Below are 255,915 nucleotides of genomic sequence, written 5' to 3'. Positions count from 1 at the left end.
CATCCTCCTCGTCCTCGGCCTCCTCCTCTTCTCCTCCGGCCAACTCCCTTCCCGCCGGCGCTTCCCAGCCCTTGCTCTCTCTCGCCCGCGTCTGGCTGAGGCCGGGCCAGGGACAGCCCGTACTCAGCCCGCAGCGCGCGAGTCCAGCAGCGGGCGGCGGCCGGTGGTGGAGGGCCGCCAGGGGCCGCGCGCGGAGGTAGCGGGGCGCGGGCCCCCGGGTGCGCGCCCCCGCACACCGCGGCCTGCGGCTCCCGGTGGACTCTTCGGCCCTCCTCCGCCCCGTCCCGGCCGCTCTGCCTGCGTCCGACCCGCTCGTCCTGCCCTCAGTCCTTCGAGACCGCCCTGCCTCACCCGCTGCTACCGCGGGTGTTTTGAACAATTCCCCACCTCGTGCGTGCTGGGCGGCAGCGCGCACACCCACCGCCGGGGCTAACGAGCGAAGGCGCGCGTGTTGCTTATGGTATTTACAAGACGCACACAAACACCAATTCTCCGCGCGAGGTCCTGGAGGAAATAAAACAGAAGGCCCATCGATGGGACGGGTCTCCGCCGAGTGCTTCATGAGATTCTCGACGCCGCCTGACTGCAGGCGTGAGAAAGTCCATCCCCCTGCAATAGGACCCTCTCCGGATCCTAGGATCCTATCCTAATAGGCGACTCTCCAGATCCCAGCCCTCGCAACACCGCCACCCTGAATTTCGTTCCGGAGACATAGACAGATGTGTGATCCCAGCTTAGTGGGGTCTGGCTCGGGTGGGAAGGGGAACTCGGTGCTCTCTCTCCAACCATCCAGCCTTTTCTCCTGGCGTTGTTCACAAAGAGGGGATACCAGGACTGGTGAGGGACAAGCATGACAGTGGGGGAGCCTGGCATGGCTGTCAGCGCTTAGAATTTGTTTTCAATGAAGTCACAGTGACTTCTGTGTGTCCTGGTGCTGGGCTGGCATCGTCTCTTGCCCTGCCTACCTGCAAGGCAATTCCAGTGAAGCCAAGAACCAGGTGACATTCTCCGCGTTTACCAAAATGTTTTCTACGAAAACTTTTGCTAGCAAACAATCACGAGGAAATGCTAGCCTCATTAAGAATCAAAGAAAAGCAAAACAAAACATCTTGTACATATATCTCTTTCTGTCTGTTCAGTGAAAAAAGGGGAGGAGGAATCGTAGAATTCACTGCTGTTGAAGGTACTTGGAGACTGTTTCTCTCACAAACATTGCTAATGTGTTTATAAGCTCTTAAATTCGTTTGAAAAGCAATTGGGCAATATGTATCAAGTCCATAAACTATTCATACTCTTTAGCTCATGTCATTCCACTTTTGAGTGTCTATTCTACGGAAATAATAAAATCTGAAAAAAGTTTCAGACAAGAAGATGCTTGAACAACCTAAATATTCAATAAAAGAAAAATAATGTTATATAATTATTGAAACTATGAAACCTAGCAACATGGAAATGCTTGTGAAATACTAACAATTTTAAAGGCAGGATGCAATATTGTAGATTATAAGTATGTAAAAATGTTAGTCAAAGATAAAAGCAGTGGTAATCCCATTGTTGGCTAGGGTGTGCAGGAAAATTAGAAAACAGTTTCCTGGTGGGTATGAAAAGAGGAACAATGTCTTCTGAGGGCATTTTGGCAATATCTTTGATAGCCTAACAGTGTGATGGATTTGACCTCAGCCATATGAAAATTTGTCCACACAAAATAATCAAGAATAATGTCTATAATGATATATGTTTATAACAGTTAAAGAGGATAACCTGCATATCCAACAATAGGGGATTATTAGAGTATATAAATGGAATATCATAGTCATTTGAAAATACAACAATAATGTAGAAAAGTGTTCCAGATTTATTGGGAGGTGAGGGAAAAATGAGAATATGAAGCACTATGGACTTCAGGATATTTTTTAAACAAGCATAGATAGAAATATATGCTAAAATACGAAAGTGGTTATCTGTACATTGCAATTTTTATTTTCTTCTTTTTGCTCTTTTTAGTTTCCTCAATGAACACATTATTTTATAAAGTAGAAAAAGACTAATAGAAGTTGTTTTTCAAAAACTTTGGGGAAAAACTGGAAGAAAATATATCAGAATGCTATTCAGATGTGTATTACGGAAAAAAAAGTATATTAGGGAGATGTGTTTTATGGAATTTTTTCTTTTCCAGATTTCCTGTAAAGTTGATATATGTTTTCAGTAATATTAGTGAAAGATAAAATACTTATCTGCAGTGAAATGTGAAGCATATGTGTAATTACTTCTATGATTTAATATTATATTTTTTAAATGCTCTCTGCAGCTCCTGCTCCTCTTGAATGAACCTGCCTGGGTCCTGCCCTCTTCTCACTACATGTCATTAGCCTGTCACTGGGTTTGGGGCAGCATTACTGTGGTGGGGACTCTCCTGTGCCCAGGGCTGGTTCAGGGGGTGCCACTTTCAACGCTACCCAATGGCAGAAGAGCCCTGGGAGACCCATTCTGCTGTCAATTCTTGACTTGTGAGCAGCAGTTCCCCCAACATCCCTCTGTGTCCCCATAGGTACCCACAAAGCAGCTCCACCAATAAATACCCTTTTTGCATTCTTATACTTCTCTAGAGGTATTTGTCTTCTGTTATGAGCTGAATCCCATTCCCAAGGTCTTCCACTAACACCTACATCTGCCAAGGTATTTCAGTTTCCTCCTGGGCCCTTACTTTTACCATCTAATAATGAATCTCCAGTTTAAAAAAGAAAAAGCTTCCCTTAAATGTACCTTTTACTGCCTGCCACTACAGACAGCAATAATAATAACATCAACATAAATAACCTAATAATAACCAATATTTACTGAAAGTGTAAAACTGTGCCCGTCACCAAGATATCACAACAATTTCATAAGTGGCATTGGAGGGTGAAAACACTGAGGATAATGGGCTAAGCTAGTCTCCCCGCCCCAACCCCCCACAGAATGGAAGAAAGACTAGTTCCCACAGAGAGCAGACAGTCTCTACTGGAATAGCCCAGGAAAACCATTGAGGTGTTTGGACTTAAACCTCTGCGCTAACTCAGGGCTTTTCCCACTGAAGGCTGTCCACAGCTGGCAGGTGACGTCCCAGGAGCAATGGTTCTCAGAGCCTCCTCAGACCTGTGCCTTTCAGCTATACCCAGCAGGAGGGTGGGTACCAGCCACCACACATGGCTGGTGGCCATGTGGCTTTCCCAGGTTTAAAGTTCTGTCAAGGCAGTTGGTCAATAGTCAGGAAGAGTATCCAGTACTTTCTGGACATTTACATATTACATTTCTGGGAACCAAACCCAACATGTCAGTGGATCCAATTCTGAGAGAAGACTCTCCAGAAACTCAATTTAAGAAAATGATTAAAGCTTGCATTTGTCTAGCACTTTACATTTTACAAAGTTTCTCCACATATTTTATCTCATTTGATCTTCATCATCATGCCAGGGCTTGGGTACGACTATCAGGAAACGGAGAAATTAAGTGGTTTGCCTAAGGTCACACTGCTAATAAGTTACAGAGTCAACTGGAAATTAAATCCAGCCTTTGACTCCCAATCTGGTGCCCTTTCCACTGGGCACAGCAGACTTGTGTGTCTTTTAACCCTTGCATTTAGGAACTTCACAGGGTGGGCGAGTTCACCCTCAGACGCCAGAAATCCTGAAGCCCCGTCTCTTTTCCCGCTGAGGGACAATTCACTGCCTCTGCTCCGTGTCACCCCATCTCCAGTCATCTCCTCCTTGTCCTTATTCCTCTCAAACCCTCTTTTATCATTTGCATTTCGAAACTGTTTCCTTAATTATTCTCTTGCTGTTGGAAACCTGCTCTCCCTGTCTCTGTGGCATCCTTTGATTTATCTCTGTCTGGATAACAGCTCCCCAATTCTCCTTGGGGAATTCAATTTTCATTCATTTTTCTGCTGGGCTAGATTGATATAGACCCTCTGCCCTGGTCCATATTACTCATCCCAGCAGAGAAAACCAGCGAGACCAACCCTTAGCCCAGCCCCTAGGGAGCCACTGTCTTGTTCAGGGAGCCACAAGGAGTTCTCCAATAAAAGGACAGGGGCCTTTGCTCTTCTCCATCTGTCCACCCAGTCCTCCCAGTCATTTGTCACGGGCCTCTTTTATGAGCCCACCACTTTGTCATTTGTCTCTTTCTCTTCCCAGAATCTTCCAGGGATCTCTCCCCCCAGGGATGCTGATCAGTTGTTGCTCATCTTAAACCTGCCCTGTGTCCTTGACACAGGAATTTAAGGGACATGGAAAAGAGATGGTCCTGTACTTGGACATCTAACTCTCAAAATGAGATTATAAGTCAGTAAGTAGCTGAGAAACAGAATAAGTAAAGGGCACGGGGATCTGTAGAGGAAGAAGGAAATTGACAATAGCTAACACTCATATCACCAGCACTACTTTAAGTGTTCTGTATATATTAACTCATTTAACCCTCACAAATCCACTGAGGCAGGAACTATTATTATGCCCATTTTACAGATGAGGAAACGGAGTCAGCACAGAGTGGTCAAGTGATTGCCCAAAGTTGCACAGATAGTAAGCAGTGGGGCCAGGTTATGGTAGTAGGTAGTCTGGCTCTATTTCTACCAGCACCATGAAGTAACTTTCATTTGAAGGCCCCTGGGCATAGCTTGGTGGTAGAAGAGGATACATCACCGAGCAAGGCCAAGTCTTCTGAGATCCACCTGTGCAGCCATAACACCCCATGGCCTAGGTGTATGGGGAGCAGGGGAGTGAATTGAGGAATCTGGTTTCATTCTAATCTCACAGTTTTTTCTTTTTGTTTCCTATTTTAAAATCTAGGATATTTTAGATTATTTCTTAATTTATGCATTCACTAAATAGCCATTGAAGGCCAGCTTCTTACTGGGCCCTGGAAGACAATGACCCAGAATGCCAAGTGCAGACAGATTACCTTGCTCCATGATTCCCAGCGCACCTGTGGAATAGTGTCAGCTAAGTTCCCCAGCTGCATCTGCCTTCCTTGTGTTGGGAGGGAGTCAGAGCCTGGTTCAGAAAGCATTTGGGTTCTGGGCTCAGAGTACCTGAATTCAAATCCCAACTGTGTACATCCTAACTGGGGTAACCTTTGGCAGGTCCCTTACTTTGCCTTCTCAGTGGCTAAATAATGGTAGTACTCTCATCATAGATGGTCACCTGAAGCAACTAGCAAGCTGTATCATTATTGTATCCCCTCTATAGTATTTTGCCTGTTTTACTTTTTCTTGTTTGGTATTTATGGGAGAAACAAAGAGACAAGAAACTCTTTGGAATGCTTTCAAGTAAAGACTAGAACTTGGGAGCTCTTCTTTCCTGAAAATGTTAGTTGGGAGGGAGAGACCCATGATCCATGGGTCTTTGCTTTCTTTCCCCTTATTGTTTGCTTCCTTTCCTCTTTGGAGGTGGAAACCTACTCTTACACAACAGTAGGTCACAAGCTGAGGTAAAGGTACCTAAATTACTCCTTGGGTGAAATTTTAACTATATTATGATAAGTTGTCACTCCATTAAGGAAACAGGCAGCTTTTGTACCAACCAAAGGGGGCAGGAAGGTACAGCTAGGTGGTGGCTGGGAGAAGGGATCCCTGAAAAGAGCCTCTGGTGCAATGGGTTAGACCATCAGGGCTCACCTGACACCTAGGGCAAGTTACTTAACCTTCCTAGCTTCCCTTCTCATCTGTAAAATGGGGAGATGGCCCCTCTACATTTTAGGGTGCTTGTTGGACTAGAGATAATGCATATAAACTCCAGAATCCAGTGCTCAATGCACAGAAGGCACTCAAATGTCTGTGGTGGTTGTTACCAATTGGTTGTCACCAATAACTGGGTTGTGTGCCTTCTGCCTGCTTTCCCAAACAGCCTCTCCACGGCACACTGAGATACCCGATTCTGTATCTTCTCTTCGGAAGCTGATCTGCCCACACAACCTGTAATCCTGCTCTCTTGACCTTTGTTTTTAATGTTGACCTAATAACCAAGTTCATTTATACAAAAAGAACTTGAACTCCAGAGGTTGCACAAGCCGACACCCTCTCTCCCTTCCCCCTGTCCCTCTTCAGTCTCCAGGACCCAGAGGCATCCTGAATCCGAGAATGAGCCAGTGACCCCCATCTCACAGTGTTTTGTGGTTGGTTAGGAGCCTTTCCCGGAGAAGGCAATGGCAACCCACTCCAGTACTCTTGCCTGGAAAATCCCACGGGAGGAGGAGCCTGGTAGGCTGTAGTCCATGGGGTCGCAAAGAGTCGGACACGACTGAGCAACTTCACTTTCATGCCTTGGAGAAAGAAATGGCAACCCACTCCAGTGTTCTTGCCTGGAGACTTCCAGGGACAGGGGAGCCTGGTGGGCTGCCGTCTCTGGGGTCGCACAGTCGGACACGACTGAAGCAACTTAGCAGCAGCAGCAGCCTTTACACACCTCTTCTCACTTAAGCATCACAAGGTAGGTAGAGCCCATCGTAATCCGACCACTTTACCAATGAGGAAACAGTGCAGAAAGATGGGGCTGCCTGCCCTACGTACCAGGGCCCAGTCCCAGAGCCTCTAACCTGATGCTCTGTTGTCTCAGCTTCTAGGGAGGAGGTTGTAAACGGGGAGCAAGAGGGGGAGGGGTGGAAGTCCTGCCTGGCTCCATTTGGAAATAGCTGCAGGTGTCAAGGCTAATCTATAAAACAACCCCGTCATCATCTTGGCGAAAGGTTTTTACTGGAGGAGCTTAACTCAGCAGTTTCCTCTCAGGAACTGACTTACAACCAAAAAAAAAAAGTGAATGTGCTAGATGGGGGCAGAGGCGACAGGAGGAAGGTTGGGGTGGGGGTGGGGTTCGTATGAGAAGTCGTGAGGCAGGGGGGTCAGACACTGCCCACCCTGGAACCACATGAACCTCAGTGTTGCTGCCTGCTACAGGGGGACCCCCTCTGAGCCTCCACTCACTGCCTGGTATGTGGACAGTGCGGCATTGTCACAGACGGGCTCCATGGTTAGCGCAGGGGCTGGCGCACAGAAAGTCCCCCACAAATGCCAGTGTGAGCGTATGTGGACAAAGAGCACGGCACTGTTTACTTCTCCCACTGCTTGATCGGCTCTTCTTTTCACGCCCAAGGTCACTGGGAAGGGGCCTGTCTTTTTCATGTGCCTCAGTGGAGGGAGCAAGACATACTGTGACTATGGCCACTTTTTGAAAAAATAGTTCTTATTTATTTGTTTGCTCAGGGTCTTAGTTGTGGAATATGAGATCTAGTTCCCTGCACAGGGATCGAACCAGGCCCCCTGCTTAGGGAGCACAGAGTCTCAGCCACTGGACCACCAGGGAAGGCCCACTGAAGCCATTTCTGATGATCAAGGAAGAAACACTAAGAACTTTGAGGGGTAAAGGACTTCCCCCAGACCTCACCAAGGAAGCATTCCATAGAAGACATAAACCCTGGGTCTACTCTACATCTGAGCTCTGTGGCTGTGAGAAGTTGAACTTTCCCAGCCTCTGTTTTCCTGTGTTCGCAGGAGTGATAATACTCAGATCATTCCCCCTGAGAAGGGGTTGAGATCCAATATGAAAGCCCCTAAAGCAAATGCTCTATGAAATTCATTCTACCCTGCTTTCCCCTGCGCACCCAGGGTCCTTGGATTTACAGTGAGCATCCATCACCTGGGCATTTTGTTTGAGAACAGATTCTGATTCAGCAAGTCTGGGACAAGAGATTCTGCATTTCTAACAAGTTGCCAAGAGATGCCAGTGCTGCTGGCCCCTGGACCCCACGGTGTGTATGAGTGCTTTAGGGCAGTGCTGCCCAATACAGAAGCCATTAGCACATGTGGCTGCTGAAAGATGTGGCCAGCCGGAAACAAAACACGCTGTAAATGTCAATTACATGTTGCATTCCTAAGACTTCATACCAAAAAGAGTGTAAAGTATCTCAAGATTTTAGAAACTTTTATCACATGTAGAAATGATGGGTCTTTGGGACGTGTGTTGTGTTTAGTTGCTCAGTCGTGTCTGACTCTGTGCAACTCCTTGGCCTGCAGCTCACCAGGTTCCTCTGTCCATGGGAGTTTTCAGGCAAGAATACTGGAGTGGGTTGCCATTTCTTTCTCCACGGGATCTTCCCAAACCAGGGATCAAACCTGCATCTCCTGCATTGCAGGCAGAATCTTTACCCACTAAGCCATCAGGGAAGCCCAGTCTTTTGGATATGTGGGGTTAAATAAAATCGAGTATTCATTTCATTTCTTTCTTCTATTAGCATCGCTATCAGAAAACTTAAAATTACTCACGTGGCTGGCTTTTATAGTGCTGTTGGACAGTTCTGTTTCTGAGCATTTTGACTTGCCTATGCTACACACACACACACACATACACACACTAGAGCAGTCCCTTTTTTCCCCACTCAGCACAGTTTCTGGCACTGAATAAGGGTCTTATAAGCATTTGCTGGTGAATGAGCACCGAGGATGCCCACAAGTGGAGCCCCATGGGAGCTGGCCCTGCACTCTGGTGAGGTGACCCCAGCTGCACAAGGGAGCTGGCAGGCTGAGCAGGTGGCTGTGCCTGAAGAATGGCCATCTCCCCCTTGCAGCTGACCCTGACCTGCCACCCATCCATTCTCCCTCATCCTCGGCCCCACCCTTTGCTCTTTTCAAGGCTTTGATGGCAAAGAAAAAGGAATTCTAGTGTTCCCTCCCCAGGGCGCGCCAGATAAAAAAGGAGGGTCACAGGATTGCCTGAATCCAGGGATCCATCTGTGCCCCCCAGTCTTCCTGCCTCACCTGAAGCCACATCAGCTAATCTTCGGGGTCCTGCCCCTTTCCTCAGCTTTCCTCCCCCAAGGTTCTCTTTGTGGGCTTTACCCAATTCTGCTAGGAGGGATAGATGGGAATAGGGGAAGGATGGGAAAGAGGCCCAAGACCCTGGGCACAGGCCAGGTAGGAACCTGCACCAACCTCCCTGAGCCCCTGTCCTAGCCTGAGGGGCTCTTAGAGAAAGAGGTAGCCAGCAGCTTCTGTTATAAAGATGCTTGCCTCATGCACTGTGAAATTAGCAGGACAACTCAGAGCCCAGATGCCCACCTCTTCCAATACTTCCAGTGACTAGAGACAGGTTTCAGGGCACTGCAGTCTGAGATCTGGGAGTCCAAGGAAAGCACAGGGACAGGAAGAGGCTGTGGTGGGCCGGGAAGGTCCCCAGGGTGCTCGGGCGCTGGGTTCTGCCCCAAACCACAGGGCTCTGAGCGCACTTCTGCCTCCTCCACCAGGGCCGGAGCATGTGCACGTGGGTCCTCACCTCCCACTTGTGCGTCTCCCACTCCCGGCTCCTGCTTCCCCTCCACGCCTCTGACACTAAGCAGGACAAAGAGAATTCTCGAAGCATGTGAACTTACCAGAGGTCAGGGGAAGACTCTGCCTTTGTGGCGAGGACTGGAGCGTGGAGCGGCTGTTCTCGCTGAGCGCTGTGCGCGGGCGGCTCTAGGGGAAAGTCAGCGAGTGTCTGGGAGGGGAGCAGCACCCCCCGGCGAGGGTGGGAACTGGGGGAGGGGCGTGGCCGGCGGGGTGCGAGCCGGTCCAAAGGAGGAGGCCAGACAGCCAGACGGACCATCAGGACAGAGCCCAGGGGAGGCCCTTCTCCTCTTTTCTCCGAGAAAAGGTGCTCTGCTCCCCCTTGGAAGCTGGGGAAGTGAGGGTCTGTCTGGGGGAGGGGAACAGAGGGGCTGGAGACCGCCTCGGAGAAAATTAAATTGCACTTGAGGGCAAATTCTATTAGGGAATAGAGCCTGTCTCTCAGCAGCCTGCGTCCATTTAGGTGATTAGCTCGGCCCAGCACCTCCACCCCAGAGCCCGGGAGCTCTGTCCCTCGCCCTCGGGAGCCAGGCCGGTGCGGTGGCCTCCGGGGGCCCAGCTGCCCCTGCTCCGCAGCTCACCCTGGGAGGACCCTTCCCCCACCACTCACAGCCCCCAGGCTCTTCAAGTGGGTGCACCTGGCTGTTCTAGAACACAGGCCAAAAACAAGGACAGGCAAGGCCAGGAAGGACAGAGCTGGGATTGGACTGCTTTAGTCCTGGGGCGGGGCTGGGAGAGGTCAGAGGTCAGATGGCTGGACGATGGGGAGGGTCCGGATAGCAGAGGAAGGGAGAAGAGAAGGGGATCCGATGAGTGAAAGAGCAGGGCTAAAAGTGAGGAGATGGACAGGAGGCGGGGTTTGAATGGGTAGAATCTGGCACCAGGGAGGAGATACAGAGAAATACAAGGGTCAGACACGTCCACTGATACATGATACATTCATGGACTCGTAAATGGTAAAAACAAATTCAACTGTAAAATGAGCATAATGATAACAAGTACTCTCTGGGGCTGTTGTGCTACCTAAACGCCCATACTGAGTTCCACAAATGTTCGGGGTTATTATTAGCTATTGTTGCTGCTGCTAAGTCACTTCAGTCCTATCCGACTCTGACCCCACAGACGGTAGCCCACCAGGCTCTGCCGTCCCTAGGATTCTCCAGGCCAGAACACTGGAGTGGGTTGCCATTTCCTTCTCCAATGCATGAAAGTGAAAAGTGAAAGTGAAGTCACTGAGTCATGTCCAACTCTCAGCGACCCCATGGACTGCAACCTACCAGGCTCCTCCGTCCATGGGATTTTCCAGGCAAGAGTACTGGAGTGGGGTGCCATTGCCTTCTCCGATTGGTTGTATGTTAATACAGGTCACACTGTATCTGAGCTCTGGCAGAAAGGTCTAGATTGAGGACCGGTGACTGAGGCCCACTTACCAGCCCCCTCCTTCCTAGCACCAGTGGGATAGGGCCCTGACTCACTGGCCCATCTAAACAAGCTTGACTGGCCTCTAGATCTTGCTGTCCATGAGCCCTTTAAAGAGATGGTGCCTCCTCTCCTTCATACTGAAAGAGTTTTACTTGATTTCCTTCAGTTTCTGGCTGTAAGATCATTTCGTTTGCTTAACAAAAGCACCTGAAACGTATCACAAGGAGAGCCAGTACACCATTTCCCGAACAAGGAGAAGCATCAGTGCACACGCCATAGAGTTCTGAGAGCACACAGTGGATGGTGCATCGTCCCTGACCATGGCCGGGAATTAGCCTAGTGTATGTGACCCTCCTCTTGCAGACTCAGATATCTAAGGCTCCCCCGAGTGCCCTGGGGACACAGAATTTCAGCCCCAAGTGAGCTTGACTTTTACGCCAAGGGTTAAACTGTGTATTTATATTGCTGCGGTGGTTGTACTGGCCCAAGTAGCAAGAAATTTGTGTTCTGTGAGGAGGGCAGGAATGGGGGTGTTCAGAAAGGGAAGTGCGTGCTGTGTGGGGTACAGGATGTCCCCTGCTCGAGGCAGTGAGCAGGATAGTCACGCTGTTTGTTGCGGCAGGAAGGGAGAGGCCTAGCACTGCTCTGCCCGTGTCCTCCAGCCCAGGGTCGGTCTAGAAAAAGCTACTCTTGCCCAGTGATGGGCTCCAGTAAGCCCCACCAACCCCTACCTGCTGCTCGATTGTCAGGGCAAGGATTTAGCCCCTGAAGGTACCAGTGAGCCCTGTGAGCTGGCAGGTGTTGCAGATGGCCTGGCACCCTCCCTGAGGTGGCTTCCCAGGCCCCCAGGGTCCAAACAGTGTGGACAAGACCCCTGCTCTCTGAGAACCCCCTCCCCCAACTCTCCCCGCACCTGTTAGAATACCTGCTGACAGAAGGCAAGTCCTTCCGGGGGTTCCAGCATCTTCATGACAACACCACCCCTGACAATACACATTCCTGCCCTTCCTTGTGTGCCCCCGCCTTGTCCCAGCCACTCAGTCATGGCAATCCTCTTGGACGGCTCTGAGAAGGCATTCGAGCACTGTGGATTCTCACTAGCTGTGCTCTCCAAAGGCGATCTCATTCACTAGCAGCCCCCGCGCTGGAGAGCTTGGGCCAGTTACTCAACCACAAGAAAATGGAGAGAGGAACACTTGCCTCTCACGATTACCAGTGAGATCACTGTGCTCAGGATTTGGCCCTTAACAGGGCTTCCCAGGTGGCGCTAGTGGTAAAGAACCCGCCTACCAATGCAGGAGATGTAAGAGACGCAGGTTCGATCCCTGGGTTGGGAAGATCCCCTGGAGGAGGGCACAGCCACCCACTCCAGTACTCTTGCCTGGAGAATCCCAGGGACAGAGGAGCCTGGTGGGCTACCGTCCATGGGGTCGCAAAGACTCGGACATGATAATAAACGTTGTTATGAAGTCCTCAGGCCCCTCAGTAAAGAAGCTGTCTTGTTTGCGATTATGCTCCCAGCTTCAAGTGTAGGACCCTGTATATTATGTAGAACCCTGTATATTAGGGGGTCTTTGGAAATGTATGTTACACAAAGGGATGAAGGAGCAACTGAGTTTGTAAGCAATCCACTGCTGCCGCCCGAGACCTGGAGGAACACACCCTTCCAGCAGCAGCTGCTCCCGGCGTGGCCAGCGTGGCCCTGTCAGGCCTGGTTAGGCTGCCGGGCCTGTTATCAGTGTGGTCACCGGCTGGGGACTCGAGCTAACTCAGCTGTCAGGGCCCCACTTACCTCTCACCCCTAATCGTCCCTGGCTCTTTATGTACTTCCTGCTCTCCCATGGCACTGTTTGGACTTGATTATGTGGACCACGTGGTCCCTGTAATGAGAGTTAAAGGAGAAGAAGAAAGCCTGGGATAACAGCCCAGACCCCAAGACACAGGAAAAGCTACACGAGTCTCCCGCGTCAGCGCGGCTTGCTGGGACGAGGCTGGGGGGTTCCCACCCGCTGGTCCTCAGGGTGCTGCCCTAGACCCAGGGTGCATGCTGCTTCTTCCCTTCTATCCAAGTCCTGGCCCCCCTTTCAGGCTACCTCAGGCATCACAGGACCAGATCCTTAGGCAGGAAGCAGCTGAGGGGACTTCTAGCCCATTGCCTGCCCTGCAGAGTTAAGTCCGTGGGCCCTGTGGGGCAGGCATCTGGGGGTCTCTGTATGGACCCAGCAGGTGTCACAGGCTCGCTCTTCAGAAGCAGCCAGGACCATCTCCAGGTAGTTCTGCCCGGGATGAGCCCTTCCCACCAAGTTTTGCTTTTCAGTAGGTTTAGTTGAAAGAGTAATTTTGCTAGTGTGTATGTTACATATGCTTTATAGTTAGAGCCTAAATTATTGTAGTTACAAATTTACCATTTGGAGTGACTTGCTTTTTCACCGTTTATTTAAACTACAGTGATGAAAGGTGATCTCCAAAATTCACAATTCAATCTTGGCTTTTTCAAAATGGGCTGTGATTTTTAACTGAATTTTAGATTGTTGACTATTTCCTAAAAAACACAAAAATGAATTGCTCTCAAAAATAAGCTGCCACTCACTTCCCTGACTGTACTAAGCCCTGGTATGCCTCCCCTCCCTACTCCCTCATTCTCCCTTTAAAATGCCCTTTCACCTCTACAAAATCCAATTTGAGTTCTCTTCATGATGGACTCTTCCTGTTGGAAAATGTATTACTGATTAACATCTGTCCTACCACTTAAAAGAAAAAATATGGCTGCCACCTATGTGACCACATCCTCAAAGTGCACACATACCAGACCACGTATGTGGAGTATACCTTTGGGGCTTATATTAGTCAGAAAAGATCATGTGGTTGTGCGTCACACAAGTGATGCTGAATGAACATCTCTAGTACCTGTGCCTTTGTGGCGTCTCTGCTCCTCAAACCTGGGCTGGGCCCGTGACTTACTTTAACCAACAGAACACAACAGATGTGACCCTGTACCAGTTCTGGGACTAAGCTTCACAAAGGCATGGCACCTGGGGGCTTGGGACCCCCGTGTGTGTGAGCTCTGCTGGAGACGTGTGTGTGTCGTTGCTGAGTCGTGTCCGACTCTGTGTGACCCCATGGACTGTAGCCTACGAGGCTCCTGCGTCCATGGGATTCTCCAGGCAATCCATGGGATTCTCCAGGCAAAAGTACTGGAGTGGGGTGCCATTGCCTTCGCCAGGGGATCTTCCTGACCCAGGGATTGAACCCAGGTCTCCTGCATTGCAGGCAGACGCTTTACCCTCTAAGCCATCAGGGAAGACCCCGTGTGCCAAAACTTCACCAGGAAGAGTCTATCAATGGACACATCTCACAGTGCTTCTTTGGGATCTCTGCTCTCCCTAGGGTGCTGAGTGCAGCCAGGGCAGAGAGAGCTGAACTGGCCTGGACAGAGAGAAGATGGGTGCTAGCAAAGTCAGGAAGTGTTTTCCTTCCCAGTGCAAGTGGAGGCTGTGCTTTCATTCGTCAACCACTCGCTGAGCAGCCAGGGCGACCAACAAGGAGATACAGGGATGGAAAAAATTCAGCCCCTGCCTCCCCAGAGTTCAAGTCTGATGGAGGAGGCCGTGTTATCAACACGTGTCCCAATGCGATGGGAGCAACAAGAGAGGAAAAGATGTTGCTGGCCTACAGAGGTCAGGGGAGGAAGAGCCTGATTGCGGGGTGTGTGTGTGTGTGTGTGTGTGTGTGTGTGTGTGTGTGTGTGTGAGGAGGGCCAGGAAGGCTTCTCAGAGGAGGTGTCATCGGATTCCAGATAGGAGCTTGGTAGGGAAGGATTTCTGGTGGAGAGCAGAACACTGATGATGGCTCATGGAATGAGAGATCCTGAAACTTGGGGGGCCCACAAGTCTTACTGTCCAGCCTGGGGTGGAGGGTGCCCATGAGGGTGGCCAGAGAGGCAGCTGTGGTAGTGGGGGAGCTGGGCAAAGGTCAGAGCACATCTGGGCAGCCACACCAAGGTCTTACATGTACTGGCTGAGAACGTGGGCCTCAGGCCTGAACCTCTCACACCAGAGACTTGCTAAAAAATACCCGAGATTGTACCACCTCCTGCTGAAACACCCCACCAGCCCCTGCTGTCTGCAGGATCAAGTTGCAACCGAGAGACTGTTCCTTCAGACCCCTGCTTAGGCCACGTCCCGCCTACTCACTCTTGGGGCTCCCCCTCTTTCCTCCTACCCCTGCCCCCTCATGCTAACTTCTCCGTGAACCTCTGCTCCTCCTGAAGAGAAGGGGACTTCTCAGGGCTCCTGGTTACCTCAGCCATCCCAGGGCCTAGTTATAATGAAACCCTTTATGGTGAAATTGTAATGGGCCTCGGCTTCTAGAACTCCAGCCCTGGAGGGCAGGGCACCGCATACCTATTAGCTATGAATGTCACTGCCCTTCAGGAGACGCCTACCCAAAGCTTTCTAGAAGAACCTCGGATGTGTTTCCCAGTCTGCAGCGTGTGTGGCCGTGGCCTGCTCTCTCTCTCTCTCTCTCTCTCTCTCTCACACACAGACACAGACACACACACACACACACACACACACACACACACACACACACGGCATGGATTCAGTCTTTTCCATCACAGAAACAGGGCAGCCGTGACAGGAAGCGTTGCTCAGGCCACAGGCTGCACATAGAAAGGAATTCTCCCAGGAAGTAGCAGAATTAGCCCCAGGCTCTCCCTGACGCCTGGAGGGGACAGCTTCCTTTAGGCGGGTAATCCACCATGAAGGCCGCATTTCACACTTGCAGCTCTGCAACCGGCCTGAGGGGAATTGCTCCTGGAGAGTGGAAATTTGAACTCGTCAGGGTAATTTGTCCATTTTACCACCCACGGTTCGGGCTACTGCCTGTGGTCTGACCTGTGGTTGGCCATGAATGAGACTGGCCTCAGAGAGAAGACTTTGACAACACGGAGTTTCCTGTCTTGGAGGAATGACCCTGAGTCTCTGTGGGAGCCAGGCCCTGGCACTGCTGTTTCACAGCCAGAGGGAGTGGCCAGGCCTCCAGGCCAGTTCCAACACCCAGGGCCCGATGCTTCCAGCAGCCAGGGGTGTCGGCCACCTGGTTTTCCTTTGCTGCTTGGGTCTCTAGAGTCCACCCCCTTCCCAATCCCTAGTCTGCCGTGATTAGGAGAGAAGCTGATGGTATTGATCACTGGACTATGTCTGAACCCCTATGATGTGCCAAGCCCTGTCACATACACTTTTAGCCCTGTGCCACCTTCTTTACAGATGAAGAAACGCAGGCTCAGAGAAGCACTTGCCAAGGTTATGTGGCTGGTGAGGAGCAGCAGCAAGACGTGAACCCAGGTCTCTTGACTCTAAAAATATCCTTTTACCACAGTGGGCAACCTCCCCATGTGGCTCTGTGGGAAAGAACTCGCCTGCCAGTGCAGGAGACGCAGGAGGTGTGGGTTCAATTCCTGGGTCAGGAAGATGCCCTGGAGAAGGAAATGGCAACCCATTCCAGTATTCTTGCCTGGAGAATGGACAAGCCCTGGCGGGCTACAGTCCATGGGGTCACAAGAGTTGGACACGTGCGTGCATGCGTGCTAAGTCCCTTCAGTGGTGTCCGACTCTTTGTGACCCTGTGGACCGTGGCCCACCAGGCTCCTCTGTCCATGGGATTCTCCAGGTAAGAATATTGGAGTGGGTTGCCATTTCCTTCTTCAGGGGATCTTCCCGACCCAAGGATAAACTTTAGGTCTCCTCACTGCAGGCAGATTCTTTACCACTGAGCCACCAGGGAAGACCAAGAATTGGACACAACTTAGCAACTGAGCACAGCACACCAGCCTTAATAATTACTACAGTCTTGTTTTCCACTCATCCTAACATTACCCTAAGCATCTTTGAGGCTCAAAGCACTGACTGGCACTGAAAGGGGGATACAAAGGAACATGCTCTGAGAGATGCAGATCCCAGGATATAGGCCCATTGATTCAGAAGACATCTGGCCACCTGTGATGGGCCAGGCACTGTGTTAAGTCCTGCCGCTGCAGTGGAAGAGGGGAAGACTGTCCTCATGGAGCTCAGAGGAAATGGGGGAGGAGGCCACAGCCAGGAGACCATGCTGCTGGGTGGCAAGTGCTTTCATGGGGTGGGCATGCCTAACTCAGGATTGAGGGGCTCAGAGGGCTTTCCTGATGGAGTGAGATCTAAGCTGAGTCTAAAGTCAGATCACAGCTCAAATGCCCATGGGGCAGGCATCTGAGGTCCGAAATACAGTAAGCTAGCTCCATTTTAAAATGGAGCTCTGCTGAGTATCAAATATATAGGAACATTCTTCACAGATAATGCTCTCTTCATTTTCCTTGAAACGTGACTCGTGGAGTTAAAGAGACGGATGTAGAGAAGTATTGCCCTCTTCTAAATCAGCAGTGCAAATGTGATGATAAATGGTAACTGCCTCTTGGCCTCCAAATGGGAAACGCAAAAGGAAGAGGTGGGAACCACAGCTCTGGGAAACCCAGTTGCCCTGTGGGTACTGCACCCTGTGGGGGCAGGTCTTCTGTAGGTAGGTTCCAGGTTTTGCTCAGTATCTCTGATTATTTCCTTAGGATACATTTTGAGCAGTTTAATTACTGAATCAAAGGGCATAAACATCTTTAAGATGGATTTTTTTTTTTTCAGAAATATTCTGCCAACATACATTATCACCTTTCCAGTATCAGGTTTTATCGTTGCATGATGCATAGAAAAGATACTACATTAATCTCTCACTTCCTTTATTATTGAAAAATTGTTTCATATATATTTTTTGATCTTTGTATTTCTTCTTTTATGAATTGACAGTTCATATTCTTGGCCTGTTAAAAGTGTTTTCAGCTGTACAAGTAATACATATTTATTTAATGCAAAAAAGAAAATACAGATACGTAAAAAGAGAAACAAATAACTATGACTCCACCACTGACTATTAACCACTATTTTTTTGGTGTGTGTATGCCAGGTCTACAACCAGTATCCGTAAGTATATGTGTGTTTCTTTTTTAAAAAATAAGATCATACTATTGTTGCAACTTCATGTTTTCACTTACCAATATGATGTGGAAATATATTCAGGTTAAAAAGTACACATTCAAATCATTTCTGTTGGCTGTGTTGTATTTCATTGTAATGATGTACCAGAATTTAATCAATTTCCTAACTTAGACTGTAGGTCTATGTTATTTGGGTATTATAAATATTCATTAAATAGCAAATCTTAGTATGTGTCCTCAATTACTTTCCCAGGACAAATTCTAAAAGTAGAATTGTTGGATCAAAGGTTACATATTTTCTTAAAGCTTTTAAAACTTATTACCAGTTACATTACATTAAAAATTACACATTTCCCAAAATTTATATCAGTTTATAATACCACTATCAGAGTTTGAGAGTGCTCTGAAGCAGATTGTATTAAGGTGACCTCAACAATCTCTTCCATCTCATATAGTTTCCAGAACTTTATCACTGCCCCATCTAAAGGTGGAACCTAGGACTCCTCTTCTTGAACCAGGGAAGGCCTTTGTAGCTGCGTCCCAGGTAAGCCTTTAAATCTGCCTCAACCAGCAACGAATGACAAAAGTAATGCTATTTGGCTTTTGAGGCCAGCACAAAAAACTGCCCTGCACTCCCACTTTATTCTGGTTGCTCTTGGAGATCAGCTGCTATGCTGTGAGGAAGCCCAAGAAGCCTGCGGAGAGTTCCATGTGGAGAGGAACAGAGGCCTCCTGCCCACTGTCTAGCTGAGCTTCCAGGGGACAGCCAGCCTCAACTTGCCGGATGGACCACACTCAGATATACTGCATGGAGCAGAGATGAGCCAGTTTTCAGCTGAACTCTGTTCAAGGTGCCGATTCATGATCAAAATGAATGACTGTTACTATTTCAAACTGCTAAGCTTTGGAGTGGTTTGTTACACAGCAATAGACAACAGACGCATCTCATTTCCTCCCACTCTAGCTACCACTATTTTTTTTTTCCCTTCCATTTCTGCCAGTTCAGTTCAGTTCAGTTCAGTCGCTCAGTCGTGTCCGACTCTTTGCGACCCCATGAATCGCAGCACTCCAGGCCTCCCTGTCCATCACCAACTCCCGGAGTTCACTCAGACTCACGTCCATCGAGTCAGTGATGCCATCCAGCCATCTCATCCTCTGTCATCCCCTTCTTCTCCTGCCCCCAATCCCTCCCAGCATCAAAGTCTTTTCCAGTGAGTCAACTCTTCGTATGAGGTGGCCAAAGTACTGGAGTTTCAGCTTTAGCATCATTCCTTCCAAAGAACACCCAGGGTTGATCTCCTTGCAGTCCAAGGGACTCTCAAGAGTCTTCTCCAACACCACAGTTCAAAAGCATCAGTTCTTTGGCACTCAGCCTTCTTCACAGTCCAACTCTCACATCCATACATGACTACTGGAAAAAGCATAGCCTTGACTAGACGGACCTTAGTCGGCAAAGTAATGTCTCTGCTTTTGAATATACTATCTAGGTTGGTCATAACTTTTCTTGCAAGGAGTAAGCATCTTTTAATTTCATGGCCGCAATCACCATCTGCAGTGATTTTGGAGCCATTTCTGCCAACAGGATAGATAGAAGGGGCCCTCTCTTTTGGTTTTAATACTTTGGCTCATTATTTTTAATAGGGCCTTAATGCCTTTCTTATTTATGATAGATCTGGAAGATCCTTTAGTTCTATTTCTTTTCCTTGCTATTTTTTCTTTTCAAACATGTTTATTGCAAAAATTCAAAAACAAGCTTAAGCATTTAAGTCAGAGCCAGAGCTAGGTTGAGGCCATGGAAGCACCTGGGCACCGAATTTAAGGAGGCACTCACTCTCAGAGGCTGGTCTGCCCTACTGGGACCCTGTAGATGAAGGCCTCCTTTAATTTTGCACCCTATATGCCTCCCTTGCTCACTCCAGTCCCAACCCTGTTTTAAGTCCACCCAACCTGGTAGCCTGCAGTCCATGGGGTTGCTAAGAGTTGGACACGACTGAGCGACTTCACTTTCACTTTTCATGCATTGGAGAAGGAAATGGCAACCCACTCCAGTATTCTTGCCTGGAGAATCCCAGGGAGGGGGAAGCCTGGTGGGCAGCCGACTATGGGGTCGCACAGAGTCAGACACGACTGAAGGACTGAAGCGACTTAGCAGCAGCAGCAGCAGCAGCAGCAGCAACCTCACTTTATAGATATAACTGTACTGATTATAGCTTGGGTGTATATTCTAGACTTTTTCTAAACATTAACCTATATATGTAACAATGTTATAAATTACATTATTAAAATATATGGATATATTACATTTAATAATTTATTTACATTTACATTAAATTATATTTAATAATTATGTTGTTAAATATGTATATATATTAATGAAGATAGTAATAAATAGTAATATTTATGTTTACAGAAATGTATCCTTGGATATCTTACATCAATACTCACAAACTGATCTTTCTCCACTTGCCATATATCATAATAGACATATCCCTTTGTAATTCTTATTGCACATATTTCCCAGTTCTTTTCATATGTGTCTTGATTTTATTTTAAACTTTAATTTGAAAACTTGATGTTATCAAGTAGATCAAACCCTCACCTATTTTTTCCATTGTCCTTATGCTAACAAAAACACTATTCGGCTATATTTCCCTAGATGTTAGTTTTTTCATCACTGGGATTTATTTCAACGTATGGTGCAAAAATGGGACCTCAGCAGAGTTTTCCTCAAATGATCAGTATTCTTAATATCATATGCCAAACTCTGTGACCATCAGAAGTGCTGAGGTCTGCGAATGGGATGCGGACAGGATAGAGCAGATTCAAGACGGACGAGATTCTGTTCCCCTCAGACCACAAGCTGTGATCCTGAGGTGGCAGAGGCTCCCAGGAAGACCCTGGTGAGGGCAAGAGGTGCCATCGTGATGGTGGAGGAAGGGGATTAACAGGCAGCCCTGGGGCCCACTTTCCTCCCAGAGAGTCCGGCCACCCCCAGGGAAGGGCCTTTTGCTATCTCTGTGTAGAGATGAGCAAGTCTTGCCGAAGAAGCACCTGGCAACTTGCCAGCCCTGCCAGGTGGCGCTCACCCTAGAATCAAAGCAGATGCTCGTGGAGTCTTCCTCAACATGCCCAAGGCCAATGCCCCCATGACTTGCTCTTAGCTTTACCCCTCCTGTTGACAGAGGGCCCTTTACCTTTGTCTGGTGACTTCTAGACTTCTTCCTCCCTGTCTGGTACCCATGACTGGTACTGGCCGGGCCTCCCTCCCCACCCCAGCCTTGCATAGGCACAGATGACACCTAGAGGGAAGGGGCAAAGAGGGTGAGCAGAGGGACTAAGCCCTGTGCACTCCAGTGACCCACTGGAGGCCATCACACCCCACTCATAAGCACGCTGTCCTCTAGGGCAGAGACCAAGGCTTGGGGAGGTGACATCGGCCTCTGCCATGAACAGCCTGTGCCAAGGCTACGGGGAGGACCCAGGGGAGAGGTGGGCTACCTCTCTGGGACCTCCACAGCCCAGGGGTGGCTTCTGAATGGAACAGCCCCTCCTCCCCTGCCCGTAGAATCCCTTCTGGGTTTTCCTTCCTTCAGTTCTCAGAGAAGCCTCCCCACCCGCCTCCCGTTCTCTATCCTGCAGAGTACTTACCACAGTCTTCTTTTTTTCCTTCACCTGTCTGTCTTTTCCTCTAGAGCGTAAGCTCCATAAGAAGCTGTTTATCCCCAGCTTCTAGCCCAGTGCAGCATTGGGAAAAATATTCTCAAATGTCTTTTAAAGCTTTTTGCTTAGAATTTCTTGTATTTATGATTTTCCTTTGTTGGAGTTGGCACATGCTCTCTCTGCCTGCAGTGTACTTTTTCCTCTTCACTTTCCTTGGGAACACCCACTCATCTTTCAACACCCAGCACAGCCACCCCTCCTCTAGGAAATCGTTTCTGAAGTCAGTATGGAACATCCCAGGCAGAGGTGAGTTTGTCAGGCCCTGGAACGAGGACCCTTTATTTTGCAGGGGTCCTCTGAGGACCCTCTCCTGCAGGGGAGCTCTCCTAAGGTGCAGAAAACAACTTGGAAGGACAGGCGGGCGGGGCTCAAATCACAGACGCCCCGGCTTCCAGGCTGGCAGCCTGGGTGGGGGAGGGGACCAGATGGTGGGCGAAGCCGGTTTATCGATGCTGATGCTGCTGAGAGCCCTGGGGAAATCAAGGTGAAAGGCAGCAGTCCTGCTCAGGAGGCCCACCCCTGTGTATCAATCAGAGGGACTGGGACAGGGTGGAAAGCTGCTCAGGCCGTCTGCCAGGGGCCAAGGTGAGGACGGAGACCCACAACCACCACCAGGGCCCCCCGTGGCCCCATGTAAGGCCCTACCCCCTGCCTCGGACACCAGGGCTAGTCAGAGTCAGCCTTTCCAGCCTAGTTGTAATGCTGAACGCCTGAGCTTGGTTTTAGAAAATACGGTCACTGGAGCCGTAAGGGCTGGCTGGTAGAAATCCTCTGCTCCTGGCATCATGTCAGGTACCAGGTGGTGGAGGTACAGGCATACTCAAGTGGTCTTGGCCCGGCAGGGCCTGGGGGGCCTCTTTCACCCTTCTGTGGGCCTATCAGCCTCTCAACCAGGGCCTGGTGGGGCAGGGGAAGATGAGCAGAGATGGCCTGGGCAGATGGAGCAGGCCGGTGGATGACTAGAGCGGGGACACAGAGAGGGAACTCTAGGGAAGAAGAGGCCCGCAGAGAGGCTCCAAGCCGCTATCCACCCGTGCGGTCAGGCAGCTAAAGAGGTGAACCAGGGCTATCAAAGCAGGGAAGTGGGGGGTCAACCCCTCCCCATCCGGCTGCCCTAGCAGAGGAGCAGGCCTGGCAACCCACCTGCTCCATCCATCCGGTGCCGAGGCCATCTGAGCAGAGGAAGATGTCAAAGAGAAAACCCCAAATCGGATTGAGGCTCCTGCTCCCCCTTAATGAGGTTCATTATCAGCGGCTCTGATCCTTGTAAAACCCAGCAGGCCAGATTAGGGGCAGCCTCTCTAATCTGGCTGACTCCTCCCTGCTGAGCAGCCAGTCCAGGCCGGCTCTCACAAACAAGTCCTCTCTCCTTCCTCCAGGGACAGCAGAGACGTAGGCCACCTGGCTGAGGAGGGTCAGGCAGGTGAAAGCCAAGGTTCCTGGAGCAGGACTGAGAGCATCCAGCCAGGGGCTCCCTAGGAGAGTGGGGAGGAGGTGGTATTGAGGGGCTCCGGGCACAGAGAGCTCTGTGGGCAGTGGGGGATGGCCCGTCCAGGAGTGAGGGGCTGTGACAAGGCCCCTTGATCCCCCATGAAGTGACTGGATCCCAGATGAGGCTGGGTTTTGCATATTCTCTCCAGACCTGGACAGGCTTCCCTGGGTGGCCCAGTGGTAAAGAATATGTCTGCTGATGCAGGAAACATGGGTTCGGTCCCTGGGGTTGGGAAGATCCCTTGGAGGAGGAAATGGGAACCCACTCCAGTATTCTTGCCTGGGAAATCCCACAGACAGAGGAGACTGATGGGCTACAGTTCATGGGGTCACAAGAGCTGAACACAACTGAGAGAGTCAACAACAGCAGTCCAGACCTGGACGCTAGTAGCAAGTTAAAGAACACACCGGTGCTTGCCTTAACAAAATAATTTATTCCACAGCCCCCGCTAACAGTGGAGGGGAGTGGGAATCGAGCCTGCGGTCGCTTTGGCTCCCGCCCCCCAGTCATAGATTAGCATCTATTTTGGAGACTAAAATCAAAAGACAGAAGACCCAGATCGGAGAGATGGGTTGAGCCCGAGGCGGGAAGCACATTCAGAGCAAAGGCTTCACTGGCCCTCTCACAGCTAAGGCACTAGAGACCCAGATAGCCCTCCGTAAACCCCACACCCCAGCCCAGTACCGTCACACACCGGCTCCAGCCTGTGTTCCTCCTGCACCCAAGGTTTGGCAAGGGAGCCAGCCAGAGGCACTCCTCCCAAAGACCTCACCTGGGAGAACAACAGGATTTCCAGAAGCTTCCAAAGCCAAACCCCACCTGGGGGCCAGGGGGGAGGGTCTGAGGGGCTGGAGGACGGGCAGGCACAGAGGGCCACAGGCAGTCCTTCCTTCTCTGGCGCAAAGGGCTCTTTGCAGCAGGACGGACGGAGTCCTGGGAAGCAGGGAGGGGGTCCACTCCAGTCCCGGGGCCCCTCCTCTGGAGAGGGGAAACCTTGGACACTGCAGCCTCATTGGCCCCAGTTTAGGGCCAACACCAAGCGGGAAACACTGAAGCTTCGGGGAGAATGAGGCAGGACTTCAAATTAGCTGAAAAAGAGGAATTTGGCGCTGAGAGGCCGGGGACGGAGCCTCCCGACCCCGCTGCCCAAGGCTGCCCTTGCCTGCGCTGGCAGATGAACCCAGGCCCTCTGCACGTCTCCCTGTCTATGGACCATCCCTTTCCAGAAGCCCCAGGGAGGTTTCACCTCAGCCATTGGTTTTGCTGGGTGTCCCTGGACAAGGAACAAGGGGAGGGAGGCAGAGAGGGCTGGAAAAGCCCATGGACGGCAGCTTCCTATCCTGCCCCTCTCCCGGGTTGGACAGTTCAGGCAGCGGGGAGGCTGGCATAGCCCTTCAGAGCCCTTATCCTGGCCCGGAAGTAGGTGTACACAGCCAGCAGGCCCATGAAGGACAGGGAGTAGAGCCCCACGCAGAGGCTAATGTCCAGGTGGGAGAAGTTCCCGCCCAGCATCTGCAGCCACTGGCCCTGGCCCTGCCCGGCCCCAGCCTCGGGCTCCCCATCAGGGATGCCCACCAGCTGCTGGGAGCTGCGGCCCACTCGGCCCAGCTCTGAAGGGCCTCCGGGGAGGTTCCTCCCGGCCAGGAACTCGGCCAACAGCACTGCTCCTGTGTCTCTCCTGCTCAGGCGCTGCTCCCCCTCTGGCTGCTCCAGCTTATCCCTCTGAAGCTCCACTGCGTGCTCAGGAGCGCCCGGGTCTGGCTCATCTGTGGCCGCACCGAGGCCAGCCTGCATCTTGGGGTGACTTGCCCCAAGTCCTGCCACTGGGATGGAGGCTCCAGGGACCTTTATCCCTGAGCCCACCGGGATCTCAGCCTTCTCAGGGGCCAGGGTAACATCTCCGGCTGCCAGCTCCAGCTCCACCTGTTTTGGGATGACTGCCATCCTCTCTGCACCCCTCCGGGGGCCTGGCCCAGCTGAAGGAAGGTCTAGGACGGTGTTGCTTGGGGAGAAGTGGGTCTTCAAGAAGTTGAGGATGTTGTTCAGGTCCCAAACAGGCGCGCCCTGGCGTTCATTGTGGCAGGCAGAACAGAGCTCACGGGGCGGCCACTGCACCTTGGGGAACTGGGGGTCCTCGCTGGGGGCGCCTGGGGAGAGAAGCACACACACAGGCTGCCTGTGACACGCTGGACACCCAGAAACCCAGATCTCACCCTTCCATTCATGATGCCAGCTCCCGCATCTGCACAAAGTGGGCACCGCTGCCCCAGGAAAGGATATGCATGTGAGAGGGCAGATAACAGACCCAGCACAGGGCCTGGCCCACAGCGGTGCCAACAGTAGTGCCTATCTGGACAAGGAGGTTCCTCCCCACCCCCACCACGCCAGTTTCTCCTCCAGCCACTTCCCCGTGTTAACCCACTGTCTCTGTCACCTTCGCTGCTGGTTTGTACCCACGGGCCAGACAAGGGAAAGGGCGAGAACACGCAGAATGATCTGTCTGGCAGCCTTCGGTAGGTCCATTAGCATTAACCCTCTTTGCATTTTTCTGAAAGTTCCCAACTTTTACAGGAGTAAAGATACATTCTTTCTGTAATGTTTTTAAAGCAAGAGTTCAAGGCACATGGTAGTTTCGAGGCTTCTCCTGCACCCCCTGCAGCCCTCTGGGGTAGGTAGCAGGTAGTGGAACGCTGGACTTCCCTGGTAGCTCAGCTGGTAAAGAATCCGTCTGCAATGCAGGAGAGCCCGGTTCGATTCCTAGGTCAGGAAGATCCCCTGGAGAAGGGACAGGCTACCTACTCCAGTATTCTTGGGCTTCCCTAGTGGCTCAGATGGTAAAGAATCTGCCTGCAATGCGGGAGACCTGGGTTTGATCCTGGATCAAACCCAGGTTGGGAAGACCCCCTGAAGGAGGGCATGGCAACCCACTCCAGTATTCATGCCTGGAAAATCCCCATGGACAGAGGAGCCTGGTGGACTACAGTCCATGGGGTTGCAAAGAGTCAGACACGACTGGGCAACTCAACAGAGCACAGTGAAATTTCCTCCTCAGGTGGGTCCCAAGGGCTGGGCGCCTGGATGGGGGAAAGGACACTCAGGAGAGAGACAGGAAGTTGCCCTTCCTGCCAGGCTGCTGGTGCCCCAGGCGGGGCCAGCTCTGTGGGCAGAGCCCCAGGCTGAGCCCCAGAGGGCCTGCCACCGGCCCCTTGCCCAGGGTCACCTGGGGAATGGCAATCAGCCCATCTTTCTTGGAGGAGGCACCTCTCCTAAAAGGTTTAATAGGGGGAAAAAAAAGTGGTTGGACAGAATGAAGCAGCAGCAGCAAGTGATGTGAAAATCAGAATGGTTATGTCTGGGGAGGGAGCAACATGGAGATTCCAAGGGTTCAGTGAGAAGCGATAGCGAGCAGACCTTGCAAAGTGAGCACTCCATTCGCACCTGCTCATTACTGTTACTGGCTGATCTGAAAGGGCAGTCCTAGAGAGAGTAAGGGCACTGACTTCCTGGCCCTCCAGCAGCAGCTGGGCCCCCGGGAAAGCCCGGGAGCCTGCAGGTCACACGAGGCTGGAGGCTCAGATGAGCTTTTGGTGGCAGGGGCGGGGCAGGGGCAGGGAGAGAAGGGGTGGGAGGAGAGATGGCACGTGTCTTCTTTAGAAGTCCCCCAGGAGGCCCCAGGAGATTCAGACAAGGGCAGCCGCCTGCACGCCACCTGCTCCACTGGCTCCTTTAACCTCGGCCTGCCCTAGGCCTTCTCCCCCGCCTCCCACCCCTGGGAGGTCTGTCCCAGCCAATCGCACTTCCTCTCTCCCCGCAGAGCAGCCCAGGCTTCCATCCACAGATGGCTGCTGGTCACCCCTGGAGTTTAATGCTTTTGTCTGTGGGACCCATCAGACTCCTTAACACGGAGGAATAGAAAGCACTATAAACAAGGGAAATGCAGAAGACAAGGCCTCCTGTGAGAATCGGTCCTTGGCCTCCAGGAAGGTTTTTCTTCTCAAGCATGTTTTATCATTAGACCCCTCCCAGGGGGGTGGAAAAACCCAGCTCTTTTCTCTTTATTGGTTTGAGAATGGTGTCAATAGCCAGAAAGCAGAACAGGGAAGCCAGGAAAAGGGACCCCAGCGGGCCAGAGGGAGTGGCCGTGGTGCTGGGCAGAGAGAAAGCAACGGCACTGGAGGCCCAGGATCTCAGAGGCCGAAACCTCAGTCTCCTCATCTGGAAAATAGGTCTAGTGATGCTGGCGTACATTAGCAGGGCTGGGAGAGCCCGTGAAGGGGCTCCGGGTGTTAAGTAGCACCGTGACACATGGAGTGTCACCTAGGCGGGCAGTCAGGGTCCTGTCTCCTGCCTCTGGTCCAAGACTCCCAAGTTCCCCCACCTCACCTTCCCTCTGCAGGTGACTCCAGCCTTGGAGATGGCCCTTCCTTACCTGCAAGGCGAGCATTGACCTTGTTGTGGCTGGACCAGAACCAAAGGATGGCGCTGTTCAGACTCCCCACCCGGTGCATGGAGCGAGAGGCCATCTGCTCAAAGTGGCCAGCGCACTCTCGGCAGCCGAAGAAGAAGCGGACGTAGCCCCGGATGGCTTGGAGGACCTCCTGGGCCTTGGCTACAGGGAAGAGGAGACGTCAGTCACTGGGGGCCCTGCAGGTTGCTTGGCCCTGCCTACCCCACCAGCAGCCCCATCACAGGCCCACCATGGCCTCCTCTGCATAGAGCACACACATTGGGCCCAGCTGATGCGGGGACTGGTCTCTTTGCCTACTTCACCTTCCAGGGGTGGTCACGGCTCTGACTCCATCTCTCCGCCAGACTCTCAAAGCTCAGTTTCCCTTGTCTGCCTCTTATCCAGGCCCTCATCACTTTCTGACACTTAGGATAAGTCCAAACTCATCATCAGGACACTCAGGCTCCTAGAGATGTGGCAGAGTTAGGCAGGGGCTGGAGCGCCCACCACCCGACCTGTGGGTCCCTACCCTGCCCCTCCTGCTTCAGGCTTCCTGTCGTGACCTGCTCTCCATTGCCTCAGGCTCTACACACCCAGAGCGCATCCTGATTGGGCTCTGCACATCCCCTAACTTGTCTCCATCTCGCTCAGCCCCCTCATGCCCTCCCCCTGGGCTCTCTGGACTGGCAGCATCACAGGCTCTGAGCCTCTTCTTGCTCCGACATGGGCTCCTCCCTAAAGATTCCGCTGCTCCTAGACCTGCCCTTCTTGAACCCCTTTGTCTTCCACACTCCACACACCTCAGGGCTGGAGGTGGTGGAAGGACCCTCCCTGCTGCTGGCTGCATCCAGACTCTGTCTCCTTCCTGCAGTGAACCCCCAGCCCTTTAAAAGCCTGTCTCCCAGTCCCACCCCTCCACCCACTGGGACTGCAGCACCCTGCTCTCTGTCCTGCTCATCACCACTCCCCGGACCCTTGGTTTTAGCAACTTCAGTGTCCACACCAAGCTGTGCCTTGCCTCTCACCTCCTCAGTCCTCTCAGCTCCTGCGTCCACCCCCATCGCTCCTCTCGCCTGCCCTCATGCTCTATATCTCACCCCTCTTGCCTTCTCCAAGATTTCACTCTTGTCCATATTTTCATTTGCTATGGCATCATCCATTTCCTCCTTGTATGGGCTCCTTCCGACAGGAAAAAATAACTACAATAAAGAAATTTCTCTCTGACCGGGGTCATACCCCAATCACTCCCCCAGTACCTCCAACTTCTCCCCGGCTCTTCCACTAAACCCCTGAAATGGCTCTTGCCAGCGAGGTCCTCCCTTTGTACCACCTCCTCCAGCACAGCACCATCCACTCAGCCAGGTCCTCTCTCTCGAAACTCTTTATGTTGGGGGCCTTCTTGAAATTGCAACGGCGGCTCTTTCTTAGTCTCCTTTGCTGGCCCCTGCTCTCCACCGAGCAGAGGTCTGGAAGCTGAATGCCCCAGAACTCGGGCCTATTTGCACTCTTCTCTGCCCACCCGCTAACGCATTCATCCAGTCCCCAGGTCTTAACTGCCATCTACATGCTGCCGACCACAAGGTGTGTGTCTCTGTCATGGACCTCGCCCCGGAACTGTGGGCATGACTGTCTGCATCTCCATTCAGAGATTCCACAGATGCACACGGTTCTGCGTGCCCTCTCCCCATCTACTACCACCCCCGAGCCTTCCCACTTCTTGGCTCATAGAACCACCATCCACCAGACGTTCAGGCCCAAGTCCAGGGTCCGACCAAAGTCCTTCATCCCGCACATTCTTTATCCACCTCATTGGGTCATATCAGCTCTGCCTTTAAAACATACCCAAATCTGCCCTTCTTACACATGCTCACCTAACAACTCCAGCGCGAGCTGCCACCGCCTCTCCTGGACAAGTTATACCACGTCCTAATTGGCTGCCCTGCTTCCACCCTGTCCTGCTCTAAAGTCCTCCACCCAGTCCTCTCTCTAAAGCATCGATCATGCGCATCCCTCCCCTGCCAATGGTCTCCAGTAGATTCTCATAATGCAGGGACTGAAATCCAATTCCCTCCCTCCCCAGGACCTCCAATTGCCCACCTCTTCTCCTGCAGCCCCGTCCTGGCCCCCTCTGGGGCTGCAAACACGCCTGACTTGTTTCCTGCTCTTTCCAGTCCTTGACCTGTGTTACGAACGGAACTGTGTCCTCTAAAGTTTTTATGCTGTAGTCCTAAAGCCAGTCCTTCAGAATGTGACTGTGTTTGGACACAGCATCTTTAAAAAGGTGATTAGGTGAGAATGAGGTCCCTGGGGTGCATCCTACTGCAATATGACTGGTGTCCTTGTAACAAGGGGACATTTGGACACAGCCAGGAACACCCACAGGGAGGACCATGTGACGACCCAGGGAGACGATGGCCATCTACAAAACCAAGGAGAGGCCTCCGTGGAACGCACCCTGCCAACGCCTTCATCATGGACTTCCAGCTTCCAGAACGTGAGCAGACACGTTTCTGTTGTTTAAGGCCCAGTGCATAGCAGCTCGTTGTGGCAGGCTGAGCAGATTCAGGCAGCCCAGGGGGGCTCCCGTCCCAGACATCCCACCACTGCTTCCCTCTCACCAAGCAGGTCTCAGCACTGGGCCCCTCCTCAGAGCAGCCTCCCCCAGCCAGCCAGCCTGTCTGAACACGCAACCCCTCCTCAGCCCCTCACCCCACCACGGGCTCTGTCTTCCTCACAGACTCACCATCACAGCTGAAGTGATCTACCTGTGTGTCTACTGTCTGTCTCCTGCCACTGGAATATTGTCCCCTCGAGGCAGGGATGTCTTGCTGCAAGCACTGCTATACCTGACCCCTAGCACGGGGCCTGGCTCTTCAGAGACACTCTGCAAATCGTGGCTGACAGGCCGGCTGGCTGTCCGCACGCCTGGCCGCTCCTCCAGTTCCCTCTGTCTCCGCACAGGCCATCTCCTCCATCCGGGACTCCGGTCCGTCTTCCCCCTCACTGACCTCCTCCTGCCCTTCCCAACGTCGTGGAGCACTCCCTCGCTCCCCCACCCCCGCGCCTCCTCCTCTCCCTGTTGCCCCTGGGGCCTGGCACACGGCCCGTCAACCCTGTGCCCGCCTGCCTCACCGTCCATTGGGTGCAGGCATGTCTCTCTCACGTTTGCGTGCTCCAGGCTGGGCCAGGGCCTGCGTGAGCCTGGTCCTTCAGTGAACAGTGGCTGAACTGGGTGCCCACCCATTCAGCCGTTTCATGTGGCTGAGGGGCAGGGTGAGTGATGGAGAGCAGTTGTTTTGGGTACAAAACAGGGCAAAGGGGGCAAGGTTTCCCCGGCTTCCCCTAGAAAATGATTTTTTCAGGGGAAAATACAGTAAAGTTGTTCAGAGTCCACGGTATTAGCTGCATAAATTGTGAAGAAGACATAGATTTTTTTCTTTATGGGAGTATAAAAAACAGAACTAGATCATAAAGCAAGCTTGTGGCTTTGAGAAAACCAGGGAGCAGCCTCACACCCCTGAGTTTGTGAGGCACCACCCTGGGGGCCATGAGCAGGATGGAGTGGCAGGACAGAGTGGCCTCCAGACCCTCCTGCTCTGGGTCCACACTGATCACGAGTCCCCGGCTGCAAACGCAGACTCCCCTAAGTTCAGGCCTGCAGGGGCGCCAGCAGAGGGCGGGATGGGGTGGGCTGAGGCACGGGGGTGCCCGGGCCTCCACTCACCTCTTTCCTGAGAATGGTCTACACCTTCCTGAGCTGCCTGCACGGTCAGGAAGTGGAACAGGATCCACAGGGAGCAGGGAAAGCCCCGGAAATGCGGCTCACTCCCCTGGCAGCCCACCCAGTTCACCTTCTCCACGATCACAGTGCCCTAGGGGACACACAGGAGGGTGAGTGCACGTGCGGAGAAAAAAGGAACTGCGTGGGGAGAGCAGCTCGCAGGAGACTCCAGGTCTGCGTGCAGCCCTGACACAAAAGGTCCCTTTCTCAGTCTGTCACCTCGAGGTGGGCGTTTCCCTTCCACTGGTGACACCCATCAAACAAGCAGGAGGGCTGAGACTGTGACACAGACCAAGTCACGTCCCTTCCCTAGCCTCAACCTCCCCCCCGGCAGAATGAGCGGTTCATTTCCAAGGGTCCTGCAGGCATGTCGCCCCCCGCCACACACCTGTGAGGCTCTGCACCTCTGCTGGCTGACGTGCCCACCTGTGCAACCAGCGGTGATACCAGGAGCCCAGAAAGCGCCCCTGGAGAGAAGCTGCACTGAGGAGCCTGGCAGGCAACAGAGGGCTGTGGTTAAAAAGCTCTCCCACCAGGGGCGTCTCACAACCAGCTCTAAAGTCCAGCTTAACTGCTTACTGGCTGTGTGGCCTTAGACACACACAGAGTTACTTGACCTCTGCTTCTTCATCTGCCCAGTGGGAATAGTATCTGCCTTCCACTAATGTTGTGAGGATTAAGTGAGGTCTGGAGAGATAGAGCTCAACAGATGGCGGTTCACTCGTGACCAACACAAGGACTCAACCAAGATCACGGCCTCCTTCCTAAACGCGGATTGGTGAGGAGGTCAGAAGGGACAAGGTGGACCCCTTCTGCTCCCATAGATATGGAACATGGAGGAGAGCTTCTTTGCCTCCCAGACTCACCTCCTTCCTGCTGTCCAGCGCATTTTTAAAGAAACCATAGGGAATTTTCTTTCTCTGCTGCTTCTTGAGCCAGTCGTTCATGGAGTGCAGGAAGTTCTGGACTAAGGGCCGGCCACGGAAGTACTATGGAAGCGATAAGTGGAGAGTAAGAAGCAATTCCCCGGGAGTTCCCCTGGGGAGGGCAGTGGGGGTGGGCGGAAGGGGGCTGAGGTATGTTCTGGAATGTTCCAAAAGCACCAGGAAAACATCCTAAGGCCCAAATGTGAGAAGAAAAACAAACACCCAAATGTGGGCTCCTCACTCATTACCTTTGCCCTGGGACACCTGGGAAGGTGAGGCGGAGGGCTGGGCAGAGGCGCTCAGTGGGGCTGGGCCCTCAAGGCCACCCCCACTCCAGGCTGCAGGCTGGGGCTCTGAGCCCTGACTACACGCCCACTGTGGGGGAGGCCGAGCACCCGTGTCACTGCCCAGGGCGGCTGGGACCCCTGGGCCACACAGGCCTCTGTTCAGGTCATCTTCTGATAGAGCAGCTGATCAGCGAACTGACCAGCTGGGCTGGGCTGGCAAATGGCCTTTCATTTGTATCCCACGGGCTGCCAGTGGCGACCAGGAGATCCAAGTCGTGATGGGAACTCCCCGTAGTCTCTGAGGAGCAGGAAAAGCTACTCTGAAGATAAGTCAACTCAAATCTGATTAGTATCAGCACTTTAAAACCACAAGGACTCCAGGGAGGAGGATGGCTGTGTTGTGTGTGTGTGTGTGTGTGTGTGCACGCATGAGCACACGCACGAGCATGCCCGGGGTGGGGGAGGAGAGAGGGGGCTGCAGCAGCAGAGCAGGTCAGGAAAATCATCAAGAAGGTCAGGAGGACAATATAGAGAAACTTGGGGGACAAGAGCACAGAGAAACATTTGTAAGAAGAAGGAAGCTGAAGACAGGAATGATCCCTAAACAGAAAAACCTGCCAAGGGATCCAGTCCTCTGAGGGAGTCATGGCATGTTCTTATCAGACCTCCAGGCAGGACACTGTCCCCCAGCGGGAGAAATGGCCAGAAAGAATCCTGTGCTTTGACACGCTGTCTCTTGGTCAGCTCACACTGGCCTCTGGGTTCTCAACACAAATTTACAGCTTCAAGTCAGCGTTTCCTCACTGACCTTCACCCGCTGTCCTGATTAGGAAAGAGGACGCCCTCTAAGGCCACGGTGTCAGGAGGGAGGATGAATTAAGGGGCTCTGGACCGCAGGGAGTCACCCTGTGCTGGGAGCAGGGAAACTCTGGTGACCACATGCCACCTAGTGGCCAGTCCTGCCAGCCGCTTCCATGAGGGAGCAGGGAGATCCCTGCTGCCGCTGCAGGGCCAACCCACAGCCGACAGGTCCCCAAGGCTGCGCAGGCGGAGGGAGCTCTATGCCCCCCAGGCTTTCTTCAGTGCCCCAGGCACGCAGTGGGCAAGGGTGACGATTAGCTCACACACGCATGTGATGCAACGACGCTAGAACCCACCCGTGGAGTTTTGTTCTGAGAAATACAGATAAGCTACAACACAAAGGAGCACTCTTCAGAGTCTGACACCTTGTCAGAGGCCAAGGAATGGTGTGTGTGTGCGCGCGCTCAGTCATGTCCGACTCTTTGTAACCCCATAGACTGTAGCCCACCAGGTTCCTCTGTCCATGGAATTTTCTAGGCAAGAGTACTGGTAGTGGGTGGCCATTTCCTACTCCAAGGGAATCTTCCCAATGCAGAGACCTGAGTCTCTAGCACCACCTGGGAACCCCCTCAAGGAATGGTTCAGTTCAGTCCAGTCACTCAGTCATGTCCAACTCTTAGCGACCCCATGGACCACAGCACGCCAGGCATCCCTGTCCATCACTCCCGGAGTCTACTCAAACTCATCTCCATCGAGTTGGTGATGCCATCCAGCCATCTCATCCTCTGTCACCCGCTTCTCCTCCTGCCCTCAATCTTTCCCAGCCTCAGGGTCTTTTCCAATGAGTAGCTGCTCCTATTACTGCTACTCAGGAAGAAGCAACTACGCAACGAGGGTAGGGCCAGAAGTCTCGACAGTCTCAGGGGCTGTGCTGCTCGGCTCAAACAGAGGCCTCCAAGCCCGTGCCCTCTGGCCCACGGCTCCTACCTCGAGTCTGCCTCTGCCCCAGGGCCAGCCCTCTCCCCTCTGAGGGGCGTGTCTTCCAGCAGGGAGGACTTCACCCCAAACTCAGTTCCAGCACTGCTGAGGGCAGAAGCTCAGTGGGCAGCACTTAAGCCTCTGCCTGGTCAGGACTTCCCTGGGTCGAGTTCTTTTCCCTCACACGGGGGTGGGGGGCGCAAACCAAAAGCAGCTCTGAGTCCAGCTGAGAGACACAAGCAAGCCCCCCTGGGAGGAGTCCTTCAGAGAGGACTGGCCTGTGGGGCAAGGGGGTCCCTCCCAGCTTCCTGGCTGCCCCTCCTCATGTGTTGAGCAGGAAGATACAGAACTACTCCAGGATTTCTCCCCTCTCCTGATTCTCTGGGCCAGCCACCCCGGGCCTCAGCCACGTGAGGACCAAGCGGCTCACAGGGCTGGTGGGGAAAGGCTCTATTATCAGATGGGGCTGAAGAACAGGGGCCTGGTCTGCATGGGACAACTGAGAGGGGCCGAAGGCTGTCTCAGCTGAGATTGGAATGGCATGGTGGCGAACACGCACCACCTTCCAGGGTCCTCGGTGTAACCACACCTGCCCATCGCCAAGCCAAGTGGACCAGGAGGCCAGGACTGGTGAGGCGGGACAAGGGGCTAGGCAGGCAGCAGTTCCCAAGGAAAAGGTACAGACCATCCCCAGAGGGAGCCCCAGCTGCCCCAGAATGAGGGGCTCAGACCTGCCCCCCAGGGCGAGGGCGGCTGAGTCAGCAATCAGCCTCTGAAGGGGATGGAGCCCGCATCTGACTCAGCATCCTGGGCAGCCAGAGCCTTGGGATTTAAGTAGGGCAGTGCTGGCAGGGGGCCTGGAGCCACAGAGAAGGATGCAGGGAGGGAGGAGGCAGCAGGTGCAGACAGAGGAGGCAGCCGGCATCTCATCTTCAGAGACGAGGAGGGAGCATGGCAGAGAAAGGGCCCAGCTCTAAACCTGGAGAGGTTGTGTGTGTGTGTGTGTGTGTGTGTGTGTGTGTGTGTGTGTGTGTGTGGGTGTGTGTGTGTGTGTGTGTAGCATGGCAGAGAAAGGGCCCAGCTCTAAACCTGGAGAGGTTGTGTGTGTGTGTGTGTGTGTGTGTGTGTGTGTGGGTGTGTGTGTGTGTGTAGCATGGCAAAGAAAGGGCCCAGCTCTAAACCTGGAGAGTGCGGTGTGTGGGTGTGTGGGTATGTCTGAAGGTGTGTATGTGTGTGTTAGTCACTCAGTCGTATCCAACTCTTTGCAACCCCATGGACTGTAGTCCACCAGGCTCCTCTTACTGAGTGGGTTTCCATTTCCTCCTCCAGGGGATCCTCCCAACCCAGGGGTCAAACCCTGGTCTCTTGCATTGGCAGGCAGATTCTTTACCATCTGAGCCATCAGGGAAGCCAGCTTAGATTAGCTGTGCTGTACTCTGCTTAGTTGCTCAGTCATGTCCAATTCTTTGCGACCTTGTAGACTATAACCTGCCAGGCTCCTCTGTCCATGGGATTACTCTCCAGGAAAGAATACTGGAGTGGGTTGTCATTTCCTCCTCCAGGGGACTGAACCTGGAACCTCAGTTCAAACCCTGGCCATGACACCTCCTCCCGGGAAGCCTAAGGCAGGTCACTTGGGTAACCTGCACCTCCTAAGTGGGGTAGTACTCACCACCCTGAAGCGAGACTGAGAGGATTAAATCCCTGACACACATCAGGTCCTCCGTAATTAGGAGCTGCACGTACATGGCTACTAACGTGGAGGCGCCACGCTGGCAGGAAACTACAGAGAAGTGAGGAAGGCATGGCTAAGGCCAGGGAGCTCCCTCCGACTCTGAGTCTGAGAGGGGAAAGAAGAGACTCAGAGAAGCCCTCACGCCTTCACTGTGGGGTCCACAGCTTCTCCTTTCCCAGTGATCATGACAGGGAGTGAGGGGCCACAGTCCAGGCTCGGCCTGAGGCGGAGGACTCAGGCAGGCAGATGTGTGCAAGTGGGAATATCCCCCGCGCATCTGGTGCCATGTCCCACCTACCTCCCTGCACAGGGGAAGGGGGTTGTCCCGGGGGGCTGGGGGGTGCATGACTGGGGCCACAGGGCAGCAGCCCATGGTGGACTGCGATGGCTGGTGGGTCCAAAGATCTGAACCCAACCACGAGCTCCAGAGGAAGGGGCTGGGCTGACTCCTCCAGGCAGGCACAGCACCGGCCTGCAGGGATGCACACGGGTCCCGTGTGGAGCTGCCAAATGAGGGGCCCCAGGGCCCCACTCACCTGGGCCAGCACTGCCATGAACTTTTTCAGGGCCACCAGGCGCTGCCCCTCCAGGACGGAGAACTTGCCCACTTCTATCCGGAGGATGTAGTGCAGTGCTGATTCCAGGTCAGCCATGTAGATCTTGGAGCTGAGGACACAGAGGAAGCCAGGGAGAGAAAGGGGTGACAACCGTGGGGCAGGGGCGGAGGAGGAGCACCTAGGGCCAGAGGGAGGGAAGAGGAGGCACTCCCGATGGTCACAGAGTCCCACATGCTTGCGTTTGCCAGTAACTAGCTGCATGACCCTGAGTGGATTACTTAACGTCTCTGAGCCTCAACTCCTCATCTGTAAGATGGGGATAGTAACAACTTGCTCACAGGTAGGTTGCTGAGAGGATTAAACAAAAGCACAAACACAAAACCCCCGGTAGCTCCTGGCATAGAGTGGGGTCTTCCCTCTGCAGGTCCACAGCCCCACCTCCCCTAGCACTCACAAAAGACCACAAGGAGAACGTTGAGCTTCATGCTCTGATCTGAACAAAGACTCCAAGGGACAGGCGAGTAGGCCCACGGGGCACCCCCACAACAAGGCTCTGGGGAAGCCAGGCCCTCCGAAAGGCCATGGGTTTGGCTGCCTGCCAAGGCTGAGAATGGGGTTTTGGAAATGGGGAAGTGGGGCTTCCAGTTATTTTGATTGCTGCTCTTGCAGCTGCCAGACCATGGGCATCAGGCAGGGATCCATCTTACACCTCTTGGGCTGACCCCAGCCCTGGGAGAAGGGTTGCAGGCTCCATGCTGGCTGCTCCACCCCATGCCCATCACTGCTCTCATGGGATCTGAGCCCAGGGCCCCGAAGGACGGGCTGCTTCTTTACCTTCTCCTCCTGACCCCTGGGTTCTGGTCTCGTTCTGTGGTGGGCTAGCCCTGGGAGCTTGGGCAACTCAGCCCACCTCTCTGGCCGCAGTGATCTCACAGGTAAAATGAACTTCTGCCCTACCTGCCTCCGGAGGTGGTGGGGAGTCAGCAAGGTCAGCTGACGGGTGGGCACTGTGGCCACCTGCGCTTTACCCTCCTGCCCAAGTCCCCTCTCTCTGCTCCCTTTCTGTGTCTTGGAGTCTCGGTTTCCTTCTCCGTGCCTGAGTTCTGCGTCAAGGAGTGGCCCCCGATTAAAGAGGCTAATGGACAGAAGTACCAGCAGAGCCCAGCACATATGGCTAGAAGTGCCAGCCATCACAGCAATCTGAATGATCAGAAGAATTACAATTTGAATAATTACAATGATCACTCTCACTTTCTCGTTCCTTCTCACTTGATTTACTAAAAACCTCTCCATTAGCACTTTCCATCCTTAGAGTCCCTCATGCTGGGATGCAAAATCCTTCCTGGAATCTGATGACCCCACTCCGTGTTCTCCTGTGCAGCGCTCTGCTGGAGACCACCCTCTGGACTCAGCTCTGAGCTTCCTGCTCAGCCATTTCCATGTGGTACACTCCTGGGGGCCAGAGCAAGAATCCACGGCCCTGTCTTCCTGCCCAAGGCAGAAATTCTACTCCCAGGGCGGGGCTGAAGAGGCTGAGAGGGAAGAACCGTTTCCTCGTGCTTACAGCTGTGCACAAAGATACTGACTACCCTGAAGAAAAGTAGTGAGCTTCTTGACCCCAGAGGCATTCAATTGAGGTCAGGTGCCTTCCTAGAAGGGATGCTGTGAAGGGACTGTAATCTCTGGGCAGGAACCATATCTGCCCTGCACAATTGGTATTCCTGGTGTCTAGCACATAGCAAGTACTCAAAAATCTGTGTTGGAGAAATAATTGCTTGGGTGGGAAGTTGTTTTGGAGGCTGCAGATCATCCTCCCAAGCTGATTCTACTTGGTCTTGAATAGAGTTAAGCTTAAGGAATGTGGGCATCAGAAAGTATGCATTCCATCATGAAGAACGCAGTCATCAGATGCTGCTGCCCCAACAGGAAGACTCTCTCCAGTGCGTGGCCAGCAGCCCAGGTCCCCCTAAGGCCAAGGCCAGCCCCCCAGAGTCAGGCTTGTGGCAAGGAACAGCGTGTGGAAGGAAGGGGTGGGCCAGGGAGGCTGTGATCAGAGGAGAGGGTGGGGAAGGGAAGGGATGAGGCGAGGCATTACCGATCTGCAACCTTCCACACGGTGGGAGCTACGGCGCTGGTGGTAGCTGGCGCAGCTGTGGTCTGGACAGCCCCCCTGGTGGTCCCGGAAAACTTCCGCAGGTATGTGGTGTAGAAAGATCTGGATTCTGTAAGCCTGTGAGGGAAGGGAATCACTGGGGAGAGGCAGTGAGCTCGGAGGAGTGAAACCCCAGAGCTAATTCATGACAAGAGAGAAGGCCGATGGCTCCCCTGACGAAAATGTTTATCAAGAAATAGTAGAACTTGTTTTGATCTTATTCTCAGTGAGGTCAAAAGCAAGGCACCCCCGCCTCACGTTAACCTTTCTATTCACTGGCCATGCTGTGCCTAGTTTGCTTAACACCAGTCTGAAATCAAAATCCCACCTGGGAAAGAGGCTGGGCCTGTGAATTCCTCGACCTGCCCCAGAGAGGTGGAGTCAGGGGAGGGGACAAGGCACTTTCGGGAGCAGGTGGGTCTTCTGGGGAGAGTGCTACTTCTGGCCTCAGACTGGACGGTGGGTCTGATGATCCTCCCCAGAGACCAAAGATACAAAGTGCCGTGTGTGGCCTCAAGGAAGTGCACAAGCTGGCTCCAAGGTACCAGAGGTGACATCACGCCCCAAGGAAGTCAACGGAAGTTTGATACCTGACTTTGAAAAAAAATCACAGCCACAATCCCCCAAACCACTAAAATTCTCAAGTCTCTTCCTTCTGATTTCCCTGTCTCTTCTCATAAAGAGGAGTCCTCAGGGGCAGGCGACACCTCCTAGTCGGGACCACTGGAGGGAAGGACGTGACGCCCAGCGGTGTGATGGGACACCCTGGGGGAGCCGGCATCAACAAACATTGCTTTCCACTCCACTGTCCCAGCCCGATGTTGATCAGTGAGCAGATGGCTCGGAAGCAGCATCGTCACAAACCATTTTCCCCTTCACCAACTCCAAGAGCGGAAACAATGCCTCTGCTCCCACCAGGACTGGCACGTCCTGCCTCCTCCCTGGCCGCGCTCCTGACGAGCCCTGGCCCTGTGCTGCTGGGTGGCTGGGAGTACCAGGGGCCACACTGCCTGGCCCCGGAGCGGGATGGCACAATGGCCCCGAAAAGCGGCTCACTGGATGCCTCGGGCCGGCCTCAATCTCCCTGGCCCTCAGGCCCCTGCCTGCGGGGCCGAGCGGACATCAATCATCTGCCCAGGGAGGGCACCAAGGCACCATCTGGCACCATTTAATGGGTCATTCAGCAGCGGGAGCCTGACAGAGGGGCTGCGGCTGGCCTGATTGTTTTCTCTTGGCATTTTGGAACTGGCTATTGTCTGGCTCCTAATGAACTTTTCTGCAATTAGAAAACCAAAGGGAGGGAGGGTCAGGCATAGCTGAGTGCTTGCCAGGCCTGCAGCCTGCCAAGGAGTCTGTCTGTGAAGAGAGGAGGGTGGGGAATAGGGCCAGGGCTGCAGTGGGGTTGGTGCAGAAGCACTGGCGCTGGCTGGGTGTTGAGTGTGCCAGGGACCTGGGCCTGGACTGCTGAGCGGGGGAGGTGGAGGTATGTGTGCAGCGTCCTGGGCCCTGACTTCAGGCTGTAGACTCCCCGACCCTGCCATAGGCAGGTATCTGCTCCTCCTGCAGAGGGTGCTCCCTGCTTGCCCAGGGACTCCTCAGGAGACTGGCAAGACAAAGAACTCATCAGCCCCTGTGAAAGGCTGGCGGCCTCTCCAGGCAGGAAGAAAGGAGAAACACAGGGACGGATGGGGGAGAGGGGTGGAGAGACACTCACGCGGGGACCCGGGAGAAGGAGCCGTTCCGAGACAGCAGGTAGCAAGACGGGAAGTTGGTGACACCAAACTTGTTCACCACGTCACGCTCCGTGTTCAGGACCCTGCGCACCACTATGCCCTGGTGCTGTGACAGGTCCAGCGTCACCTGCAGAGACAGGGGGACATCGGGTCGGGGCGGCCACTGGGCATGCACCTGGGTGACAGCTGTGCTCCAGCCAGACTCTCAGCCTTTCCAAGCGGAGGCTTTCATCATGAGTGACAGCCACCAACCACATCCAACCCACAACAAGGCGTGCAAACGCTGCCTCCTCGGAACCGTGCAGGCCACACGTCTCAAATCTTTGAGGACAGTACCAATTTAATGTAACTTTCTTTCCAATGAATTGCAAAAGGCATAATAAAATGTGGTTTCATTTTTATATTTGTAAGACTTCTATCTATGTCCCGAATCAGAAAAGAACTTAGACACAATGATTTTATTTTTAGAAAGAGTTCAGGAGAAGAACCCGTCTGCCAACGCAGAAGACGTAAGAGATGCAGGTTCGATCCCTGGGTTGGGAAGATCTCCTGGAGGAGGAAATGGCAACCCACTCCAGTATTCATGCCTGGAGAATTGCATGGGTAGGGAAGCCTACGGTCCATAGGGTCACAAAGAGTTGGACACAACTGAATTGACTTAGCACTACCATTAAGAAGGAGAAATATAATATTAGGTAGTATTTATTGAGTATGTATTATGTTTTATATACAGATTGCTTCATTTAATCTTCAAAAATAACATTCACTACGAAATAGGAACAATTACTAGGAGACTAAGCCAGGTAGCACAGAATACCATGGCTGCTTGGGTTTAAATCCTGGCCCAATCAGACTAAATCTCTCCCAGACTCCATTTCCTTACTTGCAAAATTGTAACAATACCCTCCTCCAAGGGCTGTTAAGAAGACTGAATAGATTAATTTTACAAGAATGCTTCTAATAATGACTAAAAATAGTACGTACCGAAGTATCTGTTTAAAAACTCAAACTCCTGTTGTACAGGAGAGGTAAAAGCTAAAGCTCAGCAGTGAAATCACGTGATCAGATCACACAGCTAACAAGTGCCTGAGCTGGGCTATAAATCCCAAGTCAATCTGCCTCCAGAGCCAGGGCTCTTGGCCAGCGTGTCCTCCTGCCTCTCAAACCACCCATCCCTGAGCGTCTCTGCATGAACATGGGTCCCCTGCCCCTGGTTATTAGAGGGATGGAGGGAGTACTGTGGGGAGAGCTATTCCAATGAACCTTCATCAATCATCTCTACAGGCATGACCCCAGGTGTGGAAGGGGACCCCAGAAGGGCCAGGCATCCTTCAGCAAAGCTCCCTGCTCCTCTCACCTCCATGCTTCCAGTCTCAAGGCTGAGAGGTCTGGAGAAAGCTCAGAGTGTTCTACTGTGCTTGGTGAGTTTCAGGAGGAGAACCACCCAGAAGCAACAGTGGTGTTTAATTTCATCCCCTCTCTCCTTATCTCCTAGTACTGCCTTGGAACATCTCCCGGGCACTGGCCTGTCCCACCTCAGGACCTGGAAGAAGCCCAGGGGCCTGGGAAGTTCATGATGCAGCCAAGGACGGCGGGCTGTACACAGCAGGCTGGGATGGATCTTTATAAAGTGCATACTCTTTGCCAAGTTACTCATCCGGGTTCTTCCCCTATGCTGTCTCACCTGCTGTTCCCAACCACTCTCTGAGATGAGATCAGAAAAGTTGACTAACATGATCACAGCCATATCACATAAGTCAGGGGTCCCCACCCTCCAGGCTGCAGACTGGTGCCTCCTGTCAGATCAGCAGTAGCATTAGATTAGAAATAAAATACACAATAAATGAAATGTGTTTGAATCATCCTGAAACTATCCCCTCCCTTCAGTTCGTGGAGAAACTGTTCTCCACAAAACCAGTCCCTGGTGCCAAAAAGGTTTAGGACCACTGATCCACTGGTTGGAGTGGAGATTCCAACCAGCCTGATTTTGTTATCTGCTTCACCTGGGAAGGGACCCCATATCCTCAAGAGGGACTAGATGCTCTCTGAGGTTCCCTTCCCCCAATTTGTTACTCTACTTCTTTGGGGGTGGGGTAGCATAGGAACAACACGAGCTTTGGAGGCAGACAGACCTGGTTTGAAGTCCTGCCATACCAACTTACTGGCTGTGTGATTTTCAGCCTGTTATTTGACCATCTTTGTTAATTAGAAAAATTAGCAACTATGTGTGTCAGCAATCTAGCAATGCTTAATAAACAGCAGATATTATCATCTTCATTTTCCATGCATATGTGTGTGCTCAGTCGTGTCCAGCTCCTTGCGATCCATGGACTGTAGCCCTCCAGGCTGCTCAGTTCATAGGATTCCTCAGGCAAAAATACTAGAGTGGGTTGCCACTTTTTCCCCCAGGGGATGTTCTGGACCCAGGGATCGAACTCTAGTCTCCTGAATCTCCAACACTGGCAGGCGGATCCTTTACCACTGAGCCATCTGGGAAGCCCTCAGTTTCCAAGAGGAAGATAGAGCAGACAAAAAGGCTTTAAACGGAAAGGTCCAGCTCCTACACTTCCCGGCTTCCGCCAGCAGGGGGAGGGCCAGTGCTGGGCTAAGAAGTGCACAGGCTCAGCCCTGCTCTTGAACTCACTGGGCTCTCTCTCCCAATGTCTATTCAGGGGATGCAGGAAGCCTGCAGGCAGCTCACCTCTCTACCCAGGTAGGAGCCTTCCTTTTCAAAGATCAGGGCCAGGTACTCTTCATCGTTTCTTGCAAAGAATCCAGTAATCTCCTCCAGCCTGCAAGAGACACCGCTGGCAGTCACTCTTTCTGTGGTGAGAATACAGCGAAGCTGCTGGTGGCAGCCGTCTTGGCAGACACAGTACTGTGGGGACAGCCACACACATCTGCTGTTTCCACACGAGGCTTTGCAAAGTCTCCATGCCAGCCTCCCAGCAGGAGTAAACCAAACACTGATTCTCAAAAGATTCTCTCTCTGTTACCTCAACCTAAACTAATGTCTGGTTCATTTCACCAAGCTACTTGGGTTGTTTTTTTCAGTCAGGAGTGAGTATGGGCAGTCTAGGGAGGAGACCTGGGGAGGCGAGCTTTGAGACCAGTTATTTCTATGCTCCGGCCCAGGGTACGGCCCAGACTTAGAACTGCAGTTTTTATTGGTCTCCTAAGAGACTGCTGTTTATTAGCTATCAGACACAAGTCTTAGTCTGTGCCAAGTCACTACCAACTGGGAGACTTGCTTTTTCCTCCCCTGTAGCAGGCATAAAAGAGGAATTAAAAAATCAGAAAGTCCTGGGTGCAGGAGATCTTAGAACCCATCTAATCTTAAGATTTTTAACCTCCTCATTTTAAAACAAGGAAACTAGGGTCCCAGGACAAAGGTGGAAATTAATAAGTCAAATTTTATTATTCCCCCCAAAATCAAAGAATTAAGATATAAATTGTTTTAAAAATGCAGTTTCCACAGAAAACAATTACACAATACAAAAATGACCTATGTCCTCATTTCAATAAAAAAGCAGAACCTCATCAGACACGTAACAGGACACGATGGCCTCTACTTTTATCCTCAAACTGATGATCTGTTTCCCTTCTCTGGATCCAACGACACAACAGTTGGTTACCTCCAAACTGAAGGTGCAACTTGGGGCCAATGGATTCCAGCCCAGTGACGATAAAAACGACACGCCAGAGAGGTGGGGGCCAGAGTGGCCCCAGTGGGTGGATGGATACTGACAGCCGCTGAGGTGGTAGCAGGTGTCCCCCAGGCTGGCAGAAGAGCAGGCCCTGCAGGCTGCTGTCCACACAGCCCGCCCCCTCCCCATTCATTCACTCTCACACTTCTAGAGGAGGCAGCCCACCTGCCATCACATGTCTCTGCCTCCTCCCTAAAGCTCTCTAGAAGGATCACTTTGAGAGAGGCTGGCAGGTTTACCCAGTTGACTGCTCTTGAGATCCCTCTGGGCCGAAAGGCACCATGAAGGAAGTATGGGTATGAGAAAGACAGACATAGAGACACGGTCATTGAGAAACAACAGAAGTGAGGAGCAGGGTACAGGCTGGCTTGGGTGTTTCCTGCAGAGATGGGGCCTGCTTATGGAACCCCCAAACCGCACCAAGACTAGATATTCAGTCCAGGGTCTCTGGGAGGATGAAGAATTGGGAAAGAGGATAAAAGAAGCACTGTGACTTGGATTCAACAGCCACTGACACTTGGAAACACAATCTCTCAGCAGGGCCTCAGCTTTCGAGACATCAGCACACACACTTAGGGGGCCCTAAGCTCAGTGTCTGCCTCCCGAGGCCCTCTCAGCCTCTGGAACCTTCACTGTGTCCCACAGCTGGGCACCTCCAGCAGTCCTGGCTGATACTTGCATCTGTTCCTTCTTGGCCCCTCAGGTGGGCTGTCTCCTATCTGGAGTTCTCATCCAAAAGGGCAGGAGACCTTGTGTTTTCAATCTCTCTGTCTCCCTCATGGAAGAGTTAAGGCCAGACACTGTGCACCCTGCTATCCTGATTTCCTAGAACAGAGGCAATCCTGAGAGGCTGCCTGAATCCCAGCCACCGGGTGCTCTGCAGCACGGGGGTGGGGTGGGGGGTGGGGGTGCACAGTCAGCTCCCCATCCCCCAGGCACAGCCACGGCTCAGGAAAGGAGCACTTTCATCTGACAGGGCTTTGTGCCTCTCAGTTCCCCGTCCCATTCCCTTTTTCCTCCCCATGCCCACCTTCTCAGGGACCCTCCCTGTGTCAGACTGAGTGACATCCTGTGTCATTCCTCAAAGGTTCCTGAGCACAGGTTGTGAGAAGCAGAGCAGGTATGACCCAGAGAACCCTGGCCCATCCTTCCCTTCCCAGCTGGTGGAGTGGGCCCTCTCACCCCCCTCAACCCCAGGAAGTCAGGGCTTCTCCAACAATGGGAAGCCCTCCGCCAGCTGCTCACAGCGGCTCCAGGCTCCAGCCCACTGCACAGGTGTCCACAGCATGGGCAACAGGAGGACCCAAGCCGCTGCCCGGCCCTGCTGTCCCCTCCGCCCTCTCACTGCCAGGCCTGCCATCCTGCCACCCCGCCCCCGGCCCGCCCCGGCCCTAGCTACCTGGCAGGCTCCAGCGGGGGACAGGCCGGGGGCCACGTGTCACTGTGGGACTCCAGGGCATCGATGAGTCTCTCCCGAAGCGTCTGCACATCAGCTCCGGCCACTGTAAATGACGATGGGAGAGAGGAGTGAGGAAGGGGGCAGGGGATGAGGAGAAGAGTGCAGATCTCAGCTTCCCTCACAGAAGAAAGGGCCCAGTGCACGAGCTAGTTCTGAGCAACACAAAGCATCTGTCAGTCCTCCTCCACGTGAGGCAGGTGGGGGTCGCCCCCAGCCCTAAGCACGGCAGAGGGACCCATCCCTCAGGGCAGGAGAGAGCTCCCCAAGAGCCCTCCGTACACTGTCTGGCTGCCCCTCTGGGTGCCCATCCCACTTCGACACAAGGGCTATTCTGGGAACACCTGACCCCACTTCCTGGGAAGGGCTTCTTCAGCCTCATTTTCCCGGAGGAATCTTCCAGGCTGGCTGGGGAGGGCACGTTCAGGAGGACACCCCTCTGGCTTTCACTGGGGCCCTCCTCCCCCTGCAGACCTTGCTGGCCTCTCTCTCCCCCCGCAGTAGAAGCCTGGGTGAAGGAGGGAGGGAGAGGAAGATGCAGACAGCGCCAACGGGACCCCGGGAGCCGGGACACCCACCTGAGAGCGTGGTTCCTGAGCCGGTCTTGGAGAAGGCCTTAAAGAACTGGAAGCAAACACACAGGCAGGAGTCAGTGGAGCTCCGGGTACCACCGCCACAGCAGCTGGGCTGTGGAGGCCCAGCTGTTAACTCAACGGGGCGACTGTGGGGAAATGACTTAACTTTTGTGAGCCTCAGTTTCTTGGTCTGTAAAATGAGAGGAGGAGGTGTCTGCTCTTGGAGAGGACCCGGGTTCCTCTCTCCAGTGTCCTGCGCCCGAGCCCTGCCCCCACGGCCCTGGCGCCCCTGGGGAAGCTGCGGCTCAGACACTTGACTGGAGGTGGCCTGTTTCTACAAAGCCTGGGGACCCAGCATGTAGGACTAGAAAAGAGCTCCTCTGTGACTAAACGATGCAGGCCCGTCTGAAAAAATAAAGTGAAGTCACTGCATACACCCCCCTGGAAAATGTCAGCGGCCCTCGGAGGCCGTCTGTCCTGGCTCCTTATCTTGGAAGAGAGGCAGGGAGGCTGGTGTCTCTGGCCCCCAAGGACTCTCGGCCTGGCTCGGCAGACACTCCAGAAGGGAGGTGTCTCCAGTTCGGGCCTACTGAAGGGTAGGCTTGAGCCCCTGAGGAAACAAGCCTTGTTACACATGGGCCAGGCTAACTCTCTCCCCGTTCACATGACACCCAGGGCCAGCCTGTTACCCCCTTGGGAGAGAGGACAGAGGAGGGCCCCTGAGAACCTGGGCTCCCATCTCAGTGTTAGAGAGCAGCCAGAGCCCCGGCCTGGGCTCAGGAGGGGACGGAGTTCGGTCATCCTGACAGGTGGCTACTTAACTGCCTGAGGAAGAGCCTGCAGGGCTGGGGAGAGGTCTCTTCCTGAGGTCCCTAACCTCAGGGCTACCTGTAGCCATCTTGGGCCCCTGTCTCCAACAGCACGGCCGTTGGGCCTTATCCAAGCTGGTGGCTGAGAGCAGGCCCTCGGGTCTACCAGGCCTGGGTTCAAGGCCTGGTTCTGCTACGCTCTTGCTGTGTGACCCTGGGCAATCTGTTCACCTCTCTGAATCTTCTCATCTTTAAGATGAGGATGACACTTGTCGACCTTGGAGAACTGTGACAATTCAATGGCAACTAAAGTGCTTAGCATGGTACCTGGTACAGACAGCAAGAAATCAACATGTGTTAAGATCATCATCCCCGTTCCTTGTTCCTTTTAAATACTAGGAAACACTGATCAGCTGGACCTGTCTGTTCTAGCCATTTGTAGGTAGAAAACTAAAATGTGGAGGCCACCTGCCCGCCTCTCCTCCGTGAACAGCAAAGATGTGGAGAAGCCGCGCACCTCTCCCCACCTGCAATCTGCTCCTGCTGACCTCACCTGGACCCTGGACCTGGACCCTTTTATCCTCTCTCTGCTTACAGCATTAATATAAACTTCTATTCTGGGTGAAAACCATTCACTGGCACATGCCACTTGTATTCCTAATAGTGTTCTTTGTAGATACTGAATATACTTTGAATTGGGAAAATTATATGCCATCATTACACTTGTAAAAACGAGCACACTTTTCCAGGCTTATGACAGGAGATCAAGTAGAGAGGGCATGTTATAGGCTGATTTTGTTTCTCAGAAACAAAATAAAAGACCCACCTACTGGGGGTTTGGTTTGCTCACAAATTATATCCCAGAGGTTGGCCTCTACAGCTGCAGTTACTCAGAGTGATGTGGTCCTTGTACAGACAGGACAGACTTCAACTTGCTTCCATAGGCATAAAAACATGACTGACACCATGACGCCTTAAGCCATGTGGCTTTTCCATGGCGATAGTTGCTACCGTCCATTACTGAAGAGTAGTTGCTACCGTCCATTACTGAAGAGTAGTGTGTGACTCTTCTTCAACCATCAGGTCTCCAAGATCTGAGCAGGGGCCTTATGAAAAGGGGGCATGACCTTCGTCAAACAGGAGCCCCCAGACCCAAGCTGAGCCTTCTGAAGGCCGCAGCCATAGGCACTGGGAAGTCAGATAGGGGCCTGAGTTAGGGGTATGCAGGAACTCCAAGAGCTCCCCTCACACAGCCGTCCCTTCTGTCCCAGCCACCTTCCAGAACAATGTCACCACCGCAGTACTATTTCCCGCACCTCACACTCTAGAGGAACTTTTTCCTATTGATCATTCCCTCTTGCATTTTTCCGCTAGTCTACCAGCTCCTTGCCTAAGCCGACAAATAGACTCAAATCTATTTTTTTTTAAGTTTAAAAAAAAGAGAAGGGATGAAGGATGGGAATAGAGGCTTCTCCAGTTGTGGCTTGTCCCATTTTCTTGCACTGCTAAATTTCTCAAAACAGTGTGCTCTGCCTTCCCAGGAAGCCAGCCATGGCTCGGGCCCCCACGACTCAGCTGAGGGCTCCAGGCAAGCTCGGCTGACCTCTTCGGCCGTCCGGTGACCTTCCAGGCCTTTCTCCTCTCTCCGCAGTATCTGACGCTACCACCGCCTGCTTCTCCTCCCCTCAGCCAGGGTTTTTTGGGCCACATCTTCCCGACACTCTCCTCTTCCACCTCATGTCGTCACCCTCCCTTGGTTTGCCTGACACCACCCAGGCCTTCGTGGTCATCTTCATGGCCTTCCCCTTGCCCTCGTCTCAGCCTCGTCCTGGGCTCCTCCCCTGTGCCTATGGCCCTTGCCATCTCCTGCCCCAGTTTCTCCTCCCACCACACATCAGATCGTTTCTGTTTAAAAAGCCCAGGGAGCCACTGTCACAAACAGGGGGCTCAATCTCTGCTTTTGAATGAATGAGTGAATACACAGGTGAACGGACAGACAAACCCATTATTTGTTTCCCTGGCTGATGTCATCTGCTTTGTCCAAACGCTTTGTGGCCTGAACTCTGTCTCAGAGCCTCACCTGTCTTAACTTCTCTTTCTTCCAGAAGTCACGGCACCTGTCCCTCAATACACACACACTCTTGGAGACTGAGTCACCCCTCCCCCAACCTGTTTCTCCGCCCAGGTTCCTTATCTCACCCAGCTCCTCCTGCCACCCAGCCCAGGACCTCCCTCTCCCCCAAGGCCTGTGTTCCATGAACCTGACCTTGGTGATACTTCTGCAGTCCTCGAGACCAGATGCCTTGTTTAAAGTAGGGCCTACAACCTACTTCAGGGACCACTGCAACTGTCTCTACCTGTGCCCCCAACTCACGCCCTAGAAACAGTAATATGCTCCCTCTTTTCACTCTCCAGCCATCACCCTCACTGCCACTTTGCATGGATTTCTAAAGGACAATTCCGGTCTGATCATGTCACTCCTCCTAAAAGCCCTGCCATCACGCCCTACTGCCAAGGAATAAAGTCCTAACTCACAGCATTCGAGGCCTTCCAGGATCTGCCCCCACCCACACTTACCTCCCACTGCCCCCCATTTCTTACACTTCAGCTATGATGAACTTGAACCTGAACTTTCCACCCCTCCGCCTCCCAACTGGGAGGGCAGGATGACAGCTTCTTCACCTCTGCAAGCCCCACAGTGCCTGGCACAGTGTCACGGGCATGGAAACACTCAAAGGACATTTGTTCAGTTGAATAGAGAACCTCTGCCCTTTGATCAGCTTGGAAGCTCATGTAAAAATCACATTAAAATCGAGTCAGGGCACATTTTTGTCCTCTTATTAATATGCATCCTTATTAAGTCAGCTGTTGGAGGCGTGTGCCATACCCGAAGGAAACCACCACCTTCCTTGGAAACAGGCCATTAAGATGCCAGCAGTGAGTTTTCTTTCCTCCAGGAGCAGTCAGCACCCAGTCCCTTTCCTCTCAACACTTTGCCCAGGAGTTTCTGCCTTCCCCAACCATGGGGATCTCCCCAAAGGCGGGTGACCGGATGGCCTTGGGCAGGTCTTTGCCAATCTATCCAGGAACAGCTGCCTTCCCAGGGGGCAAATAAGGCCAAGCAGGAAATACACTCGCCAGGGGCAACCATCAGTGGCACTGAGTCCAAGCCTTTGAAACAAGTTTTAAGGAAAATGACCTCCAAATATCTTAGAGTGAGCCTGTAAGATATGCACAAGCTTAATGGTTCCTACTCTGTGGACTGTCCGTGGAGGAGATGCCTGGGAGAGCGTGAGTGACTGCCGAGAGCGAACCCATCTCCTTTTCCAGAGAGGCTGGAGACATCTTTCTGAGCCCTGTCCTCCCCGCTCCCTGACATCTCACCATTTAACGAGACACACAAAATAACAGCCCAGACTGCAACCCCTACTCCCAGCCTTGAATTCCAGGATGGGCCACCCCTGGGCTCCCTCCTCCCGGGGCCCTGCCTCAGCCCCCACAGGAGCCTCTGTTCCAGCCAGATCAGCCTTCTCAGCTCACCACATGGCTCTGCCCACATCCTCCTCCCTCACATCCTCCCTGCCCACGCTCCTCTCCCTCCCAGCCAAACCCGATCTGTCCTTCACACCCTGCGGAAGTCCTCTGCCTCTGGGTGCTCCTCCTCCCACGAAGGCCTCTCTGATGTGGGAGGGAGAGTTCAGTGAGCCCAATCTCCCCCTGCATTCACCCCGACACATCGCTCCCTGCCTGGCAACTAGCTGGGCACTCTCCTGTCTGGCCGGCCTCGCTTATCTTTCTGGCTGTGACTTACAGGTCTGGCCTCTCTGCAATGGTGAGCACGGGGCTGTATCCACAGAAATCACTCACTCCACAGCTGCTGACAGATGGACTGCCTCAAATGCGGCATCACGGAGGGGCTACCACGAGCCCATGGGCAACCGGAAGGAAGACCACTAAGATTCCTGGAACTCTGGTGAACACCACAATGCCTTGGCACTCTTACATGTAAGACCTCATTTCACATGTGGCAACGATCTATTAAGGAGATATTATCATCCCATTTTTCAGACAAGGAAACTGAGGCTGGCGGCTAGGGCATTGTTAAGCAACTTTCCAAGTCACAGTAAGCAGTAAGCAGGGGAGCCAAGATTTGAACTCGTGTCAATTATCTCCTCAGAATCTTGCAAAAGGAAGATTTCTGTCTGCGCCCACGCAAGGCTGCTGTTTCCTGTAATCTTGATCCCAGCCAGGCCCTCGGCTGCACTGTTCCATTACCCACTGAGGGGCACTCCTGTGACTCATAGCAAAGCCTCCCTGACCCCAGGTTCCGGCCTCTAGGTCCCCAAGCACAAGCCAGAACCTGCTTCCAGCTAACCTCTCCCTCCCTCACCTCGGTTCTCTTCCAGCTGGGCACAAGCTCCCGTCTGATGGGGCCCTGACGCAGCTGGCCCGCCCTGCAGGGCCAGCTGTTTGCTAAACAGGATGGGCTGGTGGAAGCTGTTTGCTCAGGGTGACAGGGGCAGGAAGCAGGGGAAAGGGACAATGACACATGTCACTGGGGTGGCCAGACTCCTGTGGGGCCTGTCCCCTTTACACTCACAACACTCTCTCTTCGGCCTGTTCATCATCTTAGAGCTTTCAGCCTTCGTGGGTGGGGGCGAGGACAGGCTCCAGTCCCCAGGGGATCAGGGCTGTCTCTCTGGCCAGCTGGCAGCCAGGGCCACCTCTGGGTTCTGCACTGCTTTCCAGGGAGTCCAGCCATGCTGCTCACAGGCACACTGGGCTCTCAGGAGGCCAGAATTTCTGGAGATTTGGAATCTGAGTAGTGTTTCCCAAACACCAGAAGCAATCTAGCGGTAAGCTGTAAAATCAACTTAGTGAATCACAGCCAGTATTTGTTTTTGTTTTGTTTTTTTTTTTTTAAATAAATAGAATAAAAAATATCAGTGTGTACTGCACTTACTAAGAACATTGTTTTATGAAACGACTGCTTTTAGGGACAATGGATCCAAACCAACTTCTGGATCTCCTTGTAAATATTGCTGGCCACAGTACCAAGATTTGAAAGCCATTGCTTAGGGCCTTAGAGCTGAGATGTACCGGTAGCTATAACTACATGCGCCCTGGCCCAGAGCCCTGAGGCCAGGGCACCGAGTGCCTCTCTCTGCCAGAGCTGAACTGCAGGCTGCCTGGGAGAGGCTGAGAGGTCACCACACGGGTCTCTGGGGTTCTGAAGAAATGGACAGGTGACTCCCAGCACAGCCCCGCCTGGCCTGGCCTGGCGCTGCCCATGTGGAGGCAGGAGAGGTCAGGGAGCCCAGCTCAGGCGCCCTCCCAGTGCCCCTCCCACAGCCGGCTGGGCGGCTGGGGAGATGATGAATCACTTGAGGCACCCAGGCTGCGTGTGCTGCGTGACTTGGGTAGGCGCCGAGGAGCTCTGGATCTCCTGGTGTAGCTGGGCCGCCCCCTGCACACCCACTGAGCCCCAGCCTCTCCCAGACAGAAACAGAATGTCCCAGGTGCCAGGCCCCACGGAACCCCCCGGGAAGGTCCCGGCCTGGCCATAGGCCCATCACCAACCCTCTTCCCGGGGGCTGGGAGGTGGCTGGACCCCTGTGCAGAACCCTCGGTGGGACCAAAGCTCTGGCCTGTGAATAGGGACTCCTGCCATCACCCTGACTCTTTCCCTCAGCTTCCCACACGGGTTGCTCGCCCTGACTCATCAGAAAGAACAGAAGGCTCCATGCTGCCCCTGGAGGATAATTTTGAATATTTCAAGTTACATATCTTGGGGCTGGGGATAGGGCAGCGGCCCCATCATGGGAGTCTTTAATGTAAAAGAGAGATGGTTGATAGAAAATGTCTCTGCTGCCACCTCTAAATGATAACAGCAGCCGCTGCTGCCTCAGGACACCTCCCAGGCCAGTGGAATGGGGGCTTAGGGCCCTCACCTTAAGTGGTAAACAGGAGTGCGGGAGGGAGCTCTCTTGGGCCACGGAAACCCTGAACCTAGCAGGAGGTCACTGGCCGTGAGAACGGGCCGTCTCATGGACTCAGATCTGGACATGGTTGGAGAAGAATGTGGACTCAGAACTGGATGTGGCTGGAGGAGCCCAGGGTCTTACTCTCCAGAGGAATTCTCTGGGTGTCCTCAGGCTCAGATATGGTTCACAGTTCCACGTGGCAACTGAAGCCCCTGAACTCAGATCCCTTGTTCTGGGGACAATACTTGCCTTTTCAGTCCTCAAAGGCATTTCCTGCTTAATCCTAGTGGAAGCAGAGGAAACTGCTTTTCTAGATGCCATTCTGGTGGGGGGAGCAGGCTAATTATCCATGGCTGGAGAGAGAGAAGCGGTTGCGGATTCTTTAATTTGGAGGAGAACTAATTGGATTACAGCCGGACCTGAGCCCTGAGGAGGGCACACAGCCTTGCTGCTCTGGGCTTCCCAGGGCCTCCGACGGGAGAGCCTTGGAAGGCGTCCAGATGCTAACTAAGTGGCTGATGCCCTGCGGGGGGCAGGCAAGGTCTCATCAGAGCACTCATGCTGCCTGCAGCCAGAGCCGGGTGACGGGCCATCATGTGTCGAGTGTGACGACTCCTGTGATGGGTATCCCTGCAGCCTGAGGCACGGGGCTAAGGCTCTCCAGACAGGTCACTTCCGAGCCACTCAGGTTCAAGGCACTGGCCTGAGGAGGATGAGGCCTGCCAGTGTCTCCTGGGTCCTTTTCAGGGAGACCATGAGGTCCTCTGAGTCTGATCCTGCCCCCAGGTGTGTCAGAGCCTAAACCCTGGTTTAACACGGTTGAGATCAGCCCTCTAAGGCTTGGGAGGTCGGGGGGCAGGGGCGGGGCGAGGAGTTGATTGGAAAGAGGCTCCTGGGAGCTGGGAGCTCTCACCAACCTAGGGGATGATCACTTTTCACAGTGAAAATCTGTGGGTCCCAACACGACAACACACAGCCCCTTTTTATAAAGGGGAGAAGATCACCCACCAAGTAAGCCTCTTTCTTTTCTGCCTCCCAGTTCACATGGCTTTCCGCCTCTAGAGATGGTGTCTCATCAAAGCACAGGACTCCAGGGGCTGGGATCTAAGCAGGTCAGGCCCAGAAGCCTGGGAGGACCCCCACAGAGCTCAGCGGGGCAGACGCCAGGGAAGCACGGGGCAGCCGGCAAAGTGCTCCAACCACACTGGCCCCCCAGGCCCGCACTGCCCCCTCCCGGTCACACACCCTCACGGTCGGGAAGCCAGGGATGTTGAAGTCTCTGCAAACTGCGCTGTTGGTCTCCTCAGCACAGTCCAGGGCAGCGAGATTCAGCGCCGGCCTCCAATCTGAAATGACAAAAAAAAAAAACAAACACAAAAAAACCCTGGGGTAAGTACAATCCATCCCCACCAATGCCCATGGCACCTGTCCCAGAAGCTCTAAGGAGAATGGTCACCCCTTCTCCAAAAAAGGGCCTCTGAGATAGCTGGGTTATTCTGCATTTAGCCTGCAGTTAGGGCACAGTTACCCAGCACCAGCAGCCTACTCAGGACGGCAATCTGTGTTTCTCCATTATTCGGGGATGGCGGAGGGACACAGGGGCTGAAGGGAGGTATGAGACCAGCCTGGCCCTCCTGGGGAAAAGCCTCTGGGATGTTGCCTCAGCCCCTGCTGGCCTCTAGAGAGGGTCAGCTCCAGAAGGGTGGAGAGCATGCCTCAAGAGTTCTGAATTCCCCAGTGGACCCTCGGTGAAGGCTTCCGTGGCCAAAGGTGCTGGCTGTCAGCCCCTGGGACACAGGGCGGTGAGGACCGGCTGCCCAACCAGAGATGAAGGCCGAGGTCTAGAGGAGGCGGCAAAGACACCTGGGACCTAGAGCCACTGGGAAAGAAGCCCCGAGGCCAGGTCTGGAAGGAGTCGCGCAGCGCCCCAGGCCAGTTGCTTGGGCACCCTGCGCCTTTGTCAGGCCCCAGGCCATGAGTCTCTCCCCCTGCTGGAACTTACTGGCAGAGAGAACAATGGCACCGATCTGGGCCGCAGCCCAGGATCTGGGAAACAGAAAACAAACTCATCAACCAGGCAGGCCTCGTGAGCTCCAGCTCCAGGTCAGGTGCCCCAGGAGTACCCACCAAAGTGCCACGTTACAGTAAGGCTGCTCCTGCCAGGCGGCAAGACAGGCACATGGAGCTGCACAGACCATGAGGTGGCAGTGGAAGGGTGGTGCCATGCTGAGTGGCACAGGGCCCTGGGGGAAAGTGGCCACAGGGGAGACCAGCCCTGGGACCATGCAGGGGCCCGGCAGGAAAGGTGGGAGTAGAGTGGAGCCTTGACAGTCATCGAGCTGCCAGGGAACCAGGGAGCGGGGTTGGCAGGCGAGGAGCAGGGGGACTGTGAGGGCATGTACACAGACCAGGCGGGCTGCAGAGGCGCTGCTGGGAGGCAGGCAGGGGCCAGCATGGGCGTGCAGGCAGGGGGTCTGGGCTGACTCCCACAGCACCCTGCAGCATGGGGATTTCTGGGCATGTGAGGGAAGGAGCAAGCCTGCCCAGCGATTCGGGGAGCCCACATCTTCCCCACAGGACCCTTCACCTCCCATCTGGAGCACAGGATGGGGTGGGGTGGGGTGGGGGGTTGACACAGGCAGCCCACCCAGAACCCACTAATGACAGAAGACTAACATCCAAGTAACATCCCCAAGACCCAGGACCTCTTACCTGCCCCAGAACTGTCCCTTACAACATCTGAAAAACCATCGGATCTCCCAAGAACTTTTTATGCCCAGAGGAGAAGGGTCACCCTCACTTCCATGACAGAAGAGCCAGGATACCACTGAATACCCTGTCCCAGCCCTCAAAGGAAAGGCTCTGAAGGTTCAGAGCAGCCAAGCTGGTCCTTCTAGGGGTGACACAAGGGAGGGGGTCTGGAACTGTGAGGCAGGCCAGAGGCAACGCCCACTTCCTCCCCACCCTCCTCCCTCTCTGTTTTCTGGCTAGCAGTCTCTTCTTGGCACTGAATCCCAGTGGGAGAGAGACGTGAGGATGGGGGAGTGGGGCATGAATGGAAGTGTTCTGCAGAGACAGGTGAGCCCCAGCCTGTGATGCCATTTCCCCAACGTCCCCCCATCTCATCGAACCCCATTTAGGGAGCTCCTGGCTCCCCTGGCACAGAAGGGTAGCCTTTTGAGCTACAGACACCTGCCAGCCTGAATGGCCTGTGTCCTTTGGTCTTACATCTAGCTGGCAGGGCGGCCTGCACAAACGGGGCTATGGTCAGTGATCAGGGTCTGCTCCATGCTAGCCTCCAGACAGCAGCCCTCCTGCCCTCCCCGCCACTCTGCTCTCCCCATCCCCGTCCCCACTGTGGGCACCACGTGGGAGGGACAGAGTCAGGCAGTCCAGCCACGCGGAACCGCTAATCCCAACCAGCTTCCGTGTCCTGTCCACCCTCCCTCGCAAGTCTCCTCCCGCCCACTCCCTAGTCTAGTCTCCTTTCCCCGCTCCTGGTTCTTTATCTCTAACCTCACCTCTAACCACCCTCCCAGTGAGCTAGTGCAGGGTTTCTTGTCCAGATGAAAAGTCTCATTTCCCTCCTGGCCAAAGTTCTACTATGCTCTATCACCGGCTTAGCTGGCCTCCAGTGATCTTTCCTATCTGCAGATCTATGTCACTCTCTATTCAATATTCTTTGGTGGCTCCATTGCCTCTAGAAGAAAACCTACAGGCATAAGGCCTTTTTTGGTCTGGTCCCTTCCGACCCAGCATCCCCTTACCACTTCCCCAAATCATACCCCAGGAACTCTGAGGGTTTTCTTCTTTCTTAAAAGCACAATGTTCACCCAGGCTACTCCACAGCCACCTTTACCCTTTCAACAAGCTTCCAGGTGTCAGGTACAACTCAGTCGGAACAGGATTTTCCCCTAGAAAGAGTCATCTTCCAAGCCCAAGGCTCAGGACCCTGTGCTCATTTACACCACACAGTTCCAAGCCTGTCCATCTCACAGCCTGTCCATCCTTGCATCTTCCTTGCCAAGCTTCCACATTACCTTGAACTCAATAGGTTCTCAGTGACTATTAACTGAATTACACAACTGACCCCACTCCAAGGGCTGCTTCAAAGAATCCACCTGCCAAGGCAGGACTCGAGTTCGATCCCTGGGTGGGGAAGATCCCCTGGAGGAGGGCATAGCAACCCACTCCACTATTCTTGCCTGGAGAATCCCATGGACAGAGGAGCCTGGCAGGCTACAGTCCGTGGGGTTGAAAAGAGTCAGACATGACTGAGTAACGTAGCACGCAAGGGCCATTCCAGGGCTGGAACATCTCCCAGCCACATTCTATCCTCAGGTTCAGGTAAGGAGTGAGGTTAACGCCCGTCACCTGCAGGAGCAGGAGAAGCAAACTGCCCAGGGATGGGATCGTGCCCTGGATCACAGACAGAGCACCCCAGAGCTCCTTTCTATGGTGCCTCTCCTCTCCAAGGGAGGCCCAGCAAAGCGTAAAAAGTACAGGTCCCCCCGTAGGGTCATCTAGCACATTCCAGGCTCGGCTTCCTCAGCTCTGTGTCTAAGGCTCTGGTCATTTAGTTCGGGGAGACCCCCGGGAAAGATCCAGCTGTTCTCAAGAGAGTCAACAAGTCAATTAGATCTAAGGGCAGAAGAGAGACAATTTTGAGTCCTTCCAACAGTGAGGGCCCCCTGGCCAGGGGTCTCACAGGGTCACTTGGCAGCGTGACCAAGGACAGCAGGCCTCAGCTGCTCCTCTCCTCTCAGAGACTACAGGCCGCTCTCCCTCAGGCCAAGTTGTTGCTGGCTGCTCTCTGGGGAATGAGGCTCTCAAGGGACTGGCAGGGGGGTGGGGGTGGGGGTGAGGACTCAAAGCTAATGTTCCATGAGCACCCATGGCACGCTCCAGATTCTCTCACCCCACCACCGCCTTGGGCACCATTTCCCCTTGGTCGCCAAATGAGGACAGGAACCAAGAGGCCTCCAGGGGACCCAAGGCCTACCAGACCCAAAAACCCACTTTCGTCCCTCTACCTCACCAGGGTCAAGACACTCCCTTTGTATTTTTGCTGTTTGCTCTGATTACAAAGGGCTTCCCTGGTGGCTCAGCAGGTAAAGAATCCACCTGCAATGCGGGAGACCTGAGTTCGATCCCTGGCTTGGGAAGAGCCCCTGCAAAAGGGAAAGGCTACCCACTCCAGGATTCTGGCCTAGAGAATTCCACGGACTGTATAGTCCATAGGTTTGCAGAGTGAGACACGACTGAGCGAATTTCACTTCACTTCTGATCACAACCTTCCCCATGGGAGAGAGAATGGTTAAACCAGTCTCCTCTTCTAGCTACATACCATTCTCTGCAACACACACGGGTTGGTCAATATCACAGACTCAGCCCTTACTCAGATGATGATATCAGGCATGTTAGGTTATTGTATGCCTTCTTTATGTAATTTAATGTGCACAACTCCACTATGAAAAAGTAAGAAGGTATTTAGCTCTAGACCTGCTTTCTTAGACTGTAAAATAGAGATCAGATAACTGTGCCACAACAAATCAGTGGTGAATATGGGATCTGAACCCAGGATTTGAGCCTCTCTGCTGGTCTCGAGAGGGCCCAGGACACAACAGAGAGTTGCTCTGTTCAGCCAGGAAGCTCGGAGGGGATGGGGTGGGGAGGGTGTTAGTAATGGGGAAGGCTGAGGTGGGGGGAGGTGGTGGTGATGCCTGGGAGTTCTCAGCTCCTGGCTCCTGGAAGTCTGCGGCTCTTCTCTTTATGCCTTGATTCCCTCTACCTCCAGGAAATGGAAACCCAGTGCCTCTTCTTACCAGCCCCAGCCCGAGGGGGAGAGGGAGGCTGGGGCCAGTCAGGTGCTGGGAGAGTCCAGGCTGAGGAATGTTTCTCAGGAATATCAATGTCAATACCTTAATGAGCCGTAACGACCTACACAGATCTGGTGTGATACTAGTCACCGCAGGTCTGACAATTCATCATTCTAGTAACAGCACCAGGAATAAAGACGGCCTTATTTGGGTGCCCCGCTGATAAAGCTAAGCCACATTTAAGGGAAGTGTCCTGCTGTCAAAAAGGAACACAGCTGGGCGGGGGAAGCTTTCTAAGGTGTTGGGTGACTTAATACCACAACGTGCAGGCCTAACACTGAATAATCGGCAGCCTCAGCCCAGCCCTCCTCTCGGGGGAGAAAAAACTTCCCTGTACAATTACTGCCCTGGCAAAGTAATCTCTCCACTGACAAGAGAGTAAGTGAGCAAATGGAGGGGATGAGAGGGGAGGTTTAGGGTAGGCAGGCGACAGCTGTAGGCCTTGGGGTGGTGGGAGAGGGAGCACCTTGTGATGAGGGGGTTGGGGTGCATCCCTTCTGGAGTCACGGACAGCGTCCCCCGCCGCCCCCCACCCCCACTCACAAGGCCGGGAAGGGGCACTGGACCCGGAGTCACAAGGCCTGCTCACGGCTGTTACTGGCCAGAGCACCATGAGCATCTCATGTCTCCTCTCTGGATCTGTTTCCTTACAGGTCAAAGAGGGCCGAGATGAAGGTCTCTCAAGTCCTTTCCAGCTCTGATAACCACTCCTGCCAAGGAGAATGGCTGTGAGACCTCGGAGGGTGACGCAGCCCGGGCCTCTATTCAGGCAGAGGCCAGGCCTGCCCCAGCCACAGGAGCCAGTCAGATGGAGAGGTCAGAACGAGATCCCACCTGAGTCTCCGGGAAGTCCTTCTGACTCAGGGAGCTGGAGCCAGGCCTAGGCTGTTCCCACCATGTCCCTTCCCCCTTTGATGCCAGCTTCTGGGCCATGAGACCATGACATGGCCAAAATGCCTTCCCCGCCCCTCACCTGGCTGACACCCTGGGTCTGAGTCAAGGGGTGCCACGGCAGCAGCAGAAGGCCTGCTCCCCACGGCCTCATGGGGGATCCCGTGAGGCTCATGTCCCCAGTCTGCATGGGTGTCCAGTGACTGGCTGCCTGGGGCCAGGCTCTACACCAGTAGCGCAAGGGTACCAGCAGGATGGAAGGGCCACACCTGGGAGAGAAAGGGGGGGACCAACACCGCTCGCTGTCACTCAGCACCCACATCTCACACATCTCATCTCCTCACTCTTCACCTGCAGTACCTTTCCTCCGTCTCCTGCCTCACCACCTGGCCTGGCTCTGAAAAGTCAGGAGGAGCTGGGTGCAAGAACCTCCTCCAATGCAGACACAGAGAGCAGACTTATGGACCCAGGGCTGGGTAGGGGGGGCGGGGAAGAGGAGAGGCTGGGACTAATGGCGAGAACAGCATGGAAACATATACACGACCATATGGAAAACAGATAGCCAGTGGGAATTTGCTGTATGACTCAGGAAACCCAAATTGGGGCTCTGTGACAACACAGAGGGGTGGGATGAAGTGGGAAGTGGGAGGGAGAGGCTCAAGAGGGAGGGGACGTATATATACCTATGACTGATTCATGCTGATGTACGGCAGAAACCAACACAATATTGTAAAGCAATTATCCTTCAATTAAAAATAAATACATAAAAAAAATAATAAAGAACCTCCTCCAGCATCTGCATAATCTTGGGCAAGTTACTTAACTGTTTTGTTTTAAACAGGGCTGTCTGTTGCTCAGATGTTTTCTCACAAAGATTGTATAAAGGCCTGTAATGGCCTATAAAGGCCCTTAGCACAGTGCCGGGCAGAAGGCAACTGTGTAATAAATAACTGTTTAGATAAAGGCCTCTGTGACTTTGCCCTTCCCTGAATTCCCACAATAAGAAATGGCTAAGCTTCTTAAGGGTGCCAATTTCCCTGCTGGGTGATTTACCCAATAGTAATGTAAACAATGCTTTGTACCCAGAAGTCACTCAACAAATATTTGCTGATTGATTAGCCAGTAAAGAAGCCTGAAGGTCTAAAAGGAACACAATTTCCCAAATGTATGGTGAGGTAACAAGAGCTGCTCTGGAATAGAAAGGGATGATCTGGGTCCTTAGAAACAGGTGCTTTGCCCCAGGGTAACAACTGCCCCAGAGAACCTAGCCCACAGGTTACTGAAGAAATGAGCCCTGGCCAGTCAGATTAAATGCCTAAGGCCAACTGGGCAGGATTGCACAATTTTCTCCCCCACTTCCACCCCACCCATGACCTTCCACAGTCTCACTGTTCCTACCCAACACATTCATACCAAAGGCAGAGGGCAGGGGCCACAGGCCCCTGGGCCCAAGGTGGTGGGAGAGCAGCCCTCTGCTGGTCCACAACCAAACCTTCTCAAGGAACCTCAGAACACAGAGGTGTTGAAGGGCCTCACCAGGAAACACTTCCTTGGACTGGAGTGGAGGCATTCTTTATCACTGCAACACAACACCAGATTCAACAAGTCGGTTCCCCCGACCTGATCCTGCTTAGGGAGCTGACACCTCCATGGCTCATGGGAGACTCCAGGTTTTCACCTAAATCTCCCACCTCTCATGGACTGCAGTTCATCTCCACAGACACCATTTTCCTTTCTAAGGGTAAGTTTTGACTTGCATTTTTTAGGGAAAGACTCTTACTTCCTACAGTGGGGAGAAGACCCTCATCTAGGAGCAGGCGGGGTCAGTGTCTGGATGTACAATTCACTGGAAATCTCTAGGTTGCAAGAGAATGAACCCATGAGTCAACTGGAAGGTAATCTTTCTGTTCCTCACTCTCAAGATCTAAGAATCTTCTAGATGGAGTCCATCTGTAGCCACTAAGGACCTCTTACGGCCTCAAAGTAGAAACTGACCTAGAAGTTTTTATAATGTTCAGGCCCACAGTGTCCCCTGAACACCTAACACTGCTTAGGTGTTCAGATTCCACGTTCAACATTCTATCTGCCTCCTGCTTTGACCAGATGTGTAGATATCACTGAAATAGCATGAAGAACTGCTGAGAAAAGGCACATTTAGGTGACAGAACTGTAGAGGCCTGCAGACAAGTGTCTACATGTAATTTGGAGGGAAACTGGTTTATTAGTTTGGTTTTAAAATAACTTTCCAAGACCATATGGATAGCAGATGATACATCTTTCCATCTGGCCACTTTAGGAACCACTGTGCAAGCTGCTCCAGGGAAGACGGGGCCTGAGTTTGAAAACCAACATCTACAAATCTACAAATGTAACATCTACAACACCTACAAATGTAACAACATCTCTGTGTGTTGGTCACTCAGTCATGTCCAGCTCTGTGTGACCACAGCCCGCCAGGCTCCTCTGTCCATGGGATTCTCCAGGCAAGAATACTGCCCTCCTCCAGGGGATCTTCCTGACACAGGGATCGAACTTGTGTCTCTTATGTCTCCAGCAGACACAGGTGGGCTCTAGTACCACCAAATGCAGTACTCTACCGCAAACAGTTAAGTTTATCAAAAAATACCAACAGCATGGCAGGGGAACAACAGCCCCAGTTGTTTTCTCTCCAGGAAGAGGCCTATTCCCCAAGACAACTGCAGTCCTCATTCAGTGACCACTGAAGGCCAGGAGGCCATAAGCAGGAAATAGCTCCATTCAGAGCAGCATATCAGAAATACACCACTACCACATACCAGCCCCGCCCAAATACCCACCATCCGGGCTAGACAGATGGATGACCCCACAGCGATCCCGACTTGCAGAAAGGAAACTGAGATACTGTACATCAAGTACTTACTCAGGAAGCTGACATTCATTGCAGTAAGCACTAGATAAATATAAATTACTATGGTTGCCATATTTATTCAGTTCCAAAACTTAAGTTTTTAAAAACATGAACATTTCTGTAATGGAGGATGCCTTTAAATCTCTATCCATCTATTAGCGATCGTCTTATCCCTCTACCTCTCAGGCTGATAGTAAAAGAATGGCAACTGATGGTCTCTTTAGAATGAAGAAAACATGGTATTAGTGGCCAGGCCAATGAATGGTAAAATGAAGTAAGGGCCAAAGACACGCCAACAGGCTGCCCTCAATCAGGCCTCTGGGCTCCTTAGGTTAAAGCAGAAGGTCGCGGAGACAGAGAAGGAGGGCCCAGAAACTAAAGCTGGAGGCAGCAGGTCAGGAGAGGCCTGGAAACAGGAAACAGGGAAACTGCCTCAAAGATAAAGCTGAGAAAGGAGTCTACGTACCAGCTGGGTCTGCTAGCCAAGGGGTGGGGCAAGGAAGGAGGGAGTGGGGATAAGAGGGCGGTCGAATGTGTACTGATCCCATCGCAGCTGGGGAACTCGGTAGGAAGGGTGCTGCTGCCACAAGGCTGAACTACGGGAAGCCGTGTAAGGTGTTAGCGAGGAGGAACAAAGGCGACCACGTCGCAGGCATGGGGGCCGTAAGCCGGCGGAGGACTGACATGGAAAGCAGGGCAGGTCTGGGGACCCAGACCGCGGGAAGAGGGAGAGAAATTCGGGACATCGGCCAAGGGGAAAAAAAAGGGAAGGGCAGGAGCTAAAGATGGAGCTGAGAGCTGAGAAACTGGGAGCGGGGGTGGGGTGGGGGGAGTGGGAGGTGCAGAAAGGAAGATGGGCGGAGGTGATGGGCAGGGGGAAGCGGGCAATGCCGAAGGGCGCTCCGCAAGACAGGTGGCGGGGATCCGCCCGGATGGGACGAGGAGAGCGAGCCTCCCCCACCCAACCCCGGCACCCAGTTTCTCACCTTTAACATCGTTGGCCAGTGCCTTCCACGTCGGGGCGAAGGCGATGCAGTGGCCACACCAGGAGGCGAAGAACTCCACCGCCCAGGCGCTGCGGGAGCCCAGCACCGTGCGGCGCAACGTGTCCGCCCGCAGCAGCGTCAGCGGGTCGGAGGACGAGTAGAGCGCCGAGCGCGGGGCCGCGCCAGCGCCACGCACCGCCAGCAGCAGCGACAGCAGCATCAGCAGCCGCGACGGCGGCGGCCCGGAGCCGCGGCCGCACCACCCCATCCTCGGCCGTCGCGCCGAGGCCACCGCTGCGCACAAGTTTTCGGAAGACTTGGAGCTCGGCGGCTCCGCCGCGGAACCTCCTGCCTCTGTCGGGAGGCGGAGCCCGCAGACCCCGCCCGCCATGGCCCGGCCCCGCCCCTGGCCCCGCCCCTGGCCCCGCCCGCCGGCCAGAGAGCCGACGAAGGCAGAAGCCCGGCGCGGTCTCCCTGCTCGGCTGCGAGCGCCTCTCTTCGCCGTCCGCCGAGACCTCAGAGCTACTCGGGTTCTCGCCTCCGCCTGCAAAAGGCGGAGAGCGCAGCCCAGGCCCCGGAGCCCCGCCCGCCAAACGATAGGTGTGGAACATCCGCTGGGGCAGAGTCCCGGGCGACAGAGTCTCTCTGGGCAACCCGGGGAAGTCGTTTGGCTTCTCATGGGCCCCGTATTCAACGGAAAAGGAATCCGTTGGAATGGATTGGACCGATGGACGTTGTTCCCAGAAAGTGCTGGGGATCCCACCAAGCGACGAGAAGTTGTGACTTAGAAGCATGGGAGAAAGGGAGGGGTGGAAAGACAGTGTCTTGAGTGTGTAACCACCGTGACTCCACGGCAACCAGATGTGTCCACACCGCCTGAGGCCTGTGACCATCCAAGGAAAACATTATTTGAGGGCTTCCTGGTAATGAATTAGAAGCTCCCTCCCATCACAGACTGGACTGGATTGGCGTGGCCCATTGGGTGGCATCAGAGTTTGCTCAGCGCGCAGTTCTGGCCACCCTGAAGTTGTTAGGAAGATTCCTCAGATAGGGGCTCCCAGCAGCCCAGGTCCCCCACATCTAACCCTCCAGTCTGCTCACGGATCTCCATATTCACTTACATATCCCTCTCAGGAGTAACCCAATAACTAATCTTGTGTGCGTAAAGGTGTTAATGATTAATTTTCCCTGCTCTACCTTTTATAGCCCCAATGCTGAGTTATCTTCAGGGGAGCAGGTGATCCTCAGAGTGTTGGCACAAGTGATCTTTTTCCTCTGTGCCTCCTGGGTTAGCCCACCTCACTTGTAAGTCTTCTGAGACTAGATTTGTTATTCATTCATCATTTATCGAGTAGTTTCTTTGTGCGAGGCGCTGCTGTAGGTACTAAGGCTAAGGCAGTACATAAAACCAAGACTCTACAGTCACGGAACCTACATAGACAAGGATAGAGGCATAAACGTAGATCCTGTGTTGACAAAGGCTCTGAAGAAATGTACAATGAAGTAAGACTAAAGTGACCGAGGAAGTGGTATTTTATTTTAGACAGGGAGGTCAGGGATAGACCCATCCCTGATATGTACAGGGCCGGGGCAAATAGTGCAAATGGAGATAAACATACCATGCATGTGAGCTCAGTCATTAAGTCGCGTCCGACTCTTTGCGACCCCCATGGACTGCAGCTCTCCAGGCTCCTCTGTCCATGGGATTTCCCAGGCAAGAATACTGGAGTGGGTAGCCATTTCCTTCTCCAGGGGACCTTCCCAACCCAGGGATCGAACTCATGTCTCCTACATTGGCAGGCGAATTCTTTACCACTGAGCACCTGGGAAGCCCCACACATATGTCTACCTAATTTAAAATTATAAGCCAGTCTAAACTTAGGTAAAATTCCTGTCCTTTCATCTTGACAAGTACACAGTCACAAAAATCTGGAAGGCCAAACTTAAGTTTAGGATTCTCAGACTCCCCCTAAGATGTGCACTGGAATAGGGCTTCTTGGGTGGTAACTGGTCCCTGGCCCTCAACCTTCTTCCCATTCTTTGCTCCCAGCTCTGTCCCACACTTCGTGGGACCTTGTGCCTGCACCTATAACATCCCTGTCTGCACATCTGAGCTCCAGCCATACCTTTAGCAAATAGCCCCTCCTTGATTCCTCTAGAGAACAGACCTTGAGGAAAAGGCTGATGTAGTCTCTAGAAGTTGGCCTGGTGCTCTTGGAATAGGGAGTTCTAGGGTCTCAGGTACTCCCAGTATGATCTAAGAAGAGGTGAGGCACAGGAGCTTTGGGTGGGCACATCCCCTTGACCCATGGGCTTCTAACTCTGTGGAAAGGGGCATGGCTGGAAGAGGACTGGAGAGCTCAGAAGACAAGGTAGGGGTTCCTCTTGCCCCCAGTCTGAAGGCAGTTCTAATGAGGTAATATTTGATCCAAAGACCCAAATGGAGAATGGGAGGGAAACTTGTGTCAATGTGGGAGAAGAGCATTCCAGGCAGATATCTGAAGGTTGGGGCTTTTGCTCCCTTCATGCATTCATATTCTCTGTGCCAAAGTCTTGAACTGCATAGATAGTCCCCTATCAACCTGGGATTCCCAGGGGTGGATGCACTCCAGTGGTGAGATCAGGTGCTAATAAAAGTCAAGTGCCTTCACTCTGTTGTTAAACAGTGTGGTAGTTATCTTCCCCAGGAAATTCCTTGGAATTAAGGGGACAATGTTGGCTGAACGTGAAGAGTGCCTGGGAAGGACAGCCCATGTAAGTACACAAAGACTTGTTTGTTCACATATCTATTTCAGATTGTATCAGAAATGGAAAAGAATACAAACAATAAGAATGGAATAAAGTTTCTTGGCAATGGGACCGAAGAAATTAGCATTGAGACTTTTAAAATCTGGAACGTCAGTATCTCAGAACAGTCATACAGGGGTTCTCAACTTTAAGTCTCAGAAGTCTGTTTAAACAGAATCTTAAAAGGAGGCTCAGATCAAAGCAAGCTGAAAGGTATGACCTACAACAGTAACCACTTTCTGTGGTCCATGGGGGCTTCTTGGGAACCCTAGGGATCCCCTTGACCACCATGTGAAAACCACTGGTCTAGCATTGAAAACAGAAACCATAAGTTTACAACTTCCTGGCTTGCCCTTCCAGGAGCTTCCTGGGATGAAAAAGTGCCAGAGAAGGAAATCTACTCGGGGATAGGGCATGGAGGGGGATGGCAGGCCGAGGAAAGCGTTAAAAGTGGGGGCATTTGGAAATTCCTAGCCAAGTTCCCTGTTCCCCTTCCTGCATACACGTGGTAGGAAAGTGAGGCAAGATAAATCAGATGTGAGAATAAAAGAAATGGCTAATAGTTTGTGCCTGCTCTACTGAGCGCTTACAGATGCTACTCATTTAATCCTCACCCCATCCTTATGAGGTTGAGAGTATTATTATCTGATTTTTACCGACGAGAAGACTAAGGTCAAAGGAGCCTGTTGACTTTCCCATTTGTGAATCATTTGTGTGTTATGTGTGAATAAAAGAGAGAGAATTTGGGAGTCTGTCCACTGAAAATGAGATAGACGGTAAGAGGAATGCAGCTTCTACACCAACACAGATGATGATGATGAGCAACAGGATCGGTTCAGTTCAGTTGCTCAGTCGTGTCCAGCTCTTTGCAACCCCATGAATCGCAGCATGCCAGGCCTCCCTGTCCATCACCAACTCCCGGAGTTCACTCAGACTCACTCCATCGAGTCAGTGATGCCATCCAGACATCTCATCCTCTGTCGTCCCCTTCTCCTCCTGCCCCTAATCCCTCCCAGCATCAGAGTCTTTTCCAGTGAGTCAACTCTTCACATGAGGTGGCCAAAGTACTGGAGTTTCAGCTTTAGCATCACTCCTTCCAAAGAAATCCAAGGGCTGATCTCCTTCAGAAATGGACTGGTTGGATCTCCTTGCAGTCCAAGGGACTCTCAAGAGCCTTCTCCAACACCACAGTTCAAAAGCATCAATTCTTCGGCACTCAGCTTTCTTCACAGTCCAACTCTCACATCCATACATGACCAATGGAAAAACCATAGCCTTGACAATAAACTGTGGAAAATTCTGAAAGAGATGGGAATACCAGACCACCTGACCTGCCTCTTGAGAAACCTGTATGCAGCTCAGGAAGCAACAGTTAGAACTGGACATGGAACAACAGACTGGTTTCAAATAGGGAAAGGAGTACGTCAAGGCTGTATATTGTCACTCTGCTTATTTAACCTATATGCAGAGTACATCATGAGAAACACTGGGCTGGAAGAAACACAAGCTGGAATCAAGATTGCCAGGAGAAATATCAATAACCTCAGATATGCAGATGACACCACCCTTATGGCAGAAAGTGAAGAGGAACTAAAAAGCCTCTTGATGAAAGAGGAGAGTGAAAAACTTGGCTTAAAGCTCCACATTCAGAAAACGAAGACCATGGCATCTGGTCCCATCACTTCATGGGAACTAGATGGGGAAACAGTGGAAACAGCGTCAGACTTTATTTTTGGGGGCTCCAAAATCACTGCAGATGGTGACTGCAACCATGAAATTAAAAGACGCTTACTCCTTGAAAGAAAAGTTATGACCAACCTAGATAGCATATTGAAAAGCAAAGACATTACCTTGCCAACAAAGGTCCGTCTAGTCAAGGCTATGGTTTTTCCAGTGGTCATGTATGGATGTGAGAGCAACAGAATAGTGTTTGGTAAAATGTGTCATCCGGTGGCAGAGCACTAGATGACTTTCTACTTACTCACTAGCACTGAGGATCAGAGAGGGTATGAGCTGCTGGAAGGCAAGGGCCCAGCAGCAGGGACAGAATCATGGCTTTGTCCCTTCAGAACTTGCCTCTTGGTCTTCCAGGTGAACCTCTCCATGCCTGGGCTCAGTTGGATTACCCATTGTGAAAGTTGGAAGAGAGGTCGTGAGAGTCCGTTATCAGTTAGATATGGCAGGAAAGAAAAGGCACGTTCAGAAGGATGGTTGAGGGGGTTGCTAATGGACGGGGTGGTTCAGAGGCGTGTGTGGGTGGAAGGACCTGACAAGACGTGTAATGTCCTTAGCGACGACTAATGACAGAAGTCCTTCTTGTACTCCGAGTAGGAAACTACGGGAGGGAACTCTGTGAGGAAGACTGGTGGAAGCTGGAGTCCTGGAAGAGAGGCCTCCCAGTAGGAGCCAGGACCACAAAATGCGGCCACTGCCAGGGACACAGAGCCAGGAGGAAAGCAGGGAGGCGCCAGGGAAGTCTCACTCCCATCTCTTTCTTCCCCAGTCCTCCGCTGTCTTGCCATCACCTCCCATTGGCCAAACCCAATCAAAACCGGAAGTGAGGGTGTCCTGATTAAGGTCCATAAAAGTGGGCTTCTGAGACAAAAGGCTGGTTAGAGGAAGGTAGAGGATGCAGAATATTGTACCTAAACTTGGGCACTTTAAGGCCTTAGAAATGAGAGTGGGAAACAGAAATCCCTGACCGTCCTTCTGTGAGTCTCCTGGGTGGGCGCAGGGAACTGGGGGTCTAGCCACCCACTGGAGAGAGAGCCAGCATACAAGGGCTTAAGCAATCCCTTCCCAGCTCCGTGTTCTTTCCTGTTCACACTTAGCCCAATGGTCTTATTCTTGATCTGTCTGAGGAGACTGAGGCTCAGAAAGGTGAAGGCACCTGCGCAAGGTCTCACAGCAAAGTAATGGTAGAGCCCATTTTCATCAGGCTTTCCAACATAGCTACTGAAATATTAAGATGAGGACCTCTGTGAAAAGGATAATTGGGGCAGAACCCCATATTCAGGTAGAGCTTTCCTGGTCCCCAGGTCATTTGGCAATTCAAAGGAAATAGGACCTCCCCACCAACCACATGCATTCCTAACCCCCTGCTTTCTTCCTCTTGCCATCCTCATTCCACAAGGACAAGTGGATTATTTCAAGGGAAATGAAGATATAAGGCCGTAGTCTCCAGGCCTTTTTGTCAGGGCTCTCTGGCCGATATCAAGAGGCAAGCCTTTTAGGAACCTGCAAGTCATCAAATGAGGCCTGAAGTCAAAAGCTTCAAGGCCACATGGCTGAGTCGCTGGGGTGGAGGGTGTCCAGTCTTCCCCTTAGGAGACTTCTGGGGACCTTGCCAATTTTGTGATACTGTGAGATTGGTTTGGGAGAATGTTAAGCTTCTAGAATAGATGTCTGTGCACTTACTGAGCGCTTCCTGTGGGTTGAGCACTGTTAAGTAAAGGGGCTTGGGGTGGGAGTATGGGGGGCTGTCAGTAATACCCCTGGGTCCCATCTCAAGTAAGGAACAAGCTCAGAGAGCGAATGGAGACTCAAACGCCTCCCCTTTCTCACGGACGAAATTGATTGGAGAATGTGGCTTAGACGCACTTTCACGAAGCATTCCTAAATAAACGTGACTCCAGCTCTTGATAGGGGCTGAGCCTGTCTGGTCAGCTGGCTGAATGGAGGAAAAGACTTCGGTGGGCATCTGCCGGCACACAGGCTGCCAGGTGCCAGAGAAGGAGGTTGCGGAGAGATTGAGCCATATGGCAGAGTTCCTTTCCCACCACTTACCAGTTAGGTCACCTATCCTTCCTCTCAGTGAGGCAAGCAAGGACCCGAAAGAAGCTGGCCATGTCCTCCTACAGTTTGCTCTCTTTCAGGGACGAAGTGAACAGAAATTCCCCTTATTAACCCTGAATGTTTTACATGTTTTATCTCAGTTAATCCTCAGTACTATCCTAGAATATTGTGATTTCCATGTTATAGACATGGTCTCTGAGACAGAGAGAGCTAAATAACTTGCCCAAGGTCACACAGCTATACAAGGACAGAGTTGGAGTTCAACATCAGATTTCTGCATGAATTAATCAATTTGTTTTGCTACATTTAATTTGACTTTTTAAACAATGCCCTCTATGTGGAGTCAGACTCATAGCCAGGAAGCAAGGGATCCAGGCTGAATTGCTAAAACCTTTTGCCACATCTTCAGAGTTACAATAAAGCCATTTCAAGACAGCTCATGCAATAATATAGGTCTGCAAGTCTTCAAGTAAGCTTGCGGAAGACTTCTGTAATCTTGTCTGTTTTATACATTTACTACCTCATATTATTTGTTTGCTGGCTGTCAGCCCTCAGAATTTTAGTAAAGCCTTTGAAAATTCCAGCCTGTCTTAGCAGAGATGAGATAAATATTTAATCCAGAATCGTGAGCGGGAGCCAGTTTGGTGGGGGTAGCTACAGAGGAAACAAGATAGCTTCAAAGGGATGTCAAAACTGAGAGGAACAGGATCTGAACCTCTTGGTCAGTTGAAGGGGCTGCCTGAGATTCTGGGATTTGTCTGAATAAATGAGCACCTTAGGAGGACTCAGTTGTACTCCAGAAAATCCTAAACTGAATCAGCTGAAGCAGGGAAGGGGACTCAGTTCAGTTCAGATGCTCAGTCATGTCTGACTCTTTGCCACCCCATGGACTGCAGCATGCCAGGCTTTCTTGTCCATCACCAACTCCCAGAGCTTACTCAAACTCATGTCCATTAAGTCGGTGATGCCATCCAACCATCTCATCCTCTGTTGTCCCCTTCTCCTCCTGCCTTCAATCTTTCCCAGCATCAGGGTCTTTTCCAATGACTCAGTTCTTTGCATCAGGTGGCCAAAGTATTGGAGCTTCAGCTTCAGCATCAGTCCTTCCAGTGAATATTCAGGACTGATTTCCTTTAGGATTGAATACTGGAGTGGGTATCCCAAACCGAATCAGCTGAAGCAGGGAAGGGGACTCAGTCGCCTCAAAGAACTAAATCAAGGGTAGGACAAAGCCATGCCTAGACCCGAGACACCATGACACCATCTTGCTCTGCATTTCTGGTCTCTGTACATTGGCATTATTTTCTCAGCTAGGCTGCTTTTGAGAGTCCAGAATTCTGGTTGTATGCTTTCAACTTTGAGATCAGAAGGGGGAAGAAAAAGCAATAGAACTTCTCTTCTGACCCTAGTTTGAAAAATACTGGAGAAAACTCTGGTCAGGCTTGGATTGTTTGTTTATCCCCAGATCAGTCACTGTGACCAGAGAGGTCACATCTCTATTGGGGTGAGCACTGTAACTGGCAACCCCAACCATAAGTACATGTTTGGAGTAAGAAAGGATCAATTTTCCAAAGAAAAAGGAATACTGTTATCAGGGGAAGAGGCTAAATGAGGCGGCACAGACTAAAGCATGTTGTGACCAGAGCCTGGAGGCAGAGGTGGACAAATCCAGTGAGAAAATGTGAAAGAGCCTAGGACAGTATCCAGGACAGCAGGGCTCAACTAATACTTTTCTTTCTTTCTTTGTCATTTAAAGTAGAATCAAAGGGACTTCTGTGATGGTCCAGAGATTAAGAATCCACCTTGCAATGCAGGGGACGCCGGTTTGATCCCTGGTCAGGGAACCAAGATTCCACATGCCCTGGAGCAAGTAAGCCTGCATGCCACAACTAAGACCCAACGCAGCCAAATAAATATTTTTTAAAATAGTAGCTAAGTCTGGGTACATCAGGAGGTCACAAGACCTACGTAGCTGTGTCATGAATGCATCAGAAATTTTCAGATATCCAGATAAATTTGACTTAAGCCATTTAGTTGCAAAAAGAGGGAGAGCGTATGCAGAGAAGAAAGGCTGTCTTGCAAGAATTTGCCTAGTCCACAGCAGGCACTGTTAGTGCTTTTTGCATGAAGTGCCCAGATGAAATACTGAGTGTTTTAATGTTCCCAGATGACCACATCAGTGTCCAGATGTTGCATTCTTATTTTACGATGGCCTTGCTTATCAGCAGACACCCTGAAGGACTTTGCAACACTCCACCTCTCCTTCCTTATGTACCCACTTGCCCTGTGCTGCCGTCCACAGTTCAGCCACGCCCCATCCAGCCCTGGTTTTCACTCCCTGCCCAGCCCCTTGAAAGGATGCTTCTGTTGGACAGAGGGGCTTTCTATGTCCCCAGACACCACTGTCGCACCTCCCGGGCTGCCATGCTCTGCAGTTTGGTGGTCGGCTGCCTCATTTGCAGCTGGGGACTGTACCCTCTAGTCCAGAAGGGGAGTTTGGATGTAGCGTCTGCTTCTGTACTTTCATAAAAATATAAAATGCCCTGCCTACCGCTTGATGAGCCTGAAATTTCCTAGTTGACTGTCATGGTCTCCTCTTCTCAACTTTGCCTTATCATCGAAAATAAAAGTTCCCTAACTTCCTGCTCTTTCTGGAAACATTGTTTGTATTATTAATCTTGTCTTGAAAGTAATCACACTTGTGATTTACCCATTCACTAATTGTGGGGTGTGTCTCTGCATGTCCTGGTTGATGCTCAGATAAGATAATCTTTTATCCCTGTGGCAGCTATGAATCATTTTTAAAGGGTACCCCAACAGTTTCTGGGGCTTCCCTGATAGCTCAGTTGGTAAGAATCCGCCTGCCAATGCAGAAGACATGGAGACACAGGTTCGATCCCTGCGTCAGGAAGATCCCCTGGAGTAGGAAACGGCAACCCACTCCAGTATAACTGCCTGGAAAATTCCACAGACAGAGATGCCTGGCAGGCTATAGTCCACGGGATCACAGAAAGTCAGACATGACCTAGCGACTGAGCAACAAAAGCCCTTCTCCAGACAACCTACACAACACGTTCTAATCCAACAGACAGCTTTTGCAGAGAACCCGAGTTGGAAAACTTATTGCCACTCTGGGGTCCCTCTGAGAAGCAGACATTCAGCAAGGGGCAAGGCAGGACCCGCCAGGTGACAGCTGCAGACAGTACGGCTGGAGAAGTGCCCCAAGGAGAGGCAGCCCCCCCTCCCCCAGATTTCCCCTCCCTTTGAGGCCTGAGTTTCTAAGCACTCCTGGAACCAGATGGAAGTGGAAGGGACTGCTCAGCTAGGAAAGGGAGTGATCTCAGCACACAGAGGCTATGGCTAGACAAGCACCCTCCCAGACACTCCTATCCAGCCTTCAGGGATCCCCCTGCTGTGGCCAGGAATCATAAGAGAGACACCACCCATGATGAAAGAGCACATTTCACACCCAGACAGGACAGGACAGTCCACGCAGCACTTTGCCACATGCCGTCTCCTTTGATGGAAGTAGGCGTCGTCAAGCCTGCTGACGACAGTAACGCAGAACCGAAGCTCAGGCAGGCTAAGAGAGTTGCTCCAAGGGTGTATCTCTAGTAAGAAGCATACTGCAGAGCCCAACCTTGACCCGGCAGACCATCCACAGTCCCAGCACCAGGGGAAAAGAAAGAGAAAGAAAGGCCACTTCCTTCCTGGAGAGAGGCTACTCCCCTTCCGTAATCAGATGACTTCCTCTAGTCTAACACAAGCCATTCGCTATCATTTTGTCTTTCCTCAAACCTCCAACATGCCTCTCTACCCACACCCTCCCGTGAGCATTTCAGGCATTTGGATGACAGAACAAGCCCTCGGACCGGAGCTCCTCCTCCTTCCACCAAACTGCAAACCCTTTACACCTGTGCTCATGTGCTGAGTTTCCCTTCCAGCCCCTTCTTCTCATCACCTCTAACCCCTCCACTTGTGGCTCAGTAATTTTGCTCCCGATCGTCTCCTCCTGCCCCCACACACCTAACTCTTTCTTGGTACTAAATCGATTCCTTCAGCAAACAAACATGCTCTCTATCTCCTCCTAAAACTGAGAAAACAAGGGCCTTCCCTGGTGGTCCAGTGGTTGAGAATCTGTACTTCCACTGCAAGGAGCAGGGATCTGATTTCTGGTAAGGGAAGTTAAGATCCCACATGCTGTGCAGGGCAGCCAGAAAAAAAAAAAAAAGAAAGAAAGAAAGAAAAGAAAAAAGAAAACCGACAAAACAAAACTCCTCGGTGAACGTACATCTTCCCCCCAGATATCATCCCGTTTCCTTCCTTCTCTTCACAACCAAACTTTACAACAGGGTTGTCTGTGTTGACCGCTTCCACTTCCTCACCCCGCCCTTTCCTCCTCAACCCATCCTGGCCTGGTTTCTGACAAACCACAAGCTCCTGGATCAACTGGTCCACCTCCCACCTCCTTCCTCTCACTTGCAGCCTTGACACAGCAGATGGCCCCCTCTTTCTTGAAACCCTTTCTTCTTTTTGCTTTTAGTTTAAACTACGTGAATCCCTTTTCTATTGCTACAATAACAAATTATCTTACTTAGTGGTTTAAAACAATGGCAGTTGGTCATCTTACGATTCCATAGGTCAGAAGTCCAACACTAGCTAACATCTAATTGCTGGCTGCTCTGTGTTCCCTTCCAGAAGTTCTAGGGGAAAATCTGTGTCCTTGAACATTCAGATTGTTGGCAGAATTCATTCCCTCAGTTGTAGGACTGAGGTCCTACATCTTTGCTGTCAGCTGAGGACTATTTCCCAGCTCCTGGAGGCAACTCATTCCTTAGCTCCTCCATCTTTAGAGCCTGCAGTGGTGGGATAAATCCCTCCCATATTTCAAGTCACTTCTGCCTCTTCCAACATCATCTCTCTCTGACCCCCTCTCTACCTTCGTTTTTTATTTTTAAAGACTCTGTTGGTAAGATTGGGCCTACCCAGATAATCCAGGCTAAACTCTCCATCTCAAAGTCTTTAGCCTTCATTACATCTGCAAAGTCCCTTTTGCCATGCCAGGTTATGTATCCCCAGGCTTCGTGGATTAGGTGTGGACATCCTTGGGGTCCACTGTTAGGCTCTCCTTGTTCCCCTCCTACCTCACCAGTACCAGATACCCACAGCTTCAGCTTCTACACTTTTTCCACAAGCAAGCCCAACACTCTTGTGCCTTTAAAACATCATCTGCAAAGCAATGCTCCTAAATTTTTATTTTCAGCTGTAAATTTACTCTTGAATTCAAGATTCATCTATATGACTCACATTTCCACTTGAATATGTGACTGTCATCTCAAACCTAGCATATCCAAACTGAAACTCTGGGCTTTCCTTTATAAAATCTGTCCCTCAACCTCCCTACTCTCCCCCCTACCAGCTTCAGCCAAGTCAGTAATGGTATCACCTAGCCCCTTGCTCAGGGCCCAACCCTTACTCAGACATCTGAGAAATGGTTAGACATGCTGCGCTTCTGTTTTTAACTCACCTTTGTCATCCAGTCAATTAGCCATGCTCACCCACATCCCCCCACCCCCACTATCCCCAGGCCTTCACTGCCTTTCACCTGGACCCCTACAGTCACCTCCTAGTTGGTATCCAGCTTTCTGTCCTACCTTTAACCCAGTCTCCACACTGCTAACAGACTGAGTTTTAAAAATATGACCTAGTGCAGGGGGAGGGAGGAGGGAAGCTCAAGAGGGAGGGGATATATATGTATATGGGCTTCCCAGGTGGGGCCAGTGGTAAAGAACCCACCTGCCAATGTAGGAAACATAATGAGACACAGTTGGATCCCTGAGTCGGGAAGATCCCCTGGAGGAAGGCATGGCCACCCATGCCAGGGTCCTTGCCTGGGAAATCCCAGACAGAGGAGTCTGATGGGCTGCAGTCCTTGGGGTCACAAAGAGTTGGACATAACTGACGTGACTTAGCATATATATATGTGTGTGTGTGTGTGTATGACTGATTCGCATTGATATATGGCAAAGACTACCACACAGTAAAGCAATTATCCTCCAAAAAAATTATGGCCAGACCAAGTCATGTTGCTGCTTAAGATTGTTTAAAGTCTTCCGAACATAGTTAAAATGAAATCTGTTACCGACAGCCTGGCTACTCCAAGAGTGGTCCACGGACCAGTGGCATTGGCCTTACCTGGGATCATGTCAGGAATGCGGAATCTCAGGCCCCACCTCGGATTTTCTGAATCTGAACTTTGACAAGGTCCCAGATGGTGTGAAGGCATATTATATTTTGAGAAGGGCATGATCTTGTCCCTCTTTACCTTGCTAACTTCTGTTACCTATCACTCTTCCCTCTGTGAACTACTTTTAAGCCACATAGGTCTTCTCTCTGCTTCTTACATTGTATCAAACATGCTATGACCTTAGGCGCTTGCTCTGGCCAGTTTTCTTGGGACATCTTTTCCTGATCGTTCACATAGCCAGTCCCTCCTCATTGTGCAGGTCTCTGCTTACCACCACCTCCTCCCAGAGGCCTTCTGTAAACATCCTGTAGAGAGCAGTTCCTCTTCCCCTCGCTAGTCATCACTCTCCATTCACCCTACTTGACTGCTTTCACTCCTCTTCATCTCTATCAGTGAAAGCCATGTTTATTTCCTTGCTTTCCTGTTGAATAACTTCCTCTCTCCCTCTTCTCTGTTCCAAGAAGGTAAGACTAATGGAGACACAGACCCTCGTCTGTCTTGCACACTCTGGTTACCTGGGGCCTGGAAAGTGCCCGCCCCAGACATGGTTTCTGAATGAATTAGCAGCCAGTGCTGCATCCCTCCCTCTCCCACTCCCTTCTGCTCCTGCCTTTCCAAAGTTTCTGTTCTATTTTATGTTCTGGCCTGAGGACAAATCAGGCTTCCAGAGAGCCTGACTCTTGGAATTCTCCAGATCTCCAGGGAGAGCTCTTGCCCATCACCAGTTAAGAAATGAATTTTCTGGGGAGCACTCAATCTGTTAACAACTTTGAGGATGCCTGCCAAAGTCCAAATAATAATTACACTAAACTGATGGCACTGACATAACCTTGCTGTTTGCCATGCATTGCTTTAAACACTTTACTGATACTGAGTAAGCTCACTTATTCTTCAGTTATCCCTTATTACAATGATTTCCTTTAAAAAAAAATTATCAACGTGGAGAACAGGAAACAGAGAGATTACTGTGCTCAATGTTTCACAGTGAGGAAGTGGCAACAACCACCTCCTTAGGCTCAGACTGAAGTGCCTCTGCCCTGGGCCTCATGGTTTAGGAGGCCCTCTCTGGAGGGGTCTCTTCCCACAGGGTAGAGAATCCATGGGCCAAGGAGAAAACTCCCACTCACCTGCCCACCAGATCACGCTGGGGTGCCTGGGACTGTGGAATTCCCATCCCAAATGACCATGAGTCTGCTCCCAGGCCTCTCCCCTGGGTTCATCTTGAGGTTGGGCCATGTTCTTGAGTGGGCCCAAGTGGTAGCCAAGCGGCAGCTTTGTGCAAAACACCATGGGCAGAGCTTGAATATGCAGGCGCAGTGTCCACACATGTGTGGCAAAGCCCTTAAGAGGTAGGACAGAGCAGGCTGTAGAAGAGGAAGGGAGGGCCTTGGGCTGGGGCCCACTTTCCCCATACCTCCTCAGTCAGACACAGAGCTCTGCAGAGCCTGAGAGCTCTAAATCCAAACCTGGCCTCCCAGGTCATCGTGGAAGCGTCTGTGTCAAAGTCAGAGGAGAGAACACGTTTCACTTAACAGTGTGTGAGCTTGATTGATGACTTTTAAGTAGTTTAAACAGGTAGATATATGGCCTGTGGCCTCCATCTGTCCTCCTGTTCTGCCCCCACGAATGTTAGAGGTGGATCTAAGCGGACCCAGGTCGCCTGTCACAGGGTGGACTAACCCCTGCGGTAATGGGGTCACACTCTGGCCGTGCCTCTGTGCTCTGGGCGGGGGCCTCTGATCCCGGGGAGGTTCTCCCCGGTGGCTGTCCTGTCCTCCAGTTGTCCCTCCCCTGGGAGCTCAAATAGTGGCTGTTTCCACTGCATCCCACAGCCCCTGGGATGCTCTGTCACTGGCAACACATAGGGCAGAAGGGCTTGGGAACGGCTGCTCTGACTCATGTCCTGACATTGCATATGACTTGGGTTCAAGTCTCAGCCCCACCAGTTGGGCAAATTACGTCATCTCTTGGGCTCTTCTATGTTCTGTCTTTAAGGGTTATGTGGGAGCGTCTACATAATTCAGTGATCTTCTCTGAGGCCCAGGGACAATACCTCGTGGTTCTGAAAGTAGCTGCCCAAAGGCCAATCTCGTAGCCCGGAGCTGGAGGGAACTAAAGTGAAGAGAGGCATGCCTGGTCCCTCGTGGCAAGTCCTGTGCCGGATGGGTTTGTCCTGCACTCTGCCCACTGTGCCTAGGGACTCTGTGGACCCTAGGGAGTCTTGCAGTCCTGGGTTGGGGCGACCTGGCCTCCACCTTCAGAATTGCCTATTTCCCTTTAAGATTATTCCACCTGTGAGCTGTGCTGGTCTGTGGCTTCCCCTTCACTAAGAATGACGGCACCACACATTCAGACCCACACACACACGTAGCCACGCATGTTGTTTTGTTGTTGAAGAGAAGTCGCTCAGTCATGTCTGACTCTGCCACCCCACGGACTGAAGCCTGGCAGACTCATCCATCCATGGGATTTTCCAGGCAAGAATACTGGAGTGGGTTGCCATTTCCTTCTCCAGGGGACCTTCCTGATGCAGGGATTGAACCCAGGTTTCCCACATTGCAGGCAGACTCTTCACTGTCTGAGCCACCAGGGAATCCCCCATGCATGTTTAGATTAGGTAATTTTAGTGGCTAAATATAGATTTACATTTAACGAGAGTTTAATGCTCTTATTGCCTCTCCTCTCATTGTGAAAACCATCTTAGGCAAGATGTTCCTGAGGGTGGAGTTCAGAGCACCAGGGATTTCTAAAGAGCAGGAGGCTGAAGCTGACATTCCTTCCTCTGTCTCGTGCAGATGTGGGGTCTGAGTTCAGAGACAGGAATCTGATCTCTGTGGTCCTAACCCAGGCTAGGTGACTCTCTAAAGGACCTGGTCAAAGTACTGGCTGTGGACCCAAGAGGATTTCTCTCTTCTCTGCACAACCATGGAAGTCAGGCCCCGGCAGGCTGTTTGCTAGCCTGTTTTCAGAAGAAAACAAGTCCCCACATTCAGGACCCGAGCCCTGACACTAGAAGGCTTCTGTTGCCAGATGTAATATATGGCTTTTGATCTGATTATATGGATTCAAATCTGGCTCCATCACTTGCCAGCTGAATCTTATTGGGCAAGTTAATTACTTTCCCTATGCCCAATCATAATATCTATTAAATAGGCCTTCTAGTGGTATCTGTTTCATAGGATGATTTGCCAATTAAGTGAATTAATATACATTGATACACTTAGATGAAAAGCATTTAGAAAGCCTTCTAAATACTCTGTCATGTGACTTATATTACTAACCATCCGGGGGGGGGGGGCAGGAAATTGTGCCATTGCATTACATTTTTGATAACCTCTGGGTGATCGTAATGCTGACCTGAGCATAGATGTGTGATGAGGTCACGAGCCCAGGCTGTGGGGGCTTTGCAGCCTGTGCTGAGGGGGTTGTTTCTATTCTAAACAAATGGGGAGGTATTTAAAGATTTCAACTCTTCTGTTATCAATCCTGAATATTCACTGGAATGACTGATGCTGAAACTCCAATACTTTGGCCACCTGATATGAAGAACTGACTTATTTGAAAAGACCCTAATGCTGGGGAAGATTGAAGGCATGAGGAGAAGGGGACGACAGAGGATGAGCTGGTTGGATGGCATCACCAACTCAATGGACATGAGTTTGAGTGAACTCTGGGAGTTGGTGATGGACAGTGAGGCCTGGCATGCTGCAGTCCATGGGGTCCCAGAGTCGGGCACAACTGAGCGACTGAACTGAACTGAACTCTTCTGTAGAGAGTTTTTGGGGGCTTTTCTAGGATATGAGGACCTGAGGCCTGAGGTTGCCCTCCCAGAATTACATGGAAGAAGATGGAACCTCTCCTGAGCCCCGAGGAAGATGCTCCAATAGAAGGGACAGTGACCAAAAATCCACACAGGAAGAGGCTTGGCTTTGGGAGCCAGAGAAACCCAGGTGAGTCTAGGTTGTGTCACTCATAAACTGTGTTTTGGGGCAAGACTGTTAAACTTTTAAACCTCAGTTTCCTCACCTGTACAATGGGGCCTACCTCATTAGGTTGTTGGGAGGACCAAATCCACTGGTGTTTGCAAAGAGCCCAGCACCTGGGTAGCTAGTGCTCACTGAATTATCCTGTGAATTGTCACGGCCTTTGTTGGAGGGTCTGCTAATGTGGAGGTCATGAGGGGCAGCGTTGTGCAGGAGAGAAACAGTGAACGGAGGCAGCAGCAGTCCAGGCTTGAGAGGATGCCGGGGCCTCCACGCGCGGTGTGGTGTCCTTTCGGACCTCGGCCGCTTTCCGCACTCACCAAACCTACTGCTAATTAACGGCGCGACCTCTGGGACCAGGAAAGGGCAGGGTGTGTGCCCATGGGGAGAAGATAAGGGTGTTGGGCTCTTTGAAAAGTTATACTCTCCCCTGTAAATTAGTAAGGAAGATGTCTGGTGTAGTCTTCAATTTATGAGACTTATTTTGGCTTCTCTAGAGTGCCTGGACATCTCTGGGAGAACCTTCCTGTCTCTAAGCCTCTCAGGTTGGGGAACAGACCCCTGGTCGCGGAGAAGAGTTCAATACCCCTCCGTGAGGACTCTTGGCAGACGCCTGTGGCCTCCCCGAGGCCTCCCGCTGTTCAGATGTTCATAGCTGTTGGCACAGTTGTCCCCTGTGGTTGCTGAAGAACTGGTAAATGGAGTCACGCACCAACTAAAATTAAACATGGCCGTCATGCGGTCTCAGCCTGTCTGCCCGAGCCTATCCTCCCCACGTGCACCCTGCTCCCGTAAGCCAGCCCACCTGTCTGTGCTCACATTTTCCCTCTGCGTGAAGCTCCCTCTCAGAGCTCTCTTGGTCAAGCCCAAAGCTCAGGACCCACACCCTTCCGAAAGGTTTTTTTGATACCACAGGCCACAGTCGTCCTCCCCACCTCTGAATAACCGGAATTAACAAGAGCATCCTCGCCCCGCCTTCCACGTTTCCATCGAACGCACGGCACTGACGTCAGGCCAACACCTCTCTTTCCGTCAACGCCCCATTCAGTCAGCAGCAGCCCAGGGCCTCCCTTTGCAAGGCACTCCCTCCCTACAGCTCACTCTCTGGTCTATGCCATCAGCTGCCCCTGCTACAGCTTCTTCGTTCATTGTTCAGCAGCCAGAGGGAGATTTTCGAAGTACAGACTTGACCTTGTCACTCCCCTGGTTACGGCTCTCCCAGGTGACATACTGGGAGAACAGACCCCAGCCCCACGCCACGGCCAGGGAGGCCCCAGCTCAGCATCTACCGCCCTCTCTTGCTCACAGGGCTGCAGCCACACCCGTCTATTCTCTATTCCTCATTCGCAGCTGAGAGCCTTTGCAGTGGCTGTTCCCTCTGCCTGGAATGCCCTTCCCTGAGATCTTCTCATCATCCAGGTCTCAGCTTGAGTGTTAGCTTTTCAGAGAGGCTTTCCCTGACCCTTCTGTACAGAGTAGTTCCTGCCTTACCCCCTCTTTACCTCACCTGTTCATGAGTCTTCACAGATCTTACCACTTTTGCTCATTACACTTCCCTCCACACCCCCGTCCACCTTGCTGTGTTTCACAGGCATGTGGGATCTTAGTTCCCCAACCAGGGATCGAACCCACATGCTCCCTTGCAGTGGAAGTGTGAAATCTTCACCACTGGACTGCCAGGGAAGTCCCAAGATATTGCTTGTTTTATTGTCTGTCTCCTCCTGCCAGAATGTAAGCAAGTAAAACAGCGACCTAGATTTCTTATTTTTTGTGGGGATTGCCAGTGCACAGAACAAAGCCAGAAAATAGTGGACGCGTGGAATGAATGGATGGATGATGAACTTGGCCCTGGATGGCGGTTACCTAATGGTTTCCTTTACTTATTAACACGCGTGTGTTTTGCCTCCACACCCGGATCATAAATCATGCAAGGGAAATTTGAAGACCTTCCGGCTAATGCATGAGATCAAGAATAATGGTTTTGTCTCAGTGCATTTAAAGCTGGAGAACTTGCTCCATTTTGTGGCTATTTGGTATGTGGTTGTTCCCAACAGTGAAGAGATGGATGAGCGCCCAAGGCCCTTCTGGTCATAACAGAGCACACCGAAGGGTGTTGGCATGATGACACGACCGGTTAGCAAGCGCTCCTCAGTTACACCTTTATTTAGTCACAAACTCATAACTTTGCCAAGAAAGTCAGCAGCTTGGGATATATACATTTGCAGACACTGCTGGTTGTGAAATAAATAGTCACATCCCCATTCTTCTTCCTTACCTATGGGACCTGCCCTCAGAAGGTCCTGAAATTTCTGGATACTTGAAAATCTGACCTGACAATTCTGGATACTTGCTGAGTTTCACAATTTGAGGAGGATGCTGGCCAGTGACGCATCAGGGGAAGTTGGCTGGGACTTACGGGAGTAATTGAAAATATTTAAGTTAAAAATGTTGAACTTTGAAAGGGGGGAGGGATAAATTAGGAGTTTGGGATTAGCAGATACAAACCACTATTTATAAAACAGATAAACAACAAGCACAGGGAACTGTATTCAATATCTTCTAATAACATACAATGGAAAAGAATATGAAAAACAAATATACATATATGGATATATCAGAATCACTTTGCTGGACACCAGAAACTAGCACAGCATTGTAAATCAACTACACTTCAATAAAATAAATTATTTTTTAACTTTGAACTTCTTTTGCTGACATAAACACATATTTCTTTTTGACTTGTATGAATAGCTTCTCAATTCTTTTTTTCTCACCAAAACATTTAACAAAGATTGCAGTAGCAGAGAAAATAATAATAATAACAACAAGAAAGAGACATGAGAGGAAATGGGAATCGGGGCAAGATTGATCCCCAGGCTCCATGAACACATATTCATTCTCTAGTATCATTTTAAATGAATTTCCCCTTGTAATTTCTGGGAATAACTCCATTCTCTGGGTAAAAGAGAGAATGAAGTAGATAGAATCCCTTCTCTTCCTTCTCCCTTTGGATGATGTGTGAGAACAAGGTACTTGGAGCTGGTCTGGACACCCGGCCATCATGAGCAAGGGATCAAAGAGAATGAAGTTGACACAAAGCTCTGACATTGCACAGTCATTGACAGATCCCAGCACTGTCTACCTCTAGATTCCTTGTTGTGTGAGAGGTCCAAGACCCTCTTGTTGATCTACTTTTAGCCAAGTATTCTGTTCCTTGCAGTCAAATGACTATTAGCTGTGAGAGTTCTCAGTAAAATTTATTTTTCATATTGGTTATTTCACACATTGAGGTCCTTAGCTCTTTTTATAAGCAAAGATGTAGAAACCAAAATGGTCTTGTTTCCAATCACTGGAAGAGCCCTTCATTGAAGGCCAAAACTATTAATTGGTTCATCTTCTTCACCAGAAAGGTACAGTTTCTCCCGGCTTCTATTCTGGGTCTCCCAGAGTGATGAAAATAGTGTATGGAGGCTTCTTAAGACAAACTTTCATATTATGTACACTTTGAGCAATTGTTCTTTGAAGGAAGTAGAATTAACAAGATACTGGTCTCAAAGGCCAGAAGCGGGAATGGTCAATATTGCAGCTCCCAAGGAATTCTTGAATAAATGCCTTTTCTACCCCCTTTCTCTCACTGATGAAACTCAACCTTGAGACTCAGAGTAGGAATTTGGAGTTTTAAAATTCCACTTAGCTCATCTAATTGTTTAAATCAATTTTCTCAAAATAGTAGTAATAACACTGACAGACCAGTTAGGGAAGTTATTTAGATGATTATTACTTTTCAAAATATTTTGACTGTGCTTAAAATGGGTCATCACACATGCCTCTTTGTATTGTGGAAACTCAGAATCCTGGAATGTGTTTGGAGCTAAAAGAGTGGTTTTGGGTTTCCTGATGTGCATTCTTAAGACAAATTGCATAAAATGTATTTTTCAACAATATCCTTGTTCAAACAAAAACACACAAAAATTCGGTATCTCCTTACAGATGATGCCAGTGTCACGAAAACAAAATAAATTGGAAGAGTTACAGAGCCAAGGGAAATGTGGGCCTTCTGAATGTAGTTCTACTCAAGTTGACACATTGAGGTCACTAGTTAATGACACAACAGGACAAATCACTTCCCTACAATCGAACGCACATCTTTAATCTTTTTTTAATATGCAAAAGAACTAAAATATTTTAAATTGTGTTAAACGCACCATTTCAATTACACATCAACATTTTTTTAATGACCTTGAATCTAATTCTTAGTTGAAACAAAAAATACTTAGGTTGAAAAGCTGTGACCTAAAGTTAACTTTTGCAGACAGTAGTACTGGAATAGTGTTGACGTTATAAGAGGAAAAGGAGTATAATTCTATCTAAATGTGGTTAGAGAAGTAAAGGAAGAGAAGCTGAATATGGTCTTTTTGGTGCAGCTTTATCTGGGGGCAGAGGGAGTATTAATTTTTATTATCTAGGTGATTCTTGTAGGGACTTCCCTGATGGTCCAGTGATTAAGACTCTGTGCTCCCAATGCAGGGGGCCCAGGTTCTATCCCTGGTTGGGGAACTAGATCCCGCATGCTATAAAAAAACCCAGTGCAGTCCCCCAGAAAGTTATTGTACATGGCAAAAAAAATTTTTTTTTTATTAAACACAGATACACAGAGGCGTCTTCAATCTCATTTCTCTAGTTTGCATCATCCAGAGACACCCGCTGTTCATCATTTCATTTCAGATTTTTGATCTGGTCTTTACCTTGGTGTTCTTATACTTTAGCTATTGAATGCCTGTATTCCTCAGGGTTCTCCAGAGAAACAGAACCAATGGGATGTATGTGTGGAGAGAGAGAGAGAGAGACAGAGAAACAGAGAGAGGAACTGTAGGGATTGGCAGGTACAAAATCAGCAAAGAAGGCCAGCAGGCTGAGGTAAGAGCTGATGTTGCAGCTTGAGGCCAAAAGCTGTCTGGGGTCAGAATTCCCTCTTCCCTGTGGGGCCCTCCGTCTTTTTTCCTCCTCCTCTTAAATCCTTTGCCTGAATGGACAAGGCCCACCACATTATGAAGAATAATCAGTTTTATTGAAAATCTACTGATTTAAATGTTAATGTCATCTAATACACAGAGACATCTAGACTGATGTTTGATCAAATATCTGGATACTTTGGCCTTGCCAAGTTGACACATGAAATTAACCATCAGATTTGCTAGTATGGTAGATGCATATTTAGTTCTCTGATACCACCCTTCCCTTCCTCATCTTCTCAATATAATAATATCACCATATTCAGCTTTTACAGTATTTTAATGATAAACATTGTTTCTAGTTGAGCCAAGCAGTATGTCATGATTGTTCCCTATTTGTACAACACTGTTTTTCCTCATTTTTTCATTACTCATTCTTTGAACCTATTACTAAGCCTTTTCTCACCTTCCGGCAGCCTACCAATTAAAAGTTTCACATGATTAAAACATTGGGTTATTTCCTACTCTCTTCTCCACCCTCCTTTCCACCAGAGAGCTTCCTTCTCAAGCTGTCCGTCCCCCTGCTCCCGTCTGAACTGACTGTTCCTTAGGTGTGCAAGATAGCTGTCATCCTGGAAATGCCTTTTCCAGGTCATCTTGGGAGTTTCCCTCACAGTCTTCCTGGAACAGAGCCCTTGTTTCTGGATCCCAAGTCTTTACCTTTCATGGTTTATGGGAAAAGGATGCTTGATAAGTAAGGACTTAGCATTTCTGAAAGTGTCCATACTCTGCCTTAACACTTGATTCATTGTTTGGCCAAGTGTAGACTTTTGGATGAAAATTATTCCCATTCAGTTTTTGAAAATTCTGCTGTATTTTTCTCAAGGCCTCCAATGTTTCTTCTCAGGAGAATGATAATATTCTTATTCCTAATCCTTTACATGCACTATTTTATTTTTCTGTGCAGAAACTTTAAGAATAGTTTCTTTACCTACAGAGTCCTAATAGTTCACAATGACACAATTACTGGGGGTCTGTTTATTGTGCTGGACACCCACTGAACCATTTCCAATGAGAAACTCATATATTTAATTTCCAGAATTTTTTCTGGTGTCATTTCCTCTTGTTTTCTCTGTTCTTGTTAGATGTCCAGTTAATTAGGTGTTGGATTTCCTGGACTGGTTCCCTGATTTTATCTGTTTCTTTCCTATTTTTATCTACCTTAGTTTTATTTCCTAGAAGGACTTCCTTAATTCTATCCTCTAACTTTCTATTGAATTTAAAATTATGGCTGCAATACTTTTACTTTTCAAGAGCAGTATCTTGTCTGACTCTACTCTTTCAGAGCATCTCATTCCTATTTTATGGATACAATATTACTTCTGCTATCTCAGGATTTTAATTTTAATTACAGTTTTTGTTCCTTGTGATGTTTTCTTTTGTGCCACTCATTGTTTCAGCAGAATTCCGCACTCCCCATTCCCTGCCTTTTTTTTTCCTTTTTGGGTTGGTCTGTTTCCCATAGGTGGTTTCCCAGGTGGCGCTATTGGTAAAGAACCTGCCTGCCAGTGCAGGAGATATACAACATGTGGGTTCAATCCCTGGGTCAGGAAGATCCCCTGGAGGAGGACATGGCAACCCATTCCAGTATTCTTGCCTGGAGAATCCCATGGGCAGAGGAGCCTGGAGGGCTACAGTCCATTGGGTGGCACAAGAGTTGGACACGACTGAAGTGACTTAGCACACACGTTTCATATAGGAGGCATCCCCCAAATGTCTGGAGATGGCTGGCTGTTTGTTCACACATGGGTAATGTGCCTAAAGTGTGATGAGTAACTCAGTATGCGTTGGTGGGGCTTTTTGACTGGTCGACGCTACTGGAAGGAGATCAGGTGGCAATCCAACTTTTCCTCTGAAGGGGTCTTCAAATGCTAGTACCTACAGGTCTTTTCTCCAGTGCTACTCTGCTTTTCCAGAGGAGGGTCCTGCCGTCTTCTCACTTGGGCAGGGTTTCTGAATAAGCTTGATTGGATCTTTCCATTCAGTCCTCAACAACTGCAACAAAGCCATCAAAAAACCCAGCTTACTGAATGGCACCCCCACTTAAGAAAAGCCATTTGAACACTAAGCTCTGCGCTCCAACACACAGTGGGTAACACTGAACTTGGACAGGGTGGAGGACCAGGCAATTGCCTGGTTAGCTTGCACTAGCCAAATCCCAATGCCAGGACATCCACCCGTTCTTTCTCTCCTGCTGGAACACACTTCCTGGGAGTGATGTGATCGGGGCCACAGTGGGATCACCAGGAGGGCCTCCCAGTTCAAATGTGGGGGCAATGCTACCACCAAGTGCCTCCCTCCCGGGAACCCTACACAGAACACGGGGCGCTAGTTTCCCCTGGCGGAGCTGGGACCGCTGACTCAAGCGGGTGATATTACTGGGCATGTCAAGTCCATTCAGGATGACTCCCCTCCCCAGGATGGACTGTCGGGCTCAAGCAACAAGGGGCAGTAGGTCCCGCAGAAGTAGCCGATGAGAGTGTCTTCAGCTTTGGGTGTTTCCTGGAGTGGGAGCGAGGTGGGAACTTGAACTAAGACGCCTCTGTGGTGCCTGCGTGACACTCTGATAAGAATCAGCACAGCAGGCGGGAGAGGAGGCCAACTCAAACAATGCTGGGCTTCTCGTCCCAGAACAAGGCTCCTCTTGTCCCACACTGCCATCTTAATGGCTTGGCCGGTACACAGTGACTTGGACTTTCCTTCAGATCAATAAGAATCACAACCCACATTAGCCAAGGTGGTGATGCACACCTGAATGGCTCTCTCATTCCACTGGGAGAAGGGGGTGGTATTACTATTAACACGACTGCCAGCGCCTCTTGCTGTGGGCATATTGACAAGGTGGGGAGGCAGAAGCGCCTGGCTTGGGCCGAATGGTTACCATCTGCGCACCCCCGGTCCCCCTGGTCTCCACTTTTGAGTCCAGGCACTGGTGGTTCCTAGTTGAGGACCATCCTCCCGGGTCTGTTCTTCTAGTGACTCTGGTGATGTGCCGTCTCAGGGTGACAGGGAGGCTCTGCAAGCACGCTGCATCCGAGCGGAGGTTCAGGGGGCCCATCACCCAGCTCCGGCTACACATTTGGGGCCAACAATGGTCCTACAAGATTCGGTGCACCTTCATCTGCTCTGTCAGCGTCTGGGCAGCAGGGGTGGGGTGGACTGTCAGTAAAGGCAGTCATGTACCACTTCTCGCCTTCTGTATGGTCACGTAAGAATGGGCCTGGAACACATCCTTACCAAGTTAAGAGTCCTCACAGTCTGTGCCGGGCTCATCACCCTTCCCTGCTTCAGACTCAGCCTGTACTCCAGATTCTGCTTCCGTGCCAGCATCAGTGGCCCTCTGTTCAGGCACGCCCCTAGCTTGCTGTATCTCAGACCCCACAGGAGGTGACAGGGTCCTTCCATACAACACCAAGAGGGGTGTGTGCCATCCCCTCAGGCTTCGGATGGACTCGCTGGCCACGGGGGACAAAGCACTGCAAGGGACTGGATCCTGGGTGCTTTCTCACCTCTCTTTCTGCAAGGCAAAGCGGTACCACTCGAGCTTGTGGTGCCGTTGTCTGTTCTCAGTGACCTTATGCACTGGCCTTTTCTGTGGGTAGCACTAGCCTGCATTTTAGCTTTGGCCCTACAGGTGGCCACACAGCTTCGGCCAGCCAGTGAAACAATAATGCCATGCTTCACACCTTTCTCTGTGGCAGCCGCGGCCTCCAGTTTCTGAACTTTTCTGGGATTTCATGGAGCACTGGCTTGCTTCTCCAGCACTCACCTCTACAGGCACTCATCACTGGAGGTCCCACCAGTGCTGGTCTCACCTTCTACTTAGCTCTGCTGTTAATTGCCTTCCTCCCATCTACTATTTTTGCGTGTTTTCATTCAAGAAAACAGGCATTTGGTCTTTATTCCAAGGTTCAAGCTGTCATTACTACTGTGACTTACTAACAAACACAGTATCTGGCAAAAAGCAGGCACTCGAAAGCAATTTCTTAGAACTTGCTGCAATATGGGATCTTTTTCTGAGAACTTCTTGAATGTTCATGGTTGTGTAGCAGGTAAAAGGTATAGCAGGGACAGACATCAGGAGGCTACCAGAGGAATTCAGATGAGATGATGGTGATGATTTCTAACTTGTTGCACCAGAGATCACTCATAATCCTGAACACCATCCATTTCCACCTTTGCAGTACTTTTATTCTTCTGTATGTCTAGCCCCATTCTTCTCCAAGTTTGTATATCTAGAAATAAATTATAGCCACATCACATCATCAGATAGTTGTTCTTCTTTGTTCGCTTAACTGTGACTTTCCACGTGTTGTACTTTATAAGGGTGATCAGAATTCAAGTCACTTAGGAGAAAAGACATTTGCTGTGAATGACAAGGAAGAAGCCCATTGATACAGAACACAGTGTTGTACTTTATCAGGGAACTCTCCTCTGACTCACTCCCTTGCTCTGTTCGGTCCTTGTATTACATACTCTCAAAACAGCACATGCTTCCTTTGCAGGACTTACCACATTTGTCATGCCCTGTTTTTGAAATTATTTTTTGATGTCTCTCTTTCATCCCCCAAGGTCAAGGATCATGCCTGTCATCTTCATTATCTCCCCTGCACTGGGCACAGTGCTCGGACACGAAGGTGTGCGCAGTGACTGCTGAAGCTGCTCAGACGGTGTGGAAGTGGCATTTGTGTAAAGAGCGCCTCCGTGCAGCCTGCCCTACTCTTTTGCTCAGGCATCAGCACTCTGCTGTCCAGTAAGAGATCAGAAGTGAATTTTATGCAGACTAGCTTTCGAAACTTGGCTCAAAAGGCAAAAAAGGAAATGAACGCCTGACATGAAATTAATTTACAAATCAGTTTATTTACAGATTTTCCTCTTTTCTTAAAGTACATTTCAGTTAACAAATCTATTTACACAGGTGTACATGGGAATTCATCCCAGTTATTTTACAGATCATACTTACAAACCACACCCTAAGTCTTCTGTGCGAAGTTGCACTGGATGTGACTATTGGCTGAAAATGGCCTGATGACCAGGCTATTTACAAATACACAGTAAACGGGTTTGTTTTTTCATGTCTGCACAATACAGTACACACAGGGAGGCTGGGCCTCCCAGGGAACGCTTTGCAATGTGTTTACCGAGAAGGCTTTGCAAAGTTTGGAAGGAAAAGCTATTAAACATAGGTTAATTAAAATGACAGTACCTCTTTTACATCAGTTTACATTTTTCCTTCACATTTTTATAATACAAAGATATCTTATTGAATTGTTGCACAACCAGTTTAAGATGATTTGTAAACATGTAAATTTCTACAATTTGCATTAAACATCATTGTAGTTTCTATCATTTGCTCTTTGAATTAATGTTTTATTCACTAGTATTCTTAAGGTAGTAAAAGATGTAAGTTTGAACTTCTTGCAGAAAAGTTATGAGTCTCTAACGCTGTGCGAGTACACACTTTATTCAAGTATTGCAAAAAGCTAAGGCCACTTTTTTTCAAGACAAGAAAGTGAACAAAATTGTTTTTATCAATAGGCCACAACACTCTTATGAGCAATGAAATCTCTTTTGAAAGATAATTTCTCAGAGACCTGTAGTCACAGAAGGAATTTTCCTTTATGTTAAAGAAAAACAAATTACCTTCCTTATTAACTACTTTTGAGCTCTTCCCATTTTTCCCTAGAGTAAAAATTCCTGTTTAGACCTGAAGAGGGAATCTATACCCTGTACTTATTTAACCCAGAGTGAAGTACCCTGGATAGCACAAATTATTTTGGACTCAGAAATAAATCTGAAGCCTATAGGTTGGTTTACTGCTAAATTCTGATAGTGCTATTATTCTAAAAGATATTACTGCTGATGCAAAGACCTTTTTCTTAGAGGAATTATGAGGAGTGAAAGAGGATGGGAGTGTGGGGAGAAGGAACAGAGATTACAAAGAGGGAATATTTAGATTCTTGGTTAAGAGGCAGAGCTTGATTAAAAAGATCCCAATATGGAACAAGTGGCTGGGTATCCATGTTTGTTATTCCTAATGCTAACAATGAACCCCTTTTCAATTGTATTCAAATAGTTACAACAGTAAGAAATCTGCTGATTATAGTTTCCCTTGTTTTCTGCTACCAAACTATGGATAATCATTTCTAGCAAAGAGTAAGACTGATTCATTCCTGCCTCTCATTGGAAACCCAAGATTCTCAAGACAGTAACAAGAGCTGGAGTATGTTGGGACTGCTACTACCACATTCTTGGCAGCATTCTTACCAGGGAACTTTTAAGTCCAGGATGCTGATTCCATGGACTTATATCATTTTTTTTCCCTTTTTCTGGAATCACAAAGTCATACAGACTAAAGATAAAACTTTATTAAAAATTGATTTAGGTCGAAATAATGAGGATGTAGAAAAACAACATATATTCCTATTATATTATTTTCATATTTGCTTATAAAAAATTTACAGCAGCTGTAAAGTTTCAGTATCATAAGGACTATGTAATCCTACAAACAGCCAAAGAATGTAGACAAGATGTTTTTCTGTCTTCCAAACAGCACAATTGAAAAGAAAAGGCTTTGCTTTTCCTTGGCTACAGGAAAATAATATCTCCACACTACTGGTTAATAACCCCAAGAAACCCTAGCTTCTCTTAATCAATTTGCTCATTATGGCTACAAGACTAGAGCTCAACATCAAAAGCCTAGAAGAAATGCTGGCAACATCAATCTGAGCATTTCCCGAGACCCTATCACAACAGTTCAGTGCTTTCCTTATTTGTCAAGAGCTATCATACCAGTCCTTGTGCAAAATGCAAATATTCCAATGATTACTTCAGTAAGTTTCTCATAATAACAAGATGAAACCAAAGAGAATGGAAGTGTGCATAGTGAAACATTTGAGACGCAAAGGCAAGTCTGGAGGAAAGATGCAGAAATGAACGAATGTGCACACCAGAAGATTATACCATCTTTGGGGTTTTCCTAACATATTTTGAAGGTATAATATCCCAGGATATTTTAACTATGAATCCAGTAGATATCTTCTATCATGCTTCTAATCAGGACCTTCAAAATTAAGGCATTGACATTCACGCCTAAGATTATCCACATTCTTCTAGATTGCTTGAAGAAGGATAGGACTGATTAAGAGAAACCAGTCAAGAAGGCAGGGTGCTGAGGCCCCAGGAGAGCATCACACATGCTCTAAGGTAGCAGCTGGAGTCTATATATATATATTTTCAGATACAGGTAATAGTTGTGAGAAGCAATGCTGCAAGAGAGGCAGAATTTGAATTTTACAGTGTCTTCAAATCATCTTATCCCATTCCTGCTACTTTCAGGTGATCTTAGAAAAGTTCACTTCTTTTCATGTAATTTAACTGCCTTCTTGGACAGGGGTATGGGTTTGTTAAAACCATAGGCTTCCTGTGCAAAGACTACGAACCATAGAAGCTTCAAGACGGAAGTTTAACTATTACAAGAAGAATCTTTCACTTCTGAATAGGGACATACATTTTCAACTTAATAATTTATCTTAAAATAAATTAAAAAAATGTTCTATAGCGTAAAACAAGCACACAAACAATAGACAGTTATCTTTTTGTCTTTGGTGCACACACTCATTTCCTAAATCATTCAAGTAACAGCGTCTCTGACTTCTTGGGGAGAAATGGGAGCTGAAAGTTTGAAGGCCAAAAATGAATTATTTCCACTTCTGCCATGCCTGGATGCCTGAGATGGTCCTGAGGATCTGTGATTCTGGGAGCAGCTGGTAGAGGTTCAGAAGAAGTAAGAAAAGTGCAGGGGTCGACAAGGGGGAGAAGAACCAGCCCTGCACCAGTCCTGTAAGCCCAGTCTTCAGTGAGGGCACATCTCTGTTTTCATGCCCACAGAGAAAAACTAAGCGTAATGCAAAAGTTTAAAATTCTTTAGATGGTGCTCAGAAAGCAAGGCTACCATTGATTCCTGTCAACTTGACAGTCCACTTGGTGCTGCTCAATTGCAATAATGGAAGAAAATCATCTTCAAAAGGAAATGAAATGCACTCCACAATGGGAAATAGGCACACATTATCCAACTTGCCTATCTGAAAGCAGTTCAGGGTTTAATACTGTTTATAGAGACTGTAATGTCCATTTTCTGACTTTCATGGTATAAACCAGGATTACATTTCAAAAACGGTATGATGCACATCTATATACCTCTCTTGTCTGACTTCAGACTCAAGGGAAGTGATACCCTAGTCTAAGCTAAGAGGTAAGGCTGGTGTTTTCAGCCCTCATCTGAGACCAGTAGGAATACTAACAAGAGGTGTAGGATTATACTGTGTGTCAACATCACGAGTGCAACCCTGCCCACCAAAACCACCAATTAATCCAGTGGACAGTCTCTAGAGGCAAAGGCTGTAATACCAGATAGATCGCACTGTCCCATGAACTCCAAACCAGTAGTCTTTAAGCACAGGTACAGGGTCCAGAAGCACTCCTGCTATGATGGAGACGGGGTGTGTATCACGAGGCAGAAAGGCCCAGGACTCATATTAGCACTCAGTGTTCGATTTATTTGCAAGATGTCACACAAGTAGCATTCGCCCCTGTTTTTCACTGATTTGATTCAGAACATCAATAGTATCTCTGATCAAGGTCTCAAAGATCCCATCAGCTAGCTGCATCTTCACGCACAACTCATCCTCATCATAGTTCACCCACTGGGCCTCTTCCTCGTGAAGCTCCTGTACCTAGAATTTAGAAAACAGAAAGGTTAGAACATCACTGTCACACAAAAGCTAGGAGATTAATGATATTTGCTGACTTTGTAAACCCATGCATGGGAATATAGCCCAAGGAAATAAGTCAGAGAGAAATGGTAATTTATATGATGTTATCAATAGCCCTTTTAAGCTGCAAAAAGTTTGAAAAAACTCAATTGTTGAATAAAAATTTCAAATCTGTCAATCTTGACAATATTCCAGTATTTTATAGATATTAAGGATTGCAAGTATGTTGTCTCTGTCAACACAGGAGAATACATAGAGGAATTTTAGGGGGCGAGAAGCAAGCAAATTTTTAGATATATGGATTTACAATTATAAAATGCATATATCAAAAGATAATATTGGACATGATTCTGGAGTATATAAATAAGTTAGCAAAATTTCATATTTATGGAGTATTTTTTCCCTTGGGCATGCCACATGGCTTTGTGGGATTTCAGTTCCCCAGAAGTGACAATGGCAAGTACTAAGCACTGGACCCCCAAGGAATTTCTCCCCCTCCTCCTTTTGGTATTAGGATATTCTTGAGATGTGCTATTGCTTAAGTTTATTTTAAAAGTTACTGTTATATTTTATAAAAAATGCTCTCTTTGCATTTTAGGATTTGGGGATTCCTAGCTTCCCTAGTGGCTCAGAGGTTAAAGCATCTGCCTCCAATGTGGGAGACCTGGGTTTGATCCCTGGGTCAGGAAGATCCCCTGGAGAAGGAAATGGTAGCCCACTCCAGTACTCTTGCCTGGAGAATCCCACAGACAGAGAAGCATGGTAGGCTACAGTCCATGGGTCGCAAAGAGTCGGACATGACTGAGCGATTTCACTTTCAAGGTAAACTGAAAGGAATCAAATCAGAACCAACTGCCCAAGATGCTTTGCTTGTTGACAATAAATGTTTAAAAACTACTTATAAAAGAAACAGGTTAGACTTAATATATGTAATGATATTGTGAGTGGGATGGAGGCCCGGTGGAGGAAGTAGACTGTCAACCCTGAGCCAGTCATGAATTCAGCAAAGTTAACTGCAGTGTAGAGCGTCTCAAACCAAAGTCTTCCTCATTCTATTGTTTTCCTCTATTTCTTTGCATTGATCACTCAGGAAGGCTTTCTTATCTCTACAGTATAATGCCGACCAAATTGTTAACCATTGTCTTCTCCTGCTCTTTTGAATTACAATACCCAAATATCACTTATAAAAAAATTTGAATATGAAAAAAAAAAAAACAAACCCAAACCCTGTATAGGAAAACTAGCTGGCAAGACTATCAATTCCAGCAAAATGGTAGCATAAGATAATGCAAAAAAGTTCTTGCATAACAAAAAATGTTTGTAATTCATAAGAAATCATAAGAAAGGAAGGAGACTGTAAATATTAGAATAAATAGGGATTTAAAAGAGTGGCAAGTGTTGCAACTACTTAGGGGAGGAATTAAGAGACAAGAAAGAAAAAGAATAAAGTCAACAATATGTCTAAAAAAGTACCTGAGGGAACTGGAAGAACTGGGGAAAGGCAATATTCTAAGAGACAATAGCTGAGAATTTTCCAGAATTGAATAAAGATAATGAATCTACCGATTCAATAAGCACAGGGAATCCAAAGTAGGAAGAATAAAAATGAATCCATGACTAGACATAATCCAGAGAAACTGCCGAACAAATATATAAACACATGCAATCTTAAATAGAAAACAAAAAGAAAAGACAAATTCCCCCATAAAAGACTGTCAGCATATTCCTCAAGATCAACAACAGAGGTCAGATTATAATGAAATAATATCTGCAAACTGCTGAAGTAAAAAGAGCTACAAGCCTAGAATTCAATACTCAGGTAAACTATAATTCAAGAGTAAGAGCTGAAATAAAAAGATGTATAGACAAAGACTACAAAGGTGAAAACTGAACTCAGAATAAAAGAGATGCAGAAACAATGGCTCCTCTAGTAATTTCTGTTCTTTTCTGTACTTCCAATATATTTATTAAACATATGAAAGATTCAGAATAGTCATTAAACCAGTAAAAAAATTAACCTCATTAATAATAAAATTGTTAAAAGAAAAATGAACTCTTTTTTTTTTTTTAACAAAGATCAAAACATTAGCCAGTATTGGCAAAGGTAAAAAGACGCACCACTCCTGTATCATGCTGGTGAGTATGTATAATTGGTACACACTTTCTGGAAAACAACCTGACAAAAGCTTTAACATTCTGCATATACTTTTAATCAGCAACTCTATTTCTAAGAATTTACTGAGTAAATTATTGGAAATAGTTACAAAGATATACCATATTGCAAGATACTTATTACAACAGTATTATTTCAAAGAATAAAAAAAAGATTAACTGATTAAATAAATCATAATATATAATTCCACAATGGACTATTTCTACAGAAATTAAAATGGAAATTTATTTTTAAAATGATATACACTTAATAACAGGAAAATCCACATTTAATTAAGTAAAAACAATCAGAATATAAAAGAAACTATGATCCCAAACATTAAAAAAAATTCTTTACATAAAAAGAAACTCTAAGGCTATTATGTCAAAATAATTAAGGTTTCTACATGGTAAGATTACCATGACTGTTCTCTTTTAAATAATCATTACTTTACATTTTGAAAATGAGCATGATTATTTATAATAAATATAATTTTAAAACCTTGTTTGAAATTTCTGTTTTTGAGACCCTTTTCTTTTGAATTGATGGCAAAATTTCTGTTTTACATGTTACGACAATTGTTTTAAATCTCAGTTCCTCTAAAATGCACAAAAATCAGAATCTCCGAATGCTAAGCTGGCTAAATATAATAGTGGGAATGGTGACCAGGACCAGTTTATTTAGTGTCTCTGTTGATAACAAACTCAAGTTGCTAACACTATCATTTCACTGAACATTATGAAAAATGGACTCATGAAAAAAGTTACATAGGCCCAGGCAGTTCAGCTCACTCTCCAGCCACACGGACTTTTTGGTTCCATACGCCTTCCCATTTCACGTCTTTGCACATGTAGTCTCCTCTCCCGGAACTGCTCTTCTCTCTACACAAAACTCAGGTTGCGCTTATTCATCTTTAAGATCTCAGCTCAACTGTCACGTCCTCAGGGAAGCCTTTCCCGACCATCCTCATTACATCAGTTTCCTGTCAATGCTTTTAGAATAGCTCCCTATTCTTCTATTTTTATAATTTATAATTACACATTTGTGTAAATTATATACAATGGCTAGCTTCCACCATGGAGAAGGCAATGGCATCCCACTCCAGTACTCTTGCCTGGAAAATCCCATGGATGGAGGAGCCTGGAAGGCTGCAGTCCACGGGGTCGCTAAGAGTTGGACACAACTGAGCGACTTCCCTTTCACTTTCACTTTCATGCACTGGAGAAGGAAATGGCAACCCACTCCAGTGTTCTTGCCCGGAGAATCCCAGGGACGGGGGAGCCTGGTGGGCTGCCATCTCTGGGGTCGCACAGAGTCGGACACGACTGAAGCGACTTAGCAGCAGCAGCAGCAGCTTCCACCAACAAACTAAAATCCACGAAGGCAGGGACTATGTCTGTCTTGCTTACTACTATAACACTGGTCCTTAATTAGCACAATTCTTGGCTAAACGCATGCAGAGATGATTTACAGGGAATATGACCAATTCAACTGATAGTAGGGTAAATGAATGTCTCTTGGTATGCTTTTTCCTTTAATTTCTAAAGAGGTGGAAGAAGTAACATCGTGGTAATTACTAACTCAAATCTAAACCACTGCAGAAATATGAGAGCAAGTTCACCTTGAGAGGCAAACATCTATGAATTGGTTAAAGTCCTGCTCTTATTTGTTAGGCAAGTCACTTAATATCTTTGAATCTCATTTGTAAAACAGAGTAACATTAGTCTATCCTACCTCATATAATTGTTGTGAGGATCAAGTATAAGATATGAGAAAGAATATTTAACAAATGTTTACCTAGTAAAGTTATTACTGAGTAAATGCACTAGAGGTACATATTTGGAAAAAACTGATAAACTTAAGCATATTCATGATATGAATATAAATATAGAATAAATATAAAGTCTAGAGCGAAAATGCTTGGAGATAAACCTGAATCAACTAATACCTGAGTTTCCTAAGGTTTGCTACTACTTAACATCTTAACATTCTTTTAGGGAAGAAAGAATGAAAGCCTTTTTTCTCCCCCCTTTTTTTTTTGTTGCTATTTGATAAGCACTTTTCTAATGCTAGAAAATATACTGCAAAATGGAATAAATCCTGTCCAGCTAAATTTCTGGATAGTGATAGTGATGATAAAATGATAACAGCTAATGTTTATTGAGTTAGATGCAAGGTACTGTTCTATATATATACATAAATACTCATTTAATTCTCTTAATAATTGTAACAGGTAGGTACTATTATTCTCATCTTCATTTTGCAGATAGAGAAATGAGGCACAAAGAGATTAGATAATTTGTCCAAGATTACACAAGTAAAGTGCCAAAACAGGGATTTAAATTCAGGTGGTCTGGCCCTCGTCTATACTAGTCTCTTTAAATTCAGAACCTTAAGTTTGTTTCCAAACATTTTATTTCTCAAGTTCTCCACACCTACAAGATACTATTAAATATTCATCTACTGAATTTAAAAGAAAGCAATTTTCAAAACTGATGGGTAGAGAGACATGCAGCAAATGAAGGCTAAGACTTTACTATTATAGACTTGGGCTTTCCAGATGGCTCAGTGGTAAAGAATCTTCCTGCCAATGCAAGAGACGTGGGTTCAATTCCTGGGTCAGAAAGATCCCTTGGAGGAGGAAATGGCAACCCACTCCAGTATCCTTGCTTGGAAAATCCCATGGACAGAGGAGCTTGGCCGGCTACAGTTCACAGAGTCACAAAGAGTTGGACAGAGCTGAGCACATGAACACATCATAGACTTAAGATCAATCATATTTCCTTTCTTTTTAGACTCTAACTACATTCTGATTTTGGAAAAGATGGTCAAATAAAACCAGTTCAGTTACAGACACTGACCAGGATATGATCCACTCGGTCTCTTTTCTTTCTTCCAAATTTCATCATTTTCTGCCAATCTGTTTTGTGGTTTGGCTCCTTTTTAAGACTGAATAGCTTGAGTACTTCAGTTGCTATGAAGTTCTGTGAAAATAAGAGGAATGCATGAAACACAAATTTTTTGAGATTTAATACTTATAAAGCAGTAAACATTTTTGCTAAGAATACAATGTTTATCAAAAAAAAGATCACATTAATGCAAACTTCTTTCACTTACGGTTCCACTTAGCAATTTGAAAAAAAAGCATTCCCAAATGCTCAGACTTTTATTCACTTAAAGAATTTTTGTTTCTATACAACATACAGAAAAAGAAGTAAAATCCGCTGATGAATTTGCAAAAACAAAAATCACTTTAGAGTCCCTTCTACCCAAGAACCACCGTTAATTTACTTCAAGCTGGCAAAACTACAAAAGAAAGTTTAAAGTAAATTTCTGAATAGGGCTTTGGTTGGGATAGCTTATTTTGAAGCACCAAGATTCAAGTATGTTAAATTAAAAAAATACTAATCAACACTTCAGTTTGAGAGGCATGGTAATTTTACTAACAGTATTTGAACTAGTACCCTTTAAAAAAGCTTTACAAAATGCTTTAATAATATTTTTGTTGCCTTTTTTTTTTTTTAATTCCTGCCTTACAGAATGTATTCTTCAATGACCTGAGGATACAGACATACAAGATACGCATTTGTGATGCTGCTATTGCTGTTTAGTTGCTAAGTTGTGTCTGACTCCTTGTCATCCCATGGACTATAGCCCGCCAGGCTCCTCTGTCCATGGGATTTCCCAGGCAAGGATACTGAAGTGGGTTGCCATTTCCTTCTCCAGGGGATCTTCCTGACCCAGGGATTGAACCTGGGTTCTTCTGCATTACAGGCAAATTCTTTACCACTGAGCCAGCTGGGAAGCCTCGCTATAGCAATATTAAAATTGGTAGGAAGCATCACTGTGTGTTATAATGATGTACATGGTCTGATGAATGCTGGTATATATTATGTATCTTATTTTAACATGTTTGTTCTTTGTTAGCAATAAAATAATATTACTTTCTATGGTTGTTCTATTAAAAAAAACAATGTCTCTCTCACACTCACATTCACACACACACACACACACACTCACACACACACACACACATTCAAGGATATATCTACTGCTGGGGGCTGAAAGGAATGGAGTGAACTGGGGCTTTGAAAAACCCCCAGGTGGTTCTGATAATTCATTTCTCAAAGTTGAATACTATTTTAAAAGTTTTTGTTTTTTTAATCCATCAAGTCAATCTTTTTCTCCTGCTTTAAGTTAAGCAAAGGTCAGCAAACGTTTTCTTTAAAAGACCAAATTGTAACTATTTCAGGCTTTCTGGGCCATATGGTCCCTATTGCAGCTACTCAACTTCGTTGCTGGTAGTAGGAAAGCAGGGGTGGACAAGATGTAAATGATTAGGTGTGGTTATGGCAACTTTATTTTTAAAAACATGTGGTGGCCTGGATTTGTCCTGTGGGCCATAGTTTGCCTACCTCTGATGTAAGCATATATCTCACAGATATCTGTTGGTATTCTGTCAGTATGAGTATTTTTAAAAGCTTTCTGTAGTTAACAATACTGTATTATATACTTCAAAGTTGCTAACAGAGATCTATCTGAAAAGTTCTCATCACAAGCAAAACAAATTTGTAACTATGTGTGGTAATGGATGTTAACCAGACATATTATGGTGCTCTTTTTACAGTATATACAAAGATAAAATCATTACATTAAATACCTGAAACTAATATAATGTTATGTGTCAATTATATCTCAGGGAAAAAAAGACCAAATTGTTTAGACAGTGCCTCCTTTCATGTTATATACCAGATTAATGTGTATTCTCCTTTAATGTATTTTGATTGTCCAGATATACAACTGAATAATGTAAGACAATACATAAGTAAAATAAGTAACTGGAGGCAGACTCTCTGGGGACATAACTCTAGACCCTTGCTACTCAAAATAATCATAGAGTCAGCAATAACAGCATCACTTCGGAGCTTGCAGAAATGCAGAATTTCTGGTCCTACTCCAGATCTACTCAGTAAGAAATCTGCATTTTTACCAAAATTCCCAGGTGACTCAGATGCACATTAAGGTTTGAGAGGCACTGCAATGGGAATATAACCTTTGCTATATATATAGCTCAAGAAAAGGTGAACAGGCAGAGAGATTTTCACGCATCTGATTTTAAAGTTCGTTTGTTGAGTCCCTGTAGTTTCAGGGCACTTAATCTTTTCAGGGGCTTCTTAGACAACAAGCAATATTTTTTATATATCACACTATCCTACATATTTCAAAACCACATAACCAATCTGAAACCTCCAAAATCAAAGATGGAAAGGTTATATCATTTATATTGTCTAGGGTTGGCATATTTGATATATGTCTTCAGATACTTTTAGAGTATTATACCTATCTCTCAATCATTAAGAACTCACCTAAAGCTCATACGAATTCCAATAATTTATCTCCCTATTTGCTAATTTCTTAAAAATATTATAAAATATATGTATATGAAATTACTGTTAAGTTTTATTTTGCAGAAAGTTGAGGGTTCAGGATTCCCTGTTACCCTCATTGTTCTTTTGCTCACAGACTGAATGAACAAATATTTACTGAATATCTACTATGGAACAGGTCTTGAGGGCAGAAGAGTGAATAATACAAAAGAGTACCTGCTTTAATAACATTTATAGACCTGTACAAACAGAAGATCAAACAAAAAAAGGAGATACTTTGTAGTTTCCAATTTACCTTGATTTCATCAAGGTTATTTGGATTTTTCACTCGTCGGAAATAATTGGAGTTGACTCTACATGGCTTCATCCAGACAGGCTGATTCAAGTTGGGATCCTCAGCAAATATTTCCTCAAAAATCTCTTTTGTTAAGTCAAAAACCGCCTTGATAGAGAAAAAGAAACAAAATGAATTGGCTAAGATCCAAACATCAGACAACAGCGAGAAGTTTAAAAACTAGAATTATCCTTCCCTGTTACATACCTGCTTGTACACCCTTTTACTAGTACTTTCTATATCTAGACCCTTACTGGCACAGCCAAGCAGTTTTGCAGGAATACTGATGCTGTGCAGATCATGACCTAATTCTTTCCATTTCCAAAGCTCTTCCGCTGCATCGTGTACGAGAATTCCTACTTCCTCTGCAGTATGTGGAACTGCCAGTAAAGCTTCACACGGCTTTTCTGGAGCTCTTTTAGGTTCTGCCATTAAAGGTACAATTGTTTCTTCAGCCTTGTTTTTTTGGATCTTGTGAGAAGAGCTCAAACCAAAGTCTTCATCAAACCAGTCTTGATCATCTCCTAACACGCTCAGGAACTCCCGGCTGATTTCAAGTTCAGCAAGTCTCTTAGCAAGCTCTTCCTGCCCACTGGCACCAAATACTGGACTTTCCTACAGAAATGGAACCATTCAAACAGATCACCATTTAGTAAACTCAGGTTACTTAACAAGTTTGGGCTTTTTTTCTTTTTTTTAAAACAAATGACATATATTACTTGTATATTTGCTATTTCTCTATCAACAAGCAAAATAAAAACAATATAATGGCTACTGATGAACAATTTAAGAAAAAACTATTCTGTTTCCTGTAATTCTGTTTACATAAGCCTTATTATTCAGGTTTTACAAAATGTGTATTGATTCATTTTTTCCTTGTTGTATCACCATTACTCTGTTTCTGAAGAAATGTTTCACTTCTGGGATATGGAAATGAGATAAAATTTCTCACCTTTGGTGATCATCTGGTTCAAGTTACTCAAAATCATTACTGTTGTTCAACTGTCCATGGGCACCCTAAACAAGCTGATGGCCTGAGTATATGTCACAGTGGATATATTTCAGTTGTACCAGAGTCAACATCACAACTGGCAGTTTCTGCAAGGCAACTATGACTGAGTAGATATGTGAACAAACAATTTCATAGGCACGAAAGAACTGGGTTGAGAAACAATGGAAATCTCCATGGAATAAATTTGATCAGTGAATCTGGAAGGGAATCTATAATCTGCGGACAGTATACAAGGGTTTTCAACCCAGCATAAAGTTGTTTGTGACAACTCTATAGTGACCACTCATGACATAATAGAGGACAATTATATTTCAGACAGAAAAAGAGCCACATGGCCTTTAAAAACTAGTACAGTGATCTGTATTTAATAAACAACACATAACCAAAATACCTATTAGGAGTTATAGAATTAAAGTGTACCACAAAGGCAAGGTTAATTGACATTTTTTTTCTAAACAACATACTTACAGGTCTAGGACACATATCTGGTGAGGAAATCTCCTCTTTCTCATCTTCCAATTCAGACCTTAAGAAGCAACCCGGAACGCTTGGTGACTGTTCCTCAAGATTTTGGGCTAGGCCTTGGAGTGGTACTTTCTTTTGATCCTCAACAAGAAGCTCCTGATTGCTAAGCTGGATTTTTTCATTTCTAGCTTTTTTGATTTGTTGTAGTTGATTGACTGTGTCCTTCACAAAGACTTGGAGCAAACTGTCTGTCAGTAAGCTGACTGTTTCTAGCTGTTCCTTTGACTTTTTTTCCTCACTTACAGATGACCTCAGCTGGGCTTCCAATTGGTTCTTCTCTCTTGCTAACAGGTCCAGAAGTGGGGTAGAAAGCTTTTCTGAAACTTCGGGATATAAGTTCTCTTCCTTTTCAGTCAACTGTTGTTGCCTCTTTAATTCTTCAGAAAAGGTATTATCTAAAGTATCGTCTTCTACAACAGAAGAAACCTTTTCTGTGGCATCAGAAACAAGGTCTTTGTTTTTCTCTGAAGACATCAGTAAGTCCACTGAATTCTGCTGGTGAATACGGGCTTCGAGTACCCCAGAAATGTCCTGTATATTGTCTGTCTCTACTTTAAGGCTTCTATCAACTGAGGCTTCTGTGTCATGCATACTGGGTAGAGATTTCTCATAAAAATATTCAACTGTATCCTTTTCTCTGTCAGACTTGGGACCCTCTGTATCTTTTTGTTCTTGATTATAATATTGATATTGCTCATCGGAATAAGAGTCTTCGTCTTCATTTATGTCTACATAGTCATCAAAGTTTTCTGGAATGTGAGATATTTTTTGAGGAGGAGCAAAAATCCCATGCTTCTCTTTGCACACAAAGTATACAATGCCATCATATGTTCCATTGTTATTTCCTTCAGGTTTATCCAACTCCACTCCAGCCCAAAACCCTTTGGCAAAACTAGTCACACCTTTGAATCGAAGAGTTCCTGGCTGAACATTGCCAATCAATACCCTATCACCAATGTGGAAATCAAGTAATTCATCTGCAAGAGAAGCTGAAGCCAAGGAAGGGGATTCAGTAACTCCTCGTTCATGCTCTACATCACTGCGCTCCTTATTTTTCATAAGCTCAGTGGGGGACTTGAGTTCTAACAGCCTTTCAGAGTGGACACTGCTATGAATAGAAAGGCTTTTCTCACTGAGGCACTCGCTGATTTCATCATCACTACCAAAGCTAGTGGCTCTGCTTCTAGAGATGCTTGTTGCCTGTAACTTCTCTCTGCAAGACTGAGAGTCTTTCCTGAGTGACAACAAAGATGCCACCTCAAAGTTATCTTTGTACAATTCAGCTGAAATGTCTTTCTTGAAAGACGATACATCAAAATCTTCAGAGTACGACATCTCTTTAGATGCAAGTACACGCTGTGACCAAGATGAGTCCCTGCTCTTTATATTCTTTTGTACATGAGTCTCTTTTTCTGATTGGATGTTTGGACTATGACTAATATCTTCATTTGACTGTCCCTCTTTTGTTTCTTTTTTATGAAGATTTTCAATGGCTAATCTAACTAAGTCTTTCTGAACATTTATAGAATCTAAAGGAAGATCTTTTCTTGAAAGAATTTCAGATGAATCTCCCTGTTCCAGGTCTAGCTTCAGGAAGACATCAGCCTTCCTAGACTGTTTAGAATAGGCATCTTCAATTGCACTCTCCTCCAATTTTGCATAGTCTACTTCTTGTATTTCTGATTTCTGACTAGACTCTTCTTCAGCCTTGGCACCTGATACATCCAGAATTCTATAAGATGCGTTTAATTCTTTGAGAAGAGATAATGAAGGGACATTTTCTAGAGAATCTCCAGATTCAGCTCTTGTCCTCCTTGATGATCTCAGAATCGGAGAAGTCTGAAAGTGCTCTTCTGTCCGACCATCCAATTCAGTCATTCTCTTTGCGTAGGCAGATGAAGATTTTTCCGGTACTGATCTTTCAGAACCTGTCAATGCAGCATCTTAAAAGGGGAAGAAGAAAAAAAAATTACATCAAAATTGTCTAATCACAACTTTCAATTTCTGAAACCAAAGTTTAAATAAAAACCAAATATTAGTGAGAAAAAGCTCTGGTCAGTAAAAATGACCTGTTTTATAGGTTACCATATGTAGTAAATTTTTATTTTATGAATATACACTGTACTAAAAATAAACAGAACATTTAAAAATAACTTAAAGAGCTGCACTCAATATCCCAGCAAATTTGGAAAACTCAGCAGTGGCCACAGGACTGGAAAAGGTCAGTTTTCATTCCAATTCCAAAGAAAGGCAATGCCAAAGAATGCTCAAACTACCACACAATTGCACTCATCTCACATGCTAGCAAAGTAATGCTCAAAATTCTCCAAGCCAGGCTTCAGCAATACATTAAACCGTGAACTTCCAGATGTTCAAGCTGGTTTTACCAAAGGCAGAGGAACCAGAGATCAAATTGCCAACATCCGCTGAATCATCAAAAAGGCAAGAGAGGTCCAGAAAAACATCTCTTTCTGCTTTATTGACTATGCCAAAGCCTTTGACTGTGTGGATCACAATACACTGTGGAAAATTCTTCAAGAGATGGGAATACTAGACCACCTGACCTGCCTCTTGAGAAACCTATATGCAGGTCAGGAAGCAACAGTTAGAACTGGACATGGAACAACAGACTGGTTCCAAAAAGGAAAAGGAGTACGTCAAGGCTGTATATTGTCACCCTGCTTATTTAACTTCTATGCAAAGTACATCATGAGAAACGTTGGGCTGGAAGAGCACAAGCTGGAATCAAGATTGCCAGGAGAAATATCAATAACCTCAGATATGCAGATGATACCACCCTTATGGCAGAAAGTGAAGAGGAACTAAAAGGCCTCTTGATGAAAGTGAAAGAGGAGAGTGAAAAAGTTGGCTTAAAAGCTCAACATTCAGAAAACAAAGATCATGGCATCTGGTCCCATCACTTCATGGCAAATAGATGGGAAACAGTGGAAACAGTGTCAGACTTTATTTTTGGGGGCTCCAAAATCACTGCAGGTGGTGACTGCAGCCATGAAATTAAAAGGCGCTTACTCCTTGCAAGAAAAGTTATGACCAACCTAGATGGCATATTCAAAAGCAGAGACATTTCTTTGCCAATAAAGGTCCGTCTAGTCAAGGCTATGGTTTTTCCAGTGGTCATGTATGGATAAGAGAGTTGGACTGTGAAGAAAGCTGAGCAATGAAGAATTGATGCTTTTGAACTGTTGTGTTGGAGAAGACTCTTGAGAGTCCCTTGGACTGCAAGGAGATCCAACCAGTCCATTCTGAAGGAGATCAGCCCTGGGATTTCTTTGGAAGGACTGATGCTGAAGCTGAAACTCCAGTACTTTGGCCACCTCATGCGAAGAGTTGACTCATTGGAAAAGACCCTGATGCTGGGAGGGATTGGGGGCAGGAGGAGAAGGGGACGACAGAGGATGAGATGTCTGGATGGCATCACCAACTCGATGGCCATGAGTTTGGGTTAACTCCGGGAGTTGGTGATGGACAGGTAGGCCTGGCGTGCTGTGATTCATGGGGTCACAAAGAGTCGGACATGACTGAGCAACTGCACTGAACTGAAAAATCTGAAGTTTGGTATAATTTTTTAAGTGTTGTCTTAAGTTAGAAAATTAAGAAAAATGAGTCAAAGTTTATGGAAAAGCTGATTCTCAAATCATGCAAACACAGAATTGGATGAAGCATATTACCTATGTTCTTCAAATAGAAAAGCTATAAAGGAGGGACAAATGTACTAGTATATATGCCTCTAAAAGAATGAATTTCCCCAGGGACTTCAACTGACCTCTTGAATGTAAAAAAAAAACAAACCACAAACCAAAAAACACCTAACTATTTCTGGAAATACAGCACTCTAAGAGCTAAAACTGCTAAATAAGAAGAAAATAATTAAGATTCAGTGAACCAACAAACCAAGAAGTAAAAGTCTTGAATTCAAATAGCTACTCTGTCATTATTGCCAGGTAGGCTTTTGCACGCCTCAGTTTTAATTCCTCATTTAATTATACTTTATTTTCAATAGTTCTTATTTTTCTTTGGACTCAACTGAAAAAAATGTATATAACCACATAGCTGAGAAATAGTGGAGGCCGACAATTACACAATCAGATACAAAATCTGATTAAGGGAGAATTTTGAGATGCTGATGACACCCTCACAGCCATTTTAGATCAATGTCTTTATGATTCAGTTTTTGTCAGTTATTGGGACAATAAAGACTGATTCATATAACTTATGCATAACCCATAAATCACTTTAAAATATAAAAGTAACTTAAAATATTAAACGATCTACTATCTTTAGGAAATTCATTTTTTAACCAAATAACTTAGAGGTAGAATTGCATAGGCATTTGTATAAATCTTTAGCCCATGTAGATACAGTGTGATTATTTTTTCTAGTTACATACCAACATGTTCAGCAATAGACTCCAGGGATCCTCTGGATCGTTCTGAGTCTGTCAGTGATTTCCAATTCTTTGCTGTTTCCGATCTTAAGTAGAAAAATTAATAAACAGAAATAAATGTATTACTGATACTATAATAACTGGTAACAAAAGGCAATCAATTCTTAGACAACTACTTCTTTCTACTCCACAGGAAGTATTCCAACCTTTGCCATTTTCACCAAGCCTATTTCTGGCCTTCGTCACTCTCAATAGATGATCTTGCCTCTTTTAATGAGAAAAAGAGAGGCCATCAGCATGAACCTTCTGATCTTCAACCTTTCTACCTACAAATTCATCTATATTCACAGCCATCCCAATTGCCTTTCCTCCTGTCTGCAAGAAGAAAAAGGTGTATCTCTTAAATTTGCTCAAATTTCTTTCTACCCCAAATCCCATAATTTCTACAGTCTCACTGATAGTATCCCTCAACTAACCATTCTTTTTTCTACAATCGTTAGTCCTTCAATCTGGTGATTTTCTTCCCCCTTAGCTTATACGTATACCTCAAGCTTAAAAAAAAAAAATTCCCCCCTTTAATATTGGACTATAGCTGATTTACAATGTTAGTATCAGTTGTATAGTAAAGTGATTCAGTTACACATACACATATATTTATTCTTTTTCAAATTCTTTTCCCATTTAGGTTATTACAGAATATTGAGCAAAGTTCCCCTCCTCCCATTCTTTATTCCTTCATCTGATGGTACATTACTGTTCTCTTGTATGCTTTAATTTGACATTTACCATCTTCATTTTCTTGCTTTCTTTTTATCTGCAAAGTCATATTATATGCCTTCTACTCCTATTTCTTCTTAATCTCCTTAAAGGTTGTTATTTTATATATCATATCTAGTACTTGGCTCCCTTTTATTCTCTCTGAATGCACCTTTCTTTGGGTGAAGAAGGTTCATCCAAATGTTGCCATATTTATTGCCTCAACCATGATCTATATGTTGGTCATCCATATATATATATAAAACCCTAACATCTTTCCTGGATAATTCCACTTAGATGAACTATAGATACCTTAAAATTAACATTTTAAAACCAAAATCTTAAGCCTCCCACTGAGGAACACCTGATTTTCCATTTAGGTTAGTGTAACTTCGACTCAACCAACTACTACTTAAGAGAAATATGACAGTCATTCAGCTTCTCCATCTACAACTTTAATTAGTCAAGTATACTTCTTCAATATTCCTAAAATCTATCTCCTATTCTCTATTCTTATTACAGTGGATTATCTGAGGCCTGGCTTAGACTACTGTTATCCCTGCTTCTAAACTTATCCCTTTCTATCTTTCCTTCATACTGTAGTCAAAAAGATTTCTCTAAAGAGAAATATGATTCTATCATTCTCTAGTTAAAATTCTTAGTAGCTTGGTTAATAAAACTATAAAAACACTTAATCAAATGTAGAAATTAAAATAAAACTTACATATAATGTAACATAAAGGGAAAATATATACATATCAAAAATACAAAATATAACTATAAAAAAATCCGAGAAAGAAATATATCTAATTGTTGATGTCTGCTGTTTTGGGATAGTTATATATGATATGATTTAAACTTATTCCTTTTTACCACTTCCCTCAATATTTTACTAGCAATAACAATAAAACTAATACACAGTGCTAACTTTGTGTGTTAGACCCTGTCCTAAGTTAAGTCTTTTAACCCTGATAACAAGTTTATTACTCAGGTGTTCTTATAGGGATATAAATCCCAATTAAAAAACTGAAGTACAGGGAGGTTAAATAACGTGCCCCTAATTAAACAGCTGGCTGGTGCTGGAGCCAGGATTTAAACCCAGGTAGTGCTAAATTAATCGTAAGGAGTCTGTGTAACGTTTCTAAGAAACAAAAAATATCCTAAAATATTGCCTTTCAAGGTTTCACATCTTCTAAGAAAGTGAATAAGAAAATACTAAAAATGCTTGAGTACAATATTATCACAATCTGTTTTGTATTTTTCCAGTTTCTTCTCCTAACTCTGGCAATATCCTATCGCATTCAGCTTCCATGATATGCCAAGCTCTTGACTGCTTTTAGTCACTCATCAGTGCCTTTCTCTCTGAAATACCCACTACTTCTCAGTCCCACTGACCTACATAACCTCTGCTCGTCGTTCAAAATCCGTCTCAAATATTCCTCCTGACTTCCCCATGTATCACACTATATATTCTAGTGGGGCTACTCTGCATCTTCGGTATCTGCACCCAATGATGGCCTAATATTCTGTCCCTGGAAAGAACCTTCACTAACAGGGTATTCACCCATTTCTGGATGTAAAGACTGCTTCCAGTGTTTACTTAATATAAAAGAGGTTATGATGCACATGTTCATGCAAATAGATATTTTTGGTAGTTTGTATGTTTTCAAGCTAGATTTTCAGATGGGGAATTACTGAGTCAAAAGTTACAGACTGTTTTTGACTTTTGAAACATTGCCAAATTGGTTTTGAAAACAACTATACCAACTTACAAAGCTGTAACAACAATGCTGGAGAGTATTATTTTCACTGCACCCACCAGATTTCAGAATATATATTTAAATCTGTGCCTTATTATAAATTTGATTTGTGATTATACCATAAACAACAAATTTACTTTAGTGACACTAAAACCATAAACCAGTATTTTCACTTCTACAATTTCACAGTTACTCAAAAGTTAGCTTCAACTAAAAACCTTTCCCTATTTCTTTTGCAAATAAGGCAGGATATAGGTTAGTTATCAAAAATTTCTACCTGTGCAGTGGAAGGGACTTGATCTTGGGTTTTTCAGAAGTTGAGGAGAGCGTTTTAATCTGAGGCTTGGCTGTTGGTGAGGTTTCCAAATCTCGGCTAAGCTCAGCTTCAGTTTTCTTAATGAATTCATCATATGACTATGTTTAGAAAAATCAGAGGAGTCAATATACAGAATTTTTAAAAACTATCTTAACTTAGAAAACTAAACATTTAATAGTAAAATATTCAAACAGTAAAAAAGATGTTAATATAAATGTTTACTCCCTGCATCAGTATTATTTCTCAGAGTTCTAAAGTCAGTTATTTGCATAGCCTTCTTGAAATAGGCTATGTATAAGCAAGATGTATAATGTAACACTAATATCAATTAGGAAATGATACAATCTCAATCTTCTGTAATACAGAAGCGTAATACTTATGAAGTAATAGTTCAGGCCCTGCCATATTAAAAAAACTCTTTAGCTGATTATATAATTATTCTTTAAAGGATGTCCTAATACTTTCCTGATAATTTTAAGTTTAGCCATTGCACTTAGTTTCAATGGCAGTAAACTTCTTAAAGGGTATGTACTTTGGGAATACAGATCCCAAGGAAAGAGAAGGGAGTCGTTGAGAGCATGATAGTACAGAATTGCAAAAATACTTCTTAGTTATTAGTCATTCTATAAATAAAGCTTCACTAATTTATATACTATACTATATACATATACTATAATTATAAAATCTAAATAAAGAACTTTTTATTGCCTTTATTTAAATCATTTAATAAAATATTGAATGAGATGGATCTTTATATTTTTCTCTAGATAGTTTTCTAGTTGATGTATCTATTACTGAACTTTTGAGGCAATGCTATTCAATGTAACAGTATTTCATTTAGCTTTTAATTGCTCCTCATGACCTTTGGCTACCTGATGCGAAGAGCTGACTCATCTGAAAAGACCCTGATGTGGGGAAAGATTTGAGGGCAGGAGGAGAAGGGGATGACAGAGTATGAGATGGTTGGATAGCATCACTGACTCAATGGACATGGGTTTGGGTGCACTCCGGGAATTGGTGATAGACAGGGAGGCCTGGCGTGCTGCGGTTCATGGGGTCGCAAAGAGTCGGACACGACTGAGACTGAACTGAACTGACCCTTAGCAGTACTTTTAAATCATGGGCCCCACCTTAGGCCAATTAAATAAAAATCGCTGGGAGTGAGCCTGGATATTTGTATTTTTCAAAAAACCTCCTTGATTAATTCTAATGTATAGTCAGATTGAGCACAGACCTATAGGATGAAGTTCAAACTCACCAGTCTGATTTCTAAAGCCCTAAATTTGATTTTCATTTTAAAATTTTGTTTCTTACTACTTTCCAGCATGAACTTCTCAGCATGGTCACTGAATCGTAATCACTTTTCTTCTAAACATATGTGCAAGTTACAATTCCTGTTCCCATCTTTGTGTTGTGTACTAATGTTAATGTCTTATCTTCTCCAGATCTGTCAGCAGGTTTATCTTCTATGTGGAAGATAGTGTAGTGTAATGGTAAGGGCACAGAATTTGGAATTCAAGCTAAATTAAAATCCTAGTTTTAACACATTTGAGCTGCATATCTCTGGATATCATTAATTCCACTGAAACTCAATTTCCTCATTTGTAAAACAGGGATAGTAACATCCACATCTTGTTGCTTTGAGGATAAAGTGAAAAATATGTGCAGTAATTAGCCAAGTTTCCAACACATAAAAAGGTGCTTGAATATTTGATTAAATTAATAAACGTATTAATAAAGGAGAATACATGTTTGGTGTTACCACACAAGGACGATTAAAAGAACAGAAATTTTGCCCAAACATAACAAAGACCTTTTTAGCACTTAGAGCACCTGGAGTCCAACCAATGAAATCAACTGCCTTGAAAATCTGAAACTTGCTATTACTGAAAGTGACTGAGAAGAAACTGAATGATCTCAGGTGAGCCTTGAGAAGGGATTCTTATGATATAGGAAGTTCAGACTGGTTCTGTAATGAATATGGTGTTCAGGAATACTAGGCTGACAGAATGTATGTAAGCTATAGGGAAGCAACCGTAGGCAAGGACATGTAAGAGTGAGAGGCTATGCACACTGTAGAGGTAAGAAGACATCAGGGTCCCAAACAGCCTGATGTCAGTAGGAATGGAAAGGGACAAGCAAGACTTATGAAAAAAGAAATCAATGGGATCTGAAAACTGAACGAACAGGAAAAAACAGAATGAGAAAGATATAAAAACCATAAAGTAATTAGCCTCCAATTAAATAAATTAATTTAAAAAATATTCGGAGGAATTGTCAGTAAAACTTTCTGTGCCCACATGCTTTTAAAGCTAAAAACAAAACCAACCAACCAACCAAACCAAAAAAACCAGGCTTCCAGAGTTGGGTAGAATCAAATCAGGGAAGGTTGCTAGAGTTTGGAAGGAAACTCAAGTTTAGCGTTATTTTTAGGAGCTATTCAAATAGTACAAAGAATCATACTAATAAGCTGGGTGGCATGAAACACCATTCTGCCAAAAAAAAAAGAAAAGAAAAGAAAAAGCAGTTAACAGTTCCAATAGCCAGGATTATTTATCTAATGGTTCTTTCCTTAAGAGGACACGGATATCAAGCTTTCTTTCATAGGCCTAATCTTTCCTCTTTGGGGAAAAAACTCATTTTAATACTTTCACTATTTACTTTAATACTTGATATTATATAACATTTTAATATTTAATGCTTCAAGCAAAAGTTTGTTCAGACACCTCAGTTTCTTCGTTTTTAAAGTTAGGTTAAAATGTGGCACAAAACTAATACTGAAAATTTTTAATCTATCACTTTATTAATGCTTAAAACATTTCCGGCTTCATGTGTACACTAGCCTTCTCATGTCTAACCTCCAATTGTTTGATGAGACTGGCTTCCTGGGCTTTGAGCCTCTCCTTTTGTCTTTTCTTCTGTTCCTTCTTGAGTTGGTCCACAACTGATTTTCTTTTCCGCAGCTCATCCTTCAGGGCTCTGATTCTACCTTCAATGTCACTCTGGTCAGATGTAGTTTCTGAAAGAGATATAAAACCTTTTAATGTCATTAAAAAAAATAAATTCAGTAACTATTAATAGACAGCACCAATGTAAAGTTAATCTAACATTTAAAATTTGAGATTCAGAAAAAAATTATTAGTGATTTCCATCCTTTCTCCTAAATCTCTATGCAGGGGTCGGGGTGTGAGTCTTCCTGTTTATTTAATTCACCTTCTAATTGTGCTATTTTGAAACTGCAAATAAAGTTTGCAAATCTGAAGATACTCTGTCCTGATAAGTAGCTGGAAGTAGAAAAACTTTTGGTTAGCGAAATTTGGACATTCTTTAAAGATTTATTTCCCGGTAACAGGATAGCCATACTTAACTGTCCCTCCTCTTGGTTACTAATAGGTAGTTTGATAGTTTTAAAGTCATATTAAAATCAAACTAGAATTTTACCATTTGAAATTGTGAGTCATCAGCTAATGGCTTAATATTATAAAAGGAGAGAGAAAAATTATAAAGAAATATACTTTGCGATAACCTTTGGAAGCTCTTAAAAGATTTAAAATAACTGAAATAAAGCCATAGTTAAATCTTATTTTCTTCCCAACAATTTGGACACATACATGCACACATACAAAGCAGATGTTTAGTCACAGCAAAATCATGAAAAAGACACTTCACTGTAAGCATCACACAAACCTTATAAAAATAAGCATCATTAGGAGTTCCCTGGTGGTCCAGTGGCTAAGACTTGTGCTTCCAGTGCAGGGGGACCAGGTTCAATCCCTGGTCAGGGAACTAGATCCCATGTGCTGTTCACATGTGGCAACTAAAGATGCAGCATGCCGCAACTGAGACCCAGCACAGCCAAATAAATAATAATAATAATAAAATAAGCATCATTTAAAAACAGCTTATTTCACTACACATGGAAATTACATAGAAAAAAAAAATGACATCTTCTCCTTGAATCACACCATGGTGTCATTTCCACACACTGATGAGTGAGGCAATAGTCTTTTAAGAGAAATACTATTATATACAACTCTGAAGACTTAGATGCACATTACAATACGACATCATAAACAATCAGGTTTTTTTTTTTTTAAAGCACTTCAGATTAAATTGCAAAGAACTAATCACAGAATTTATTTTGAAAAGATAAGTCCTCTTTTTGCAATGTGATCTAAATATCTAAATTAGAAATAATGACATCTAAGTTCCTGCCACTTTAGTCTCCTGACTTAAGGTGCATTAGGAAAATTATGCCCATCTTATGCCAATAGTGCCATCAGACTGAGCCCTGAGTGAATAGTGAAGTTCACTATTTACTGATTAACACTCATAAAATGAAGCAATAATAAAGGTCATTTTTAGCTTGGAATCTACTACTGGTAATTAGTAAGGTGTCTGTCACTTAATGATTTCTAGAACTGATGTGAAAATTAAATAAGATACATAAAGCATGTAGCACAGTACTTGGACTACTATAAAAAGCTCAATAAATGGTGGCAGTATTAGTACACATAAAACACTTTTATGTAGCCATATTTTATGTAATATTTTTTGGTTTAAACTTAAAAAAGGTGGTGGTAAGGAGACAAAAACTGAGTATCTTCCTAATGTTCTCCTTTAATTTCTGAAGAAAATAATCAATTATTTTATTTATTTTTGGCTTAATTTATCCATTTTATTTTTTTCATTTTATATATATATTTTATTGAAATACAGTTGACTTACAATGTTTCAGGTACACAGCAAGGTGATTCAGTTATACATATACACATATGTTATTTTTCAGATTATTTTCCATTATAGGCTATTACTAGATATTGACTATAGCTCTCAGTGCTATACAGTAAATCTTTCTTGCATATCTATTTTTTTAAATTAGAAATCTAGCATTCTATTCATACTAAGTCAAACAAGTTGAGTCAAATGTCATACATTTTTTAGTTAGGCAATATTACTTATATATATGTATACAAAAACTTTTCTACTATGCTTGATAAGGGCTTGAGAAAGAATATCACAAAAAAGAAAAGATGGAGAAACTGGAAAACATAAACTAAGTGAAATGGGGGCACCAAATATGAAATAGAAAAAAAATGAAACAAACTAGATGAAAGTAAAAGATCAAAAGTCCAGCTGTCTTTAAACATAGCTGCTCATTAGAAACATATCTGGAGCTTTGGGGGAAAAAAAGCAGGTCTGGGCATTTGATTTTTCAAAACATTCCAAGATAATCTGATATGCATTTGGATTTTAAAAAGTGATTACAGGTTTTTCTATTAAGTGGTAGTTTTGGTGATATAGAATTCTATTATTTTTCTGTTGAAACAATCATGATACAATGGTATTAAGTGACTAATAGTTGCATAATCACAATAGTAAAAGATGTTTATCAGTTTTCACAATCAATAGCCAGACAAAAAATAAAAGATAATGACAACTGCAAGCCATAATGGGAATATGATTAATCTAATAACATAAAATAATTACTTACAATCTGGGGGGTTAAGTAGAGTGATGTAGTAAGTGGAAGTACATACATGAACATGTTTTCATCTGCTCAGCCAGTCTATGTCTTGTGGTTGGTGCATTTAATCCATTTACATTTATGGTAATTATCAATATGTATAATCGTTGGACTGTGAAGAAAGCTGAGCGCTGAAGAACTGATGCTTTTTAACTGTGGTGTTGGAGAAGACTCCTGAGAGTCCCTTCGACTGCTGCTGCTGCTAAGTCACTTCAGTCATGTCCGACTCTGTGCGACCCCATAGACGGCAGCCCACCAGGCACCCCCGTCCCTGGGATTCTCCAGGCAAGAACACTGGAGTGGGTTGCCATTTCCTTCTCCAATGCATGAAAGTGAAAAGTGAAAGGGAAGTTGCTCAGTTGTGTCCGACCCTTAGCATGGACTGCAGCCTACCAGGCTCCTCCATCCATGGGATTTTCCAGGCTAGAGTACTGGAGTGGGGTGCCACTGCCTTCTCCGCCCTTGGACCGCAAGGAGATCCAACCAGTCCATTCTAAAGGAGATCAGCCCTGCGTGTTCTTTGGAAGGAATGATGCTGAAGCTGAAACTTCAGTACTCTGGCCACCTCATGTGAAGACGTGACTCATTGGAAAAGACTCTGATGCTGGGAGGGATTGGGGGCAGAAGGGAAAGGGGGATGACAGAGGATGAGATGGCTGGATGGCATCACCGACTCGATGGACATGAGTTTGAGTGAACTCTAGGAGATGGTGATGGACACGAAGGCCTGGCGTGCTGTGATTCATGGGGTCGCAAAGAGTCGGACACAACTGAGCGACTGAACTGAACTGACGATCCTATTACCGTTTTCTTGATTGTTTCGGATTCATTTTCTGTAGGTCTTTTCCTTCTCCTGTGTTTCTTGCCTAGATAAATTCCTTTAGCATTTGTTGTAAAGCTGGTTTGGTGGTGCCGAATTCTCTTACTTCTGCTTGTCTGGAAAGCTTTTTTATTTCTCCATTAAATCTGAATAAGAGTCTCGCTGGGTGAAGTATTCTTGGTTATAGTTTCTTCCCTTTAATCTCTTTAAATATATCATGCCATTCCCTTCTGGCATGTAGAGTTTCTATTGAGAAATCAGCTGATAGCCTGATGGGAGTTCCCCTGTACGTTATCTGTTTTCCCCTTGTTGCTTTTAACATTTTATCTTGGTCTTTAATTTTTGTCAGTTTGATTACTATGTGTCTTGGTGTGTTCCTCCTTGGGTTTATCCTGTCTGGGACTCTGTGCTTCCTGGACTTGGCTGACTAGTTCCTTTCCTGTGTTAGGGAAGTTTTCAGCTATTGTCTCTTAAAATATTTTCTCAGGTCCTTTCTCTCTTCTTCTGGGACCCCCTCTAATGCGAATGTTGGTGTGTTTAATGTTGTCCTGAGGTCTCTTAGGCTGTCTTCATTTTTTTCTTTCTTTTTTCTATATTCTATTCTGCAGCAGTGACTTCCACCATTCTGTCCTCCCTCATTTATTTGTTCTGCTTCAGTTATTCTGCTATGGATTCCTTCTAGAATATTATTCTTCTCTGTTTATTCTTTAGTTCTTCTAGGTCTTTGGTAAATATTTCTCATACCTTCTCCATTGTTTTCCCAAGATCCTGGATTGTCTTCACTATCATTATTCCGAATTCTTTTTTTGGAAGGTTGCCTATTTCCACTTCACTTAGTTGTTTTTCTAGGGTTTTATCTTGTCCCTTCATCTGGGACATAACTTTCTGCTTTTTCATCCTGACTGACTTTCAGTAATGTGAGTTTTGTTTTAGCTGCTGTGGGACTGTGGTTCTTGCTTCTGTCTGCCTTCTGGCAGTGGGAAAATCTGGGCCTTGCTCAGTAAAACTTTAATCCAGTTATCTGCTGATGGTGGGGTTGCACTGGCAGTTGTTTCACCTGAGGTCTATGGGCCCTGGGGTCTATGGGCGCTATGGCAGGGTTAACGGCGGCCTCCAAGAGGGCTTACACCAAGGGGGACCTTCCAGGACTGCTGCTGCCAGTGTCTTCCCTGTGGTGAGCCCCTGCCAACCCCATGACTCCACAGGAGACCCTCCGACATTAGCAGGTAGTTTTGGTTCAGTCTCCTACGGGGTGACTGCTCTTTTCCCCTGGGTCTTGGTGTGTGCAAGATTTTGTTTGTGCACTCCAAGACGGGAGTCTCTGTTTCCCCTGCTGCTGCTACTGCTAAGTCACTTCGGTTGTGTCCAACTCTGTGCGATCCCATAGATGGCAGCCCACTGGGCTCTCCCGTCCCTGGGAATCTCCAACCAAGAAGAGTGGAGTGGGTTGCCATTTCCTTCTCCAATGCATGAAAGTGAAAAGTGAAAGGGAAGTTGCTCTGTCGTGTCCAGCCCTCAGCAACCCCATGGACTGCAGCCTTCCAGGCTCCTCCATCCATGGGATTTTCCAGGCAAGAGTGCTGGAGTGGGGTGCCACTGCCTTCTCCGCTGTTTCCCCTAGTCCTGTGAAATTATAATCAAATCCCACTGGCCTTCAAGGTCAGATTCCCTACGGATTCTCAGCCCCTTTGTGGGATCCCCAGCCTGGGGAGCCTGATGTGGGGTTTAGAACCTTTACAACAGTGGGAGAACTTCTTTGCTACTACTGGTCTCCAGTTTTTGGGTCACCCACCTGGCAGGTATGGGAATTTGATTTTATTGTTATTGTGCCCCTCCTACCATGTGGCTATGGCTTCTGTCTTTGGATGTGCAGTATCTTTTTATGGTGGGTTCTAGCATCCTCCTGTCAATGGCTGTTGAACATGCAATTTTGGTGTTCTCACAGGAGACGAGTGGACATCCTCTCAATTTGTTCTAGAGCTAACAGGCTCTGAATCTTACTGGTAAGCTTTACAGTGATTTAATTAACAATTCTGAACAATATTGGGGGTAGGATTTCAAGTTGAGTTGAAAATTATAACATTTCTAAAACGAAATATAAACCCCATACCTTTGCATCTGCTAAAGCTGTGTATCCTTTTAGCTTGATAAACTTTGTGTGCTTCCAGAACTTGAGATGTTACTTTGATAAAATTTTATAGGAGACCACTATACTTCCTATAACTTTGCCTCCAAAATGATTATTTTAAAGGAATATATTTTAAAAATTGGATATGTAAGCAGTGATCTTTTTAAATAAAAACATTTCTCAACTATGACTGTGAAGATTTAACAGAGATGATGAGAAACTTTAAGTTCAGATGAAAGACCGTGTGAAATGTTTACATTTTTAAGTAGTAAAGAAACCAAAGTTCTACAAGTGAAAGGTAAAAAGAGATAAAATACAAGTCTATGACAGTGAATGGGAGTACATTTTCCACATGCCCAAATCTAATTCTACTATATAGTGTTTATCACAGTAATATCTAAAAGAACCTCTAGAAAAAAAATTTTTTTTAATCTAAGTAACTCTCTAGATCATTGTATTGTCTTTATGGAATTCTCTCCTACAGGTTTTTTTTTGGAAGAAAGGGGATAGGGGAAGTGACAGGAACATGAGACTTCTGCTGGCTGAAATACATCAAGACAGAGTAACCTGATGAACAGAAGAACGACTAAAAATTAAGCTTCATTATTTGACACATGTTGATTGCATTAATCTGGCTCATAACAAACTCTCCATCATGTAACTAAGAAAGGTATTATATAATTCCGCTGCACTAACATTTACCACTCCTATAAATACCACATATAATGAATAATGCGGTCATGAACAGGAAGATGGCATGTATAGCTTAGAAATCTCAGAGATATTTTTCTAAAACAGTTCTCATTTGAATATATTTTACCAATAAAATAGTACCTTACAAATATTATTAATCCTTATTTTATAATTCACACAAGGATGATTAAGATATTATTTCATTGCTATAGATAAGAAAGAATATTAGTTATGGGAAGGAAACTTGAAGAAAGTCACCAGTAAGTAAAAGAGAAATAATGAGAATCCATATATCAAAATATCAAGTTTACGTCCACTGAAAGGTTACTCCACTGGCAGTAACTTCTCCCCAGATTACATGAAAGCAAATATATACAAAAAATTAATCACTTTCAACAGATAAATATGACAGACAATATTCTTCAACTTCGCTTACTGGCTTGATTCAGTAATTTCACTTCTAAGAATTTATTCCTACTGAAATATTCAACAGGAATATAAATATAAATAAAAAGGCTGCCAGGTGGCACAGTGGTAAAGAACCTGTCTGCCAATGAAGGAGACACAAGATATGCAGGTTTGATACCTGAGTCAGAAAGTAGGAAACGGCAACCCACTCTAGTATTCTTGCCTGGAAAACTCCATGGACAGAGGTGCCTTGCCGCTACAGTCCGCAGGGCTGCAAGCAGTCAGACACGACTGAGAATGCACACATGTCATGTCATGTCATATATAAGTGAAGATATTCATTATAACATTACTTGAAATTTTGGAAATTTTAAGAAAATCTACATGATTATCACTAGGGAAATGGTTATATTATGGTATATCCACCCTTTGAAATATTATGCAGTTATTCAAAGAATAAGTAAATATGGGCATGGGAAAAACCCAAGAGTTACTGTTGTTTAAAACACTGAAAGCAAAGGGGGTATAAAATAGGATCAAAGATTTAAAAAAATGAGTAATATTTTTTACTTTTCCTTTACTAAATGTCTTCTCTCAAAAGAAAATTGAAAATGAGCTCAAAAGACATACGTCGATATAGTATTAATCTTCCTCAGAATCCTACATAAACCAAGTTTTGTCTGCCTAGATATGTCTCCCAAGATCAATGCCTTGAAGTCTTTTAGAGTAGAGCCTGTTCATCCTTTCATAATCTATGTACTACCGGGAATTTATAGTAGGATAGAGGTTAAGGGAAAATAATGAATGCTCCCTACTGCCATGTGCAGTCTCTACTTTTCCTTCCTTGAGACTTATGCTATCCTGCTCTACCACCTCCTGTTTCTCCTCATGGGCATCATTAAATCATTCAAGAAACACAGTACCTACTATGTGCAATGCAAAGTACCTGCTAGGGTCAGGAATATAAATTCTAGTAGAGGAGACCCACTACTAGGTTGAATTAATGTGTTGATTAAATTAATGTTTGATTAAACTTATGTGCTGTCTGGGGTAACAAGTTAAAGTGCAGAGCACTATAGGAACACATAAGCAGCACCTGTCACACACAAAAAATTCAACAAATGTCTGACGAATAAATGACTACTAACGTCTAAGAACATAACAATTTATCATAGTTTGTATAATGAGGGATATAAATTATCAAGGGAAAGCAAAGAATTATGTAATTCAATTTTGGCAAGGAAAAAACCTTTACAAATGAAACAGAGAATAGCATTTTACCAGTCACATAGAGACAAAGCTTATTAAAGAGGAATTCAAACATAGTTCAAAGAAAACTAACTCCTTCCTTGTTATCTTACCTGACTGTGTCATAGATAATGACTCATCTGACCAACTGTAACAATGTTGATGGGACCTGACCGGCAGACGACCGTGTGCTCCAGTCCTATGACTTCCTTTGCTAGACTCTTGCTTTGACATAGACATGGAGCTCTTGGGAGGTGACTGTTTAAACAGAAATCAAATAAGAACTGTTCTGTGATACAATTATTAAATTCTATTTAAAATTTAAGATACTAACAAGTTAAAGATAATATTTACAAAGAGTTTTAAATAACTTCATGAAATAAAAAGTGAAAAAAAGTTTGCAAATTACACAAAAGATTTCAACTTTTTAAAGTATATGGAAAAAGTTATTTAAAAGCATCCTTTTAAAGATGTTTATGATAAACTATGAGTGGCTACTGAATCAGTGATATTTACCCCTTTATTTAACTTTAAAAATACTAAATATGGGTGTACAGATATTTCTTTGACATAGTGATTTTACTTCCTTCTGATACATATCCAAAAGTGAATTTGCTGGATCATTTGGTAGTTCTTCATCAATAGATGAATGAATAAAGAAAATGTGACATCCACCCATCCACACACACAAATACTATTCGGTCATTAAAAAAAAAAAAAAAGGAAATTCTGTCATTTGAGACAGAAGAAAGTCAGAGAAAGACAAATATTGTATGATTTCACTTATATGTGGAATCCAAAAAAACTCCAACTCATAGAAAAAAAGATCAGATTTGTGGTCACCAGAGGTGGGGAGTAGTGGGTAGGGAACTGGCTGAAGCTGGTCAAGAGGTATCAGTTTCCAGTTATAAGATATATAAGTAGTGGGTATATAATGTACAACATGATGACTATATTTAACACTGTTGCATGGTATGTTTGAAAGTTGCTAGAAGAGTAGATCCTAAAAGTTCTCATCACAAGGAAAAAAATGTTTTTGTAACTACAAGATGATGGATGTTCACTAAACTTACTACTGTAGTGATCATTTCACAATATGTGTATGTCAAGTCATCATGCTGTACACTTTAAATTCACAGTGCTAAATGTCAATTATATGTCAATAAAACTGAAAAAAATTTAATACAAAATAGGTACTATCTTTATGGAAGAAAAGAAGATAGGAAAGGGGGGAGGGAAGAAAATAAGAGCATAAGATGACTGCCCACACTAGATTACTTATTACAAAGGGAGTAATTTCTACCCTGGTATCAAGAGGAAGTGAATAAGCCTGATGTGGTTCCTAACTGTTAACATCATCACTTTCTATCCCTGCGATGGTGGGCAAGTTACTCAGTCTGCTAAGCTTCAGAGTGAGGCTTAAAACATTATCTAAAGAATTGCTGTGAGGATAATCTACATAAGGCACTCAGTATACTACCTGGCACTTGATAAACACCCAAATAAATATTACTTTTTATTATAAAAGTGACTTTAAGACACACTAGCTTTGACTTTCTTATATGGTCCATTTTGAACTTAGGTGGATTCTTTTTTCAAACACAAAGTGGCTTTTAACAATGTTTTTGTTCACTTACGTATTTAATATTATTATGCTAATCCTTCATACACATTATAAAATTAAGCTTAGAAAAAACTAAATTTCTAGCTTGAGTTTTTATTAGGCAGTTTTTTTACTAAAGTATAGAATTAAGGGCAATGTGAAAAACCTCTTTACTCTGAAGTGACTACGATTCTAATTTAGAATCCATATCCATTTCAGATCTGCCTTAAAGAGATGAAGCCACTACTTTAATGAAGATATACAGCAGTCATTAACTAAATTATAGAAAAGGCACACTGGTATGGTTTAAGGTCTTATTGTTTCTATTATGTGACAAATCGCAGACTTTAATAAGAACTTGCCCCACACATTATCTTTATTAAAGACTTTAGAAGTTCCTATCTCTGTTTATTAAAAACTTCATAGCATATAATTTTATAAATGCCACTAAAACTAAAATTCATATATTTATAAATTTTTAGGAGTCAATGAAAAGCTTTATTTCTACTCAAATGTCATGTACTGTAGGTTACAGGTATGGGTGATAGTCAATGCTTCCTTAATAGCAAGAATATAACAGTTAATAATATACCTTTCAGATAGGTTTTTTGTAAAGAACCTTTAAGATATAAATATGTATTAACTTACATGTTTAGTAGGCGAGGTAGAAGATTCCAGTTCTTGTGAAAAAACCATGTCTTCAGTAAGTATACTATGGTCTGGACTCCCAGGATGCTCCTGAACTATGGACTCAGATGGTATATACTCAACGGCAGGGCTGCCCAATTCTTCTGGAATAGAGCTTTCACTGTGTAGATGAGAGTAGGAAGGTACTGGAGATTCTGTTTCACTCACTATTTCTAGAAGAGAAGGTGAAAACAAGAAAAAGTACACAATCATGGTCAAGGGAAATGTTCATCTGTTAAACTTTACATTTGTTTTTAGCATGATTTCACTAGTTGCATTTTTATATATTTTTTAATCCCATCACTTAATGAATCACATTTACCGTAACATCCTTAAGTCTAAGAATTTTGGCTGATGCAAACTGAGAGACATTATCTGTAACATATAGTCAGCAATGATAATGATAGACAACCTGAGTGTCTGTAAAGATGCAATTACAACTCATACATTTGTTTAGGAAAATGGAAACATATGGAAATCAGTCCAATCACTTTGGAAAGCAATTTGGGAGTATTTGGTAAAGATGAAAAAACACTTTATGATCTAGAGATTCTACTTCTAGGTATATGTCCTAGAGAAATCTTGTATACGTGCAGCAGGAGACATATACATGGTTATCAGCAGTATTGTTACAATAGTAAAAAACTAAGTAAAATGATGGCAATTGCAGCCATGAAATTAAAAGATGCTTACTCCTTGGAAGGAAAGTTATGACCAACCTAGATAGCATATTAAAAGCAGAGACATTACTTTGCCAACAAAGCTCTGTCTAGTCAAGGCTATGGTTTTTCCAGTGGTCATGTATGGATGTGAGTTGGACTATAAAGAAAACTGAGCACCAAAGAATTGATGCTTTTGAACTGTAGTGTTGCAGAAGACTCTTGAGAGTCCCTTGGACTGCAAGGAAATCCAACCAGTCCATCCTAAAGGAGATCAGTCCTGGGTGTTCATTGGAAGGACTGATGTTGAGGCTGAAACTCCAATACTTTGGCCACCTGATGCAAAGAGCTGACTCACTGGAAAAGACCCTGATGCTGGGAAAGACCGAGGGCAGGAGGAGAAGGGGACGACAGAGGATGAGGCGGTTGGATGGCATCACTGACTCTATGGACATGGGTTTGGGTGGACTCTGGGAGTTGGTGACGGACAGGGAGGCCTGGCGTGCTGCGGTTCATGAGGCCGCAAAGAGTCGGACATGACTAAGCCACTGAACTAGAGTAAAATGAATAAATTGTGGTATATTTATAAACTGAAATGTTACACATTAATACAAATGAATGAACTGTATGCATCGATGGAGATATACTATGAATTTTACTCAGCCCTTTTGGAACTTGTAGCACTGTCTTGCCTCTGAAATTTCCTGTCCACTGTGGCCTCGGCTCTAAGAAAACAAATACTGTTGACAGTAAACAGAAAATTCTTGACATTATACTTCTATAATCTTAAGAATGTACACTGCTTTCATTCTGTCACCATGGATATAATGCCTCACAAGGATTAAGCTATACTTTGGCTCAACATTAATAAAATTAGGTATCAGTTACTATTATTATCACCATGCGCTCAGTCGTGTCAGACTTCTTGCGACCCCTTGGACTGTAGCCTGTCAGGCTCTTCTGTTCATGGGATTTCCCAGGCAAGAATACTGGAATGGGTTTCCATTTCCTTCTTCAGGGGATCCTCCTGACCCCTGAAGAAGGGGATTGAACCCGTATCTCCTACTGGCAGTCAAATCCTTTACCACTGAACCACCTGGGAAGCCCAACAAAAGAAATACCTATACCCCCAAAAATGTTTTACTTTAATAAACATTTACAAAATTACATTTAATAAACTGCCTGTATATACCATATTTTATCTATTTATTTGTTGACAGAACTTCATCTTTTGGCTATTGTGAATAATGCTGCTATAAACATGGGTGTACAAACAGCTCTTTGAAAACTTGGTTTCAATTCTTTTTGGTATATATATATATATAAACCCAAAAGTGGAATACAGTAATTCTATTTTCAATTTTTTGAGGCACTGGTATACTATTTCCGTAATAGTTACAACTATTTTACATTCCCATCAGCATTGCACACAGGTTCCAATTTCTCCAAATCCTTGTCAACGTTTTTGTTTTTTTTTTTTTGAGAATAGCTTTCCTAATAGATGTGAGGTGTACTTCACTGTATTGCTGACTTTTGAAGAGTTATATTTCAATAGGAGTCTAGCAACATTTTGACACTTTTAAAGAGATATGGACTATAGCAGAAAAACACCAAAACTTTGTAAAATGTTTAATCTGTAGGTGTTGTCCAATATGGTAACCATCAGCCTCATGTTGCCACTTATATAGCAATTAAGTTCAATTTCTCAGTTCTACCAGCTAAATTTCAAGTGCTCAACAGCCATTTAAAAAGTCAGGCTTTGGAAAAAAGTCCCAAGAGCTCTTCTCTGAATAATATTTTATAATGTTTTATGAAAGAAAGATACACTCCTTAATGATGGACACCTGTCAGATTTCTTGGACCCCAAGCTTACTTTTAATCCCTCATTGATTATTTGATGATTTCCTGCCACATGAGTTCCTTGTCACTCAAGACAGAACCCAGAAAAGCCAATTGGCAGCTTCCTTGCTGGGCACTGGAACTTGGGCATTGAAACTAGGTGTCCCAGTAGAAGACCTCATTACAAAAGTGAATAATGTGAAAAGGAAGGCTCCATGTGGACTCTACTTTAGGTGGCTTTTGGTAGTGACAGTGGATTTTTCAGAGGTTGCAAAGTGGTGCAGAAGTGGCATGAATGGGGAATGACAAAAACAGTAGTTTTCTTCGGTGCTCTGGTGAGTAGCTGCTAGAGCAGTCTTCTCATCAAGCCAGTTCTCTGCTGTGGTTCTAGAACTTCCTCTAGAAGCTCAGTATAGAGCTGGCTTTCCAGTCAACTCAAAATTTTATTAACCACTACATGGTCTTCAGAAAGTAATTTTTCTGCTTGGTTTTAGTAAACTTCAGTTATTCCAACAATGGGCCCTAATGGGTACACACAATTCTTTTTCTTAGTTTTTCTTTTACTTACGTCATTTAGCTCATTAACTACACTACTCCTAAGCAATATTTGGTGAGACTGAAATTGTCTTTATCACATTTACCCAGTAACACTTTCCATGATCATATAGGTCAACAGTTCCTGACAGATGGAGGTTTGAATAACAACAACTAGTCTTGATTTGCCCTCTAGACATAGTAGGAAATGTTTTCTACTTCTATTACAGCCAATGATGAAACCTGAGAAACTGAATCTGTTTACTAGGTCCTCTTAAATCTCCTTTCAAGATGGACAAGTCTAGCAGACTTTGAGGCTAGAGAATGAGGATGTGGAAACTGACACAGAAGTAAGCTTTTACTGAAGAAACTAAATAAAAATTGCTAAGGATAAAGAGGAACACTGCAGATGAACCGCATTCACTGCATCATTAGCTCTATGTATCACTTGGTATGTATAGCTAAACAACATACCGTTTAGTTTTGTTTGCTTTTAATTTTCTATAAAAGAAATCAAACTGCTTACAGTCTTCTGTGATTTGAGATTCTTATATGTTGACTTGTATACTGTAACTTTTTCATCTTTACTGAGCATAACATGTAACTATACCACAATTTATTAATCCATTTTCCTATTTAATGTGGGTGGTTTCCTTTTTTTCCCCTGCCATTTCAAATACTGCTGTTATGAACAATGTCACATATATCTCATAGTAGAGATAAATTCTTATAGATATCTATATGTATATCTCTATAATATCAGTATTTATAGATAGCTTTATTTATATCCATTTATTATCTACGTAAAAGTTCTCTACAGCAGTGGTTTTAAGATTTTTTTTACCTTTATCATAGTATTTATCCTTACTATGTATGACACAATGATATTTTCTATTCTATTTCAATTTTAAACAATGCTGACTATAATCCACTAAACAGATGTCATGCATCTCTAATGGGACAAACCAGAACTTGAAAAACAATGCTATAAGACAGCAGTTCCCAAACACTTTGGTCTCAGGACCACTTTATACTCTGTAAGAGTACTGAAGACCCCCAAAACTTAAGTTTATGTAGTTACAGACACAGTTATATCTATCAGTATTTACCATAACAGAAATTAAGATCCATAAAATTTTTAATTTATTAAAAAATAAGAGTAATAAACCTTTATGTGTTAACATAAATTACATTTTCTAAAATTCAACACAGTACTTTTTTTGAAAAAATTAAGTTTAGTTGAAAGGAGAGAAACTTTTACTAACACAGTAAACTAAAATCTTTAATGGCTGGCTTAACAGAAGACAGGTGGATTCTGATATTTACTTCTGTATGCAATCTGTGATTATGTGTTGATTTGGCTGAAGCGTATGCAGAAAATCTGGCTTCACACAAATGATACATATTAAGAAAAAGGAAGAGTATTTTAACAGTATTCACAGGTAATTGGATATCCTTTTTTAATGTCACACCAAAGGTGGACAATTAGTTTCTTAAATGTTAGCTGTAATGTGAAATCTTACACCATTATCAGTGAACTTTTCATAATGTTACATTAAAATCTACAGTCTGATCTTTCACCTTAATAGGATCTTTTACCCATACATGATTTTCTAATCCTCACTGGTCATTTGGAAAATATTGGTTCACTGAGTTATTAGGAAGATCTTTTCAAATATTCGCACATTTTATCACACAATATGAAAAGATGACTTTGACTGATATCACTCATACCAGAAAAGTCTGGAAAGCAGTCAAGCTCACAACAGGGGAAATAGCATTGCTAAAAGCCCTAATCTTCACTTGAAAGTTTTAATTTTATTATCAACAATAAACACTATCAGTTGTTTTTCTTGAAAAGTCAGAGCTGCTTCATTTATTTCTGAAAAATTGCTTATAAATACTCAAGACTGAATAACCACAGTTTGTTGGTCATTTAAGTAAACATGGTACCACATGAAAAAAAATGGCTAGTTCAGCTTGCACATCAAATAACTAGCTTTTCTTCAAGATAAACGTCATGCTTTGGCAAACACAAGTGCTTTATGAATATTTTCTATTTGGTCACACAGAATATTAAAAAGATATGTATGCAAAGTTGAGATTCAATAATTAATATTTAAGTTAATTATACAAATATTTAAAATTACATAAAATGTAAGAATGGCATGTTTCTACTGTGAGTACAGGGTTGTGAACAGTACGACAACCACTATGTGATTTGGCTCTACTGCCTTGATTCATATTAACACATCAGCAATTTTACCCACCATTATTTTCATACTATCAGTGTAATGTTGACACAGTAAAAAAGGCAAACAACATGTCAGTATTATTCAGACCTTTTGAAAGGATCTCAGAGACCAAGGACCATACTTTAGGATTTATACTTGGCAACAGAATTGCTGAATTACAGGGCATACGTACCTGGCTCTATTATTTTTATTATTTTATTGATGATTTTTAATGCCTCACCTTTCAACCTGTTTTTCAAAGTAGGTTTAACAATTAACACTTACATCAGCAGTTCTTTGTTCCACCTACAAACCAACAGGTTTGATGGGTGTTTTCAATGGGGTGAATGATGGCTCCCCAAAAAATATGTCTATGTCTCAATCCCCAAAACCTGTGAATACAATCTTATTTGGAAAAAAGGTCTGTAGATGTAATGAAATTAAGGATCTCATGATGAATCATCTAGGATTATCTGGGTAGGCCTTAAATTCAATGACAAGTTTCCTCATGAGTCAGCAGAGGAGAAAGACAGACAGAAGAGAAGACTATTTGAGACTGAGTTAAAAGCAGACACAAGGAATGCCTGTAGCATGCCACCAGAAGCTGGGAGACGAAAGAAAGAGCTGAGTCCTGGACCCTTCAGAGGGGGCACACAGTACTGCCAACACCCTGATTTTGTACTTCTGGCCTCCAGAAGTGAGCAAACAACAAGAAACCCCCACCAAATTTGTGGTAGTTTGTTAGGGCAGCCCTAGGAAATGAACATTGGCATGCAATGGTATTTAAGATTTTATGCTCTGATTACTAATGAAGTTGAACATCTTTTCATATGTTTATTGACTGTTTATAGAGTTTCTTATTTGTGAACCATATGCTCTTTTGCCTATTTTTTAAATGTGGCTGTCACTTGTTATTGATTCACAGGAGTTGCCTATATATTTTTGATACTATTCCTTTGTCTGTTGTATATGCTGCAAATACGTTGTTTTACTTTATGGTGTATTAATAAACAAATAATTTATTAAAGTCAAATTTATATATCTTTCCTTTTATGATTTTTATCTTATATAATGTGAAAGAAATCTTTCCAGCCCCTTGATGTCATAAAGATACCCTTTTATATTGTCTTCTAAAAGTTTTACAGCTTAAATTTAACATTTACACTCTTCTCCCCGACTAGAGATAGATCTTTTCATATTGTCAGGTAGGGACCCAACTTTATTTTCACTTCTGCCAAAATTTATTGGAGATTCACGCCTTTCTTCACTAGTCTCCTGAGTTATCTGTGTCAGAAATCAACTTTCATTTACTCAAAGGTCTTTTTCTGGGCTATTTGTTTAACAGTCTATTTGTCTATCTCTGATAACAAAAATCAGAAGCCTAGCAAGAATTCTTTGCAAAGTTTGACAGCTCCTTTTAAAATTTAAATGAAAAAGCAAAGGACTAAAACACAATGCAAGAACTTACCAGTTTCCAGACTTTTAGAACTGCTAAGTTCTTGCATTGTTTTTTAGTCCTTTGCTTTTTCATATAAAATTTAAAAGGAGCTGTCAAACCTTGCCAAGAAGTCTTGCTAGGCTTCTGCTTTAAAGTGTCTTGAATCTATCATTAAATTCATAGAGAATTAACATCTTTATGATACTGAATCTGTCATGACTATGGAAAAGTTCTATTTATTTTGGTCTTCTCTAATGTTTCCTAAGAAAATTCTAAATTTTTCTCCATAAAGATCTTGTATACTTTTTAGAATTTATAAATGGCATCTCTTTTAAAAATTAGATTTTTCTAACAGATTTCTGCTTATCTATAGACATTCAATTGAGTTTTATTTGTGGATTGTATATCCAGCAACTTTCTATCCCTTTTTAATTCTAATAACTGACATGTAAATGCTGGATTTTCTATGTGCATAGCCCTCTCATCTGCAATAATGAGAGTTTTGCTTCTTCCTTTCATTCTACAGGTGAAAATAAGCAACTGTGATCTACAAATTCAAAGGCAAAAGTTTCTAAGTTTTATCATTAAAATATGAAGTCTGTTAAAGGTTTGGTTTTTTGTTTTTGTTGATAAATAACCTATATTGGGTAAAGAAAGTTTCCTTGTATTGCTAATTTGATTTGAGATTTATTACAAATGTTTTGGATTTTATTAAGTGTTTTTTTCTGAATCTTTGAGATATATGTATTTTTTCTCCTTTAATCTTTTACCACATTATCAATTTTAGTATGTGTTAAACCCTACTTGGTCCTAGAATAACCTATTTCCATTTCATGGAATTTACCCATTTGTTCTAAGTTTTCAAGTATATCAGCATAAAAGTATTTACCATATTTTCTTATCTTTCCAATTCTGAAGCATATATGTTTATATCACCTTCTTACCCTTAATCATTCATATTTTTTAAGATAATGAAGTAAATCTTTCATTTATGTCAGGCTTTAGAATGTAGTCTGGACAGTTAGTATTTATTACCTTTCTGTTCGGCTCTCTGGTCCTCCAGCTCTTTCTTAGGAGTTTTAGGTTTTATTAATTCTTTGTCCCAGGCAGCCAAAGCTTGTTTTTCCATTTGACGAATTTCTGCTTCCTCTGCATCTAAACGTCGCTTCCACTCTAACAGCTCTTCTGCATGTTGTCGCCGCTGCATTAGTTTTTGCTCTCGTTTTGTCAGAAACCTATGGTCGCACCATGAAGAATAGTGAGAAAACAAATTTATAAGCAGAAATCACTTAAAGAGGTTTATTACTCATTATATTATCAATAAACTGTATAACAACAGGACATTCATAATATTCCTCTGAAAACAGTTTTTGAGAGAACAGAAGCTTTGTAAGTGATCTTATTCAGGAAATGAGAGAATTTATGTTCTACTTGTAGTTAACTGTTTGGAAGATTAGCAAAGGAAAAACAGTGGTAAATTCAGAAAAAATTTTTTTCAGAATATTCAGCCAACCATGACTGACAGTACTTATATATTCATTCTTCATAGGTGATTCTTTTTTCATAACAAAAGGTATAAAGAATTTATTCTGAAGGCTCAGACCAAAAAACACACAAACTCAAAACAACAAAGACCAAAACAACAACAACAAAAACCCCCAAAATCCCAAGCAAGCAAGCAAACAAAAAACATATTCTTGTCCCTTTTTGACCTTTATTTCAAATTCAGTCTGGTTTTGCTTCAGGTATAGTGAAGCATTACCTGGGAGATGCCATGTCAAGTGATAATCTATATCTGTTTTTCATGGAGAGAATCAATGAGCACCGCAGTCAGATGCCTTACGCATAAAACATAACTATTTATTTACTTGAGTAAAAAATAAGGATGCACCAAATCCTCAAACTTCTCAATTTAACCCAATCTCTGAAATTAGATAGCCTAACAGATCTTGGCTCCAAAGGGTTAGAGAATAGCACTGATTTAGGAAAAGTTATTTGAGAAGTTAAAAAGCTTCTATTAAGCTCTCCTCAAATGTAGATGCCATAGCTAAATAAAAGGTGGGCTGCTCATATGACAAGTGTTAGATCTGTAGTGGTAGCTAGTCAACAAAAAGGCATTCACATATCCAACACACACTTAATAAAAAGCACAAGAACTGTCACTCTACTTTTTGAACAATCAGCATGTCAAATAATTTTGGGAACAAAAAGGTAAAATCTACAGGACATTTGACAAGAGGCCCCTAGGCTGTTAGAAAAAAGAAAGAAAGAAAAAAAAAAAAGCAATAAAAACAAGCAAAAAGAACAGAGCATGCTCTATCAAAGAGTGCACTGAAAAAGGTGCAAAGTTACCTGACCAACTGGTTGTAGATATACAGCTGGAATTTGGGATGAAGGTTGGGAAAACAGACACTGAGAGAGGCCCAGTGATGAGACGTAAAGACAGAGAAGAAGTAGTGAACAGGAGAGCAGTGTCTACAAAATAAGGAGGAAGATTTTAAAACCAAGAGATCAAGACGCAGAAAGAATGAGAAAGGGAAAGCATAAGAGCTGAGCACAGAACTTTAAATACGCTTCCTGAACAACATTATAAGCCACTTGGTTAAAGCAAGTGTTATACTTTGTGTGACATATAAAACATTTGCTTTTATAGATCTTACCAATGATTTCTGAATATACATGCCTTTCTTCTCAGATGTTGCTTAACCATCATCTATACTTTCAGGTAAATTTATTTGTGAGTAAAGTAATGAGGAGTGTGAAGCTAAGTAAGTTTTTTTCTCATAAGCTTTAACATAGAGTACAACAATTACGGCCATGAACCTCACACATCAGCAACTCTATACATACATGTAATCGTAAACGAGTAAATTTTGTACCTGTGTCTTATCATATATTTTAAACTTGAATTTAAAAAGCACTACATTTGCCTTACTTAACTCACCATAATCTAGCTTGAAAATAGTTTAGAAAATTAATTTATAATAAAGATATCTTGTTCATATCTACAACATAAAACTTACTGCTAACTGGACCTAGTGGAGCTATCTTGCTTTATATTTAACAAAGGCCCATTTAAACAATAATACTGGAATACCCGTTCTATAAAATATTAGGGTACATAATTATGAATAAACTAAGTAGGAATTCCCTGGGAATCCAGTGATTAGGACTCAGTGCTTTCATTGCTTCACTGCGATGGCCCAGGTTCGATCCCTGGTTGGTGAAGTAACATCCTGCAAGCCACATGGTGTGGCTCCCCCACCCCAAAAAAGAGAGAATAAACTAAGCTAGTCCCAGTAAATACTACCAGTAGTTTAAAAGAAAAAAAAAATCATGCTGTGGACAGTTCAATCAATCATAAGGTTAAAAGTAGTAAGAAATTCCATATGTTAAACTTATAAAAGTAGGAAAAAAGCACTAGTTTCTCTTTTAAAAAAATTTTTAAATAGATCATTGTATATATGAAAGGATACATAAGTCTAGTAATAGGTTTAAAAAGGTTAATTCTCTTTGACAGAGCATGCTCCTGCTCACATGCACACAGTAACTTGTAGATCAAGGCCAACACTTATTGCCTTAGAAGAGCAAGGAATAATATCAGTAAGTCACAGATGTGAGAAAATCTAGGTATGAATCCAGTCACTCATTTGGAATTTAAAAAGTATGAAGAATCTTGACTACATGTATATCTTTAAATAACTACATGTATAGATGATTTCAAGTCTGTTTCCCCACATACAACTTAATATTCACTTTCTCTCTCTCTCCCTCCTTCTCTCTATTGTTTCTGGATTGCCTTGATTTTCTGCACCGAAGTGCAAGGAAAAACAATTTTACCAACTTTCAATAAGACACTGCACTCTTCCTTGCCCCTCTTTATGAATGTATAATAAGCTTATTTTGATGCCAATTATCAAAATATTATGCAAAAACAAATGTACTTCAAAAAAGATTCAAAAATTCTATTCATAACATTCAAATATCACCCACCCTCTTAAGTATATAACAGCTAAATGCATGCATGACCTAGTAGAAAAAGCAGAATATTGGAACATGTGAAATAAACTGTAAAAAAAAAAAAAAACATATTAAATGTTTTTGTCCAATTCAATATAGAGAATAATAACTTTCTCTCTTAGAACAAATACTAATCATTTACTTCTCATTTACAAAGATTAAAGCATATTCAAAAGCTCTAGGGTAGAAATGAACAACAAAAGAAATGCTAAAAAAAGAAAGCAGTATAAGAGATAGTACTAAGAAAAGTTTAAAGCTAGAATTTCTTCCCACAAATATGTTCCTTACTTAATATACATATATTCTAGAATTCAAGAGGGTCCTCCAAAAGTTGATTAAAATTGAGATAAAAGCAGTAATACTTCACACTAGAGTTAAAAATCCTTCAAGATGCTGCACAAGTAAGACAAAATTATGAATGATGGAGACACAAATGCCTATACTCATAGAAAATGCTACTGATACACCCTATGCTGTTGTCAAGGCATTCCTCAACAAGGCCTCTGGTGGTTACAGAACACTGGATGAGAATGAGACAAATGACAGATTTAATCTAGTATGGAAATAGTGTTCCTACAATGCTTAAGCCTAAGAAATTCAAAAGAAAGTCAAAATGTTAGACTCTAACATTTTAGCCATGCAGCTATTGAACCTTGGTAATCAGCCACTGAGCATTTGTCCAGCTTCAACAAATACTATTTAGAAGATCAATTTCTACTAAAACAACTTTAAGTTAAAAAAAAAAGTTACAAAATTGAAAACAGATATGCTAAATCAATTTTCACTGTAGCTGGCTGAAGTCCACAGGGCAGGGTTCTAGTTCGAGCTCTGCCATTATGCTACCTGTGTGACCTAGGGCAAGGCACTCAATCTCTATTGGCCTCAATTTCACCCTGTAGAACCAAGAGACTGTAATAGACAACTTCCCTAAAATTCCCTAGTTTCAACATTTTATGATTCTTTCTTCATTTAAGTACCTTCTCACATTTTTTGAAAAATACATACCTCAACACATTGCTAGACCATGTGACACGAGAAGCCTTTTGTCCCACTGAGCTAACAGTGCATTGTATTCCACAGATTCTAAAACTACGTTACAATTTGAAAGAGAAGAATTATGATCTAAATTTTAAATAAAACTTTCAGTTCTAAAGTCATCTGATTCTGAAAGATATTAAACAACATATAAAACCTAACATCTTAAATTATTTTAATTTTTTTCTGGATCTAAACAATTTTTTTTTTTTTCGGTGCGGGGAACAGGGGGAGCGGGGCGACCCTCCCCCCCCTTTCTCCCTCCGCCTCCCCCCCACCAAAACAATTCTTTAATTCTATATTGTTACAGGTAAAAATGAAACAGTGCTCTTAATTTTAAAATGAATCAATTCTCTCATTTCTAATGATATTCAAAAAAGATAAATGAGCATATGGATAGTACTGACATAAAAGAAAACACAGTCTATTTTTCCTACAGCAAAATCTATTGTATTGTTTAATAATCTGCATACACTGTACTTAAATAAATGAAATAATACAGGTACATTATCCTTAATCTAGGAAGTAAAGGAAAAAAAGAGCATATTATTAGACTATCAGGATTTATTCATCCACTACATTTAGTCTAGAACTTTCTCTAAGAAAACTGCATATCTAATTTAGGCAATGATATTTAATACATTGTTTAAAATTTTAATTAAAATGTCTTATTTAATGGAATAGTGCAAATCCAAAGTATTTAATTTTGAACACTCATCAAGAAAATCTCTGTGATATATACTCTTTTCAGTAAAAATGTCTTCTGAGTTTTCTTAGCATTAGACTTTTATATACTTTACTAAAGGAATCTGATATTTACTCTTTTTTCTACCTCGACAGTAAGCTTTTCAAGAGCAGGGTTTATGTTTGATTCATCGTCGTGTTCCTCAAAACCTACTATATTCACAAAATTCTCAGTAAATAATTGCTGAGAGAATAAGTATACAATTAATAAATAAAGAACAAGCTGCTGTTAACAAATGAAAGAGAAAGTGCACTATGTCCTATTTTAACACTTAATGAGGAAGATAACATCATTCTTTCAGTGTTTCATTTGCTCAGTAAATAATTTTCCTAAAACAGATCTCTCAACTTAACAGGAAGTCAAACGCATGGTTTTTTCCCCATGAGTATCTGTTTCACAACTTTATACTGTAAATAATTCCCCTCACAGCAGTAAACAAAACTCAGATTTCATTTACCAATAATTATTAAAAAACTGAGGTCTAAACAGTGTGGCTTTTGCAAACATACTGATATTTTTATTGTAACTAACTTTTTCCATAGTTTAAATTTCTTTTGCTTTTCACTATATCGAGAAATGGAAATTATTTCTAAAATGTCAAATTGTTAAATAGGTCAAGAAAAGCCACAGATTAGAAATTTTAACAAAGGTATTATTGTTTCAGGGAAACATTAATGAAGGAAATCTTTAATTGTAGCCAAGAATAATTTCAACATTTCAGGAAAAATATTTATCACAGAATCAAAGTTCAAAGAGTTAATAATAAGCAGTAATACACAATGAAAAAGTTCCTCCCAAAGTTATCTTAACTTATTGAGAAGGTTGACTATTTTCTGACAGGTATTTTATAATAATAAAATAGTAATCTCTTGGAAGACTGCCTTTTCCAATCTACAAAACAAATAATAGTACTTAGTAGCAAAGGCTTAAATGATTTTGTCATTAGTTATTTACTGTAGCAAATGACTACAAAATTAACTCATTCTATTTATTGAGGTGACATCCCAATATTGTTGAAAGAGATCGAACTCTCCAGTTTTGGTAATCTGAACAGTATTCAAAAATTCATGTTTGGGAACACATGTAAGAATTAAAGATTTTAAAATTAAAAAAAAAAAAAATAATTAAAAATAAAAATAAAAATAAAAAATAATAAAAAATAAAATAAAATAAAATAAAAAGAAAAAAAACAAAAAAACAAAAATTAGTTTTCACATTACAGTAGGGGTCTGAACTCCACAGGTCCACCTACATGTGGATTTTTTTTCAATAAATACTGCAGTACTGCATGACTGTGGCTGGCCGAATCTGAAGATGTACAACTGCAGATACAGAGGAACCATGTATATGGAGGAATCACAAATACTAAAAAGCACAGACATTACTTTGTCGACAAAGGTGTGTATAGTCAAAGCTATGGTTTTTCTAGTAGTCACGTATGGATGTCAGAGTTGGACCATAAACAAAGCTGAGCACCGAAGAATTGCTGCTTTTAAACCGTGGTGTGGGAGAAGACTCTTCAGAGTCCCTTGGATTGAAAGGAGATCAAACTAGCCAATCCTAAAGGAAATCAGTCTTGAATATTCATTGGAAGGACTGATGCTGAAGCTGAAACTCCAGTACTTTGGCCACTTGATGTAAAGAGCTGACTCACTGGAAAAGACCCTGATGCTGGGAAAGACTGAAGGCAGGAGGAGAAAGGAACAACAGAGGAGGATGAGATGGCTCAATGGCATCACTGAAACGATGGACATGAGTCTAAGCAAGCTCCAGGAGGTGGTGACGGACAGGGAGGCCTGGCATGCTGCAGCCCATGGGGTTACAAAGAGTTGGGACATGACTGAGCGACTGAACTGAATTGATCATAGAAGTTATAGGTGAATTTTCAACCATGTAGATGGTTAACATTCCTAATCCTTCTGTCCCTCACTGTTCAAGGATCAACTGTACATTGTTCTAGAGATTTAAAAAAAAATCACATAACAATAACCTCCCTTTTTAATGCACTGCTAGTTTTGAAAAATACACCTGTTCATCCTCAAATTTCAGCATCATCTTCCGAACATTAAAACTAATTTCTTTGCTTTCTTTACCCCTTCCCTCCCATAAACACAAAAGTATTGTTTCAAACAATAAATCAAGAAGTCACTGAATGCCTTAAGGCCTATTCTCTTTGACAAATTTCTCAAAAATTTATTGCAGTAGTTGACAAAGGAAGGGAGAGCAATGTTTCAAAAAATTCTAGGTGTTTAATATTTTGGGCTCTGAGAAAATAACAAAACTTAGAACAAAGTCAATATATTCAACTTATAATTTGTTATTTAGGATTTTTAAAATTTTAACAAAATTGGAAATAAACACCACATAAACTGACTAATCTTACAAGCAAAATAAGTATTTCCTTCCACAGATGTGATTAAAATTATTAGAATATTATTCACAGAGACCAGCAATGCAGATTTTACTGGTATAGACAAGCAAGAAATCAATGAAGAAATTTCCCGTGAAGCTATTTTTCCTCCAACACTTACGACCCAAAGGCATTTACGAGGCAGATAGAAAATGTTTAATCAGTTATGAAAATTTATGAGATAGATTATTCTGAATTAAAGATCCCTGGAGCAATACAGTATGCCCACATAGGCTACTGGAAAGTTTGTCAGGAAAGAAAGAAAGAATTCCTACTTGAATACATCTTAACTGGTCTAGTCCATGGAAATCTTAGAAAAGGCATTCTTATAAAATATGTTAATATTCAGTTTTCACTCCCTTATACTTTTTGTTTTTAAAATTTGTTTATTTTTTAAACTTTTTTTCATAATCAATTTAGATACTTTTAAGTTGTGAAATGCCAATTTTAAGTTACTGAAATGCAATTTCAATTAAGCAATAAAGTGCCAGTGTACAACACTGTACTTACAGTGAGTAAGATTTGACTTAGAACTGCTTGACTGTTCAGAACCTAAATCATAGGCTAATATCACTTAGAAACACAGAACATTAAATTTGGTGATGCGTAGTATACTGCCAAAGGATATCAAGGTACAATTTAAGTTCAATCTGTGGCCCAAACTGCTAACATAAAATAGCAATCAACAAAAATTTTAAAGGACCTCTCTTCCATATTTAAAGAAGGTAGAAAATAGTCTACAAGCAGCTACTTTATAAGTATATTTAATTAAATGTACATGCAAAAAAGTAAACTGTCAGGTACATATCTTGGTATGGTCAAAGCTGGCATATCCAAGTAGTAGTAGCTTTCTCCAAGAGTCTTTAAAAAATAATCCTTAGAAATATTTTAGAAGAATGGTAGATAGCCAAATCATTCAACATCCTGGGAGAATTTCAGACTTTATGGTTCAATTGAGCAACTGAGAATCACTCACGAGTTTAAGAGTTCACTCTTCTACTTGCGTAAGCCTGAGAGTTGTCAGAGTCACAGGATAAAATCTCAAGCTATACCACTGAATTGTTTTCCCAAGTTAGTGGAGATGTCCTCACATTTCAGAGAAGATAAAAATTTCACACTTACTCATAACTTTTAATAAAAGCAAGGAGAAAACATTATCATGGGTATATCTGCAAATACTACTTTAGTTTTAAAATAAGAAACCTGGCTGTATTTAAAACAGAGAAAATTTGTTTTATAAATAAGGTCTATAGTTAATTGACTTCCAGGATGACTTAATCTACTAAAATGCAGCTGAAGCCATAAAATATTATGTCGTATCCATCTAATCTAATGAAGTACATTAAAAATATTATTTGTTGCTACCACTTCCAGCATAAACGAGATACTTTAAAAAATGAATTACTTTTCATCCATGCGGCTTCTCATTTTCTTCAGTTTCTGCATAATGCTGCTTGTTTCACTGCTGGAGATTGAAATAGGGGAAGGACTGCGGGTCTCCAAGTCAGTTGGAACAGGACTGGCTGCTTTACTATCTTTTGTATCATCATCACTATGAGACTCCTGCAAACAAAAAGGGGTCAAATGTTATACTGGAATTTAAGATCTCAAACTAATTTAAACACTGTCATCTCAAAATTAATTTATCTTCTAAACAGTATTTGTAAAATAGCTGAAATTAAGGTATTACTTAAAGGGCAAAATTATACTGCACAAGTAAAATGTATATATGTGTCCTAACACAGTCCCTATATTTGTTGCTTACTGCTAAGTCGCTTCAGTCATGTCCGACTCTGTGTGACCCCACAGACGGCAGCCCACCAGGCTCCACCGTCCCTGGGATTCTCCAGGCAAGAACACTGGAGTGGGTTGCCATTTCCTTCTCTAATCATGAAAGTGAAAAATGAAAGTGAAAAGTGAAAGTGAAGTTGCTCAGTCGTGCTTGACTCTTAGCGACCCCATGGACTACAGCCTACCAGGCTCCTCCATCCATGGGATTTTCCGGGCAAGAGTACTGGAGTGGGGTGCCATTGCCTTCTCCAAGGAGGAACAAAACCTGAATAGCAATGAGCATGCCTAGCACCAGATCTTCATTTCTAAATAAGTATCCTTTTTGGAGAAACAGCTGAAACCAAGGTTGAGGCAGGAAAAGTAAAAAATGACTGAAACATCTTGTTTCAGAAAGTAAGAAAGTGCTCAAAGACTGATGAATACATGTCAAAAGGACACAGAAAACTGCTTAAGAGGCTCCGAATGGCCCAACTTAAGAAAAAGTGAGCATCACAATAAATAGTGATAGTAACAGATTTTAATGCTGAGTAAAATAGGAATCCGTGAGTCCATACTGACATAAAAAAAAAGAAGAAATTTAACTCTGATGAAGAACAGGAATTAATGTAGTCTCAAAATACCATCATGCAAAGTACTTATTAATCACAAAGGGAAAGAGGGTAACTATACAGTGAAATATGGTAGATGCTACCTTCACTGTATAGTTACCCTCTTTCCCTTTATGATTAAGTCAACATCAACCCATTCCAGTATTCTTGCCTGGAAAATTCCACGAGCAAAGAAGGCTGGCAGGCTACGGGACATGGGGTGACAGAGAGTTGGAGCGACCGAACATGTATGCACACACATCAGTAATGAGATATATCGAAATCAGGTACCACCAGATCGAATGCAGAGAAGAACACACCATCACATCTGTGATATTCCTGCCAAAGATGCATAAACTGAATCTAATTATGAGGAAGCCTCAGACAAACCCAACTTGACCATTCTACAAAGTATCTGTCCTGTAATCTTCCAAAATGTGAAGGTCATGAGAATCAAGGAACCTTTCCAGTCTGAAAGAGACTAAAGATATATGAAAACTAAGTACAATATGTGCTTCTGAACTCACCTTTTGAAATAAGGAACACTATTGTGACAACTGGAGAAACTTGAGTAGTGTTTGCAGATTAAATGGTAGTAATGTGTCAATATTAATTTGTTAGCAACATAACTCTTGCTCAGAAAATCAGAGCTCTTTTTAGTGTTTGAAACTTTCTATAAATTTGAGATTGCTTCAAACTTTAAAGTGTATTTTAAAAATCAAAGCACTGAATATTAAAGTATTATTTAACTATATTTCTATACAGTCTGAATCTTCCAACACTACACTGACACTATAATATTTCAGAATAAGCCCAATTTTGTTTTTGTCTGAATATCTCCTTTAGCCTTGTATCATTATATAAGACATTAGACAGCTGAAAGAGGTATCACATAAAGAGCAAAAAAATTAATTCCTCCCATTAATTCTGAAGAATATATTTGGATTGATTAGCAAAAAGCAAAGCTCTTTATCCCAACTGAGTTTATAAATGGAAAACATTTTGAAACTAATATATGACTTACGTGTCCCATTCAAAAGAATAATCCACGGGGAAAATAAAATTACAACTCTCATTTTATATAAAGGCACATACATACAACTTTATCCTGGTGCATTACTATATCACAGTGTTGGGATGAACACACATCCATCATGTAAAGAGGCAGAGTTAGGTGTCAGCAAGCAACATGAGGCAGAAAACACACAAGAATTTCATGTAGTTTACCAATTTATTCTCCCCTGCAGATTTCAGCTTCTCCTGCAGTTTTATGGTGGTCTGTCGGATCCTTTCTATCTCCTCCTGCTGTTTAAGAATCAGCTGTCTTTCCTTCCGAGCTGCCTTATTGGCTTCTTGAAGACGTTTAATTTCTGCCTAAGGTTTAAAGATTTAGGACAGGGTTTAAAATTTGGAGAAGACAAATTCAACCTAATATTTTGAAAAGAAAATCCAATCATCACATATACGAAACTACATACATAAAGAACTTCAAGATAAAATAACACTGAAAAATTTTTTAGTAGTGGAGGAAAAATCTCTATCACTGTAAAATAATTTAACATGATTTAATCCTTAATTTAAGTAATTATAACCACAACAGAGTGATAATTTCATATCCCCTTTTAAAACTTAACATACCTTTCACATTTTTCCATAGTGCCTTTCAATCTTTACAGTTATTTGTTTAATAACTGCATATCATGTAAAGTAATTAATATAATCATTATTCTATTGTAAACTCCATCCCAAATAATGCTTTAATGCCTATAATTGTTTCATACCATGGGCTAGTTCTTTAGGAGAGATTCCAAAAAGTAGGACAAACAACTCAAAGAGAATGAATCATTTTATGGCCCTTAGAACAGTTTTTAAAATTGTTTTCAGAAAAGAATTTTCTCCACATAAAATGCCAACAGAAAACACTTAAGACAACATAGCATCAAGCATTCTCCAAACAGGGTATTATTTTCTGTTGCTGCTGCTGCTGCTAAGTCGCCTCAGTCATGTCCAACTGTGTGACCCCATAGACGGCAGCCCACCAGGCTCCCCCGTCCCTGGGATTCTCCAGGCAAAAACACTGGAGTGGGTTGCCATTTCCTTCTTCAATGCATGAAAGTGAAAAGTGGAAGTGAAGTCGCTCAGTTGTGTCCAACTCTTAGCGACCCCACGGACTGTAGCCCACCAGGTTCCTCCGTCCATGGGATTTTCCTGGAGTGGGCTGCCACTGCCTTCTCCGTTTCTGTTGCTAACAGTGTGCAAAAGATGACACATTTCACCATTAATAATCATTAAAATTTAATAATTATCCTTTTTTATCATAAATTTCTTGTAATCTGTTTCCTCATCAATAAAGTAAGCATAATAAAGATGTGAATAACTTATTATAATTTCTTTAAATCACATTTGAGAAATTTTGAAACTATCTGAAAATGCAGGAAAGTGCACAATAAACATCTAATTTCCAAAATTAACACCTGTTAATATTCTGTCATATTTCCTCTTAGTCTTAAATTTTATAAAGAACTAAAATATTATAGATAACACCAGTTTGCAAACCCCCACCTCACTCCCTAAAGGTAACCACTACCATGGTATATACACTTCCACGGTATACAGCTTTTTAAAATTCTTCTATAAATATTTGTAGTTACCTGCAAAAATAAATATACTGCTTGGTTTGTATAATGTTTTACAATATTTTATAAATAATATCATACATACATATTTTCAATCTTGCTTTATTTACTAAATGTTGCTTTTATATGTCTCCATGTTGATTTGTCCCTAAATTCTGCATAAAATTACATTGGAGGTATATATATTTCATGGATCTGTTACCCCTATGGTTCGATGAGGTTGCTGTCTACTATTACAAATAGTACTAAAATCAACAGCCTTTCACTTTTTTGTCTCCTTGGGCGCATGTATAAAATTCCTCTCAAGCACACTTCTCAAAGTACAGACCATGGTCGATAGGGGTTCCTGAGATCCTTTCTGGAGACTCTCAAACTATCTTTGTAATACTAAGACATTATTTGTCTTTTCACTCTCGTGTATACAATGGCATTGTGTACATTTTTAAGAAAATAATTCTATTTTCTAAAACAAACAAAATTAGTGAAAAGAGTAGTATTTAGATGTTTGCAAATCTTTATTGTCTGGCTTGATTTTTTTGTTCTGACTTGAGTTTTGGGGTTAAAAAAATTTTTTTAGGTAGAAGTATAGAAGAGATAAGAAAGCCTTCTTCAGTGATCAATCCAAAGAAAGAGAGGAAAACAACAGAATGGGAAAGACTAGAGATCTCTTCAAGAAAATTAGAGATACCAAGGGAACATTTCATGCAAAGATGGGCTCGATAAAGGACAGAAATGGTATGGACCTAACAGAAGCAGAAGATATTAAGAAGAGGTGGCAAGAATACATGGAAGAACTGTACAAAAAAGATCTTCACGACCCGGATAATCACGATGGTGGGATCACTCACCTAGAGCCAGACATCCTGGAATGTGAAGTCAAGTGGGCCTTAGAAAGCATCACTACGAACAAAGCTAGTGGAGGTGATGGAATTCCAGTGGAGCTATTTCAAATCCTGAAAGATGATGCTGTGGAAGTGCTGCACTCAATATGCCAGCAAATTTGGAACACTCAGCAGTGGCCACAGGACTGGAAAAGGTCAGTTTTCATTCCAATCCCAAAGAAAGGCAATGCCAAAGAATGCTCAAACTACCGCACAATTGCACTCATCTCACACGCTAGTAAAGTAATGCTCAAAATTCTCCAAGACAGGCTTCAACACACGCTAATAAAGTAATGCTCAAAATTCTCCAAGCCAGGCTTCAACAATATGTGAACTGTGAACTTCCTGATGTTCAAGCTGGTTTTAGAAAAGGCAGAGGAACCAGAGATCAAATTGCCAACATCCGCTGGATCATGGAAAAAGCAAGAGAGTTCCAGAAAAACATCTCTTTCTGCTTTATTGACTATGCCAAAGCCTTTGACTGTGTGGATCACAACAAACTGTGGAAAATTCTTCAAGAGATGGGAATACCAGACCACCTGACCTGCCTCTTGAGAAATCTGTATGCAGGTCAGGAAGCAACAGTTAGAACTGGACATGGAACAACAGACTGGTTCCAAATAGGAAAAGGAGTGCGTCAAGGCTGTATATTGTCACCCTGCTTATTTAACTTCTATGCAGAGTACATCATGAGAAACGCTGGACTGGAAGAAACACAAGCTGGAATCCAGATTGCCAGGAGAAATATCAATAACCTCAGATATGCAGATGACACCACCCTTATGGCAGAAAGTGAAGAGGAACTAAAAAGCCTCTTGATGAAGGTGAAAGAGGAGAGGGAAAAAGTTGGCTTAAAGCTCAACATTCAGAAAACGAAGATCATGGCATCCGGTCCCATCACTTCATGGCAAATACATGGGGAAACAGTGGAAACAGTGTCAGACTTTATTTTTTGGGCTCCAAAATCACTGCAGATGGTGACTGCAGCCATGAAATTAAAAGACTCTTACTCCTTGGAAGAAAAGTTACGACCAACCTAGATAGCATATTCAAAAGCAGAGACGTTACTTTGCCGACTAAGGTCTGTCTAGTCAAGGCTATGGTTTTTCCAGTGGTCATGTATGGATGTGAGAGTGGGACTGTGAAGAAGGTTGAGCGCCGAAGAATTGATGCTTTTGAACTGTGGTGTTGGAGAAGACTCTTGAGAGTCCCTTGGACTGCAAGGAGATCCAACCAGTCCATTCTGAAAGAGATCAGCCCTGGGTGTTCTTTGGAAGGAATGATGCTAAAGCTGAAACTCCAGTACTCTGGCCACCTCATGTGAAGAGTTCACTCATTGGAAAAGACTCTGATGCTGGGAGGGATTGGGGGCAGGAAGAGAAGGGGACGACAGAGGGTGAAATGGCTGGATGGCATCACGGACTCGATGGATGTGAGTCTGAGTGAACTCTGGGAGTTGGTGATAGACAGGGAGGTCTGGTATGCTGCGATTCATGGGGTCGCAAAGAGTCGGACACGACTGAGCGACTGAACTGAACTGAACTGATAGTTGATTTATAATACTGCATTAGTCTCAGTGTACAGCAAGTGATTCAGTAACACATATTTTCTTCAGATTATTTTCCATTATAGATTATCATAAGATATTGAATATAGTTCCCTATGCCATATAGTAATTCCATGTTGCTTATCTATTTTATGCATAGTAGTTTGTATCTGTTAATCCCATATTCCTAATTTATCCTATCCCATCCTCCACCATGGCTTTATTTAAGAAAAAAATACCATGCACTGATTATTTGGAAAATGTCTAGTTCACTCAGTTATGAAGATCTTCCAAATGTTCATAAATTTCATTATACAATACCAAGAAAATCACAGTTATTATCACTATGATCTTATAAGAAAAATTCTTTAGTTTTCGGTGGTAGATAGAAGTTTTTACCATTGGCAACAAATATTGTCAACTGTCTTCTTTGAAGTACAAGCACACTTTGTTCATTTTTGAGAAAATGACTGTCAAATACCCTATTCTGAATAAACATAGTTTGTCTCTGGATAACTCAGGTAAGAACAGTATTCCACGAAAAAATGTGACTAGCTCAGCCTGCAGCTGAAACAACTGTACAAATGCTTTCCCATGAGTTAATCACCTTCCCCAAATATCCAGGAAACGTGCATTGTAGGCTTCCCATTCCTGTCACGCAGAACATGAAAACAAGTACTCAAATGCCAACATAATAAAAATAATTTTACTAGACTTAATCAAGACATTCTTTAGTGAAATTAGCTTTTTTTCGCTGCAAGTGTATGGCAATGGAAGATGAAAGACTACTAGCAGTTTGGTGCCACTGCCTTGATTTGTTCTAAATAAGGCCTCAGCAGTTTTACGCACCATTGCTGTTGCACCATTTAGTGCAAATATCAATACATAAAAACGGCAAATTCACGTCAACCTGTCCTCATGAAAACAGTTTTGATCTCCTTGTCCCATGAAAAAGGTCTAAGGGATTCCCAGAACTCCACAAACCACCTACTAGCTTAGGCCCAAGTTTCTAAATCAATTAATGTATAATTTCACCCAATCTAAGACTAGCAGAAAGAAAATATTTTTTTAATGGGTTTTAACCCACTCCAGTGTTCTTGCCTGGCGAATCCCAAGGACAGCGGAGCCTGGTGGGCTGCCGTCTATGGGGTCGCACAGAGTCGGACATGACTGAAGCGACTTAGCAGCAGCAGAATTTATTAAATATTTACCAGGCAATGTGAAACACATTTTATATATGTTACCTCATTTAATCCTCACACCCACCATATGAAGTATAATCTCACTTCAACAAGATGAGGAGACTAAGTCTCAGAGAGTTACTTAAACTTGACCATGATTACATATTTGCAACTGGCAAAGCTGGAATTCAAGTAATAACAACTAACATTTATTGAGCATTTACCTTTGTGCCAAGGTAGGTTCTAAATTTATTATATATATTACTCATTTATTCCTCTCAACAACAAAGTATGTTATTACTATTATGATCAGTTTACAGAAAATGAAACTGAGGCACAGATAAATAACTTTTCAAGATTATAAAACTAATAACTGGTAGATCTGGGATTTTAATCTAGGCAATCTGAATTTAGGGCTTCCCTGAAGGCTTAGTGGTAAAGAATCTGTCTGTCAATATGCGTCAATCCCTGGGTCGGGAAGATCCCCTGGAGAAGGAAACGGCAATCCATTCCAATATTTTTACCTGGGAAATCCAGTGGACAGAGAAGTCTGGTGCACTCCAGTCCAGGGGCTTGCAAAGAGTTGGACACGACTCAGTGACTAAACAACAACAGACAATCTGAATCTAGAGCCTGAATTCTTAACCATGACACTACACTGCCTCTCCAGGATTCAAATCCCAGGTCTTGCTAGGTCCACTAAGCCTAAATATTTGTCAATTCGTAATTCATGTAATTTAAAAGTCTATTTAGGGAAACAATGACTAAACTAGACTCACAAATATTATAATTTTTAAAATACACGTATCAAAACACAATTGTACAATATTTTACACAGCAAATGAAAGCAGAAGGTTTGACTTAATACGGTATTCTGTTAGCAGTGAAATACAATCCTAATTTAGAAGAAATACAGTGGGCAATCAAGCAACTCTTGCAATTATAGTAGTAGGCATAAAGAGTGGTTAATATCAACTAAATCTCCTTCAATGAGATAATAAGATAAAAAGATTAGGCAAAATAATAGATTTCACAATCTAAATTGTCCCCTTTGTTTTTCCTAACATACCTTTTCTTGCTGCAACCTTAAGAGCAAACCACGCTGTTTCTTCCGGAGTGGGGGCATTTTATCATCTTCACCTTTATCTCGTAGATGTCTGCAATCATTCCCATTGAGACAAAATTAGTTTAAATTCCTATTCTAATATCAAGATTTCTCAACCCCTTAAAGTTTTTAAACCATTTAACATTTTCAAATGTAGAAAACAGTTGCTTCATCCAGCAATTCCTATCCCAACCAATATTTTATTGGATATTTGATATAAGCAAATCTTAGACTATGTCCTTTAAAGACAGAATAGCTTTGAGAATCTATAACACAATAAAGTAATTAAGCATAAAATAACAATATAAGAGTCAGTTAAGTGATGAGAGAAATGCAAAGAGAATTTATGAGTAGGAGGTCTTGAAAGCAACATGATTCAACAATGACTGCTATACTTCTAGCCTGAGAAACAGGGTTGATCAAATTAAATGAGGAAACAAAAACATCTTTAAAAACAAAGCATTTCATGAAAGGAGAAACTGAACAGTCAAAATTACGTTCATTGAAAGAACTTACTTTTTCTGATGCTCTAACCAGGCTAGTTCAGCTTTAGTTTTCTCCTTCAAGGCCTTTTCACGGAGACGCAGGAGTGAAGACTGGTGAGCTGCTCTCATTTCCTCTTCTTTCATATACTGTCGAACCATCTCCATAGTAAATTTAGAAAAGCTGTCTTGTCCTCCTGAGAATGGCATGCTTAGCTCCTGAGTTAGAGAGTTTAAGTCATCTTGATCACTGTCTATACCTTTTGGAACTTAATTAACTTCATTAAAAGAGGTATGCACTTATAAAAATATGTATATAGAAAGGCTGCCAACCATGTTAAAGAACATTCTTCAAAAAAAAGGCACATGAGAGAGAAAGTAACACTCAACTGCCAATTTATTCACCCAATAAAATTTTAACAAATAACCAGAGTAAGTCAGGCACTGTCCAAGGGGATGTAAAGATGGTAAGAATTTGTCCCTGTTATCCAAAAGGCTTAAAATTTAATAAGAAGAATTATATAAATGCAATTTTTAAAATGGAATAAAGTGTTATAAGACTGAAGTGAATGAAAAAGCTCAAGACTTAACTTTGGCTCACATCCTCAAAGGTCTTATATATTATTTCAAGGAATATGTTTGCAAGCTACTTTATAAGGAAAGAAAAGCTAAATTCTATACTCTCCCCGCCCCCCCGCCAAAAAACCCCCCAAAACTGGTACCTTAGGAAAAATATTCTGGTAGCTGACAACTGAGTTCAAATACAAAATGATACTTCACACCTTTGAGAGAGCATATCCACAGCTATATATGAAGTATCTCCACAAATAAACTGAAACACACCTTGGCAGAGGACAGTGTAGTCTTTTCTGGAGAAGTTTCTTCATCAGAGTCATCATGATGGCCTCTTTTCTTTTCCATGTTAAATCTGCGATGACTCTCAGAAGGTAGTAAAGATCGAAATGACTTTTCTTCTATTTCATCTTCTGTCATGGATTCATCAAATTTCAGGGAATATTCTGTTGCAACAGAAGTTGAATCTAAAAGAATATGGAGCAAGTAGACATTATCATTACAAAAGTTTTAGTAGATGTTCAATTAGTAGACCCTGTTGCATCTTTACAGAACCATCCAACAAATTAAAGAACTGAACACTAGTTATTAATAGGCATGGAATAATAAGCAAAATTCACTCACTTTACAAACAAGAAACAGAAAAAAACCTAAAATATCTAAAAATACTAGTACAAGAAATATGGCAAAAGTGTAATGTACTTCATATATAAAGAGCTCTTATAAGTCAATGAGAAAACCAGTGGATGGGGTCACAGAGTTGGACGCAACTGAGAAACTGAACAACAAATACCCCTACAGAAAAATGAAAAATTGCCATGATATCATTCTTCACAAAGGAAATATTAATGGCCAAAATTAAGTTTTTTAAAAAAGATTAACATGACTAGAAGTCAAAGAAATGCAAATGAAAAAATTTTTAGAAATTCCTCAATCCCATGCTTAATTAAAAACATAACAGCTCTTTTAGGTTGGTTCCTGTGCGCCTTTGACATTCCCCCTACCCTTCAATCCTTTCTTTCACTTCATATTTTCCCTGTATAGTCCTAGAGTCAGTCATCTCTCCAAAGAGCTCTGGTTTCTTTTATTGGAGAATATTTAGAAACCATAATCTTGGCATGGTTGTCCTTAAAACTACTAGCACATTGTTGCTTGTCCACTCTCTCTCAGTGGACAGAGCTGCTCTCTTCACTCTCAGTGGAGAGAATCAAGTAATATTAATAACTGCAGGTATACTAACCCATCTACACACACACACACACACATACATACACACACACACACACACACACACACATTCCTGTATCCATCCACCCATCCAAACATGATCCATACTCATGTTTCTGACTCTAATCCTGTATCACAGAATTCATTCTAGTCTTCCTTTCTTGTATGTCTATAGTTTCTATCTCCAACACTGAGAAATCTATTTCCCACAATTTAACATCCATTTACTTATCTGTTCAACACCAACAAATATGAAAACAACTGTAAACTGTCCATCTGTGAAAAACAAATTTACCAACTAGAATACAGTTTTTATACTATTCCTTTGTATTTAAGCTTACAATTCCTACTGGAAAATACCATTTTCCAAACTTATCTGGGCCAGCTCCTTTTCCCTCCACTCCCACCCCTTCAGTGTGGTTACGCTATTCATTTGTACTGCAGTTAGGTTGATTTGTCACAGACTGCATTCCATCCTGGGACCTCCCCATCCCAACATCCAGGTTGGTGTGTGTGTATGTGTGTCTTTAGTTTGCATACGTTAAAGCTTACTCTTTGTAATGTACAGTTTTAGGGTTTTGACAAATGCACATAGACAGTACATGCTGAACACACAATACCTTATTACGTAACAGCTGTTTCACACTAAAAGCTCTTCTGTGCATCTCTCTGTAGTCTATCACTTTGTCTTCCACTTGATACCTGGGAAATAGTCATCTGTTTTCCACCCCTATAGTTTGGCCTTTTCCAGAATGTCATATAAATGGAATCATACGGTATATATGATTTGGGGGCTTGCTAACTGCACTCAGTAAAATTTACTTAAAATTGATTCGTGTTGGTCCATGAATCAAATCATTCGTTGTTGAACAGTATTCTACTTCACAGATTAGCAGTTTGTTCATCCATTCCCCTCATGAGACATACTGATTACTTCCAGTTTTTCAGAAATTGTGAATAACGATGCCATGAACGTTAAACATATAGACTTGTGTGTGGACTTAAGCTTTCAGATCACTAGGTAAATACCTAGGCAATGACTGCTGGGTCATTATAAAATACTGTGAATATGTCATCCAGAGGCACCATGCCATTTTACATTCTCATCAGTGATGAATTCAAGTTCCTGGTGCCCAGGATCCTTGCCACCACTTTGTTGTTATTTTGGACTTCAGTCTTTCCGATAGGCAAGTTACACCATCTCACTGAGATTTTAATTTTCATTTGTATGTTTTCTTCAATGAAGTATCTGTTTAAATCTCTGCATATTTTTTAACTGGGTTGCTGATTTTCCTGTTGAGTTTTAAGAGTCTTTTATGTACTCTGGAGATAAGTCTATTATCCAATATGTGTTTTTGTACAAATATTTTTTAACAGTCTGTGATTTTTCATTATCTTAATAATCTCTCTCACAGAGCAGAGTTTTAAAAATTTTAATAAAGTACATCTTGTCAATTTCTTCCTTCATGGATTGTACTTTTGGTGTTATATTTAAGAAATCATTGCCAAACCAAAGTGACTTAGATTTTTTCTTGTTTTCTTCCTCATATTAGTTTTCCAAAGTTTTAATTTCTTTGGATCTTGGCTGTCCCATCAATTCTAGCCACCTTAATCTTCTATAGGCATGTCCACTGTTGGATAGCTCTAATGTCTCATCCCACAGAATCCCAGAAGTCTGAAAGCTTTCCTTTTTCATCCTGTCTCTTGCCCTTTAACCCAAAACGGTTGTATCTCTGCTCATATAATCCCATCTGTACTCCTGGCTTCAGCTGAACATGCTGAGGTGGCTGATTAAATCCATGGGCAATTTCTTTATGAAGTAACTATCTACTCGTGCCCTTAGTGTTCTCTCCGGAACTCGCTTTCTCCTTTTCACACAACATGCACAGGCTGAGAATTTTCCAAATCTTCAAATTGTGGTTCCTGTTTGCTTAATAATTCCTTCAATTTATCTCTTATTTCACATTTTACTATAAGCAGTAAGAAGAAACTAGGCCAGGCCTTCAATGTTTTGTTTAGAAATCTCCTCAGCTAAATATCCAGGGTCATCACTTTTAATTTCCACTTTCCATAAAACATGGTCCACTGGAGAAGGGAATGGCAAACCACTTCAGCATTCTTGCCTTGAGAACCCCATGAACAGTATGAACAGGCAAATATGTATGACACTGAAAGATGAACTCCTCAGGTCAGTAGGTGCCCAATATGCTACTGGAGAAGAGTGGAGAACTAACTCCAGAAAGAGTGACGGAATGGAGCCAGAGCAACACCACCACCCAGTTGTGGATGTGACTAGTGATGAAAGTAAAGTCCGATGCTGTAAAGAGCAATATTGCATAGGAACCTGGAATGTTAGGTCCATGAATCAGGACAAATTGGAAGTGGTCAAACAGGAGATGGCAAGAGTGAAACATTGACATTTTAGGAATCACTGAAATAAAATGAACTGGAATGGGTGAATTTAACTCAGATGACCATTGTATCTACTACTGTGGGCAAGAATCCCTTAGAAGAAATGAAGTAGCTATCATGGTCAACAAGAGAGTCCAAAATGCAGTACTTGGATGCAGTCTCAGGAATGACAGAATGATGTCTGCTCATTTCCAAGGCAAACCACCCAATACAACAGTAATCCAAGTTTATGCCCCAACCAGTAATGCTGAAGAAGCTGAAGCTGAAGCTGAATGGTTCTATGAAGACCTACAAGACCTTCTAGAACTAACACCCAAAAAAGATGTCATCTTCATTATAGGGGACTGGAATGCAAAAGTAGGAAGTCAAGAGCTACCTGGAGTAACAGGCAAATTTGGCCTTGGAGTACAAAACGAGGCAGGTCAAAGGCTAACAAAGTTTTGCCAAGAGAAAGCACTGGTCATAGCAAACACCCTCTTCCAACAGCACAAGACAAAACTCTACACATGAACATCACCAGATGGTCAATATCGAAAACTGATTATATTCTTCACAGGCAAAGATGGAGGAGCTCTATACAGTCAGCAAAAACAAGACCACGAGCTGACTGTGGCTCAGATCATGAACTCCTTATTGCCAAATTCAGACTAAAATTGAAGAAAGTAGGTAAAACCAATAGACCATTCAGGTATGACCTAATTCAAATCCATTATGATTCTATAGTGGAAGTGACAAATGGATTCAAGGGATTAGATCTGATAGAGTGTCTGAAGAACTATGGACAGAGGTTTGTGACACTGTACAGGAGACAGGGATCAAGACCATCCAAAGAAGAAGAAATGCAAAAAGGCAAATGGTTGTCAGATGAGGCCTTACAAATAGCTAAGAAAAGAAGAGAAGCTAAAGACAAAGGAGAAAAGGAAAGATATACCCATCTGAATGCACAGTTCCAAACAACAGCAAGGAGAGATAAGAAAGCCTTGCACAGCTATCAATGCAAAGAAATTGAGGAAAACAACAAAAAGGAGAAGACTAGAGATCTCTTCAAGAAAATTAGAGATTCCACGGGAACATTTCATGCAAAGATGGGCATAATAAAGGGCAGAGATGGTATGGACCTAACAGAAGCAGAAGATACTAAGAAGAGGTGGCAAGAATACACAATAGAACTATACAAAAAAGATCTTCACGACCCGGATAATCACGATGGTGGGATCACTCACCTAGAGCCAGACATCCTGGAATGTGAAGTCAAGTGGGCCTTAGGAAGCATCACTATGAACAAAGCTAGTGGAGGTGATGGAGCTATTTCAAAGCCTAAAAGATGATGCTGTGAAAGTGCTGCACTCAATACCAGCAAATCTGGAAAACTCGGCAGTGGCCACAGGACTGGAAAAGGTCAATTTTCATTCCAATCCCAAAGTAAGCCAATGCCAAACAATGTTCAAACTACCGCACAATTGTACTCATCTCACACACCAGCGAAGTCATGCTCAAAATTCTCCAAGCCAGGCTTCAACAGTACGTGAACCATGAACTTCCAGGTGTTCACGCTAGATTTAGAAAAGGCAGAGGAACCAGAGATCAAATTGCCAACATCCGCTGGATCATCAAAAAACCAACAGAGTTTCAGAAAAACATCTGCTTTACTGACTATGCCAAAGCCTTCAACTGTGTGGATCACAACAAACTGTGGAAAATCCTTAAAGAGATGGGAATACCAGACCACCTGACCTGCCTTCTGAGAAATCTGTATAGAGGTCAGGAGGCAACAGTTAGAACTGGACATGGAACAACTGACTGGTTCCAATTCAGGAAAGGAGTACGTCAAGGCTATATATTGTCACCCTGCTTATTTAACTTCTATGCAGAGTACATCATGAGAAATGCTGGACTGGAAGAAGCACAAGCTGGAATCAAGATTGCTGGGAGAAATATCAACAACCTCAGATATGCAGATGACACCACCCTTATGGCAGAAAGTGAAGAGGAACTAAAAAGCCTCTTGATGAAAGTGAAAGAGGAGAGCGAAAAAGTTGGCTTAAAGCTCAACATTCAGAAAACGAAGACCATGGCATCTGGTCCCATCACTTCATGGCAAATAGATGGGGAAACAGTGGAAACAGTGTCAGACTTTATTTTTGGGGGCTCCAAAATCACTGCGGATGGTGACTGCAGCCATGAAATTAAAAGACACTTACTCCTTGGAAGAAAAGCTGTGACCAACCTAGGCAGCATACTGAAAAGCAGAGACATTACTTTACCAACAAAGGTCTGTCTAGTCAATGTTATGGTTCTTTGGGTAGTCATTTATGGATGTGAGAGCTGGACAAAAAGAAAGCTGAGCACCGAAGAATTGCTGCTTTTAAACTATGGTGTTGGAGAAAACTCTTGAGAGTCCCTTGGACTGCAAGGAGATCAAACCTGTCAATCCTAAAGGAAATCATCCCTGAATATTCACTGGAAGGACAGATGCTGAAGCTGAAACTCCAATACTTTGGCCACCTGATGCAAAGAACTGACTCACTGGAAAAGACCCTGATGTTGGGAAATATTGAAGGCAGGAAGAGAAGGGGAAACAGAGGATGAAATGGTTGGATGGCATCACTGACTCGATGGACCTGAGTTTGAGTAGGCTCCGGGACTTGGTGACGGACAGGGAGGCCTGGCGTGCTACAATCCATGGGGTCACAAAGAGTCGGACACAACTGAGTGACTGAACTGAACTGAACTGAACTTCCACAAACACTAGAACAAATTCAATTAACTTCTTTGCCACTTTATACCAAAGATTGTCTTTCTTCCAATAACACATTCCTTGTTGTTGTTTAATCACTAAGTGGTGTCCAACTCTTTTGCGACCCCATGGACTGTAGCCTGCCAGGATCCTCTGTCCATGGGATTTCACAGGCAAGAATACTGGTATGGGTTCCCATTTCCTTCTCCAAGGGATCTTCCTGACCCAGGAATTGAACCCATGCCGCCAACATTGGCAGGTGGGTTCTTTACCAGTGAGTCATCAGGGAAGCCCAAGATGTTCCTTATTTCCACCTTTATCAGACTCCATCAGAATCACCTTTAATATATATACATTCCTACCAATAATATCTGCAGGGCAATGTAAGCTTTTTTTTTGCATGAACCTCAAAACTGTTCTATCCTTTACTCATTATCCAGTTTCAAAGCCACTTTCACACTTATAAAGTATAGCAGCACCTCACTTCTAGGTACCAACATCTGTATTAATCAGCTAGGGCTGCCATAACTATAGACTACTATACCCCTATATTAGGGCTTCCCAGTGGTAAAGAACCCACCTGCCAATGCAGGAGACATGCAAGAGACACTGGTTTTGATCCCTGGGTTGGGAAGATCCCCTGGAGGAGGAAATGGCAACCCATTCCAGTATTCTTGCCTGGAGAATCCCATGGACATAGAAGCCCCTCAGGGTATGGTCCACAGGGATGCAAAGTGTCAGACACAACTGAAGTGACTTAGCCTGCACCCCTATTTTATACTCACTATAAAATTTACAAAAATATATATTTAAAGGATGAATAAATTTAAATATTTTCTTCTTACTTTCCAAAGACTGTCTTGCCCATCCTGCTTTGAACAGAGTTTTAGACTATCAATCAAAAACACTGCTTAATGAAGTTATTTAAGAGCATATCTAAAAATGGAGGCTGTTAATTTGTTGACTTAATGTATTAAAGGTGCCATTTGTTGCCAAATTTTATTTTCTTTGCTGTATTATTTACTATTCATGATTTGACAGGTGTACATGTTTAGTTTATGATCCAGGAGGAGTTAAGTAATGAATTTATTCTAATTAATATATCTGATGGCATCATCATTTATAAGAAATTGTATCCTAACTACATTGTTTAAAATTTAAAGGTCTAATAATGTATTTTCCTTCTTATGGTCATGTTACATACCTACAATAGGAGAAAAGTAATTTTTTCCAGTATTGAATATATATTTTCCATTCACATGCACATTCTCCTAGATTTAGTTTTGCCTGCCTTTAGGATCATGACACACAATCATGTAAAATATTAGCAAGGTTACTGGCATGGTGCATTTGAAGCAGTTTTACCTGAACACATTTAATATCAAACATGAAACCTGTCTGTAATATCACCATGTTCTAACTATATTAATTAGCTCAGTCACAAATATCTCAAAGGGTTCTAGAAGCCTCCCCACAGAAGTAATTACACATATATGTACAAACAAAGTTACCTTTTTCATCAGGAAGAGATGGTACACTATCACTTCGAAAAGAATCATCAGCAGCGGTCTGAACCTGTTCATCAATAGAACTCTCCATCTTTTCACCACGATGTTTCTTCTCGTTTTCCTTAGAAGATGGAACTGAAGGACTTTCTTGACGGCTGCTACCACTACTACTCCTGTGTAGGCATATTATGGAAACAAATGAGGAAAAAAAATTAAGGCAACAAAATATGGATATAATTTCAAAGTAACTTATTTGACCAAGGAAATGTGCCTTATGATCAAGATTTGAAACAACGAAAGATATAAAACATAAAAATGCCACTTAGACATAAGTCTGAGAAGAAACTATTTTAGAAAAGATGAGTAGCAGAAAAGAAGGTTTCACTTTTAAATAGTAATGATGGGGAATCACTATTCTCAGGCTCTCATTCCCTTTTTGCCTTTCATTTTAAAATCAATCAATCTACTGGGAAAGGGGGCTTCTACTTGCTGTTTTCACTTCCTTACTTTTCATCAACCTCATAATTTATTGAAGCCTGCCTCATTTCCCACCTGTTCTACTGGAACTGTTCTTGTAAACTCTACCTAAATTCTAACTGTCACATCCAATAGATAATTTCTTTTTCTACATCAGGTGATACGAATCTCTTATATTTATATTATCTTTCTTATATTCCCTGACTCTACTCCCACCTGCTTCTCTCCCTACCTCCCAAGCAAGTTTCCTGTATTTCTTTCACTTCCTTTTAATTTTTCTATCTTTTCTTAAAATGATTTTGCTTCTTAGGGTTTTGGTTTCTTTCTCCCTTATGCTATATACTCTCCTTAGACAATCTTATGCATATCTATAATTTCTACTGCTATCATCTGGAGTAAGCCTCAAGTCTGTATCATTAGCTCTGCCCTTCTCCTTACTTTAAGCCTCGGGTTTCCAAATGCTTAGCAAACTTGTTTTAAAGTTTAGTATTTTCCTTCCTCCCTCTTTGCTTTCCTTAATTTATCTATTCACTAAATATAAATACGTAGCCAACCATGAGCCAAGTTTTAAGGTCCCCTGAATAAGCTATTTCCCTCTTGTGACACGCCCTACCTTTCCTCTGTGCTCAATGAATTCAAGACTCAGTTGAAGTAGCATTTCTGCAAACTGTTTGTAGACCCCTTCTCTACTCTCAAGGAGGGTTTGGTCACTTCTTTTTCTGTGTTCATACTGTGTGTGCAGATTTCTATGATGGTACTTATAGAATATTACATAATTATTTGTCTGACTTAATAAATGTTTTTAAAAGGATAAATTGTATAATAAAGCTATAAGGTAAAAGAATGCAAGAGACCACAAGCGCTTTGGAATCAGTAGGGTATGCAGTTAATCTCAATTCTTCTACTTAGCAGTTATGCGCCAATCATTCACTCAATAAACATGTAGTAGACTGCCTACCTATGTACTTGGCATATTGCTAAGCTCTAGGGATACAGGAATGACACAGTCTTCATTAGCCTATCAAGAAGTGTTAGTAAGGATGTGAAAAATCTTTATATTCCTGGTGAAAATGTAAAATGGAACAGCTATTTTGGAAAACAGTTTGGCATATCATCAAGATGTTAAACAGAGTTACAATTCCTAAGTATATACCCAAAAGAAATAAAATAGATCCACACAAGAATTTGTACATGAATGAATCAGTACACAGTGGCACCATTCACAAGGGCAAAAAAAAATGAAAAAAATCCTAAAGTCCATCAACTGATGGATAAATGTGGGACATCCATGCAACAGATTATCTGGCTATATAAAGGAAAAAAGTACTGATACATGATAGATGAACTCTGAAAACATTATGCTAAGTCAAAGAAGCCAGTTCCAAAGAGCCACCTACTGAATGGTGCTCTTCATATGAAATATCCAAAATAGACAAAAATCCATAGAAAACAAAGAGTAGATGAGTTGTTGCCAGAAGCTGGGAAAGAAGGGACATACGAGCTGACTGCTAATGGGTATAGGGTTTCATTGCAGGGGTGATGAAAATGAAGTCCTCAAAGAGCTCTAAGTTTAGTCTGCAAGTAATAAGTAAAGGAGTAAGAATATAGAAGCTGGTAATGGCTGTAACAGTTACACTTGGATTGCTGTGGGTGAACACAGAAGGGATCTCTAAAGCAGATGGGCTAATACTGATTCTTAAAAGGGAAGTAAAACTACAGTAAATAGAATGGAGTACGGAGGGTCTAGAAAGAAGGGACAGCATATAATGGCATAGGAGACAAAGAGAGCAAGGCTCTTAGAGAAATGAAGTAGTTAGAACTAGTAAAATATGGTAAGAGGGGAAATGCCAAGTGACAGAGCTGGAGATGGACTAAAGGCTTAATAACAAAGGGACTTCCACGCTATACTAAGCGGCTCTGAGGAAACACTGATGTTTCAAAGAGGTAAATAACCAATTGGCTGCAAATTTTCAAACAATCACTCTGGTTTCCATGTGGTTAATGAATAGAGTAGGGAAAGGTTAAAGGACAGGGAAACCTATTAGGAGACCACTGCAGGAACTCAGGTGATGGCCTAAATTAAGTGTCAGTGAAGGTTAAATGAAAGTCACATAGTTCCAGACACAAGTACTTAATAACTGTTGGTACTTATCCCCCATTAATTTTCATATTTTTCAGTCTCATGATTTAATATTTTAAATTGAGGTTTTAGTATACTTTGATAACATAGGTATCCTATCTCTAGGAATGATGGAAAGTAGCCTCTAAAACTTTTTAATCCAAGGACAGATCCATAACTGAAAATTACAGATGTTACCAAGTATCAAGTATCAATGACAAAGTATTCAATCTTCTTTCATAATGATAAAAATTAGTACATACAGTAATGTCAAAAAATATGGATATCAGCAAAGCAGTGTACTCTCAAGTCAGATACATCATGGTTCAATTTTTTGATGTGCTACTAGCTATGTGATTGAAGGTAAGTTTCTTAACATCTCCATGATCCTTAGTTCCCTTACCTATAAAATAACTATAATATCTGTTTTGGAAGGTTGTTGTGAAGATTAAACGCAGGAAAAACAATTCTTACAGTACTTGTACAGTAGATTGTCAAGAAATGGTAGCTATATTATTACATGGAACAATTATTTCGTAAACGGGCTAAAAATCAGGGAAGCCAAAACAGAAGGGAAAACACTATTTCATTTAAAGAAGTAAGACAAAGGAATTTTAAAAAAGCAATGTCTAAGTCAATTGTCAAACTTTACTAAATCAAACTCTCTTCACCTTCTATCCCGATTCTTGTGTCTTGAAGACTCAGAATAACTATCATATGAAGGGGAAAATTTCTGATGCTTAGAGTCAAGGGTTCCTTCTTTACTCTGAGAGAGTGAACCAGACTGACTTTTCCTACAAAGAAAAGAAATACTGATTAAAACATTTAGAGTCTCGAATAAGAGAAAGATTTTAAATATTGTTTAATATTAATGAGATAAAATCTTGAATAGAAATTATGAAATACAGGTTACAAACTATTTGAGAAAGGTATTTGTTCATAGAAAAGTATATAACACATTAAAGAATATCTATTTATTATGCAAAATAAACACAAATCACCTCAAGTACAATGAATGTGAATAGACTAAAAATCTATGAACTAGAGACAGAGTTGATGTAAAAAATAAATACACCCAGACATGATGACATCACCCAGCACCGCCTAAAAAACTCTCTAGCGACTTTTCATTGCTCCTAGAATAAACTCCAAAATCCAGAGGATCTGCCAAGTTCTCCCACGATCTGACTCCTGCATCATCTCTTACCTTTCTCCTTTTGCCCTCTGCCTCCAGTCTCTTTGGTGTTCTTTCACTTTCTTTTCCACCTCTGCATGCACTGACCTGCCTATTTCTTACCTCCTTTATATCACTGATTCCTTTTCATCCACTAGATCTCACCATTAGCTTTACTTCCTCAGGAAAATCTTCTCTGACTTCCATGTTATTCAAACTCCTTTGCTGTATATCTCAAAAACAAATATTCCTTTCTTTCATAATACTTATCTTAATTTGTGCTTACTCACCTAAAGGAACATTTGATTAATGTCTCTCTTCCCCACTAGACTATATGCTCATAACTATATCTTCAGTACCCACAACAGTGCTTGGGACATAACAGATATTCATTACATATTTGCTGAATGATTGGATATTAACCTATCTGTTTCAGCTCTTGTCCTTAGTTGTTTCACAAAGTCTGGAGCATGCTGCCGCTGGTGATCATATAGTGCTGCTAGGGGAGCTCCTGAAGCAGTGATGGCATCTGAGATATGAGTTCGAGTCAACTCCGCCATCTAAATATGAACAGACAGAAGGTAAAGAAGATGCAAAAAGGTAATGTCACAGAAAAAATGAGAGAGTAGAGTGTCTTGGAAAGATCACTGTATTGAAAGCAAGCAAATTCTACCATAATAGGTTAACATATTGTGGGCAAGTCATTTAGATTCTTGAAGTTTCACGTCTTTATAAAATAAACAGAGGTAGACCACAGGATTTCTAAGGTTTCACCTAACTATAACAATCTATGAATTATTAAGCAGAAAGTCTTCAAGTCTAAAACAGGCCACAGTAAACCAAAAAAAAATTAAAAGCAGAAGATATTAAGAAAATGTGGCAAGAATACACAGAAGAACTATACAAAGAAGATCTTAATGACCCAGATAACCACAATGGTGTGATCTCTCATCTAGAGCCAGACATCCTGAAGTCAAGTGGCCCTTAGGAAGCATCACTATGAACAAAGCTAGTGGAGGTGATGGAATTCCTGCTGAGCAATTTGAAATCCTAAAAGATGATGCTGTGAAAGTGCTGCACTCAATATATCAGCAAATCTGGAAAACTCAGCAGAGGCCATAGGACTGGAAAAGGTCAGTTTTCATTCCAATCCCAAAGTAAGCCAATACCAAAGAATGCTCAAACTACCCCACAACAGCACTCATCTCACACACTACCAAAGTAATGCTCATAATTCTCCAAGCTAGGCTTCAAAAGTACATGAACTGAAAACTTCCAGATGTTCAAGCTGGAATCTGAAAAAGCAGAGGAACCAGAGATCAAATTGCCAACATCCACTGGATCATCAAAAACCGACAGAGTTCCAGAAAAACATCTATTTCTGCTTTATTGACTACACCAAAGCCAAACTGTGGAAAATCCTTAAAGAGATGGGAATACCAAAGCACCTGACCTGCCCCCTGAGAAATCGACATCCAGGTCAAGAAGCAACAGTTAGAACTGGACATGGAACAACAAACTGGTTCCAAATTGGGAAAGGAGTACATGAAGGCTGTATACTGTCACCCTGCTTATTTAACTTATGTAGAATATATCATGCGAAATGCTGGGATGAATGAAGCACAAGCTGAAATCAAGACTGCCGGGGGAAATATCAATAACCTCAGATATGCAGATGGCACTACTATTATGGCAGAAAGTGAAGAGGAACTAAAGAGCCTCTTGATGAAAGTGAAAGAGGAGACTGAAAAAGTTGGCTGGACCCAACGTTCAAGAAACTAAGATCATGGCATCTGGTCCCATGACTTCATGGCAAATAGATAGGGAAACAATGGAAACTGTGAGAGACTTTGTTTTGAGGGGCTCTGAAATCACTTCTGTTGGTGACTGCAGTCATGAAATTAAAAGACGCTTGCTCCCTGGATGGAAAGCTATGATAAATCTAGACAGCATATCAAAAAGCAGATACATTACTTTGCCGACAAAGGTCTGTCTAGTCTAAGCTATGGTTTTCTCAGCAGTCATGTACAGATGTGAGAGTTGAACCACCAAGAAGGCTGAGTGCTGAAGTATTGATGCTTCCGAATGATGGTTTGGACAAGCCCCTTGACAGTCCCTTGGACTGCAAGGAGATCAAATCAGTCAATCTAAAGAAAATCAGTCCTGAATATTCACTGGAAGGACTGATGCTGAAGCTCCAATACTTTAGCCACCTGATGGGAAGAACCAGTTCATCAGAGAAAACCCTGATGGTAAATAGATGGGGAAACAGTGGTTGACTTTATTTTTGTGGGCTCCAAAATCACTGCAGATGGTGACTGCAGCCATGAAATTAAAAGATGTTTACTCCTTGGAAGGAAAGTTATGACCAACCTAGACAGCATATTAAAAAGCAGAGACAATACTTTGTCAACAAAGTAATTTTTTTGCCATATATTATTCATTTGGTGTTAATTCCATCATTGCTTTGACAAACTGAAGTGTTTTAAAAACCTTTGTTAATTGTAACCTAAAATTTCTTGAGAGAAGAGACTCTATACTTATTTGCACAACCCCATGTACTCAGCATATAGCAGGTTCATGGCTTTTTAATAACAGAATCATTTCACAAATATTCCTAAATAGTAACTGCTAAAATTAACTGAAACTTTATAGTATAGATCATGATATCCTATACAGAGACAGCAGTAAAACTATTTCTGGCTTTATACTTGGTACAATTAAGGGGGAAAAAAAAAGACACTAATACCACTCTGGATAACAATGAAACATCTACATACAAAACAGATGTGGGGCTCCCTGGGACTGAGATTGGGGACTGACTGCAAAGTAGCATGAGGGAACTTTTGAGAGTGCTGGATAATTCTTGATTATAGTGGTGTTTATAGGGATAGAAAGATATGATAAAGAAATATACCTAGGACTTCCCTGGGGCTTGGTGGTAAAGAATGTGCCTGCCAATGCAAGAGACACAGGTTCGATCCTTGGTCCAGGAAGATCCCACATGCTGTGGAGCAACTAAACCTGTGTGCCACAACTATGGAGCCTGTGTTCTCCAGCCCAGGAGTCACAACTACTGAATCCATGTGCCACAACTAGTGAGGCCTGTGCACCTGCAGCCTGTGCTCAGCAACAAGAGAAGCCACCACAATGAAAAGCCCACGCAACCCAACTATAGAGTAGCTCCTGCCCACTGCAACTAGAGAGAAGCCCGCACAGGGTAACAAAGACCCAGCACAGTCATAAATAAATAAACAATAAATACACATAGATGCCTATACCTATGTATTTGTCAAAAATCATAAAACTGTATACTTAAAAGGGATACATATTATTGTAAAAAATATATATATACACACACATTATTGTAAATATATATTAGTATACATTATACAATCTTTTTAAAAAGATTACTCGGGGGAAAAAATATAGAGTTCTTTTGCATCTTTTGCCCCTGTATCATTCACCTAACAACAAATTACAATAAATGATGCCTCATTTCAATAGGGTATGGCCCTCACTGAAAGTTACTTATTAAAAGCATGCATTTACTAGATGTTAGAGACCCATTACTGCTAAAACCAAAGGTACTCAGGCTGACTAAAAAGACCTAAAGGAAAAGTGCTGTCAGTGGCTCTTACCTCGCAGATCTGGCGTGCTGCATTTGTCGTCAGGCGAGCAGTCTCTGTTTGCTGAGTGGCTATTTTACATGTTGCTTCCTGCAGGACTTCAGTCATATCCCGTTGTGACTTTACCACCTGCTGTAATGATTCCGCATGGACCTGTTAATAAAAGTGGGGGAAAGATAACTTACTTTATGTCTAATCTCATCCTATCCAAATTAGTTTTAACATGTAAATCAGTTTCATGGATTAACTGCCTTGTGTCGGGGGGGAGAACAAACTTTGACTACTATCTGGATTTCACGTCTTAAAATTTAGAGTTTAAAATCTGGAATCTTAAAATCACTGCTGTAGTTTAAGTCTTAACTCCACTGTTTACAAGTTGATGTGTCTGTAGACAAGTAACTACCATGTACTTCAGTTTCCATTTCTCTAAATTGAGGATAAATCTTGACCTGACTACTTAGAAATTTCACAAGGCGGCTATTAGAGTCAAATGGCATAAAATTAACTCATGGGATAATGTACTAAAACATTATTATTTACATCTTTCTTTTTCCTCCTATAAAATTAAAAGAAATCTAAAGTGATTTCAAGGATAGAAATTTGCAAAAGAAGCTACCTGAGCTGCTTTGCTCCGGGTTTCTTCTAATTGTCTCTGACATTCCAGAGCCTCTTGTTCAGCCTTCAACTTCAAAAGGGCCAAGTCTCTTTCATGGCGTTGTTGCTGTGCCTTCAGAAAGAAATGATCAACTATTAATTCTAAGATACTACACTATTTTAATGCAGAAATTATATTAAATGGAAAGCTGTTTTCCTAACACAAATCTTTGGAAGGAACCCATGAGAGCCTAAAGGAAGGAGAGTAAATAGCACAGACATCAACCATTTTTTATTTATCTAAAGTATTTAGTGACCACTTAATGTGTGTCAAATAATATAACAGAAAAAAATTTCCAAGGCATACAGAACTAAGAACTGATATCAAAAAGCTGGTTTAAAACAAAAGCTACAGGCAGCTCTTTGGAGGACATTAAATCATCCTACATGTCAAAATAAAAATAATGCTTCATAAGTCACAATTTTATGACTCCCTTGATTTTGAAGGACCAGCTTCATTAAAACGTCAACCCCAAAGGTCTCCTTTTTAACACGTTCTTACAATTATTCCATATGATGTTATCTATAAATTTCTATATTATAATCTCTTCTAGAATGGTGCTAAATAATATAGGTTCTCTAAAGGTGGTAAGTTTATATATGAAGTCATACAATGCCCTGGCCATATGCGGAAACCCAGTTATAACAAATCCCTAAAATAGTACATAGTATCAGTGGTTTAGATTTCAAGGAAAAGATGGTAGCTGCAAAAGGGCCATTTCTCAATCCAGTGATTTCTAACAAAGTTGGAATTGGCTCCTCCACTGCCCACCCATGAGCATTTGGAAGTGTCTGGAGAGCTTTTACTGTCACAATGAATGCATAGCACTGTTGTTATTTATTGGGAGGAGTGAAGGAAGGCTGAATAGTTCCACTCAAAAAAACTATCTAGATATTTTAAGATAAACTAGAAAATGAAATTGAAAAAAAAAGATTTATCGTCAAAAAGACATAAATTTAAGAATAACTTTTAAAAAGTGTAACATCTCTACACTGAAAATTACAGTTGAGAAAAATATCTAAAAACCTAAACAAACAGAGAAAGATATTATGTTCATGAACTAGAAGATTCAATACTGTTAAGATGTGAATTCTTCTCAAACTGATCTGTAGATTCAATGTCATTCAAATCAAAATTATACCAGGCTTTTAAAAAATTTTGGTAGAAGCTGACAAACTGACTCTAGAAGTTAGATAGAAAAAGAAAAGTTGAAATCATCTTGGGAAAGAACAAAACTAGAGTAACTACAGCCTGATTTTAAGACCCACTATGGGAGAGAGGGATAAATTTGGAGACTGGGATTACCATATACACACTACTATATATAAAATAGATAATTAAATAACTAATAAAGACCCACTGCATAGTGCAGGGAACTTTGCTCAATAAACTGTAATGGCCTAAATGGGAAAAGAACCTAAAAAAGAGTGGATATATGCATATGTATAACTGATTCACTTTGCTATACACCTGAAACAGAACATTGTAAATCAGCTATATTCCAATAAAAAACTTTTAACTGAAAAATGAAAGAAGAAAACAGACTCACTCTGAAGTTACTGTAAAATAGTATGGTACTAGACAAATAGGTCAATGGAAAAGAACAGAATGCAAAAGCAGACCAGCACATATATGATTACTTAATTGTTGATAAAGGTGTCAAGGTAATTTAAGAAACTGGTGCTAGTACAACCAAACATCAGGAGGGAAAGGATTAACTTTGACCCATTTCTCACCATTCTTAATTAACTTGAAACAGCTCACACACTTAAATATAAAGGCAAAACTATAAAGTTTTGGGGAAAAATATAAAAGGATATCTTTGAGTATCTTAATATCTTAGGGTAAACAAAGATTTCTTAGAATTCAAAGAGCACTACCCATAAAAGAAAAAAATTAAAAACTAGACTTCATCAAAACTAAAATCTTCTGCTCTTCAAGAAACAGTTTTAAAAAATGAAAAGGCAAGGCTAGGATGTGAGTGAAAGTGAAAGTCACTCAGTCATGTCCAACTCTTTGTGACCCCATGGACTATAGAGCCTATGGAATTCTCCAGGCCAGAATACTGGAGTGGGCAGCCTTTCCCTTCTCCAGGGGGTCTTCCCAACCCAGGGACCAAACCCAGGTCTCCCCCATTGCAGGCAGATTCTTTACCAGCTGAGCCACAAGGGAAGCCCAAGAATACTGGAGTGGGTTGTCTATCCCTTCTCCAGTGGATCTTTGTGACCCAGGAATCAAATTGCGATCTTCTGCACTGCAGGCGGTTTCTTTACCAACTGAACTATCAGGGAAGCCCCAAGTCTAGGATGGAAAGCAATATTTGAGATATATCTGAAAAGGATTTGTTCTAGAACATATAAAGAACTCCTACAACTCAATAATTAAAAGACAAATGTCCCAATTATGAAAGAGGCAAATGATTTGCTCACATATTCACAAAAGAAGGTACAAGATTAACCATAAATATACCAAAAGATCAATTTCATCAGTCATAAAAGAAATGCAAATTAAAAACCACAATGAGATACTACCTCACCCTCACTAGAATGACTAGAATACATAATAACAGCAAAGAAACAATACAACTAGAATTCTCATATACTGCCATCAGAGTATAAGATGTCACAATTATTTTGGAAAAAGAATGGCATTTTCTCATAAATATATACTTTACCCAAGCAATTACACTCCTAGGTATTTAAGCAAGAAAAATAAAATTTTGTATTGTACACAGAGAATTGGAAAAAAAATTTCACAGCAGGAATATTTATGATAGCCAAAAGCTAGAAATAATACAAATGTACACCAACAAGAGAATGGATAAATGAATTGTGATATAATCATCAGTGGAATGTTACTCAGCAAAAAAACCAAAAGCACCACAGATGCAACAAAAAGGATCAATCTTAAAAATGTTATGCTGCATAAAATAAACACAACACATTACAAAGTATACTTCCATTTTTATGAAGTTCTAGAACTGGCAGAAATAAACTATGGTGATATGAATTAGAATACTAATGGCCTCTGGGTGGTGAGATTAACTGAAAAGGCCTGGGCGAACCTTCTGGAGTGATAAAAGTGTAATACATTTTGACTAAGGTGGTTGTTACACGCTCAAAATTCATCAAGTTATACACTTAAAATCTGTGTATTTTATTATATGCAAATGTTACCTGTTTTTTTTTTTTAAAGATACCAATAGCATCTCCACCAAGGAACACTAAGATTTTTGTTAGCTTCCTTAAGGAAAAGTCCTATTATCCTGGTACTACCAAACACTTAGATCTCAGGAACTTCTCAGTACAAATAAAGTATTAAAAAAACAAAACAAAACCAAAGTCATTTCTGACTTTTCTCACACAAAAAGAGAAAATACTGAAAAATTTTGATAAGCCAATTTTCACACTGTAACAAAAAAAGGTAAAGAATGTGGAAAATGAAGTATTTAAAAGAGAATGACTGTTTTACTGTTCTGTTGCCAAATACTGCATGTTTAATTATCTTTTTAGAATATGACAGTTTTTCTCAAGATTATTTATAGGTACTGTGTGACAAGGCTATTTTTTCTACTTAGCAGTTTAAAGTTTTGTGTTTTCTTTTTTAACTCAACATTAAGATCATTTTAAATAGCAAAGAAAAGAGAAAAAAAACACAGAAAGCGCAAGAAAATTCCACAAATACCTTTATGATCTGAGCCAGAGACACGCTCTCCTGTTGAGCAAGTGAAACTCCTCTAACTCTTTCTACATCTGACAGCTGACGCACCGACTCCTCAATGGCACTCAAGTAACTGAGTTCTGCTGCCATCCGATGCTGGAGGCCAGCAGGAGAAAAGCGCTTAGAACCTGGAAGGCATATAACTGTCATATATAAAAGTTCATGTGAAATTACATCTGATTTCCAAAATTCATTTCTTATTTTAAGGTCCAAAAACAAGTCTGCTATCCTTTGTAGGAAAGACAGTGACGCTTTAGTACACAGCGTTCTACTAGCTACTTTTCTTGTGTATGCATGTGAAGGTACGTGTAAGCCATGCCAGCGTACATAATACATACACAGAACACATTTTTCAAGTGTCTTTTTACTGATGCTGGCTAGATGGGAAAAGTCACCACTACTGAATCTCTCATGCTTTTCAATATTTATTTTCTGGCACAATTTTTGTTTAATACTTCAAATAGTAATTGCATTCACTTGAAGTAACATTCTTCTATGGTTTAACTGAAATAAATTTTTAGAAATAAATTCACATCCAATTTTTAAAATTACAGCTGCATGGATCTACTTGCCTGGTGTTGACGCCATCTCTGTCGTCGTTCTGCTGGCAGCCAGATTCACATCAGCAAAAGTTGCATTAGGCTTAAACCCTGTTGGAGTCACTACTATTGAGGATTTAGATCTTTCTAATGAAGTTCCTGGAAGGTCAAACTGCAACAGTTTCTGAGAACTTGGAGATATGGGAGAAGTTGGAGTTTTCTGAGATCTTCCCTTATCTGATGAGACACTACAAGTTTTGTTTCATAAAGACATTAGAGACAGGAAATCTACTTCAAAAACCATCTAAACAATAAGAACAACATGCAAAACTTATTAACATTAGCTTTAAAAAGCTTTGATTTATTCATTGTAACAGAGTTGCTACAGTACTCCTTTTATTGCTAGATTTACAGAGGGTAACAAGCTAGGGACAAGCCCTGCTCAAAATAATATGGAAAAGGAGTCTTTTGATTAAATTGGGACTAAACTCCTTCCTCTACAATGTAATTTACTATGAATCACTTATTTTAGTAGCAGGCAAAATTCTCCAGAATACTAAAATCTTATATAGCAATAAAATTACAAACATTTAAAAAAAGCAAGGTAAAGCCTATTTCAAAAAAATACCTTAAAATATGTCTCTGAAAGAGAATATTGTTTTGTGTTAAAAAATTTAAAATGACAAAAACTACTTTTGTTATTACTTTTATTAACCAAAAAAATCACATACTGTGGTTAGTTTCATACTAACCATCTCTAAATACTTTATATATGTCCATTTCTTTCTGTCCACTTTTTAATGCTACAGTTCTTTCCTGAATTTTCTAAGAAGTAACCTCTCATAGCAGTTTTATTAAAACAACTCAAAGTATTTAATTCAACAGAAGGCACAGATCAAGTCCCTCTTTGATAAATTAAGCTCATTAAAGGTACTGTTTCTGATAAGAAGAAGCACGTTGCTTTGCACTAAAGATTTATCTACTGACTCAAATATCCTATAAAGCATGTTAGCAGTTAGCATATTTCAACATACTAAATCAAGCTTACTTTTAGCTTTAATAAAACTATGACATGGTTTTCAAAGGTAAAAATTTCTCTTATACCAGCATTTAAATTTGAATAAAAGTAGTCTTTAAAGGCACTCACTAGCTTCCTGTAACCTTTAATTTTCTGAAGTTTAGAGAAATACTGTTTTTAACAGTCTGACAATTTACAGAACATAGAAAGAATTATCATTACTTCTCTTTCCTAATACATTTCCCTGAAAGAATTCCAACACAATATTAAAACACAGTACTCCTAAGAGGAGAGGGAAAAAGTTGGCTTAAAGCTCAACATTCAGAAAACAAAGATCATGGCATCCAGTCCCATCACTTGATGGCAAATAGATAGGGAAACAGTGGCAGACTTTATTTTTTGGGGCTCCAAAATCACTGCAGATGGTGACTGCAGCCATGAAATTAAAAGACGGTTACTCCTTGGAAGGAAAGTTATGACCAACCTAGATAGCATATTAAAAAGCAGAGACATTACTTTGCCAAAAAGGTCCATCTAGTCAAGGCTACGGTTTTTCCAGTAGTCATGTATGGATGTGAGAGTTGGACTATAAAGAAAGCTGAGCACTGAAGAATTGATGCTTTTGAACTGTGGTGTTGGAGAAGACTCTTGAGAGTCCCTTGGACTGCAAGGAGGTCCAACCAGTCCATCTTAAAGGAAATCAGTCCTGAATGTTCACTGGAAGAACTGATGCTGAAGCTCAATACTCCAACTGCTGAAACTCCACTACTTTGCCACCTAATGCGAAGAGCTGACTCATTAGAAAAGACCCTGATGCTGGGAAAGATTGAAGGCGAGAGGAGACGGGGACAACAGAGGATGAGATGGTTGGATGACATCACCGACTCAATGGACATGAGTTTGAGTAATCTCCGGGAGTTGGTGATGGACAGGGAGGCCTGGCGTGCTGCAGTCCATGGGGTTGCAGAGTCCGATATGACTGAGCAACTAAACTGAACTGAACTGACTCATAAGATAAATCTCACCATACGGATTTACAAGATGAATTCATATTTGCTCTGCAGAGACTTACCTAGACTAGCTGTTTCCAATGATATTAATAAGTTTTCTAAAATATAAAAAAGAAACTAAGGAAAAGAATGTGGACACAGCAAGTGTCTATAGCCAAATAAGACAATATAAGTTAAATACTTTTTTTTAAAAACTGGACTCCTTTGTATCAAATCCTTAAACTGTTTTATCCACTGTCAATCTCCATAGGTGAGGAAGTAGGGGTCTAGACTATAGTATGGGGCATTTATCAACTTCTTTGGCTCTGGAGTTTGTTTAGAAATGTTTAACTTTGTAGATTTTGCCAGTTAAATCATCAGGTATCTCTTAAGGAAAGGTAAAGTTTTCTGAATTCCAAAATCATTGACAAAGAAATTAAAATTCAACTTTAGACATAGGAATGATGGCACTATCTGCAACATGAAAGCACTAAAAATGACTGTCTGTATGTAACACTATATTGGAAAAAGCACATAGTTTTAAAGTAAAAAAATAAATCCATGCCTTCTCAGAGCAAGTCATGGAGACAGAGCAGGAATTGTACATGAAGCAATAGTTATCTGTAAGCAATAGGCTAAGTGCATAATATATGATATTACAGTGTGCACGTTATACAATCAATTTAAGAGATTTCAAAATCTAATTGTCTAATAGGTTGAGCATAAGTGAAAAGTTCAGAGGTACAAATAAACAATGATACCAAAAGGGTACTAAGCGGTTATGTTTAAAGAGTGGAAGAATACAGTTGAGAAGAAAAGTTGCATAAACAAAGGAAGTAAGATCATCTTTGGTAGCCTAGTGATAACACTTCAAATAAAGTTAAGCTCTAAGAGTTGATCTGTGGGGTAATTGTGAGGTCCAGGGTATCCTAAGGAGAGTAGCTGCTTGGTCAAATGACTGAGTGAAGAAAACAACTGTGAAAATTGTTTGGAATAGAAGGGTGGATTGTGCTAGAGGCAAAGAATACCTGTAGCAGTAGCTACAATAGTTTAGGTGAGAGATGAGTATATTCTATAATATAAAGACTAAAGCTATGAACAAAACTATAAAAAATACATAAATTTATTAAGTGAATTTTATGAGCATCAATGATATAACTTTAATGAAATACAAATTCCAGTATAAAATATGCGTAACTTTACCTCAAAGAATGCCCAGAAATTTCTTCCAAAGTGCTATCAGTATCAAGAGTCTGCTCATAATCTTTCACAGAAAGTTTGCTACTGGTCCCAGATTTCTTTCCTTGATGAGAGCCACGTTCTGAACCAGAGTGTACTTTTTCTTCATCAACAAGTGAGTTCTGAATATTTCCAGTGAGTGAATCTAGCCCTGTAAAGTAAATTTCTTATAAAATTGATTCCCAGTATTAGAAGCTACTAAGAGATAACTAACACCTAGATTTCAGTAAAATAAAGAAAAGCACAAACCAGAATATCTTAAAATGCACTTTTAAGCATGTCTTCCTTCACTTCTATATAAGGAAAGTGACATTTCTTCCATTAACATCTACTTGCTATTAAAAAAAAGTTTTTAAATCAAATGGTTAAGAAAAAAGACAAACATATTAAACAAGAATGAAGTACTACTCTATCCCTATAAAAAAGTAATCCCCACCACATTTTTAAAGATAAAACTCAGAGGTGAGAGAAAAAGGTTATCAACTGCCAACTAAACTAAATAATCCTTTTGAAAAACTCTACGGTAAGAACTACACAGCCAGATTTATAAAACTGTTCATATTCTCTGAACAATTATTCTCTGATTCAAAACAATTTTACTTATGTGGGTATCTTAAGGAGACTGTTGAAACAAAAGTTGTACATGACATTCAATGTATAACTTTATAATTTAAAAAATTTCAACCTCCATTACCAGCAACAGAATTGTAAATTACATAGATAATAGTAACCTGAATACAGAAACAACTTTTTGTAATTTGAACACACACATTATCTTATTGCTCTTAAACACCTTATGAAGTGGGTACTGTCTGCTTAATTTGCTGATGCAGTAACTAGAGATCCATGAGGCTAGATAACTTAAGGAATCGTGGTGATAGCAGAAATAGGACATAAACCCAGGCTTCATGATTCTAAGCCTAGGGCACTGTTTATCTTGATATGCTTCAATAGCAGCAAAGAAAAATGCATGCTATGTTAAAAAAAAAAAAAAGCACAAAAGAACTGTGTACACATTTTAATGGCAGCTAAATTTTTTTTTAATCTGGTTTTTAACATGGTTAAAGATCAAAAGACAATGGAAAAGTAAAAAACAAATTATGCTGCACTCCCATGTTCATAGCAGCATTATTCACAATAGCCAAAAGGCACAAGCAACTCAAATGTCCTTCAACAATGACTGCATAAACAAAACTGGTATATACATATAATGAAATATTATTCAGTCTTAAAAAAGGACATTTTGACACATGTTACAACATGCATGAACTTTGACAACATTACGCTAAGTAAAATAAGCCATTTGGTCACAAAAGAACAAATACTGTATGACTACATATCTATATGAGGTACCTAGAATAGGCAAATTCATAGAAACACAACGGCAGAGGGGAGAATGAAAGCTACTATTTAGTGGGCACAGAGTTCTAGTTTGGAATAATGAAACAGCTGTGGAGATGAATGGAGTGGTGATAGCTGCACACTGTGAATGTACCTAATGACACTGAACTAGACACTTCACCACAGAGACAGAAAGGAGAATGGGGGCTGCCAGGGGCTGGAAAGGGGGGAATAGGGAATCACTGTTTAACAGGCATAGAGAGTTTCAGTACAGGAGGATGAAGTAGTTCTGGAGGTGGATAGTAGTGAAACTTAGTTGTAAATAGTGTTAATAAATCAAATGCCACTGAATGGTACACTAAAAAACGGTTAAAATGGCAAATTTTATGTTAGCTGTGTTTGTCACACAAAAAATAAATTTTAAAATTAAGCTACATTATTCTGTAGTGATAGTAATAAAGTAACAATTTTTCATCACAATTTGGTTTGAAAAGGAAAAAAGAACAGTCTTACCATGTGAGAAATATTAAACCCAAGTACCAAAGAAATGCAAATCAATGAGATGCCATTTTTCAATATTAGATTAGCAAATATTTTTGAAGTAATGTAACCTTGACTGTCATTCAGCACACACATGAAACAATACTCATACACCATTTTCATGGGAGTGCAAACTCATATATCCTTTGTTTTTTAATTTATTTATTAATTGGAAGAAAACTGCTTTACAACATTATGACAATTTCTGCCATACAACAATGTAAATCAGCCATAGTTATATTTCAACTCCCTCTTGAGCTTCCCTCCCCTCCCCGCATCCTACTCCTTTAGATAACCACAGATCACCTGGCTGGGATCCCTGTGTTATATACAACTTCTCACCAGCTATCTATTTTACACATGGTAGTGTATATACGTTGATGCTACTTTCTCCATCTGTCCCACTGTGTCCACAAGTCTGTTCTCAGTATCTGCATCTCCATTCCTTCCCTAAAAATAGGTTCATCAATATCACTTTTCTAGATACCATTTATGTGCGATAATATGATATTTCTCTTTCTGATTTACTTCACTTTGTAAATCTACCACCTAACTAGAACTGGTTCAAATTCATTCTTTTTTTATGGCTGAGTATATTTCATTGTGTGTGTGTATATGTGTGTGTGTGTGTGTGTGTGTATACACTACATCTTTATCCATTCATCTGTCAACAGACATCTAGGTTACTTCCATATTCTAGCTATTGTAAATAGTGCTACAATGAACTGCTACAAAGATACATGTGTCTTTTTCATTTATGGTTTTTCACACAGTATATGACCAGTAGTGGAATTGCTAGGTCATATGATAGCTTTATTCCTAGCTTTTTAAGGAATCATATATCCTTTCTTAAGGACAACTCAAAAAATACATAAAAATAATTTTCCAGCCAAGCCCTTCATGGTGGAATTTCTCATAGCAATTTATCCTAGGAAGCTACGTGAAGATGTATACAATGAATTAAATAAGCTAAGTCAGTATATCATAATGGGGAGAAAAATACAAATAATCTAGAGGATTGTCCATCAATTAGAAAGGATTCCACAATCTAAAATCTATTTATGACCCCTAGGCTAGAAACAAGCTGTTAATACTGGTTATCTCTAACTTTACCATAATATAGATGCACTCTTATAGAATAAAAACAGTTCATTCACTTAATATATTATTTAAATACACAATTTAAAAATTGTTCATTTCAAAAAACTAGAAATCATAGACCATACAATAGTCTATGCAAGAAAGATCTAAACTCCATTCGAGGGACCTATATGCAAAGAAATCACCTGCCCCTAGTTTAAAAGATTTCCAAATGAAAGTATGTTTATATGTTTTAAAGTTAAATTAAGATTATTTTTTTCTTATGATTACCACTTTCATCTACTCTTTTCATCAACATTGAGGAAGTGAGTGAGCATGCACTCTTTCACCACCAGATCCAAGTATATGCAACAAAATGTATACATATTAGAACTCTGGGATAAGATACTAAGTTTAAGTTGATGCTGTGGTAAGTAAAATATATGGGTTTTCTTAAGGCATTGTGAGAAGGAATCAGGGAAACTGAAAACCACAAAAAATCACCTGTATTTCACCTAATCAAGTATTAGATTATAATTTTTAAAACTTACACTGAATCATATTGTTTATGCTCATAATATATCATGATATCTTAAGCTGTACGATATATTATAGTAAAACATAAACTTGATTTATAAGTTAGAAGTGCTTTGCCGATAACTAGTTAGCAACCTTCAGAGAAGGCGATGGCACCCCATTCCAGTACTCTTGCCTGGAAAATCCCATGGGCGGAGGAGCCTGCAGTCCATAGGGTCGCTAAGAGTCGGACACAACTGAGCGACTTCACTTTCACTTTTTCATGCACTGGAGAAGGAAATGGCAACCCACTCCAGTGTTTTTGCCTGGAGAATCCCAGGGACAGGGGAGCCTGGTGGGCTGCTGTCTATGGGGTCGCACAGTCGGACACGACTGAAGCAACTTAGCAGCAGCAGTTAGTAACCTTAGCTGAGACACTAACATAATAAAGCATAACAACTGCAAAATAAAAAAAACTGAGCAAAATCATCATTTCCTGAAATGTTTTCTGCTGAATTTGTATGTAACATGCTGATTGAAGAGCTGATTCTGTGGTCAAATAAATTTGAAAAATATCACACTATAGCCTCATCCTCATCCTAAATAATCCATATCAGCATATTGAAAGTATTGATAAGTCCTGTTAGAGAGAAGCCTATTTCACTCTAAAAGCATTTCCCAGGTTTGTGGAAACATTGGATTTCTTTTGTTCTCAGAGCACCTATGAAGCAGCCTATTGCACTGAATCAGTATTTCACAAGAAAAGAAAAGCTTTGAGAAGTGTTGATAAAATGATGTTTAATGTTCCAATCTGTTTTAAAGAACACTTCCAATGTGCAAGAGAGTTATACCTCTCCTAGCCAAAGACAACACAAATAAAGAAAACTACAGCAAACCATCACTAATGAACAAAGGTGCCAAAATCCTCAACAAAATTTCAGCAAATAGAATTCAGCAACACATCAAAAAGTTCATGCACCATGATCAAGCTGGGTCTATTCCAGCGATGCAAGGATTCTTCAATATATGCAAATCAATAAATGTGATACACCATATTAAATTGAAAGATAAAAACCATATGATAATCTCAAGAGCCACAGAAAAAGCCTTTGACAAAATTCAGCACCCATTTATAATTAAAATCTTCAAAAAATGGGCACAAAAGGAACCTATCTCAACATAATAAAGGTCATATATGATAAGCCTACAGCAAACATTATTCTCAATGGTGAAAAACTGAAAGCATTCCTCCTAAGGTCAGGAACAAGACAAGGGTGTCTGCTTTCACCACTATTATTCAACATAGTTCTGAAAGTCCTAGCTACAGCAATCAAAGAAAAAGAAATAAAAGGAATCCAGATTGGAAAAGAAGAAGTAAACTCTACACAGAAAACTGTAAAGATGGTATCAGAAAATTACTAGAGCTAATCAGTGAGGTTAAGAAAAGTTGCAGAATACAAAATCAATATACAGAAATCACTTGCATTTTTATATACTAACAATTAAAAATCAGAAAGAGCAATTAAGGAATCAATCCCATTCATCATTGCAACAAAAAGAATATCTAGGAATAAACTTACCTAAGGCGACAAAACAACTGTACACAGAAAACTGTAAGAAACTGATGAAAGAAATCAAAGATGACACAACCAGATGGGAGAGACATTCCATGTTCCTGGGTAGAAAAGTGAAAATGACTATGCTACCATACGCAACCTACAGATTCAACGCAATCCCTATCAAACTGCCAATGGCATTTTGCACAGAACTAGAACAAAAAATTTCACAGCTCATATGCAAACACAAACGACCCCAAATAGCCAAAGCAGTCTTGAGTAAGAAGAATGGAGATGGAGGAATCGACCTTCCTGACTTCAGATTATACTACAAAGTTACAGTCATCAAGACAGTACGGTACTGGCACAAAAACAGAAATACAGACCAATGGAATAAGACAGAAAGCCCAGAAATAAACCCATGCACCTATGGGTACCTTATCTTTGACAAAGGAGGTAAGAATATACAATGGGGAAAGACAGCCTCTTCAATAAATGGTGCTGGGAAAACGGGACAGCTACATGTAAAAGAATGAAATTAGAACACTTCCTAACACCATACACAGAAATAAACTCAAAATGGATTAAAAATCTAAATGTAAGGTCAGAAACTATAAAATTCTCAGAGAAAAACATAGGCAGATCACTCAGTGACATAAAGCAAGATCCTGTATGACCCACCTCCTAGAGTAATGGAAATAAAAACCAAAGTAAACAAGTGGGACCTGATTAAACTTAAAAGCTATTGCACAGCAAAGGAAATTATAAGCTTCAGGCAACCCTCAGCATGGAAGAAAATAACAGCAAATGAAACAACTGACAAAGGATTAATTTCCCAAATATACAAGCAGCTCATACAACTCAACGCCAGAAAAACAAACAACCCAATCAAAAAGTAGGAAATAGACCTAAACAGACATTTCTTCAAAGACGACATTCAGATGGCTAACAAACACATGAAAAGATACTCAACATTGCTCATTATTCAGTTCAGTTTAGTTGCTCAGTCGTGTCCGACTCTTTGCAACCCCGTGAGTCGCAGCACGCCAGGCCTCCCTGTCCATCAACTCCTAGAGTTCACTCAGACTCGCATCCATCAAGTCAGTGATGCCATCCAGCCATCTCATCCTCTGTTGGCCCCTTCTCCTCCTGCCCCCAATCCCTCCCAGCATCAGAGTCTTTTCCATTGAGTCACCTCTTCGCATGAGGTGGCCAAAGTACTGGAGTTTCAGCTTTAGCACCATTCCCTCCAAAGAAATCCCAAGGCCAATCTCCTTCAGAATGGACTGGTTGGATCTCCTTGCAGTCCAAGAGACTCTCAGGAGTCCTCCAACACCACAGTTCAAAAGCATCAATTCTTCAGCACTCAGCTTTCTTCACAGTCCAACTCTCTTATCCATACATGACCACTGGAAAAACCATAGCCTTGACTAGACGGACCTTTGTTGGCAAAGTTATGTCTCTGCTTTTGAATATGCTATCTAGGTTGATCATAACTTTTCTTCCAAGGAGTAAGCATCTTTTAATTTCATGGCTGTAGTCACCATCTGCAGTGATTTTGGAGCCCAAAAAAATAAAGTCTGACACTGTTTCCACTGTTTCCCCATCTATTTGCCATGGAGTGATGGGACCGGATGCCATGATCTTCGTTTTCTGAATGTTGAGCTTTAAGCCAACTTTTTCCCTCTCCTCTTTCACTTTCATCAAGAGGCCTTTGAGTTCCTCTTCACTTTCTGCCATAAAGGTGGTGTCATCTGCATATGTGAGGTTATTGATATTTCTCCCAGAAATCTTGATTCCAGCTTGTGTTTCTTCCAGTCCAGCGTTTCTCATGATGCACTCTGCATAGAAGTTAAATAAGCAGGGTGACAATATACAGCCTTGATGTACTCCTTTTCCTATTTGGAACCAGTCTGTTGTTCCATGTCCAGTTCTAACTGTTGCTTTCTGTCCTGCATATAGGTTTCTCCAGAGGCAGGTCAGGTGGTCTGGTATTCCCATCTCTTTCAGAATTTTCCACATTTTATTGTGATCCACACAGTCAAAGGCTTTGGCATAGTCAATAAAGCAGAAAGAGATGTTTTTCTGGAACTCTTGCTTTTTCCATGATCCAGAGGATGTTGGCAATTTGATCTCTGATTCCTCTGCCTTTTCTAAAACCAGCTTGAGCATCTGGAAGTTCACGGTTCATGTATTGCTGAAGCTTGGCTTGGGGAATTTTGAGCATTACTTTACTAGCATGTGAGATGAGTGCAACTGTGCGGTAGTTTGAGCATTCTTTGGCATTGCCTTTCTTTGGGATTGGAATGAAAACTGACCTTTTCCAGTCCTGTGGCCACTGCTGAGTGTTCCAAATTTGCTGGCATATTGAGTGCAGCACTTTCACTGCATCATCTTTCAGGATTTGAAATAGCTCATTATTAGAGAAATGCAAATCAAAACCACAATGAGATATCACCTCACACTGTTCAGAATGGCCCTCATCAAAAAGTCTACAAACAATAAATGCTGGAGAGGATATGGAGAAAAGGAACACTCTTGCACTGTTGGTGGTAATATAAATTGATACAGTCAATATGGAAGACAATATGCAGAATCCTTAAAAAACTAGGAATAAAACCACCATATGACCCAGCAATCCCACTCGTAGGCATATACCCTGAGGAAATAAAAATTGAAAAAGACACAGGTATCCCATTGTTCCTTGCAGCACTATTTATAATAACTAGAACATGGAAGCAACTTAGATGTCCATCGACAGATGAATGGATAAAGAAGTTGTGGTACATACACACAACGGAATATTACTCAGCCATAAAAAAGGAACGCATTTGAGTCAGTTCTGATGGGGTGGATGAACCTAGAACCTATTGTACAGAGTGAAGTGAGTCAGAAAGAGAAAGATAAATATCTATTCTAACACACATATACAGAATCTAGAAAAATGTTACTGGAAGAATTTATTTATAGGACAGCAATGGAGAAACAGACATAGAAAACAGACTTATGGAAATGTGGTAACGGGAGGAGAGGGGAGGGAAGAGTAACATGGAAATTTACATTACCATATGTAAAACAGACAGAGAACAGGAATTTGCTATATGGCTCAGGAAACTCAAACAAGGACTCTATATCAGCCTAGAGGTGTGGGATGGGAGGGAGATGAGAAGGAGGTTCAAAAGGGAGGGGATATATGCATACCTATGGCTGATTCATGTTGGGCTCTGACAGAAAACAACAAAATTCTGCAAAGCAATTATCCTTCAATAAAAAAATAAATTAAAAGAAAAGAAAAAAATCTCTCCTAGCAGTCTAACATTGGAAGTATAAAGTTGCACTAGCTTTCTGAAGAGCTATTCAGCAAAATGTATCCAAATTTTAAGCATGTTATACTCATTGTCCATTACCTTCCTTCTAGGATTTTCTCTTAAAAGAACCAGATCAATGTGTAAAGATGCATTTGTAAGGCTATTCAATGTCTTACAGTGTTCATCATAGAAAATGCAGCAGTGTTTATTACAGAAAAGAAAGAAAAAAGAAAGAATCTAAATGTCCAGCAATGGGGAACTGGATAACAAATTACAATACATTCAAATAACAGAACACTAGGTAGCCATTGGGCTTCCCGGGTGGCACAGTGGTAAAGAATCTGTCTGCAATGCAGGAGATATGGGTTCGCTCTCTGTGTTTGGAAGATCCCCTAGAGAAAGAAATGACAACCCACTCCAGTATTCCTGCCTGGGAAATTCCAGGGACAGAGAAGCCTGGTGGGCTACAGTCCATGGGGTTGCAAAAAGATTCAGACTTAGCAACTAAACAACAAATAAGGAAGCCCTTACAAAGGGTTAGCCATATTTACCAACAGAGAAAAGTTTCTGTAATCCACTGACAGGAAAAAAATCACATAAAATGTGATCTCATACATGTAACATTTTCTATTTATATATGCCTACTAACAGTCTAGAAGTATTCTCACTAAAAATGTTAACATTTCACATGCATTGGGATATCTATTCTTAAAAAAACAAAAACTACAAAACAAGCATTAGTATATGTGTGGAGAAACTGGAACCCTTGTACATTACTGGTGAGAATGTAAAATGTTATAGTTAAAATACAGAAATGACTTTTTATCCAGCAAGTCTACAATTGGATATATAGACAAAAGAACTGGAAGTAGGGATTCAAAGTTATTTGTACACCAATGTTCATGTCCATATTACTCACAATAGTTAAAAGGATGAAACAACCAAGATACCCATCAACTGAACGAAGAATACACAAAATGTGGTATATCCATATAATGGGATATTAGTCAGCCTTAAAAAGACATTCTGATACATGCAACAATGTGGATGAAATCTGAAGATGCTATGCTAAATGAAATAAGCCAGACACAAAAAGAATATTGGATGATGCCACTTATATGAAGTACCTAGAGTAGTCAAATTCAGCAACAGAAAGTAGAACAGTGGTTAGCAGCAGCTCAGGGAAGGGAAATTACTGTTTAGTGGGTTCCAAGTTTCAGCATGGCAGGATGAAAAAGTTCTGGAGTTGGGTAATGATGATGGTTGTGGAACACAATGAACATGCTTATTAACAGTACTGAATTCAACAGTTGAAAATGGTTAAAATAATAAGGTTTACATTATGTGTATTTTACCACAATAAAATAAAAAAAAATCTAAAAAGACATTAACATTGGTTATCTCTAGGTGGAGGGAATACAGATGACTTCTCATTTTTAAATAGTTTTCTATATTTATACATTTGTCCTCCCCAGTCTTTTTTTTTTTTTAACTCAACAAGCAATTTTTTACTATTAGAAAAAATAATTGTGGAAGCAAAATCATTCCCTTGAGACTATCCTGTGAATCTAAGAGGCCGATGCCTAATGACTGTTATCTTCTCATCACTAGGCCTACTGAGCAAATTATAGCCAGTAGAAATGTGGGGACTGAAAGGTATTCTCAATTAGTCAAGAATGCCAAAGGGCCAGCTACTGTAGCAAGTACTGAGATGTACATATTATATATGTAGGCTTCAAAATTACCATAGAAAGCATTTATTATCATCTTCACTTTGTAGATACAGAAATTAGACCATTATATTTAACGACACTAAGAAACATACAGGATACAAAGTTTTTAAAAAGCAGTTGCAAAATATTATTTCATTTCTGCTTTTTAAATTAAAATGCATGTGGGAGTATGGCTGGTTTTATGTACATATTGGAAAAATAGGCACTAAAAACATCAACAGTAGTTATCTCTGAGGAGAAGAATCAATAGAGGTTTATAATTGTTGTACAACTGTTTTTCTACAACTTTTAATTTTTTATCATTGTTAATGTATTCCTTTCATAGTAAGCAAAAGATTTATAATGTTATATATCAAAAGGTATTATTGTAATGATAAATAAGTATGAAAGTCAATTATACTATTATCATACAGAAGTTATCTAACTTATGAAATCAAATCATTAACTTTAGATCAGTCACAAAGCCACTGGTAAAGAGAAAAAGATCATCACACAGGATTCCACTTACATTCTATCTTCTCTTTCTTTCCTTTCTTCCCTTTAGAAGAGGAAGAAGGAGACGACGCAGCAGACGGGGCCCCTGATGAGTGCTGGGGAGTAACATCCACAGAGGAGAGGTCACAGGCAGACTTTCTGCTGGAATGATCCTCCTGAAAGCCTAGACTGTGACTACCAACACTGTCAAAGAATAAGTAACAGTGGTTAGAGAAAGAAATAAAAAGTTTCGACTCACTGCTAAAACTATAGCTATTTTAAAATCTATTTAGTCACAAAGAGAATATAAATATGTCAAAGATGCTTTCCACTTGTCTCATTTTGTCAGTACCAGAAACCTGCATTATTCCCTATGGCTCAATTTATTACTGAGAAAAGTCTTAGGCAGTTTTTTACTGAAGTGAAACCAATAAAAATGGGTAATTCAGACACATAAGAGAAAAAAATATAATGCAGGATACTGAAAAATGTAACCTCAATTTCTATTCAAATTGATAATTTATTATTTTCCTTCTAATAATCTTATAGGGAATAATAATTTAATATGTTCTACTTCAACTCAGAAATAAAATATAATAAATCATATTGATCGGTGATATTAAATGTTACCACAATTAAATCCTTACACATCTTGATTAAAAAATAAACCTTTTCTTTGAAGTTCAAAATTTAAAACTATACTTCTGCTATAATCTTAATAATACTTATTTTCATCAATCCAGCTATATAAAACTAATTTTTTGATTAATTTTTTTACAGGATAATTACTTTACAATAATCTGATGGTTTTTGCCATATATCAACATGAACAGGCATTAGAGACACGTGTTCCCTCCCTCTTGAACCCCTCCGTCTACGTTCCTCCCCATCCCACCTCTCTAGGCTGTCACAGAGCACTGGCTTTGGGTTCTCTGCATCATACACTGAACTCCTACTGGCTACTTATTTTACATATGGTATGTATATGTTTCAATGCTATTCTCTCCAATCATCCCACTCTCCCCTTCTCCCACTTTGTCCAAAAGTCTGTTCTTTATGTCTGTGTGTCCTTTGCTGCCCTACATGTAGGATCATCATTACTATCTTTCTAGATTTCATATATATGCGGATATAACTAATTTTTAAAAGATCATCCAATAATTTTATATGCATTACAATTTGTAATGTGTGAAGAAAATTGTACTGCATGTGAGTGATTACAGATTATTTTATATGGTAACAAAATTTAGGGAGGAAATTCTCTGGCGAAATCTGATTCACTTACTATATGACACTGTACAAGTAACAACCTTAGGACTTCAGTTTCCTCTCTCAAGTATGAATAGTAACAAAAATATTTATCATATCAGGCTACTAGAAGAATGAGTTCATACAAGTAAAGTCCAATCAGTCCTCTTAGTACCTTAAAGTGAAAGTGTTAGTTGTTCAGTTGTGTTCAACTCTTTATGACCCCATGGACTGTAGCCCGCCAGGCTCCTCTGACCATGGGATTCTCCAGGCAAGAATACTGGAGTGGGTTGCCATTTCCTTCTCCAGGGGATCTTCCCCATCCAGGGGTCAAACCCTGGTCTCCCGCATTGCAGGCAGATTCTTTACTGACTGAGCCACCAGGGAAGTCCCTTGTACATTAACTGCTCAATAAATATTAACATTATAATATCGCTACTATTCAAAGATTTGCAAAGTTTTTGATGCTATTCCAATTATTAAAAAGTTTACTGATTACTTAGGATCATGTGGTGCTGGAGAAGACTCTTGAGAGTCCCTTGGACTGCAAGGAGATGCAACAAGTCCATCCTAAACGAAATCAGTCCTGAATATTCATTGGAAGGACTGAAGTTGAAGCTGAAACTCCAATCCTTTGGCCACGTGATGTGAAGAACTGACTCATTTGAAAAGACCCTGAAGCTGGGAAAGATTGAAGGCGGGAGGAGAAGGAAATGACGGACGATGAGGTGGTTGGATGGCATCACTGACTCAATGGACATGAATTTTGAGTTAACTCTGGGAGTTGGTGATGGACAGGGAGGCCTGGCATGCTGCACTCCATGGGGTCGCAAAGAGTTGGACATGACTGAGTAGACTGAACTGAACTGAACTGAATAGGATCATGGAGCCAAGTGTTTAGCTAGTCATGTTCAATTCTATTACAGAAAACCATTTCTTAGTCATCTCACATTAACACACCATGGGATAATTTTCCCAATACTAACCTCGACCGGGGATTCACAGATTGATTTAACAATCCATATTTTGTTTATTATGTGCCAGACTCATTCCAAATACTTTGTATTTCACTGAACATTCATAACACTTTAACAGAGAAGAAAACTGAGGCACAGGGAGATAAACAACGTGCCCAAAGACAAACAATTAGTAGAGTCAGTATTTAAACCCACATGGTCTGGATCCAGAGCCCATGCTCTTAATAACTACTATGCTATGCAGCTTCTACATGTATCTTCAAACAAGCAAAATTTGACTAATATCCAGACCTCAGTTCTCATTTGTACATTTGTCTCACTCTTCAGATTTTATTCCATACTGTTAACATAGTCTTACTTGGGTTCAAGAGCTGACTTTCTTTCTGTCAAAGTCCCACTCCCTGCAGAGGAGACAAAATCATCTTCATAGGAAACGCTGCTTAAAGGGGTTGTGATGGCATTCAAAGGCCGTGATGCTGATGTTCCTCTTTCCAATCTGTCTTCAAATTCTGTCAAAAGTAGTAATTGAAATGTGTTTTAAAATAAAAATTTTAAAAACTACAAGCAAAGCATTCCACAACCTAGGGGATTAACAACATGGATTTAGGGATATTTTAGTTTTATTAGTTCTTCAAGTTATCTTTATATCTAATAATACATTTTTAACTTTTCATTAGGGAAATTTTCAAACATATATGACAGTAGAGAGTCATATAATGAAACTAATGCATCCATTATCCAGCTTTAACAAATACCAACACAAACTTCGTATTCCCTCCATCTGTAATTCTCCTCAAATATTACTTTGAAACAAATGCCAGAAAACATATCAACTCTAAATATTTCAGTATAACTATAATCTTAATGAAAATCTAATAGAAGGATTTAAAAACAAACCCAACCTTCTTGTGAAAAAAAATTGAGGGGGTTGATTTACAAGCACTTTGCTTTAATCAAAATAACTTTAATATTCAAAGAACTTGTAGATGACCACTTAAAGAAATAAGTGTTAAACAAAAGAGATAAACAGGCACATATAGGTCTGCACAAGATCAAATGAAATAGCTAACTATTATGAATTCTAGGAAAATGTAATGGGAAACCCAATTAAGCATAAGATGAAAAGATGAAATCAATTCATTTGTCAGATAAATCGTTCACTATGTAGAATGGAAATAAAAAAAACACCACAGTATCCATAGCCTATTTCGGGCTCAGCCTCACTCACTCTCCAACCTGGGAATTCTAAGGTGATATTAGCATAAGATGGGTAGAATCCACCTATGGTAGGAAGGACAAAGAAAGGAACTTGAAGGAATTGAGTCTGCCACACAAAAGGAAATGTTGCATTGCAGGATCTCAGGGATCACAAGGGTACCTTAAAAGTTATTATTTTAGGACCCAAATATACAGCTACATTACTGTTCAAAGTCTGTTTTTAGCATTCGTTTAGACAAACAAAAACAGATTTGCTTCCATATTAGAAATGTTACTACAGTTGCCCCTCTCAATTCTTGACCATTATATTCCCAAAGATCTGTTTGTTATGAGTCACACACAAATCACCATTTTAAGAAATACACATATTTTCTATCTAAATATATAACTCTGGCCACAGTAATATGAATATACACTTGATATGTAACAATCTTGAACATCACCTAAGAATTTCTCTAAATCAGACCAAAATTTTCATAACCATCAATCCACTACTGTTTTAATCAAAACAGCTAAAAAATAAATTTTTAAAGATTAAATTGCAATACTCTAGTTGAAGCTTGCAGATAATTGAGATTCATTTAGATAATAATATATTTCTACTATCCGTATAATGAATGATGAAAATCTGTAGTTAAGTATTACCTTGTATAAGATTACAAAATAATTTATCCTAAGATAACATACTGGAGAAGGAAATGGCAACCCACTCTAGTACTCTTGCCTGGAAAATCCCATGGACAGAGGAGCCTGGTAGGCTGCAGTCCATGGAGTTGTTAACAGTTGGACACGACTGAGCGACTTCACTTCCACTTTTCACTTTCATGCACTAGAGAAGGAAATGGCAAACCACTCCAGTGTTCTTGCCTGGAGAATCTCAGGGGCAGGGGAGCCTGGTGGGCTGCCGTTTATCAGGTCACACAGAGTCGGACACGACTGAAGCGACTTAGCAGCAGTAGCAGCAACAAGATAACATACAAATATTACAAGGGTTACTCTTTTTCTCACCTTTTCCATATAACTTGTATGATTTTGTAAAAATATTAATGACACTATGTGGACTTCCCTTTGCCAGTTCTTCCCATGGTCCTTTGCTTTGTGTACCACCTATAGGCCCAAAGAGTGGTAAGAATTTTTCAGCTTCCTTCTGAAACTCTTTGATAGGTTCATAAGCATTTCTTTCTCCAGCACAAAATTCCTTTTCTTTCAAGATCTCTGTTAACTTCAAAGGGGACTGTTCATCTCGACGTCCTTCTTCTTCAGAGAGACTGCCCTCACTAAGAAGAGGCCCTTCACTGACGGAATCTATGCTGGAACCAAGAGACACTTTGGCTTTGTCTTGAGAACAAACTTGCATATCAGAGCCAGAAGAGTCGGTCTGCCTCTTACACAACTGTGCCAGCAGCCCTTCTGGTTTGGGTCCAGGAGATCTCATTCTGAGGTTTGATATGGCACTATGAGGTCTTATCATCTCAGGAAGCTTTTTAAATTCACTGAGGTTGCCTACACCAGGAAGATCATCATCAAAAGTTGCATGAGATACACAGGTTCCCAGCATCTTTTGAATTCGAGCAGAGAAAACATCTTCTGCATCCTCTTTCACAGGCGGACTTATAGCCTTGGTCCAATGTCCGTCTTCCTGTGGTGGTCGCTGCACATCATACTCAGTGTTCCATACTGACCCATAGTTAATGTTAGCCCCAGCTAATTTTCTGGCTTCACTTTCAATTCTGCTGGATAAAGAAGCAGCTGTTGCTTTCAAGGCTTCAATACGATCCAGTTTACTTTTATATTGGCTAGCACTAGATTTTAACAAGGCATCTGGATGAGCAGTTGGCGAGGTCAGATATGGTTGAGGTGTAAAAGTTAACGTCCCCGAAGCCATATTATGATTCTTCCTCGTTGGTAAAATGGATTCTAAATCCTTATGCAAAATTCCTACATGCTCTAGATTCAAGAGATGGGAAAGTAAATTTCCAGCTGTCCCAACAAGAGGCTGTGGTTGAGGATGGTGGAGTCGTGGGCTCAGTCTGTCGGGCTGCATCCATGAAGGATCCATCAAGTCCTTTCTGGAAATGAAAGTTACAATATGTTAGTTAACACAGGACCTCATAATTAAGCCATCCTTTTCTTTTTTAAAGTTTTGTGTTTGCAGATTATAAGAATAATGCATAGCCACTGCAAAAAAAAAAAAAAAAGATAAGGACAAAAACAACAAAGGAGGAAAAGGATAAAGATCACTCACAGCTAACCAATGAGAGAAAGGCTATCACTAGCTCATTTAGAATCATATCTTTCCAAACCTTTTTCTAGATGTATGTTGTGTTTGATGGTGTTACTTTCACAAAAAAGAGATTTTATCATGCATTGTTTTGTAAACAGCTTTCTTCACTATGACATTTTTTTTAACTAAGTCATATTTTTAAAACTATTAATTAAAGAGAGGCCTTATAACCCTTAAAACTCTATGGACAAAATTTTTTACAACATTGGCTCTACCCTTCCCTTTAAAAATAATGTTTCATAAAAGAGAAATGCTTAAGATTATAGGCATAATATTACTCTAATCAACATATATTTAGTAAGCATCAAACAGTTAGGTTTTAACATTGTACATTCTAAAGAAATGAGATGAATACAAACTAGTTCTCAGAAATAACTGACAGTCCATCCACAGAGGCTAGAAACAGAACAAAGATGTCCTAGATGACATTATATAGTTCACTTATGTTTCCAGACTATGGACACCTCCCTGTATATTAAGGAATACCATATACAAAGGTTAAAGGCTGGTGTTAACTATTAAGAAGATCTTTAGGGGAGAAAAAAAAAATGAGATTTTGTCCTTGGCCTTGTCCATTATTTTTGGTTGATGACATGAAGGTGTGTTTATCAAATCTGTAGATGACAGAAAGCTAGGAGGCATGGTTAACCCAACAAATAATCAAATTATGGTTCAAAGGTATTTAGACAGGCTGCAACCTCAGACCAATCAAATATGAATAAATATGAAGTCCTACCAATTAAGTTTAAAAAAAAAACCATCTGGAAGAGAGTAACCAGAGAAAGGAAATGAAAAGCATGTCATGCACAGTTTGGTTGAAGGTTATGATGCACCAGTCTTTCATATTAAAGGACTGCTATGAAAGTGGAATAAAGTAAGACTAGTGAATGGATTCTATGCCACAGAATATAGTCTATTACAAATGCAAGGTGTGAAGTTATTAGTGCCCAAACTAAACTAGTAATGGTAGTAATGGAAATACAAAGCAAGTTATAAATAAAAAGGTAGTGCTGAGTATAAACTCGAGATCTTTATATTCAAGTGTTCAGAATGCTAATTTTAACAGTAGAAAAACAGCCGTACACAAAAATGGAAATAAACTTGATCCAATTAAGGCCTAATCCTTCAGTTTCAGAAGATCTAACAGGGATGACAGACTAATAAACAGCTAAACACGATGCCATTAAGTACTAATACGAAGATACATAAACTTCAATGAAATTCCCTGGTGGCTCAGACGGTAGAGTCTGCCTGCAATGCGGAGACCTGGATTCAATCCCTGGGTCAGGAAGATCCTCTGGAGAAGGACATGGTAATCCACTCCAGTATTCTTGCCTGGAAAATCCCATGGATGGAGAAGCCTGGCAGGCTACAGCCCACAGGGTCGCAAAGAGTTGGACATGACTGAGCGACTTCACTTACAGTAAAAGTTCAATAGGGTATACTTTCCTGGTGGCTCAGCTGGTAAAGAATCTGCTTGCCATGTTGGATATCTGGGTTCGATCGCTGGGTTGGGAAGATCCCCTGGAGAAGGGAACAGCTACCCACTCCAGTATTCTGGCCTGGAGAATTCCATGGACTGTATAGTCCACGGGGTCACAAAAGTCAGATACAACTGAGCAACTTTCACTTTCAATGCAGAATGATGGAACAAGAAGGGCAAGGAAAAGAAATGCTGTGCTTTTAAGCAAAAAGAAACCAAGAGACTCAATGCACATGAGTCTGAGCAAACTCAAGGGGATAGTGAAAGACAAGGAAGCCTGGCATGCTATAGTCCATAGGGTTACAAAGAGTTGGACACAACGTAGCAACTGAACAACAACAACTGAGAGAACTCAAAGAATTTACAAGGATTAAATGCAAAGTACTTAGATGAGTGTCCAAAATGAAACAATAAATGTTATCTATTTTTATCAAAATTATTACTCTCTTGGTGGGGGGGGGGGCGGTCATGCGGATCAGCAAGGGGTGAGAGGGTCATATGTACATTAACCCCAAACTGGTGACTTGATTTTTATTTGTGCATTCCCGAAGAAGAATTTCAAAATCTTTCCCTTCCAAAAACGATTATTTCAAAGCATAATTTATAACCATGTAGTCTGAAAATCACCTTAACTTTCATGGACAAATAGGTTTGTTTGTTTACTTTACTGCAAACAATACAGCCCAAGGGGGAAAAAAAAACCTTTTTCTTAATTTAAGGTAAAATAGCCCTCAGTCACCAATCTGAATTCAAATCAAATCCCCTCTTAGTCCTTGTTCAGTTATTCATATGCATATCCAAATACAGCTTTTGAGAGGTAAGATATGTTGATGCAGGAGTTATATGAAGAAATTCTGAATAACAATAAATACAGAAACACCTTTTCAAAATATTTAACACAAACACTTAAAAATATTAATTTCACTGTGATTCACTTATCCAACATCCACTTTTATCATGTGTTGAGGTCAGAGAAAGCAAGAGTACTTCCACCTGAAGGTGATCCCCAAGAGGAACTGATATTCACACCAAATATTAAAGAACAGGGAGAAACTGAACAGCAAAATAGGGCATGCAGCAAGTACAGATGTACAGCCATGCTTGCGTGTCCATCAGAAGATACTGATCAATTTCCAGATAAGCCTCTTGTTCTCAGAGAAGGTCAATGAACAACATTCACTGGGCATAGACCACTATAGTATGTATCATGGGAAGAAAGAACCTTAAGTATCTGTCATTCTCCCCTTTATACCTGGCAAGAGGCTGTGGAGGTTCTGACAGAGACATGTCACTACTGGAAGATGCGCTTGGGGGACGTTCTTGCACTTTGTTTTCTTTGTCAGATTCTCCAGATGGCTGATATCCTGGTCTGGTCTGTAAAAAAAGGATATTTTTATCTGACTCAGATAATAAAGACACATTCAAGGAGCACATAATATAAATATTAAGTCACTTCAACTTTACAAAGATCATGAAATGCAGGAGCTGTTTTCCTCTCAAAGAAAACCAATTTAAATTAGTTTGTCTTAAAACCAACCATTATGGTTAACAGCAAAAATTACACCTGAAATCCAACAAAGGCACCTACAATTTACTGTGTACTTTGGAGGAAATAATACTCTTTCTGATTCTTTTTTTCACCTAATCAGTGGAAATGCTAGCAGTACCTCTCCTTCTCAGAATTGTGAGTATTTGCTGAAACTTAAGCCTGTAAAGCTTTTAAAATGGTAAGTGGCACACAGCATACATTCAAATGTTGTTATCCTTAAAAACAAAATCAATACTCATAAAATTAGCATACTACAATAGAATATTCTCTAATTTCAGCACAGATAACAAAACTAGGTTTTTCATTATTAACACAGTCTAACTTTGCTCAGTAATACAACAAAAACTAGGCAAGAATATAACTAATAAGAAATGAGACAGATCAACAATCACTCTAGGAAACTAACTGAGCATTTATTTTCAATTGTATTTATCAAATTACTCTGCATATAGAATGAACTTCATGAAAGGCCATCATTATTATAAATACTGTCTGAACATATGTCTGAATATTAGCAATGGTGAGTAATTTTTAAATATTACAGCAAGCAAGTTTTTCCTAACCATGAATTACCCCCCTTTCTAATTTTGTCAGTACCATTACCTGTGTTTCCTGCATAATATGTTGATGAGTTGGCTCTTCAAGCAATGACTTTTCTAGAAGCAACTTGGAGTAAGTTTCTTGCAGTCGCCTAGTTGCTGATGGCTCAGGAGGAGGCACATTTTTCACTTTAGTGAAGGCTTCTTTCTGTTTCCGGTAGAGCTCCTGTAATCGTTTGTTCTTCTGCTCAGTGGCTTCCTTTTGGGCCTTCTTCTCCTCATTCTGTTTCCTCTTCCTTTCTTCCTGCTGTCTAACAATGTACTGTCGCACTTCATCTGTATCATAGTGACGCTTTTTAGAAATAACAGGGGGATCTTCATTAGCTGTTATTTTGTCAGGTTTTCTTTTTATTGGGCTATGACTTCTAGGAGCTTGTATGGATGCTGATGACTTCTGATTCTGTAACTCTCCTGTCTCTTGTCTTGCAGTCTGAGCTGCTGAATCCAACTGGAGGTCATCAAGAATTCCACGAATTTCAACAGGTAAAAAGTTCTTATTTAAGGCAGCATTTTCCTCTTGTTTATTATCTGGAAGAGATGGAACTAATTTCTTTACATTATTTTCTGACCGAGCTCTACTTCTTGAACGTTCTGAGTTTCGTGGACGATGTCTATGTGAAACATCCAATCTAGGATCCGACTCTGCTCTTCCAATATGGCCACCTGCAAAGTATGAAAATTCCATATTCATTTCCAAGATTTACTGCATTAAGGAGAAACTTAGGAAATTTCACTTTAACTCAAATATCTTAAAAAGTCTTCTAAAGAACATAAGAAAAGTAAAACAGAGAACAATTCTGATACTCCATAGAAACTGTACTTCCTCAGCATTTTTTTAAAATGCATCTTTTAATATTTCTGAAATAAGGACCATCTTGCTATTGATGTGAATATTTAACTATTAATAGAGAGATACTAGTTCTCTCCCACATGCATATTTAATGTTACCATTTATCTCTCTCCCCAAACCCTCAATCAGCTGTTAAAAAAACTGATGTTAGGCTGCCACAACTCTCCAATGAATAACAGGAAAAAATTCAGTATATAGGAAAACAATCATTTTATCAACTAAATGTCTGCTGATGTTGGCTTAGTCTTAAACTGACAATGGTATGAGTTTATTTATAAGTCAGATAAAAAGAGCAAATACAAAATATGTATTAATTTCTCTATATCAAATAGCATTTCTTACTGAATCCATTTCAGAAGCTCAAATTGAGGCAATTTTTTTCAACTGAAAAGGAAAACTGGCTTGTAGGTAACTATATCTCATTTTCTAAAATTAGTGTTCATGAAAAAGTAACTAGTTATTTCAAATGGCACTTGTGACATTTTAAAAGGAGAATGGACTTGAGAGTCAAACTAAAGAGCTCTGAATCTAGATCAAATTTTGTCACCCACTGACTGTATATCCTTGAGAAAACTCACTTCTCTATTAGGGCCTGTTTCCTAATCTGTCAAACAAACAAACAAAAATTCCCACCTTGTGAATGTTTACTTCTCCTTGTATCTATGGAGATAAGACAGATTGGACTTAATCCTCTAAAGGTCCCTAATAGTCTAATAGGATTTGATTATATGATGCCTTGCTATTTATTCATAGTGACAGATAAATATAATTACTATAACACAAACAGAATTCTTAATAAGGATCAACATAACATCTATATATGGAAATTATCCATAGCCAAGCCCAACAGAACATTTCTTCTTTTTTAAGCTACATTCACAATTAAAAAGCAAAATTTTAAAGAGTATTCTTAAATATTTTTCATCTCTGAAAGTACTTACACAAGCAACTTTTAATCACTGTGCTCAACAATTTAAATGATTAAGTAGTTTAATCTAACTGCTCACCAGATTTAGTAGCGCTCTCTCTTCCACTTCTGTCACCTGATGCTGCTCTTCGCTCTTTTTGCTCTATTCTAGGTGCAGGACCAAGAATTTTCTTTACTAATTTTTGTCCATCCCGCCAAGAAGATGTGCTAATCAGATGACTGCTACCTAAAAAAGAAAAGATATATACATATATATAAAACTTAAATTTTAGCTGTAAGAAGTACCTCTTACTTAACCATACAAGTATTTGTAATTAATCTTTTGCTTATTTTATGCCAAAGTCGCCCAAATATTTACAGTCTAATTTTATTTTTAAACTCAAGTCCCCCCAAATCAATTAATGGAGTTTGTTTAAATTTTTATTTACCCACACACCTCAAATACTAAGTGTAAAATGCTTTAAAAGTTAAGTACCAAATATTAATGAATTATGAAACTTTAAGAACCAGGGCATCGAATTCAACAATTTTGACACAGAATACAAATATGTCTTAACTATAAGTGTTTCGTTTTTCAAAATCAGCACAGTACCTGACACAGTAAAATGTATGTCTGCTCAATGAGCAAATGACTTAAGCAAAGCATAGAAAAAAACCTTAAGGAAACATGTAACAAAGAGTGAACAGTGACTACCTTTGAAGGGGATGGTTATTACAGAGAATTTAACATTATATTTTATAGACATATAACACATTACTACACATTACTTTTTAATGCATAAAACAATGACACTCAGAAAGCAAATATCATCAATGCTTTAAATTGCCATTAAAGAAGTTCATAAAAATAAAAGTATATTCCAATAAATATAGCTGTTTACCAAGAGAAAAAATTTTCATTTATTAGCTTCAGATGGTAAAAAAATTAAAATTAGACCATTATTTCAAAACAGACAGTGACTTAAAAAACAAAAAATACCATGAAAGACCATTTATAAAATAGAAACCATTTTTAAAAATCTGAAATAAATACGCAAAAGTGTTTAAATTCAAAGCAATATAAAAATGTAATGGAAATGAAAATAATGAAGTAATACTTTAAACCTAATTAAATTAGAAAAAATACTTTTACATTCATAGCCAAAGCTGGTAAAATTATAGTAAAAATCACTTTTACTATGCTTGTTGAAATATCAATGGGTATAGTTTCCTTTTAAAAAATAGTATTACATGTCAAAGGGGTCATTTCCCTTGATCAAATAATCGAAGTAATAGAAATGTATCCAAAAGAAAGAAAAAAAATAAATGACAATGTTCACTGTATTATTTTTATAATATCAGAAGTAACCTAAATATTGAATGGTAGATAAACTATGTTTCTATTAGGAGTACTGTGTGGCCATTTCCAATTACAATTTCTATAAAAAACAGCAGAAATGTTCTTGTCCTAAGATGCTAAGAGAAAAAGATAAAATCTTATAATACAATGACTACAGTAATCTACTACTGATTTTAAAATTAAGGAAATACACAAAACTACTAGTCCTTTGTTTAAGAGCAGTGGGTTTTATCTGTTTTTTCTATTTTTCAAGCTTTCTGTGATACTACTTTATTACATCTGTAATTTTTAAAAATATTTAGAGTACCATTGAAAAGTTTAAATGAAAGTAGCTTTAATGAAAACATCTATCATTAAAAAACATGAATTATAAATGTGTACTATTTACTTTAGAAATGCTTTTGCACCTTGCTATTAACCTTAAAAAGTTTATCTAAAATATTTAAATGGTTTTAAGTCTATTGTTCAATCTATTTATAAGATACTTCATGTGCTTAAGCAAAATGGGAGAATAGGTTTTTCTCTTCAATTTCAGCTTAATTTTCTGAATCAAGAGCAAGCAATCATGCATATGCTGGGTAGTTATTTATAAATGTTGGCTTCCAAATATTCTGGGTGGTTATTTCTAAATTCTGGCTTTCTGGAATAGTCCCATGCAGTTATTGGTAGAAAAAGAACTTTTACTATAGATAAACTCTTAAAACAGCTTTAACTCAATTAAATGACTCTCTGTAGCAGTCACTGCCACAGTATACACATGGCAGAATTAGCCCACCACAAAACTGGATAAATACAATCCAAGATCAGTATTTACAAGTTATAGTGGTCCCACTGCTTCCTTTCAAACTATGCCCCTCACAACAATATCACATGAAAAACACACTTCAGTCCAGTTCAGTCGCTCAGTCGTGTCCGACTCTTTGCGACCGCATGAATCGCAGCCCGCCAGACCTCCCTGTTCATCACCATCTCCCAGAGTTCACTCAGACCACGTCCATCGAGTCAGTGATGCCATCCAGCCATCTCATCCTCTGTCATCCCCTTTTCCTCCTGCCCCCAATCCCTCCCAGCATCAGAGTCTTTTCCAATGAGTCAACTCTTCGCATGAGGTGGCCAAAGTACTGGAGTTTCAGCTGTAGCATCATTCCTTCCAAAGAAATCCCAGGGTTGATCTCCTTCAGAATGGACTGGTTGGATCTCCTTGCAGTCCAAGGGACTCTCAAAGAGTCTTCTCCAACACCACAGTTCAAAAGCATCAATTCTTCGGCGCTCAGCCTTCTTCACAGTCCAACTCTCACACCCATACATGACCACAGGAAAAACCATAGCCTTGACTAGACGGACCTTAGTCGGCAAAGTAATGTCTCTTCTTTTGAATATACTATCTAGGTTGGTCGTAACTTTTCTTCCAAGGAGTAAGTGTCTTTTAATTTCATGGCTGCAGTCACCATCTGCAGTGATTTTGGAGCCCTGAAAAATAAAGTCAGCCACTGTTTCCACTGTTTCCCCATCTATTTGCCATGAAGTGATGGGACCAGATGCCATGATCTTCGTTTTCTGAATGTTGAGCTTGAAGCCAACTTTTTCCCTCTCCTCTTTCACTTTCATCAAGAGGCTTTTTAGCTCCTCTTCACTTTCTGCCATAAGGGTGGTGTCATCTGCATATGTGAGGTTATTGATATTTCTCCCAGCAATCTTGATTCCAGCTTGTGTTTCTTCCAGTCCAGCGTTTCTCATGATGTACTCTGCACAGAAGTTAAATAAGCAGGATGACAATATACAGCCTTGACGTACTCCTTTTCCTTTTTGGAACCAGTCTGTTGTTCCATGTCCAGTTCTAACTGTTGCTTCCTGAGCTGCATACAGGTTTCTCAAGAGGCAGGTTAGGTGGTCTGGTATTCCCATCTCTTGAAGAATTTTCCACAGTTTATTGTGATCCACACAGTCAAAGGCTTTGGCATAGTCAATAAAGCAGAAATAGATGTCTTTCTGGAACTCTCTTGCTTTTTCCATGATCCAGCGGATGTTGGCAATTTGATCTCTGGTTCCTCTGCCTTTTCTAAAACCAGCTTGAACATCTGGAAGTTCATGGTTCACATATTGCTGAAGCCTGGCTTGGAGAATTTTGAGCATGATGTTACTAGCATGTGAGATGAGTGCAATTGTGCGGTAGTTTGAGCATTCTTTGGCATTGCCTTCCTTTGGAATTGGAATGAAAACTGACCTCTTCCAGTCCTGTGGCCACTGCTGAGTTTTCCAAATTTGCTGACATATTGAGTGCAGCACTTTCACAGCATCATCTTTCAGGATTGGAAACAGCTCAACTGGAATTCCATCACCTCCACTAGCTTTGTTCGTAGTGATGCTTTCTAAGGCCCACTTGACTTCACATTCCAGGATGTCTGGCTCTAGATTAGTGATCACATCATCATGATTATCTGAGTCGTGAAGATCTTCTTTGTACAGTTCTTCCATGTATTCTTGCCACCTCTTCTTAATATCTTCTGCTTCTGTTAGGTCCATATCATTTCTGTCCTTTATCGAGCCCATCTTTGCATGAAATGTTCCCTTGGTATCTCTAATTTTCTTGAAGAGATCTCTAGTCTTTCCCATTCTGTTGTTTTCCTCTATTTCTTTGCACTGATCGCTGAAGAAGGCTTTCTTATCTCTTCTTGCTATTCTCTGGAACTCTGCATTCAGATGCTTATATCTTTCCTTTCTTCCTTTGCTTTTCACCTCTCTTTTCACAGCTATTTGTAAGGCCTTCCCAGACAGCCATTTTGCTTTTTTGCATTTCTTTTCCATGGGCATGGTCTTGATCCCTGTCTCCTGTACAATGTCACAAATCTCATTCCATAGTTCATCAGGCACTTTACCAGATCTAGGCCCTTAAATCTATTTCTCACTTCCACTGTATAATCATAAGGGATTTGATTTAGGTCATACCTGAATGGTCTAGCGGTTTTCCCTACTTTCTTCAATTTAAGTCTGCATTTGGTAATAAGGAGTTCATGATCTGAGCCATAGTCAGCTCCTGGTCTTGTTTTTGTTGACTGTATAGAGCTTCTCCATCTTTGGCTGCATAGAATATAATCAATCTGATTTCGGTGTTGACCATCTGATGATGGCCATTACATTTTTTTAATGTAAGAATTAGTTTAGTTTACACCCAGGTAATTCCTGTTCCTATGAAATTTTATTTTTTTATTGGTATATAGCCAGGATCTTTCTTGTACGGCATCTACAATTAACAATGAATGTCACAAAGTAAGTTATTTGGCACTCTCTTGATTAGTCTATTATCAAAAAAACAAGGTCATGGCATCCAGTCCCCCATTACTTCATGGCAAATAGATGGGGAAACAATGGAAACTGTGCAGACTTTATTTTGGGGGGCTCCAAAATCACTGCAGATGGTGACTGCAGCCATGAAATTAAACGACGCTTACTCCTTGGAAGGAAAGTTATGACCAACCTAGGCAGCATATTAAAAAGCAGAGACATTACTTTGTCAAAAAAGGTCCATCTAGTCAAGGCTATGGTTTTCCCAGTAGTCATGTATGGATGTGAGAGCTGGACCATAAAGAAAGCTAAGTGCCAAAGAATTGATGCTTCTGAACTGTGGTGTTGGAGAAGACTCTTTAGAGTCCCTTGGACTGCAAGGAGATCCAACCAGTCCATCCTAAAGGAAACCAGCCCTGAATATTCATTGGAAGGACTGATGTTCAAGCTGAAACTCCAATCCTTTGGCTACCTGATGTGAAGTGGTGACTTATTTGAAAAGACCCTGATGCTGGGAAAGATTGAGGGTGAGAGGAGAATGGGTCGACAGAGGATGAGATGGTTGGATGGCATCACCAACTCAATGGACATGAGTTTGAGTTAATTCCGGGAGTTGGTGATGGACAGAGAAGCCTGGCATGCTGCAGTCCATGGGGTCACAAAGAGTCGGACATGACTGAGCAACTGAACTGAACTGATTAGTCTATGATCAGAAAAACAAGCACTTGGTTAGAAACCAGTGTCCAATCACTCTATTTTCATGTTTTTATAGGACTTTTTATGTTCCCTATTCAATAATTTGGGGGCTTCCCTGTGGCCTCAGACAGTGAACAATCTGCCTCTAATGTGGGAGACTTGGGTTCAATCCCTGGGTCAGGAAGACCCCCCTGGAGAAGGGAATGGCAACCCACTCCAGTAATTCTTGCCTGAAGAATCCCATGGACAGCGGAGCCTGGTGGGCTAAAGGCCATGGGCTGGCAAAGAGTCAGACACGACGGAGCGACTAACACTTTCACTTTCACTTGATTCAATATTCATTACACTTTATTATAACTACATATCTGCTTTTTTCCTGATAAGATTCTAAGTTCCAGGAGGGAAGGAGCTACGTGCATCTTGCTTACCACTGTATTGCCTAAGCTTAGAATATCCCAGTGCCTTAAATAAAGCAAATATATTTGCATAATGAATGTTTGTCTCCAAACTGAAAGTGACAAGTTTCCAACTTTCTCCACTCCCTTTACCCAAATTACTCAATGACTTAAATATGACACACTAAACAGCCATTTTCAATATAGCTAGAAATAATAATTAGTAGTAGAGAAATTATACCTAACAATTAAGTGTTTACAATGTGTCAGGTACTATATTGAGTACTTTTGGTATTAACTATTTTAGTTCTCACAACAACCTATGAGAAATGTAACTAGTGGTTTCCCATTTACAAACAGGGAAACCAAAGGACACCAAAATTAACTCAATTACCAAAGGAACAAAGTTAGACATGACAGAACCAGCGTATAAATTCAAGCAATCTAGATCAAGCCTAAAATGTTAATCACTGTAAAGCTAGGGAATTCTCTTTTTCCCCATCTTGATTTATTCAGAGTCCAGTCCATTACTAGCACAGACTGCCAGATTTTTCTTGTGCAATATTTATTCACTCATGAGAATAAGTGAAGAAACTTAGCTACAAGCATAAGCCATCCCTCTGTATATAAAAGTTCACTATACAAAAATCATTACCTTTAATCTGGTTAATTTCTATTAAAAAATAATGACAGAAAAAACTGGGGGGGGTACTGTTCAGTATCATGGTGAACACATTTCATGAGTATATACATATATGAAGATTTATCAGATGACATGTTCTAAATATGTCAATTAACCTCAAGAAAGCACACATAAAATGATATATAAAATATACTGAATTTTTGTATGTGTCAAATAATAAGTAAGAACATTTATTTCTGAATAGATGGCATTTCACTAATATGTATTTTAAGATGGGCCTAATACTGAGAAAACCAACCTGTTTTGCATTCTGAAGTTGATAACTGTGCTATCTTTTGGACTTTTCGTACTGGCTTGACCACTTTCTTCTCTTTACTTTTTTCAGCTGGTTTTTCTTTCATAGAGCTATCATCTGAAAAACAGAAACATTTATTGCAAATATTATAATGAGTGGTATTGATCCACTCATCCTCCCCCCAGTATGAGAAATCTATATAGAATACATGGCTCAGGAAGGGAGAGAGAACCTTCGCTATTTCTTCAATTCAAAAGCTGCAATGTCAAGTCCTCTTACAGAAAGGTCTAGAGATCACGATTACTCTACTGTTAGGTCTCAATTCCTTTTTTTTTTTTTTTTTTTCAGGAAACCCTTGAGACACTCACCTGGTTTTCACAAACTGAAACAAGCTACAATAATGCTTTCCAAGCTAGATCACAGCATTTATAGAATCTCAGAAGTAAGCACTTTCACAGATTCCTATTTCATTTAAAAATTCCCACTTAGCTGAAATATCATGAACTTCTAGAATAAAACTGTATAAAATACTCAATTTTCCTAAATTAGGCCCTTTTATGATTAGGCTAGCGAAATATGTTAAAGTATTTCACATATAAACTACTACTCACTAATTTTTAAATTCCAATCTGCAGACATAAACTGACTATACACATAAATTTGAAAATTAATCTCAACTACAGATCTGGATAAATGTACTTTAAACATATATAGAGCTCTGCATTCTGAGCAAAGAAGTGTGATTCAAAGGCCCTGAAGCAGGAGCATACTTAGTGTCTAAGAAATAGCAAGGAAACCAATGTGAATGAAGTGAAGAAAGAGAAAAGTAGTAAGAGTTAGGGTCAACAGACATGACTGAGGGCCAGGTTACATAGGGCTTTACAGGTCATTGTAAGAACTTCAGGTTTTACTCAAGAATAGGATGAGAAATTGAGCAAAGGAGTGACATGGCCTAAATGTTATTTTAACAAGCTCACTCTGATAGCTATGATGAGAACAGATTCATTAGAAGAAGAGCAGAAGCAGGGTAACCAATTAGAAAGCTACTGCAGTAATCCAGTCAGGAGACTGACAGTGGATGGCTTGAACCTAGGTGGTAGGTGAAGGTGATTATATTTTAGAGGTATTTCAGACAATTTAGATATAAAATATAAGAGAAATAGAGGGATCAAAGATGACCAAGGATTTGGGACCTGAACAATCAGAAGGATAAGATTTACTCTCCAGTACGATGGAGAGACTACCAGAGGAATAAGTTTAAGGGGTGTACCATGACCTCATTTAGTTAGCTAGCTCCATTTTTGAATATATTAAGCTTAAGAAATTTATTATACATCCAGGGGGAGGTGCAGAGTTAGCAGCTGGACATGAATCTGAATTCAGAGAAGTCTGGTCAGAGACATAAATCTGAGAATCATCAGCGGAGAATATTTAAAGTACTGAAACTTGATGAGCTTGCCTAGTTTGTATATGGATAAACAAAAAATTTAAAAAACAATAAAGGAAAAAGAAAGGGATGGAAGAGAAAAGAAAAACAATGAGAAACACAGATCCAAACACAGGGACCAGGACATGCCAATGTTCAGAGATCAGATAGTTGATTAGGAAAAAAAAAGAACGAAAAAGAGCAGATAAACTTAGGAGGAAAACTAAACACTTATGGTATCATAGATAAGATTCGAAGTGAAGAATTTCAAAGATGAAGTGATTAGTGATATCCAACGTTTCTGAAAGAGACTTTATTTGGGGGGCTCCAAAATCACTGCAGATGGTGACAGCAGCCATGAAATTAAAAGACACTGGCTCCTTGGAAGGAAAGCTATGACCAACCTAGACAGCATATTAAAAAGCAGAGACATTACTTTACCAATAAAGGTCCGTCTAGTCAAAGCTATGGTTTTTCCAGTAGTCATCTATGGATATGAGAGCTGGACCATAAAAAAAGCTAAGCGCCGAAGAATTGATGCTTCTGAACTGTGGTGTTGGAGAAGACTCTTGAGAGTCCCTTGGACTCCAAGGAGATCCAACCAGTCCATCCCAAAAGAAATCATCCCTGAATATTCACTGGAAGGACTAATGCTAAAGCTGAAACTACAATACTTTGGCCACCTGATGCAAAGAACTGACTCCTTTGAAAAGACTCTGATGCTGGGAAAGATTGAAGGCAGGAGAAGGGGATGATGGAGGATTAGATGGTTGGATGGCATGACCGACTCGATGGACATGAGTTTGAGCAAGCTCTGGGAGTTGGTTATGGACAGGGAAGCCTGGCATGCTGCAGTCCATGGGGTCGCAAAGTTGGACACGACTGAGCGACTGAACTGAACTTAATGTTTCTGAGAGATCAAGCAGGATAACAAATGAGAATTACACACTGGATTTAGCAATGCGGAGGGGTCACTGATGACCTTGGTAACAGCAGTCCACAGAGAAGTAGGAGCAAAAACCTAACAGAAAGGATTCAAGAGTAAAACTGAGGAGAAAAATTGGAGACTATGAAGATAAAGCAACTTTCTGAAGCTTCACTGTAAATAAAAGGAGAGAAACAAAGCAGAGTAGGCCCAAAAGAGGGGCTCTTTTATGATGGCCCAGGTAACAGCATCTTATCAAACACTATGTTGACGGGCATGACCTCACAGAGAGGGAAAACTTGATAATGGGAAAGAGAAAACAGGGCTGTAGTAATGCCCTTAAATACACTAGAGCAAATGGAATTTAATACAGAAGTAGATGGGTTTTGTTTAAGATAGAAGCAGTGGGAGAGTTGACCCACCGAAACAAAAGAGAAGGCAGACTATAATAGGCAGACCTCTTTAAGAGTTCTTTGGCATACATCATTCCACTAGTCTATTGATACTGTTCTATGAAGCATATTATCATTCCCATTTTACAAATGAGAAAACCAAGGAAGAGAGTTTATGTAACACAGATAGTATGAAAAACTAATTAAGTGTCAAAGCCAGAATTTGAATCCTTGTAAACTAATTCCAAAATCTCGCTCTTAACTATTGCATTATATTTCCTTTTCATATGAGAAAAAATTTCTGAAGATATTGTTCCAAAAATAATAGTAGGAAAATTGGACTGGACAGTTAATGCCATAATATTTATTAGCAGAGTCTCTAATAGGGCTTACCAGAAAATTTTCAGGCTTCAGAGTCAGACTGAGTTGGTTTTAAACCTTGGCTTCAATTTTTAACTGCTCTATGCAACCATGGGAAAATTACTCCTTGAGCTTACACTTCCTCAACTGTAAAACATTTAGGAGACTAAATGTTGGGCAGCATCTTGCCCAAAATCATACAAGGTTTCAATATAGTATTATTATATGTATGATCTTCCTATTTTCCTCTTCCAGTCTTCCATAAGTTCCTCCTATTTTCAATCCTCTAACACACATTATTCCCTTCTGATAATGTTCATTTTCCTTCCTGCTTTTTGCCCTCACAGTATCTCATCTGCTGCTCACCAAATTACTGACCATTTCAAAGATCTCAGAGGGCTAGTAAACTTCAACTAGACTCTTAGGTTTCCTGCAAATCAGACAAGCCCACTCACAACGTCCCTTAGTTTTAAAATAGCCTAGTTTCTGTCTTTTCAGCTATATATGCTAATGCAACCCTGGAGCAAAGCCTAGAAGCTAAGAGTCTTGTGACTGACAATATCACTACTTAAGTATACCATGCATTTAAAATGGGAAATAACTTTAGTTTGGTGACAATTTTACGTTTCAGTATTGCAGCTTAGGTAGTATGCATGATAAAACACTCAAAACCTAGGAATACTCTACTCTCACCTGCAAAGTGAAGTGCTAAGTCACGATACAGTTCTCTACTCATGTTTTGAAACTCAGCCTCCTGCCACACTTTCCCATCAGGTGTTCGAATCTTGGTCTCTGAAGGATTGAAGCCTAATATATAACCAACAATACAAAACATCCTTATCAATACTGCATTCAAAGTTTTGTTATATTATTAATTTTAAGTGAAATAAATTAATACACTACAAAATTCACTCTTTTAAAGTGTACAACTCCCTGCTTTTTAGGATATTCAGATAGTTACACAACTATCACCACCATCTAATTCTAGAGCATTTCATCACCCTGAAAAGTAACCCTGTACCCATTAGCAGTTGCAAGCAACACCACTCCCTCTATTCCCTGCCAACTACTCAACTATTTTCTATCTTTATAGATTCGCCTATTCTGGACATTTCCATATAAATAGAATCCTACAATGTGTGGCCTTTTGTGTCTGGCTTCTTTCACTTAGCTTTTATTGTTGAATGATACTCCACTGTACAGGTATATCAATGTTTGCTTATCCATTTACCAGTTGATAAACATCTGGGGTGTTTCTACTTTTTGGCTATTATGAATAATGTCGTTATAAACATATATGCACAAGGATGTGTGTAAATATACCTTTTTCAATTCCCTTGGGTAGTATATCTAGGAGTGGAATTGCTGGGACATATGGTAACTCTTACGTTGAACTTGTTGAGGAACTGTCAAAATGTTTTCTAAAGAAGCTGCACCATTTTACATTTTCACCAGCAATTTCTCCATATCCTCACTTGTTATTGTCTTTTTTATTATAGTCACCCTCATAGGTATGAAATGGTATCTATTGTGGTTTTGATTTGTGCATCCCTAATAATTAAATGTTGAACAGCTTTATAAGCTTTTAAAACAGGAATGCATCATTAGCTACCACATAATGTGTTAACAAGTGCTGTCTGGAAAAGTAAGCTTCAGTTAGACAAAGCAATATACATTTGTTCAAAAAGACTAGAAATGGAGAAGCACCAAATTAAATGATAAAAGAATGTCAATCATAAATTATGGATATCAGAGAAACAAACTACCTTTTCAAGTCTGAGGAGAAACAATAGTCACTCTTCTTTTCTTTGAAGACAGGCATTAATCACTATCATCTGTCTGATTTTGCCTATGGCTGAACAAATGGACAAGCTTCTGTCTACACAGGCAAAATCAGACAACCAAAGTGTGGAAAACAGTTCCTTAAAACATACTTGTTCAATTTCTCAACAAACATTACACATGTGCTATTTCCTAGAAATTATCATTCTAATTTCCTACTTCAAATTCATCACTATTCCTTAAGAAACCTACTAAACTTAAAATGTTACTTTGCGAAAAAAAGATAAAGTAATGAATATGGATGATAACCAGAATAGTAAAAAGATCTGTATTTTCAAACGGGCTCAACTTACCAAAGAATTGCCATTAAATATTTTATAAAAATTAAATCAATTTAATGGAGTCAAAAATTGGTAAAAGCACTTTAAAAGTGCTAGATAAAATGTTACTGGTAAAATAATTACATGTCTAATAGAAAGTAATCTATTCAGCTGTTAAGACAACAGCATAAGCTTAATTTTACCTGAAATTTGTACCACAGGGCACACACAGCTATGCTTATAGCTATATAAACAAAAAGTTTATAAACACAGTGTTTAGTCTATTGCAAACTACAGTTTATAACAAGAAAGTGTGGCAATTCCATGTAAACCTATCTTCCTCCCAACATTTCTTACCCTCATTCCATCTCTCTACATTCAACCTTATCACTTTTTCTTCTCTTCAGGAAACATTTATCTTTATGGGAGCCTTTCTTTATATTTGCATCTTTACTTATAAGTTAACTTTAAGCAGCTTTCAGTATCTACATCAGTTTCTCTTTCTGTTTCCCAGTTTTTATTTCCATTCTCTTTGTGCACATTTTTCCTTACTAATTGAATTTACTGAATAGAATAAAATATTTACTGTGCATTTGTGTCCAAGACACTGTACTAAGTTTTGAAATAAAATACAGATGATCAATATAGGCTTAATCTTCTTGGACATTTAAACCAGAAAGAAAAAGATATGTAAACCACTAAGTATAAAACAATGAAAGAACCACTGTGTTCACTACTTCAAATTTTAAACATATACATACATAAATGTAATGTGTTTAGAATGGGTTTCATATACTAACAACTATATTAAAAAGACAAAGAAAAATCTCCTTCTCTCTCTCTCTTCTCTCTCTCTCTCATTTGTGTAAGAGAAAATTATCTCTGGAATGATACATAAATTATTAACACAAGTAACCTCCAGAAAGGGGACCAGGTGACTGGAGCACAAGAGATACAGCCTTTCAATGTACGTCTTTTTTGTCTTTTCAACTGCAAGTCAAGTGAATTTATTAAGTATTTAAACAAATGAAATTAAAATGTCACTTTAGAATACAGTATATTAAGATACTTTTAATTTACACTGACAAAAAGTTAGCAAAAAAACTGTTCTTCACTGTTGGAAAAGATAAATCCACCGCTCAGCATACCACTGGAAACCATATTTTGTTATGATTTCTGAAATGAATACTATATTTCATTAGTTAACCTCATAAAAGTTACATTCATAATATATTTTAAGATGGAAACTAAACTATTAAAACTAGTAATAAAAGGAATATGCAAAATCTAGTCACAACTCAAAGTCATACTTAAAATTTTCACTCTGATTCTTTAAGGTTGCTTTCTTAATTTTTAGATTTTTAATTATTAAATAAAACACAGATTCAAATCAAACCTCTTAACTCTGCTTTAGTGGAAGAACTTTTGAAACCACAGACTTTGACTTCTAGAATGAACAAACCTTAAAGGTACAATCTGCATTTAATGGGTCACATATAAATATAGCCAAAGTTTTGTATAATCACTATCTTAGAACCAGCAAGAACTTCTGACCCCATCATTTGCTAACAGCTCTGTCAGCAATGTGGACAATTTCTACATGGCACACAAACAACTAGAAGGATAAGAAAGAATTTTATTAAGGGAATTACCCACAATTTTATCATAAATTATCTGGAATAAAATGCTAATATCTATCTTTAATTCATAATGAATATTAGTAGCAAATATATCACAAAAAAAACAGATAAATTGTTCAAACTATAGATAGTTAAATTTGTTCTCTTAAAATTAACAGAATAAACCAATCTTGATTATATTCTGATCTTCATACAGTTATAAATACTGAACTTGAAAAAATATCTGCAAAAGAAAGGCCAGAATGGTAGGAACTTTGAGACAAAAGTCTAATCTCATCAATGAATCAAAATTTTACATGGATGACCCTGACCCTGTGAAAATAATTTCAGGAACATAAAAATGCAAAACCACCATATATAAAAAGCTTGAGTTGGGCTGAAAGCAGAAATTCTCTCTGAAAAGCATCTTCTCAATGGAAATCTGATTTATTGTTTTCTTAAACATGGAGAAAACCCCTGCCAAAATTCTAAGATTAACAAAACAGGATCAAAATGTCAGTGCCAAGATATTCTGTAACCAAATATTGACTAGCAGTGATTGAAGCATTTTTCAAACATTGCTTTTAAAAGAATTTCTAATAACAATAGAAATACAATGGCAGAATAACAGCAATATTCTTTCACTTCTCTGAAATTTATACTAATTTTTATTTTTTCCTTTGTTCAACTTATTAAAGGTTTGTATGGTAGGTCTCAAACTAAAAGAACCTCTTGAAGGATCTGAATCTGCATTTTTAGCATGCACTTTGAATTAATTTTTTTATGCATTTGAGAATCACCCCCTATTCTAAATGATCCTCTCTACTCCAATCCATCCTAGGGAAACAGGGAGACAAGGAGGCAGGGAAAGAGAAGATGTAAACACTGATTACAAACCTTTATATGTTGGAGCAGGTGGTGCTGCTGCCACTTTCCTGACTTTTGCTGTCACTGAGCTATCAACATTAACAGCCATTACTGGATGGTCAATATGACCCAGATTCTGGCCCTGGCCATTTGTTTCTTCTGAGTGTTCCCACTGTTTTCTAATCCGCTCCTTGAGTTTTTCCAGTTTGACATCATGTTGTCGTCGCTTTAGGATATCTAATCTTTGGGAATTACAAGTACTAGTAGAAGACGGAGAAGAGTCAGTTAACCGTGACACTTTTGAATCAATATTATGGCCCATGGTACACACAGAAGACTTCAAAGCGTTCTCATTTCCTTTTGTTCTATTAGGTTTTTCTTCATCACTTCTCACAGCAGCTGCCACCTTAATCAAACATTCAGAATTTTGCAATGCATCAATTGCTGGTCGATCATTTAAAAACCTAACAACTGTGTCATCAACGGCAGATGATTGGGAGCTCTCAAAATCACAGCAAAGTATATTCCGATCTTCTCGACTGCACATCAGCCGGTTCCCACTCTCAGGCTTCTCTTCATTAACATCCACACAATATACATGCTTTGACTCTAAATGGCTGGGACTTATACTGGATGGTGTGCCATGGACTTCCCTATTATTAAAAAATAATAAGCTTTAAATAAAGAATACAAAAACCAGTCATACAAACTGAATGGAGAACTCTAAACATTAGAGACCCCAAAACCTAGACCCTCTAGTAGGTTAGAAATAACAAGATAATCATTAATACTATTAAAATTCAATGCTCAGTGCCTCCTGAGTATCAAAGGTTAGATTATGGCAAATAATCTAAATCATAATGTGCATATTATAAAACTATGCAAAAGATGCATGCAGCGATTTCCTTAAGAACCCCAGAAAGCAGAATTACAATCTGACTTTGGATATTCACTTGACACTTACTACCAAAATGTACATTTTACTTCTCCATAAAATCTTAAGAACTACAGGGAAAAGTTCTCAAATTCTGGCATTTCACATATATAACTTCTAAATAGTGTATGAAATTAACAGATTGGGAGTAGAAATAAAATGGAAGTACAATAAACATTCACCCCCAAATAAATGTGGTTAGTAAAGTTAAATCTCTCTGAACTACAGACTACTTTTTTGGCAGCTTCAAATTATGTAAAGCATGTCTAGAAATTCCAGAGTAGGCAAAGAAGACTGGACACAGCCAAAGCACGCCTCACACAGTCCATATCCTCTACTCACAAAACACTAGCAAAAGCATTCCTTCAGAAACTGTTTTGATTTTATGTATCATTCTAGTAAGTTATATTTTAGAAACAGAAGCAGTTATTAAAAGGGAGATTAATGAAGACAAGCCTCAGCAGTAGGAAGAAGACATGAAAAACGACCCAACAAAATTACAGACACAAACATTACAATCATCTGGACCTCCAAGTTCTGAAAGAGTAGACATTTGCCTCATGTGGCAATTGAGCACTTGAATGTGCTTAATCCAAACTGAGATGTGCTGTAATGTAAATTACGGACCAGACTTTAAAAAATTAAAGAATAAAGACCGTAAAACATCTTCGGGTGTGTGCATGTGACTACTAAAAATATTTAAATTACATATGTGTGGTTCACTTTAATGGTGCCATTCTATATTATTGATCTAAATCTTTCAGTTTAGGCATAAAACTCTAAATATCACAAAGATGATTAAAGTCATGACTCCATTACAGCAAAATATGGTAATTTTGCAGCTATCATGAGTACACAAGTGTGTACATTTTTCTAAAGAGACAGTCTATAGCTTTCATCAGATTCTCACTGGGGTCCATGACTCAAAAAAATTAGACCCTATTCTGAGAGGCTGATTATTAAATAAGACAGGGGCTGAGAACTGAGTTCTGCAGCTTCCACTAGAGATCAAGACTAAATTCAATTATTTTCACTATCTCGACCGGACTGCAACAACTCACTGTTGAAATGATTAAGGTCTAAAATCAGCACATGCAGAGAATAAAATAGGAATCCCTGGTGGCTCAGCAGTAAAGAACCCACCTGCCAATGCAGGAGATGCGGTTCTATGCCTAGGTCAGGAAGATGCCTTGGAGAAGGAAATGGCAACCTACTCCACTATTCTTGCCTGGAAAATCCCACAGACGGAGAAACCTAGCAAGCTACAATCCATGGGATCGCAAAGAGTCAGATACAACTTAGCGACTAAACAACAGAGAATAAAATAAAGTATAAAATGGTAGGTTACCTACATGTCTTAATCATAAGGGAAAGAAAATTAACCAAAAAAAGTAAAGTAGGGACTACCCTTGTAGTCCAATGGCTAAGATTCTGCACTCTCAATGAAGGGGGCCAGGTTCCATCCCTGGTCAGGGAACTAGTTCACACATGCTGCAACTAAAGATCTCAGCATGCCACAACTAAGACCCAGAAGAGCCAAATTAGAGAGATCAAAATAAATGAACTTAAAAAAAAAGAAGTAATTTCACACAGTCTTTCACTCACTCATTAAATATCTACTATGAATAAGGATGTTCACTATGCAATTCTTTCAACTTTTCTATAAATATGAAAATTATCATAATAAAATGCTGGAAAAATATCTATAAAATACTTAGTTAAATGACAAGCATTAAGACAATGGCTTGGGAATAAGACAGATTTGTAGTTTTACATAAGTCATGTAATGGGCACACAGTTAATCGAAATATAATGCAGCATGAAAATGCTCCAACAGAGGAAGCACAGGTGGTACTAAGTCGCTCCAGTCTTGTCCGACTCCTTATGACCCCATGGACTACCCTGCCAGGCTCCTCTGTCCATAGGATTCTCCAGGCAAGAATACTGAAGTGGGTTGCCATGCCCTTCTCCAGGGGATCTTCCCAACCCAGGGATCAAACCTGAGTCTCTTCTGTCCCTTGCATTAGCAAGCAGGTTCTTTACCACTAGTGCCACCTGGGAAGCACAGAGGAAGGGCTGAATAAGCTAGGAAATGAAATGGGGTAGAAACAAATACAGCAGTGTTTCATACAGAAGGTGATAAAAGGTGAGTTTCAGATGATGAATGGAGCTGGCCAGGTGAAGGGTGTTCTATTCACAGCTATCCTATGGGTATTTGTTTCTTTTCTTAAAATATACATAATTTACACAATTTTAAATGTGAGGTAGTATTATTTGCAGAAAGAATATTAGAATAGAAACAGTAATTTAGTTTCAATTCTGATAGTGATTATGTTTCTAGGCATCTCATTATTCTTTTAAATTTTCCCTTTCTCCTTCTTCTAAACTATGCACTTGTACCCAGATTAAGTCCCTGGCCTTTTCTCTTACTTTTTTCACTTTTATCACTTCAATGCTACTGACAACTCCCATATTTATATTTGCAGCATCGACTTTTCCACACACATTCCTACCCAAACATCCAACTGCCTACTGAATATTTTCACCTAGATATTTTAAAATTGCATCAAATGGAACACACTGAAAATCAAACCCATAATTTACCTCTACATGCTTGCATGCTAAGTTGCTTGTGTCCAACTCTTTGTGACCCTATGGACTGTAGCCCACCTGGCTCCTCTGTCCACGGGATTCCCCAGGCAAAAATACTGGAGTGGGTTGCCATGCCCTCCTCCAGGGGATCTTCCCGAACCAGGGAACAAACCCACATCACCCGCAGCTCCGCTGAGCCACCAGGGAAGCATAATTCACCTTCATCACCCAAATTTTTTAACTCAAATATAAGATGTGAGAGTTGGACCATAAAGAAGGTTAAGCAATGAAGAACTGATGCTTTTGAACTGTGGTGCTAGAGACTACTCTTTTGAGAGTCCCGTGGACAACAAGGAGATCAAACCAGTCAATCCTAAAGGAAATCAACCCTAAATATTCATTGGAAGGACTGATGCTGAATGCCACCTGATGTGAAGAACCAACTTATTGGAAAAGATCCTGATGCTGGGAAAGATTGAGGGCAAGAGGAGAATGGGGCAACAGAGGATGAGATTGTTGGAAGGCATCACTGAATCAATGGACATGAGGTTGAGCAAACTTGGAGAGATAGTGAAGGAGAGGGAAGCCTGGCATGATGCAGTTGATGAAGTCGCAGAGTCAGACATGACTTAGCAACTGAACAACAGCAAGTATAAAAACTTAAGTATTTCCAAGCACCATCGTTAAAAACTCCTTACTTTACTGATTGACACTTTAAAATACTAAAAAATGAATATAAATGAAACAAGAAACTATAAGTTTCAGTATCTATTACTTAATACTATTTGCTATCCTAACAGCAAGAACATATTTCTATCAGTAGTTAAAATGTCCCTCAAATACAAAACTCTTTAATTTTATCTGGTGAATATCCTAAATTAGCTAACAAAAATGCAAAGCATTTTATACTATTCATATATTAAAATTCATTCATCAATCTTGAACATCTAACTAAAGTGTTAAAAGGAACCACTGGCAACACAAACAATAAACCAACTCACATTCTCAGAAGAAAGAAATTTTAGTTAACTGATTAATGCTAACCCCCTCCAACTCAAAAAAGAGAAGAAAACTAAACTATGTGAAGACCACTGTGTAGAACACCCAATCTGAGATATAAGGGAGAAGAAAGCCATACTTCCAGAAACTGAATAATTTGTTTGTAGGAAGCATATTACAATGGAGTGGTCTGGAGCAAATATTACTACTTCTCCCCAAATATTCAATCTGTAAAAGAACAGAAAGTTAGCATTTCATAATATAAAAGATTTTGCTTTACCTTTTTGGAAAATGGAAAATGTAATACTACTAGATTCAGAGTGTGATGAAAAACTGAGAAAATAAACTATAATATTAGTACAAATACTATAGGTTAACTCTATAGATAATTAAAAAAAAAAAAAGGACACCCACACTAACCTGTAAGAAACCAAAGGGTCACGAAACTCCACACGATTAATTTTTTTTACATTACTCTCCAGGGTGGTAGCTCTGAGAGGACTACGAGATTTCTCTTTTCGTGATTTAGAAAATTTGGAGGCTGGAGCATTAACCCAAGAATCATCCAGGTATCTACCATCTGAAGAAAAAGGAAATCTATGAAAACATATGATATAAAATACAACTGTCTCTGAACGTGGCTAGCATTTAATAACTTAGGTATCTTATTGTTTCTGGACTCTCAAGCTGGATATCATACAAGTAGACCAAAAAAAAATTCAGGTTCTATTATTACAGTAACTCAATCTATAGAGAAAGACTGCATTCTAAGCGAACAACACAAAGTAAAATTCTAAATAAAAAATTCCTTTTGTCAAAGGCTCTCACTTCAAAAAAGATGCATCAGCTAAAACCCAAGACTCACAGATTATAGAAACGAATCATAGTTTCAGTTAATCTGCAGGTTTATTCCACTAATTATGCAACCAGAAAATTAAATATATGAAAGGTAACCAAAGAAAATATTGACAGAGTCAATTTATGATAGTATTTGTAAGATAAATATTCTAATTTTGATCATAAATCCCAACCCGAAAAACAAAAGTCTTAAGTCAACTAAGTTTCAAACTAAAATACCTGTAAAATTTTTTTTAAAAAAAGGACACATATAACCCTAAAGGCTCAAAATCAAATTCTCACTAACAAATGAAAACTCACTGCCAAAGGTGATGCTGTGGTGCTAAGTTTCTGAGCAAAAGATGGAGAAAACGTCGTCTACAGTCACTGAATACGAGGCTGCTTCATAAGTACTCAGCACCAAAGGAAAAAACTAAATGCTGATGAAGCATCTCGTCTCTGACAAAAGAACAAGGAAATACACGGGCCTATATGGAGAAATCAAACCAGTACACCAAAAACTCATATTTAATGTATTTATATCTTTGGAAGTCACCTCATACATACCTTTTCTACTAATTTTTCTGGTAGCACTTGCAGAAGATTTCTTGGTATCCATGACAGAATCAAACACAGCTGTACTCGTAGGGGCTACTTCCAATTTGTTTTCAATGTGTCTCAGCTAAAGTTTAAACACCATCAAAACAAATAGGTTAATTCTATTCTAAACCAGCTACCATCAATTTAATTACTTAAATTATATTGTCCAACAACTTTCTCCAAAGCAGAAAAAACTTAGGAATGCTTTAACTAAAAACAATATAGTTTTTCTATTATTTACTACTTAAGCAATTGGCCAATGCTACCCAAATTTGGACACAAAAATAAAAACGTCTATAGAATACCAAGAGTTTTCTATTTGACCTGTTGATGTGTTTTTTTAATTGTTGAGTTTTTTAAAAGCAGTAAATTTTCTGACATTGTATGTTGCATATCATTATGCTACGTATTTTGTGCATTTCTACATATTCTATGTGTTTTATAAGTAAAAATGAGGAAAGAACAATTCCTCTAGACTAAAATTTAGGATTATTTAAGTTGCCACAACTTTTTATCATTTTATATCCACAAAATAAGTTTTACAATAAGGACAAAGTTAATAAGATAAATTCAGGTTTCCAAGCACTACAGTTGTCTTTTGATATAATCATCAATGATTTTAAAAAGTATTTTCTCCTAAATGCTTACAGGAGAAAACGTGGAGAAAACAGAACAAAGTAGAAAAAATAATCAAAATTCCAAAATTCTACCACAAAGAGATAAAAACTTTGTGTAAAATTGATTTATCTTCTTTCAGATTTTAGCAGTGCAATGTACTCACAAAATTGGAATAATCCTTTATATATTAATAGTTCTATATCAGACTGTTCCCCCATTTATATTATGAACCATTGATTACCCCTAAAAATTATTTTTAAAAACCCAATAATTTTTTTAAAAAAAACAACTATTAACAATTCAGCTCTAAGTTAGTTTACCTCTAAATTTAATTGGGGATAAAAACTATTCTTATATTATAAATGTACAATGCTCACGAAGCATATATGCTGACTGCTACATTCATGGACCCAAAATCTGACTCTGCTTTATGAACAAATCTAGGTTATAGTACCTTTTCCAGACTGACTTTCAAATCAGTTCAAAAGATTATAGGATAGAAAGTATCAAATTTATACTGTTAAGAAATAGATGACTTGAATTCTGGTAGAATACAAAACAAATAAGACAAATATATAAATATATATACATACACACACACACATATATATAAGGTTGGTGCAAACATAATTACAGTTCAGACTGTGACTTTTTAAAATAATTTTATTTATTTATTTTTGTCTGTCCTGGGTCTTCATTGCTGCGTGGACTTGAGTCTCGAGTTGCAGAGAGCGGGGGCTACTCTCCAGTTGTGGTGTGTTGGCTTCTCATTCCGGCAGCTTCCCTTGTTGGGAAGCATAGGTTCTAGGGCATAAGGGCTTCAGTAGTCGTGGTTTCCAGGCTCTCGAACTCAGCTACTGTTCTCTGCAGCATGTGGAATCTTTGTGGATCAGGGATCAAACCTGTGTCTCCTGCACTGGCAAGTGAATTCTTTACCATTAAACCAACAGGGCAGCCCTCAGACTGTGAATTTTAAATCATTATTACTAGGTTCAAACATATCTTTATTAATCAAAATAGGAACCATTACAATGAAAACATTTTTGCCAATGAGAAGTTTATTTCTGTAGCATAAAAATTTGTGCTTCAGGATTCAACAAACTCTTAAGAAGCATTTTCTGCATCCTGCTGGCTGTGGATGCATTTTCCCTGCAAAAAGTTGTTGAGATACTGAGGAAGTAGCAGTTGGTTAGCAAGAGGTCAGGTTAAGTATCTGGATGAGGCAAAACTCCGTAGCCCAATTCGTTCAACTTTTGAAGTGCAGTTTGTGTACCATGCAGTTGGGCGCTGTCATGGAGAAAAATTAGGCCCTTTCTGTTAACCAATACCGGTAGGCTGCAGGTGTTGCAATTTTGGGTGCATCTCATCGATTTTCTGAGCATCCTTCTCAGAGGTGGTGGTTTCACTGGGATTCGGAGAGCTGCAGTAGATGAGGCGGGCAGCAGAGTACCACACTGTGACAAGAACCTTTTACTGGCGCAAGTCTGGCTTAGGGTGGTGCTTTGGAGCTGCTTCTCGGTGCAGCCACTTGGCTGGTTGTCGCTGGTTGTCATATAAAATCTACCTTTTGTCGCATGGCACAATCCGATTGAGAAATGGATTCTCAATCAGAAATACAACTGATGTTACACAGAATAAGAGAAGACACTTCAAAATGGCGATTTTTTTGACTTCTAGTCGGCTCACGAGGCATCCACTTATAGAGCTTTTTCACCTTCCCAATTTGCTTCAAATGCTGCATGACTGTACAACGGACAACACTGAGTTCTTCAGCAACTTCTTGCACAGTTATATAAGGATCAATACGATGATGGCTCTCAATTAGTCGTGTTAATTTCTGATGGCTGGCCACTATGCTCTTTAATCTTCAAGCTTCTTGTTTCCTTTTCAGAACTTCTTGAACTACCACTACACTGTACATTTGTTAGCAGTTCTTGATCCAAAAGCACTGTTGTTGTCAGCTGTCTCTGTTGCTTCAAATGACCCATTTTGAACTCGAATAAGAAAATCACTCAAATCTGCATTTTGTCTAACATAATTTCCATAGTCTAAAAAATATATAAAATAAGCAGCAAGTAATATAAGTCATTAGCAAAAAAAACATAAAGTGAGAAATGCACGTTAAAATGATGTATAACATAACCACATTTAGAGTGTATTCCAAAATCAAATGGCAAATTTCATTAATGCAAAAACCACAATTACTTTTATACCAACCTAACATATATTAGAAGAGCAATTTGCCTAGAGAGCAAATGAAGAAGAAAAGGAAAAGGTCTCTCTTTAAAGAGCTATGTATCACTTGACAAACCTGGATTCCTAAACTCCAGACAAGACTGGACAGAATATAAATGAGAACGGTGGCCCATAATCATTCTTCTTCAGCAGTGCTAAGAGAAAATAGCCTGTTACTGCCACAGAAAACCAGCAGGTGACTCACAGTCCACTCAAGCAAAAGCTGTCCCTTTCATTTCCTCTCTATGAGCTTTCTACACAGACACAGTCCTACCTTCTCTAATAAATTCTATGTTTTAAACCTTCATCTCAACATACCAACTGAGTAAATTAAAGCAGAATAAATAACACAACATAGTTTAATATTTTATATGCCATAGTGTTAATGTTTCTGATACTTGATGTCCTAATTACTGCTTTACTATCTAATAGTTGTCACTAACGTTAACTTTGTAACATAGTATATAACTTTTCATATTGAAAAGTTTAACTATTTTCTCATAAAAAAACACTATAGAAAAGAATTTTAATCTACTCAATCATAACAGAAAATTTTAAACTACAAGGAAAGAAATGGAACCTATAATTACTTACAGCAGCCTTGGTCTGAGAAAGTGCATCCCATGGTGCGGTTTTATCTGCTGGGCAACATTAATATTTACTGAATTAGGATCTCTGAAGTGGACCTTGAAATCTGCATTTTAATAAGCTCCCAAATGCACTCAAAAGTCTGAGAACCACTTTATTAGGCAGAACTGTTCTCCAGCAAGCGCTTTATTACATTGAGCCAAAATATGATTCTTCTCCCATCCTGTAAAGCCTAGTTTCCCAATACATGGTTTAGAGCTGTATTGGGCACTGATCCCCCGAGGACACTGATCCCATAGGACAGCTAGACTAACACCCCCATCTACATCTCCAACAATTAGCAGTGTCCTCAGTTTATCCCAATGAGCTGAACAAATACACTGTTAAGTGCCATACTGCATTTCATGTTATGATATGAAAAGATCAGAAAACTACTCCAGACTTCAACCTACTAGTAGAAACAAAGGTAACATCTATTCATTCTTTCAGACAATAGCCCTTCAAAGAGTATATATTCAAAGAGTCTATATATTTCCCCTGAGTCAGCCTTCTCTAGGATAAATATTTTCATCTCCTCTAAATGCTCCTCATGTGACATGATTTCCAGGTCCCTCACGAACCCAATTATCTTGCTCCAGATGTACTCATTTGTCAAAGTCCCTCAAAATAATCAAGTCCTAAATTAAAGTTACCCCCACGCATCACTGAAAACAAGAAGTTCAATGAGACTATAACTTTTTAATCTGTGCACTACAGGTCTATAACTATATCAGGAGCTATATAGTATCATTTATTGACATTAAGTCAGAATTTACTGTAAAATATTATATATAACTAACTTTACATATACTGATTCTTTTTAAAAAAGAATGTATTGCTTTACATGGCAGTTTACTACTGTATGCCTCTGAAGGTAAAGTATATCGTATATTTAAAATGAAACTGAATTTTAAAAAGCATTTATCCATTTGTTATAAATCAAAGCATATGGGTATTTTTATTTACTGAATAGCCCAACATCTTAGGCACAGGACCTAAACAAAGCATTAAGTTCAGTTTAGAAAAAAAATCATACCTTGAATAGCATCCGTGCTTGGAGAGCTCCTTGGGTTTGGTAAAGGCACCTCTTTTGATTTGCTGCTCCTCATCCTGCCAATTTACCTGCAAGCACATCATCAGCATTCACTGAAAATCAACATTATAATATCAGTGAAGAAGATGCCCTATCTTGCCTTTTGTGAAAGTCAAAAAAGAATTGTGTCATCTCTAAAAGCTATCTTTATATTCTCTTAAGAGTTCCTGATAATTTAGTAACTTTATTTTTGCTTGGAAAACTAAACCATTAAAAATTGTATCATAACCACCTCACACAAACTAGGACAGCTAGTATCCAACCAACCAACAAACAAAAGTGTTAATGAAGATGTGAAGGAACTGTTAACTCTTGTGCACTGTTCGTTGGAATGTAAAATGGTACAGCTGCTATGGAAAATAGCTCAGTTGTCCCTCAAAAATTTAAAGGAAAACTATCATATGGTCCAGCACAGAAGAATTGAAAGCAAGGTCTTGAAGAGATATTTGTTCACAGCACTGCTCACAACAGTCAAAAGATGAAAGCAACCAAAGTGTCCATACACAAATGAAAAAATAAGTAAAATGTAGTGTGGTGGCTCAGACGGTAAAAGCGTCTGCTTGCTTGCGGGAGAACCGGGTTCAATCCCTGGCTGGGGAAGATCCCCTGGAGAAGGAAATGGCAACCCACTCCAGTACTCTTGCCTGGAAAATTCCACAGATGGAGGAGCCTCGTAGGCTAGAGTCCACGGGGTCGCAAAGAGTCGAACAAGACTGAGCGAGTTCACTTTCACTTTCAGTATATACATAAAACATTATTATTCAGTACTAAAGAAGTGGGATATTTTGACATATGCTACGATAAATGAACTTTGAGAACATTACGCTACCTTGAGAACATTATGCTAAGTGAAATAAGCTAGTTACAAACACAAATACTATATGATTCCACTTATATGAGATACCTAGAATAGTCCAAATCATAGGAATGGAAAGTAAAATAGCGGCTGTCAGGGGCTGGGGGAAGGGGAAAATAGGAAGCTATTGTCTAATGTGTATAGAGTTTCATTTTTGCAAGATGAAAGGAGTTCTAGAGATGGATGGTTACTATGACTGCATATTATTATTAGTGTATTTAGTACCACTAAACTGAATCCCAGAAAATGGTTAATATGGTAAATTTTATGCTCTCCAAATCTTAACACAATCATTAAGATCCCTTCTGTTCTTTTTACTTATCTTTTTTTTTTAACTGTAATCACTATAATTTCAATTTTGTGTCCTATTTAAATGCTAGACATTTGAAGTGGGTTTTAGAATACATCCACAAATTCTTTGATACTCCTTTCTTCAAGAAGTGGAGCTTAATTTTCTTCTCATTGGATGTAGGCTGGACTTAGTTCCTGCCTACAGCCATATGAATGAGCCATCCTGGAAGTAATCCAACAAGAGATCATCAGTACAATAATATGACTCATTTTCTCTATTATAAATAACACTGTAATGAAAATATCTGTATATATGAATGTTTGCTCATTTGGATAATTCAACAAGAACAGGATCTACAAAGTATGCAAAAACTGAACTAAAGAATATATAGAACATGTTACTTTAGAGATCCAATGTTGAACTGTTTTCCAATTCACAATAATATGAGCTGATCAGTTTCATTAATATATTTTAGTATTAACTATGCTTTTTACTTTTGTTGATCATTAAGGAATATTAATTATACTCCTTTTAGGGAAGAAAATGGCTTTTTAAAAACTTCTTATTTTGTATTGGGGTACAGCTGATTAACAATGTTTTGATAGTTTTAGGTGAACAGTGAAGGGACTCAGCCATACATAGGCATGTATCCATTCTCCCCCAAACTGCCCTCCCATCCAGGCAGCCACATAGCATTGAGCAGAGTTCTATATAGTAGGTCCTTGTTGGTTATCCACTTTAAATAAAGCAGTGTGTACATGCCCATCTGGGCATCCCAGGTGGCGCTAGAAAAGAATCCGTCTGCCAGTGTAGGAGACATGGGTTTGATCCCTAGGTCAGGAAGATTCCTGGAGGGGGGCATGGCAACACTCCCTGGTATTCTTGCCTACAGAATTCCATGAACAGAGGAGCCTGGCAGACAAAGAGTCAGACACACAACCGAAGCAACTTAGCGCACACACACTACCAAACTACCCATCTATCCAAACTACCAATCTATCTCTTCTTTCCCCCATCCTTCCCCTGGGCAACCATAAGTTTGTTCTCTAAATCTGTGAGTCTGTTTCTGTTTTGTAAGTAAGTTCATTTGTACCAGAAAATGGTTTCTTTAATTTGAATTTAGTAGATTGTTTGAAGGACTAAACACTCTGCCATAGATCTTAATTTTAGATCTTCACTTGTGAACTATCTTTTCTTGTCCTTTGCCCACTAACCTACCAGGATATTAAAGTTTTTCTTATTGATTTGCTGAGTCCTTACATTATAAATAATATATTAAATCTTTGTCATATTTGATAAAAATAATTTTTTTCAATGTCTGTAAAGGCAGTTCAATATCATAATTATTAAAGACTCTAATTTACATAAAAAAGGAAAAGCCTACCTACTAAGTCCAAACATGAAAAACTAAAGGTATAATTAATTTTTAAGAGTGTTACTTTTACCTAAAATAAACAATCCTGATTTATAAATTTCTTTGGAAAAACTTCAAAAAAGGTTCCAAAAATAAAAATTTTCTAAAAATAAAAATTTCATAGATTATATAACATGATTCTAGCAAAGTCAATCTAGGTGTTTAAAAACAGAACAGTAAAAATTTAAAAATCAATAAATATGCCAATAGTTAAAATTATTCTAACCATAAAAACTTTAATCAGAGCTACCAATATAGTTGGGGAAAAAAACTCACTTCACTGTCCTTCTCATAAAGATACTTTTGGTCTAGTTAAGCGTCAAATGATTATTAAACAAACATGCGGCTGCTGCTGCTGCTAAGTCGCTTCAGTCGTGTCCGACTCTGTGCCACCCCACAGACGGCAGCCCACCAGGCTCCCCCGTCCATGGCATTTTCCAGGCAAGAACACTGGAATGGGTTACCACTGCCTTCTCCAATGCATGAAAGTGAAGTCACTCAGTCGTATCTGACTCTTAGCGACCGCATGGACTACAGCCTACCAGGCTCCTCCATTCATGGGATTTTCCAGGCAAGCATACTGGAGTGGGTTGCCACTGCCTTCTCCAAAACAAACATGAGCCATTCTACATTACTAAATAATCTGTCAATGACTAGACAAAAGTTTTCTTTGAGCAGACCTCATTTTAAAACAAATGGTAAAACATATAATAATGATCAATTTTCTAATGGGAAGCAGAAACAGATTAAATAATCAAAACCTGCATATACATCCAAAATTTCTATGCTTAAGAGCGAATGCCAATAAAGCTGAGACAGCGGAGATCAGCAAAAAGAAACAAATCTGCTTCAGGGACATCCCTGGTGGTCCAGTGGTTAAGAATCAGCCTTCCAAGGCAGGGGATACAGGTTCGATCCCCAGTCAGGGAACTAAGATCCCACATGCTGCAGAGCAATTAAGCCTGTGCACCACAACTAGAGATGCCCCCATGCTCTAGGGCCCATGCTCTACAAATAGAGAAGCCTCTGCACACAGCAACCGGAAAAAGTCTTTGTGCCACAACAAAGAGTGCAGCCAAAAAAAAAAAAGAATCTATCTGCTTCAAAATAACAGCCCTATTAATAATCATCTTCAAAAGTAATGACTAAATATAAAGAGTGTGACATTTATACAGAATTTCAACCTGTAAATGCATTACAGTATATTCACCACCTAGCAAATGAGAATGAACTAATCACAACTACGTACAACCAGACAGTTCAGCATCACAAACGTGTTAAGTGAAGAATGCAAGAAACTAGTGTACACACTGTATACATTTTATAAAACATCAAACAGGCAAAATTAATCTACTCTGTTAGAACTGACAATGACCATTATTTATGCCTTCTTTCTTTCTTTTTTTCCTTATGTATGCTTTTGGAGGAGGGTGACAAGAATTGTAGCAAGGAAGGGCTTGAGGTACTAATAATACTGTTTACTGAATTGGCAAAATCAAATATACAAAAAAGATCTTCATGACCAACATAATCACGATGGTGTGATCACTCACCTAGAGCCAGACATCCTGGAATGTGAAGTCAAGTGGGCCTTAGAAAGCATCACTATGAACAAAGCTAGTGGAGGTGATGGAATTCCAGTTGAGCTATTTCAAATTCTAAAAGATGATGCTGTGAACGTGCTGCACTCAATATGCCAGCAAATTTGGAACACTCAGCAGTGGCCACAGGACTGGAAGAGGTCAGTTTTCATTCCAATCCCAAAGAAAGACAATGCCAAAGAATGCTCAAACTACCGCACAATTGCACTCATCTCACACGCTAGCAAAGTAATGCTCAAAATTCTCCAAGCCAAGTTTCAACAATACGTGAACCGTGAACTTCCAGATGTTCAAGCTGGTTTTAGAAAAGGCAGAGGAACCAGAGATCAAATTGCCAACATCTGCTGGATCATCAAAAAAAGCAAGAGAGTTCCAGAAAAACATCTCTTTCTGCTTTATTGACTATGCTAAGGCCTTTGACTGTGTGGATCACAATAAACTGGAAAATTCTTAAAGAGATGGGAATACCAGACCACCTGACCTGCCTCTTGAGAAACCTGTATGCAGGTCAGGAAGCAACAGTTAGAACTGGACATGGAACAACAGACTGGTTCCTAATAGGAAAAGGAGTACGTCAAGGCTGCATATTGTCACCGTTTATTTAACTTATATGCAGAGTACATCATGAGAAACGCTGGACTGGATGAAGCACAAACTGGAATCAAGATTGCTGGGAGAAATATCAGTAACCTCAGATACGCCGATGACACCACCCTTATGGCAGAAAGTGAAGAGGAACTAAAAAGCCTCTTGATGAAAGTGAAAGAGGAGAGTGAAAAAGTTGGCTTACAGCTCAACATTCAGAAAACAAAGATCATGGCATCCGGTCCCATCACTTCATGGCAAATAGATGGGGAAACAATGGAAACTGTGAGAGACTTTATTTTGGGGGGCTCCAAAATCACTGCAGATAGTGATTACAGTCATGAAATAAAAAGACACTAACTCCTTGGAAGAAAAGCTATGACCAACCTAGACAGCATAATAAAAAGAGACATTACTTTACCAACAAAGGTCCATCTAGTCAAGGCTATGGTTTTTCCGGTAGTTATGTATGGATGTGAGAACTGGACTGTGAAGAAAGCTGAGCGCCAAAGAATTGATGCTTTTGAACTGTGGTGTTGGAGAAGACTCTTGAGAGTCCCTTGGACAGCAAGGAGATCCAACCAGTCCATCCTAAAGGAAACCAGTCCTATTCATTGGAAGGACTGATGTTGAAGCTGAAACTCCAATTCTTTGGCCACCTGATGCGAAGAACTGACTCATCTGAAAAGACCCTGATGCTAGGAAAGACTGGGGGCGGGAGAAGAAGGGGATGACAGAGAATGAGATGGTTGGATGGCATCACCGACTCAATGGACACGAGTTTGAGTAAGCTCCAGGAGTTGGTGATGGACAGAGAAGCCTGGTGTGCTGTAGTCCATGGGGTCGGAAAGAGTCAAACACAACTGAGCAACAGAACTGAACTGATTTGGGTGCTGACATTTTGGGTGTGTTCAGTTCGTAAGATTTCATCAAACTGTACACTCAAATACTTTTTCAACATATATTAAACTTCAGTTGAAAGTATTTTCTCTTTTCTTTAAATTTTACTAGTGTATAGCTGAATAACAATGCTGTGTTAGTTTCAGGTGCACAGCAAAGTGAATCAATTATACATATATATATATCTCCACTCTTTTTTAGATTCTTTTCCCAAATAGGCCATTACAGATTATTGAATAGAATTCCCTGAGCTATAAAGTAGGTCCTTTGTTGTTGTTTAGTAGCTAAGTCATGTCCAACTCTAGCAACCCCAGAGACTGTGGCCCACCAGGCTCCTCTGTCCATGGGATTTCCCAGTCAAGAATACTGGACCCAGGGATCGAAACCATGTCTCCTGCCACTTAAGTGGCCACCAAGGAAGCCCACAGTAGGTCCTTCTTAGTTATCTATTTTATATATAGTAGTGTGTATATGTCAATCCCCATCTTCCAATTTATTCTCCCCTCTCCTAAAGTATTTTCAGATAACATGAAATAACCAAATCCTAGCTTAGGTTTACAATTATAATTTTAATTAAATTCTATAATATGTCCAGTATCATGAAGTACTTCAATTTGACAATAATTCACCTTTCATAATCCACGGTTATCCCATGCCCAATAAGTAAGTGTTATTAATAAAATCTATTTAAGTAGATCTGTTCTTCACTTAAGAATATATAATACATATGTCACCATTTTCTATAAAAATAGAAAAAAGAATCAGTGAGGAATAAGTACAATGAAAAAAAAAAATCTCCTCATAGGAAGAAGAGAATCTAATCTGTCAAAACTTTTCTTTTACTATCTTTTGCAGTTCCATACAAATTTTAGGATTATTTGCGCTAGTTCTGTAAAAAATGCCATTTCAGGGATTACATCAGATTGTTTTGGGTAGTATGGACTTTAACAATATTATTTTCCCAGTCCATGAACACTGGACTGTATCTCTTTTCATTTATCTGTGTCACCTTTAATTTCCTTCATCAATGTCTTACAGCTTGAAGAGTACAGGTCTTTCACTTTGTTGGTTAAATTTACTCCTGGGTATATTCTTTCTTAATGCAATTGTAAATGGGACTGTTTTCCTAATTTTTCTTTCTGAAAATTATTACTGTATAAAAATGTAACAGGTTTCTGTATATTACTTTTGTGTTCTAAAACTTCACTGAATTCATTTATTATGCATAACGGTTTTTTGGTAGAGCTGTTAGGGTTTTCCATACACAGTATCACATCATCACATCGTGACAGTTTTATTTCTTCCCTTTCAATCTGGATGCCTTTTTTTCTTTTTTTGGTCCAATAGCTGTGGCTAGGACTTTCCAGTGGTCATGTATGGATGTGAGAGTTGGACTTTGAAGAAAGCTGAGTGCCAAAGAATTGATGCTTTTGAACTGTGGTGTTGCAGAAGACTCTTGAGAGTCCCTTGGACTGCAAGGAGATCCAACCAGTCCATTCTGAAGGAGATCAGCCCTGGGTGTTCATTGGAAGGACTGATGCTGAAGCTGAAACTCCAATACTTTGGCCACCTGATGCGAAGAGGTGACTCATTGGAAAAGACCCTGATGTTGGGAAAGATCGAAGGCAGGAGGAGAAGAGGATGACAGAGGATGAGATGGTTAGATGGCATCACCAACTCAATGGACATGAGTTTGGATAAACTCCAGGAATTGGTGATGGACAGGGAGGCCTGGCATGCTGCAGTTCATGGGGTCGCAAAGTCGGACATGACTGAGCGACTGAACTGGAGGACTTCCACTACTATGTGAATAAAAGTGACAGACATGGGCATTTTTATCTTGTCCCCAAACTTAGAACAAAAGCTTTGGGCTTTTCACTGTTGAGTATAATGTTAGCTGTGGGTTTGTCATATACAGCCTTTATTACATTAAGGTATATTTCCTTTATACCCACTTTGTTTAGAGTTTGTATCATATATGGATGCTATGTTATGTCAAAATGATTTTTCAGCATCTATTGAGATGACTGTGTGATTTTTATTCTTCATTTTTTTAAATGTCATGTATCAGGTTGATTGATTTGCAGATACTGACCCATGCTTGCATCTCTGGAATAAAGTCCACTTGATCATGGTGTTTACTTTTAATGTATTCCTGAATAAGGTTTGCTAATATTTTGTTGAGGATTTTTGCATCTATGTTCATCAGTAATATTGATCTACAATTTCTCTTTCTTCCTTCCTTCCTCTATTTTGTGGGGTCTTTGTCTAATTTTAGTGTCAAGGTAACTCTGGCCTTGAAGAATGAGTCTGAAAGTATTCCTTCTTCTTCAATTTTTTGGAATAGTTTGAGAAGGACAGTATTAACTCTTCTTTAAATGTTTGGCAGAATTCCCGTGAGGCCATCTGGTCCTGGACTTCTTGTTTCTTGGGAGACGTTTGATTCCTGGTTAAATGTCATTACTAGTAATCAATCTGTTCATATTTTCTATTTCTTCCTGATTCCATTCCTAGGCATCTTCTTTTTGTGCTCCTTGTTCCCAGGCAAACTCACAGTTTCATGGTTTCAACTACTTCCTAAACGTCATCATATTTTTATGTCCTGAATTGTCTGAGCTCTGGACCCAAGTTTTCAGTCTACTTGATGGTGTACCTCCAAGTTCAACTGGCCTTTCAAACTTATCGAGTTCAGAACCGAATTCATTATCATCTATATTCAAAATGATTCATTCTTCTTGTTCTCTTAGCAAATGGGATTACCATGCATCCATTTCAACTTTGACATCCCTGCCTTTTCCTCACTTCATTATTTACTGAGTTACCAAGTCAATGCTAACTTTAAGATGTTTCTCTGTTACAATATGTAAAACATGCCTCTACAAAGATGCTGAAAAATAAATCTTTAAGATATTTCTAATTTCTCTCTCTCTTCCCCTTGCCTCTGTTACAGCATCATCTTTAGCCTAAATTATAATAAAAAGGCTTCCTAAATTATTCCGCTCCTAACATTCTCCATACTACAACCAAAGTTACCTTTCTATAACAGATCCTAGCAACTCTACTTTTATAACTCTTCAGTGACTATCACCTGTAGGATAAAGTTCCAAATCCCTTAGCACGATGGAAGTCTGAACTCCTCACAACCCTTAATTTAGTCTTACCCCTCACTATTGTCACAGTATACCAACTGCTCCTGTCAAACAGCTATACCTAGCACGCTTTCTCTAAACATCGAAACTTTCATTATCTCCATATCTTCTTTTCCTAAATTTTCTCTAGCAGTAATACCCTTCAAGACCAACCTCTAATATCATCTCTGATAAATCTTTCCCAGGCAGTCCCTTAACAGAATTACTACTTCATGTGTTTCCCATACCATTTTATTCACTTTCTACAGCACTTATCCTCACACACACAATCATTCATTCAGTTAATGAAAATTCACGAGTACTTAATGTCACCCCATGTCCAAGCTCAGGGGTGGCGGCCAAGAAGAGCTACCCCACTTTCATGATAAGCAGCAGTGGCTGCGCTTTGCTAGAGCAGGTATGAAGAGATACTTCAAGTCCAAGGTAAGAGAAACCCAAGTAAGACAGTAGGCGTTGCGAGAGGGCATGAGAGGGCACACACACTGAAACCACAATCACATACAACTAGCCAATCTAATCACATGGAACACAGCTTATCTAACTCAATGAAACTAAGCCATGCCAAGTGGGGCCACCCAAGACCGGTCATGGTGGAGAGGTCTGACAGAATATGGTCCACTGGAGAGGGGAATGGCAAACCACTTCAGTATTCTTGCCTGGAGAACCCCATGAACAGTTCAGTTCAGTCGCTCAGTTGTGTCTGACTCTTTGTGACCCCATGAATCGCAGCACGCCAGGCCTCCCTGTCCATCACCAACTCCTGGAGTTCACTCAGACTCGCGTCCATCAAGTCAGTGATGCTATCCAGCCATCTCATCCTCTGTCATCCCCTTCTTCTCCTGCCCCCAATCCCTCCCAGCATCAGAGTCTTTTCCAATGAGTCAACTCTTCGCATGAGGTGGCCAAAGTACTGGTGTTTCAGCTTTAGCATCATTCCTTCCAAAGAAATCCCAGTATGAAAAGGCAAAAAGATAGGACACTGAAAAATGAACTACCCAGGTCGGTAGGTCCTCAATATGCTACTGGAGATCAGTGGAGAAATAACTCCAGAAAGAATGAAGGGGTAGAACCAAGCAAAAACAACACCCAGTTGTGGATGTGACTGGTGATAGAAGCAAGGTCCGATGCTGTAAAGAGCAATATTGCATAGGAACCTGGAATGTTAGGTCCATGAATAAAGGCAAATTGGAAGTGGTCAAACAGGGGATGGCAAGAGTGAACGTTAACATTCTAGGAATCAGCGAACTAAGATGGACTGGAATGGGTGAATTTAACTCAGATGACCATTATATCCTGCCTACTACTGTGGGCAGGAATCCCTTAGAAGAAATGGAGTAGCTATTATAGTCAACACAAGAGTCCAAAATGCAGTACTTGGATGCAATCTGAAAAACGACAGAATGATCTCTCTTCATTTCCAAGGCAAACCATTCAATATCACAGTAATCCAAGTCTATGCCCCAACCAGTAATGCTGAAGAAGCTGAAGTTGAACGGTTTTGTGAAGACCTACAAGACCTTTTAGAACTAACACCCAAAAAAGATGTCCTTTTCATTATAGAAGACTGGAATGCAAAAGTAGGAAGTCAAGAAATACCTGGAGTAACAGGCAAACTTGGCCTCAGAGTACAGAATGAAGCAGGGCAAAGCCTAATAGAGTTCTGCCAAGAGAATGCACTGGTCATAGCAAACACCCTCTTCCAACAACACAAGAGAAGACTCTACACATGGACATCACCAGATGGTCAACACCAAAATCAGACTGATTATATTCTTTGCAGCCAAAGATGGAGAAGCTCTATACAGTCAGCAAAAATAAGATCAGGAGCTGACTGTGGCTCAGATCATGAACTCCTTATTGCAAAATTCAGACTTAAATTGAAGAAGGTGGGGAAAACCACTAGACCATTCATGTATGACCTAAATCAAATCCCTTTTGATTATACAGTGGAAGTGAGAAATAGATTTAAGGGACTAGATCTGATAGATAGAGTGCCTGATGAACTATGGACGGAGGCTTGTGACATTTACATGAGACAGGAATCAAGACCATCCCCAAAAAAAAGAAATGCAAAAAAGCAAAATGGCTGTCTGGGGAGCCCTTACAAATAGCTGTGAAAAGAAGAGAAGCGAAAAGCAAAGGAGAAAAGGAAAGACATACCCATTTGAATGCAGAGTTCCAAAGAACAGCAAGGAGAGATAAGAAGTCTTCCCCAATGATCAGTGCAAAGAAATAGAAGAAAACAAGAGAATGGGAAAGACCAGAGATCTCTTCAAGAAAATCAGAGATACTGAGGGAACATTTCGTGCAAAGATGAGCTCAATAAAGGACAGAAATGGTCTGGACCCAACAGAAGCAGAAGATATTAAGAAGAGGTGGCAAGAATACACAGAACTATACAAAAAAGATCTTCATGACTCAGATAATCACAATGGTGTTATCACTCACCTAGAGCCAGACATCCTGGAATGTGAAGTCAGTCGGCCTTAGAAAGCAAGCATCAGTACAAACAAAGCTAGTGGAGGTGATGGAATCCCAGTTGAGCTGTTTCAAATCCTGAAAGATGATGCTGTGAAAGTGCTGCACTCAATATGTCAGCAAATTTGGAAAACTCAGCAGTGGCCACAGGACTGGAAAAGGTCAGTTTTCATTCCAATCCCAAAGAAAGACAATGCCAAAGAATGCTCAAACTACCGCACAATTGCACTCATCCCACACAGTAGTAAAGTAATGCTCAAAATTCTCCAAGCCAGGCTTCAGCAATACGTGAACTGTGAACTTCCAGATGTTCAAGCTGGTTTTAGAAAAGGCAGAGGAACCAGAGATCAAATTGCCAACATTTGCTGGATCACTGAAAAAGCAAGAGAGTTCCAGGAAAACATCTATTTCTGCTTTATTGGCTATGTCAAAGCCTTTGACTGTGTAGATCACAATAAAATGTGGAAAATTCTGAAAGAGATGGGAATACCAGACCACCTGATCTGCCTCTTGAGAAACCTGTATGCAGGTCCAGAAGCAACAGTTAGAACTGGACAGGAACAACAGACTGGTTCCTAATAGGAAAAGGAGTACGTCAAGGCTATATATTGCCACCCTGCTTATTTAACTTATATGCAGAGTAGATCATGAGAAATGCTGAGCTGGAGGAAGCTCAAGCTGGAATCAAGATTGCTAGTAGAAAAAAAATAAGATTGCTGGGAGAAATATCAATAACCTCAGATATGCAGATGACACCACCCTTATGGCAGAAAATGAAGAGGAACTAAAGAGCCTCTTGATGAAAGTCAAAGACGAGAATGAAAAAGTTGGCTTAAAGCTCAACATTCAGAAAACTAAGATCATGGCTTCCAGTCCCATCAGTTCATAGCAAACAGATGAGGAAACAGTGGAAACAGTGGCTGACTTTATTTTGGGGGGCTCCAAAATCACTCCAGATGGTGATTGCAGCCATGAAATTAAAAGACACTTACTCCTTGGAAGAAAAGTTATGACCAACCTAGACAGCATATTCAAAAGCAGAGACATTACTTTGTCAACAAAGGTCCATCTAGTCAAGGCTATGGTTTTAAAGTGGTCATATATGGATGTGAAAGTTGGACTATAAAGAGGGCTGAGCACCAAAGAATTGATGCTTTTGAACTGCGGTGCTGGAGAAGACTCTTAAGAGTCCCTTGGACTGCAAGGAGATCCAATCAGTCTATCCTAAAGGAAATCGGTCCTGAGTGTTCATTGGAAGGACTGATGTTGAAGCTGAAACTCCAATACTTTGGCCACCTGATGCGAAGACCTGACTCATTTGAAAAGACCCTGATGTTGGGAAAGATTTAAGGCAAGAGGAGAAGGGGACGACAGAGGATGAGATGGTTAGATGGCATCACCGACTCAATGGACATGAGTTTGGGTAAACTCCGGGAGCTGATGATGGACAGGGAGGCCTAGCATGCTGCGGTTCATGGTGTTACAAAGAGTCGGACACGACTGAGCAACTGAACTGAACTTAAAATGTTCACAATTCAGTGAGAGAAACATACATATAAACAAATAGAAACAGGAAAAAATAAAAAGGAATCAAAGAAAGAGCTGCCAGTGAAAGGATGTATAGGAAAGGGAGTGAAGTAGATCATTAGAAGTGACAAGCAACATGATCACAGAAGCAGAAGAGGTGGATGAAAAACCAGGCCAAGAATTCCCTGGCAGGTCCAGAGATTAGGACTCCACATTCTCACTGTGAAGGGCCTGGTTTCAATCTCTGGTCAGAGAACTAAGATCCCACAAGTTGCGAGGCATGGCCAAAAAAAAAAAAGAAAAAGAAAGCCAGGCTAGAATACTACTCATAAGAAAGGAAGAGGAACACAATTAACCTACATCACTAGGCCACTAAGCCAGTCGGGAAAAAAGAAAGAAATGGGAAACAAAGGAATGGAATTCATACACTATTGTATGAATGTAAGTAGCCTATAAGAATATGTGGCAAAATAAACTACAAGGCACACATATAAAAAGTATAACTGACCTTGCTAATACTGATAGCAGGGCAAAGAAGAGGTCTACAGGTAACCATTTAATAAGTTAAATGTACAACACCATGGAAAAAATGGGAGTCATTTGGTAAAAATACATCATCCATCATTAATGTACAATGAATCAGAAGACTGGAGCAAAAGACAATCTTGTTGCTCGGGCTGTAATCAAGTAAAGGCCTTATTACAATTAGGTCAAAAAACAGTACAAGAACTATATAAACTGTATGTGAGTTTCATTTATTCACTCTCTAGACATGTACAAGGTAATGAGCAGTTACACTAGAGAAATAAATCCTGTAGCTCAGCTGGTAAAGAATCCACCTGAGATGCAGGAGACTCTAGTTTGATTCCCTGGGTTGGGAAGATCTGCTGGAGAAGGAATAGGCTACCCACTCCAATATTCTTGGGCTTCCCTAGTGGCTCAGCTGGTAAAGAATCCGCCTGCAGTGCGGGAGACCTGGGTTAGGAAGATTCCCCTGGAGAAGGGAACAACTACCCACTCCAGTATTCTGGCCTGAAGAATTCCATGAACGATATACTCCATGGAGTCACAAAGAGTCGGACACAACTGAGTGACTCTCATTTCACTTATACACTGTAATCAAGATTCACTGAACAGCAGAAACTACTCAGAAAAGGAAGACATTTCTCCCAGCTACTCACCCAGAGAAAAATCTTAGTGTTTTTTGGAGGGGAATGGTATGGCCCTAGCTAAACAGATACTTTGTGGGAATTACTAGAAGGGTATCACTAGAGGGCTTCCCAAGTGGAACAGTGGTAAAAAATTCACCTGTCAATGCAGGAGGGATAGGAGACACAGGTTTGATCCCTGAGTTGGGAAGATCCCCTGGAGGAGGAAATGGCAACCCACTCTAATATTCTTCCCTGGAATACTGGACAGAGGAGCCTGACAGGCTGCAGTCCATGGGGTCAGACATGACTTAGCAACTGAACATTCACACATCATTGCAAACTGTCAGGTTAGAATTTGGCAAACACACCTGCCTTGTTGAGAATTCCGTGTCTGGGACTTCCCTGGTGGCACAGTGAATGAGAATCCGCCTGCCAATGAAGGGGACATGGGTTTGATCGCTGGTCCGGGAGTATTCTACGTGCCACAGAGCAACTGGGCCCATACACCATGACTGCTGAGCCTGAGGGCCGCAACTACTGAGCCCATACGCTGCAACTACTGAGGCCCGTGTGCCCCCGCGCCTGTACTCCACAGCTGGGGGGCAGGGGGTGAGCAATGGGTGGCCTGTGCTCACCATAGCTGGAGAGGGCCTATGCAGAGCAGCAAAGGTCTAGCACAGTCAAAAATAAATAAAAAATGAATTATTTAATTTAAAAAAAAAAAGACTTCCATGTCTGTTAGCAATCAAATTTCCTGATTCTGGAAGTATCATGATGTTCTTGAAAGTATATCCTCAGCAGATATGAACTCTGATGCATCAGTTCAGTTCAGTCGCTCAGTCATGTCCGACTCTGTGCGATCCCATGAATTGCAGCACGCCAGGCCTCCCTGTCCATCACCATCTCCTGGAGTTCACTCAGACTCGCATCCATCGAGTCCATGATGCCATCCAGCCATCTCACCCTCGGTCGTCCCCTTCTCCTCCTGCCCCCAATCCCTCCCAGCATCAGAGTCTTTTCCAATGAGTCAACTCTTCGCATGAGGTGGCCAAAGTACTGATGTATACTGAAACCCAATAACAAAAATTCTACATTCCCAATCATTACCACTATAAGCAAGATTCTGAGCAGCCAGGCAATGCCTTTCACCAAGTAGCTGCAGACTACTTCCTCAAGCAGTTCTAGAGGACAGATCACCTGGATAACACATTAAAAACAGATGCCAAGGCTCTACTCCCAAGGGATTCTGAATCGGTGGATCTGCTGCTGCCGCCAAGTTGCTTCAGTCGTGTCCGACTCGGTACAACCCCACCGACGGCAGCCCATGAGGCTCCGCCGTCCCTAGGATTCTCCAGGCAAGAACACTGGAATGGGGTGCCATTGCCTTCTCCACAGTGGATCTCAGAAGAAGTAAAAAACCTGTATTTTTAAAGGTCTACCGAAATCCCAATATATATGAGCTTTGAGAACTACAGCTCTAGAAATCATCTTCAATCTACTCTTTGCAGCCTGAAGCCCCAAAACACTGTTGATCCCATAAAGGTGAGTATCAGCGGAGAGAACTAATCCTATTCCCCAACCAGCTGACAGCATCTCTCTCCTGAAGTTCCAGAACACCTGACAACAACAATCATTTTAAACCAGGAAGCACAATCACAGACCTCCAACACTGTGGCGATGAACGTGAGGGCATTGGGTAGGGAATAACCATAGCTAATACAGTCCGTGTTTCTTCTATGTGGGCCAAGGGAGCACATTGCTTTCCATACATTATTTCCAATCTCATGAGGCAACTATCCCTATACTCACTGTACTGATGAAGAAATAGTATCAGACAACGGAACTAGTCCAAGGTCATTCAGCTAATAAAAGACAGAACTGGAAATTAAATCTAGATCTCTCCCTCTCTCAAACCTCTGAAAGCCACTAATGGTCATTCATATAATGGCAGTCACTGGCATACAGATGGTAGCTTTGGGCACAGGAAAGGTCATCCAAGGAGAAAACACAGTACTAGAGAAGAAAAGAACCCAAGGTCAAACTCTCTTGCATCTCAAGATTTGAAAGACAAGGACTAGCTAGCAAAGGAGACCGAGAAAGGGGAGTAGAGTGGAGGTAGAAAATCAGAGTATAGTGTACAGAAGTCAAAGGAAAGAGAATATGTCAAGAGAGTGGTCAGATGAGATGGATGCTGCCAAAAGGCCGAGCAGGTTGAGAGATTGTTACCTGAAAATGCTCACGAGGTTTACAGATAAAGAGATCTTTGGTGATTTTACTGAGAGCTAAATGTGGAGAAATAGGGGTACCAAGTTCACTGGAACAGCCTGGAGAGGAACTGAAAAGTATCTTCTAACACTGATAGAAAATGTATTCAGCTCTTTTGAGAAGTCTGTAAAGGAAAAAGCAGCAGTAATGGAGGAGGGTGTTGTGTTGAGGGATTTTTGTGTTTAAGTAAGATTTGGTTAAGTATAAATGCTGATAAGAAGAATCTCAGAGAGAAAAGTTGGCTAGAGATACATATGGGAGAAAATATAATTGATGGTTACCAAGTTTCTTGAGAGAACCTGGAGTGAGGAAATGTTAAAACAGATGAAGTATTCTTACAGTCCCTTTCCTCTAAAAGTTACTTTTTCTTTTTTTTCCATTCTCCCTATTTATGAACTCTTAGCCTGCATAGTAAGAGGGAAAGATAAAATGTAAATATAATTCCTTTAAATTTCTCAGCTCTGGTTGGTTTTCTCTGAGACTGCACTTACTTCTCTTATGAGGTCAATATTCTGGTGATTCATGAAGTATGAACCCCTTGTTGGCCTTAGATTATGATTGTTATCAAGCAAATAGTTTTTTCGTTGCAGTCTTATTTGATTTATAGGTTTTCCTGCTTTTTATCTATATCACTTTTAACTAGATTCTTTTTATACCATTTATCATAGCTTTTTTGAAACTGTGTTTCCATTTTCTACTGGCAAGTTAGTCTCACCCTGAGCTTTGGTTTGGAAGTTAGCTGTCAGTCCCTTCCCCACCACTACTCCGCTGCTTCTGCAGCCCTCTCCTTCCCCATACACACTTGCCATTTTTATTTCTGAGTCCATTGTTCGGAGCTCTCATTGATATTTTACTTGATGCATATAGAGTAAACTGCCAAATACAGTTTCTTTTTTAGTTCTCATGATATCTGACTTTAGTCTGAACAAAGCAGTACTGTTCATTTATGCTTTGACTTTTACACAAAACAACTTGTTTCTCTGTAAGACGGCAGTTAAACTCACTGTAAAATTTACACTACAACTCCTCAGTCAAATAAATAACAAAAGTATTCTCAAGTTTTCTGAAAATTAAGTTTACAGTACTGTAAGAAGACCAAGTACAATACAGTGATACAGAACCTATGTTATTGATTTCTGAAACTATGGTCAGATCTTACCTCTGATAGCCTAACCCATATAACCAACTGCTTATTTAGAAATCTCAAAGCACATCACACTCATCATCTCCAAAATCCAACTCATGATTATTCTCAAAAAACAAAAGAGGTATTTCCTATCACACTCCAGTTGCACAAGCAAGAAATAGCCACAAGAAGTCAATAATTATACTATATGACCTCTAAGACCCTTTGAATTTATCATCTATTCCACCAGCTCTGAGTATGGTCCAGGCATCTCTGAGGGTCTATGAGACCATTTTGAGGGTGTCTTTAAAGTCATAATTTTTTCCATAATAACATGAAGACTTTATTTGTCTTTTTCACTCTCATCAGAGTGTATGTAGTGGAGTTTCCCGAAGGTTCCATGACATATATCACACAGACTGAATACAGAAGCAGATATGAGAATCCAGATGCCTTCTATTAGATCAAGCATTAAAAAGATTTGGAAACTGCCAAACAATGCCACTTTCTCACTAATTTTTTTTGTTTTGGAAAATATAGCTATTTTTTAGTTTAAAACTATTATGTATTAATATTCCCTTCTCTAGGGGATCATCCCAACTCAGGGACTGAACCAGAGACTCCTGCATTGCAGGCAGATTCTTTACCATCTGAGCCACCAGGGAGGCCCAATATGATATGAGTTTATGGCTATTTTAAATAAATAAATGTTTAAATTTCTAATACAATATATATCAGTATATACAGTCCACATAAAAGCTCTTTGAATTTTCAATAACTCAAGAGTATAACGTGTCTTCTTGACACCAAGAGGTATGAGAAACACTGATCTATACCTATCATGAGTGCATGCGTGCTAAGTTGCTTCAGTCACGTCCGACCCTTTGCAACCCTATGGACTGAAGCCCACCAGGCTTCTCTGTCCAAGGGATTCTCCAGGCAGGAATACTGGAGTAGGCTGCCAGGCCCTCCTCCACGGGACCTTCCCAACCCAGGGACCAAACCCACGTCTCTTACATCTCCTGCACTGGCAGGTGGACTCTTTACCACTAGTGCTACCTGGGAAGCCCATACTTATCATGCTGCTGCTGCTGCTGCTGCTAAGTCACTTCAGTCGTGTCTGACTCTGTGCGACCCCATAGACAGCAGCCCACCAGGCTCCGCCATCCCTGGGATTCTCCAGGCAAGCACACTGGAGTGGGTTGCCATTTCCTTCTCCAGTGCATGAAAGCGAAAAGTGAAGGTGAAGTCGTTCAGTTGTGTCTGACTCTTAGTGACCCCATGGACTGCAGTGCACCAGGCTCCTCCATCCATGGGATTTTTCAGGCAAGAGTACTGGAGGTGCCATTTCCTTCTCTGATACTTATCATGCTGCTGCTGCTAAGTCACTTCAGTCGTGTCCAACTCTGTGTGACCCCATAGACGGCAGCCCACCAGGCTCCCCCGTTCCTGGGATTCTCCAGGCAAGAACACTGGAGTGGGTATACTTATCATATGTATATACAAATAAGATATGACACTTTGAAACAGCCAATTCTCAAGTATCTTCTATCAGCAAATTTTCCTTTCACATTTACTGACAGCGCTCTCATTCAGTCACATAGACTCATTCAGCTCAACTTTTTACTGAGGACCAACTATGTGCCAGGTACTGGGGATAAAAGATGAAAGCTGTGACTTTGTTCTGGCTCTCCCAAGGAGTACTTTCCATACCTTTGCTTCAGTTCTCTCATCTTTATCAGACCCTATTAACAACCATCCCTGCCTGAAAGGCTGAGAAAACCAACCCTGCAATAATCATACTATCTAGTCTCAAAGTGGACAAATTTAGTAAGGACCAGGCTAGGAAAAGTGGAAAACATTCCAGCTCTAAATCAGACCTATACTCTTCCATGTAAATTCTCAGAGTAACCAATACTCCCCTAATGAAGTGAAGTTGCTCAGTCGTGTCTGGCTCTTTGCAACCCCATGTACTGTAGCCGGCCAGGCTCCTCTGTCCATGGAATTTTCCAGGCAAGAATACTGGAGTGGGGTGCCATTTGCTTCTCCAGGGGATCTTCCTAAGCCAGGGATCGAACCCGGGTCTCCCGCATTGTAGGCAGATGCTTTTACCGTCTGAGATCTGAGAATTAGCCTTACCTCTTCTCACGTACGGGCTTCCCTGGTGGCTCAGAGGTTAAAGCGTCCGCCTCCAATGCGGGAAACCTGGGTTCGATCCCTGGGTCAGGAAGATCCCCTGGAGAAGGAAATAGCAACCCACTCCAGTATTCTTGCCTGGAGAATCCCATGGACGGAGGAGCTTGGTAGGCTACAGTCCACCGGGTCACAAAGAGTCACACACGACTGACTGACTTCACTTTCACTTTCTTCTCACGTATAATATACAAACCTCAACAACTACTTTTACAAATGAAGAATGACTGCCTATAATCCAGGAAATCCAAAAAAACCTGTAATATTTGGTACCAGTTTGGCCTCTGGAGTATAAGAGGCTGGATAAGGATTGCAGAGAATGCAGTGTCCTCCACTGATATGAAATGAAGAGCTAAACCAGAGCCTAACTAAAGGTACTCCTAGTCTTTTATTTTTAAAACCCAAAATAGGAACCTATATTTTGTTCCACCTACTATCTAGTTATCCATTCTGAATATTTACTCCTCTAAATTTATTTCAAGGAATATATCCTATAAAAGTGTCTTATGGTACAAGTCAGGATTTTTTTTTTCCCCTGAAGTATGAAATTTTCACTACAAAAGCTTCCCTAATACAGAAGAAACCGTTAACACTGGTTAACTCTGCGGAGGAGTGAGAATCTGAGCAAGAAAGCAGATTTTCCAGTGGATATGCTTTTGAATTTGTTAAAGCAGTCTGGCCTCTGGAGTATAGAAGGCTGGGTAAGGATTGCATTTATCACCTTGTGAGGAAACAAGCAAGGAAAAATAATTTTCAGAAGTTTTCTTCAACATTCAATAATTTAGCTAATTTAGAGGCCATTAAGGAAACAAAGCTAGTAGAGGTGATGGAATTCCAGTTGAGCTGTTTCAAATCCTGAAAGATGATGCTGTGAAAGTGCTGCACTCAATGTGCCAGCAAATTTGGAAAACTCAGTGGCCACAGGACTGGAAAAGGTCAGTTTTCATTCCAATTCCAAAGAAAGGCAATGCAAAAGAATGCTCAAACTACCGCACAATTGCATCATCTCACATGCTAGTAAAGTAATGCTCAAAATTCTCCAAGCCAGGCTTCAGCAATACATGAACCACGAACTCCCTGATGTTCAAGCTGGTTTTAGAAAGGGCAGAGGAACCAGAGATCAAATTGCCAACATCCGCTGGATCATGGAAAAAGCAAGAGAGTTCCAGAAAAACATCAATTTCTGCTTTACTGACTATGCCAAAGCCTTTGACTGTGTGGATCACAATAAAATGTGGAAAATTCTGAAAGAGATGGGAATACCAGACCACCTAACCTGCCTCTTGAGAAATCTGTATGCAGGTCAGGAAGCAACAGTTAGAACTGGACATGGAACAACAGACTGGTTCCAAATAGGAAAAGGAGTACGTCAAGGCTGTATATTGTCACCCTGCTTATTTAACTTCTATGCAGAGTACATCATGAGAAACGCTGGACTGGAAGAAACACAAGCTGGAATCAAGATTGCTGGGAGAAATATCAATAACCTCACATACGCAGATGACACCACCCTTATGGCAGAAAGTGAAGAGGAGCTAAAAAGCCTCTTGATGAAAGTGAAAGAGGAGAGGGAAAAAGTTGGCTTCAAGCTCAACATTCAGAAAACGAAGATCATGGCATCTGGTCCCATCAATTCATGGCAAATAGATGGGGAAACAGTGGAAACAGTGGCAGACTTTATTTTTGGGGGCTCCAAAATCACTGTGGATGGTGACTGCAGCCATGAAATTAAAAGATGCTTACTCCTTGGAAGAAAAGTTATGACCAACCTAGACAGTATATTCAAAAGCAGAGACATTACTTTGCCGACTAAGGTCCGTCTAGTCAAGGCTATGCTTTTTCCTGTGGTCATGTATGGATGTGAGAGTTGGACTGTGAGGAAGGCTGAGCGCCGAAGAATTGATGCTTTTGAACTGTGGTGTTGAAGACTCTTGAGAGTCCCTTGGACTGCAAGGAGATCCAACCAGTCCATTCTGAAGGAGATCAGCCCTGGGATTTCTTTGGAAGGAATGATACTAAAGCTGAAACTCCAGTACTTTGGCCACCTCATGCGAAGAGTTGACTCATTGGAAAAGACTCTGATGCTGGGAGGGATTGGGGGCAGGAGGAGAAGGGGACGACCGAGGATGAGATGGCTGGATGGCATCATGGACTCGATGGACGTGAGTCTGAGTGAACTCCGAGTGTTGGTGATGGACAGGGAGGCCTGGCATGCTGCAATTCATGGGTCGCCAGGAGTCGGACACGACTGAGCGACTGAACTGAACTGAACTGAACTGAAAGAAACAAATACAACAATTTTTATTTCATTGGAAGCCTCTGACTCCTTGACACTGTGCAGTCGCCCCCATTTTGTGGATCTATAGCACTTTAGCTTTCCTCTTACCTCCCTACTCCCATACTACTATTTACATATCTGTCTTTTACATGGGACTGTGGGGATGATGTTTTCTTCTTCTTTATATCCCTAGTCCATGCACAGTACACAGCACATACTAGGTGCCCCAGACCTCTCTGCTGAATGATGGCCCCACTGATAAGTATCAGAATCCAATTCGTAAATGCAAACAGGACAAAAGAAACAAAAACAAAAAAACCCAAAGGTATTTCATATAATACGAAGAGGTTAACCACTGGAAAGCAAAAAATTTCTCTCGTGGTAATATATTTTAAAAATATATTAAAAAAATAAGGATTATAAAATAATAGTTATACAGATATATTTTATATTTTAAAATAAGCCCCAAACTAAATTAAAATAAAATACTCTTATAAATTTAAACATGAAAATCATGAATGAAATGAAGCCTGTTAATTAAATGAACCCAGTGCTATTATTACTCATGCATGATTTTTAAATCTAGTTTTTAAAAAGTCCACTTACAACAACAAAAAATTTAATTGGTTATTTTTTTTAAAAATCACTTAACCCCAAACTTATCAAAGATAAATCCAATTCTTCTGGTTGCAAAAATATCCTTCCATCTATAACAAGATCTTCTTTACATCATTATTTCTCTACAGAATTTAAATGTTCCATCATTTCAACCAGAAATTGAGGAATCTACACAGATTTTCAGAGATGTATCTACGGAAGTGTAGTCCAACTCCATTTATAACTAATTACAGAGAACACAGCATATTAGAGTTGGAAGTGAGGAGTCACCTAGCCTCATGTTTTTCAAATATGCAGTAATGGAACCATTAGCAGATCAAAACGAAATCAACCTGGTGGGTTGAAGCTTAATTTTTTTATTGAAACCAAATAAAACTAAACTGAAATACCAGAGTGTATTGGATTTTTAAAGTGAAGCTTCCATTTCATTTTACATAAAAATATATATGTAGCTATGTGTATTATGTTCCCATGGAAAATCTATTTTATACTGTGGGTGTCCCAGTCAAAGAGTTCATGAGGTTTCCAAGCTTTCTCAGTTCACAGAATCTTTAGTGTATCAGTTATTTTTCACAGTGCTCATAGGCTAAAAAAATATTTAAAGGAAATAATCCCATTTATTAGGCAGTTAGGTCCATACAACCTAATAAGTATTTATAGCCTAACAACTTAGTAGTGATTGAAAAATATATATCAAATTAACAGAAATATTTCAATTACTAAATAACCACAATTACCTATTAATGGGACATGTGCACCTAATAGATAATACATAATTTTTCTAACCTTGAAATCACTTTCAATACAGGCACTTTGATTTACTGTTTCACACTGATTTCTGCACAGAACTTTCCTTTAATCACAACCAGCACCAAAACCTAGCTTTCTTTTTTTATTTATTTTTTAATTGAAGGATAATTGCTTTACAGAATTTTGCTGTTTTCTGTCAAACCTCAACATGAATCAGCCATAGGTATACATATATCCCCTCCTTTCTGAACCTCCCTCTCATTTCCCCTCCCTATCCTACCCTTCTAGATTGATACAGAGCCCCTGTTTGAGTTTCCTCTGGCTTTCTGAAGACACACTGTCTTCAAAGACTCCCAAAGAAAGGAACACAACCTCAAGCACAGTATCTCAAACTAATAGTTTGATCAAGGGCTCACAGATGCCAAATATTCCAAAGATGATGGTGTGAAAGCACTGCACTCAATATGCCAGCAAATTTGGAAAACTCAACAGTGGCCACAGGACTGGAAAAGGTCAGTTTTCATTCCAATCCCAAAGAAAGGCAATGCCAAAGAATTCTCAAACTATTGCACAACTGCACTCATCTCACACGCTAGCAAAGTAATGCTCAAAATTCTCCAAGCCAAGTTTCAACAATATGTGAACCGTGAACTTCCAGATGTTCAAGCTGGTTTTAGAAAGGACAGAGGAACCAGAGATCAAATTGCCAACATCTGCTGGATCATCAAAAAAGTAACAGAGTTCCAGAAAAAAATCTGTTTCTGCTTTATTGACTATGCCAAAGCCTTTGACTGTGTGGATCACAATAAACTGGAAAATTCTGAAAGAGATGGGACTACCAGACCCCCTGACCTCCCTCTTGAGAAATCTATACGCAGGTCAAGAAGCAACAGTTAGAATGGGACATGGAACAACAGACTGGTTCCAAATAGGAAAAGGAGTACGTCAAGGCTGTATACAATCACCGTGCTTATTTAACTTATACGCAGAGTACGTCATGAGAAACACTGGGCTGGATGAAGCACAAGCTGGAATCAAGACTGTCGAGAGAAATATCAATAACCTCAGATATGCAGATGACACCACCCTTATGGCAGAAAGTGAAGAAGAACTAAAGAGCCTCTTGATGAAAGTGAAAGAGGAGACTGGAAAAAGTTGGCTTAAAGCTCAACATTCAGAAAACGAAGATCATGGCATCTGGTCCCATCACTTCATGGCAAATAGATGGAGAAACAGTGGAAACAGTGGCAGACTTTATTTTTCTGGGCTCCAAAATCACTGCAGATGGTGACTGCAGCCATGAAATTAAAAGAGGCTTACTCCTTGGAAGAAAAGTTATGACCAACCTAGACAGCATATTAAAAAGCAGAGACATTACTTTGCCAGCAAAGGTCCATCTAGTCAAGGCTATGGTTTTTCCAGTAGTCATGTATGGATGTGAGAGTTGGACTATAAAGAAAGCTGGGCACCGAAGAATTCATGCTTTTGTACTGTGGTGTTGGAGAAGACTCGAGAGTCCCTTGGACTGCAAGGAGATCCAACCAGTGCATCCTAAGGGAAATCAGTCCTGAATGTTCATTGGAAAGACTGATGTTGAAGCTGAAACTCTAATACTTTGGCCACCTGATGTGAAGAGCTGACTCATTTGAAAAGACCCTGATGCTGGGGAAGATTTAAGGCAGGAGGAGAAGGGGATGACAGAGGATGAGATGGTTGCATGGTACCATTGACTCAATGGACATGAGTTTGAGTAAACTCTGAGAGTTGGTGATGGACAGGGAGGCCTGGCATGCTGCAGTCCATGGGGTTGCAAAAAGTTGGACATAACTGAGTGACTGAACTGAACCCACAGTTGTCAAGTGAAACTGTTTTCCTCAAGAATTTAGAAACATCCCACTGTGCCCATGGAAGTTTACTATAGTGCTCCCAGGTACCTCACGGCATCACAGCATGGCCTGGGGATCCAAGGTTTAAAAAACACTGATCCAGTCTATGTGCTTACTTTGTAAATTAAGAAATAATATGTAAGGTCACAAGGCGAGAAGAAAAATAAATACACTCACTAGAAATTTTCATAGATTAGTTTTAACTTTCCATTAATAAAAGTTTTAAAATAGAACCTAATCATGTGATATTCTGTGAATGAACTCTGTAGCTCTCTGAAAAATTATATTCAAAAATACATTTATATGACTGTATAATAGAGAAAAATTCTACCTCAATATTATTTTCAGAAAAAAGTTTCAAAAAAAAATGATAAAAAGTGGAACTTACAATTAACAACACAAAAATGTCTAAAGGAAAAAAAAAAAAACAAAGAAAGTCACCTACTCTCCCAGCCATAGGCCTTCCCTGGTGGCTCAGACAGTAAAGCGTCTGTCCACAATGCGGGAGACCTGGGTTCGAGCCCTGGGTCAGGAAGATCCGCTGGAGAAGGAAATGGCAATCCACTGCAGTACTATTGCCTGGAAGATCCCATGGACAGAGGAGCCTGGTAGGCTACAGTCCATGGGGTCGCAAAGAGTCGGACACGACTGAGCAACTTCACTTGGGGTCGCAAAGAGTCGGACACGACTGAGCAACCTCACTTTCCTTTCCTTTCCTCCCAGCCATAAACACGACTAATAGTTTAATGTCTATCCCTTACAGAGGCCTTTCCTATGCACATACAAAATAAAAACAAAATCAAACTACATTTCTTTGCCTATGTCTTTGTTTTTACACTGAATCACATTCCACAGCTAGTGCAACTAATTTTTTTCACTCGATATTATATCATGAACATTCTTCCCTGTCAGAACATAACAATAATTCCAAATACCTATGCAGGGCTTGTGTGCATGCATGCTAAATCACGTCAGTCATGTCTGACTCTGGTCCGCCAGGCTCCTCTGTTTATGGGGATTCTCCAGAAAAGAATACTGGAGTGGGTTACCATGCCGCCCTCCTCCAGGGGATCTTCCAGACCCAGGGATCGAACCCATGCCTTTTATGTCTCCTGCATTGGCAGGCAGGTTCTCCGTGCTTACTTAGGGCTTAAACATTAACTCATTTAATTCTCACAACAGCTCTGGCAGATGAGAACTATGATTACATCCACTTTATAGATGAGTTTAAGTAACCTGCTAATGGTCACAGCTAATAAATGGTTAGGATGTGATCCCAGAAAATAGGCTGCATGGTCCCTGTGCTCAAAGAAACACTCAGTTACTTCTCATGAAGTAAGTATAGCTCTCCCTCAATCTGTTAACAAGTGCATCATACGTCACAGCATAAATATGCTATAATTTTAACTATTCCCTTACCAATGGACATTTAGGACTTTTTTGCTATTTATAAATGTTATAGACATCTATTTGTAATAATACTAAAATGATCATCCTTATAGATGTGTTCTTGTGCTTCTGTATTAAAATTTCTGTAAACTCCTAAAAAGGAAATGACTCTACCAAATAATATGTGCAGTTTTAATTTTGATAGGTAATGCCAAATTTCCTTCCAGAAACAGATGTACCACGTTACAGTCCCAATGACAGAAAAGAGGGTTGAGATTCATATTTAAGTTAAAAAATATTTTTGATTCATGAAAAGTGAGGCCTCTTTTGAGTTTTTAACTAATACTTATACAATTTCTTCTTATAGAGAAGAGATTGCTGGTTGATCACAATTACCCTCTGATTTGATAAGTATCATCATATTAAACAAATGTAGTAGAGTCTGCATAGTGGAGTCTTCAGTTATGAAATCAACTATGGGTGAGATATTTCCTCTATATGATCCTCTATTTACTTATGTATAAAACGTGGGAATTGGACTAGCTAGCCTTTAAGATTTAAAACTCCCAAAGCTGTAATTAAGAAGTGACTTTAAGTTATTAAAGCCTGTAATTACAGTACTAGCATAACAGGCCAGGGTCTTAAAGCTCCCATTTCCTTTAAATTACAATAACTATTGCCAGAACATCTAGGCAAATCATTAAAATAGTCAATAAAGTTATCAGGATCTACCTGTGGCTTATTCCCAATATCTTTTAATCCAAGGCTGTCATTTCCCTGCCACCTAGCAAAGCTGAATTTACCTGTGAAGTATATTCCTAAGAAGAGCTGATGTGTGCTTAGGAACCATGATCTAGTGTTTTACTTCGTTTATACACTATACCAACACCACCGTCTCGTCAGTTTATTCGGCCAATGTTTATTGACTATTTTTCTGTGTGCTAGGCACTGGGTGCACAGCAGTTGACAGACAACCTCCGCCATCATGGAACTTACAGACTAGATGAGAAAGGCAAATAACCCAAAGAAACCACTAGCAAAGGTGCAGTTACACTTGCTCACGGAACAAAAAAATATTAACACACACACAAAAACTATGCAGTCTTTTGATAATTCAGGTTTGGGAGGCGGCTATTTTGTAACATTAGAAATTGACATGGAAAAAAAGTCAATAAAGAAAATTACTTCACAACTTGCCCCACAAGGCAAAATTAGCAATCACAAGTACAGGGGGCAAGTTAACTTTTTAAATCATCGATTCTATAATAAAATCACCAAGATGTCAATACTTTTCAGTTATGCTGCTTGTGGCTTGAATATTTGTTTCAACTAAACAAAAATATAAACTATGTGAAATACTAAAAATGACAGAACTCTCAGTATCCAAACAAAATGAAAGATGACAAATTGCAATTTCTTAAGAACATTGTTCAACCAAAAAGTACATATAGAAGTAAAGCAATTCACTACAGTAATTCATGGCTTGTTACTAATTAACCTAATGCTATGAAAATACTGATGTTTTTAAAGAACTGACAGTCATCAATATGAGGAACTTCTGGCTTACCAAAAGGAAGAAAAAATAACTTATTAGATGTAAGAAGAAAACAACTCCCAGAAATATCTATATTAATATTCAATTTTAGGTGATATTAATCCTAGGATGTTAACTAGATTTATGATCACGTCACAATATATACAAAGATCGAATCATTGTTATACACCTGAAACTAATACGTCAAACCTCAATAAAGTAAATAAAAATTTTAAAGCCTTTGATCATCTGTGGAAATAAGAGCATCATTCACATAAATAAATGAACTTTCTTGTTCATTTATTTATTCCCTGTCAACTCCCACAACTGCAAAATGAAGACATTTGTCAAATGCACCTCATAAAATTGCCATGAGGCCTAAATAAAATAATTTATGTGGAAGCACACCAAAAAAACGATGTAATTTATTTTAGCAGCAGCTTCTTTTTGCTCCAACAGTAACTTACAGCTATCTAACTAACAACAAAATTTATTCGATAGTGACTTCATCTTCCTTTCTTCAGTAAAAGTGTTATAAAATGGACAAAAGACTAGCAATTAGAGCATTAGAAAAAAATTCTAAACTTCATAATTCATTGATCACCCAACAGGAGGCTGGTTGTTCAAATATTAACACTCTTACATAACACTATACTCCAATACATCTTAGAGAACCAGAGAAATTCTTCTACATATGTATGAAATTTTTTACATATTATAAGTAACCATCATTACAAACACATGCCCTGCTAGTCACTAAGCAAAGATAAGATACACATGTATTTAAACATACACACAATGTATGCTAGTTTTGTCTTTATTTTTCTGATTAAAGTATCTTAAATTGAATGCAATGACAGTTCAACAGTTCAGATTTATTACACTGGAGTCTGCCAATTTAGCACACCAAAACTAATTATTGCATACCCATGAGCTTAAGGCAACTTCTACCACAGGTCTAACAAACAATCCCCCAAAGTCACAATCTCATGTTATGATTAATAGCAGCACGGTGCCTTGTTTAAAAGACAATATTTTAAACTACGAAAATGTTTTTTGGAAAGTGGTTTATCATTGCTTCCACAAACCTTTCCAGTTACTAGATTTGCCTAAAATAGCCATTCTTTTAAAACCCTTAAAAGACAGGACTGGAGGAGGTATCGTTAACATGGCAACATAACCATTAACGACTTTTCGAAACTCAAAACAAGGATCACCATCAAAACAAAACAAACAGGTGGAGTACAGACATGGATACTGATCACTATTCCTGCCAACGCATTTTTTTCCTATATGGGGACTTGCTACTACACCAAAACCACACCAAAATCTATACCTATGTGCAAACTTCCTATCCGAAAAGCCAGTCAAAATCCAACCCATATTTGCGACATTAGTTAAATGTCATTTAGCATGTTAGGCTACACTTAAAAGAGGGCGGGGGAGATTACTGACAACTTACAAAGCGTACAAGCTTTTTAAATCTCCCCCTCCACCACTTGTGAATAAATGAATAGACTACATTCAGCAGCTGCCAGAGAAGCAGAAGATCAAAGTTTTCCCTATACTTGAGAACGTTTATTCCCACCAAAAAGGAACAGAAACTAGTCATCCTTGCCACTGTAGCCAGTTCCCCGGAATTTCCCAAAATATGCCTGATCCCCGAATGAAGAAGGGACACTTCTCCGGAGACCAAAGGCAAGAGTGTATCTCACATCTTTTGCAGAAGAGAGGAGGGGCGCGGGGAGGCGGGGGGGCGGGGTGGGGGGGGGACGCACTGCCAGGTAAAGAAGGAAATCTCGTCCACTGCAGGCACCGGTGGGACCTGAAACCCAGCTTTCAGAATGGCCCTCCTAGCAAAGCTTCAGGACCCAGGGAGGCTCCTTCAGGGGGACGCCAGGCTGGGCCAGGGCTCCCCGCGCCCCGCCCCGCCTCTCTCGCCGCCGCCGCGGACCCGGGACCGCGGACAGAGGCAGCTCAGCGAGCATCCGCGGTCCTAGCCAGGTCCCCCCACAGCTCACCTGAGAGTGTCGCCTCCGCCCTCGGCCCCTACGGTGCATCCCGCGGGGCTTGGCGGAGGGTGCAGTGACGCCGCCCCGACCGGCCCCAGGGCTGCCCGGCCTGGCCTCCCCGCTCCGGGGACGCACCGGCTGCCCGCCTCGCACCGGCTCCCGGGATCCGCCGGTCTGCAGAGAAGGAAGGAGAGGCAGAAAGGCTGCCTCCCCTCCCCCACAGCAAGCCACCCCCTGAGCTGCGGCTCTCTGCAGTTCCCTCTGGCGCAGGTCTGGCCCGGCTCCCCCGCCCGGGAGTCACTTCGGCAGCGGCGGCCCAGTCGCCATTACAGCCCAACAACTGACACGGAGGAGGAGCGGCGCCGGCGGCAGTGGCTGTGGCGGCGGCGCGAGGCAGGGCGGGAGCAGCCAGGGTCCGGGCAAACCTCGCGAGAACTGTCCCGAGTCGGATCCAGAGGAATGCAACCTTCGGTTAGGGCCATGTTGAGTGTGGCCAAGAGGTGAATGTGAGATAAAACGAGGAGAGGACCCTCAAGGGCGCCATGTTTTGTGTGGCGAAGTTTGAGCCTTGCAGGACCTGGGAGGAGCCAAAGTAGATCCGCAGCGGAGACCTCCCCTCCCGCCCCTTCGTCTCCCCCCAAATCCCATCCCCCGCCCTCTTTCTTCAGAAGCTAATTGGGCCTCTGACTGCGGATTTCACCATGGGCCGAAAAAAAAAAAAAAACAACAACTAGCTGGGGTTGTGACAAGGATGAACTGGAAGTCTGAAAATCGCAGCTTCTCAGAGTTTACGATGTTTCACCAGTTGTCCAAATAAATCTTCTGTACCCCAGTCAGTTTCAGAGTAATTGCGGCTCTGCGGCTGCGGCAGTTACCCACTGCTGTCACTGTGGCCGTTTTATTCGGGAGGGTTACAATTCGGTTCAGCGTGCGCTCTGTCTAGTGGCTTAAGACCCCAGAGCAAGTAAAATGGACTTTTCTCCCGTTAGGTGTTGGCATTGTTATAACTGTGCTTTAAGAGACCCTTTGATCACCATATAGTCTAACATTTTTATCCTCTCCCTAGACTCTGCATGGTCAATTCTGTGATCTGTCAAGACTTAGCTTAAATGACATCTATTCTGCAAATAATGCCACCTGCTAGGTGCTCATTGCACATAAGCTCATTGCACAATGCACCCATCACTTTCCTCCACCGTCTGAACTCGTATATCCAAAGGTGGTTCTCGTCTTTATCCTTTACCCCAACAGGTTCTAGCATAGTAACTGAAGCATTGTGGGTGTTCGATAAATGCTTGTTGAGTGGATCTTAATAAAAGCAGGAGGCAGTAACTGTCCCCTCTATGTAGGGCCTATAGCTGTGCCTAAATAGGTAAATTAATGTACAAAATTCCTGCACATGTGTAAAATGTGTGCTCTGTCTCCAGGAAGCTGTGCTGGAGGGAAGAACAGGAAATGTGGGGATCCCAGTGGTGTAAGTGGTAGCTAGAAAAACAACATAACGAAAGAGTTCATTAGGTGTCCTCCAACTTTTCTATATAAAACAAAGAGATAGATGCTTTTCATGCAATTTTCTGAATGTATTCAACGATCTTATTGAGTATTATACTTATTTTTTTAAAAAAACAGGAAATGAGTTCTGAAAAGCTATGTAATTTGCCCAATATTAAACCATTAATAAAGGGCAAATGTAGAATTTAAGGTCTCCTTGATCCAAAGACTATTTATATTTTTTTCATCCCCATGCTATCCCATGGGCAACAGAGAAAATGCCAAAAATTCCTGCCATTGTGTGGGGAGCAACGTTACCCTCATTTCAGCCTATGCACGATTTCCATCTTTTACAGCTTGTACTGATCTTTGGCCTCTCCCTCACCTTGAAAATACTGTAAACAAATCAAGCTCTCTTCTTTTCAACATCTCCTACTCCTATTGTTTATACCCTACAGATTGGCTCCTGAGTATATTAAGTTTTATACTGTTTGGTCTTCATAAGAGTAACTAATCTCTTGAACAAGATTGGAAGCTTAATGAGGAAATGTTAACCTCCGAGTAGTTTCCACAGTGCTAGGCACATAACAGGTATTTAATGCAGCTCCGTTTTTTCTCCTACTTCTTAGTAGACACCAAGATCAAATTTTTCTGAATAGCTTTGATTCTCAACTCTCTTGAAGAACTGGATCTTAGCCCTAAAACTTCAAACTGAATCTCCAACTGTCTTACCTATCTCCACATAGATACAGATCAGTGGCTCCAACTCCCAAATTAAGTTTATTGTTCTCCCTCCACAAAGCCAGATCCTCCTCCTGCCCTGTATTTCTGCTAATGGTCATTGCAAACATGCTTCTGAGAACTGAGAATCAAAAGTATTAAAATATTATATATTCTCTATGCCTTGTTTTTACCCAAACAACTATTGTCCCTAAATACCAGTAATGCATATTTCTTCTATCTGTTCCCTTTCTGTCCAGTTGCACCACTGCTCTTCTAATTCAGGCTCTCATTTATATTGCCCACATAATTTCAGCAGTCTTCCTAGAGTTCAGCTTGAGTTTTGCCCCTGCCTGCCTGTGCCTGCCAAAATAAGTAAAAATTCCTCACCTTAGTCATTAAGATCTTCTCAATATGGCACAAGCCAAGCTTTCTATTTTCCTAAAGTAAGGCAGTATTAAAACAAACAGGGCAGGGGTGTGGTGTCAGGAAGATTCCAGTTCAAATCTTGGCTCTATCACTTGCCCTATGACCTCAAAAACCTTCATTTTATTGTCTGTGTATGCATGGTAAGTCGCTTCAGTCATGTCTGACTCTTTGTGACCCCATGGACTGTAGGCCACCAGGCTCCTCTGTCCATGAAATTTTCCAAGCAAGAATACTGGAGTGGGTTGCCATTTCCTATTCCAGGGGATCTTCCTGACTTATGGATCAAATCTTTGGCATCTCCTGCATTGGCAGGCAGATTCTTTACCACTGCACCACCTGGGAAATCCTTAAAGATTAGAAATAACATTTGTCAAGAGCCTGCACATAAAAGAGAGTAATAAACAGTGGCTATTATTACTTCCCTAATTGAATGTTATGTTCAAGTCAAACTGGATATCATGCCTACTTATAGACTTTTGTCTATAACTTAGATCATATATCACTCTGGTTTGTAATTTCTGCCACATTCCTTAAGTACAAGCTCAAAAGCTATCTACTGCAGGAAAAACTCCATGACTGCTCATCTTTTGCAGTACTGAGCACATCCCTGCACTCCACAGTGCTGTGTATCTCCTTAGGGTTTATCTACTATAGATAATTCTGCGTTTAGCTTAGACATATTCATCAAATTAGACTGTAAAGCCCTTTGTCTCCTTCATAGTTACTTAAGAGCATAAACTTTGGAGAAGGAAATGGCAACCCACTCCAGTACTCTTGCCTGGAATATCCCATGGATAGAGGAGCCTGGTAGGCTACAGTCCATGGGGTCTCGAAGAACCCGACATGACCTCACTTTCACTTTTCACTTTTATGCATTGGAGAAGGGAATGGCAACCCACTCCAGTATTCTTGCCTGGAGAATCCCACGGACGGAGGAGCCTGGTGGGCTGCTATCTATGGGGTCACACAGAGTCGGACATGACTGAAGCAACTTAGAGCAGCAGCAGCAGGTCCAGATTAAATCCAATAATTTTGGTCAGATTCTTAACCTCTTTGTGCTTCAATTCCCGCATCTGTCTAGTAGAGATTATGTGTGTTAGTCGTTCAGTCGTGTCTGACTCTTTGCAACTCCTTGCGGTGTAGCCCGCCAGGCTGCTTCATCCGTGGGATTTTCCAGGTAAGAATACTGGGGTGGGTTGTCATTTACTTCTCCTGGGGATCTTCCTGACAGCCATAAGGTTTTGTGTGGATTCCCTGGTGGCTCAGATGGTAAAAGAATCTGCCTATAATGCGGGAGATCCAGGTTCAATCCCTGGGTTAGGAAGATGCCCTGGAGAAGGAAATGGGTTCGCAAAGAGTTGGACATGATTAGCTACTATCACTTTCAAAAGAAACAACACTTGTAAGGGACATAAGACTTACCTGGTGGTACAGTGGAGAAGAATCCTCCTGCCAATGTAGGGGACACAGGTTCGTTCCCTGCTCTGGGACGATTCCACATGTGGAGCAATTAAGCCGGTTCGTCACAACTACTGAGCCTGCACTCTATAGCCCAGGAGCTGCAACTACTGAGTCCACGTGCAACTACTGAAGCCCAAGCACCCTAGAGCCTGTGCTGTGCAACAGGAGAAGTTACTGCAGGAGAAGCCCTTGAACTGCAATGAAGAGTAGCCCCCGCTCATCACAACTGGAGAAAGCCTGCACACAGCAACGAAGACCCAGTGTAGCCAAAAATAAATAATAAAAAAAGGACATACTCTGTGTATAGTACGTGCTCAAAAATGTTAGCTATTTTTGCTATTTTTTATCAGCTGAATATGTGCTTGTCACGTACTAGGCACTCAATATTTGTTGAATTAAACTGAATGTTTGTTGGATTTAATTAAGTTTGAAATGAATCGCTACATGTGTTCTCTCCTGAGAATGTAAATTTTGACAATGATCTCTAGACATAACAAATTGAGAAACAGAGAGATACAGCTATGTTGGTGTCATTCACTATTTGAGGTTAATTGAATGAAATTATGTGTCAGAACTGGCTAAAGACACTTCTATTGAAATATCAAGCCTAGGTGTCAAATCTGATCTGTAATCTTGTCCACACCCTTTCAGTAATAAATTCAACCATTCAGACTGCAAATCTTCCTTCAATTCTAACAAATTGTGCAAATTTAGAGATGGGTTTTCTGGTTACTTGCTTTTTCTAGATTCAGTCTTTTGGCTTAGTCTTGAATATTTTAGAGTGCTTGGTGTTCTGATATACAGAATTACTAAAAAAAAACACCTAAAATTTATCAGTAAGAAGTTTGACAAGAAAACAGACATAGTCATTTACCTTCATATATATAAATAGTTGTGCATATATGAGTATATATACATGAACCAAGGTAATAATGGTCAGAGAAGTCATTTGACACCAAATCCAGGCAGCAAAGGAGAATAAGAATATCCTTAAAGGCAGCTTATAACCATATATTATTGTTGTTAACAGGGATATTAACTTGAAATTTTTAATTTTTTCATTTCTTTTTAGTTGAAATATAATTGAAAAATGACATTATATTAGTTTCAGGTGTACAGCATAATGATTTGATGTTTGTATATATTGCAGATTGATACCACAATAAATCTAGTTAACATTCATCACCACACATAGTTCCAGAATTTTTTTCTTGTGATGAAAACTTTCAAGATTTATTCTCTTGGCAATTTTCAAATTATGAAATACAGTGTTATTAACTGCATCACCATGCTCGACATTGTAACTGCATGATTCATTTATTTTATAACTGGAAGTTTGCTACCTTTTGATTCCCTTCACCCATTTCTTCCACCCCAACTTCCCCATCTCTGGCCTCCACCAGAGATCTATACCTATGAGTTTAGTTTTTCTTTTCCTTTTGTTTTTATATTCCACATCAGAGTAAGAGCATGTGGTATTTGTCTTTCTCGGTCTGGCTTATTTCACTCAGCATAATGCCCTCATCCATGTTGTCACAAGTGGCAGGATTTTGTTCTTTTGATGGCTGATATTCTATCATACATATATATACAGATATAGATATGTATCACATTTTCTTTAACCATTCATCTGTTGCTAAACAGTTTGTTTCCATACCTTGGCGATTATAAATAATACTGCAATGAACATGGGGGTACATATATCTATACAAGTTAAGTGATTTCATTTTCTTCAAATGAATACTGAGAAGTGGAATTACTAGATCATATGGAAATTCTATTTTTAACTTTTTGAGTAACTTCCATATGATTTTCCATAGTAGTGGTTGCACTAAATTTACATATTCATCAACAGTATACAAGGGTTCCCTTTGCTCCACATCCTCATCAGCACTTGCTATCTCTTTTTGATAACAGCCATTCTAACAGGGGTGAGGTGCCATCTAACTGTGGTTTTGATTTACATTTCCCTGATGATGAGTAAATGGTAAACCACTTCAGTATTCTTGCCTTGAGAACCCCATGAACAGTATGAAAAAGCAAAATGATAGGATACTGAAAGAGGAACTCCCCAGGTCACTAGGTGCCCAATATGCTACTTGAGGTCAGTGGAGAAATAACTCCAGAAAGAATAAAGGGATGGAGCCAAACCAAAAACAATACTCAGTTGTGGA

At 42.0% G+C, this 255,915-nt stretch overlaps 2 protein-coding genes and 1 non-coding gene across 4 annotated transcripts; all 3 read right to left on the bottom strand.

Moving 5' to 3' along the window:
• Positions 1 to 23,430: 23,430 nt before the first annotated feature.
• QSOX1 (quiescin sulfhydryl oxidase 1) lies at positions 23,431 to 63,969 on the bottom strand. 2 transcript variants are annotated; one of them, XM_052653810.1, is made up of 13 exons: positions 63,579 to 63,867; positions 54,181 to 54,281; positions 46,146 to 46,191; positions 45,511 to 45,613; positions 43,106 to 43,196; positions 40,386 to 40,531; positions 38,615 to 38,749; positions 36,499 to 36,628; positions 32,102 to 32,224; positions 31,179 to 31,326; positions 27,437 to 27,616; positions 24,931 to 25,154; positions 23,431 to 24,095 (listed from the first exon to the last, which is right to left on the bottom strand). In XM_052653810.1, the coding sequence occupies exons 1-13, from the start codon at positions 63,844 to 63,846 to the stop codon at positions 24,087 to 24,089; spliced, it is 1,704 nt and encodes a 567-aa protein (XP_052509770.1). In that variant the 5' UTR covers positions 63,847 to 63,867; the 3' UTR covers positions 23,431 to 24,086. The 2 variants fall into 2 exon arrangements, with proteins under 2 accessions (XP_052509770.1, XP_052509769.1); XM_052653809.1 differs by having other exon boundaries at positions 23,431 to 25,154; positions 63,579 to 63,969.
• Positions 63,970 to 93,899: 29,930 nt separating this feature from the next.
• On the bottom strand, positions 93,900 to 219,652 carry CEP350 (centrosomal protein 350). The gene is made up of 38 exons (XM_052653926.1): positions 219,580 to 219,652; positions 218,511 to 218,557; positions 215,031 to 215,145; positions 214,047 to 214,206; positions 209,132 to 209,754; positions 205,207 to 205,320; positions 201,414 to 201,527; positions 194,840 to 194,986; positions 192,987 to 193,645; positions 192,087 to 192,208; positions 188,076 to 189,136; positions 186,208 to 186,358; positions 183,659 to 183,828; positions 173,041 to 173,227; positions 169,864 to 170,078; positions 169,256 to 169,419; positions 165,533 to 165,643; positions 164,929 to 165,069; positions 161,711 to 161,847; positions 160,785 to 160,907; positions 157,521 to 157,690; positions 149,904 to 150,100; positions 149,095 to 149,279; positions 148,543 to 148,630; positions 142,457 to 142,603; positions 140,257 to 140,414; positions 132,994 to 133,116; positions 131,677 to 131,876; positions 123,899 to 124,110; positions 121,761 to 121,905; positions 113,682 to 113,842; positions 110,785 to 110,921; positions 107,995 to 108,077; positions 103,530 to 105,529; positions 102,257 to 102,664; positions 102,011 to 102,157; positions 99,190 to 99,312; positions 93,900 to 94,137 (listed from the first exon to the last, which is right to left on the bottom strand). The coding sequence occupies exons 1-38, from the start codon at positions 219,650 to 219,652 to the stop codon at positions 93,973 to 93,975; spliced, it is 9,483 nt and encodes a 3,160-aa protein (XP_052509886.1). The 3' UTR covers positions 93,900 to 93,972.
• On the bottom strand, positions 100,061 to 100,132 carry TRNAY-GUA (transfer RNA tyrosine (anticodon GUA)). Its single transcript has one exon. It is a non-coding gene; the product is annotated as a tRNA-Tyr (tRNA).
• Positions 219,653 to 255,915: the final 36,263 nt, after the last annotated feature.

The sequence above is a fragment of the Budorcas taxicolor genome, chromosome 16 (genome assembly GCF_023091745.1).
Source record: "Budorcas taxicolor isolate Tak-1 chromosome 16, Takin1.1, whole genome shotgun sequence".
In the NCBI taxonomy this organism is placed as follows: domain Eukaryota; kingdom Metazoa; phylum Chordata; class Mammalia; order Artiodactyla; family Bovidae; genus Budorcas; species Budorcas taxicolor.
The sequence above is the reverse complement of the archived record's forward strand: the minus strand, read 5'-3'. Positions and strand labels throughout refer to the sequence as shown.

Bases quoted from the DNA above. Each gene is read 5' to 3' on its own strand.
- CEP350 (XM_052653926.1), bottom strand. From the start codon at position 219,652: ATGAGGAGCAGCAAATCAAAAGAGGTGCCTTTACCAAACCCAAGGAGC. The intron at 193,646-194,839 runs GTGAGCAGTTAG...CATACTTTGCAG, and splicing joins AGAGAGCGCTACTAAATCTG to GTGGCCATATTGGAAGAGCA. The intron at 186,359-188,075 runs GTGAGAAAAAGA...TACTTTTGACAG, and splicing joins ATACAAGTTATATGGAAAAG to AATTTGAAGACAGATTGGAA.
- QSOX1 (XM_052653809.1), bottom strand. From the start codon at position 63,969: ATGGCGGGCGGGGTCTGCGGGCTCCGCCTCCCGACAGAGGCAGGAGGT. The intron at 43,197-45,510 runs GTAGCTAGGGCC...TGTCTCTTGCAG, and splicing joins CCCCCGCTGGAGCCTGCCAG to GCTGGAGGAGATTACTGGAT. The intron at 40,532-43,105 runs GTGAGCTGCCTG...CTGTCTCTGCAG, and splicing joins GCTCCTACCTGGGTAGAGAG to GTGACGCTGGACCTGTCACA.